Here is a 286,629-nt window from a genome sequence, read left to right as displayed (position 1 = left end):
GCACGTCCTCTCTCCACTTCTCCAGGAAATCGGTATCATTTCTTCTGTTAATTATCAGTGTTTATAATTGCTTTTATTCTACTCAGCTGTATGGTAGGAGTAGCTGTACTTATCTCAAACATCTTGACACCTATTCTCTTTGTGTGGGTGTGTGTGCCATGGTACATGTATGGAGGACACCTTGGAGTTCTTTCCTTCCACCCTGTGGGGCTGGGCGATTGAACCCTGCTGGTTAGGGTTGGTGGCAAGCGCCCCTACCCACTGAGTCATCTTGCTGGCCCACTTATATGTTTAGAAGAATCACAGTTTGACTTTTAAATGTCTTTATGGTACTGTAGAAATTACCCTTTGCCATCTCACTCAGTGCTGAACCGTTTTAGGCATCATAGCAGCATGTGGGAAGCACATGATTTTCTTTTCTTTTCTTTTTTTTTTTTTGGTTTTACGAGACAGGGTTTCTCTGTGTTGTACTGGAGGCTGTCGGTCCAGCCCGGCCTCGAACTCACAGAGACCCGCCTGCCTCTGCCTCCCGAGTGCTGGGATTAAAGGTGTGCGCCACCACGGCCCGGCAGCACATGATTTTCGAAAGCACTTTTGATGCTTTGTGGACAAAAGATAGGTTGGCGCACGCAGCATCGGAAGCCGATGGCTAGAGTGGGATTGCTGGTCTTTAAGTGGGATGGACGCTCACCTCACACAGTGATTTCAGGCTGGTTGTGAAGCGGTTGTAGCTTACATACTTAGGTCACTTACATACTCAGGTCAGCGTTCTGTGAGAGTTACAGTCCACCTGGAACCTCTCCAACACTTACCTTAGATTTCTCCTATTTGCCAGTAGTTCGATGTGGTGATCATCAGGGCTTAAATCTGCATTTTTTTAATGAGGTTGACAATCTTTTTCATATATTATGTATCAGGTGTTTCCTTTGTGAGGAAAGCATGACCATGTTTTTTCACCCACTTTAAAAAAATACTGAATTGTCTCTTAAACCTGAGAAATGGGCAGCTTTTTCTTTTCTTTTTTTTTTTTTTAAATGTACATTGAAAAAAACCCAGGGCCTCATGCATCTGACAGAAAATTTCTACCACTAAACTACACCCTAGATCCCAACTCTCAGTTCTAATGTAACCTAATTGTAAGTGTCCTTTGCTCTGTGTTCCGTTTTAGACGTTTTTAAATGGTGCATCCCCTTCTTAACTCCATCTCCACCTGCAGGCAGTTTTTGTGAATGGTGTTGAGTTAGTGACCCACATTCATTTCATCTCTGGCTCTATTGAGTTAGCTTCTGCAGAGTCGTCCCTGCTCACTTGCCTGCTGAGCTTCCGAGTGTCGGTCTGCCCCTGGGTTGTCCGTCTGTATCTCTTGTCATCTGATTTCTGTCTGCGTTTGTATCTGCACTCTCTTAGTCACTATCACTGTAGCTTTGCCTGAAGTCTGCGTTTGGTTCTTTGGACCCCAGCTGGCCTTAAAAACTCAGTGAGGGCTGGGATTACAGGCATGCAGCAGCTCACAACTGGCCAAAACCTTCATGTTTCTAACATTTGCTAAGTAGTTCTGAGGGGCTGGAGAGATGGCTCAGAGGTTAAGAGCACTGCCTGCTCTTCCAGAGGTCCTGAGTTCAATTCCCAGCAACCACATGGTGGCTGTAATGAGATCTGGTGTCCTCTTCTGGCCTGCAGACATGCAGGCAGAATACTGTATACATAATAAATAAATCTTAAAAAAAAAGTAGTTCTGAGCCTTTGAGACAGGTACAGTACCTGTGAGCTACACTCTTAACCCCTCAGTAACCTTCATGCCCTGGAAACTCTTGAGACTCCCCTGTCATGAAGAGCCCTCTGGGGCTTAGTTAAAATAAGTCCGGTCAGTTTTGTGAAGAAGTAAAATTGGTTGCTGTCATAAATAATACCCGCCCCCCCAAGATTCCATTTGTGACAGTAATCAGTAGATAAAAATTTACAGCGTATTTTAAGATACTGATTTTAACTATCTTCTTTGCATTTTATTTTTCATATTTCGGAAATCCATTGGATTTTCTGTCATTTGCAATGGTTGTTTATTTTTTACCTTTCCAGGTCCTTAGCAAGAGCAGCCAGAGCCCTATCCTGCTCAGCACCTTTCCAGGCCTCCACATTTATGGACTTGAATTACATTTTTAAGTTCTTCCTGGAGATAGAGCCAAATTGGCCCTAAGATTTTCTTTTTAATGTACTGCAGGACTGAGTTTGATAATGTTTTATTTAGGGTTTGGTGCCTTTCTATAAACAGAACCTCCCCCCTCTTTTTTGAGACAGAGTCTCACTGTCTAGCCTTGGCTGGCCTAGAACTCTGGATGTAGGTCAGGGTGGCCTCAAACTCACAGAGATGTACTTGCTTCTGCTTCTTGAGTGCTGGGGCAGAGGTGTGCTTCTCCACACTCGGCTCTGGTCTTTCTTTTTTGACTGGTTGACGAAGGGAGTTACTGAGTGGTTTGGATTGCAGCTATCAGTTTATTAAAATTTTCATGGGATTTACTTACAAAATGGCTTAGGTCTATTCTTTTCATGTGTGCACATTTAGCAGCAGTTAAACTTCAATGGAATTGTTCATGTTTTCTATTTCAGTTCCCTTTCAGTAGTTTCAGAAATTTGTTTATCCATCAAAAAATTTTAAGTTTATTAGTATCAAATTCATGGCATTTTAATCACTTAAATGTTTTGCTTTGAATGTTCTGCCTTTATTTCTCTCCTCATTTTGAATATTATTTATACTGCCTCTCTCTGTCCCTTTTTTTCTTTTGTTTTTGTGACACTGGGACTTGTTTTGTATCCTGGGCTGTCCTGGAACTCAAATAGCCCAAGCTAGCTTCAAACACAGGGTAATCCTACTGCCTCAGCCTCCTGGGTGATGAGATTACAGGCCTGACTCACATAACTGGCTCTTTTTTTCTTGATTAGTCTTGATAGAAGTTTATCTACTTTATTACTTTTGGCAAAGGAATAATTTTTCTTTGGTTTTTATTTCGTTGTCGTTCAGTGTTCTGTTTTTTTTTCTGTTTTGTTTTGATTTCTTAGCTATATTGTTAAAATGTGGTCTGTATTTTACCTTTATGGAACCAGTTTTTTTCTCATGCTTTATGGCCTTGTTTGTGTAGGATTTAATAATTATTTATGAATAATTTTAATGTTTTATGTGTAGGTGTGAAGACTATGTTTTGTAATTGTTATGTATCTGTTAGATATAAAGATTAGAAATTACAGCTGGGCATTGGTGGCACATACCTTTAATCCCAGCACTCGGGAGGCAGAGGCTGATGGATCTCTGTAAGTTCGAGGCCAGCCTGGTCTACAGAGCAAGTTCCAGGATAGGCTCCAAAGCTATACAGAGAAACCGTGTCTCAAAAAACAAAAACAACAACAAAACAGATTAGAAATTACGTTGTTCAGTCTTTATTAGCTTTTGTTCATCCTATCCTACTTACCCGAGTCTGCTCATGTTTCTTCAGGGCGCCAGACTAGAGTCAAGCTGACCGGCGTCGTCTTTGCCTGCTCATTTGACCAAGCCGATACTGACGCGGCTGCAGTTGCTGGATAGTAGTTAGGAGACTGAGAATATTATGAATCCAGGATCTGTTGATAGTCCCAACAGCTTTTCTTGTTACGTATGCTGAGACTCCTTTAGTAGATGCATGCAGGCTTCTCTTCTTCGTGAGTTGGACTTGTGCCCTGTTGTTGTCCATCCTTAAATGTGCGATAAGGTCTCTCTTTTGTAGACACTACCCAGAATATCCTTTTATTTTAGTTTCATTATTTTAGATTGTTTACAGTTTAGATGTTTCTTAATAGAGAATATATTTTTGGATTTTTCTTTTTTAGCCCATTAGACAAGATGTCTTTTAATTGTTTTGTTTAGAAATTTCTTGATTGATGGTCAACTCATTTTTTATCTAAAACAATTTTTATTTTACTCTTGAATTAGAGAAGTCGTTTTGATATAATTCAAGGCTTTTACTGTCTTTTCTGTTAATATAACAAAGATGTGCAATCTTTTGTCAGTTTTATTTATGTTTTTTTGAAGAAGATATTGTCTTGTTTTGGAAGTGTCTTATTTTACTCCCAAGTTTTAAATACTGTGTGTGTGTGTCTGTCTGTAATCCCTAGAGAACTGCGGGCCTTCAGTCTACATTTAAGTCCCAAATGTGTAAATTCTAATACCCGTCAAGGAATGTGTCAGCAAGAGAGGAGATGACCTTGTCAGCTAGAGTGAAGGCAAGCAGGCAAAAGCAGAGACTTCCATTTTCCATGTCCTTGTATGTGGATTCCCATCAGAAAGCGTGGTCCAGATTTAGGGTGGGGCTTCCCACCTCAAATGATTCAGTTGAGAAAATCCCTCACAGGCTGCCCAGATGTTTGGATTTTAGCTAATCCAGATATTGTTAAGTTAGCAACCAAGATTAGCCATCACTTTTCTTTTAAAGTGTGTACAAATTTTAGAGGTTTATTTATTATGTATACAGTGTTCTGCCTGCATGTCAGAAAAGGGCAACAGATCTCATTATAGATGGTTGTGAGCCACCATGTGGGAGCTGGGAATTTAACTCAGGTCCTCTGGAAGAGCAGCCAGTGAGTGCTCTTAACCTCTGAGCCATCTCTCCAACCCTAGGCATCACTTTTTAAAAAAAATGGCTATTTAAATTTGTTTTAAAGATTTATTTATTTATTACATATACAGTGTTCTGCCTACATGCCAGAAGAGGGCACCAGATTGAATTGTAGATGGTTGTGAACCACCATGTGGTTGCTGGGAATTGAACTCAGGACCCCTGGAAAAGCAGTCAGTGCTCTTAACCTCTGAGCCATCTCTCCAGCCCCTTCAATTTTTTTATATGTATGTGCTGTGTGAATATATGCCATGTGTGTTGACCATATATTCACAGGTGCCTCTGGAGACTGGAACAGGGCATTTGACCATCTGGTGCTGGAGTTCCATTCAGCTGATGTGGATGCTAGGAACTGAACTCTGGTCCTCTGGGGAAGCAAGAAAGTGCCTTTAACCACTGAGCCATCCGTGTTTCTAGCTCCTGCTTTTTAAATAAACAGTTCTGATACATGATCTGTCTTCATTCTGAACTTTGCCTTCCATGAGATCTAGAAGATTGTACGATTGTAAGTCCTGTATTATTTAAATGTCTGGTTTTTATCTGTTCTTTTGAAGTTTTGACTGGACACGTGTATTGTCTCTTTCTGTGTCACTTTTCCTCTTTCATATTTCTCATCTTTTCATTTCTCCTAGGTGCTAGGTAGTTTTAATGAGTTTATCTTCTGATTAACTAGTTTTGTTCTTTAACTGTGTTAGTCTTTTATATATATCTCACTTTTAACACCTAGCTACATACGTATCAGTTATCCGTCTGTATTGTATTTGCTGAGACAGATCCTGCAGTGTAGCTCAGGTTAACCTTGGACTTGTAATATCCCATCTCTCCCTCCCGAGTTGCTGAGATTATAGGTATGTACCACCATTCCTGGCTAACTTTTAAAATTTCTTTGTGGCTCCTTTCCAGTCATATTTAGTCATTCTTTTAGTCTCATAATGTATGTTCATTTTTAAGTCTATAGCTTGTTTTGTGTACTGTTTACCCATCTCTGTCTGAACATTGGGGGCCGGGGTTCTAACCCTAGCCCTGTTTTCCTCTGTGTTCTCTCACGATGGGTTGGTTCTGGTGGTGGTTGGTAATGGACAATTTGATTCATTTTTGTGAGAATCTTGAGTAACTTGGGAGTGGTTTCTTTCTGAAAGCATTGTCTCCGTTTTGGCTGAGGCTTACACATCAGGCTCCTGGGCCATGGCGGCTTTTAGTAGCACTGCCTCTAGCTCATAGGTGTCAGTTAGCTTCTGACTTGAGGCTTGTTGCTTTTGGATGGAGAAGGCAGCTTTGAATGTTTTCCTCTATCTATGAATGGATAGCATCTAGTTTTAAAAAAAAATCTATGACCTGCCAGACGTGTGGGAACACAGCTTTAATTCCAGAATTTGGGAGGAGGAGATAGGTGGATCTCTGTGAGTTCAAGGGCACCTTGGTCCAGTCTCAAAACACAACCTGGGACCCACTTTTTCTCCCCCTTGGTCGAGTTCTTTAATATCTAATAGATTCCTTTATTTTACTGTTTAACTATGGTAGTTTTAACTTGTACTAGAAAAAAATTTTCATCAAATAGGATTTCTTAGTAAAAATTTTTATATAAAAACAAATTTAAAATTAAACCATAGGTTAAGCCATTCTAAAGGAAAATATTAAGTAACTCCATAATGTGTTGAGTTTGTTAACAGTTTATCCCCTAGACCCATGGTGATATAATCAGATGAATAAACCTGTATGATCGAGTGATATGAAAACTGCTTCCAGTGATGTGGCTACTCTAAGCTTACAGAGAAGAAAGAGGTGAACATGGGGTAACCAGGAAATGCTTCCTGAACTGAGTGGTACTGGTGGGCATTGTCATGGTTACAGAGTCAAGTTGCTAAGGAGGGACCAGCAGGCAAGTGTGGCTGAGTGTAGGCCGTGGAGTGAGGACTGGGCCTGTACCAGGCCTTGTCCTGCATATGGTAAGGAAGAAGTGCTGTTTGACGCTAAAGAGGTTCTGCTGACGGGCTTCAACAGTAGGCTCAGCTCAGAGAGAGGCGATGAAGGTCTGACCCAGGCATTGGCATTAGGCACAAAGGTTCATTCATTCGTTTGGTTTTGTTTTTAGAGAAGTAGCGGTGTAGGTGAGTTATATTGAAATAGGAGAGTGGGCAGTTAATGTTGACCTGCATTTTTGGTTTGGATAACTATTTGGCATTTAGAGCAGTCAACTGATAGTGTACAGAAAGAGGAAAGAACTTGGTTTCTTTTGAGTCTTTGTTTGTTTTGTTTTTGAATTTCCTGATCTGAGGGGCTTGTGAGACATTTTGGTTAAGATCTAGTAGCAGTTGACATAGACGTTCTAGAAGTTGAGAGATGTGGCCCTAGCCTGGAAAGATTTGGGACTCTTTAGCATTTGGAAATGTGGAATCCAGTGTTTCCTATAGTGCTACCTGAGCTAATTTAAATGATACATAAATAAACACCTGAAAGGTTTAATAGTAATGTAATGTGTGAAAAACTTGTATCTCAGACCTGTGATTATCACAGACATTATTGTTTAGGCCAAGTAAACTCCGTGAAAGAGAAACACTAAGTGAAATACTTGCAATGAATGCAAATGGCAAGAGAAGCCGTGCGAATGCACGAGGCTCAGGAAGTGTGTTTTGAGCGGTGGGGTGGTGGGGAAGGGTACTCACAGGGAGTAAGATGAGAGTTGACATTGGGTGGCGGGAATGGAGAAGAGGAGCCGTGAAGGACACTGAGGAAGAGCAGCCAGACCAGTAGGAGCAGAAGCAGAAGATGGTCTCTGGCGTCCATGAGAAGAGTGCTCAGAAGGAGGAAGTGGTCCACAGTGTCAAGTAAGTTGTAAGCTGAAAAGCGCTCTTTGGATGTAGCAGTTAAGCTAGACTGCATAGCCGGAACCATCTAAACATAGGTCTTAAAAACTCATCTCCAGTGTTTGTTAATGATAGCTAGTATTTAGTGTGTCTCCTAACATGTCTGGTACCTTGAGAGCACTTAACACGTGTTAGCTGAGGAAGCATTTGTCACTCACGCTTGGTGTGGGAAGAAACTGAAGCACACAAAGGTCCAGTAACTTGCCCCAGGTCACACACCTAGGCAGCGGAGCGTCAGGTTCCAGTCCCAGTGTGGCCACATCGCCTCTCTAGTCAGTCCACATGGAATATTAGTAACCTACACCAGCATTGTAATCACAGTCTAGTTGTTGCTGTGCGTGTTATCATGAGATCTGATAGACTTGAGGGACTAGCGTCCTGTTAGAGACTTGAGTCTGACATTCGTATTGTAATGTACACCATGGTGGTGATTTTGTGGGTTATGACGGTTCTTGTCTCTTTCTGTATTAATAGTAACAAAATTGTGAACTTAAAAGTATTTCTGAGGATAACATGTCATATTGTGTGCCTGTGTGCCTTGTTTTGGGTGCTATGATGCCTGTTTTTTCCATCTATTGTGTAAATTCCTTAAACTCTGGAAGTGTTGTTCATGCAGAAGAGGTAAACTTCTCAGGTGTTACAGGTGACCATTTTATTGTGGGTGTCATTAGTGACTATATTAAAAGCAGTTTCCTTCAAACGGTAGAAATGGAACCACATTGCAGGAAACCAAAAGTGAGTGAAAACGGAGGACTCTGGGACGGAAGAAGACAGCTGTGAGGATGGTTGGTGTGGCCAGAGAGGGGTCGCTCAGAGTGAGGGTTTACGACTGCTCAGACGGCAGTGAGGAGTGGCCCTGCGCAGGAGGAGCCCTGGGAGGCAGGCGGTCACGCGCTCCTGTCAGCTGAGAAGGCCTCGTCTGCAGAGGCCTTAGTGTGGCTGGGATGGTGCACTTGGAAGAGAGGATGCTGAGAGAAGAGACTGTGAGGCCAGAGGACAGGGTGTGACTTTTTCCTCACTTGGTGACCTTGAACAAATTACTCGATTTTACCCAAGTGTTTCCCCATTTGTACAGTAGAGGTGGTGAATGGGTCTACTGTGAACAGTTGCTGTGAGGCTTATGTGAAGTTGCCTGTAGTGACAGGTAGTGCGTGTAGTTACTGGGGAAGCTTGCTCCTCACTGTTGATCAAGCTGAACAGACTGCTGATTGAAGAGACGGGGGTATTCCACTGGTGGTGGTCTATTTAAAGATTAAGTTGACCTAGCAACAGTAGGGTTGAAGAGACAGAGGAGGGTGTTATGATGGTGCTGGTGAAGGAAAGAAAAGAGTGTGGTTGCTTGTCAAGAACTAAAAGTAATGAAATGCTGAGTTTTCAGTGATGTAGCTCTAATCTGAAAAATCCTCGTTATTGAACTTTGTTGGGGCCGGGGGTAGCCTAAACCTGTAGAGTAGTTTTCCTCTCCCTGCACTGGAATGCATATTAAAACTATCTTTTGCTAGAGTGATGGCGGTTTCTTACTTGCTTTCCTAACAGCACAGGCTGTGCTTCTGGTAGTTGAGAGTGGCAAGCAGGGATGCTTGGGATGGAAGTCTGGACACGGTCATGGAGAGCAGAGTGTCACAGTGAACCACTCCAGCTCTGCCCTTTGCCCAGGACAGACCTACTGAGAGATGAATAGGACCTAGGGACGTATGAGCAGCTAACTGGGAGTGGTCTCTCAGTAGAGTCAGGATGGTTGAGACTAGCAGTTTGTATGCTGTGAAATGTGTATTGTAGGGTATGCCATGCAGCAGGTAGGGAAGTACATAGCAGGAGAATGTCTTTTTACATCCAGCAAACACTTTTTAAAGGTGTAGTTTGCTAGGTACATGCAAACTAAGATGCACTTAGTTATCTTGTAACCGAGGGAGACATGTGTATCATAAGTTCAGAGTAGAGCTGGTGAGTATGTGAACTCAAAAGAAATAGATTAAGCTGTTTGGAAAAGTCCAGGCGGGGGTAAGGAACGGTGGATTAGGGATGAGACTCTTCAGACCTCAGTGTTCTGGTTGGAATCACTGCCTCAGGATACAGGCCCCGATACTTGTCTGATGTTTCCTAGGGAGACTGCTGTTGATGGTTGATCTGAGTGTGTGTTGTCTCCTAGGGCTGTGCACCATGGATGATTTTGCTGAGGGAGACTTCGCTTTGGCGGATGATGCATTGTTGGAAGGTTGCCCTTACGAGGATGACTGTATCTGTGCTCCCGACTTTACCACTGACGATTATGTCCGAGTGACCCAGCTTTACTATGATAGAGTGGTAAGTAGGCTTGCCTACTTTTTGTTGAAAGTGTTGTGTCCCAAAGGCTTTCTACCCAGAGGGACTTTTGTGGCATGTGAGTGTGGGCCCAAAGGTACACGTGCCTGTGAGCGGGTGAACCCAGAAGGGAAGGGAAGTAGCACCTCGAGAGAAGGGTGTGACGCGAAGTGGAGAAGAAGAAGCTGTTTCCACTGGAGGTTAAGCACCTGAGGGGAAGCTGTAGGAGCAGACAGGGCAGACCCCAGGAGACTGCCCAAGAGGAGTGCAGAGACCACGGGCCATACATACTTACACATTCTACTAGATAAAAATCAGAATAATTTTCTTCTTTTAGGGTATGCAATATAAAGATTATGCCCAAAGTGAGAAAAATTTAGGTGAGTATATTAACACTTTAATGCTAATTTGTTGAAGACTGTAAAGGGATGTCTGTCCATCTGGTCATAGCAACATAATAATTTATCTTTTAAGATGTGTTCTTAGCTTGATTTAGTAAGGCAGACCTGTAATCGCAGCACTTGGGAAGGAGGTTGAAGCAGAGGGCTTGGAGTTGAAGGTCTGCTTTGATCACCATGCTGAGACTCTCATCTTAGACTAGAGACTGTAATCTTTGTTAAGCTAGAGTTCAGCCAGTACTTAAATATTGTTAACATCTAATAGAGTAAATATTTTATTTTAGTTTTTACCTTTTTATATCTATTTTACTTTTTCCCTATTAATGGTATTTATTCATTTGAAAATACTAATTTTAAACTTTTTAATTTTAATTAAGAATATGACATCTGCAATATATGGTGTAGTAAGCCACTTTCTATCCTGCAAGATTACTGTGACACCATTAAGCTATATATCTTCTGGCCACTTCTTTTTCAACATCAACACAGTTCTATAATATCAAGATTGCATCCCTGTGTGGAAGCCACGTAAGTTACTATATAATAGTCATTTTTAAGGACTGTGGTAGCACATGGCACAGTATTGAGGGATACCACATACAATGGGAGGCCTGTACCTCATTCTTGAACGCTGTTTAATCTTTTGTTTGTTTACTCGGATAGAAAAAGTAAAGACTTGGATTTGAGTATAAATGAATAATTATAGCATTTTAACGAATTATCTGAATACTAATAGATTGTAAGCTTGAAGCTGAATAAAAATATTAATAAGCTTATTTGTAAATAACCGTATTACAAGAGAGAGGAAAAAAATAGTGTCTGGTTTGTTTATTGAACACCTGATGTATTGTTACCTAGAGTAAAGAAAAAGAACTTTCCACATAGTTTAAATAGAACTATAAATATAAAGTTCATATAAAATGTTAACATTCAGTAAGTACATTTGGGATCCTAATCTTAAAAAAAAATTGTCTTTAAGCCGTTCTCGTGCCGCTGAGCTAAGTTTGAAGAAATTACAACATCTTGAGTTGATGGAAGACATTGTGGATTTGGCAAAGAAAGTTGCAGTAAGTGGTAGAATGTGAACCTACTCGCTAGAGTGTAAATGAGTAGGAGCTGGGGAGGCGGCTCCGTGGGTAAGAGTGCTTGCTGTGTGGACCTGGGGCCTGGATTTGGATCCTGGCACCCACGTAAAAACGTGGCCCTATAACCTCAACACTGGTGAGGGGGTGGAGACAAGAGGGTCACTGGGGTTGGCCGGCCACCAGCCTACTTCCAGGTGGAAAGTGATAGACAGCAGGCGTCTGGGGTCCTCCTCCAGCCTCCGCCTGTATGTGTGCACACGTGCATAGGTGTGTGCACCACCACACACATGCTCATGTGTCAGACATGCATGCACTGTACTGCGTTCCCAGCACAAGAATGTAAACATGCGGTGTTTGTCCTGCAGTTGATAGCAGTTAGCAAGACAGTGCCTTTATTTTCTGTGTTTATTTTCTGTGTTCTGTGTCCATGTACTGTTCATGGACATGTGCAGTACTGAAGTGATAAGGCCATTATACTGACTCTGTGGATCCCAGGGGGTATCAGGGTTGCATCCCGCTAAGGAATAGGAGCTGGGACTAGTCGTAAATGAATGCAAGGCCCGGTATGTGAAGCCTCTGTCACGGGCTCTGACACTAGTGGTAGCCTTTTGATGTAATTTGTGTGTGGAGGTGGCACTCTGCACTGTGTTGTGAACCTGCCATGCTTTTTTCTTGTTGCAGTTTTGGTGCTGTTCTAGCTGAAGCTTATGTTTGGAAAGGGTGTTTGTTTTCTGCTAAAATCAGTTGTAATAGCATACAGCTGATGTACATACCTTTATTAAAAGTCTAGGTGTAATGAACTTCAGAAATCTGTACATTTTATGTTATACCATATATATAATTTTTTCGAGACGGGTTTCCCTGTGTAACCTCCCTGGCCATCCTGGAACTCACTCTGTAGATCAGGGTGGTCTTGAACTCACAGAGATTCACTTGTTTCTGCTCCGTGAGTGCTGGGATTAAAGGCATGCACTACCACTGCCTGGCTTACAGTATAAATTTTTTTTGTTTGTTTTTGTTTTTATTTTTATTTTTTAAATTGTATTGTATTTCTTTTTTTTTTAATATTTTATTTATTTGTTGTGTATACAGTCTTCTGCCTGCAGGCCAGCAGAGGGTACCAGATCTCATTCAAGGTGGTTGTGAGCCACCATGTGGTTGCCGGGAATTGAACTCAGGACCTCTGGAAGAACAGTCAGTGCTCTTAACCGCTGAGCCATGTCTCCAGCCCCCCAGTATAAATTTTTTAAAGATTTATTTATTTATTATGTATATAGTGTTCTGTTTGCATGCATGCCTGCAGGCCAGATAAGGGCACCAGATCTCATTGTAGACGGTTGTGAGCTGCCATGCGTTGCTGGGATTTGAACCCGGGTCCTCTGGAAGAGCAGCCAGTGCTCTTAACTGCTGAGCCATCCCTCAGCCCCACAGTATAATTTTTAGCTAGAACTGTATAGAAGAATATTTCTGAATTGCATTAGGATGATGAAGGAACAAATTAACCATGTCAGTGTTTGTGTCCAGTACACTGCTATCTATGTGTGTAGAGTACTCAGACATCACTTAGTGAAGGGCACATGCTGAGGACTGGGTCATTGTAGTTAACCCCGAGCAAGGTGGTAAGCCTAAGCCTCGTTGTAAACAAGAGACAGGGTGAACATGGTTGTTGGAGACTGCTGCCAGTACAATGTGGCATACTGTTTTACAGTAATGTCTCTTCTAAAATAACTGTAAAAATCGTATTGTAGTAAATACCCAACCTAGTAGTGTGGCTGTTCATCATTGTCAAGTCCTGCGTGCTGCATTTGACTGTGCGTGCTGTACTTGCACAAGTGATAGTGCAGGAAGTTGTGCTCAGGCGTGAGCACAGACTTGTGAGCGGTGCACCGGGAAACTGCAGACCCGGTAGTATGTGTGTGAAGAGTTTCAGGTTTGCTACAGTCTTAGGGAGCTTTGGTCCCGTCTGTGGCTCCTGGTTAATTCAGATGCCAATGTGTGTGTAGCTCATGACTGTTGGTAAAATGTAGTTCTTTTGTTTTCATTAGAAATCCAGTTCCTAGGCTAGGGAGATGACTCAGTGGGTAAAGTGTTCGCCAGGCAAGTGTGAGGACTGAAGCCTAGGTACTCCACGGGTGTAAAAGATGCTGGGAAGGCGTGGTGGCCATCTTATATTCCTGGCACTTCCGAGGACGGACATGGGGTCACCAGAGCGAGCTGGCTGGCTGAAGTAGTGACATAGTGGGCTCTGGGCTCAAGTAAGAGACCTCACTTCCCTGTGTAAGGTGGAGAGAGATCAGGGGAGACATCCGCTGTTGACTTCTGACCTCCACGTGCACACGTGCACACATATGTGTGTTCACGACACACATGCCACCCCCAAAAAGGAACTCAAATAAAATTGAAAGAATTAAGAAAATGTGTGGTTTTTGTTCTTTTTTATTTTGCAGAATGATTCATTCCTTATTGAAGGCTTACTGAGAATTGGTTATAAAATAGAGAATGTAAGTGTTAAAAGTGAGAGCCCAGCACACCCGATGCAGGTGAATAATAGTCTCCTTGTACGTTCCCAGATAATGATTCCATAGCCCAGCCTTTTACATGAAGTACTCGGTAATACCATTTTCTGTATAGAATAATCTTATTTTACAGATTTACCTTTTTTGCCATATATATATAATATATATAACATATATATATATAGTTAGTATAATTTTAAGACTTTCACAAGTTACTTATTTTGTCTGTAGATTATTTGCCTAATATATATTCCTCCAATGAAATTAAGTCCTTTATTTTTTAAATTTTTTTTATGATTGTTAGGTAATGTTCAGGTGCAAAGATAAGTCTATTTGTAATGTTACTGGAGACAGGAGTGTCTGTATAGTTCCTTCAAGCCCAATATTAACAGTTGAGCTGCTTACTTTTCAGGATGCTCTTGGGAACTCCTGATGAATAGGAGTACTGATGGTCTGTGTGCCCTGCCAGACGCTTGTCAGGCTTTGCCACAGATCATGTGACCCTTTTCTGTGCCTCCAGCCTTGTGCTCAGGATAGGCCCCTCATTGGCATGTGACCCAAGAACCCTCATCTGCATTCTCCCGCTAACTCAGCAGCCCAGGGTGTAGACCTCAAGGTCCACACCTGTAACTAATGAAGAAACATTCTTGATCTGCGAGAGTGGACTAAGGGAGTTCACGTGACTGTTCTTAGCAATCCAGCTCTTGTCCATTACATGACAGAAATGAAAATAAGTACAGGATTTTTAATAATGTTCTGAAATACTGTAGAAGGTAAATCCATAAAGCCACATAAATTTAGAACTAATACCCACATATACCCCTCTTCATTCCTCTTTTGAAACAGAAAATCTTGGCAATGGAAGAAGCGTTAAATTGGATAAAATACACAGGTGATATAACAATTCTACCTAAATTAGGATCAGTTGACAGTTGCTGGCCCATGCTAAGTATTTTCTTTACTGAATGTAAGTATAAGTGCTTTAAATGTTGAGTGTGTTTTAAAGGATGTTGTTTGGGAAGATGGGATGTATACATAGATGGTACTTGATTTGTCTTAGGAATAGTTAAACTTTCTCTTCTGGTATAAGGCTCAAAAGTGAGAATTCTAGCATTGCAGTTGGTTTATTTGCTCCTTCTTTTCTCACTGGTTTTGTGGCAGTATGTTCTTAAAGCTGCCGCTTCATGGTCGTCCTGCTGTTTTACATGTGCCACTCACAAGCAGGAGCCCACGGCTGGGCTCTGCTGTGTTGTGGTTCACCAGTGAAGGCACTGATGCCAACACGATTCTCTTTCCCGATGCAGCCACTCTTGGAAGTAAGAGGAACTGCCTGCCTTACATTCACTTTTAAAGATGTTTTACTGTAGGCATTTGAGTATCAGCAGGGTTTTTACAAAGACAGGAAACATTTGGCCCTGTAGGAGAAGGTCAGCAGAAACTTGCCACCTCCACTGAGAACAGCATATTTTGTCAGTTGGTTTAAATGCTGTAGGTTAATAGAGACAGAACTTTCTGGTCGGGTTGTTGGCATTATATCCAGAGTGTTTAAAGTTTTGTTCACATTGTAGTTTTGAGGGCTTGTAATTACAGGGAAGGGCACCAGTGTGGGCTCATTGCTGATTGCCTCTCGCGTTCTACGGGGTGGTGTTTTCAATAGTTAAGTCGGGATTTGAGGGTTAGATCAGTGGCTCTCAACTGGCAGGTTTTGACCCCTTTGGGGTCCAATAATCCTTTCACAAGGTCGCCTCAGATCATCTGCATATCAGATATTTACATTATGATTTAATTAGTGTTATGATGTAGCAACGAAAATAAGTTTATGGTTGAGGTCACCACACCATGAGGAACTGTATTAACAGTCACAGCACTAGGAAGGTTGAGAAACCCTGGGTTAGACGATTTCCTTCAGTCTAATGAACACTAGAATCCAGACAAGAACTCACTCACTCTGTCTGGTGACCATCCCAGATCTTGCTTGATTCTTAATTGTTAAGTATTGCTTTAATCTTGGAAATTAATAATTGGTTAGATAGGAGCTTAACTATAATTTTGATGTAGTAAAATTTTAAATCAGATTTTAAAAACCCTTCTTATGTCATAGCTTAAAGTACAAAAAATGAGGATAACCTGTGAACACAAAGTTCATCTATTGCATTAGAAATGTAATTCAAATGATTTCTCACTAACTTTTTTGTGAAGTCAAATATTAAATAAAGCCTTTTAAATACTTCATTTGTCACAGTAGGTACATTCTAGAAGTAGTTTTCCAGGTTTTTATTTTTATACATTTTTATTGTACATTCTGGCACTTTGAAAGTACTTGATACTGTTTTTTGAATTGGCTCTAGTAATTAGGAGCCCTAATCAAGTATGTTATGAAAGAAGGGATAATATTGCTCCAGTGATAATGTAGTAACAAAGATTTAATTGCCAGAGATAAGAGGCAGATTTTATTCACAAAAGCAGTAAGTGTTTTTCTGGTTTCTGTTGTTTTTTGCTCTTTTTTAACAATATTGATTGATAGAGGATAAATGTGTTAATTACATCCCCAGCCCTTTTTATCCTTTACACACTTAACATGTATGTAAGATTACAAAAACGTACAGACGCTTTAGAATGTTCCACAGTAAAATGAGCATAGTAGACATACCTATTTAACCCAAGAATTGGAATATCATCAGTACAAATTTAAAACTAATACTCCCTTTCTCTTTCTTCCGATATAAATCTCAGACAAGTACCATATTACTAAAGTCGTAACTGAAAATTGCAACTTGCTTGAGGAATTTAGAAGGAACAGTTGTATGCATTGTGTGAAGGTAAGGATACTTACCTGTAGATATTTTAAGATCTGTCTGTTACAACATCTAATAGGCGTGAATAATAAAACTAGAATATAAAATAATGGGACTACTGTAAAGTAGCATGCTTAAGGGAAACTTAAGAAATTTTGATTTAGAATATTTTTAAGAAGAAATACTATCTTAATCAAAATTTTCTATTGATTTAAAAGTTAGAATTTTTTTAAAAATCAGGCATGTAATGCATTGAAGAATATGATTTTCTTTGGTAATACCCTTATTGAGATATAAACCATGTGTCACAATTCACTCAGAGGAAATGCTGATTCCTAATTAAGTTTAAAGAAAATATTTAGGAGATTTTAGTGTTCTATAAAGTTTTATAATTAAAGCCATTGATAATAATTTTCATTAATTAAAAAGTATGAGTATCTAGAGTAAAAAAATTGGTTGTGCATATAGCATCTTTCATATATATTCTTGCTGACCTGTGATGCTGTTCTTAGCAGTTAGTCAACATTGCTTGTGAGTTAATGATTTATATATATCTGTATCTCTGTATATCAAGGGTTACTGGATAATACTACACTTGCTAAGAACCCAGAACTACAGTTTTACCATGCATCTCATTTTAGACCACTATATGGATAAATTCTTTAAAATGTATCTATTGTAAAATACTCTACACAACAGAAAATTGATTTATTATTTAGTTATAATATATTGGTTTTATCTTCGGGTTCAAGGAAATATGGTGGAAAGACATAGAGGAGGACACCATGCATGTACCTGCCTCCACATGTGCACGTACACACACGCACACATACACACAGTAACAAACACACATATCTGTCCTTTCTAGATTTCCTCTTCTGGCTTCTGCAAGGTTGCATAGGGACATGAGCATGCACAGGTCCCAACATACGAACACAAATGCACACTGCACACAAGATATCAAACACATGCTCCTCTCTAGACCCCTTACAATACCCAGCAAATGTAACGCTGTGTATGTTTGTTGTACTGTGTTTTAGGGGGTGATGACAAAAAAAAAGTACATGTTTAGTACATTTTTTCCCAGGCACTTTTTGACTGCAGGATTGCAGATGCAGAAACCATGGATATGGTTTCAGTACTAATTGAACATATCAAAATACTAGAGATTACATTCTCATTTTCTGTGTAAATAACCCCATGGTACCCTAACAGCAAGGACAGAAACCACGATCCACTTTTCCTGGGTGTTGGGTTCTCGATTGTCTTTGGAGGTAACTGATGGGTCTTCTTTCACTTCGGTTTCTCAGCAAGGAGAACTAATGAAAATGAGAGGAAATGAAGAGTTTTCCAAACAAAGATTTGATCTAGCTGTCATTTTTTACACCAGAGCCATTGAATATAGGTAAGAGCAAAGTAGAACAATAAAAATAAAGGCCTTTTATGTGGTAGATCTAGTTAGAATGTTAGGAGGAGTGCAGCAGGCTTTCTCATCTGTAGGGTTAGCAGTGCTGGCAGCCTGAGTAGGAGAACCAGCAGCATCTCAGGCACCTCAGGCACGACAGTGAGCCCCTCCCACTGTGCTGTTTCCCAGGCGCCCGGAGCCGCCCTCCACGGCTGTTTTCCTCTTGTGTCAGCTGTCCCTTCCGTACTGCTAACTGACTGTAGGGAGGGCGTTTGTTCCTCACACTTCAGATGAGACAGGCGTTCTTTGAACAGCCTTCATGGTCCTGGAGCTCACTCTGTAGACCAGGCTGGTTTTGAACTCATAGATCCTCCTGCCTCTGCCTTAAATACAAGAGTTTAAAAAGAAGAAAATAAGTATCACCAGTAACCCAAGCACCTTGGAGAATACCGCTGTATTAACGTTATGCAGCTTTTAGGGATTAAAGTCGTGCACAGCCATTGCCCTGCTCTTGGGGGAACATTACAAAACAGTAGTTGTAGTTGTTGAGAGGCTAGATGCATGAAGTCTCTGCACGAGTTACTCAATGCTGGGTGTTTGTGGCTTTCCTCCAGGTGTCTTAATGGTCGTTAGTTGGCTCCTCTGAGCTGGTCCACCTTATACTTAGCAGGTTTAGGGGTGCCCTGTGGACCGCCTCCTTTCCTACTCTGCTCTTCACGTGGATTGAGGGAATCCATTTGTGGGTCATCCCCGAAGCCGTCCGCCTGTTACTATTGCTGTCAACATCTTACAAGTTTCTTTTGCCCGAGTCGTTAGTGTCACCTTCCTGACTTACATAAGTCATCTTGTCTTCCACAGTTACATACTTTGCAGCTGGCCAGCTTTTTACTAATGGTGCTATGGCCAGGTTCTCTGAGGTAGATGCAGAGTAATTATCTTACTTTCTTTTGAACAAGGTACTGAGAATGTTAAAAAAAAAACTGGATTTCAGTCAATTAAGGTTCTAGATCCTGTATTCTTTACATAGTTGTAAAGTTTTAGGAAGATTTTTTTTTGTTTTAAGTTTTCAATATGACTTATAAAGTTTGTTTCAGATACATTGTGTTTTACTGACTAAATGTTACTTCTTTTTAAGACCGGAAAACCATCTTCTTTATGGTAACCGAGCTCTCTGTTTTCTTCGTATGGGACAGTTTAGGTAAGTTGGTTAAAGTGATCTAATTACTGAATTTTTATGCCCAATATCTACTTTAGGGAGACATTTATCTTGCAGGTATGCAAGAATATCCCTGATAGTTCTTTGTCTAAAATAGTTAAATGATTAAAAGAATTGGTTTCATTTATAATGACTGACAGATTGCAAGTATTTGTCATACGTTATTTTAAATACTTGACATGCTGAGTCTCACAGCACCCTAAGTAGGCATGTTACGTTATTTTCCACATTTTACTTGTGGACAGTTCCTACTGCTAGTGAGTGGTGATGGTAAGATTTAGGCACAGATCCTGCTGATGACATCTACATTTCATAATTTTTATTATACATTCCATCCCTTTGCTCTATCTGATCTGCATAATATATTTTTTTGCTGTTTACTTTGTCTTGTTATATAAAATTAAGTAAATATTTTCATAAGTGAAAGAATGCATAGAAATTTAATGGTGTTAATGGAATAGAACTGTAATTTAGTTCCTTATATTGAATTTGAAATTTGCTTTTGAGTTGAGAAAGACTGAAAAAAATATACTCTACTGTGATTTGATTGTCCTTCATTTAAAAAACTTTAATATATAAAGTGTCAATATTAAGCAATATAGATTGTTGTATTCAATTATGCCCTGTCTTATTGTAAGTGGGTGAGTCTGAAAATACATCCATACACAGGAAAATAATCAGAACACATCGAACTAGAAAACCAAGTTAGAGCCTGGGACCCACAGAGCAAGGCTGCCTGGCCAAGGTCTTACATTGATACTAGTTACAATTTATTTTTTGCCTTTGACTTTCTGTTGCCTAAAATAAAAAAGGAAAACTTGAAAAGTCATGAGATTCTCATTATTAATAAGGAAAAATTTACAGCCGTTGTTTGGTTGAAAGTGGTTTCCTCATATTTAACCTAGAAATTATTATGTGTATCACTACTAATGTTAACTACATGATAGAGAAAAATTCCAGAAACAATTGTAGGAAAATCTCCGAAAAATGCAGTTTGGGGTTCCACAGATAACTTTTTTCTTTGAAGTATTGAACACCGAGAAGTCCTATGTCAGGTGTCTTTAGTAAAGATGCGAATCTGGGCTGTGGGAGAGGGAGGGGGGAAGATGTAGTATCTTCCAAGTATGTAGCTTTTAAAAAGTAACATTTATTGTGTTTCTCTTTTATTATAAACAGAACACATTCTCATGGTAGAAAATTTGGAAAATACAAGAGTTTAAAAAGAAGAAAATAAGTATCACCAGTAACCCAAGCACCTTGGAGAATACCGCTGTATTAACGTTATGCAGCTTTTAGGTGGCTTAAGCCGTGGATAACCCGAGGCTATCTAGACTAGAGGAATGGATGGCCTTGACACAGCCTCCACCCGTACCACTGTTCTCAACCGGTTCTGACAAGAGATGAGCTCCAAATGTCTAGGTTATTGTTTCTGGCTAGGTCCAGAGTTAATAGATAATCTATGTTGTTTGAAGGTGACTCTGTATGCTCTCAAGACAGATGACTAGGTTTATGACTTGGCTAGCCTCTTGTGAAAACTGAGGATTCTAACTGAAATCTTGTCAGGCAGGGTCACCTGCTCTCCAGCTCGGGAGCTGAGAGGCAAACCCGGGCGATTCTGCTTGTATGAGTGTTTGAAAGATAGACACACAAGGAAGATCTTCTCAAACACCCTCTGCAACAAGAGGTGGCAGTAGGAACAAACGGCCTCTGGATAGCGTGAGGTGAAGGCTAAGAGTAGAGCCTTGGACCTACCCATGCTCTGGCTTGTAATGAGCACATCTGGTGTCAGGACAGGCTTAGTGTACCTGAGAGTCACTGATTTTTACCAGGCAGTCACCAACATGTATCTGATGCCCCTGTAACATATAAAACTGCCACACTGGTTTTTGTGCTGCCTCTCCTTCTCACACAGTGCTTACACGATTTTGCTCAAGAATGTAGAGATGAGGCTTTCAGGGTCTACACCTCCTGGTGCAGGGAGTAGAGATAGGACACAGAGATATGCTGCCAGTGATTGCCATATGCCTGGACATAGGAGTTCTCCAGCTCTGAGATGGTGTAGAATTCTCACATCCTGTGAATGCCAGCTAGATCTGTCATGGGGATCTGGTCAAGCAGCTGCAGGGACAGCTGGAGATAAAGTGTCCCCGAGCTGACTCTGGGAGACAATGTCATCCCTTTTTGTTCTCAAAGCCAGACTTCCTATTTATTTTAAAAAGCAGACATCCAACTATAAAAGAACTGAAATAGAAAAAGGTTAAAGGTTTGAATGAATGCTAAAATTCAAAGTGATTCCAAAATACTTTAATCTTAAAATATTAGAAAATGAAAACATTCAATTAAAAAAATAACTTTGCTTATAGAAAAATCCTGTCTCGAAAAACCTAAAAAACAAACAAACAAAAAAAAAACAAGCTTTGGCAAGATTACTCTCTAAAAGGTAAACATACCTACATTGATGCTTACAACAGGCTCCATCCAGAGTACATTATACGTACTTATTCCTAAAAACCTTCCCGACCCTGGGAGGTAGTTGCGGCTGTCTCCTTCACATGAGAGAGAGAACAGGTGCAGTGAGGCCCGGCACTGTCACGGGTGCTTAGATGAGTGTGATGCAGACAGCACTTGAGCCCAGTCTCCCTGGGTGTGGTCTCTACTGTTAATCACTTTGGAAAGGTGACTATGATACAACAGAAATGCGAACGTTGGAAAAATTTTAAAACAAATGATCCAGACAGTCACACATTTATGAGGACCTGCTTATCCTTACATATCATGCAGATTAAAAACTACAGGTTTTTCTTTCGTGCCCATCAGATTGGCAAAAAATCTTTAAACCTTCGTAATATCAAGTATTTGAGAGGATGTGGAGCGAAGGAAACTTTCGTGCTCGGCTGGAGATGTTAATGGGTACAGTCGCTGTGGAGCGCAGGCTGCGAGGTGAAGATGTGCACTCTGCAGTCCACGTCTAGGGCCATGCCTTCCCAGCTGTCACACGTGTACCCGAGAAAACATGTGCAAGCCTTCATGTAGCATTGTTTGTAAGAGCTAAGATGTGGAAACAATGTAAATGTCCATGAGGAGGGGAATGGATAAATGCATTATGGTATATTCATACAAAGATGTTTGAAGTAGCACTTAAAATGAGTGCAATGTTGGAGTGTCAAGCAAGTTGCAGAATGATTTGTACAGTGTGATGCCATTTATATACTGTGTAAAGTCACGCAAAACGATGTGCATATTCATATTAACATGAAGTATGAATTTCAAGTGTTTGTAAAATGTGTGAGCATGTTGTATACCAAATGAGTGGCTATCTCTGGGAGAGAAGGTGGGGAGAAGGGTTCGGACACGGGAGAGGTGGTACCGTGGGTGCCCGCTGTAACGAACCTGCAAAAAGAGCTGGAGTGAATATGACAAAACGCTCATTTCCTGCTAACTTGGTAATAAGTGTTCTTCGTGTTAACGTTATGTTCTCTGCATTGTGTATATTGAAATATTTGATAGAAAGTGTGGCGAGTACAATTCAAAATGCACATAGAAGGAGAACTACAGCAGTGAAGCAGGAAGGTCAAATGAGGAATGGTCTTGAGAGAAGCGCTGTCACGGCATGGTTAGTGGTGCAAGGGGGCAAGCCAGCGGCGAAGGGGAGCGCTGGGAAGCTGATGCCCCACCCCAGAGTGAGGGAGGGATCTGTGCTGGTGATAGGGTTGTAGTACACGGGTTGTCACTCAGACCCTTGAGAGGACACAGGTGAGGCCAAGAGCCAGGACAAGTCCTTCTGGGGCTGCACCAAGTGAAGAGCTGGGGACTGCGTGGCTGCTCCGTCTTCTCCCTTGGAATTGGGAAGTGCGTTCCATGCACTCAGGACTCCTGACTTGGAATTCTTGGGGCTTGGGAAATGTGTTCCATGCACTGAGCACTCCTGGCTTGGAATTCTTGGGGCTTGGGAAATGCATTCCATGAACCGAGGACTCTTGACTTCGATGAGATTTTATTTTAGTCTGGTCATCCAGAAGCACACTTTACAATTTTCAGTTTGTAACCATAGGGCATTATAAGAGTGACAGCTGTAATTGAAGTAACCAGAAAGTTTCAGATTTATATACAGGAAAAGGAATCAGACATGTCGGATCTAGGTGGTTACAAAAGCTTATGTTAATTAAGTACATGAGTAATTTTTGTCTACTCTGTCTCACTCTTGTTTGTAAAGCTCATATTTGGGAAATTTAAATTCTTTTCAGGGGTATAATGAACATTGCTAAGGGGAAATGTAACTAGATGTTGGATGTGTATCCCTGAATATTCTAATTTGTTTTGGAAAACCCTCACCCTTTTGATATTTAGTTACCTGTCTTGCAGTGTTCCTTCACGTTAGACCCCAGCTATGATTTGTATAGCAGAGAGACTTTAAGTTCTGCTGACTTGTTTTCTGAATTTCTAAGATCAGAGATAGAGCAACTTAACCATGCTTCTGTGAGAGTTACCCTCTCAAGTGGGGGGGGGGAGCGAGCACTTCTGTGAGGGGTCCACAGGTTCAGTTTTAGGGTGTGTTATTTAAATTACTTGTAGTGGTTCTCTTAGTTGCATGATCTGTTTTTGTTTAGAAACACTGAATTTGCTCTTGAAGAAAACATAATTGCCAGGTGTTTGGGGATGTGCCCCCTCTTAAAAAGATGTAGTTTTATTTTACATGTCCAAGTGTCTAATTTATGTATGCACCATGTGCTCCTAGTGCCCATGGAGGCCAGAAGAGTGTGCCGGATCTCCTGGGATTGAAGCACAGACGGTTGTAAGCAGCCCTGTGGGTTCTGGGAACGGAACCTAGGTGCTCTGCAAGAGCAGCAAGTGCTCTCAACCCCCGAGCAATGTCTCCAGCCCCATTCCTCCCCCTTTTTAAAAAGAAGTGGTGCATTCAAAGGGGGAAATTCTCTCAGGAGCGTGGTTAAGTGGCTGTGTCTCAGAAATGCAGAAAACAAATCAGAATCCACCCACAGCTCTAGTGTGCTTATTCATTTCCTACTCTCTTCAGACCCTGTGTTTCCCTCATATCCATAGACTGCTCATGTTGAACCAGTGATTTTTCCATTTTATATATCAGAGTATTGGCAATTTGAGATGATTCAGTGAGACACAGCCTTTTAAAAATCATGAGTGGAAAAAATACTTTGTATGTTGTTGTATAATTGCTTTTTAAATGTTGAGTCTTAGAGCTTGTGTATTAGTCAGTATGTATCACGATCTTGTTCTTGTTTGTGGACAACATTTAATTGGCTGGAAACTCAGGTGATCCATCAAGTTGTATTAATATATGGTTGACTAGGCTACTTGGATTAGTCTATAGATTACTTATAATGGCAGGTTATTAGAATATAGGTTATTTTCACTTAATTAAATGCAGGTCTTTAATGACTCTCCTTTTGTATTCAGTATTCAGGTGTTAATGTATTTGTAGGATAAATTTTTGATAAGCTTATTTTGTTGTTGGATGAAGGAGCACAGAGACTTTAAAGTCTAGGAACTTATATCTTAAACATCTTCTGTTGGTGGTGGTTAGTCATATACTTGACAGTAGCTGAGTGATTTTTGTTTTTTTTTTTTGTTTTTTTTTAAGATTTATTTATTTATTTATTTATTTATTATGAATATAACACCCTGCCTCCATGTATGTCTGCACCCCAGAAGAGGGCGCCAGATCTCATTATGGATGGCTGTGAGCCACCATGTGGTTGCTGGGGATTGAACTCAGGACCTCTGGAAGAGCAGTCGGTGCTCTTAACCTCTGAGCCATCTCTCCAGCCTGTGATTTTTGTTTTATACTTAATAGTAACATTAAGTTACTTGGGGAATAGTTAATTGTTTCTTCTTTAATCTGACCTTAAAAGTAATGATTGATAATACTAGGGGGAGGTTCCTTGACAGCCATCAAAGTGTCCTATACTTCACTGTGTGCACACATGTTGTGGTTGAGGACTTCAGTAAGTAGCCTCTCCTTCCTTGCCCTGTCCAGAATCAGTTACCAGATGGGTGTGGGGCATAGCTAATGCTGACCAAATACCACCTTCCTCACTGCTGCAGACATCGAGACAGGAAACCTTATGTCTGATTGTTAAATGGTTCGTTACTGATTCATTCATAGTCACAGGCAGAAATCAGGCAGCCAGGGCCTGTGAACTGTAAGTCTGGAAGAAAAAGTAATCTGATGTTCTGTCTATATTAAGGTCCCAGAGTAGTAAATAGAAAAAAAACCCAATATTTTATGTAAAGTGTTAGATTGCATTTTGCCTGGGGAGATACAGTGCTTTTGTGGTAACTATAATAAGCTGGAGCACTTGGACTTCCCACTGTCACAGACTTGTATTCCTTGCCCAGTCTCAGCCCCACTCACTTGGCCGCGGTGGTCTGCGTGAGCAGCACTGTAACCTACTCTGTTTGCTTTGCTCCAGCTATAAGATGTGGCTACATGCTAGGAAATCTAGCTTAATTTAACGTTCATGTATCACCAAATGGATTACTGATAATTTATGCTGTTATAACAGAGTGGCATTCTGCTATGGTACCACTATATTAATACCATTCAACCATGATTCAGTGAGTCATACCAGGATTCTAGCTATAGCTGATGCCAGAAATGGGGCAAAAATAGACACAGTCCCTGTGTTCTAGGCAGTAAGCCAGCAGTATGAAGTCTGCAGTTGGAAGTGGTGTGCTGTGTTCATGGGAGAGAAGGCGGTTAGGGTCTAGACTTTGTAGGTTATAGAAAGGCTGTTAGCCGCTAAACAGGGTGGTAAGATGCCAAAGAATTTCAAATGAGTTGAGGCTGTTGCCCGTGGTCAGTACCTTTAAAAGTATATTCTGGGGAGCCGAGCGTTAGTGGCACATGCCTTTAATCCCAGCAATTAGGAGGCAGGGCAGGAGGATCTCTGTGAGTTCAAGGCCAGCCTGGTCTACAGAGCAAGTTCCATGACAACCTCCAAAACAATACAGAGGAACCCTGTCTGACTCCCCCAAAAGGGTGTGTTTTGGTTACAGAAAATGACTTTGAAGGGGCTACAGCTAGGCTGAGGCTGGGGGAAGGTAGTGAGAGTAGACCTGGAAAAGAGAAAGGAGCCAAGATCTTCAGAGGTGAAGTTGACAGTAATGGCTTAGTGCTGGGGTTTGAGAGACGACAATGTGGTTTGTGTCCTTAGCAGATTCCTGGATTCTGGGCCACTCGCTGGCAGTGGGGGGTGGCCATTGGAACAGGAACAAATTTGTAGGAGGTGGAGTCTGACTGTATATATATTAATTTCTACTCCATATACGTATGTGTTCAGTGTTTGGTATTTATAAATGTATGTGAGCACATATATACACATTTTTATATCTGATTATATATGTGCGTATATAATATACAAAGCACACCGAACACACACACATACTGAGTGGAAATGCCTGGGAAGCACCCAAATTGGAATGTTGTATAGAGATGAATTACGAGGGTCTGGAACTAAAAAGAGTAGATGACATGTATGGGATAGGTGACAAGAAGCTTGAAGTTGGAAACTACTTGATATTGTGTAGGAAAGTAGGTTGCACCCTTGCCTGCATATTTGGGATCATTGGAACTTTGAACTCCAGACATGGTAGTTTAACTGATCTACGGTAAGCTTGCCGAGTGGGCTTTTTGACACTTCCCCAGTGATACTAGTGTGTTAGCAAGACTGAAACAGCCTCAGGTCCTTTCTGAGAGCACAGCCTAAGAGAAAAGAGGAGCCAAGATGAGCCTCAAGTGTCTATCGAGAAGGGAGAAACCTGGCCTGCAGACCCCTGAGAGGTGTCCAGAAAGGCAGGAAACCATTGTATGGGAAGAAGTGAGAGAGAACAAGTGTCTGGCTGCCGGGACATGTGAGGGGATTTGGGTTTAGCCATACGGACTGCGCTCTGTAGCCAGAGAGCTCTCAGTGGAAGGGCTTTGAGCAGAAGGTGGTTGCTGAGAGGTGTGAGGACACAGTAGGTGTGGACAACGCCTACAAAACGCCTGAGCAAAGAGACTTGGTGCCTGCAAGGCTGGGTTAGGTCTAGGTAACAGATTGAATGGCTTAAATGGGTAAGCAACGAAATTCCCGGGCTCCAGAAGAAGGTGGCTTTAAGAGTGTGTGTGATGGCTCAGCACTGCCTCTAAGACCTAGATCTGCAGCCTGAACGACTCGGTCCACCACCACCCCACCCCTGGGCATGCTGACTCCTGTGACATTGCTGTTGCATTCTCCAGCAGAAGAAAAACTAGGTTTATTGTGACCTTTTGAAAAGGGTCTTAGTGCACATCCTGGGCATTCCTGTGTCCCAAGGGAGTAGACGGAATTCTTGGAAGCCAGTCAGTGTGAAACAGCATCTAAATCTCAACAGAGCCCAGCCGCCCCTCTCCCCAAGACATTTGCCTAGACTTCCACTGGGCAGTTTTACTTTTCGTTTGTGTTTTGAGACAGGGTTTCTCTGTGTGGCTCTGTAGACCAGGCTGGCCTTGAACTCACAGAGACCTGCCTGCCTCTGCCTCCCTGGGTGCTGAGATGAAAGGCGTGCGCCACCACCGCCCGGTGGGTAGTTACATTTTTTATGCAATGTAAATGGGATCATGTACTCTGTGCTCTTCCTGTGTTTGGTTCTCATCAGTGTTTTCTTTGGGGGTGGGGCATCCGTGTTGTTTGCACACACTTGTAATGAGTACTATTGCATGGATATACCATATTTTATCCATTGTGTCATTCTTTGATGGCCATTTAAGTTTCTAGTATTTGGACTGTGAGTGGCATCAGTTTCTGTAGAGTGAACAGTCAAGGACAGAGGGCATACTTGTGTTCTGCCACAGTCCATAGCTTTCCTGTGGTCATATCATTTAGTGCACTGCAGGGCCAAGCGTTTCAGACCATGTCCTCACCAGCACTTAATTTGTATCTTTCATTTTAGAAGTGGTAGGTGTGGAGAGGGGTAAGCCTAGTGCTAGTCTGCAGTTCTCTAAGCTGGTTAAGGATACTTGGGTGTTTTCTCCTATGCTAGCGGCCTATTTGGATGTCCTCTCTTGTGGAGTGCTTTGATGGTCTTTTGCCATGCTCTCCCTGAGTTGAAGGCCGTCTTTATGCTTTGTGATCTGCATGCCAGTCACTGAGACTTAGACTTGCAAGTGTGTTCCCACTCTCAGTGGCTTGCCCCTCCACTACTGGCTTTTCTCCAAAAGCTGTTACTTCAAGGGTGGTGAAATGGTTCAGTGGGTGGCACTTGCCACCAAGCTGGAAAATCCCAGGTTGCAAGGTGCTGAGTTCTACGTGGATGTGGTGAGGATTTGGGAAACAAGCTGTTGGGGATGTCCTTGAAGACACAGGTGCCAGGAGACAGACGAAAGTGTGCATCTTTTAGTATCTGACTGTTTCTAATTTAGTGTGTACCTCAACAGAGCAGCCAGACCAGAGTTACCTTCCCCTTTCCATAGATGAAAGTGTGCTCAGAACCAGTGGCATCCCACAGACCCTTTCACAGGGTCACCTAAGACCATCAGAAAATACAGACATCTATATTCCATTTATAACAGGAAAATTATAGTTACAAAGTAGCAACGAAAATAATTTTATGGTTGGGGTCACCATACTATAGGGGTCGCAGCATTACAAAGGTTGAGAACCACTGTTGTAGACTATGCTCTGTTCCTTGTAACTTAACTGACATTGTGTGGGAGGCTTGGGAGTTACCTTGTTGAGAATCAGTTTTGTTAAAAGACAGAAATAGTATAGAAAATCATTAGAATCACATATCAAGCATATGTGTTGCAGAGACACATAAGGAAGGCTCTGGAAATACTAAACCTCATCGTTGGGTAGTTGTAATGGGATTGGGTGACTTTTCCCCTGTGTTCTATTTTTCTGCAATTTCTAACTTTATACAGTGGACATTTATTGTATGGATTAAAATTTCTGGTTAGATTATATTTAAAAATTCACAACGTGCAGATAGATACATGGCAAACAGTACTTTGCAGAAAAAGATTGGAATGTTAAACTGTTTTGTTTCTTGTTCTTTTCAGAAATGCACTTAGCGATGGAAAGAGGGCCATTGTTTTGAAGAACACCTGGCCAAAGGTAGGCTTCTTCTGCATTGTACAGTGAGAACCTGAGAATGCTAGGTGACGTCCCAGAGAGCTCCAGGACAGGACACGGGTTCATGGTTCACTCTACGTTCACAGCGTGGCTGCGAGAGGCGCTGCGTGGGGAAACGCAGCCTAGCAAGGCAGGAGCCTGGGTTTCATGGAAGGGAGCAACGGCGTGGAGGGCGGGAGGGAAGGAAGATGGGGAGTGGGAAAGAGGATCGAGTGAGAGACTCCTTTATGCCTCAGGGTTAGAAAGGTGTTCCAAAACCCCTGCCAGGTTTTAATTCTACTTTTACTTAGGTACACTTATCACAGTGTACAAGTATTCCCTCTTACCTCCAGCCCCACGTTTTATTGAGTGACACAGTGCACAGAATCGACAGCAGAAAACTTTGTCACACACAAGTTTGTGAAGGTAGGAGTGCAGGGAGAGGCGAGGGTTTGGTCACTGTCAGTAGACCTCATGCATAACTGGTGGCATTTAGATACTGCACATGCAGAGTGCTCTGAAAACGAGCAAGAAACCCGACTGGAGAGTGAACAGGGAAATGAGTGCATTCTCACAGAAAACTTATCTGGAATGGCCAGTAGACACGAAAGACTGCAGAGACAGAGACGTCTGTGGTGAGAAGTGCTTGCTACTCTTGCAAAGGACCAGATGGAGTTCAGTTTCCTGCAGCCAAGTCAGGTGACTCACAAACACATACATAAAAAACATAAAAGTACACATCTTTTTGAAAATGAGGAACTTTGCTCTATTTCTAATAAGTCGTAGGGAATAAAAATAGAGAAAAATCCAAATGGAACAGAACAGAGGACCTAAGGAGCACAGACCACATACACAGCTACCAGCAAATAAGGCTGCTGTCGATAAAGTGGTGTTTACATAAGCCTGAGGGCCCTGAGGGGTGTACTCATTGGGTAATAACCGGACTCCAGTAAACTGGTGGGAATGTGACTTGCTTATAACGTACTTGGGAAGAGCTAGGATGTATACACTCCATCATTACTGTATTCTATATGAATATACCTTAGAAAATTACTTGATCAAGTGTACGTACCCTAATAGTTTTTTATTTCATGTGCATGCACTGTAGAGGGGTTTTTGTTTGTTTGTTTGTTTGGTTGGTTGGTTGTTTGGTTTTTTTTGCATATCTGTGTGTGGTAAAATGTACAGTCTTTGAAGCAGTTTGTATTTTCGGTTCTGGGTTACAGTGAGTGACTGGCTGACTGTGGTAGTGGTGATTGGAAGTAAGAGGCTCACACACTGACAGACACCCTGCCACTGAGCTCCCTCCCCACTCAGCTTTCCTTCTCCATTTTTGGGACAAGGACTTCTTTGGTTGCCCTGGCTGTCCTTGAACTCGCTCTGGTCCAGGCCCTGGCCTTGTCAGCTTCCCGCCTTGCTCCTGAGTAGCAGAGTTACTGGTCTCTGCTGAAAGCTGTCTTACAGCATTGTTCTTGCCCTGCTGTCTAGTGGTAAAGCAGTAGGCGATGCCACTTTTCACTTAGCCAGAGTTGTTTCTTTGGTTTTTCTCATGTGCACACTTGACCGCCCTGACTTTCCGCCTCAGGCTGGCTGTTCTTTCTCTGATTCACTCTCTTCACCTTTTGACCTCCTCTCGTTCCCTGGAATGTGTGGGGCCCTTTTCACTTCCCGTGTGTCTTCTCTGTCTTGAATGTTTCCCCTCAGCATTGGTCAGCTTTTTTTATTGCTGGTCATTCTTCTTTCTGCCCCTGGTCAGCTGCTTCCTGATCACATCAGAATGCCAATCCCAACCCTACTAGGCATTTCCTAGTCTCTTTCCCGCTTTTCTCCCCTTTTAGCATGGGGCATTTTTTTTTAAAACAGACCTTGTGTCTAGTTAATATTCTAAGGCACAGGTTCTGTGATTCACTCTAGAACCGAACTGTCTTGACACTAGAATTAAAGGTGTAGGGCATCAGTAGACAGTTTAGAGTGAAACCAACAGAAGACCCTCAGGAGCACAGAGCCACACAGTCACAGCTGACTGTAGTGACAGGGGCGGGTGCCTGTGCTGTTTCTGGGTCAGTGAGTAGATTATCAAGTAAGAATTGTGTTGGAAACAACTTGACTGGCTTACCCACATTTATGGATTTTTAAAAGCAGTGTTAGCTGAAAAGAAAAAAACGGAAGCATAGCATAGGAGAATGCTTATTCTTGATAGTCTTTGCTTCTGGGTAGGAAAGGGAAAGGAAATTGTCAAGTTACCAAGGAGATTGTAGTTATGTCTGTAGTTTTATTAAATAAACGAGAATCTGAAACATATAACCTGCTAAAGCACAGTCTCTGTGTATGTTATATTAGTTTCTATTTCTCTAAATCATAAAATAGCTGATTGTAAGTGAAGTTTTAGGGCAGCTGGGGTGGACCATCAGGTGAAGACACTTGCCTTGCAAAGCCTGATGTCTTGAGTTCATCTTGTTGAAGGATGTAACTGACTCCTGAAAGTTGACCACTCATTTCCTCATGTGGGCTCTGGCATGTGAGAGGCGTGCGCGCGCGCACGCGCGCGCGCGCACACACACACACACACACACACACACACACACACACACACACACACTAGCACATGCCCCACAGCAAGTGTGCAGCTGTGTAGAGTGTCCTCAGTGTCTTGCCATTTCCATAGTGAGCCACTCTTGCTTGAAGTAGAATCTTTGTTGATCACTGAAACTTGCCTTTGGCAAGTATTTAATAAATATTTGTCAAATAAGTGAGTGATAGAATTCTCAGTACTAAAACCCAAGATCATATTAGTTTTCCATAGATCTCTTGTAAATTTTTTAGGAATATTAAAACTTTTTTTTTCCCTCTCTGAGTCAAAACTTTTCTGAGTATCTATTGTTCCCTACCCTATGACATCCCAAGAAGACGGTCTGTAATTCTCTCTCTAGGCTCCTGCCTTATACCTTCAAGTTGTTCTGTTAGTCCCGTTCCTTCGGTCAGTCTCCATTTTGGCTCTTGTTAATCCATCTTAGCTGAAAGTATAAACTAGTGTCTGGACTCCTTGATTTTACAGACTTTTAACATGCAGCCTTCTAATCTGAGGGGCACCCTAAGGTAGTCCTGATTGGGTAGGTGCTTGCCTACTGTAGATTCATCAGAGTGTCCTGGCAATTGGCCGCTTGCCTGGATCACAGCCGCGCTCTCACTCCACTGTATTGTCTGGGTAGAATACTGGAATTGTTGTCGGTTCTGCTGTAACAGAAGATTAGAAATGGCCTCTAGTTGAAGGCGTAGGAGAGCGACAAGCCTTGGGGGTGATGTCTTCTTAATGTCATAGATAACCAAGGCTTAAAGACAGAACAGAACCTTAGTAATTGGTTTCAAGAAAGAGGTCATTTTAATCTTAATTCAGACAACTTCAGCAAAACATCTGGGAACCCTTGTCGGTCATCGTGAGTTGCTCCCGGTAGTGGTGAGAGTAGCGGAGGTAGCGGGGAGTGATGATGGCGGTCTCTGCAGGGTCAGGTTGTGGCTGTCATTTCTTGTGCTAGCGTGTTTCACTCTTTTGAAGTGCTTGTCTAAACTCAAGTTGGTCAATGTCTAGAGGTGGGATTTTGACCTTGTAGTGTATCTACGGGATCTCAGCTGTCAAGAAATAGAGCGCCCACCCTTATGGACCAGCAGTGTTTAATGAGGTGCCATATGAATCAGTGTCTTTGACCTAAGACAAGCCAGTCTGACTGAAACGTCTTTAGAACTCTCACGGACAGGTCCCAAGGACCCATCAGAGAGGCTGCACACACATGCCACTGACATCTGAAAACTGATGCTTTTTTTTTTAAAGGAATATCTTGTTTTTGGATTCTTGTAAAGATAAATTGTACATAAGGAGACTCTGTAAGATCAGTTGTAAATAAGGAGATCCTGGACCAGGTATTGTGAATCAGGTTCTTTGCTTCGTTTGAGTGACATACTGCAGGTTCCACCCTTGTTTGCTGTAAAGTCATCTTCTAGTAGATCAGTTCTTGAAATGGGAGTTCAGTGTGCGAGTAGCCCAGAGACAGTGTTAATTCTGTTAGCATTCTGGAGCCAGAACTATAACTATTCTTTATAGTTAACGTTTGGAGCCAGAAAGCATTTTTTTGTTTTGTAACAACTAAAATCCTTGACATTGGAATTAAGAGTAAATAAAACCCGTGGCTTTCAGACCCCTCTTACATCTGGAAACTGTGCTTAGAGATAAAACAAAGCTGACCCAAGAGAGAAGCAGTGCCAAGAAGCGGCCCAGCCGCAGTTCTCACTGGTCTGTCTCTGCTGTGCTCTTGGAAGTGTTGGCAAAGCAGCATACTCGCTGGTGGGTCCTTCCAGCTCCAGGAACCTTCAACTTCTAAAGAGCAGGATGTCATGACAGAGACTTACTATGTTCAAATAGTTTGAAAATACTAAGTTGCTTATTTATAACTAATGACTTCTCTTCTTCATTTAGCTAAAATAATTATTTTGTTCCTTAATAGTAAACTATAACAAAAGTTAAATTATTTACTGGGGGTTCAAAAACTTTAAAATACTGGTTTTAGGTTACTTATTAAAAATCATTTGCTTATTTATAACATTTTATTTAGCTTGTTAGCCATTTTATTTTCTGGGATGTCAGTATTTTATTTTTCATTGAAAGGCCTAAAGTAATCCATTTCAACCACATTATTTTTCCTTATCTATCTTCTTTAACCTAAGCATATTTTTTTGAGAAAAAATTAAATTTATCTTTTTGGAACAGGGTCATTATCGTTATTGTGATGCTCTTTGTATGCTGGGGGAATATGACTGGGCCCTGCAAGCAAACATAAAAGCTCAAAAACTCTGTAAAAATGACCCTGAGGGAACCAAGGATCTAATTCAGCAGCATGTAAAGTTACAAAAACACATAGAAGACCTGCAAGGTATTTCACCTAAGATTCTTTTGGCTATAGTCGCATTCCCTTTTGAAAATGGGTTTCTTGGATTAATGGAGGACCATGCCAGTTCTCAGATGGTTTGTACTTGTGCTATATATCTTGGTGAAGTCTCTGGAGCACTCTGTTTCTCTCTGTGTACTTATGATAGTGCCATATTCAGCTAGGTAATTGAAAGTGATTTGTTTATTTGAAACACAATAATCAAGCTTTAATTTGTTCTGTAGAAAAGTACCCCTTCCTGCACTGTTGGATAAGTTTTTTTTAAGAAATTTGTTTTTTATTAATTTTCTAAGAAAAGGCCCTTTAGTATTGCTTGATGTTTTTGCACGAACTTTGCAACTAATTGTGTAGCATGCTGAGCATCTATTTATCTATCTATAATCTATCTATCTACCAATCATCTATCATCATCTATCAATCTATCCATCATCATCTATCTGTCAATCATCTATCCATCTATCTATCAATCAGCTATCCATCTATCTATCTATCTATCTATATCAGAAATTAGCTGTGCGGATTAGGAATTTTGAGTTCTCACTTACAGTTGCTAATTTCTGTCCTTGTCCTTGCTCATTTTTCTTTCTCTGATACTTAAAATTCCTGTGTCCCACTTGCAGCGTGTAGACCTTTCTTCAGGTATGTTTTCCCTTTGGTATTTGCTGAGCTGAGCAGTTCCGTTTATCCAGCAACTGTTATCCTCTAGCATAATGCAGTTCTGAGATTGTGAGCTCCTTGAAGACAGGCAGGACCTGGTTCATATTTATGTGTTGCTGGCATCTTACTAGTGATGATATGTAACGGGGCATCTGACAAGATCATGCAGTTTGTTGATACCTTCAAGTTAAAAGCATCTGGAATTATAAAAGTGCTAGGATTTATTTTTCAGCTTTCCAACTTTAATGTTTTCAACTATCAGCTTAAAAGAAACATGAAAATATTTTTAATGTCTGTGCTGCCAGTCCCCTGATTACTGTGCGTGGTTGGCTTTCATAGGTCGGACTTCAAACAAGAATCCACTTAACGCGTTTTATGACAGCAGGTGAGTTAACGTCAGGTCAGTGGCTGTTACTTGACAGACTTTTTTCCATGAATTTTGAGAATCACTGCCGATTTAAGAGCTAATAGCAACTTCTTTTTTTTGTTTTGTTTTGTTTTTTGGTTTTTCGAGACAGGGTTTCTCTGTGGCTTTGGAGGCTGTCCTGGAACTAGCTCTTGTAGACCAGGCTGGCCTCAAACTCACAGAGATCCGCCTGCCTCTGCCTCCCGAGTGCTGGGATTAAAGGCGTGCGCCACCAACGCCCGGCTAATAATAGCAACTCTTATGTGTGGTCTGGGCGTCGAACCTAGGGCCTTGTACATGCGAGGCAGTGCACACCACTGAGCTGTGTGCTCAGCCCCATAGTGGCATTTCATTAGGAATGGAGAGAGGCTTGCTTTGTATGCTTGGTGGGTGTGGGTGTGGGGGGGGGCGCACACTTGCATGTGTGTGCACAAGATGGTTTGTAGTCCTGTCCTAAAACTGATGACTTGGGGGTTCGCTATTCTGCTGTTTTTCTGGGCTTTTTGAATATATATAGCCTACACATGTGGGGAAAAGAATAAAATGAGATTTTAAAGTTGCCTGACTTGCATGGGGCCAGTGTGGCCATGCAGGTCCTGGCCAAGTAGCCTTGGGATAGAGTCAGTGCCTGTCACTTCCCAATGTCTTTTGAAGGCTACAGATAGACTGAGCGTGGTTATGGGTAAAGAAATAGTAACCAGGGTTCTACATTTAATTGTTGGCAGTTAAAATAGATCGGGAGGGGAAAGAGTATGGTCAAAATACACTGTATGGGAATTTAAAAATAGTAAGAAATGTGATAAAATTGAAATAGATCAAGCTTTTCCAAGGCTTGTTTAGATGCTTGGATACCAAAGCTGTTAGGACAGGGTGATTCGTTGCTTCCTGTTAGAACCAGAGCCGCTGTCTCGAGCGAGGCAGTCGTGGTTGTAGCTCAGTCTCAGGTTGAGAGCACTGTTGACGTGCAAAGCCTGCCCTAGCAGCGGGGGTTTTCTGAGAATGGACACTTGGCTTTCGAGACACAAGGGCTGTGATGCTGCTGCAGCTTGTTTGGAGGGCTGCTCGAGTTGTGCGTCACTGTAGGAATGACACGATGTTCCTTGTTGTTTTTGACCCCCAGGGCTTACATTCCGAGGAATTCATCAGCACCTGCTTTTAGAACATCACTTAACTTTGTGGAAACAGAAAGAGGCTTCCGAAGAACTAAGTACAAAATGGCAAATGGTGGCAATCAGAATCTAAAGGTGAGCTTGGCTAAAACCTGTGACCATCCCAGGTCTGAACAGCCTCGCTTTTTTTCAGGGATGCTTTGGCGGCTGACATCCCGGGGCCCTTTTCTCTATCGGAAAGATTCTCCCACCTCCACCTCAGGCCACCTCAGACAGCTACATGAAGCCGGTGTTCAAATGTCACATGACTTACCCTGAAGTTACAGCGGTGTGTCTTAAAAATGGTGTTCCTGATACGGTTTTGCCACCTGCTTTTGTCTGCGTGTCCTCCATTTCTCTCAGCCATCTCTTGGGGAAGAGTGACAGGAGAGTCCAGTAGCTGAGTCTCCCCAGCTCTTTCCTCACAGTGATTGAGGTTCTTTCTGGTCTTTCCTTTTCTCTTGTATGCAGTATATTCGGTTGATTGGTGTTCTGCCAACCCACCACCCGGGTTTGGTCAGGTTCCTAGGGGCTGCTTTGCCCAAGGTAGATCTGTCATTTTTGTTGCCCTTGGCAGCCATGATCCCAGCCTTTAACTCAGTGCTGTGTTCGGCAAGTGTGTTTGTCTAATTTTTCTTTTTTCTGATACCACATGGCCTCTAGCCTGACTGTCATCAGATGTCTTAGATGTATGTCTGAGATTTCTCAGACTCATAGTATTCGAAAAGCTGAATTCATATTTATATTTTGAGGAAGGGAGTAAGGGTGGGGGGTGGGGGAGACACAACTGGGTGGATGGATGATAAGCAGAGAAGGGACTTTTTCCGAATCCCATATAGTCATTTTGTGGATAATAGAGAATTTCACTCAGTTAGAGGGAGACGTGAATAGGCATTGTTCAACAGCTTATACATCAGGCATCACACGAAGCATCAGAAAGAGGGTTGTCATTCAAGAATTGTCACATTTGTCTTGATTTCTCATTTCTGAGTTACCATGGTGTTTGCTTGTTTGTACATTTAGGCTTCATAACCAGCTGCATATTCTAGGTCCTCGAGTGAATCCTGTCATGTTCCAGTTTAAACTCTTGTTTCTTACGTAACTGCTGACACTTCGGCCGTGTTGCTTTTAATATCTCACTGGTTTTATTTTCACGGGCAGGTGGCAGATGAGGCTTTGAAGGGAGATGATTGTGACTGTCATCCTGAATTTCTGCCCCCTCCAAGTGAGTAATCTTTGACTCATGTTGCCACCCAAACGCCTATGGCTGAAAGTTTGTGCAAGCTTCACTCGGGGGTGCTCTTGTTCTTTTATGTGATGATACGCGAGTGACATTTCATACCGAGGAGTTAGTGCTCTGCCCATGTTCGAGGAGTGAGATGTAGTGAGGTGAGTGCCCGAGGCAGCTTAGCTGTGAGGTGAGAGAGGTCTGCTTTGGCTCAAGATTCTGAGGGGTCACAAGTATGCTGCTTATGTTGGCTCCGTTCTGCTGAAGGCTGTGGATGGTGACGACCAGAGACCAGGAAGCCGTGAGAGAGAAGATGAGGCTGGAACCCCATAGCATCTCTTAATTACCCACAGCAACATCAAGGCCTTTCCTTGGGTCTCACATCTGTGAGGCCTTCACAGAGTTCCCATCCTGCCGGCTGGGAGCTTGGTGAGACTAAACTGCAGCATTGGTTTCCAGAAAGCACTGAGGGCAGGGAAGACCCACCAGTTACGAGCTCCAGATGCACTTGTAGAGGACTCAGATTTGATTCTAACACCCATTAGTAACTTCAGTTCCAGGGGCTCAGGCACCTTTTTCTGCCCTTGGTCAGGCACTATTGGTACACTCAGATGGTCACATACAAACATGCAGGAAAGACGCTCATACATGTGAAATAAATCTATAAAAGAAAAGACAGCATTGAGGTTAGTATACAAAGTTCCCCAGAGGAACAGAGTGGAATGGAATGAATATATGCCAATGGGATTTATTATTACATTGAGCTACACGATGTGATCTGGATATCCCAACATCTGTCTTCACACTGGAGAGGCTAAGTAGAGTACATGAGGCCGGTTCCTCAGCAGTGCTAGCCTGCAGCCGAAGGCCTGAGGATTCCTGCATCCTAATGTTGGTGGGAATTCTCACTGATCAAGAACGTCTTTTACCAGTATACCTAATACCTTGTCTATAGGTTGATTCCAAATGCAGTTAGACGGACAACCAAGGTTAACTATCACCATTGGTGAAGTGATTGTTACACACTCATAAGGACCTGAGTTTGATCCCCAAAGTCTTGTCTAAGAGCCAGGGGTGGTAGCACATGCCTGTGACCCTGCCACTGGGAGGTGGAGAGAAGAAGACTCTTCAGATCACTCGCTAGCCAGGTTAGCCGAGCCTGTGAGAGCCAGGTTCAGGGAGAGACCCTGTCTTTGAAAATGGTGGAGCGTGATTGACGAAGATGCCCAGAACTGAAAGCTGACCTCCACACACGGGAACATGAACACACTAACAAATGAAAGAGGTCAGCGGATAGTTATTTCAGATGAATTCTTGCTTTTTCATATTTTTAATAAGTTTAATTTTGTAAATCCAACCAAAGAAATATAAAACACATTGCTCTTCCTTGTCTCCCCTTAATTTCCTTTAGGCCATTGTTTCTCACTATTGAGAATTTTCACTATTCTCTAACAACAGGAATCCTTTGTAAGTATTTTTTCCTTAATTGGCCTCCCTCATAAAATTTAACACCGCAGGAATTGCTTTTAACTTTTGAGACGGGGGTCAGTCTGTAGCCGAGGTTGGCCTCCCCTTTTACATGCTGGGATCACAGGAGTGAGCCACCATTCCAGGCTTGCAGCTGTCTTTTTTTTTTTCCTTCAAGACGGATGGGGTTTCTTTATAGCCCAGGCTGTCCTAGAACTCTCAGAGATCGCCTACCTCTGCCTCCCAAGTGCTGGGATTAAAGGGTGCACCACCATCACCCAGCTGGGATCTGACTTCTCTATATGAAAAGTACTGTTGTTTGTTCTCAGATCAGAACGTCTAATTTTGACTCTGTTTAGGGATGATTTTACCCTGTTGAGAAAAGATGTTTTTCCGTTTGGAATAATGCAGCAAACATTCCACAAACTTGGGTAGTTTATTTCTGTGGGCTGAGAAATGGTCAGTGTATAATGAAGCTCCTCCCATGGCTCATAGATGGCTGTGTTCTCATCGTCTGCACAGGCGCTGCAAGGCTGAGGCATCTGTCCGGGACCTTGTAGAAAGTCGTGAAGTCACTCGTGATCCGGTCACTCCCTTGACGGGTCTACACGCTAACATTAAGTGACTGGCACAGAGCCATGTTCCCTGAGAGTGAAAGCAGTTGTATGGGCTAACCGCATGTGCTTGTCTGTGGATGAGATGTCAGTGTGCATGCGCCGTGTGCGTGTGGATCTCCTCCTGCACTGTACTTTGGTGAAGATCTTCTACGGTGGATCTGTGCACACGTCTGCTTTTTACAACTGAGTCTAAGGACATGCAGATTTTCTTGGTGGTTGCACACTGTGTCACGCAGCAGTTACTCGTCTCATGATGTCGTCGGCACTGCTGCCTCCAGGTTGTGGAGTTGAGACTGTTGGCCTTGCAGCAGTGACATCGAGTCATCCTCTTCTCTCCCCCTTGTTGCTGCCTCTCCTTCTCAGTGGCTTGGCTCCTGTCAGCCATTTTGTCTTCCCTGCCTGCAGCTCTCCCACATAGTGCTAGGAGTTTCCATGTGGCTGACAGTGAGACTTAGACTCTGGGAGTGCAGGCCACTTTCTTACCTAATGTAACCTACTAGCATGTGGCTGACAGTGAGACTTAGACTCTGGGGGTGCAGGCCACTTTCTTACCTAATGGAACCTACTAGCATGTGGCTGACAGTGAGACTTAGACTCTGGGAGTGCAGGCCACTTTCTTACCTAATGTAACCTACTAGCATGTGGCTGACAGTGAGACTTAGACTCTTGGAGTGCAGGCCACTTTCTTACCTAATGTAACCAACCTACTAGCATGTGGCTGACAGTGAGACTTAGACTCTTGGAGTGCAGGCCATTTTCTTACCTAATGTAACCTACTAGCATGTGAAATACCTTTAAGGAGAATACTTTAAAAGTTTTGTTGTTGTTGCTTGTTTGTTTTTCAAGACAGGGTTTCTCTGTATTGTTTTGGAGACTGTCCTGGAACTCGCTCTGTAGACCAGGCTGGCCTCGAACTCACAGAGATCTGCCTGCCTCTGCCTCCCGAGTGCTAGGATTAGAGGCCTGTGCCACCAACACCCGGCCACTTTAAAAGTTTTTAAAAACGGTACTATCAGGTAGCACATGTAAATAATTTTAGCCTTGTCCATCCATCAGCATTTATATTCAGGCAAAGAACTTTAGGTTCCAGAATTAGTTTCCTAGCTTTATCCATGCTCACACAGCAGAAATCAAGTTCCCAGCACCCCCATGGAAGTTCATGACCATCGGTAACACCAGTTCTGGGAGCTGCAACACCCTTCTGAGTGCCACTGGCAGCAGACACACGCTGTGCACCCACGCAGGCAGAACACCATACAAATAACATAAAAAACAAATCTGAGCATTAAGAAAATCAAAGCAGAATTCTGCCTTTCCAGAAGCTTTTATGTTTGAGGACATCAGAGCTGTGTTCTGTTTATCTGCTGTGCTTGTCCCTATCTCCCCAGCCTTCTGTCACATACGCCCTGTCCCTCTTGCCAACTCTAACACAGCTTTGAGGATGTCACTTCCCTGACTCCTAAAGAGATCGGGCTGTCTGCAGTGAAGGTCTGTAACTTACCTTTGTACCCATTTTTGGAGCTCTTTGGATGACATATTATACAGTATTTCTGAAATGAACGCCAGTCTTAGGTTGAGTAGTTTTTCCATATCCTTCTTTTTCTTCAAAACCAAACTGCTTTTCCAAAATACTCTGGCTAAAGTGATTATCATCTCCCTTCTGTGAATTAGAGAGGAATTATTGACTATGGAGTTAATATATCAACGGCAACTTAAGTGTCTTTTTTGGGGGCGTGGTAATGACTTGTTACTAAAGTGACTTGTGTTTCTTCCAGTCTACTGTAAACTCCCTGAGAGCAGGACTGTCGCCCATGTCCCTCTGCCTAGACCCAGATGACAGCTGTCACAACTTTCATGTACTCTTACAGCCCAGGACCAGCAGTAGCTTGTCTTGAGTTATTTGAAGTTGCATTCACAGACACAGTTGTTTCTTTGATTCCTTTATTCCAATTTACTTATTTTTTGTTGTTGTTTTGGGTTTATTGTTTTGTTTCTTTGCAGTCCAGTTAACATGCACTTTTATTTTTTTTACTCCTGGTCTTGGAGGTTTTATGTACAGGTTTCAGGAACAAATACTTTTATGTTCGCAGGTCAGCCTCCAAAACATAAAGGAAAACAAAAATCACGAAACAATGAATCAGAAAAGCCCAGGTTTGTTTTTTCTCTAATTTTATAGGGATTTTAATGGCGACCACATTGGTTTTACAGTTATAATTCGGGGCGGAATCAGCATGTTGGTAATATTTCTGTTCAGGAACTTCGGTCATTATCTGTTTACTCAATATTTGAAGTAAGTGTCGTAAATATACTTTCTTCTTTATGTAATATACTTTTTTCTTTATGTAAGTAGTACTGCTTTATTTTGGCACTGTTTTACAGTGTATACTTTTTTCCTCCTTCAGTTCTAATGCACAAGTGACTTTACCAGTAGATCTGAAAACCATTTTGGAGAAACAGTTTTCAAAATCTTCTAGAGCTGCTCACCAGGTAATAGAGAAGGCTTTTTTTTTCCTTTTGGTAGAGAGAGTAAGTTGTTTCCCTAAGATTTAATAATAATGCTAACTTCAAATATTTAAGTATTTAATAATGGCATATTAGCATGGTTAAGGATGTTTTTTCTAAATATGGGGGTCAATTTGAAAACCCTGTTATTTTAGATACACATAACAAATTTTATATGACTGAAACAGATTTCTAATTGTTTAGAACTTCTAACAGATTTTAGTTATGTGTTGATTGATTTTACTAAGTCTAGAAAACATGAAGTACTTGAAGCAGACTTGTGTATATTAGAGCCCTTTCCTAGATGAGAAAACTGGATCTGTGGTAAGAAGGTTCAGCCTGCTCATTGGGCGTGTGCAGTGCAGGGGAATCCAAGGTGGGCTGTATTGAGGGAATTCATTTTGGATAAAATTGTCTTGCTCTATTGATCTGTTTTCTCAGGTAACAAAGCAGTTAAAATTGGATCAATTCCTACAAAGTCAATAATGGATATTTTGGGGAGAACATCATGTTTCATACTGTTAAGTTCATGTCTTAAAAGTAAACACAGTTTCACATTGTATCTTAAATACTCTAACAAATACCAAGTGTATACAAAAGACCACTCTTCCTTGGTATTTTGAGAGGAGATTCCCTTAGATACTTAGTATTTCTGGTAGAAATCAGGCAACTTTTGCTCTTGTGTCAAGGTGTCTCCAGTGGGATCTTTGTGACATTGCCACCAGGAACTTGTCTTTTCTCTCCCACTGACTGGTTTACTCATGTGCGGCTCACTGTGACCTTCCCCTCCACTCTACGGGACAAAAGGCATAAAAGTACCGATACCTTTAGTGCTGGTTTTTTCTTTGTCTTTCCTTGAGTTTAACTTACTGATAAACATCCTAATAGTTTTGCTGGTTATATTTAAATAAATGTTGAACATGACTGGAGCTAAAACTTGAAATAGCTATCTTTTACTTAAACTTAAGGTTTGGTTTCAGGGCAAGGTGACAGTTGCTAAAATTCTGAGAGTGGTCAGTACACAGACTCCTTGTTCTAATTGTTTTAGTCCCAGCTGCAAAACTCACCTGTAGAAATTGTTAAAACTCAAATCCTGTGCTGGGTCTGGGAAAAGAAATAAGATCTACTAAAATGAGCCTCTCTTTCTTGGACGGTGGCACAGGGTGAATGTGCTGACGCAGAGCCTTGTAAGCGTATTGCTGAGAAAGGCATTTCATGGTAAGGGGGCAGCTTAGGTGTTTGCCGTCGTTTATGAAACGTCAGTGGTCACCCAGTGGGTGTTCTGACAGGTGCTCTCACCCACACAAAATAAATGGTGCTAATTCATCTTTTGAAGATCTTTCTTGTTACTGAGCAACTTACCGTCTTCAGTTTGAAACCAACAAGTCATAGATTTGGACTACTGATTTTTTTCCAGGATTTTGCTAACATCATGAAAATGTTGAGAAGCTTAATTCAGGATGGGTACACAGCCTTGTTAGAGCAGCGCTGCCGCAGCGCGGCCCAGGCCTTCACGGAGTTACTAAATGGGCTAGATCCGCAGAAGATACGGGTGAGTTTGATGGAGTGCCGCACCTCCCATGGGTTTAGAAGAGGACCTGGCTTTAGCGTCTGTAACATGCCCTAGACCTGTGAAGTCATGTGACTGCTCCTGTAATGCCCCCTAGATGGGCCTGTGAGGTCGGCTGACTCCTCCTGTAGTGCCCCCTAGATGGGCCTGTGAGGTCACGTGACTCCTCCTGTAATGCCCCCTAGATGGGCCTGTGAGGTCGGCTGACTCCTCCTGTAATGCCCCCTAGATGGACCTGTGAGGTCACGTGACTCCTGTAATGCCCCCTAGATGGGCCTGTGAGGTCGGCTGACTCCTCCTGTAAGGCCCCCTAGATGGACCTGTGAGGTCGGCTGACTCCTCCTGTAGTGCCCCCTAGATGGACCTGTGAGGTCGGCTGACTCCTCCTGTAGTGCCCCCTAGATGGGCCTGTGAGGTCACGTGACTCCTGTAATGCCCCCTAGATGGGCCTGTGAGGTCGGCTGACTCCTCCTGTAAGGCCCCCTAGATGGGCCTGTGAAGTCATGTGACTGTTCCTGTAATGCCCCCTAGATGGGCCTGTGAGGTCGGCTGACTCCTCCTGTAATGCCCCCTAGATGGGCCTGTGAAGTCATGTGACTGTTCCTGTAATGCCCCCTAGATGGGCCTGTGAGGTCGGCTGACTCCTCCTGTAATGCCCCCTAGATGGGCCTGTGAGGTCGGCTGACTCCTCCTGTAAGGCCCCCTAGATGGGCCTGTGAAGTCATGTGACTGTTCCTGTAATGCCCCCTAGATGGGCCTGTGAAGTCACGTGACTATTCCTGTAATGCCCCCTAGATGGGCCTGTGAGGTCGGCTGACTCCTCCTGTAATGCCCCCTAGATGGGCCTGTGAGGTCATGTGACTGTTCCTGTAATGCCCCCTAGATGGGCCTGTGAGGTCACGTGACTCCTGTAATCCCCCTAGATGGGCCTGTGAGGTCACGTGACTCCTGTAATCCCCCTAGATGGGCCTGTGAGGTCATGTGACTCCTGTAATCCCCCTAGATGGGCCTGTGAGGTCACGTGGCTCCTGTAATCCCCCCTAGATGGGCCTGTGAGGTCAGGTGACTCCTGTAATCCCCCCTAGATGGGCCTGTGAGGTCATGTGACTCCTGTAATCCCCCTAGATGGGCCTGTGAGGTCATGTGACTCCTGTAATCCCCCTAGATGGGCCTGTGAGGTCATGTGACTCCTGTAATCCCCCTAGATGGGCCTGTGAGGTCACGTGGCTGTCCTGGTGTGGGGAGCAGGTAGTGCTCCCAGTTAGTGTGGGCCATGTGGGGGTTCACTCCTGACCATTGCTCAGGTCTATTAGAAGCCCCGGCCTTTGACAGGTTAAGGATTTGGACTCCTTTTATTCTTAAACGAGGTGACACCTCAGTCTGTGTCTAGGCCCCGTTAAATGCAAAAGAAGGCAAGCTTTTCTAATCGATTGTGAGCTGTGCCTCATGATGCTCAGAGACAGTCTCTGTGATAAATAGCTACACACCATGGGACAGCTTCTTTTGCAAAATGTATCTCTGATTTATTTGTTCTGTCAGTTAGATGTCTTGCTCCTGTTGTAGCTAGAAAGTTACTCTAATGCAGAGTGGACAGGGTTATGTTCAGGTTATTAACCAGTGCATTTTTATTGACAGCAATTGAACCTGGCCATGATTAATTATGTATTAGTAGTCTATGGACTTGCTGTTTCTCTCCTTGGAATAGGACGACCTGAGGTAAGCTTTTAACAGAGATAAACAACTGAAATATGACATTAGTTGTGGAAGATATTTAGAAACTGTGTTCCTGTTTGGCTCATTTCTTTCTTGAAAGCCTGAAACCACCGAGTTTAACATAAGTGCTTTGGGCTGAGGCCTTAGACAGGGTCTCGCTCTCCGCCTAGTTTGGCATCAGCCTTGCTTGTCACTGTCCTCCTCCTGCTTCTGAACTGAGTGTAAACTGCTGGATGATTTGTTTTAGGGGAAAGTTTGGCAGGGTGGTGATTCGTGCCTGTAATCCCGGTACTGGGGGCAAAACCAGCAGAGGTATAAGTTTGAAAACTGCATGGACCAAGACCTTGTCTCCAAAAAAGAAATCAATCCTAGTAACAAAAGTCTATACTTGGCAGTTGCTAGGAGTCTATTGTATGTACACAGAAGTGAAGTTTAGCATATCAAGATACGTAGATTTCAGAAAAATATTGTCTAGGGCAAGGGTATCATTGTGTCTCTGTTGTTATGTATGGTGTTGTAAACGGCAATGCAGCTTCCTTAGTACTCAGACTGTAATAGTGAAAGTACCCCAGAACATGGCCAGATCACACCAAGTACTATTGTGTGTAGTGATAGAAGGTGGGGTGGGCCTGGGGAGGCTAGGAAGGACGTGTTAGTGTTACAGGGTGATGCCTCACTAGAGAATCACAAGTGAGAATGATGGCGAGGGCCTGACTTCTTGAGCTGCACCTAAGGTTTGGGTGTGACTCCCTGGGATCACATGGCTTTCATACCTTCTATGGGTTCCTGGGATGCTTGCTTAGAGTGTTACTTGGTCTTAGAGTCTTTTCTTCTCTGAAAGCTGAAATGCTTGCAGATGTGTTCAACTTTTTTGACATTGCAGTATGAAATTGAGTTTGAAAGAGTGTGTTGGGGAAAAAATGTGTTGGTAACTGTAGTTTTGTATTTGACTGTATTTATAGCTGTCCTTGTTTGCATGTGGCCCTGCATGCTGTAGATAGGACATGCCTATAAGAGTGATGTCAAATATAAAACATGCTCATGTAGTACGCCCTTTCTGCCAACCTGGGCTCTACGCTTCCCTAGCTACATGCAAGCTTAAATTCCCACTCAATTAAAATATAATGTAGGATTCACTTGCAAGGGTTCATGGTGCCTGGGGTCCTTTTCCTTGTTTGCAATGAGACTGACAGCAGGATTGTCTTCCATTAATGCCTGTCTGATTCCATTTTTTTTAATACATAGTTGGAGATAAGACTTTGTATTTTTAACTGTATCATGGTAGATTATCATGTTTTGCTTTAACAAAATTGAAGAAATAGTTTTATTGCAACTGTGTTAGTAGAACTTACACATTCAAAAAAATCTCACCAGGGTAGTATTCCTCTTTTTTCTCTACAGAAATGTAAATGTAATAATTTTAATTCTTTAGAATTTTTAGGCTTGTGTACAATGTATTTTGATTGTATTTATTGCGCACACACGCTTGTCCGTTAACTCCTCACACAACCCTGCCCAGCATCTCCTCAGGACGCCCATGTGCAGCTTTGCGTTCAAGCCTTCTTGGAGAACCATGCCTCCAAGCAACTCAGAAGCCCTGCCCACCCCCACTTCTCTTCACTCAGTGTGGTTGCGTTACCTCAGCTAGTTTCTTTGGTTTTTGTGTTTCAACAACAGACTTTATCTAAAGCAGAGATTCCCCTTGTGAGGATGCTAAGAATGTTCTCCAGGTTCTGTTAAGTTTAACACAGTGCTCTCTTGATTCCATAAAGCTTCATGGCAGTGTCACCGGAATGGCAAGTCTTCTAGGGAATAGTGCGCTACCATGTGTGCTGTGGTGTATCTGTACACAAACCATGAGTCCATACTGTTTGTGTTGACAGCAGTCTGTGCATCTGAGTAAATGTTTTCATCTGGCAGTCTGCTGTCAGCAGGATTAGCTTTGATGCTATCTGCATTTCCATGGGTGGCACGTGAATCAGAAAATTACCAAAGTCATAATTATGAAAATGAATTATAAAAGGGAAAGTTTTGCAATAGCTACTTTTTGACACAGGGTTTTTGTTTTGTTTTGTTTTAAGACATTAGGCAAGCATCATCTTTGAGATACTCTGTTTACCCATTTCTCTCACATAAGTAACCGTTCTCCCTGTTTTTGAAGGAGCTATCTGAAGCTGAAAACCAGTTTAAAAGGATTATCGAACACTATCCCAATGAGGGGCTTGACTGCTTGGCCTACTGTGGAATAGGAAAAGTATATTTGAAGAAAAACAGGTTAGTAGAAACCACGGTGAGCTACAGGTTGGTGATTAATTCATTTTATAGAAGGGATGGGGGATTGTGGGTTTTTAGGTGAGCATACGTGAGCATTAGGTGAGCATACGTGTAGGATAGAGATTGATGGTGGTGTCTTCCTCTGTGTTCACATTGATATTTGCTGCTATCTGGGAGCCAGTCCTCAGTAGTGCGTGGCTCAAGGGTAAGCCATTGAATTGACAGGTACTATAACTCTTCTATCTGACGAGTTACCGAAAAAGACACACACTTATCTCAATGGATTCTTTCAGACTTTTTCTTTCTTCTTTTGTATTCTCTATTATTTTCCTGGCGATTTCCTTCTCTCGTTCTTGACAGTTTCCTTCTAACTCTATCTTTATTCTTTTTCTTATATACCCCAGCAAAATCTTCCAGGCAATAAAAAATTACAATGCAGTTGCATTCTGTTTTTCAAGGGAATGATTACAATCAGTACAAATCAAACAGTAAAAAAAAAAAAAAAAAACCAAAGAAACAAAAACAACAACAGCGTATTTTCCATGTCCCTTACATGGTTAAACATTTTACATATTACAGGTGAAAAACAAATTATCCCAAGAACCCACGTACATTCATACCCAAGCAACTTGTTACAGACACGGCAACTCTTATAAAGTAAAACACTTAATTGGGGGTGGCTGACAGTTCCAGGGGTTCAGTCCGTCATGGCAGGAAGTACAGTGACACTCAGGCGGGCAGACACGGTACTACACAGGGAGCTGAGAGTTCTACATCTGCATCTGCAGGCAGCAGGAAGAGAGAGCCACACTGGGTATGGCTTGAGCCTCTGAGACCTCAGAGCCTGCCCCCGGTAACACAACTCCAGACCTACTCCAGTAAGGCCATCCCTCATGGTATTGCCTCTCCCCGTGAGCCTGCGGGGGCCACTTTCATCAAAGCCCCGCAATCATAGTGCGGCACACACTTGGCCTGGTGTTTACCCAGATCCCGGGGTGGGTTTGCTGTCATACGCTGATTTACTGAGGAGGCTGAGGGAATGGGAAAAGAAGCACCCTCGGGGACTACGGTTAAGCACTAGAGCCGCTCTCTGAACCTCTCTGTAGCGGTGTGCTTGCTCTTAAGTTTGCTAGGTAGCTGTTCTCTAGATGTCTCCTGTCTTCCAGTCTTGTCTTCCTAAGTTGACTGTAATGGCTTAGGATTGAAGACCAGTGTGTTCGAATCCTTGCAGTCAGAGTGGTGGGTGTATTAGGTTATTTTATAGGAAAAAAAAAAAAAGTAACCCTTCATAATGCCCAGTTAACCTTAAGTCCTTTACTTTTTAGAGGAAGTTCTGTGATAGTCTTGAGCTCTCTATCTTAGCATGTGTCCACAACTTCTATGCATATTTTTTAAGACAAAAAAGTTCTTTTCATTTCTAGTTACTGTCTGGCTGGGATCAGGTATGAAGGGCATTCCAGGACAGAGATGTGCTTCACTTACATTACTGCAGCAGGAAGTAGCAGCTATGTCTTAGGTTTTGTTTGCTTGTTTGTTTTGTTTTTTGAAGTTTGTTTGTTTGTTTGTTTGAAACAGGGTTTCTCTATAATAGCCCTGGCTGTCCCGGAACTTGCTCTGTAGACCAGGCTGACCTCAAAGTCACAGAGATCCGCCTGTCTCTGCCTCCCTAGCCTGGGATTAAATGTCTTAGTTTCTAAAAAGAAAATCTATTACATTGAATATTTATGTCTATTGATTTATCATGTGTGGTCTTTCTAGTAGGTTTGAGATCTTGGTGAATGCTACTGTGGAGTAAAATGTTATATCAGATCTCTGATATTTTCTTTCTTCCCAATTATGACTTTAGATTTCTTGAAGCTCTTAATCACTTTGAAAAGGCAAAGACCTTGGTTTATCGTCTCCCTGGAATTCTGACTTGGCCCACAAGTAATGTGATTATTGAGGAATCTAAGCCAGAAAAAATCAAGGTAACTGTTCAAGCATTTCATCCCGGCTGTGAGAGCCCATCTGTGTAGAGGATATAAGTAGCATTGCTCCATCCACACCTCTGAATGCAGATCGCTGAATGCGTTGAATGTTCCTAGTCTCGTACCTTCTTTTTGTTGTTAGTTTTCCTAAAGCAGTCCTGTGATAGAGGATCATGACCACTCCCATTTCACACGTGGGAAAGATGGAGTTGGGAGGGTCTAAGTGAGGAGCACGAGGTTAAGGTCCACTCTAGCTTCCTTGAGTCCTTGGATGACGTTTCCCAGTACTGTAAAGTGGGAACTGAGGTGTCATAGTTACATCAGTATAAAATTTGGATGCTACAAAATTGTAAAGATAATTTTCCCCCCAAACCTATTTTGACTTTCCTTAAAGAAAAAAACTTAGCAATCGTTTATAGTTTGTTCTTGGAAAGGACCATGTTTGATGGCAGAGGTTCTTGAAATCACTAGCATGTTTGTTGAAACATTAGTGTTGTGACAGTATTTATCACTTTCCCCACATTTTCTTTTAGACGATGCTGGAGAAGTTTGTTGAAGAATGCAAGTTTCCCCCAGTGCCAGATGCTGTTTGCTGCTACCCGAAATGCCGTGGATATTCCAAAATTCAGATTTACCTGACTGATCCCGACTTTAAGGTAGGTAATGAACTTACTATGTTGCAAAACCATCTCAGAATTAATTCAGAATGGATTCTGTGAATAGAGGATCCCAGGTTCTCTGGCTTGATAGCAGTTTTTATGTCCTCTTCCTTCCCATTTCTGTAGACTTCTTTATATCTTTGCTATTTTACATGGAAACCCAAAGCAACCAAAGTAAATGTCATGGATTGAGTTGGTGGCCCGAGAAATTGGGCTCAGGCTGCATTTTCTCTTCTAGCCACTGAATCTTGGAAAGTAAAATGATTGTTTCCTCTGACTTGTATTTTAAATACTCGTAAAATTTGAATATGAGAATTTAAAGGCCATTGAATTCTGAATTATCCCTTAAAGACCTAAATTAAGGCAAATCTGTCAGCTAACTAAATGATTAAATTATTGGTTTACTTAAGAAGGTAGCGCCTGCCCACTGTCCTGCTGCATCCAGCTAGTAGGTCAGAGGAATGATGTTTGTTCAACACTGTAAAAGTGAAACTGTCTGGACCGACAGCCTCCAAAACAATACAGAGAAACCCTGTCTCATAAATACCAAAAAAAAAAAAGAAAGTGAAACTGTCAAGTTCTTCAGTGCTGTATCACTCCATAAGAAAATATCAAGCCTAGTTATATAAGATCTCTAGTTATTACAGTGCATGCTATTATAAATGTGCTGGGCATGGGGTGTTGAAATCCCAGCACTCAGGAAGCAGAGGCAGACAGATCTCAGTGAATTCGAGGCCAGCCTGGTCTACAGCTTGAGTTTCAGGACAGCCTCCAAAGTAATACAGAGAAATCCTCTCTTGAAAAAACATAAATAAATAAATCTGCTAGTATAGACATGTTTAAATGCCTGTGTATTGCTTGTTTGTTCTTTAATCCCAGGGTTTCATACGCATCAGCTGTTGCCAATACTGTAAGGTGGAATTTCACATGAACTGCTGGAAAAAGTTAAAGACAACAACTTTTAACGATAAAATTGACAAGGTAAGGCATGAGGTTAGACTTTTGTATTTATGTGTTATGCTTGTATATTGATTCCTCCACCCACCTTAATTCTTTTTTAAGTCTTTACCAAGTGTATATTCCTTCCTGGGCATTACAGCCAGCATGAGGATGTTTTACATGAGATCAGTAACAAGGTAGGAAAGCAGTGTGTCTATGTTTTCTGTGACTATAAAAGCAATTACTTTTGCATTTTGACCATTGTTATCAAAAGTAAATGTTTCAGTGCTTCGTTTTAACATCCATATTTTAAACTGTGCTCTACGGTATTAGTTTTCTAGAGATTGTCATCAGAAAGTATTGATGAACAATTTAAGAAACTAAGTTAAAATTTATGTTATTTTTCTGGGGGGGGGCTTCCAGTTATCAAGAACACTTTGGAAGAAGGTATAATTTTATTGTTTAATTTGCATTCATAAAATACATGTATTGTCTGTATGGGTTTAGCCAAAGGAAACCTTTTTGGGGGCCGGAGAGACTGTTGTAAGTTCGCAGCAGGAATTACTCATTGGGGAGAGACAGACTTTTACATAGCTGGAGAGAATGCTGTGACTCAGCCTCCGTTGTCGCCTTCTGCTCTTTCTTACCAGTGTGCGCTCTCTGCTTGTCCAGCTCCCTTTAGTCTTCTTAAACAGTTCCAGACTTGTAGATGCCCACCTCAGCTCTTTGGGTTGCTCTGTCTTGCAGTGAGAAATTCATCTCCTGATTATAGACTTTAAAGTTTTCAGTTGTCGATCGGGGCCAAGCGGTGGCCACTCTGTTCCCCGTGCCACGTTCTCTGTCTCTGAAAGCAAGTTAAAGAGTGTCCTTTCCTGGGACATGTCCTGTGTCAGAAGGGAAGGGCAATGCCAGTCCATGCAAGGACTGAGCTGCTGCTTAGATGTGGATCACACTGTGTACGCTCACTTTGGTTTGACCAACGAGAGTCATGTGGTCAGAAGTGCACTCTGTATGGGACGCAGAGCTGCTGAAGGGGGCTGTACCTGTCCTAGCGAGTCTTTGTGGGTACAATGGTGCACATGGACTGGCTCATCCACTGAGACATGACCTTCTTCTTTTAAAAGGATTTTCTACAAGGAATTTGTCTCACGCCTGACTGTGAGGGAATCATTTCTAAGATTATCATCTTTAGCAGTGGTGGTCAAGTTAAATGTGAAGTAAGTATCATTATTACACCTTGTGCAATCATGGCTTGAATGTGTGGAGTTGTGTAGTGTGGACCCTGTGTTGGAGAACACAGGGATGTTGTGGTGTGCATTGCAGTGAGGCGTTCCTCGTTGTTGATACTTACTGGGAGGAGGGGTTTACATTTTAGTTCTATTGTTTTCGCCCTTTGATTATATTTTTTAAGTCCTTCAAACTTTTGGGGTATGAGTAGGATGTGGGCTTTTAGGCACCAGGGAGAGTGCCTTGGGTTATTTTGAACTTTGCAACCTGGGGATAACATCGGTGAGTGGTTGTGAAACAATTATAGCTTATTGGATTTTCTGCTTGCTTGTAATTTTCTAAAACTTCTTCTTAAAGTGTCTCCTGTTCCCTTTCTACTGAGTTTCTTGGCAGCAGCTTTCTGAGCACTGACTGTGTGCTTGTGTCAGCACCACTGTCTGAGCACTGACTGTGTTCTTGTGTCAGCACCGCTGTCTGAGCACTGACTGTGTGCTTGTGTCAGCACAGCTGTCTGAGCACTGACTGTGTGCTTGTGTCAGCACCACTCTTGGTGAGCACTGACTGTGTGCTTGTGTCAGCACTGCTGTTGGTGAGCACTGACTGTGTGCTTGTGTCAGCACCACTGTCTGAGCACTGACTGTGTTCTTGTGTCAGCACCGCTGTCTGAGCACTGACTGTGTGCTTGTGTCAGCACAGCTGTCTGAGCACTGACTGTGTGCTTGTGTCAGCACCACTCTTGGTGAGCACTGACTGTGTGCTTGTGTCAGCACTGCTGTTGGTGAGCACTGACTGTGTGCTTGTGTCAGCACCGCTGTCTGAGCACTGACTGTGTGCTTGTGTCAGCACAGCTGTCTGAGCACTGACTGTGTGCTTGTGTCAGCACCACTCTTGGTGAGCACTGACTGTGTGCTTGTGTCAGCACTGCTGTTGGTGAGCACTGACTGTGTGCTTGTGTCAGCACCGCTGTCTGAGCACTGACTGTGTGCTTGTGTCAGCACTGCTGTTGGTGAGCACTGACTGTGTGCTTGTGTCAGCACCACTCTCGGTGAGCACTGACTGTGTGCTTGTGTCAGCACCACTCTCGGTGAGCACTGACTGTGTGCTTGTGTCAGCACCACTCTCGGTGAGCACTGACTGTGTGCTTGTGTCAGCACCGCTGTTGGTGAGCACTGACTGTGTGCTTGTGTCAGCACCGCTGTTGGTGAGCACTGACTGTGTGCTTGTGTCAGCACCGCTGTTGGTGAGCACTGACTGTGTGCTTGTGTCAGCACCGCTGTCTGAGCACTGACTGTGTGCTTGTGTCAGCACCGCTGTTGGTGAGCACTGACTGTGTGCTTGTGTCAGCACCACTCTCGGTGAGCACTGACTGTGTGCTTGTGTCAGCACCACTCTCGGTGAGCACTGACTGTGTGCTTGTGTCAGCACCACTCTCGGTGAGCACTGACTGTGTGCTTGTGTCAGCACCGCTGTTGGTGAGCACTGACTGTGTGCTTGTGTCAGCACCGCTGTCTGAGCACTGACTGTGTGCTTGTGTCAGCACCGCTGTTGGTGAGCACTGACTGTGTGCTTGTGTCAGCACCACTCTCGGTGAGCACTGACTGTGTGCTTGTGTCAGCACCACTCTCGGTGAGCACTGACTGTGTGCTTGTGTCAGCACCACTCTCGGTGAGCACTGACTGTGTGCTTGTGTCAGCACCACTCTCGGTGAGCACTGACTGTGTGCTTGTGTCAGCACCGCTGTTGGTGAGCACTGACTGTGTGCTTGTGTCAGCACCACTCTCGGTGAGCACTGACTGTGTGCTTGTGTCAGCACCACTCTCGGTGAGCACTGACTGTGTGCTTGTGTCAGCACCACTCTCGGTGAGCACTGACTGTGTGCTTGTGTCAGCACCGCTGTTGGTGAGCACTGACTGTGTGCTTGTGTCAGCACCGCTGTCTGAGCACTGACTGTGTGCTTGTGTCAGCACCGCTGTTGGTGAGCACTGACTGTGTGCTTGTGTCAGCACTGCTGTTGGTGAGCACTGACTGTGTGCTTGTGTCAGCACTGCTGTTGGTGAGCACTGACTGTGTGCTTGTGTCAGCACCGCTGTCTGAGCACTGACTGTGTGCTTGTGTCAGCACCGCTGTCTGAGCACTGACTGTGTGCTTGTGTCAGCACCGCTGTCTGAGCACTGACTGTGTGCTTGTGTCAGCACCGCTGTCTGAGCACTGACTGTGTGCTTGTGTCAGCACCGCTGTTGGTGAGCACTGACTGTGTGCTTGTGTCAGCACCGCTGTTGGTGAGCACTGACTGTGGTTCTGAGACACTTGTTTCTGTGCTTTGGTACCCTGTGTCATGTAAGTGTGAGAACAATCTTGTCTCTGTTTTCTTTAAAGTTTGAACATAAGGTCACAAAAGAAAAGGTTCCTTCAAGACCTGTTCTGAAACAGAAATGTTCCAGGTAAGATTTTTCACATCACACAATAGTTTCATGATGTCTTGCAGAGTATAATTATGTCAAATGCAAATATATAGATTATGAAATTTTTTAAAGTTGCACACAAAATAAATATTGAAAATTATTTTGTACATATTTAAAACTAAAATGAACTAGCCTAAATACTAAAATTTTAAATACTAAAATCTTGACCAAAAAAAATTAGTGGTTTATAAGTAAAACTACATTTCATGTTGTGATGTTATATTTGTTAACACATTTGGCACTTAGGTAGAAATGGTCTATTCATTCTTGGTTGTTTTAGGTTTAATTCCAAGGCATTTAAAAAGTTTTTCATCTCTTCAGCAAACATTTTGAGCCAATAGCTAGTTCTTACCTTGAAATTCTCAGTGTATTGTCTAAACTATTTATCTCTGTGCATCTTTGTTCAGACCAAATAATTCTAGTCCTTTTTTCTTTTCTTTTTGGTCCTGCTTCTTGCCTTTTATTCTAAAAAGTGATTCTTCTCTCTTTTATTTGTATTATTTGTGACCAAGAAAAACAAAAGAAAAGATAAACGTAATTATTTGTTGGAAATATTTCACTGTAACCACCGATTTATCATGTGGTAGGTAGGGCCTTATTGGTTTATTAGGAGATACGACTTTGAAATGAAAAGTTACATTTGTCATCTTGCGGACTACTTGTTACTGACCAAGCCATTGTCTGTATACCTGGACATAGCACCCATAGGGTTATATTTGCTGCATCCTTAGATATCACTTATTTATTGAGGTGCTTGCTTTCATAAAATAACTTCCTTATTTTGACTGAACTGATGTTATAGATCAATAGGTTTTTGTGTTGAACAGAAATCGTAGGAGAATAGGTTCTAATTTTTAAAAAACGCCTTAACCTATTTTATATCAAAGACAAATTGTCACTGACTGTAAATGTCTATCAGCCTAGAGAAGTTAAGACTCAAAGAAGACAAAAAATTGAAGAGGAAGATCCAGAAGCAAGAGGCCAAAAAGTTAGCACAGGAAAGAATGGAAGAGGACTTAAAGGAGAGCAGCGCCCCCAAGAACGAAGAGCCCGAAGGTATTCAGAAGTGCACCTTACGAAAACAATACATGCCTGTCCCAGAGGACAGATAGGATTACTCATTTTATGTTTTCATACTCTTTTTACTACTGAATTGAGTATCACTTTCAGTTAACATTACAATGGTATCTTAATCCTGCCCTCTACCAGCTCCATGTGGTGATTGCACCTGCAATCCTACAATTCAGGAAGCTAAGGCAGGAGGATTGCCATGACTTTGAGGGTGGCTTTGAATACACAGCAAGAGTGTGTGCCTCGAAAAAGCAAAGCCAGCTGGGCGTTGGTGACGCACACCTTTACTCCCAGCATTCTGAAGGCAGGGGCAGGCAGATCTCTGTGAGTTCGAGACCAGCCTGTCTACAAGACCTAGTTCCCAGGACAGTCTCCAAAGCCACAGAGAAATCCTGTCTCGAAAAAGCAAAACCAGAAACCAAATACAGCCTGTTACTCTGGTATGGAACACACCTACTCTAAAGCAAAACCCCAGGGAGCTTGCTCTAAGCAAACCACTTCTCTGGTGGTGGCGACATAGCTGAGTTGCTTCTTATCATGTGTGACCGGGCGCTGTAAGGTGTGCCAAGTGGATCTGAGTTCCAGTGTCCTGAACCAAGTTCCTAGTTTTCTGGAACACTGTGACGTATTGTTGGGTTCTGAGCATCTGCTGTTTAAGTCAGGGTTTGGCAATCCGACCTTTCAGTTGATGCTCATGTTCTCATTCCTGAGCAGCACAGGAATGTCTCACACAAGCATTTTCAGTTTTGATTTGAAATCGTGGTTCTTCGTTTTGTGTTGTATATCCCTCAAATGAAATATTTTCCATATGCTCTTTCTTTTTCCCCATCTGCCTAGTATTTGGAAAATGCCTCAAAAGTAAATAAATTGTCTGTGGTTGTGAATTTGTTTTCAGCAGTGTGTTAACTTTGTGTGCCTCTCCTAGACGAAGCACACTACGTTGATGTTTAGTTGGTGAGAATGGGTTAGAGTAGTTAAGAGAAGAGAGCCCGCTTTGGAGGAAATAGGGATTTAAATGCTGTATACAAGCAATGTGAAAAGATCATGAAGTATTTGCTCTGGGAGTCCAGGGTGTGTGGGTTTAGCCAGGTACCTGGCAAGTGCAGTGAGCAGGGCTGAGCTCTGTCAGTCTGTCTGTCTGAGGCAGTTTCACTCAGTTGCTTAGCTTGGCAGTGACTGCTGATGCAGAACTTAGCGTCCACAGTGGGTCTTGAACCTGTGGTCCTGATGCTCCAGCATCCCAAGTAGCTTTTTTCTCAACTCTTGAATTCATTTGAAGTTTCCTGCCTTTTCAGGGTTACTGTAAAATTGTAAATGTGTCTATTCTACATTTAAAGTTTGCCAAGTTGTTTATGGCAGTACAAACAGAAATCGGACCTTGCCTTACAGGGGAGACCCCGAAATCACAAAGTTGGTTTTTCCAGGGCAAGGCTTATCATACATTGCCCCTGGGTGTGCCGATCCCTCTGGTTTCCCCAAATGCAAAACTGACTGCACGATTTGTGGTAGTGGGGATTGCACTCATATTCTCTCCTGTAGAAACAAACAACAACAAAAACACAAGCCAGGCATTGGTGGCTCACACCTTTAATCCCAGCACTTGGGAGGCACAGGCAGGCAGATCCCTCTGAGTTCGAGGCCAGCCTGGTCTACCCAGCGAGTGCCAGGACAGCCTCCAAAGCTACAGAGAAACCCTGTTTCCAAAACAAAACAAAAAAAAAACAAAACAGAAATCAGCTGTGTGTGCCACATTGTCTTCTTTGTATAGTTGCAAGTTAGCTTAACCCTGCTTATCCCTTTAACCTTTGTTTTCCTAGAAACCGTAGACAGCGTTCAGAGTTGTCCATTTCTAGATGACAGAATCCTGCAGTGCATAAAGCAGAATGCTGACAAGATTAAGTCTGGGGTATTGAATACCTCCACACTTCTCAAAGAGCTGCTCTCCTGGAAGGTTCTGAGCACAGAAGACTATACAACATGTTTTTCCAGCAAAAATTTTCTCAATGAAGCAGTAGACTATGTTATCCGTCACTTGGTTCAGGAAAACAACAGAGTGAAGACACGAGTATTTCTGCATGTGTTGAGCGAGCTTAAAGAGATAGACCCCAAGTTGGCTCCCTGGATCCAGAGACTTAATAGCTTTGGTACGTACCTTTAAATTCTAGAGTGCTGCTGTTGGGAAGGGTAAATGCAAGCCTGTGAGCTCTTTTTACTTTGCCATCTAACTACTTATGATGTTTTTTTTGGGGGGTCTTTTTTGGTGTTTTGAGAGAGGGTTTTTCTGTATTGCTTTGGAGCCTGTCCTGAAGCTCACTCTGTAGACCGGGCTGACCTTGAACTCAGAGATCCGCCTCTGCCTCCCAAGTGCTGGTATTAAAGGTGTGCGCCACCAACATCCTGCCTACTTGAGATGTTTTAAATGCACAACTATGTTTTTATGTGGTTAAAGATTCTTTCTCCACACAGGTGCTTCTAGGTTACTCCATAGACAGGTTTTGATAGTGTTTCAAAAGATGAGAGTAAGAAAGGCGGGCTTAATCATGTGAACTATTTGTGAATGTGTGAATTTATGCAGACATAGATGGAAATGTGTGCAAAAGTGTACTATGCAGTCTGCTGTCAGTACAGTGGCAGCAGGGATTTGTTCAGGCCAGCATCTGAGAAATAAAAACGGAAAATTTTTTCCATGAGAAAGGATTTAAAAGGACCAGTAGGCGGGGCTAATTGCCAAGGAACCAGGGGGGATTGACTGCACTTGCCTACTGTGAATGGCAGAGTTATGCACCTACTTTCATGCTGCTGTGACTTTGCTGATTTGACTGGGAGAAGGAAAGATTGATGAAACCTCCCCACGCAAGGATCGTAGATGTCGTGGTTGTTCAACACTGGGTGAGGGTGCTCTTGGCCTCGTGAGGCCAGCGAGAATGGTGACTGGCCAGGCACAATGCATGGTCAGCCAGCAGCTGTTGATAGACTTGAGAAGGAAAGAGCCCTCAGAGAAGAGAACACTGCCTCTCAGCTCAGTCCAGGGGTGAGGCCTGCCTGTCCTAGTGAACGATAGGATTGTCATTGGTGTCTGTCAGATGATAGACTCAAGAGTTGGAGAAGTAGTCTTATCTGGGTTATGCTTCAGAAGCTAGAAGACCAACCACTGTTTTTTGTTGTTCTAAATGCATTGTTTGAGGTTTGCAGTTCCTCACTGGCAGGGAAACTTAGCTCTTTTCGATGTAGTCCGTGCTTACTCTGGAGACAGTAAGCATAGTTTTAAATTCCGAAGTGAACTTAAGCTTTTATTCTAACCTGGACTGAAACACATTTACTTCTTAAAGGAAATACTTTCCAGTTCATGGAGTTTTATTTCCTTCTCATGAAAGTCCATTTAGTGGAATCACTCGTGTTTAACTTAGGAGCCAATGTATTTGATCAGTAAAAACGGGATGGAGGAAGAAATAGATTGCAAGAGGGAGTTAGCATTGGGAGGTGATGTCGTCTGCTCACATGCACCTGCGGGACACACGCTTTGTTCTGTCAGACTAGACAGGGAAGGTGAGTCTCTTTGGCAGCTCTCTTAAACTTCTATTGGCAGCATAGTTTATGTTGCCATGGATTCTTGTGTTTAAACATGCAGACTTCTCATGTCACGTGACTTCTGTAAGCTAAGTGTCTTGACCAGAGGAAACAGCTACCAGAATAATTTCAAGGAATGATGCCTTGCTGACTTGACACCTAGGCCTATGCTGAGGGCACCCATGAGGCATGAAGGGAAGCTGACCGAGTATTGCCATAGTGAGGAGTGGGCTTCCTCGTCGCTGATGTGGAGTGGGGTGGAGGAGGAGTCTGTACAACATAGTTCTGTTCAAGGCATTTGGGAGGATTTGGGTATTGCTGACATCTCGTTGGTGTGGAATACTTATAGGAAAACATTGTAACATCTCAGCAATTCAATTAGACATGAAAGTCAACAATTAGTCAAGAGTGGTATATTTTTAAGGGAATGTAGTGTCATTGTCTTTTAATGATAGAACCATTTGGCTCACCTTCCTCAACTACTAAAGGGTTTTATTATCATCTCTGTTTAATCTTGTTTGTGAAATACACGGTAGTTTTGACTAATTTATCAAGTATTTAAACATTTTCACTGAATATGTAAGCAGACTGTAAATAAAACTACTTCTAGAGGATGTGATGGTTGGGAATTTCACTGAAGAAGTTTTGGCTTCTGAGATGTGGGCTTTGTTCTGTTGCAGGCTTAGATGCCACAGGACCATTTTTTACTCGATACGGAGCCTCTCTCAAGGAACTTGATTTTAGCATCATGACTTTCCTCTGGAATGAGAAATACGGTCATAAACTGGATTCTATAGAAGGAAAGCAGCTCGACTATTTCTGTGAGCCAGCGTCAATGAAGGAAGCCCGCTACTTAATATGGCTGCTGGAGGAGCACAGAGACAAGTTCCCAGGCTTGCAAGGCGCCCTCGATGAGTTCTTTGATGTGATGGGTATGTGAGGCGTGTGTCTTCTTGGGGGGGTTGAGAGACTTAATGGAGGGAGGACTTCACATAAGGGCTGCTTTGATTCTTCCTGTGAAGTCTCTGGGACAGGGATGGTCTCAGGGGAGCTGCAGATGTGTGAGTGGAATTGGACAGGTGTGTGGAGCTTAGCAACTGGGTGGGGATGCAATAGTTAGACTTGTCAGAGTAGACTGGAGAGCAGCTAATTTATTTAGCTTCTCCTGGGCTTTCTTCATTGTAATCAACTGATTTATCTGTGTGATTCTGTTTTAAAGATTCTAATACCAAGAGTCTAAATTAATTTTAACTTCCCATCTTTTGTCTGTGTGACATCCATCCTGTGGTAGTAGCTTCATTCTCTCGGCATCCGAGTCTATACACTGTCAGGCACGAGCATTCCGGCTTTGTGCTCTTTATTTTTGAGTGTGCATTAGGAGGTCTGACCTTGTAGCACTGTCGTGTGTCACAGAGTTCAGTGCAGTGCAAGCTGCTTACTTGTGTTTGATATTTTTGAAAAGAATGCCCCTTCTAGACTGCAAGGGACGCCATATTTAATAGCCTTGGCTTACTGTCGTTAGTTCAGTGCTTGTAATAGCAGAAGGTGGCTGCATTCACAAGCCTGCCGCACAACACCTCTCGAGTGCACCTGACCCTCAGCACACCTTGCTGCCTGTGGCTCTCCTCCTGCACCCATGGGGCAGAAGGCCATCTGAGGCCGTCTTACCAAGTCTGAGAACTCCACATCCCTTTCTCACCTGAGGGATTTGTGGTTTTTTTCTATTCTTGTTTAAAAGGAGTATTGTATTTTTTAAGACTTTTCAAAATCCATTGGCCTTGTATATCAGGATGTTTAGTGTCTTCACCAGTGATAATTGGGAACCTCGACAGTCCTGAACTAGGCATGCATACTTCCATCCGGAAGTCTATACAGAGAGCCAAAGTCCCTTAGAAGAAACATGGCTGAGCTCACTTCCCTGATCTTATGTTCTTATCGATGAGCACATTGTTATAGATCTAAGTGGTAATCAAGAAACTTAGCATTAGTCTTGGCTCTCCTTTTTTCTGTTATTGTTGTTGTAAATACTTTGTCACCAGGCCAAAGAAACCTTACATTTGATCTGCCCTTTCCTATTCGTCTCAGTTCTGTAGGCCAAGGCCTCCATTGTTTTGTTTTGGTTTTTTTTGTTTTTTCCATGATCAGATGATTACAGTAGTGGTGACTCTGGCCTGTACGTTTCTACACGTGTCATACTGCCTCGAGTGACTCTCGTGGGAACACTTGCTGGGCATCTCCTACATGGTGCAGTCCCATCCCCACCACCTGCGCCGTCCCAGCACATCCTTCACTTGAATGACCAGACCCTTTTTGTTGCTTTTTTCACTCACTCATTCATTTATCTATTTATTTAGTTTTGGTAGCGGATCATGAGCTCATTGGCACCAGGCACCTCTGTATTCCCGTGTCCTGGCATAGATGGCACCAAGAAGGCCCTGAAAATGTGCTGGCTTTGGTTAAAGCTGCGTGCCTCCCTGTAGTTGATTTCCCACTTAGTCAGTTATTTTCATCTTGGTTTTTAAACTCAATTTTATCAGAGCCAAGTGAAGAAAGAGCACAGGCCATGCTGGTAGTCCCAAGGGTGGTTGTGTAAGGCTTTCGCATGTGATAATTGTGATAATAATAATTCAAAAGCGCGATGGCTGAGTCACCACACAGAGGCCTCTGTTCTCCCTGCAGATAGCCGATGTACTGTGTTACGGAAACAAGACAGCGATGAAGTGCCGGTAAGCCCTCGAATCCCAGGGTTTTCCTTCCGGGAGACAAAGGAGCAGAGGAGAGGCCAAGCCAGTGCTTACTTGCTTGACAGTTAACATTGCAGACCCCACGGAGGATCTGCCGTTAGAGCCATGCAAATGTAGCTCAGTTGGTAAAGAGGCCAGCGTGTACACAGGCCTGAGCCGCATCCCCAGCCGTGCGTAACGGGGCATGGTGAGGCAGGCCTGTAATGCCAGCACTCAGGAAAGAGAAACAGGAGGACCACATGTCCAAGGGCGTCCTCAGCTACCTAGTGACTTGCCACTTCCCTCGTGGTCCCACCCAGCCTCTGGCCGTCTGCTTTAAGGAGTGTCTGTAAAATGCTGTCATCGTCTACCTCAGAATTCCCAAAAATCTGCTTATTCATTTGAAGTAACATAAGCCCTGTTGAAATGGAGGTTAAAATGTTGGGGCGGTTTAATGTTAGTTGTAACATGAAGTGTCACTCATTAAGCCTTTTCTCAATAGTGCTTGGAGCGGTGCACGCCAGTGTGTGCATTCCACTGTAGTGACACTAAGATTTATTTAGTACATGGCTAGTCGAGGGAAATGAGTGTGGGTATTTCGTTGAGATTTACGATTCTACTATTCGAGCATTCATTGATGTTCTTTTTCATTTTTTAGTTTGGTTGTATCAAGGTAAAAAACAAAGGCAAGAAAAAGAAGCCAAAAGATTCGAAGGTAAGGAAAGTCTTCTGTCGAGATCTTTGGTGTCCAGTAGCTGACTTGGCTATGCTAGTGAGAAAGAAACAGCTCTTGGAGCAGTTTGAAACCTTGTGTGAATGAGCACTCGTGAGACCCCATGAAGGTGACAGTAGAACAGAGTAGGCAGGAGGGCTCTGGGGTCAGACAGGTCTTGCTACCAGCGCCTGTGTGAGCACCCAGTGCAGCTGGTACCCTAAAACTTGCTGCCAGCCAGTCCAGTCTACCCCGGGTACTCCAGGCCCAGTGAGACGCTGGGAAATGGCTGTGAAGATACCTGATGGCAACCTGTGGCCTGCACACACGCACGCACACATATGTCCTTGGACACCTGCAAAAACCCATCAACACACCCCACAGAATTCATGCACTTAAAGAAAAGAAATGACTGGATCCTTAGCTAGCACATGCTTATTAATAATACCACTTGACTGGGCATTAGGAGCAGATAAGAAAGAATGTTTGTCTTCATGGTATTCAGAACGTCGATGAAAGTTGTTTCTGTTCAGATGTTTATCTGAAACAGTCGAAGTGATGAATCCCAGCCATCCTGATGCTGTCACTCTCCTTCTATTCACGTCAGTCCTAAGCCCTGGAGCCCAAAGAGCCTCATTCAGATGCTGGGGGAGGCCTTCGTGGCGGCACAGCACAGAGGGAGGGGCAGGGGAGATGGGAAGAAGGGGTGAGCAGCTGCTAGAAAGGGGCGCGACAACTTGGGGTTCCACACGGCTTCGCCCTGCATCTTTGAGAAAAACAGGTGCTTTAGTGACTGACTTAAAGTCACAGTTACATTGTTTTGGAACATTGGAAACTACCCTAAGTTTTAATTTTCCGTCTATTTCTGACAAAATTATGATGCTGTCTCCTTTTTATAAGAAACTTTGAGTTCGTTTTTTAGAATTCACAGTTGGCATGCATGTGTTTATGTAAATTCTCATTAATTTCAAAGGTGAGTTTTTTTCTTCTATGGAACTTTAGAGTAGAACAGTGCCATTTTGAAGATAGAATATTTTTTTATCATTTACTGTAGAGTCTCACTTTTTAGGGTGGGAATATCATTGTCTCTTTTCTTTCTATTAAATCAGCCAATGTTAGTGGGATCCGGAGCTACATCGGTAGCAGCAAGCAATGAGACTGTCACCCCAGAAGACCATGGGTGAGTAAGCCGGCTCACCTCAGCACCACACCAGTGTTCACGCTTCAAAGTCAGGCCGGCTTTCTGTACACTGGCGTCTCCTTCCTTCCTTCCCTCCCTCCCTCCCTCCCTCCCTCCTTCCTTCCTCCCTTCCTCCCTCCTTCCTTCCTCCCTCCCTCCCTCTTTCCTTCCCTCCCTTCCTCTCCTTCCTTCCTTCCGTCCCTCCCTCCCTCCTTCATTCCTTCTTCTCTTAAAGATATAAATCTATCATGATAACTTATTTGGGTTAATGGCATGGGTTTAACAATTACAGCCTTAAGAATTCATTCAAGCTGTGTTAAAGTCACAGGAATAGGCGAAGAAGAGACTCAGGTAAAATAATTACTGAGACAGATAAAACAAAATATGTGACAAGAATGTGTGAGGATGTCATATTTGGAAACCCATTATTTTGCACAATTAGTGGGGCTCAGTTGGTAAAGCGCTTTCCGCATAAATAAGCATGAGGACATTTTTAAGGTGAGGGAATTGTCTTAATCTGAACTAACAAGGACCTGTCTTGGTCTGTTTGGGCTGTCAAGACAAAATGCCCTAAAATGATGTACTTAAAAACTAGAATTCTAGCCGGGCGGTGGTGGCGCACACCTTTAATCCCAGCACTCGGGAGGCAGAGGCAGGTGGATCTCTGTGAGTTCGAGGCCAGGCTGGACCGACAGCCTCCAAAACAATACAGAGAAACCCTGACTCGTAAAAAAAAAAAAAAAAAAAAACTAGACTTCTGAGCTGGAAAGCTGGCTCAGTGGTTAAGAGCACTTACTCCCGCAGAGGCCTGGGTTTGATTCTCAGCACCCACGTGGTGGCTCCCAACCATCCATACTCCAGCTCTAAGAGGTTTGCAGCCCTCTTCTCACTTCAAGCATACATACATGGTGCACGTATGTATGCTGGCAGAACATTAATAAACATGAATCTTTAAGTTGATTAAAAACAAACCATAAATTTACTACAACGATATACCCCACACTGAATAGCTTACAAACGGTGGAGCATTCCTCGCAGTCCTGGAGTCGGAAGTCCTAGTGTCAAAGAGGCCGTCCATTTCCTGGTGCATACATGAATGGCTCCATCTTCCTGTGTTCTCACAAATGGAAGAGTAAAGTAGCTTCTACCATCCTAAGCTTAATACAAGTCAGACATATGGCCTCATGACCTGATCACTTCCAAAAGGCCCGGCATCCTAATACTATTAGTTGGTGATTAAATTACGACGTAAGAATTTGGTGTGTGGGGGAGGTGTCACAAACATTTAGATCATAACATGGCCTTTACTGACATTGGCATGTACCAGTTTCTATTCCAGGGATTTAGACATAGAACTCATTTAATCCATTCATCTGCCACGGGACAGCAGTGTTCTGTGTCCTTGTGGATAGATAAAGACACTGAGGCCTAGTAGAAGGAGGGACTTCAAGTATAAAATGCCCCCAGATAGCAGACCCAGTATTTAAACTACACTTTCTGGTTTTCAAGGCCACATTCAAGATGTTATGTCCTTTTAGAGTGCTAAGAATCTAAACAAGACAGACCCTAGGCCTCAAAAGGCCCCTTTTAGAGGGAAGAGTACTGAAGGGGAAAGAGAGGATGGTGCTGACAGGGAAGGAAATACTCTAGCAAACAGATTGCAGAACAGCGATGGGGCTGGTCTTCACCGCAGTGGCAGTGGCTCACATAGGCTCTGTGTTGATACACGCTTGCTTCCTGAACCAGAATGCACACAGCTTCGTTAAATATGCTTTTCATGAGCAATCGCTGTGCTTCAGGAAGGACATTTATAACTTAAACCCCTTCTGGGAGAGCCTGCGAAAATCAGAAAGCCGTTGTAAAACCCATGAAGTGAGCTCGACATGGTGGTCTTGGCTATCAGGAGACTGAATTTGAAGCTAGATTGAGCTACACACCAAAGTAAGTTCAAGGCCATCCTGAGCTACATAGTTAGACCCTGTCTTACACATGTGCGCATACACACACACATACACACACACGCACACGCACAGTTCTCGTTGTGTGTCTGTATAAGGAAAGGCTGGCAGGTACACACATGCATGCACATACACATGCATGCACACACATGCATGCACACACACACAGTTCTCATTGTGTGCTCTGGATAAGGAATGGCTGGCAGGACTTCTCATGAGTCAAGTCTGAAAATGAAATGAAAGCAGAGTGACAAATCTGAAAACCTACAGTCTCAGAAAAGAACCACTGCTGTTCTGAGGATGACATCTTGATGTCACTACAAGGTCCACGTGGCCTGGCGTATGGGCAAAACTAGTTGTGTGGGGTCAGGCCTGACAGGTCTCTGGTTCAGGGAAGCTTACGTTTTTACATGCCAAGGAAGCTGCACCAAGGTGGCTGGCTGAGTTTCTCAGCCTGGGGAATCTTGGTCTCTTGGAACTGTCAGGGAAGGTGAGCTGTTCCACACCCATGCAGCTCTGGGGACACTCTGTTAGTGACGTACACTCTTTCCTGAAGCAGTAGAGTTCTCGTATTAACAGCATGGCTTCAAGACTTGTTAACCAGCCAGGAGTGTTGGGTTGCACGCCTTTAGTCCAGGCCTCAGGAGGCAGAGGCAAGTAGAGTTGAGGCCAGCCTGATCTACAGAGTGAGTTCCAGGATAGCCAGGGCTACACAGAGAGACCTGTCTTGAAAAACAAAAAAACAAAATTAAACATAAAATTTAAAGAGTCTCGTTAAAGCCTTGAGTAATGGTAGCTCATACCTAAACTGTGTTTAGGCTAAGGCAGGATGGCCGAAAGTTAGAGGTCAGTCTGGGCTTCATTATGAGATCCTGTCTCAAGTGTAAAACGTTTTGGTATAAAATACTTTATGGGGGATGGGTAGGGGGTGGCCGGTGGGTGGCATGGGAGGGAGAGGGAATGGGTGGATTGATATGTAAAATAAGATTTTTTTCTTAATAAAAAAATACTTTAAACTGTACAGTCACTGAAACATACTGTAACAGAAATGTCCACACTTCTCAGTGCTCTGCCCTGTTCTCTGCAGAGTCACCAGCTCCCCTTCCCCCTCAGGACCCCTTTCTTCTCAGGGGCCTTTTTAGGCTCAGGCTCTAGCTTTGGAGGAGCAGATGAGGGGAATCTGGGGCATTCTCTGTGACTTCCCTGTCTCCCTTAGCTGTCTTAACCACAAAGGTGGCCACTGCAGGGTGAGGCCTCAGTGCACACCGGTGAGTGTGGTCTGCATTGCTGCTGGGCTTCCCCTGTTCTTCATGATGCTGTTACACTCTTTTGGGGGTTTTCTCTTCTTTTCTTTTCTTTGAGACAGAATTACTCTGTATCCCTGGCTGCCCTGGAACTCGCCCTGTAGACCAGGCTGGCTTTGAACTCAGAGATCCTCCTGCCTCCACCTCATGCATGCTGGGATTAAAGGCATGTGCCACCACCACCAGGCTTATAACATACCTTTTAGAAATGCTTTTATTAATACTTTTACTTTTCTTAACCTTTCTTTTTTTTAAGATTTATTTATTTATTACATATACAATGTTCTGCCTACATGCCAGAAGAGGGCACCAGATTGAATTGTAGATGGTTGTGAGCCACCATGTGGTTGCTGGGAATTGAACTCAGGACCTCTGGAAGAGCAGTCGGTGCTTTTAACCTCTAACCATCTCTCCAGCCCTTCTTAACCTTTCTTAACTTAAATGAGTAGCAGTTAAAATTTTTATGTGCATTTGTCTCTAACTCTTCAATGAGTTATAATTAATGCAGCATTGATTTTGTTTTGTTGTTTTCTGTTTTGGGACAGGGCCTTTCTGTATAGTCCTGGCTGTCCTGGAACTTGCAGAATAGCTTTGAACTCCCAGAGATTCCCCTGCCTCTGCCTCCTGAGTACTGGGGGTTAAAGGCGTACACCTCCATGCCTACCCTTGATTTTTCTGTTTTAAATGTGGAGTTTGAAAATAACTATGCTCTTAGTAAATAAAATTGACTCGAATATAAGCTCAGTGTTTCTTGACTGTAAGTGGGTTTTAAGTTTTACTTATTTGTTATGTCAGTGTTTTACCAATCTGTGCATTACTGGTGCCTGCAGCTATCAGGAACTGAACCATGTCCTCTGCAGTATCAACAAGTGCTTTCTGCCACTGAACCAACTCCCCCAGTTAATTATAGCTGCTCTATATTAAATTCTTTGGTATAAATTGTAGCATAAAACTGAGATTACTAAGTGATTTTGGTTGTTTCATTTTTAAATTACATGGTTTTCTGTAGGATATTTGATTTTCCCTGTGTTCTGGTATCTTCACCTGCAATTAAATATTCCTTCCCAAAAGTTTATTCATAAAATTGTTTTTAACCCAGCAGGCGCAACTCGGATTCTGCAGGCCCGTTTGCAGTGCCTGACCACCTTCGCCAAGATGTCGAGGAGTTTGAAGCTCTTTATGACCAGCACAGCAGCGAGTATGTCGTTCGTAATAAGAAGCTGTGGGACATCAACCCCAAACAGAAGTGCTCCACGCTGTATGAGTGAGTATCTTCATCCCCGTGGCTTACTTCCAGGGCTGCCAAGTGAGGGTCCAAGCTGTTTGTGTCTTTTACACTTGTTAACGTGCTTACTGTTTGTCTCATCTCTGGGGGATGTGTGTTCACAACCTTTGCCGTGTATTTCACCAAGTTTATTGAGGGTTTTTAATTACTAAATTCAGAGTCCTGATCATAATTTGTTTGTCAATTTGAGCTCCTGAGACTGATAATTTTTGCTTTTAAAACTGTGCTGATAGGACTGGTAAACCAGACTTTCATCCATGGTCTTGGGGTTTTGAGAAGTGAAAGTGTGTGGGTAGATCTGTCTGTGCATTCACAGCACAGGAAGTCGCTCCTCGTGCCCCACAGGGTGTCTGTAATCCACTTCCCCATGAGGGTTCTCCTCACCACACCAACGAGGTCACCACAAGCGCCCCCACAGAGTCCTCCATAGTCTTAGTGGTGTCTGCTATGCTTTGCGTACAAGTTATGGTTTGACTGTTACAGAATAAATACAAAATTTAATTGGAAGAAGCCAGTTCTTTGAGCAAAATAGACCCAGAGCTGGAGTGAACAATCTCAGTTCACACCTGATGTCAGACTGAGCAAGGTCTCAGATCCTTCAGTGTGAACCTGGGTCTTGGGACAGAGTGGATTATTGATCAGGTGTGATGTGTTCGGTTCTTCTGAAGGATTGCATATTCCTGATAAGCGTTTTAATGGGTTTATTGTATACAAATTAAGTGTTTTTTTCTGAGTTTATTTTGGGGGCATGACTTGTTTGAGGTTAGTGAGATACTGAGGTTTTTTTGTTTCCCCACTTCTCATTTGGCATTTTTGTTACTATCATTCCTAATATTTTTCTAAAAAAATTTTCTTGATTTTTCTATTTTTACATATATTACACAATTATTAGTTGGCAGTTATAAAATAACATCTGAGCTTCTTTTCCCAAAGAAAGCATTAAGGGATTGTGTTCTCAGGGCAAGTGGGTCTCTGATTGTTGTATCATTGGTTTCTGTCTGGATTTCATTGTTTCCTCCGGATTTTGTTGTTAGGGGCATTGATACCAGAAGTAAAATATTTTTGCCTGGGGAAGAAGAAAAGAGAACCCTAGTACTTTCTTGTAATTCAATGTAAATACTGTCTTTTCTAGCTACTTCTCTCAGCTGTTGGAAGAGCATGGCCCCTTGGACATGAATGACAGGGTGTTCACTGAAGAAGATGAGTTCTTCCCTGAAGAAACTCGACAGATGCTAGAGAAAGCAGGAGGTTTGAAATCTTTCCTCCTGGGATGTCCTCGTTTTGTTGTGATAGACAACTGTATTGCATTGAAAAAAGTTGCCTCAAGACTCAAGAAAAAAAGAAAGAAGAAAAACATTAAAACTAAAGTTGAAGAAATTTCAAAAACAGGAGAATATTTACGAGTTAAACTGCCACTAAACCCAACTGCTAGGGAATTTAAACCAGATGTAAAGGCCACACCAGTGTGTGAGGATGTGAAGTCCGCACCAGGACCAGCTCCCGAGGACCTGAAACCCCAGCTGGACTCTGATAGCTCTTCTGGCTCAGCTTCTGAGGACAGCAGGCTGGAAGCAGTCTCTTCCGACTCCCCCACACCACTCTGTGAGGATGTGCATCCCGGGCCGGTTTCCTCCCCTCCCCCCACACCAGCTCCTGATGATGCCGCACCGGCTCAGTACTGGGCTCAGTCCCGCGTGGTCACCGGGTTCTGCACATACCTCCCTTTCCAGGGGTTCGACCTCAGCCAGCCGCGGCCAGCGTACGTCAACGTGCTCCCAAGCCTGTCCCAGTTCGCTGGCATCTACACGCCGTTGGCCAGAATGCCTCCTGAGTATTCCTTGCAGAGGCCCATGCCAGTGGTGCCACCCTTTGTAGCCACTGACAGAGCAGATAAAGGCGCTGCTGCGTATTTTGACGGTCATAATTTGAACCCCGAGAGTGACGCTGATCACCAGATTGCCTCTGGCACACAGTTCCTCGATGATTCTTTGGAAGTGTCGGCAACGTCCCGGAGCAGCCCAGATGATGCCAGTACAACTCTGAGTGAACCTGACAGAAACAGCGGGTGTGATGGGAGCACTGATGACCCATGTGAAGCTTCTCTAGAAGGTGTCAGTGACGTAACGCACACTCTACCTGCTCCAGTGGTTGCCGTACAGGTAAGACTTAAAGAGAAAATGTGTGTGTGTGTGTGTGTGTGCGCGCGCGCGTGCTGGTGCATGTGCACACATGCTGCAGCTCGCACACTCATGTTAAAGGACAACTTTAAGGGGTCAGTTCTCTCCTCCCACTGTAGGATCTGGGGACTGCACACAGGTTGTCAGGTTTGCTAGGCTGCACAGGGTGTTTGTTGGTACACAAGCTAAATTTGCCTTTTCATTTGTCATTGCCATTATGTTTGCTAAAAGAAGTAGTTGGCTTCATAGTGGTAATGAAAACTTTTTCTTGGAAAAAAAATCTGTAAACTGGATGGTGGTATTCCAGCACTCAGGAGGTAGAGGCAAGAAGATCTCTGTGAGTTCGAGGCCAGCCTGGTCTACAGAGTGAGTTCTGGGACAGTTAGGGAGAAACCCTGTCTCAAAAAGCAAGCAAAAAGATAGGCAGAGAAAAATATTTGTCAGTATGAGCCCTTCTTTTGTTGTTAAAAAGAAGTTTGGATTAAGCAATATATAATAATCTGTGTTCCCTGCCGAAGTTCTACACTGATAGAAATAGCATCACTCTCATGATTATAAAGGAAGGGGGAGAGGGCTTGTGGCTGCTCCCCTAGAGGAGAGCACACACTACTAACTGCAGCAGCTGCACCACACTGGCCTCTGCTGCATCCACAGCAGAGTCAGAATAGCGGCCCCTAGTCTGAGCTGACTGCCCCATAGAGAGAAGGTAAAAGGACAGGGTCTGATCGTGAGCTCAGTGGAGGGAGCTTGTTCAGCATGCACAGAGCCCTGGGCCAGCCACTTGATAAGTAATGAATAAGGGAGAAAGAGGGAAGAATTTGGACTACACATGCCCAAGTTCTGCCAGGTGGAGAGAAATGAGTGGTTTGTATGAGCACCTTCCTGACAAGCATGCAAATAAGTCAGGCCTCTCCACAGTTGTCTTTGGGTGTGAATTCACTGAAGTCGGTGTGGAATTCTGCCCCCCTGAAGTTTTCTGTTTCCTAGGAGCTTTGAAAAAAATGTTGAGCTGGGCAGTGGTGGTGCACAGCTTTAATCCCAGCACTCTGGAGGCAGAGGCAGGTGGATCTCTGTGAGTTCGAGGCCGGGCTGGACCGACAGCCTCCAAAACAATACAGAGAAACCCTGTCTCGAAAAACCAAAAAATACCCAGAAACAGCTGGCCTGACAAAGGTTAACTCTTGAATCCCAGGCATCAGCCTGGGAATCCAGCACGGGACTGATCAAGACCCCCTGAATCTGGGTGTCAGTGAGGAGGCCTAGGTAATCTATTGAGCCTTGGGCAGCAGATCAGTACCCATCCCAAGTATACACACGGACTTTGGACTCCCATAGAACAATGTGAGGTGCACTCTCACCCTGAACTCTTGGGGAAGGGTCTAGGCCCTGCCCTATATGAAATGACAGACTATGGACACCCCCATGGAGGGCCTCACCCTCCCTGGGGGAATGAGGGGATAACGGGGGGGGGGGGGTTGGGGGGAGTGCACGGGAGGAGGGGAGGGAATGGGAGAGGGACCTGGAACTGACTTGTGAAGCAACCTCGTTTCTTATCTAAATTTAAACTGGAAAATAAAATAAAAAAAGAAAGAAAAACCAAAAAAATAAAAAAAGAGAGAAAAGAAAAAAAATGATGATACTACAGAGCTAGCATTAATTTTGGTTACATTCTAAACGATGTTTTCCTAATAAAATCTTTATATGAAGAGAAATAATCGAAAAAAAATCCTTGGAAAAATCGTGGGCGTCCTTTGAACTTTACTGGTATGATGAAGTCTGTTAAGTTTTAAGTGGTCCGTTTGTCCCACAGGTGTCTAGGAGTGTAGTACACCAGGGCGTCAATACCGAGCCGTATGAACCTTTTGAGACACAGCAGGTGAGTCAACAGTATATTAATTGTTTAAATATTCCATTTTTATTAACATATGAATCGGTGCCAGCTAATCCCAAAGTTACTGTGGGATAAGCTTTAGGCTATGACAAAAGCTGTTGGTTTGTTGTTGAAATTTGAGAAGAAGCCAAGAAAAAGGTTAAGTTTTGTTTCCCTTTATGTGTTAATTCAAAGGATAATGACTTTCTTTTAGCTGAGTGATGAGCACGTATTAATGTGTAAATAAGGTAATTGACATGTACAATATCAGAAAATACAAAGACTTAAGCCACTTTAAGAGTGGTTCAGTTATCTTTTTTAAAGGTAAAAACATCACCACTAGTATTTATTATTGTTCTGGGAATATTAACTAATAAAATTTGGTATGAGAAAGAAAAAAGGAGGTATAAGTATCATTATTCATGGAAATTAAGACCAGAAGAAGTGACAGGTAATTACATACAAGATACTTTCCATGTACTAAGACCAACTTACTAACTTATTAAGAGAAAATATTCCATTCTTAGCAAAAATTTCATTTCAAGATAGCTAAGCTACTATTGAGAGACTTATGAAGAGATGGGGTGCCCTTGTACTTGGTTGGTTAGGATGTAACGAGAAGACTGATTTTCTTTTTTCCCCTAGTTTATTTCCTAATTCAGGATAATCTTACTACACGTGTGAACCTAAACCATGTTTAATAGTTATCTATTGAGGCAGGCTGTAATGGGCACACCTTCAATACCAGTACTCCAGAGGCAGGCACATCTCCATGAATTCAAGGCTAACCTCAAAAATCTAGTGGCTTAAAATAACAGTAAATATTTGCTCTGTCATCGTTTCTCTTGGTCAGAAACCCAGGAGCTGTTCAGGAATTCTGGGTCTAGAAGAGTAAATATTCTTAACACAAAAAGGGTTTGCCAATCAGTAAGAAAAAACTGCCTATCAGAAAAATGGGAATTAGCATGACTATACAAGCCACAATAAAAGAAATGTTGATGTTTTTAGACATTCACAAACAAACCAACCAATTCCATATGCCTGGTATTGGAAGAAGTAAAATGCAGCTTTCTGGGAAAGCTATACAGATTAATACACACTGATAGGTGTGTGGAGACCAGTGAAGAGACAGTTTAGAATTTGTTTTGTTTATAATTTTAACAGTCAAAAATTAGATACAGTTTGAAGTTGCACTATGTAGCTAAAAGTAGATACAGTGTTCATGTGGTGAAGTACTGTGGTGCTGTTCTTCAGCACAGACCCAGCTGTCGTCACAGAAATGTATTGTTCATGCTGTCTGAGCAAGACCGTCAGTTTTCATACACTAAAGAGCCTTTAAACTATTGAAATACACCGGGCGTTGGTGGCGCACGCCTTTAATCCCAGCACTTGGGAGGCAGAGGCAGGCGGATCTCTCTGAGTTCGAGGCCAGCCTGGTCTACAGAGCGAGTTCCAGGACAGCCTCCAAAACAATACAGAGAAACCCTGTCTCGAAAAAAAAAAAAAATTAAGTACACATTACTAGAAATCATGAGAAATTAAGTATCAGCTATATTCATCTTACACATGCTAAGTTTTTTGTTTGTTTTCGTGTTTTATTGAGACAAGATACTAACTATGTAGACCACACTGGCCTGGAGTTCATAGAGATCCACCTGCCTTTGCCTCCTTAGTGCTAAGATTTAAGGTGTGCACCACCACACCCAGCCCATGCTAATATTTTGATGTGCAGCCTTACTTGTTCATTTCTATGTAGTTAAGTGATATCTTGTAAAAGATGGAATCTTGTTTTAATGCATCTGGAATTTGCATTCTTCTGTTAGTACCTGTTAGAGAATCACAACATGTTTGCTTGTTTCTTTACAAGAATGTGTGGCAATTTGTTTGCTGTCTTAATTGAACACTTAGAATGTGTCTGCTTTGTTTGTAGACAGTACTATAGTAAACCAGTCTCTGTTGGACACAGTGTATATTCAGTTTATGGGCTCTTCTTATTTTTACTTAGCTCCAAATCAGGAAAGTCAGTCTGCACTGAGAACATTGACAGAAGCTGTGTTAAATTAGTCCTGAGTTTCGAGACTTAGACAGGTCCAGTGACCGGCGGCTAAACCCTCCACTGCTCCAATAGCTCACCCTTGTTTTCCAGACATCGTAACCTAAAGCTGCCATTTGATGTCCCAACTGTCTCTGTTGGTGCCTAGGATATAGAAGTAATCAATAATACCACATTCGCTGTGATTCTTTTACAAATTGAGAATAAAATAGAGGTAATTGAAGTCTTTGCTGTCAAGTTTTGCTGTCAAGTTTTGCTTGTGTGTCACAGTAGGCGTGAAGGTTTCACGTCTCCATCGTGTCAAATCTCGGTCTGGGCAGACATAAACTGAGCCCTGCAGAGCACAGCGGTTTGTCTGCCTGTGCTGGCTGTAAATCAGTGTTCTGATAAATCCTATAATTTCGGTTACTTGATTCCTTGTCTTTTTAGTTGTGAAGTAGTCTGGTGCTGTTGCAAGTAAGTTGTTAAGACGGCTCAGATTTTTGCCATCAGGGTTGATTACTGAAGGGGTCTGCCACAGGAGGGCAGTCTTCTGCACCTCCGGGTTTCCCAAATCCCCAGTGCTTTCTTCAGACACAGTAGCACTAAGCTACAGAAAGTGCTATCTGTTGTTTATCGGTATTTCACAGACAGTATCACATCCTGTCTTTCTGTTTGTTTTGATTTCAAGCTAATACATGGCAGATAACAGAAAGCAGTTCCTTGGTAACTTTTTTCTTTTTTTTAATTAGCAGCAGCTAAGTAGGGCAGTGGTGGTACACGCCTTTAATCCCAGCACTTGGGAGACAGAAGCAGACGGATCTCTGTGAGTTGGAGGCTAGCTTTGTCTACAAAGTGAGTTCCAGGACAGCCAGGGCTACACAGAGAAAGCCTGTTTTGAAGAAGAAGAAAAAAACCTACCAAAACCAAAGCTGGGTCCTTGTTTGAACAGTGTTTAGAGACTTTAAATTCTGAATTATTACAACAGTTCCCACATAAACTTTCCTTTTACCTTCCTTTGAGACAGTTCAAAACAGATGGCAGGTTTTAAGCCACTATTAATTGGTGCCTCTGGTTTACTCTTAGGGGGACCTCTCCTGGATTGAGAAGGAGCATTGCCTGTTAAGAGAGCAGCTGAAGGCAGCATGTGAGAACTATGAGCGGATCCAACTCAAGAGCTCAGAAGAGATCAGGGACCTGGAAGAAAAGCTGAAAAGGAACGAGGAAGAAAGCCAGGTGACCCTGCCTGAGACTCTCCTTGATTGTGTGTGACAGGGAGACGCGTGTACCAGTGCGAGTGGCTGGGTAGAGCCTTACACACTGCTTCTGAGAAGAGGACTGGGAATCTGTCGTTCCAAAGGCTCGTGTGAGGCCCAGACTCAGGCTTGCTTCTGTCCTGACCGTTCTGCTTAGAGCTGTTCAGATAGAGCAGTTAGGTCACTCCACTAAAGTTTAGTCCGCTTGTCTGGAGACTTTGGGGAGTAGTTGCATATTTTCCGAGTTTACTGTAGCAAGTGTGAAACTCCAGTGCACGCTCAGGGCTTAGGAAGCAATGGCTCCACTTCTGTCCTTCACCGTGTACTGCAGTCCCCTGGTGTCTGGGCTAGATTCTGTTAGTCCAGACGGGCCGCCAGCTACATCTATGGAGGGGGAGTGGCACCTTCGGGATAGCTGGGGGCTGCAGTGGGGCAGTGAGATTGCAGACGCCAGAAACTGCTGCTTCCGGCTCATAAAGGGAACGGAGACACTAATCCACTTCAGAAGGGAAAAATTGAGAGGTCTAAATTAACAGCTGGAATAATACACTAAATAGTGGAAAAGTACCTTAATGTGACTTTAACTAGGAAAACTCTTCATGGAGATTGGAGTATCCCCAGAGGAAAAGGGTGGATGGTCACAGGTGACTGTAATAACACTCCCCAGGACCTGTTTGCACACAGATATAACTGGGAGAGTCAGAGGATGAGGGGAGTTAGTCTTTCTCTTCACTACCTGTCTGGGAAAAATAAAATAGTAAAAGAAAAGAATTAAACCCTATTCAGCACATGACACATGGGATACACCCTTGAATAAAAGAGATATTCAGTAAAACAGTGATACAGATGTCGTATTACCTCAGGAAGATTTGCATGTAATCCATGTGGCCTCCTGTGTGATCACGTAGCAGGCAGATTCAGATGCATAGTCACTTCAGGGGGTTGTTTGATGAGTGACATTTGTGACAGAGACCTCCCCAGCTCCACAAAGTAGTGGTCAGACTGGGAACTGTATTTGTACAGTCCCGCAAGCCTGCCATGTCTGGGGAGATGGCGTGCCCAAGAGGACGGCAGGGACAGTATAGAGCTTGGCTGCTGCTCCCTGGCTTTCAGGCATGAGGTCTCAGGCATTTGAGAGAGGGTCTTACTGTGTCGTCTAAGCTGGGCTCCAATGCAATATCCTCGCCTCATTCATGTGGAATTCTCTCCTGCTTTTTCCTTTTGCAAGCTTTTGATCTGGTGTGCCAAGATTGCACTCAAGAACATGGCGGGTTCCCTCAGGACAGGCTTGTTCGGTTTCTAGACTTTTCCTAGTGAACTGTGTACCTCTCAAGTTGTGTTTCTGAGTTTGGCTGTGTTTTCACAAGAGTGGGTGGCAGTTAATATCATTTCCTTGTTAATTATGAAGCAGCTTTGTCATTAAGGGCAGTGAGTGCAAACAGCACTTGAACTTGGGGAATATTTTTGTTGGCAGAGCTGTGTGTGTGAGTGTGTGCACACAAATGTGATTATAATTCTTTATTTTTCTGTTACCTGATCTCCCAGAAGTACCTTTGCCAATTAGGTTCTCATGCCCTAGCATAACCTTGTGGTTGCACATAATCTCCTTTTCACAGAGCTAGGTCCAAGTGAGGTCATTGGCTCAGTATAAACAAAGTTGGCGTGGCTTCCAGCTGCACAGCAAGCAGACTTGATCTCAGGAATAGAAGTGACCGTGTAGAATACAGGAGCTTATCCGTGTGGTAGGCATGGGTCATCCTAGGCACTGTGGTGACGTAGTGTGTTTGGAATCAGCAAGGTTTTATTAGCAAGGAAAGTGTGAACAGCTCCCCACCCCAGCCTGAGGGAGAACCACAGAATGTGTGTGCTTCTGTCACTCAGGAAGAGCGAGCCTCTGCATGACATCCATCTAGAGCACTCTCTGACATAGGTCCCGGCTGTTACAGAACTCGACTACTTAGCAGCGCCAGCTCTATAAGCATCGGAACCCTTGGTGTCTGGGGGTGAAGAGTGAGAAATGGCCTCTTGGTCTGTATCACTTTTGACTGGAAATCCAATACTTCCTATTGTATCTGTGTAGGTTTATTATAGTCATTCTTTCTGAGGGAGAAAGCCCCATGTTTCTGTAGCTGAATCCTTGATCTGAGCATGTTCTAAACCTAGACAGGAAGAACTAAGAAATTAAAGTCTTTCTCTAGCAAATAGGAGCACAGAATTACATTAAACGTTGTTGGTAGTCATAGAGTTTCACACTAGAAACTTGTTAAGGACAGCTTTTTTCTTTGAGAGGAGCCTTCCCACCAGCCTGGTTCTAGAGCCACATCAGTCCCAAATGAACACACAGGAGGCTATATTAATTATGAAGCTGTTGGCCTTGCTTGCTTCTTACTGGCTAGCTCTGGCTTAAGTAATTACCCCATAATTGTTAATCTAAGTATGTCTCTTACCGGAGAATAGTTCCGGGCTCCTACCCCATGGCGGTTACATGTTGAATTACTCGTGTTTCTCCTACCCAGAATCCTCCTGGACTCCTAGCCCCACCTATCTAGATTCCTATTGGCCAGCAGTAATTTATTGACATATACACAGGACTTCCCCAACAGAAACTAACTTTTTTTATTTGTTTTAAGCAATGCTTGGATTGTCTGGTACACTTTAATTATCAGATATACCATGTCTTACTTGTGGCTGGTATTTTATCTAGAAAGGTATCCTACTCATATGCCTTGCACCCCCTGAGTGGATGGTCCTTCACTAATGACTGGAGACTTTTCCATGTTTATCGGGACAGACATTTCAAAAAGCAACAACTGCGTAAGGGGGCCGAGAATTAAGTCTGGGAGTGGCATTAAGCCTGACCCTCCAGGGGAAGGGAATTAGCATTGATTGCCTCTGTAGAGTTTCTCCAACATACTGCCTGGACTTCAGACAGGTATTCAATCCAGATGCCTTCATTGATCAGTCAGCAGTATCACATTTGCATTTCTGAAAGCAAGCAAAATCTGTTGGATGTGGCAGCCAAAACATGTGCAGTTACTTCCAGGTTAGGGAGCTGTGTAGGGAAGACTGCAGTGTACGTCCTGTGGGCACACAGGGTTCTCCAGAGGCCTCTCTTATGGCCAGTGCTCCGGTGGCTTCAATGTGGCTGGCTGTGCTGCGTGTGCTGAGCCCTAGGGCTGGAAGTGGTTGTGTGTCTGTCCAGAGTGCCAGCCCCGCTGGGCTTCAGTTGTTGCATGTGCTGAGACACTGTCACTGTTCTAGGCTTTGGGGATCTTTTGTCTCCGGAAAAAAGAATTGCCATGATTATTCAAGTATTTTCTAAAATGCTTTTAGATCTCCAAGACAGAATTAGACTGGTTCCTCCAAGATTTGGACAGAGAAATTAAAAAATGGCAACAAGAGAAAAAAGAAATCCAAGAAAGATTAAAGGCCCTGAAGAAAAAAATTAAAAAGGTTGTAAATACCAGTGAAATGTAAGTAACAGTTGAAGCGTGGTGCTGTTTACTATCTTGTGGTTTCTGATTCTTGTCACATTTTTTGTACTTAATTTCAAATACATATCAGGTAAAAAGCCTCGTATATACTAGTTTCACAATCGTTTTACATCATTTGAAAAGCATCCATTGAAGAATTCTTTCACCTAAAACTTTGAAAATTCTTTCACCTAAAACTTGGTCTGAAGTGCATGCTTTCAGATCAGTTACATAGACGTGAGATAGCATGTAGCTGAGTCAGCAAAGGCTCAGTTGCCTTTACAATTAAACATTACTGTGAACGTTTTCACTGCCCTACCATGCTGGCTGCTTAGTCACTCATTTATTTTTTTATTCTGAAATGGTGTCATCTCACTGTGTAACCCTGGCCGTCCTTAACCTGGAGATTTCCCTATCGTGTTCCTGAAGAGCTGGGGTGCCAATCATGTGCATTCCTGGAAACAAAAAACTAAAACTTGCTCTAAACAACACTACATGATGCAGTAAAATGGGGCTGTCTGAGTTCACGGGGAGCTTTGCATTTTATTTTCTTCATGGATGAGGAGTTATAGTGAAAAAAACCTGAAAGGTAACTAAGGTTTTGTGGCTGCTTTTATAGGTCTGCCTACAAAATTGATGAATTAGATACGGAATGCGGATCACATCTGGACCAGTCCCTGGGAATCAGGCAAACCAAGCTTTAATTATTCTTAGCATCTTTCACTACAATCTTGCTTATCTGTCTCTCTGAAATAATTCTCAAGCCTTGAATATGCATATATTCAGGTTTCTACTTTTGGTTGTTTTTTTCGAGACAGGGTTTCTCTGTATTGTTTTGGAGGCTGTCCTGGAACTCGCTCAGTAGACCAGGCTGGTCTCAAACTCACAGAGATCCTCCTGCCTCTGCCTCCCAAGTGCTGGGATTAAAGGTGTGCGCCACCAACATCCAACTTCGAGTTTCTACTTTTACCTCCCGTTGTCAGTATAAAAAATGGCCAGATTTATTGCTGTTATTTACTCCTTTTCTATTTTTGAAGTAGGGTCTTACTGTGTAGCCCAGGCTGGCCTAGAACTAACTTCCTGGATCAGGCTGGCCTTAAACTCATATAGATAGATCCACCTGCCTCTGCCTCCAGAGTGTGTTAGCCACCATGCTTGATTCTTTTTCTTTCTTTTCTTTAATTAACTTGAAGCTACAAATGCATTTGAAGCACTCTTCTGAGGTGTGGTGTGGCTCAGTAGTGGAACCACTTCCCAACATGCAGCAGTGTGGCTGGGTCCCCGTCCCGCCTGCAGAAAACACCTCTCGTGACCTTTAAGACTCTAATCTCAAAATGGAGATGGTTGCTTAACAGTTTTCATTGTGAACCTGTAGAGTTCCCTTTTAATCCTCATTAATGGACTCTGTAGATCAGCAGTGGTGTTTGCTTGTGAAATGCCATTCTGCATAATCTTTTCTGTTCTCATCATCTCCCGAGGCCTTCCTTGTTATTTTAATGTATGGCCATGGTGGAACAGGAAATCACAGTGAGCAAAACAGTCCAGGCTTACCACGAAGGGTGCAGTGTTTTCTTTTGTGCAGACTTTAGTTTTCATGTGTCCATTTTGGTCTTCGAAACTAGAGAGGGAAACATGGGAGAAAAAAGAGATCTTAACCGTCTGGAAAGTGAAAGATACTTGATATGAAAGCAAAAGGAGATTGATGGACGCGGAGGGCAGATGGGGGGGGCGTCCGAGGCCAGGGGCAGGAGTACAGGAGAAGAAACACAGCAGAGTCCTGAGAATGCCACAACGAAACACACTACTTTGCATGTTAATTTTTAAAAAGCGTGGCCATGAACAGCTTTGTACTGATCACCTTTTTCCTGTTTTATAACTGGTCCATGATGGAGTTTCTTGCTTGAAACAGAGAGGGTGTTTGAGGACAGCTACCTGTTTATCGAGATGCTACCCCTCATATCCTCCAAAGCCAGTGAATAGAGCTGGGAAAGTGCACGCCCCGTAAGGACCTGAGTTGTGTCCCAGCATCCACTCATAGCCACAGCTGTGGTCGTGAGTACCTGTAACACCAGGGCTGTGGAGCTGGACACAGGAGGATCCCTGGGGCTCACTGACCACAGAAAGCAAAGCGGATGGCCCTGTGTAATCACACCCAGAGTTAACCAACCTCTGGCCTCCAGACACCCACCGCTACCTGTGCCTGGATTCGTGCTCACACACGCACACACACACACACACACACACACATGCTCTCACATGCACACAACATGCACACACGCAGACGCTCACACTCACAGGGTGCCCTCATGTGATCCTGCTCACTTGTTCCAGACACTCCCTTTTGGTTTCTTACGTCCCTTTGTTCACTTGGGAGGTACGGAGCGCACGTGAGTGAATTCTAGGGTAGCTCATGAGGCAGAAGTAATGCTGGGAAACGTGATGTGATTCAGGGCTACCCTCACCTTTGACATCATTGTGATCTCACTGGGTGGATGTCTTCACAGTGTCGCACTCACAGATGAGAAGACGGCACTAGAAGAGTCTGTCCGGAAGGGGAGAGAACATTGTGAGGAGAGCCGTCAAAGAGCAGTGGCTGCGGAGGTGAGTCCAGAGGGCCTTTGGTACATATAGAACAATGCTGTTATAGAAACTGGGAGGTTAAGGACTAGGCTATCTAAATAAAACAACTTATTTTTCTTTGCCTAAGAACTTTTAGTTTTTATTCCTTCTCTTCAGTATCGGGTCCTCATGCTCTCCAGGCAAGCACACACTGCAGTGTATCCCCAGACCTGACATTTTACACTTGTTTCAGAGATGTGCCCGTCTATGTATCTCAGAGTTTATAACTTTTTCTTATTTAACAAAATAATTTAGTTATTTCTCATGCTTTTCATGGAATATCTTCATACTTAATCAAGTGGCATGCCGTGAGGTGTGTCAACATTTTCCAGTTCTTCAAAAAACGAAATCCACACCCTACTCCCCACACCTCACCCCACACCGCCCACCCCACCCTGGGCTGGAGAGCTGGCTCTCTGCTGGTAAAGTGTTCTAGCTTGCTGAGCAACAAGGACCTGTGTCCCATCCCTAACCCCTCCCACTTTTAAATCTGGCATTAGGCAGGCAAAGACAGACGGCTCTGGGGCTCACTAGCAATCCAGCTTCTCCTGCTTCACGTCGCAGGCTAGTGAAAGGCCTTGTCTTAAATATGCGAGCAGATGAAGGGTGGAGTGAACTGAGAAATAGCACAGAGATTGTCCTCTGGCCTCCGTGTGTATGCGTGTGTACACACACACATACTCCAGAACCTACTTACGTGTTGGTGACTTGTAAATGTAATCTCGGATACACCAAGAGAATCACGGGTTCAAGGACAGCCTCTCCCAAAATACAAAAGGTGTGTTTGTGTGTGTGTGTGTGTGTGTTTGCACATGTACATAGTCTCCAGTTCCCCTAGAGAAATACACGTTACTGTTGGTATACTATTTGAAAAACTGAAGCAAAAGAAAATGGTTGTGTTCAACACCTTGCTTTGTTTTTTTGTTTCTTTATAAGTGTGATTTTCGGTATTTATTTGAGAAACAAGTTCTATTTATTGTCACATGTATCTGATTTTCTGGGGAAATGAGAAAAGGAATGAGTTGGCCCGTGTGGAGATAGCAGGCTTCCAGTCACTAATCAGCCACGCTATGCCAGCCTCTGGTTTCCTGGCCTCTTCAGCTCACGCTTTGTGCTACTTGGCAGCAGGTCTGCCTGGAGGGCCCTGTGCAGGTTATCGACACCCGGGTTAAAATGAGGCTGATCCACATCTCCTGCACAGATCCTTATACAACAGCCGGTTCCCTTGTAGGGAAAGCTGAAAGCGTGCCCTGGGTGTGAGTCCTCACTGTGCCTGGAGTAGTGTAGATCTCCCACACTCACAGTAACCTGACTCTGTGTAGACTCCCACACTCACAGATAATCTGGCTCTGTGCTTGTAGTGAGATACAGAGAGTCATGGGGTTTCATGTCACTAAGTAGATATTTTTGTTGTCCTTTTTAAATCCCCAATTTTTCATTCCTGTTCACCTGATGACATTACAGCGTAATCATGGTCTCATGTGTCTGCCATCATACTTTACGAAAGAGAATCTGGAAAGTCTTTAATGTTTACACATATACTTTTCAAGCAGTTTCAGATTTTCATTTGTAAAATATTTATATATCTATGTGTTGACAGGTATCTGTGCTTGAAAACTGGAAGGAGCGAGAAGTATACAAATTACAGAGTATGGCATCACAAGCAGAAACCTATCTTAAAAGCCTCAAGCTGATGAGCAGGTACCGTGGCCTCCTAAGTGTCCTTCCCATCATGTACTTGGGAAGTAAACTTAGAAACATGAAGAAAAACTTTATTTAAAACGTTTTTCCTGAAATGTATTTTGATCATGGTTTCCCCTCCCCCAAGTCTTCCTAGAACCTCCCCACCTTCCTACACCCAACCGTATGTTCTTTCTCCTGTCTCTCTTTAAAAAGAAATAGGTGAAAATCAAGATAAACAAGTAAGAAACCAGTGTGACCAAAATAAAGGGTGAGGGGGACAAAGCAAACTGAAACAGACAAGCCCGGGAACAAAAGTACATTTTGTGTTGTCACCTACTCCAGGGCATCGGGGCTGCCCTGAGGTGAGGATGAAACACACCCAGTGAGATTCCGTTGGAAAAAACTGATTTTCCCTTTGACATTGGGTATCAGTTACAAATAGCTCCTCGGCTAAGGGGCTCTGCTTCTCCAGGGCAAAAACTAATTTACAGTGCTCCAAATTTACAGTGTGTCTGTTTCTGTTTGCCTTCTGTTTCGTCCTGTTTGTTCCTTGGTTTTTTTTCGAGACAGAATTTCTCTGTGTAGCTTTGGAGTCTGTTCTGGATCTTGCTCTGTAGACTAGGCTGGCCTCCAACTCCAAGATCCACCTGCCTCTGCCTCCCAAGTTCTGAGATTAAGGGTGTGCACCACCACATGGATCTCTGTTTGCCTTTAAATGCTTTTAATTTTTCCAGTCTGTAAAGTAGATGTTAAGCAGTTTTCTACTTCTGAAATTTTCCAGTGATTCTGCATCATATTCTGACATTGAGAGTGACATACACTCGTGGGAATCATTTCTTTCTAATGTAGGAGAGGAGATTGAGAGCACGAAGGTAAGCTAGAAAACCTGTCACCATTCCACCAAAGTCATTATGATGGCCTTAATTCTCAGGATGGAAAACGTGTCACAGTTCAAAGTCATTATGATGGCCTTAATTCTTTGGAAACTACTGTTGTATTTTAAACATTCCTTGATTTTTTTCTGTTGTCATTTTTGTTATTGTTGTTGAAATTACTAGGAATTTTTCATGAAATTAGTGATACTTTCTTAGTTATCTTAGAACATTTGCTTTGCATACATAATGCCCTGGGTTCACTCCTGAGTACCAAGAGAAGGAACAGGAGAAATTACAGGGTGCTTCCCAGCGCCCCGATGACAAGATCTTCCCCCAGCTCACTCTCCGAGAAGCAGTTGTCTTGCTTTAGGGGTCTCCAGTCTGAGGAGGCCTGCCGGGCAAGGGTCAGCTCACACTGAGGTCTTCAGCCTTGTCCTCGGTAAAATGGTGTGACTTTCTTAGAAAGATTATCTCAAAGCTTTAATCACACTAATATTTCTTGGGACTCTTCTGGCCATATGAATTATCTGACAGGAAAACAATATTAATTGAAACAGTGGTTTTCTTTTGGAATTGCTTAGAAAAACTTAACGTTTTCTCTTCTACCCACAGTCTCAGTTTGAAGATCAAATTGAGGCCATTAAGAATGGCTCTCATCTCAGTGAGCTTTCGGTTTCTGAGCTTTCATTCCCTGCTGAGACAATGGTGAGTGAGGAGGGATGCATTACCATGATCTCTTTAACTGTCCAGATAGTTGTGCTGACTGTTTTCTGAAAACAGGGACAGGCTAGTCTTAGTATTTCCAGATCGGTGCTGCTTGTGGCTGCTAAGCTTTAAACATTCTACCATAAATGGATCGGTGTTTGCATAACCAGGTATGAGAACAGCACCAAGACACACTGCCATCCCTGTGGTACCACGTTTCAAATGCCTTCATGTCTGTCTTCTTTTCTTGATGCAGGAGTGCGTGCGTGCGTGTGCATGTGCGTGTGAGTGACAGAGAGAGACAGACAGACAATGAACTATGTGTAGTCTAGCCTGTGAACAAGCACTCTGAGTGGCAGGTATGTGTGGCTGCAGCAGCCACCTCTGCCTGTCACCATCTGAAATTGAACTCCTAGATACTTGGAGGCATGCAGGTCTTGAGTTCAGTCTGTTTCCTCATCAAATGTAAAGCAAACAGTGCTGCACATAAGACGCAAAGGAGTTTATTAGTCTAGCTTATCATACTTGATTGCTTTTTTGAGGTACTTTTCAAATAAAAGTGCTTGTTAAATTTTATCTTTTTAATTTAAAGTTCTTTTTAGAAAAGCAGTTATTTTGTGGACTTTGTAGTAAGGCTAGCTACTTTATTGGATTTTGAGGTACCTGCTTCTGGGATTTAGACAGAGATGAGACTGTAAGAATTCCAGGCCTCACTTGGATTTCAGAGTGTCCAGTGTGATGTCACATTTCACGCCTGGTTGCTGCTTTCCCAGGGCCTGCCTTGTGCTGTCCTACTGTGGACGCATCTAGCTGGACCTTTGTCAGAAAGTCTCCCTGGTGCTTCCCCTCTCCCTTCTCCTCGTCTTTGGCTCAGTGCCTGACAGCCCGCCTGCTCTTCTAGAGGACCTGGGTTTGATTCCCAGCACCCACAGTGTGGCTCACGGCATCTGTGACTCTAGTTCCAGAGCATCTAATGCCCTTTTCTGGCCTCTGAGGACATCAACCAGTCACATAGACATAAATGCAAGCTAGAATTCATGCACATAAAATAAAAATAATTAAAATGTTTAATGTCTTAGGAATGGAAGGTGTGGCTTCTTGATCTACACTTTGCGTTGACTTTAGTGAAGAATAAGTTCTTGATTACACTTAAAGGTCACTTCACATTTTTGTTTTCTCCAAGTGACTACAGCAAATGTGGAAGGAAAATTTTTTTGACTTTTAGTAGAATATTTTACTATTCACTGTTTTATTTTTATAATTTTATAACTTCAAAATGTTTTCATATTCAAACTTTTGAGACTTCAGTATATCAGGAATTTATGTAAAAAAGTATCCTTAAAAACCATTTATGCCTAGTACTCAGGAGGCAGAGGCAGGTGGATCTCTATGAGTTTAAAGCCAACCTGGTGTATAGAACAAGTTCCAGGAGAGCCAGGGCTACGAGAAACCCTGTCTTCAAAGACCACAAACAGCAACAACAACAGCCAAGCACACAACAAAAACCATTACTTTTGTGCCTCGTTTCTCCTCGTTTGTTCCTGGGTATTTAGTGGTGATCAAGATTAAATGTGGGCTGGGCTCTCGGTACTGTGCACTTGGGGAAAGACAGACCTTACAGCAAAGAAGACACATGGATGTTTTCCCACTGAATGCTCCAGCGACATAAATCCTCATCTGGGTAGGAAAGGGACAAGAGGGTGGTGTTTGGGGAGGGCGGATGCCAGCGCTTAGCGTGAACAGAGCACTGCTGGGAGGCTGGAAGTGAAAGGGCACCCGCAGTCCGCTTCTTTGGAAGGGACAGAGGAGCACCTTGCCCCCGAGACGCCCACCAAAGTTGGGGCTATTCTTTAGGTCATTGGAGGGCTGTGGTTTAGGTTCCCCGTCAGGGAAAAGATGAACTGGAGGGAGGAGTAGGCAGACGTCGGCGTGCAAGGCTGGAGCGAGTTCCACTCGGCTCACTACGCTCAGCAGCGTTGGGGAAGGGGCTGTAGGTGGGAGCCATGTGGGGAAGACCTGTGCTGCTCACCACATGGGAGCGTATGGTTGTGAGATGAACCGGCTTTGAGCACATTGAGTCTGGTTTCCCCAGATCACCCAAGTGCAGGTAAGAGCCTCAGGAAAATATGCTAGGCGAGAGAGTGTGTGGTGGCCTGGGGAGAGAGGGGCCTAGGCTTCAGATTGAGGCCTCCAGCAGCATACAGAGAGCCACGGAGAGGTGTGGCCACACTTGTAGGTCGTCCTGTGCCCTGGGCGGTGGGGACAGTTACCAATAGCTCAGCTCCCAGGGCACAAGGTAATCAGGTAGACTGAAGGGAGCGCTGTCATTGAGGCAGTTTTTCTAATTTTACAGAGAAAAATGACAGTTGTTTACAAGTCACAGACCCATGTGTATTGTAATGAGAATTCACAGTTACTGATTCTTTAAAAATAAAAATTAATTTGCTGTATTCAAGTTTGCCGAGCACTGCATTGTGGCTTGCATACTTACCAGTTAATTTTTCTCAACAGATTTATCCTGAGTTCCTCTCTGAGTGTTCAGGTCTTGAGGATGAAGGGCTGGTGACTTCTCTAGACAGCGTGACTGGAGCGGTCTATAAGGATTCTCATGCAGAGCCTACCAGTGACTGCTCAGAGGAGGCTCCTGAACTGTCCCTAGGCTCACCCACCCATCATCCTGAAGTTGCTCAAGAGATAGAGCTCATGAGGGCTAGCCAGGTGTCTCCATCAGAACAGAGCCCTGAAGCTGACGAGAAACCACCTGCACAGGCCACTCGGTCAAGCCAGTCTCCAAAAAAGCCTTTCAACAGTGTTATCGAACACTTGTCAGTGGTGTTCCCGTATTACACCAGGTATGAATAGATGTTTGTCACTATTAAATACTTCATTAAGTGTTTCTTTGGGGTTGAGACAGATTCTTAACACTGTATAACCCTGGCTATCCTAGAACTCATCATATAGACCACTGTTCTCAGACTCACGGAAATCCACCTGCCTCTCCTGGGTGCCTGGATAAAAGGTGTGGGCACTATGCCTGGCCATTGAACTGCTTCTTGATAAGATAAAACCATGGCCAGTTAGGGATTAGTGTGAAAATGACTGTGTTACTTGTTCTGCTGAGAAAGGCATGAACTTTAATTCTTGTGACCAGTGTAATGTGATGCTGGATTAACCCAGGGCTCTTCATGGGAGCAAAGGCTCCAGCACTTCAGCTGCACACCCAAGCCACAAGTAACCGTTGTCACGCTCACATCAGGATTGAAAGTGCCAGGCTTGAGCCAGCTGTGGTGGTGCACACCTTCAACCCAGCACTTGGGAGGCGGATCTCTGTGAGCTTGAGGTCAGCCTGGTCTACAGAGTGAGTTCCAGGACATCCAGGGCTACACAGAGAAACCCTATCTGGGGGGAAAAATAAAAAATAAAAAAATAAAAAGAATGAAAGCTTGACTACTGAGTAACCCAAAGCAGAAGCCATAGGAACACAGTCATTTGCTAGGACTTGATGAGATCTGTAACACCCCAACATTACATGTTGTGAGCTCAGTAAATGAACTATAAAATAGTTATGTGTTCAGACAGTAAAGGACACACTAACATCTTCACATTTTGTAAGCAAGAAGTTTGATTTGTTAGCCGAGTGAAGTGAAAAGACTAAATTGAATTCATACTGCAAAGGTATCCGTGTGAGTCTCAGGAATTGCTGCTCATCAGACTGAGTCTGGCTGCTCGGGCTTGAGAGTGTCTCTGCTCCCCAGTCAGTGCAGAAGTAGAGGTCAGGGTGGGGCCCAGCTAAAAGAGAGCTCTGCACATGATACTTTGTACCTGCGTTGTTTCTCATTCTCAGTATTAATGGCAGGCTATCAAGTCGACATTCAGGAATAAAGCCGACATTTAAAATGTCTGGGGCAGCTGGGCAGATGACTCATTTTGGTAAAATACTTGTGCAAGCTTGAGAACCCAGGTTCAGAACCCACCGACCTCACAGGCAGGCAGGGCAGCCAGGCCGTAGCCCAGGCACAGCAGAGATCAGTGTATCGTTCTCAGAGATAAGCTGGAGAGTGATGAGAGAGAGACACCTAGGCTGCCCTCTTCCCCATGTATGTGTGCTCACAGCGTGACAGGCCAGAAGAAACTTTCATGTCTCAGGGGAGCCCTGCCCAGGAGGGAAAGAGCAATGCACACGCTTTAACTGCTGAACCATGTAGTTACTTGAGACGAATCATTCCGCCTTAAATGGTTCCCTTTTTTTTTTTTTTTTTTTTTTTTTTTTGGTTTTACGAGACAGGGTTTCTCTGTATTGCTTTGGAGACTGTCGGTCCAGCTTGGCCTCGAACTCAGAGATTCGCCTGCCTCTGCCTCCCAAGTGCTGGGATTAAAGGCGTGCACCGCCAACGCCCGGCTTAAATGGTTCTTTCTGTATGGTCACTGTGGGTAACTGGTCAACAGGCCTTTGGATGGTGAGTAGTCATAGTTATTTATCATCTGATTTTCTCTTTCAGCACTGAGCTTGCTGGTTTTGTTAGAAAAGTTCGAAACAAATACAAGAACTCCCTCCCTGGATTAAGTATTGAGGAGATTGTTGAGAGAGTAACGGAGCACATTCTAGAGGAACAGGAGAAGAAAAGGGTAAGGTGTTGGTCTTCATGCGTGTTTATAAAATGTGAAACCAGAGAAGCTGACCAGACTTTAATTAGTATCTGTACTTTCCCACATCGTCACCTCTGCAGCCAAATCCAGGAAGAGACAAGACATCCGAGGCTCTGTCTGCTGCTGCTGTGGCCAGGTCCTCCCAGAGCGCACCCTTCGCCGTTGTTGGACCAGCATCCAGAACCAAAGGCCAGAAAGGAGAGGATGTCCCTGTGAGTATCACCTGGACAGCTGCCTTGCTCATTTTCCTCTTTAATGAGGATGGCGGGACACAGAATTTTTAAATTATGAGGTACCTACCCACATAAGCAAGACTCATTTCTTGCTTCTTAGATGTTTGGAATTAAGAAGTAAAATAGGAGTCCGTGTCTACTGTAGGGTCAGTGCTGTCCTACAGAAAACACTGTGTGCTCACCAACTGCATATGGGAAGTCTCATCTCTGTGTTCATCTCCACACCCAGTGCTGCAGGCTCTTTATTGGCATTTACTGGTGAGCCACCGGTGTGTGCTGTTTGGATTTATGCTAATAATCCATGCTTAGATAAACCTGAGAAAGTAGCAAAGGAAAAAATTAAGTCTATCTTAGCCTGGCGTAACCTTGTTAACATTTTATATATCCTAGTGTTTCCTAGATCTATCTTTAGGTACATGTCTAATTTTTAAAAATTAATCACATAATAAGTATTGCCATCAACTATATTCATCCAGTGGTCTGTTATGACCCACTTTGTGTTGCTTTTTTTCAGTTTCAAACATTGTAATTGGCCATAGCATAGCCTGTCCAAGTCCCTGACTGATTTGGGAGTATTTAAGCTATTTATACTGCCACGTTTTTTGTTGTTGTTTGAGACAGGGTTTCTCTGGAGCTTTGGAGCCTGTCCCAGAACTCACTGTGTAGACCAGGCTGGCCTTGAACTCAGAGATCCACCTGCCTCTGCCTCTGAGTGCTGGGATTAAAGGCATGAGTCACCGTGCCTCGCTGGAAACTGTTTTAAAACAAGCTATTTTTCAACCTATTCAACCATAGTTGGAAAATAATCTGCGGCCTTTGTGGCAAAAACATGTTTAGACCTCTCATGTACTGTCATTAAAAGTTAGTTTATTATTTAAATGTGTTTGTTTCCGCAGGCACCAGATGCAAATTCCTGTGAGATATGCCATGAGATATTCAAGTCGAAAAACATGCGTGTGCTAAAATGTGGGCACAGGTTTCACAAAGGGGTAAGGCTTATCTCTTGACTGCTTATCAAGCATTTTGAAATTAAAAATGGAATTTTTTTTAGGTGTCAGTACTTGTGTGAAACCATTTTTTCTTTGTAAATATGCATAGTGTTCATAGGCCGATGTAAAAACAGGTGTTTCGGGAAGTGGTTGGGGTCTTGGACCACCCAGTGTGTCTGTAGCTCTGTAGACTGAATATGTAGCTGTATTGGCTCTGGGTCTCAAAGCAATATTAGCTCCTTGAAAGGTGGTTTCTTACGTGACTAAATAGTGTACAGGGTCTGTTCGGTGTGGCATAGAAAGCAAAGTCAACATGTTAGAGACAGGTTCTGTCTGGATGGGAGCATCTGGTGCGTGCCCTTATAGGATTGAGGACTAATTGTCTCAGTGGTCTGGGAACTGCAGGGTTAGGACAGATCCGCTCTCTTCTGACTTTTATTACCCTAGGAAAGGGTAAATGTGAAATGCTCACCAGAGGGAATTGAGGTAGTGCACCACACGCTTTGCCTTTCTCCCAGCTTCCCACGCCTGCCCAGCCGTGTGCAGCAACAGGAGATGTGGGACACTCAGGAGCCAGCATTGAGTGATTCTGTGGCCACAACACTGACAACTTGTACAGATGGGTGAAGGGGGCTTGAAGAGCTGACACTGAGACGGGGTGTCAGGGCGGACAAGACCCTTCTCGAGATCACCAGTGTGATTCTGGAGCAGGGTTGTTTTCTCCTGGGGTTTCATCTGTGTTCCCGCCCTAGGCAGACATTGGCTTGTCTTACATTGGGCAGCACCAGACTCGGGAGGAACGTTAGCCATACTCTTGCCAGAGAGAGCAGTGGTGACAGAGCCAGGGGCCCATTGGTCCTGCAGGCGCTCAATGATTTGTCTCTTCCTTTCTCAGTGCTTTAAGCAGTGGCTTAAAGGCCAGAACACCTGCCCCATCTGCGGCAGTGGGGACCTGCTGTCAGAAGAGTAGCCTGTTGCACCGTCCTGGCCAAGCCAGCCCAGCCCACGACGGAACCGCCTTCCTGTTGCTGTAGGTAGTCACTCTCCACTGATGCACCATTCACTCGCGTGATGCGTTGAAATAACCACAATGTCCTGTTACCAGTGTAAAACAGGAACATGTGAGGACTTGTACACTATCACAAAGCTAACACATGGAGTCGCGAATGCAGTACATACCAAGTTCCAAGCAAGTGACAGCCGTGCATGGCCTCTGCGATGCTGTGTCACCACATCCCTGCATGGTTGGGCTGCTGCAGGGAAGCTCTGAGATGAGCAGCTGCCTTCGGAAAGAGTCTTAGCCACTTCGGTTCTTACCTGGAACTGGAGGATCTCCCTCATAGATTTTTAAAGTGCTTATGATCCAGTTGACCCACATTTTGGAAATTAGTTATAAAATACTTTTTAAATAAGTGTGACCAGCCGGGTGTTGGTGGCTTACACCTTTAATCCCAGCACTCGGAGACAGAGGCAGGTGGATCTCTGTGAGTTCGAGGCCAGCCTGGTCTACAGAGCGAGTTCCAGGAAAACCTCCAAAGCCACAGAGACACCCTATCTCAAAAAACAAACTTTGTTACCCTGGAAACTGGCTACCTGTGGCAGCAGCTCCACACTTGAGGCCTACACTGAGATTTCTGTGCTGTCTCATTAGCTGACAGCCATGCTTGCTTGGAAGTGTCCTGTCCAGCTAGCTAGTGCTGAACAAAAGAGCACCGTGTAGAACCAGTCACCACGCTTCTTCCTTATCCCGCCACCAAAAACCAATGTACCCGACAGTCCTGTGGTGTTGGTGTTATTCAGTTGTTCTGCGTTTGACTTTTGTGTAAAGTGATGCATGCCGTCTTGTATTGTGGCCTGAAAACAAACTAACTGCATTAGAAACTATTCAAAACTAGGTGTATTTTAGTGACCTGTAGGCAGTGGCACATACAGAAGAAACTTGAACCCTGGATGCATTCCATTTCTCTCAAACAGGAAGAAACAAAACAAAAAAAAATGTTTTCTAGCGTGTTCTCTGTTGCAGTAGCAGGTTTGGTCACCTTCTTCTACCTGTTTCCGTGTGAGTTGTAGTGTCTAGTGACTTAGTCTATAGCAGTTGATTCCCTGTTCTGAGACATTTTCCATAGTGGTCCCTGGAACATGGTTTGCGTGCTCTAACAGTTGAGAGCAGTGCGCAGGGGCAGACTGCAGTATCCGGTACAAGGAAGAGTAGCTGCTGAGAGAACGGACCTCTGTGCTTCTCCTCAGAGCCTGTGAACATGCCTTATACTTGTCCAATACCTGTCAATAAAAAACCTGCAGAAATATCAGCTGTCCACTGTCATTTTTGTCCATTCTTTCCAGGTATTAAGTTTCCATTCTGATTGAAAATTCAGGGCTCCGTGCTGACACACACTGAAAAGGTGACTTCATTTGGTAAGAGCAGACATGCTGCATCTGAGGAGTCTTGACCAAGAATCTTGGGTTATTTTAGAGCCTAGATCAGAACATTTCCTTTGTGCCTAAATACAGCTTGGCAAACCCGGCTGTCCAGTCTGTGAGTAGAACGTTTATGCAGGAGACAATAGAGAGTTGACTGTTGGGCTCATTGGAGGGCTTTTCCATGTGGACACTCGGAAAGGTGCTGAAGACGGCGGCGCATCTGGGGCTTTCTCTCTGGGACACTTAGGGGTTCACGGATTGCTGAGGCTGATGGGGAGCTGTGGCTTTTTAAAGGGCCTTTTGGACATGCTGGGCACTAACAGATTATTAAAGCAGAGTTCATTAATAAATTTATTCAAAGGTGTTCAAGCTTGGGCTGGAGAGATGGCTCAGAGGTTAAGAGTGCTGGCTGTTCTTCCAGAGGTCCCGAGTTCAATTCCCAGCAACCACCTGGTAGCTCACAACCATCCATGAGATCTGATGTCCTCTTCTGTCCTGCAGGCAGAACACTGTATACATAATAAATAATTGAATTTTTTAAAAAGTGTTCAAGCTCATGTTGGACAGGCTAAGGATGCCAAAAGTGCCTGACTTAGACCAAAGTTGTCAGACACATTCTTTGGAGTGTTTTCATGCCACAATTTTGGAATCGTGAGTTAATGGCAGGGTACTGATACTTAGGACTCCCAGTCCCCTGCAGCTGCTGCCAACTCAGACTGAATTCCAGCACTCAGTTCTTAAAATGTGGTGGGGATGGACAAGGTGTGCACACACCCACATGCGCGTACACACACACACATACACCCCTTGTGGAAGGCCAAATGTGTCAGCAGTCCATGGTGGGACACGGCTCCAGTTCAGCAGTCTCCTTGTCTCCCACCCCCCATCTCCATGTTGACTACAGTGAGAAACAAACACATTTCAACCGTTACCCATTCAAGTGTTTTCAAACAGCATTTAATTCAAGTAGTGTCTAACTTGAAGCAGTAGCTGTGCCTTAAAATGTGGGATTATTTGTCCCCCTGAAGTGCCTGTGTTACGAGGAATGGATAATCAATGTCAAACTCAAGCGATGCCCCGCAATACAAGATGCTGTGTTTGTAAGGTGATATGAGAGACTGTGGTGGGAGCAAGTGGAAAGAGGGCTCTCGCACCGCCGCTCGCCCAGCAACACTAGCTCAGTCATTCCTCAGTCATGGCCCTCTCCAGAGACGATTCACAGCCACACAAGGGAGGGCAAGGGCAGACCCCCATGAGGCTGAAGAAGCCCAGGCCGCACGGTGGCAGGACGGCTGTTCACGACAAGGGCCAGACCGGCTCCTGCCAGACACTGCAGAAAGGAAGCAGTGGCCAGTTGTGACTGCAGCCTTTTTGTTTCCTCCATCGCAACCCATGGCCTACGCGCCCACCTTCATGCGGTCCCCTGGTGTCTGGACAGGCACTGCCAGTCTCGGGGACCAATGGAAATGGAGCCCTTCACTGCAGAGTGACTTGAATGCCTCTTGTGCGCGGCACCAGCAGGTAGAATACACGAATTAACCCCTGAGAATATCATCAGTGTGTGGTGTATGCACGAAAGACAATGTCACAGCACATTCTGTACAAAATTGTATCTACTACTGAAGTGTGTACTACAAGACATGGCAGGTGAGCCCTGTCTCCCCAGTGAATAAACAGCAGATCAAGTTATCGTCTGAGGCACTTAAGGTCGTCAAAAGCCTTTGAGTTACACTGGGCAGGCTTGGTCCTGTAGAAGTTTATTATTAGCTCAGGTAGCACCTCCCAGCATCATCTGAACCAGAACTGCATCAAATGTCTCAAAGTCGTGTTGAAAAACTCTTTGCGTTCCTGACCCCAGGACACTTGTGATCTGATCTTTTCTGTAACAGGATAATTTCGCCTATATCTGCCCCTAAGTGTCTGTGAGTGATTGAGTTAACAGGTCCTGTTTACTCGTTCAGGTTGAGGGAGGCATTTGCACTGGTGCCTTGGAAGGACCTGGGTAGTGCTTAGTGTGAGAACACTTCATCCTGTCTTAGCCCCTGCTTTAAAAAGGAAAAAAATTAGCAAGAGTACAGAAATTCTAGTCGACTAAAACATCACAATGAACGGACTATTAGTCTAGGTAGACTGATTAGTATCAAGCCACGAAAAGATTTTTGACTACATTAAAAATAATGTTGGATATCCTTATGGGACTCCTTTAACCTGGCACACTACATACAGACCAGATGGTTCCAGATGGACTGGTCCTAAATGAGTGTCGCTTCTACAAGACGACAGGTTATTAGAAAACCATAAGGAAGCCGGGCATGGGTGGCACACACCTTTAATCCCTGCGTTCAGGAGGCAGAGGCTGGAGGATCTATGTGAGTTCAAGGCCAGCTTGACCTATAAAGCTAGTTCTAGGAGAGCCAGGGCTACACAGAGAAACCTGTCTTGAAAAACAAGGAAGAAGGAAACCATGAGGGTAAGAGGCGGTAAATTGGCTCTTTCTCAGGGCTAAGCTTCTGAGTACGTTCCCACAAAAAAGTGAAGAGACAAGCCATAAAGTGGAGGGGGTGCGGGTGGGGGCAGCTGCTCTGCACGTGCCCAGGGCGTTCACCCACTTCCCGATACAGATCATAACCTCACTAGGATGGTGGTGTGTCTTGTCCAGAGCTTGCTGGACACCAGGATGAGGGCTTTGGGAGGGTGAGGGTCAACCAACAAGTCAGAGGTTCTGTGAACCAGCATTCGAATACTATATTAAAAGCAAAAGCAGTTACTTAATATCATATATTGCCCCCACGTCTTTGGATTGTTCAATGAGCTACTACATAATGAGTTGTGCTCAGCTGTGTCGTATTGGGAGTGCAAAACCATCAGTGGATTTGAGAAATAGCCAGGCAACCACAGGGCCTTGCCCGCTTGAAGGAAACTGTAGGTGTTCCTCCTCCTCTCGGATTTAAAAGGGTGGGTGAAGTCCACAAGCACGGCTTAGGCGATTCTCTGCTGAACAAGCTCCTTTCTGACACCCTCTGGCTAGGAGCCTCACCCTTGCTGTCCTGGAAGGACTGGGCCCGTCAGTTCCTGAGCCAGGGATAGAGATGGCCTATTTGAGACAGGCTCTTCACAGTTCCTATGTAATGTTGACCCCACTGCAGGTAACTCAGCTGGTCCCCGAGAGGGGAACAGTCAAGAACCTTCCAAGCAGAGTGGAAATGGCCTTCTTCCATGTCCCTCGGAGCTTCCAAAAGAGAACGTGCACTTTCTCATGTCTCTGTGTCAAACAGAGGCGCCATTGTTCTCGGCAAATACCCGGAGGCCCTAGTGAATAAACGCTGTCTGCTGCCTAAGGTCTTGCTCCTCCGTTAACGTTACGTATGAAGGCCTCCTGCCGAATTCCTTCAGTGTCTATTTCAGCTTCTGTTTATTTGGTGTGGCAGAAAGGTCCTAATTTAGACCTTCCTGCCACTGGTTCCAAGAAATCCACCACCAGCTCCAAGTTTCATGTCCTGAAGTGCCACCCCACTCCCGTGGGGTGAGCCGGCCGCCTCCAAAAAGAGAAAGCGGCGGACAGATGGCCTTTGTGCTTCCAGACGCCGGCTGCTGCCCAGCGCCAGCAGGACTCTGGCTTTCTCCTGTCCTCTGGGGAGGACACACTGCTTTCGCTTCCAGAGGCGCAACCACCACAGTCCCCAACCTGCCAAACAGAGGGCTGAAGCCAAGCCGTCCGCTCTCCTGGGCTTTCGGGCACTGAGGGAAAATGTCTTTCCTCTCCTCATCCTTCCCTCTACCTCAGACAGATCCTGGTGCCTTGCAGGGGCCTTGGAATACCCTGGCTGGTCTCCCTGGGAGCAAACCAAGTGTCTCTGGCCTCCATGATGGCTGAATAACACACTGACCTGTCGTTGCTCAGGCACTAATCAATCAAGTCTGCCACAGGCAGGCACAGTGCTGGTGCCCCCGTTACAGTGGAGCAGGTGACAAGGGAGGGGCGGCTGGCGTCGAGTAACACAGAAGAGCACGTGATGTGCTTGGTTACCAGAGAAGAATGGAATCGGGAAGGGATGAGGGAGCATGGGGACAGCAGGGGGAGGTGGGTTCCCGCTTTGGATGGAGGCCAGGGTCGGCAGCCTGGAGGAAGGGAAGGGGAATAGAGGTGGTAGAGTCGAGGGAAGCTACCCCACAGCAACCCCTGCTGGTGTGTTCGGTAGGTTCTGCAGAGGTGGGAACCGCTGCTAGGGACAGCGTGGGGTGCTGGACACCAGCAGGATGGAGGCATCTTCACAGCTGGGGGTCAGTCAGCTTGCTGGAGAGTTCTTAAAACACCAGTGCTGCGCCCAGCAGCCAAGAAGAAGAATTTCCTTACCGGCCTGCTGAGCCACTGAGCCCTGCTTCTAGTCGTTCAGTTGCTTGGGTTCTAGACCGGCAGGATGCCAGAGATGGTCTGCCCTGGCTGCCTCCTCACACGGGTCAGACTGCCCACAGCCTGCATCTGACCACACTGCCCCGTCACAACCCACCTCACCAAGCACTGGACTTCACACTCGCCAGCGCAGAACAAACGCACACGCCTTTCTCATAGCTGCTCAGAAATACTTCAGAGTTCCCAGGCTACAAAACATAAAACACACGTAATGGAAAACGGGTGCCCTTGGCCCTGTCTACTCTTCTCAACTGTACCAGACTCAGGCTCTGACCCTCACTGCCTCCCGACATCATTTTAACTAAAACCCACTGAGTATGGACATCCTGGTTTTTTTTAATATTTTATTATGTATACAGTCTTCTGCCTGTGTGTCAGCAGAGGGCATCAGATCTCATTACAGATGGCTGTGAGCCACCATGTGGTTGCTTGGAACTGAACTCAGGACCTCTGGAAGAACAGTTTGTGCTCTTAACTGCAGAGCCATCTCTCCAGCCCAAACATCCTGGTATTTAAATCTGCTTTTTGTACCCATTTTGCAGATGCAGAAACAAACCTCAACGTTTAAGTAATTCACCCGAGAATCATGTCTGAGTCCAGGTTTGCACCTGCTGAGTGAACTCAGTGATCTCACTCACTGCTGCCACCTCCCTCCCCAGCCATGGGTCCCCAGTCACCGCTGCGTGGTGTCTGACCCAGACAGGGCTTCCCGCGTGCTTAGGAGCAGCAGCTTCCGCCCTGTGCCCTCACCCTTCCTCAGGCTGCTTTGTGTTTTTCCTCCATGCTTGGCCGCCTCCTCTGCTCTGCTCTGCTTTCTTGCTTTGTTTTTCCCATGTGAGCCTTTGGCTTGTTCTCACAGCCTCCAAACCAGAGCTGCCTCCGTTGCTAATCCCAGATCGGACCTGTCCCCTCCCCTGCAGGCATGCTCTTCTCTTACTGGGTGTATGACCCTGCATTGCTGGAGTGTGTGCTCCAGAGACTCTGGGACATGCTAACACGAAACCAGGGAGCCTTGCCACCTGTGGTAGGCGCTGTTGGAGCGCTCTGCGAACACTCCGCTGGAGCTCCAGTGGGCATGCAGTGTTGCGTCACCTGGGATTTTCTTTCCATTTCCCTGAGGCTAATAACACTGAGCGTCTGTTCTTGGGCCCATTCTCAGTCGGTGCGTCTTTTGTTGAAGTAGCTGCTTAAATCTTTGATTCATTTTTTAAAAATCAGGTTCTCAAAGCTGTTCTAATAGTTCTTCATGCACTCTAGATCCAGGTTGCTGGATGTAATGTACTTTTTCTCCAACTCTGTGGCATGCATTTCCGTTTGTTTTCACGGTACTTTGGTATTTTTTTAATCTTTGTATGTGGATATCCTGCAGGTGTATGCATAGGCGTGTGCCCGCATGCACATACCATGTGTACATGTGAAAGTCGGGGCAAACCTGTGGTAGTTGGTTCTCCTTCACCGTGTGGGCCCTGGGAATCTAACTCCGGTCACCAGGCTTGGCAGCAAGTGCCTTCATCCACTGAGGGATCCTGATGGCCCCCCATTTTTGCCCTATGTTCATTGGGAATTTCATACAATCATATTTACCCCTCCCCAATTCCTCCCAGATCCACACATTCTTTCAAACACAAGAAACTCTGTCATCTTTTTTTTTCTCAAAACAGGGTTTCTCTGTATTGCATTAGAGGCTGTCCTGGAACTCGATCTATAGACCAGGCTGGCCTCGAACTCACAGAGATCCGCCTGCCTCTGCCTCCTGAGTGCTGGGATTAAAGGCGTGTGCTATCAATGCCCAACTAATGAATTTTATTTTATAACATCTCTATTATGGTATAATTCAAACTGTTATTAACTATTTTCCATCAATATAATCTTGTTCTGTGCCCAAGGTGGCCTTGGACTCCCCTGGAATGCAGGAGTCCAAGAGCATGTACAGCTTAAAGCAGGCCATTTAAATGTTCTGTGGATTCACAGAATTGTGTGCCAATAGTTACATCCTTACACTGTCTTCATCCCAGAGGAAGCCTTGCCCCCTGTAATGTCCACCTGTCTTACTCACAAGGTGATAGATGGCCTCCAATGTGTCTGTTGCGGATACACTACAGTTGAGATCTTTTGTGACTGGCTGCCTCCTCTTAACATAATGCTATTAGTGTAGGGTAAAAGGCCAAACAAAGAAACCCACCCTGACCCTGAAACCAGAGTCAGTGAAAGAAACGCACCCTGGCCGTGACACCAGAGCTAAAGAAACACACTCTGCCCCTGACCAGCTGAAGAGGAAACCAACCAGTCCCTGAGCATGATCCCTCGCCAATCTGAGCTTGTCTGAGCTCAAGGGGATGGAAATCTGAACAACTCTGTCCCTGAAAATCTCCCTAGAGCATGTCTGCCCTAAGAAGCCCCATATAAGCCCTGTGCCTGTTTAGTTACCTTCTCCATCCTGGCAGAGGCAGCCGGCCTCCCGGATTCCTCCTTCCCAAAGAAATCTCTTGAAAGAGTTTTGGGTGAAGACCTTTGCCAGCATGGAGCAGCTGGGAAACTCCCCCAGGGATGTGGAGCAGAGCTCGGCTGTTTTTTTTTTTTGTTTGTTTGTTTTGTTTTGCACTTGTGAATAGTGTTGCTATTTAAGGTTTTGTATGAAGTTAGGTTCCCATTTCTCTGTAGCAAATACTTATCAGCACCACCATGCTCATGTTTAATTTTTGTGCGTCTTCCAGACTGCTTTCCCAAGTGGCTGCCCGGTTTCCATCCCTGCCTGGAGTACGTTAAGCTTCCATTTCTCTGCGCGGTACCCGCGGTCACACGGGGTCCCCAGCCTCTCACTTCCTGTCATTTTAATGGACATAAAACAGTATGCAATAGTGGGCTTGACTTGCATTTCTCTGACAGCTGATGATGTCATCAACAAAAGTCTTAGCAGCCGACACGCATGCTCTGCACCCCAGCAGCCCTGCAGCTCGCTCCTCATTGGCAGGGACTTCTGGTTTCTACCCGATGTCACTCGTGCTGTTTGAAAGACGACCCTTACCATTTCTCCCTTTGAATTTATTCATTTGTTTTACATCCCGACCACAGTTTCCCCTCCCTCCTCTCCTCCTATTACCTCCCCTTTCTCCCCCTGTCCCGCCAACCCCAGTCCACCCCTCCTCTGTTTCTGTTCAGAAAAGCACAGGTCTCCCGTGGGTGTCAACGCAGCGCGGCGTGGCATATCAAGTTGACGCAGGACTGCTGAGCCCTTCCCCTTGTTTCAAGGCTGGGCGACACAATGCAGCATGAGGAATTGGTTTCCAGATGTCAGCCAAAGCATTGGGGCAGCCCTGCTCCCATTGCAAGAGTCCCACGTAGCAGGAGTTCCTCTCGGCTCCTGAGTGCATGGAGCACCGTCGCACTGTTGTGTGAGAGGTCTGTGGTGAGTGTGAGCGTTCGGGTTGCTGCCTGGTTTTCTTTGTGCCCTAAGTGTGTGTTTTGCTGCTGCTGGGTTCAGCGTCTGCCCAGCAGTTTCCCATCATTGTTAGCCTTCCTGGGAACGCTGTATGTTCTTTTCCCTGGATGCTGATTTGATTTTTCAAGACAGGGTTTCTCTGTATTGTTTTGGAGGCTGTCCTGGAACTCGCTCTGTAGACCAGGCTGGCCTTGGACTCACAGAGATCCACCTGCCTCTGCCTCCCCAGTGCTGGGATTAAAGGTGTGCGCCACCAACACCCCCACCCCTTTTCCCCACTATGTTTTATGGTTTCTCTCCAGTTCTGAGCCGATTTTGCTATGCCTCTTGCATCCTTTCTGCCTCACAGGCTTCTTCAAGCTTCCTCACGTTCTCAGACTGCTCACTCAGACTCATCTCTCCCCTTCCGTCCCTGTGGTGCGGCGAAGGGGCCTTAGGCACTTGTTCATAGTTTGGGTACTCTGCTTCACATTGATTGGTTTCTTTTAAAAAAAGCAGTATACATTTATTTGGGGGGCAGGGCACCTGTATTATCGTGTGTATGTGGAGGCCGCCCCAGGCCTGCCAGCATCTGTGCTCGTGCCGCCCCCCCAGCCTAACAAGCTGCCCCAGAGGTTTCCTTACACATGTCACATAAGTGAATAAGCCATGTTTACATTCTTACTTCAAAGGCAAGGGGAGGGCACTTGCTATGGAGTCTTGCTAGTTTTATCTCAAGTGGTCAAATGACTTGAGATTCGCCTTGATCTCTGGTCTCAAGTTCTTTCTCTCCTGAAGCATTTCCCCGTGCCAGGTCTTAAAGGAGGGAGGCGTTTTCCGCCTCAGGAGGCTCCTGCGTGTCAGGTCAGTGTGGCCGCCCGGGTGTAGGTCATTAAGCTGTAGTGAACTGCCGCTCTGACTGGGCGTCCGGCCTGAGCCTTTGTGGAACGGAACCCCAGCAGGGAAAAGAATGACCAGACACACTGCAGTCTGCTGCCCTGAACCAAAGCCACACCGTGTCTGTCAGCCTGGGGACCAGCCTGTGGGTGGAGAGCCAGTGGGGACTTTGCTGAGGTGCTGGGGACCAGGAAGGAGAGAGGACAGGAGGTAGCTGGCCCTGGTGCGTCTGCGTCCGTCTGCTTTGTCCCCGTTCGCTCCTGTAGCCCTCGCTCAGCCCCGGGTCCCCACTAGATTGCTGGAAGGAGCCCACGGAGCAGCCCCGGGGTTGTCAGAGCGAGTGCCAGGCCTGCGGGAACACCTCTGGCTTATAGACCAGTGCCTACCTAGGATATAGAGAAGTAACGCTGGATGGGGGTTCAGGGCCAGCCTGAGCTACTAAGAGAGTTACACACGGCCTCAGAAGGGAGGAGAAGGAGCATGAGCCCGCGTCTCATGAAGTAGGTGAAACACTGACGGCTTCTTGGCTGGGGTCGCCCCACCACTCCCAGACACAGTCTCTGCAGGTGGTAACTGCTTTACTGCAGTCTTAACTGCAGTCTGGCCATCGCCACCTGAGCTGGGGTATGGCGAACCCCATCAGTTAGTGCCTCTGGGCTCACACACCCCAGCAGCTGAAGCGTGCAAACGCGGGGCTTTAAAGTGAAGAAACTCGGGAGACGGTGCAGTGGTCAAGAATATGCGCTGCTCTTCCGGAGGACCCGAGTTCAGTTCCCAGCACCGGCATCTGTGGCTCACAACTGCGACTACAGCCCCAGGGGATGTGACACCCCTGGCCTCTTCAGGTGCAGAGCCATCACATGTACATAAGGAAAACAAACAAATCTTCAAAGTGAGTAATGTCACTGCCACCCACACTGAAGGGAGAGTACCAGACTGTAAAGGGAAGCCTCCCACCAGCCTGGTTCCAGAGCCGCATCAGTCCCAAATAACACACAGGAGGCTGTATTAATTATGAAGCTGTTGGCCTTGCTTGTTTCTTACTGGCTTGCTCTGGCTTAAGTATTTACCCCATAATTGTTAATCTAAGTATTTCTCTTACCAGAGAAGTTTCCAGGCTTCTGACCCCATGGCAGTTACATCTTGACTCCCTCTGTTTCTCCTACCCAGAGTCCTCTTCGACTCCTAGTCCCACCTATCTTGCTTCCCTATTGGCCAACAGTGCTTTATTGACATATACACAGACCAGCCTGTAGCTCCACAAAACAGTACTGGGTGCCCCCGCTGGCAGCTGCTGGGGAACGTCTGGCCTCCGGCTCCCAAGTTTACCACCCCAGGACGCAGAGCAACGACCACAGCTGCCGTCTCTCAGGAGCGGAGAAGGACTCGGCTTTCTTCACATCTTCAGATGAGAGCCGCAGCCACAGCTGAGAGGAGGAAGCCCAGGATGGGCCACGTGACCTCACGGCCGGCCGCGGTCTTCCCAGCGCACTCCTGTCACCAGGTAGGACGATTAGCTCTCCTCTGGAGTGTCTGACACTTCAGGTTTGCACCTTGGGCTTCAGTGTCTGATCTGTTCTGCTCCCATCCCCCGTGTCTCCCTGTGCTCCCCAGGATGAGAGCTTCTGGGACACCCTCGGGGTTGAGCAGAACAGTTTAAGGAGCGGTCCGCAGAGCTTTACACGCCAGCAGTGAGGCCACACAGTGTGCTTCCCGGGAAAATAACACCCTGCCCTCCCCGTTTCTCCGTGACTTGAAGAAGGAGGAGGACCGTGCCTTAGCAGGATGAAATGAGATTTACTTTCGAGTGTCCCAAACTTACCTCTAGGTGTTTGAAAGCCTGGTTACTTTCTGTCTTGACCCTAAGGCAAGAGGCCAAGGAGGATGAAGTCCTCTTCCCAGCACAGGAGTCCCCCACCCCCCGCAGCAAGCACCCTATTGAGGACACTGCTCCCATGCTGGAGGTCCCAACAGCCATCAGGACTCAGCACTTCAAGCCCAGGCCCTGGGCCAAGTGGTTGAGTTCACACGGCAAGCCTACAAGCTAAGGGTTCTTCCGGATAAGGATTTAGCTTGCTGTTTGCCATGGAGTGAGGCTGGCGCCCTGAATGCCACCTCTGAGTAAGTGTGGGTTGAGCTAATTTGGGTTGTAGCCTCGTCTTTTCCGAACAGTGTGCATTTGGCAGTACCGACCGCAGGCCCATGATCTCCCTGGGCTTCTTCAGGCCATACTTCGAATTCTTCTCGCCCAGCAAATATTTGCCGAGTGCCTGTTCCATGCAATGTGGGCTCAAGGGGATGGGTAACCTTGTCGCCCTGGGGTATCGATCGCTCTGTGTCTGTGAGGTTGCAGGACTGGTCAGAGCACACCGTCTCATAGCTTGCTATAGTTTAAGTGCAGAATGCCCTCTACAGTCCTGTATGCTTGATTAGTTGGTCACTAGCTCTTTGGAGACCTTACGGAACCTTCTGGACTTGTTCACGCTAAGGTGAGCTAGGCCAGTACTGGAGTGCCTTTGGTGGTTGTAGCCCAGCCTTACTTCCCATGCTGCTGTTTCCGGGTTGGTGCTGAAGGCCAGGCCATTGTGAGCCAAGATGCTCCAGGTACCATGTCTTCCCACCATAAAGTATTTCCTGCAGCTACGAACCAAAGCTGACCTCTTCCTGGAGTTGCTTCTGTCCACCGTTCTGTCACAGTAACGAGACGCCAAATGAGTTCCCACAAAGCCAGGTCCTCCAGCCAGGCACACCAGAGCCACCTGTAGAGCTTTAGTCGAAGGCTGTGGCCTGGACCAGTCACTGAGAGTTCCCACCTTTAGGCTTCCACAGTAGACAGTGTCGATGGCGGGGTGCAGAGGAGGGCGAGGGGTAAGGCGGGGAGGTCGGCTGCAGGAGGAGTCTGCACATGGACGCAGGGTGCTGTGGCTGAGTCAGCCTACAGCAAGCCTCTCTGAGAAGTGCCTGGTCGCTTCCCTCTTGGCGCCGGCTGTCACCAATGGGTCAGCTTCTTTTGCCTGAGCTTTTTCCTGTTACGGAGCAGGCGAGTCTGGAGCCCACGAATGACAGAAACAAGGCAATGTCTCCGCGTCTGGAGTCTGGCTGTTTGGCTTAACCTGAGACCTCTCTAAAATATCCTAACGTCATTCTCTATGGGTGGGACATCACTGTGAACGCGCACAGCATACCCTTTACTTACTGTCTGCTCAGACGCTTACACTCAGTTTATAACCGAAGTAAACATGGGTGAGCAGGCGTGTGCAGCGTGCTGGAGCGCGTGATGGTTGAGTTGCCTTGCTGATTTCCTCAGTGATTTCCGTCTCTGCCAGGGGTGGGTAAGCATCGCACTCCCGGCACCGTCCCAGCTGCTGTTCTGTTTTCCCTAATGATGGGCACTGTGACGAGGCGAGGGCGGGCATGGGGTCTAGTGTAGCTTTCATTCCCGCTTCCCTGATGGCGGGGGATGCTGAACGTACTCGTCTATCTATTGGCTACATGTTCTTCACCCTTTGATAACTACTTACCTTGTGGTTTTAAGGAGGACTGTTAGGGGTTTACTTTTGTAAGTTTTATATATTCTAGAGACTGACCACATGTTACATGTTGTCTTGGTCAGGGTCTCTACCGCCCACAAACACCACAACCAAAAGCAGCTGGGAAGAAAGGACTTCTTCTTTCGGCTTCCAGCTCAGCCCACAGCCCCCACTCAGGGAAGTCGGGATAGGGATTCAGGAAAGGAACCAGGGTTTGTTTTATGTATGGATGCCCTGCTGCCTGTGTGTAAATGTATCACGTGTCACAGTGTCCACAGAGGCATCAGACCCCCTGGGGCTGAAGTCGTGGGTGTCTGAGCTGCCGTATCAGCGATGGGGGTCCCGGTGTCACTCTCCTGCACGTGGACTGCAGGGTTCCCGGTGTCACTCTCCTGCACGTGGACTGCAGGGTTCCCGGTGTCACTCTCCTGCACGTGGTCTGCAGGGTTCCTGGTGTCACTCTCCTGCACGTGGACTGCAGGGTTCCGGGAAGCCCTTGCTGTGGAAGTTGTCCTCTCTCAGTTACGTTTTTTGGTGCTTTGTTTAAAAATCCAGGTGGCTGCGTCTGTTTGGTTTCTCAGTCATCTGCCCCCTGTGGTGGAAGGTGTCTGCCCGGTGCCCGTGCCGTGCCGTTTTGTCACTAGCATGATGAGCAGTGAGCATGTCCCGGCTCTGCTCTCTCTTCTCTCGGGATGGGCTTGTCTCTCGAGGTCTCTGTGCTTCTCACTGAGCTTCAGGGTTACTTTTTCTGATTAGAATCTTGAAAGTTTGCATTGACTCTGTGGGTCACTTTCAGTGATAAGGCCGTTTGCACAATGTTAACCCTGCCAGTCCTGAATCACAAGTTTCTTTTTGTCTTCTAGAGTCTTCTTGAATTTGTTTCTCCGGTATCTTAGGTTTTCTTTGTAGAGGTCTTTCATCGTCCTTGGTTAGGTCTATTCCTGGTTACCCAGTGGAATTATTTCTCTCCTTCCTTTCTCAGCATGTTCATGTCTGATGTTGTATGTTGTCCTTTCTCTGCACATTCGTGTCTGATGTTGTATGCTGTCCTTTCTCTGCACATTCGTGTCTGATGTTGAATGTTGACTTTGTACTCTGCTTCCTTGCAGTATTTACCTGATTTGGAACGTTCTCGTAGAATCTGGAGCACTAAAGCATGGCATCGTGTCCATCTTAAACAAGGATGGACGGACCTCTTCCTTTCCTATCCCAGTACTTCCTGTTTCTTCTTCCCATCCTGCTGCTGAGGCCAAGACTCGAACTCTGTACTGAAGAAGTTTCTTATTCCTGGACTTGAAGGACATGGTTTAATCTTCCCCCAGCTAGTATAATGGGGCTTTTGCTTTAAAATAGTCTCAAGACACTAGTGATGCTCCTTCTACTTGTAGTGTTTTCAAGACTCTTCATCAAAAATGGAAAAAGTCTCTTTCTGTGTCAATATGATCATGTGATCTCTGTCCTTGAGTTAATGATTACAGTGACTAATCTTTGCTGTTAACTGTATCAGGAAATCAACTAAAACCCAAGCATCTGGACACCTGTGAGGGATTTTCTTTCTTTTTAATTTTAAATATAATTCTTTATTGATTCTTTGGAAATTTCACATCATGTATCCCAATCCCACTCATCCTTGAGATTGTTTGCGTATTACACATTTAGAGATTTGGGGTGTTTTTTTTGTTGTTGTTGTTGTTTTGGTTTTGGTTTTTCGAGACAGAGCTTCTCTGTGTCACTTTGGAGCCTGTCCTGGAACTCGCTCAAAGTCACAGAGATCCATCTGCTCTACCTCCCAAGTGATGGGACTAAAGGCATGCGGGCCACCACTGCCCGGCTACATTTACAGATTTGTGTGTGTTGAGCTATCCTTCTAGTATTAGAACAAAACAAATCTGATCATGGTCTATGATCTTTATAACATGCTGCTGAATATAGGCTGCAAGTGTTTTCTTGAGAAGTCTGGTGTCGTGTTCATCAGGGGAATGGATTTAGTTTGCTTTTGTTGTGACCTCATCCAGTCTTGGCATGGGGCTAACACTAGCTTTGTGAATTAGTTTGGCACTATTCCTTCCCTTTCTGTTTCATGGGATAACATGAGGAGCATTGGTATCAGTTCTTTAAGGGCCTGATAGAATTCAACGGTGACAAAATCTAGATCCCAGTTTTTCTTTTTAGCTGAATATTACTGTTTCCATCTCATTGCTCATTATAAATATGCAAATTGTTTACAACCCCATATTTTATTAGACCAACTGCATGTACAAGTTTATCCATTCCTCCTGGATTTCCCAGTTTGTTGGAATATAGGTTTTCAAAGCATTTCCTAATGATCCTTTGAATTTCATTAGTATTTGCTGAATGTCCCCTTTTCTAGCTCTAAGATCAGTTATGGTCTTCTTTCCTCTGGTTAGTTTTGTTGAGTTTGTCAATACAGTTCACCTTTCAAAGAACCAACCTTTTCTTTCATTGATTCTTTGTAGTTTGTTTCAGCTCGCTGAATTGTCTTAGTGTTCCTGCCTGTCTAATCTTAGGCTTGACTTTTTCTTGTTCTCCTAAGACCTTCCAATGCATGTTTAAAGTATTTGAGATTTCCGATTTCTTTTTTTATTTAGGTACTTGCTATCTCCTAAAAGTTCTGGTATGTTGTGCTTTATTTCAATTTTATTTTAGGAACTTTAGACTTGCTGATGTTTGTATAGTTTATGTTTTTTTCTCTTGCTGTTGACTTATAGTTTTATTCCGTTACAAGATACAAGAAACTATTTTATCCTTTGTATCGTTATTTTTTATATTATTTTCTTTTGAGTTCAAATGTCTTCCAGAGCTGTTGTGTGGAATACTCCCCGGGTGTCAGTTAATCCATCTGACCTATGATGGGCTTTAGATCTCAAGTTTCATAGTTGATGTTTCATCCCTTGATTCCTGACCCTTCCATTTTTGTGGTTTTTTGAGACAGTGTTTCCCTGTAGCTTTGGAGGCTGTCCTGGAACTCGCTCTGAAGACCAGGCTGGCCTCGAGCTCACAGAGATCCGCCTGCCTCTGCCTCCCGAGTGCTGGGATTAAAGCATGCTCACTGCCACCTGGCTTCTACCCATCCCTTAATGACGGTGGGATAGAAGTTGCGCTGCTTCTGGGGACCTGTGTGTCCCTTGGGTCCCCAGCGTTATGAAGCTAGGTGAATGCTTGCTTGTGACGGTTGTACCTTGTTGATGGGTGTTCCCTGTGTGACTGCAGGAGACTCCTGCCTGCTCCCCGCTTGACTTGAAGTCTGTCGTCTCTGACCCCTGCCTGCTCCTCGCTTGACTTGAAGTCTGTCGTCTCTGACAGGAGGGCAGGCGTCCCTGCAGCTGCTTGGGCACCTACTTTCCTATCACGCACAAACAATTCTCTTTTTTTCAATAAAGCAAGTATGTCACCTTTGCCTTTTAAATCTAGGAGTATGGCATTAACAAACATCCTCATGTTGAAACCCTGAAAGAAACCTGTTGTTCATGTATACTGGCATTTTAATGCGCTAAAAACCAACCTGATATTTTGCTCTGCCCCTTTATAAACCATCGTTACTGGGTGTTTTGTGTGTTAACTTGACGCAAACTTAGAGACATCAGAGGAAGCAGCCTCAGCTGTGAAAATGCTTTGATGAGATCCAGCTGTAAGGCATTTTCTCACTTAGTGATCAGTGTGGGAGCCCCCAGCCCATGGTGGGTGGGGCCATCCCTGGGCTGGTGGTCCTGAGTTCTATAAGACAGCAGGCTGAGCAAGCCATGGTAAGCAGCTCCTGCCTCCCGGATCCTGCCGTGTGTGAGTTCCTGTCCTGACTTCCTTTATTGATGAACAGTGATGTGGAAGTGTAAACCGAATAATCCCTTTTCTCCCCAAGTTATTTGGTCGTGGAGTTTTGTCACAGCAATAGAAACCCTAAGACAACCATCCTCAATTTGGGGCTCTTCTGGTCATAGCTAAACTTAATCTTAAAAGATCAGTTTTGTTATTGGGGTCGTGCTTGATTCACCAAATTAACCAGGAGATGCCCCATCATGTTGTGTGACTTGTAACGGTTTAAACGGTCTAATGACACTGTAAAACTCTCTGACATGTTTTAGTGTGGTTTCTCTTGACACTTGTTTGCTGTTTCTTCAGTGGGCTATTGCTATATTAAGGTAGTCTACCTTCTCTAGAGCCCCTTTGCATTTTATTGAATCTCATACATTTATTATCAGGGAAGGAGGTAATGTTATAATTTCTAAACATTTTAAATCACATTTGTTGTATCTGTGTGCATGTGTGGGGTTGCAAACGAGCCACAGAGCACATGTGCAGGTCAGAGGACGATTTCCATAGTCGCCGTCCCCTCCACCACGTGGTCCTGCCATCCAACATCCATTTTCAGGCCTGGCAGCAAGTACTTTGCTCACTGACCTGTCTTGTCTTGGAGTCCACGGTGGCATTTTATTAGGCGTTCCTCATCTCCAGTTGTGCCGAAGAATTACGTGTTTGCCCTCCTACTTTGTGTTTTGTTAAAGATATGCTAGTCAAACTTGTGGTTTGTTTGTTTTTCTGAGACAGGTTTCTCTGTGTAGCCCTGGCCGTCCTAGGACTTAGTATGTAGACCTTGAACTCACAGAGATCACCCCTCTGCCTCCCAAGTTGCAGGGATTAAAGGTGTGTGCAACCACCACTGGGTTGAAGTAGTCTTTTTAAAGATCTAACTCAAGAACTTCTATGAACAGAAATACTGGGGATTCTGTTATTTTTTTTTATTTTGTCGATTCTTTCTCACTTAGATTTGTTTTCTAGATACTTTAGTATCTAGCTCACTAGTTTTTATTCTTTCTGATGCAACAACAGCAGTGTAGCTATGAATTTCCCTCTAATTACAGCACTGGCCACACTACAAAGCTTTCCTACATACATTCACTTTCATCAAAGAAGGCTTGGTTTCTCTTTGAAAAGTGTTCTGAAATTTACAAGCAGTTGTATTTATTTTTAGTTTGGGTAGTAATTTCTAATTTTATTGCACTATAGAACTCAGTTTGGGCAATTCCTACTAAAATTTTGAGATTCGTGGAGCAGGGGTATAACAGAATTTTCCAGAATGGCCATGGATTTAAAGTATACGTATTTGCCATAAGGTACAAAGGAATGTGAGGGTTTTTTGTTGCCGTTTTTAAAAACTGAGCTATACATTTTCCCCTATTCCCCTTGTCTCCTCCCCTCTCCCCTTCCACCCTCCCCTGCCCCCTGTGCTCCCATTTTACTCGGGAGATCTTGTCTTTTCCCCCCTCCTAGGTGGGTCCATGTCTGTCTCTCTTAGTGACCTCTTTGTTTCCTAGATTCTCTGGGGTGGTGGCCTGTAGGCTGGTTGTCCTTTTCTTCATGCCTAATATCTACTTATGAGTGAGTACACATTACATGTGTCTTTCTGGGTCTCTGTTACCTCATTCAGGATTTTTTTTTTCTAATTCCATCCATTTGTCTGCAAATTTCAACATGTCATTGTTTTTTACTGCTGAGTAGTACTCCATTGTGTAAATGTACCACATTTTCCTTATCCATTCTTCGACTGAGGGGCATCTGGGTTGTTTACAGGTTCTGGCTATTACGAATAATGCTGCTGTGAACATGGCTGAGCAGATGTCCTTGTGGTGTGAGTGGGAATGTGCGATTTTCTTTTTTCTTTATTTTATTTTATTTTTTTGGTTTTTACGAGACAGGGTTTGGGAATATGCGATTTTTAACTTCACATTTGGATTTGGATTTTCTTAACACACGGTTGAAGACTGTTTCAAGTCTGTTCCTTCCCGCCGTCTTCCACAGCTGGTCTGAGTCATCCTTCTCTTGTGCGCTGTGCACAGTAGCTGTAGCTGCTACCCATTCTCCAGAGGTTGCCCCACTGGGGCTGGCCCCAGTCCTTGAAGACAGGTTGGGGGTCTGGTCTTGGACCCAGGGGAGCGATAACGACCCCTGAGAACAGAGGTCATTGATGGGCATTGGCTGTAACCTGCCCCGTCTGCAGTCACTTCTTTGTGGCTGCTTCCCCCAGAGACTTCACCTTTAGCATGTAGCTCAGCAAGATGCTAAGGAGAAATGACAGCTGTTGCCGACCACAGGCAAACCGTTTAGACAGCCAGACCCTTGTCTTTGGGCACGCAGGTGCTCGCCAAAATCAGGTAACATCCTGCAGACACAGGCACAAACTGTCTTCGCACTCTACTAGGTACTTACAGTCTCCAAAGCAGAAATTATTATTATTTTTTGGTGTGCTGTATACAAGATATCAGGACCAGCTGGGTGTGGGGTGAAAACCCCGACTGTCAGAACCCGCTGATGGGGATGGCCACTGCGGCATTCCTGATGCTCACTGAGGAGGCCATCAGGAGCCCTCCATAGCTGTGAGTCCTGCTCTCCTCCCCCTCTGCAGAGCATTGTGTGACTGCCACCAACAGCTCTGCTTTCACACGCACGGTGAACACGCTTCTGTTTCTCAGGGAATGTTCTAGCCACTCAGGTAGCCTCCCCCCCCGGACACACACCATTTCCTCCTTCTGCTGCGACAGGCATGCTGGGACCACAGGACACTTAGATGGAAGCAGCCTTGCTTGGCAGCGTTTTCATCCATGGCTGTTCTGCTTCCAGCTTTACCTAGAACCCCAAGTGAGTGAGCGTCCATTGAGTTTGCCACGAAACAGATTGTGTCACATAAAAATTCACCGTGTCTTCTTGAAAGCCAGCTGGGAATCACGAAGAGCTGTTTCAGTTGTCATTCTCGACGTGCTCAGCGCTCTCACTGCAGCAACGACTGTGCCATAATTGTGGGGCGATGCTGGGTTAGTTACCAACACTACCTGTAGCTTGTGTAAGTCGTAGCTACCCGCATAGCTGTGAAGTAGGAAGAATAAAACTCTCTTCGTGGAGAAAGCTGCTGTGCTGAAAGCATGCTAGTGTTCTGGAAGGCTCTGACACACCCTGGTGTTTTCATGGTACCTGAAGGAGGGAGTCGGAGCCGACGTGTGTCTCAGCTGGGGCTTGCCCGGTGTCAGCCCTAACACCGATAGCTGCCAATGCAGGCCTTGTCCTCATGTCTTCACCTTGATGGCGTTGCTCAAAACAGGCAGTCAGACTGCTTGGCTCCTAACGCCTGACGCAGCAAGTGGGAAGCTGTTACTGCCTCAGTGACACCCAGACGAAGCCAGGAAACAGCTGCTTGAGGTTCTCCTCTTTATAACCCACAGGGATATAAAGCGACCGCCTGCATGCCTCTGGGCAGAGCAGACTGCATCAGCCGCCCAGGGTGAAAGACTTCAGGCTGAGAGCACTTTAGGGGACCATCACCACAGTGCCATGGCCGAGAGTGCAGAGCCAGGGACACACAGGGTAGATGAGCAATGCTGTCATGACAAAACAGTCTGGGTGCCAGCTGGGAACCCAACTCCTTGGTACCAACAGTGGCAGCGTGGAGGTAGCCCCACTTTGGTCAGCGTCACCAGAAATGCTAAGGTCATGGGCAGTGGCAGGGTGGGTCCAGACCCTGCCAGTCCTCCTTCGGAGGGTGGTTGAGAGTGCTACACACGTCAGCAACCGTCCCAACTCGGCTCGCCCTGCTCTGGCAAGGCGTGGAAGCACGTAGCAGCACGCTGGCCTGGAGCCCCACCCCATCTGCAAAATAATTAGGTTCCCCTCTCTTCATCTCCATCCCCGTTCACACTCTTGGTCTACTTGAGAGAATCCAGCAACCTTGAGCCCTGGACACTCGCCTCCAGCAGTAAGCTGCTGTCCGAGTCAGCCAAACACATCAGTAACACGATAGAAACTCAGGTCAAGTGGTGATGGGAAATGGCCAGCTTGAGGCCGCGGCCGGACTGCTCCTGACTAAATGTAACCCTAGCAGGGCAGCCGCAGGTGGTCATTACTGAGGAGCATGCTCTCCGTCTTTCTAAAGGGCAACTAAGAAATGGTGCAAGAATATGCACTCCACACCATTTTAAAAATCACTTAGCATTCTTTATTCATTGAAAAAAAAAAACTATGTCATTAAAGATGACTTTTCCTTGTAAACTGACCAGAAAGTGTGGCCTCTATTTTCGGCTACTTGATTGTTTAAATACATCAAGGATAGATAAGTATTATGATGTAAGCATAAAAAAGAGACAGATCAAAAATACAGCGTCTTGGAACCCACTGTCTGGTGGCTCTGTTATGTCTCCTCAGTCTCCCGGGGAGGCCCGGTTCCGTGTCAGCCGTCACAGGACAATGGCAGTGCAGGCAGCTGCCCCTCAGAAGCTGTGAAGGCAGGCCAGCCAGTGCAGAGTGCTCCCTGACCATGACCAACAGAACAGCAGCATGGGAGGGAAGGAAGCATTACAACACACTCTCCACGCAGTCTGCGGTACAGTGTGACGCGAGGGCAGACTCTTCACGTCACAACCCTGGGTCAAAGCACAGGTCCCTCGGGTCAGGGCCAGGCCAAGTCCTTCCTCAGCGTGGTCTCCTGTCACTCAGAAGTTACCTAGCAACAAGCAGCCATCCATATGTGTTCTTCCCTTGGGCACCCTCCTTGCCTTTAAGTGTTCTCTGGGAATATGGCAGATTTAAGTGTGCGTGCCGCTCAACAGGGCACAAGAACTCCAGCATTCACAGGTTCCCTCACTCCTGGGAGAACAAGGACTAGCTGTTGTTGCTTTCTTGATCCCTAAAGCCATCTGAAGTTCTAGTGAGACATTATCAAGGTGAAGTCACGGTCACTCCTTGGAGGGTTCCACAGGTTCAATCTGTGAGCCTGCTGACTGCCCACCCTTTGTTGTAGGAGTTGGAGAGGGGTTCAGTAAAGAGAGCTGCTTTACTGAACCTAAAAAGAAACAGGCACATCTGGGGCTGTGGGAAATGTTTTCTGTGATCTTGCAACGCACATGAGGAAATCCTGTTACATTCCAGAGGAAAGGCTGAGGCTAGGCACCTAAAGGAAACAAGCAATGAGCAGAAATCATGAAAATATAGACCCCCAGGGGTGGGGCCTCAGCAGCCTGTGTGATGTCCATGTGTGGGCAGATGATCACATAGATGTCCACGTGTGAACAGATGATCACATAGATGTCCACGTGTGAACAGATGATCACATAGATGTCCACGTGTGAACAGATGACCACATAGATGTCCACGTGTGGGCAGATGACCGCACAGTTGTCCACATGTGAACAGATGATCAGATAGATGTCCACGTGTGGACAGATGATCACATAGATGTCCACGTGTGGGCAGATGACCACATAGATGTCCACGTGTGAACAGATGACCAGACAGATGTCCACGTGTGAACAGATGATCACATAGATGTCCACGTGTGGGCAGATGACCGCATAGATGTCCACGTGTGAACAGATGATCAGACAGATGTCTACGTGTGAACAGATGATCACATAGATGTCCACGTGTGGGCAGATGACCGCATAGATGTCCACGTGGCCACCCTGGCTGTCCCCTTCCTGCAGCTGGACTATGTCCGGCAGAGCTTCAGCGGGAAGTTCTCTGTGATGAGGTGGTCAGCATGAAGAAGGACCACCACGTTGACCTCAAACTCTGCAGGGAAGAGAGAGATGGTCACTCTAACAGTGAGGAGGCAATGTCCAGGTGCCGCTTGGAATTCTGTCCTTAACTCCCATTCAGTGTCTCCCTGCACTTTCTGTAGGACCAGTGAGACCATGCTGATATGTGACTCCACTATAAACTTTCTACTCAGCTGGTGGGCCAGCATCTGGTTTAGCTACACCTGTACCTCCAGCGCTTGAGAAGCAGAGGCAGGAGGGAGGCAGGGAGCTTGAGGCCAGCCTGAGCTACAGAGCCAGTCCCAGTATGGTTTATGGTATGGGCAGAGACACCAGCACCACACTACAGAAACTCCACTCTGGGCAGGGCTCTGTGGTGTATATACTCATACACAGACACATAGATATAATTAAAAATAATAAATTACATAAACATGGAGAAGTGTTTTCCCAGGGTAAGTCACCAGGGGTCACAGCGGCCACCACATCTGTGGAAGGTGGCCAGTGCAGAAAACAACATGGCAGCAGTATCCACGCTGGCTTTACGGGTGTGCAAAACGCTGCAGTTACAGAGTTACGGAAATCTGTACACGTTTCACAGAGTCACTGAGGCCAGCAGGGTCAGGTTCACTAGAGAGGCCACCGTGTGTAGCTGTAAAATTATACCCCAAGCGCAGTGGGAAAGCCCCAGAATGTTGGAGATGCAAGGACTGAGAAACTTCTGCCAAGGGTAGCTGTGGCCAAGAAAAGTTGGCCATGCAGCCATTACTGCTGTATGCAGTAGAACTGGATGGGTGGGGCGACCCGAGGCTACAGGAACCCCAGGTGCTAGACATGGGGACAAGACTTGATGTTTGACTTGCTGGGTTAGTATTGCTTTGGTTTTTTTTTTTTTTTGCTTTGGCCCTGTTGCTGCTCCCTTTTCTGGATGGGAATGTGTTTTTCTATGCCTGTGCTGAAAGTACGCTGGTTGTCCTTTGATCTTACAAGGACTCACAGCTGCGTCTCAGAAGAAACTTTGGTCTTTAGACCTCTGTTAAACTGAAGATCTTGGGGACTTTTTGTTTTGTTTTTCGAGACAGGGTTTTTCTGTATTGTTTTGGAGGCTGTTCTGGAACTCGCTCTGTAGTCCTGGCTGACCTCAAACTCACAGAGATCCACCTGCCTCTGCCTCCCAAGTGCCGGGATTAAAGGCCTGCGCCACCAACACCTGGTTCATGGGACTTTTTAAGTTGAATGAATGCTGTTGTTGTAAGATGATGTGTTCTGGTGTAAGCTGTCAGAGTGGACTTGTGGTTAATCTTTATGGAGTCATGTAAGAGGCATCTCTCTTGGTATATCTTCAAGGGAATTTCTGGAGATGTTTAGCTGAGGAGGGGAGATCTGCCTTGAATGTGGGCGGCACCATTCATGGGATGGGTCTTAGCCTGGATAAAAAGAAAACCACCAAGAGAGCAAACCTGATGGCAGCATTCATCTCTGTCGTCCGGTCCACCTAGGTGTCAGCAGGCAGCCTCCAGTAGTGGCCTTCCCACCGCAATGGGCCAAACTCCCGAGCTGGGACCCACAATAAGCCCAGCTCCCTTCACTGTCCCTCCTCAGCATTTAGTCGCACACTGACAACTCTGAAGGCTTCTATAGACCCATGGTGTCTTTGAAGGAGGCTTTCAATAGGTGGGCTTGCTGAGCCAAAGGGCTGAACGCTGTGGGCTGTGACCACTGCAACCCTGTGGACAACGCCCTTCCCACAGGCCCCCGGGCCAGGCTGCTCACCCACTTTGAAGTTAGTGGTCTCCAGGGTTGGGCAGGTGAACAGTCGGGGGAAGACCATGTACAGAGGGACAGAAAGACCTCTACAAATGTCCCCATCAGCGATTTGGATATTCTGGATCTCTGTGGCATCACGGGCATAGCCTTCTGCACACCCTGGGGAAAGAGGAAACACCATGGGGTCAGGACACCATGACACCAAAGCAAACTGGTCAACAAACCCTTGTAGTACCGTACCAAACAGCAACAACACATTTACCTACTTCTCCAGTTTGTCCTTCAGGACTAGGAATCCCCCCACACACACACACTTCTCAATTCCTTAATCATCATCACGCTGGCCTTAAGAGCTCCCAAGACTCCCAGTGCTGGGGAACCTAATGCCCCATGTGTATTCCAATGACCACACGCAAGTGTGAGTAGGTCACGACGGTCACCAGAATAGCGGTGAGGTCCCAGGCACACCTGCTCTGTTACAATATGTTCTGCACCACGTTAGGACTACAGGGAGGGATGGCTTAGTGGCTGACAACATTTTCTGTTCTCATCGAGGACCCACATAAGGCAGGTCACGATTGCCTCTTAACTGCAGTTCTAAGGGATCCAGTGCTCCTTCACAGGCCCACAGGTACCTACACACGAGCCACAGACACACTAGAGCAGGGGACACATGACGGCTTCTGTTACATTACAACAGGTGAGGCACAGTTAGCCAGCCTGGGAGAGCTCCATATTATAACAGCCCTCTCCTGAGACAACCCCACAACCCGTCATGAAGACAGTCACCCCCCGAAAGCTCTCACTCAACACTGCTGTGCCGGGGGCGAGGCTCCCAATACACAACTCTCGGGAAGCACATCTATAGCTATTCACATGAATTTCCAGGCAGCCTAAGCCTAGGAACACGGTCATCAACTCAGCAAAACGAGGCTGCCATCTTCCCGATGTGTTGCTTCAGGCCCTTGCTTCACTGTGTTCCACGCAGGGTCTAGGAACCTCATGTACCACTCCCAGGAATCGAGGGGGAGCATTTTTAATCCCGCACCGCCTGACTCCCGGGTACCAGTCCACACCTGAATCAGAACCTTTGAGGACACAGCTTAGGCGTGCCCTCACTAGCAAGCTCCAGGGGAATGGGCACAAGTGAGCTAGAGACCATCTGCTCCCCGGAGCTTCCCGTTGTGACCGCACAGCGCCCCACTCCTCTCAGTGCCGCCCGAGGGGACACGACAGACTCACAGCCTTACCACAGGTCTCCACCCGGACCAGCTGAAGCTCTATGCTCCGGATGGCGGCGTCTGAGTGCTCCACCAGCAGCTCTCCTGTCAGGGGCTGTGTGATGGCACAGTTGGTGGAGTTCAGATGGCCTCTGATGAGGAACTTGGGGAGTGAGGCCCTCTATGACACACAGACATCAGGAACAAAAGGGAAAGAGCCATTGGTTATCACAGTTGCTTGCCTACAAATAAGAACTGAAAACCAAGTTGGGTAATTGTTCTAGAAACTATGCACACCCTGCTGTACAAAACAAGAAAGAAAAACAGTGTCACCATCTTTCAGTGGGCACCCACTCCTAAGGCGCCCTTCATCCACATAAAGGACAAACAGACATGACAGATCTGGAGAATCTTCACCAGGCAACAAGACAAAAAAAATGTTAAAAGCCTGAGAAGTTAACAAGAGTGTTTAAGGACAACCACCCCATCAACCCCAGCCTGAAAAATAAAGAAAAAGAAAAAAGAAAAGAAAAAAAAGATTTAAGAAAAAAGAAAAAGGTAGTCAGTTTTACAATGTTCCCAATTAGGAAGGTTTGAAGCCAATTATTTTCATTTCAAGGCTACTGAAAGAGTGGTGTTTCTCAATGCCTGATGAAAAGCTTTGGGACCCTTTTCTGTAGACAGGAAGCTGGCCAAGGGCAGCTGGCAGTGGCTCTGAAGGAAATAGCTGGGCAGCCACTGTAGGAGTCCTCATCTCTGTCAGCTCCCACTATCCGGCTCCAGGAGAAGCAACATAAGCCACGAATTTAAAATCATTCAGAATTGGTTATTTCCCAGGGGTATAATTAAAATTTTCTGGTATCTACACTAAAAATTTTAACAGTATATCCAAAATGTCATCATTTCTGCGCATGATCAATGAGAAATTTGACTGCTCGCCTGGCATGCATGGAGCTCTGGCTTTAGTCTGGAGTACCACAAACCAGCGTGGAGCACACGCCTGCCGTTCTAGCCCTCAAGTGGAGGCAACAGGACGAGAAGATCAAGGTCACCCTCCACTAAATAACTCAAGGGCAATCTGGGACACGAGACTGTCTCAGAAACACAAAGTATAAGCGATGCTTTGCATTCTCCTATTCAAACTGAGTCTTCGAGACCCGGATGCCACGCGCAGCTCACTTCCTGTCTTAAGTCAGCCAGCCACATCTTGAGTGGCCGCGGTCACACAGGGCTGGTGGCCACCAGATGGGTGCAGCTCTGAACACCAGCAATCTTTACTTGCCAAATCCACTAGAATGTGGGTGGGAGACAGAGGTTGAATCTGTTTAGATAGGTAGATGACAGCAGAGGCTCACACAGGTTTCAGGCAGCCTTGAAAGAGCAACCTCCAGTGCCGTCCTCAAGAGTCCTTCAGACACTCGTGTCCCTCTCCCCTCTCCCCAGCAGTGATGGTGTAAGGTGCACTGCACTTCTGTGAGCCTCATCTCTGCCTCCTGTGCTTTCTGTAGACTTCTTAGTCTACCCCCCAGTTCCTTTTTACTTAGGAAAGGAAAACCACCAGTGACATTTTACAAATAATGATGTGTTATACAAGTTATTCAAAATAAAGCATGTGCCTGGCGGTGGTGGCGCACGCCTTTAATCCCAGCACCCAGGAGGCAGAGGCAGGCAGATCTCTGTGAGTTCCAGACCAGCCTGGTCTACAGAGTGAGTTCCAGGACAGCCAGAACTATTTCACAGAGAAACCCTGTCTTGAAAAACCCAAAGAAAGAAACAAACAAACAAATACATAGAAATAAAATAAAGCCACACTTTTCTCATTTTCCAATACTAAGATGAATGTTTCTGTGTGACAAACACTGTTCACCCAGAAGAAAGGCTACCTACATACAGCTGCCACTCCCTGTATGACACTTTCGACAAAATTCAGTGTCCACTTAGATTCGGGAGAACAGTCTCACCAGGGCTGGCGGGAGACAATCTTATTAATAAATCTACACCAAGAACCAACATGTGAAGAACATGAAAGCGGGGGAGCCCTGAGGAGGTGTGTAGGGGTAGGGCGAGGGTGTTGTCTATAGTAGAAGGGGAGGGAGCGGCACAGGTCCCAAGAAAATACTGCACAAGGCGTACAAGAGTAGGGCACGGAAATCTGCCTGGCCCTAGGACACAATGGTCACTGCCTTCCAGAACCTTCTGAAAGGGGACATCAGTCACGACTCGTGTCCCAGATCTCCCGGACACGCCTTCAACCCGGTTATGAGCACGAGCAAAATGCAGACTTGAGTAAAGAAGCTGAGTCCTAGCCAGAAAAGAGCTGTGGACAGCGCTGCTTGCTCTGAGGACATTTTCTGGAAGTAGAAGGCTGGCCACAGTGGTCCAGAAGAGGCCTGCTGGGAGCTGCCACCAAGATCCCGGCATCCTTGGTTCTCACGTTAAGAAATCTGCTGGAGCTGCGCCAACACCTGTGTCCTTGCTGTCACCCCCACGAGCAGTTCTCTGACTGGAATGCCGGTGAGAGACTGCAGACCGAGCCTCAGTGAGGAGAGACAGGGCCCAGAGAAAGAAAGGAGCGGGCGTGGGGGCAGGAGTAGTGACGCTCAGGCAGGAAGACAGACCAGCCAGGGGCCTGCAGACCGGGTGACGCTGGAGAAGGCCAGCCTGGGCAACACAGTGAGGCATCATCATTTCACAAAAACGGGTCAAAAGCACATGGGGAGCCTTCAAAAGTGCTGTCCTTTCTTCCCCCTTGGTAATGACTGAGCTCAATATGAAATAAATTTGAAAACACCCTTGGGTACAAACGCCATCAGAAACCTCTTGTCACTGACATCTCAATTCTCAACTAAGAACAACTGGGCAGTTAACCGGTCACTGGGTCATGTTACTATGGGAGCCACACACACACGAGAGTGAGGAGTGAGTACCTCTTTGACGTTCTGCAAGGTTTCCGGGGTGATCGTGAAGTCAACAGGACTTGGGGTCAGCTTCCCCTTCTGAGGCTGAAATGGAGGTAAAACCAGTCAGAGAGGTGAGGATGGTGGACAGAGCAGCTTTCCCCCTCTGACTCAAGGAATGTCAGTGCAGGAAGCAAACTGGAAGAAATCAGGGATTTGATTCCAAACAAACAACCCAGGTCCACCCTCCCCCAGAACAGTGTCATCACCAGGGCCCAGATGTCTCAACCTGAGACCTTCCTGCCCACTGTGTGCAGAGTTGAACCACACTGGCTAGTGCTGTCTGCCATTAGCTAAATAGCTGTCCACCTAGAAGGAACATTCCAGAATCTATTCACAGCCAGGCTACACGGAAGCCTGCCTGGCACCACACCTAAGGGCCAGGATCCAAAAGGTCAGCAAGACCCAAGAACCACTCACTTCCCAAAGACTTATCCCAGAGTGCGCTTTTCAATACCCTCTAGATGGATGGGTTCACGTGTTCCTAGAATGTTCTTCCTGCTGCCGAGAGAACACTGAACTTGTAAACCACATGCCAGAGTGAACACAGCCTCTCTCTGAGGCCTCCACTGACAGCTCTCTTTTCTTTTCTTTACCTATTTTGAGACAAAGTCTCCCTACACAGTCCTAACTGTCTTGAACCTCACGGTGTAGACCAGGCTGGCTTTGAAGTCACAGAGATCTCCCTGGCTCTGCCTCCCTCATGTTAGGATTAAAGGCGTGCGCCACACCTGGCCTTCCTGGTTTTTTTGAGACAGTATCTCACCATTCTGTCGACAGCACAGGGCGGCTCTGAGCACACTATGTAGCCCAGGCTAATCTGGATTCCTGGTGACCACCCAGCTTCCAGCCTTGGCAGCACTAGAGTTACAAATATCCAGTTACTGGAGGCCCTGTGGTGACACAGCACCATGAGCAGAGACGGGCCCTGGGGAATGCAGCCACTGCCCTGGGCCTCCTCACCCTAGTCACGGGGGAGGGGCTTCAGAGAGGCCCTGGGCTGAGTTGAGACTCTGCTGGTCACAAAATGTAAGTCTGTTTCAGGACATAAAGCCCTAACAGGTGAGGGCCGCTGATGAAGGCTCTGAGGGACTTGTCATGAGCTCCCCCAAGTGGCTGCAGCAGCAGTGGCGGGGGTCCAGCTACCCAAGATGGCATGGACGGGCAGTCTTAAAAAATCTGTACTGCAAACTACGGGCTAAAAGTGCGAGGACGAGAAAGAGACAGGCCTGCGCCTCCCGATGTTCTCACAGGGCACCGAGCGCCAAGCACGAGAGCCGCCCGTGTCCGCTGTGTTTGCCACGGCAACTGGGGGTCAGGTGGGTGCTCCCTTTGCAGAGAGGGACAGTGAGGATGCTCGCTGAGGCTGTAAAACGGTGTTTCCGGGTGAGGTGAGACCCAGAAGGTGGTGTCACAGAGGCAGTGCCCACGCTGCTGCTCAGGTCTCCACTGTCTCATCCAGACCCAGCTTGCTGGCTTGTCAGCAGTGCTACCACAGCTCACGACAGCCGAGGGCCCCGAGGGAAGGCTTACAGCAGAGTGAACGATGAATTCACAGGTCTTGCTCAGGTCCTTGGCCAACAGGGACCGCCGCATGTCACAGCGCAGTGTGTACTAGAGGAGAAGCAGGAGAGAGACATCATCTCAGGAGACGTTGTTCTTATCTAGACACAACATCCAAAGTGATGAGCAGTCGACACATTTTCAGGACACTTTGGCCAATGGGTGTGTCTCACACAGTTGATATACGCCAGAGGAACTAGTGTGCAGTTAAGGCATCTCTAAACCAAACACGGGCAGCTGCCCCCACGGGCAGCGTGTAGGAGGTAAGAACCAGGCAGCAGAGCACTGGGGGAGCAGGCTCCATGCAGCTGTCCCCCTCTGTGTGTGCCCAGACAAACCACAACCCGAGTGCAGCTTCCCTCTGCAGCCCCAGGGATAGGTTGACTGTGAGGGGGTCCACGAGCCCCACGTGAACACCCAGGAGCAGCCTCGGGCGCCTCCCAAGTACCACACTGGATGCTAAGTGTGGGGCACCAGACTCAAGTTGGGCCACACTGTCCTGAAGAGTTCTTCATCTACAAACAAGGAGCCACGGGTGATCCATCGGATGAGTAAAGAAAACAAAACAGGACTACAGGGAATCCCAAAAACCATTGCTGTGTGTTAAAGAAGAAATAAAGATGGTATTTTTAAAGATTAGAAATTCAGAGACGCAGAAGTAAGAAGGCTGATATTGCCGGGCGTTGGTGGCGCACGCCTTTAATCCCAGCACTCGGGAGGCAGAGGCAGGCAGATCTCTGTGAGTTCAAGGCCAGCCTGGTCTACAAAGTGAGTTCCAGGACAGCCTCCAAAGCCACAGAGAAACCCTGTCTCGAAAAACCAAAAAAAAAAAAAAGAAAAAGAAAAAGAAGGCTGATATTAAGTTGCACATCCAGACACCACAGAGCCAGCCTCCTCTCCCAGCCCTGTCCGCTGGTCTCCAGTCAGAGCCTCTTGTGAACTGACGGGCAGGAGGGAGGGGCTCAGGAGACAGCAGCTTTGCCTTGCTTGTTCCTTTCTTGAGTGAGTGGTGGTTTTTCTGAGCTTGTCACTGCCAGAGTCCCTGCTGTGAGGATCTCTAGTCCTTCCCAGGAACCAGGTACTGCAGTGTGGTCCCTACTGCTTACTTGGTTGCAGCACAAAAACTGTGGCCTTAAATCCCTGGCCATGAGCTGAGGCAGCTCAGAAACCACCTTAGCGCTAAACTTTGGGAGCCAGGGTGTGGCCAAGAGGCACTTGCTTAATGTGTGCCTAGCTCTGGGTCCCTTCTCAGCATAACTTAGACCCAGACCCTCATACAACTGTTCAGTCAGGTTACTTGTTGCTTTAATCTTGTAGGAAAAACTTTTGAATTGTGTCAAAAGTAATGTTCATAGCCAAGACTGTATGCATAGCTATGAATCTTCTAGGATGCTACACTCTCAAAGAGCAACCTTCCCACATGAAATAAGTTCCTGTATATTTAGGTACTGCATGGAGATAAAACATTTTTATAAGAATCATCTCTTGCCTATAAGGATCTAAAAATGTATTTATGTGTATATGAAGTGTATATATATATATTCTCTAGGGAGACTGCAATCTGTTCTCCCCAAACCAGACAAGCTCACTTAGGAATGGTGTGTGTGTGTGTGTGTGTGTGTGTGTGTGTGTGTGTGTGTCTGGACTGAAGTGAGCCTCTCTCTCTCTGGCTTAGCTCGTCCCATTCTTTTCCCAGCCCTTCAACAGTTCAGAAGAGCTAGGTAAAGCCAGAACTATTTTTTCCTTTTTTGGTTTTTCAAGACAGGGTTTCTCTGTATTGTTTTGGAGGCTGTCCTGGAACTCGCTCGGTAGACCAGGCTGGCCTTGAATTTACAGAGATCTGACTGCCTCTGCCTCCCGAGTGCTGGGATTAAAGGCATGTGCCAGCCCAAGCCAGAACCTTTCTAAAGGACTCGAGGAAACAATTTTCTTTTTACTGAGTCATAGGCCCAGAAGATGTAAGCTACACCTGTCCCGTGGCCACCAGCTTTCTCTAACAAGGGACAAGATATCCAGGGGACAAAGCCAGTACACAAGAAAGCCAAGCTCAAACATTCTGGGGCCCTGGTATCCAATCTGGCCAAGCCACTCCACTCCCCTGGAATTTAGGCCAATTTAAGTTCACTCTACAATCTGTGAAAGGAAGGTGTGAGTCACAGACATCCACTTTGGTCTCTATACATGAAGGGCGAGACCAGTCATTTGTAAATGAGTGGATCATGTGATTTGTTGGGGCATAGCAAGGTGAACAAAGAGCAACTTCTCTGTGTGCTGTAGGAGGGGTCAAGTCCTCCCTGTCTTCTGTTTCAGTCAACTTACAGTACTGCTATTCGAGCTGTTGCAAGGGGTGAAGCTCGGTGGTTAAAAGCACTGGCTGCTCCTGCAAAGGACCTGGATTTGATTCCAGTGGCCACATGGTGGCTCACAACCATCTCTGTTTAGCTCGGGGACTTGATGCCCTCCATGGTCACTGCTTACATATGGTGCACAGACACATGCAGGGAAACACCCACACATGAATGAATGTTTTAAAAAAGAGTTGTTGCTTGTGCACGCCTTTAACCCCAGCACTCCAGAGGCAGATGCAAGTGGAGCTCTGTGAGCCGAGGCCAGCCTGGTCTATATATGACTTCCAAACCACAAAGAACCAAAGCAGTTGTTAAAGAGCTACTATCATGTGCTCATCACTCTCGGCTACTCACTGTGTGTGACATTCTGGTGACAGGCCATTTTCTCACTGACCTCCTAGCAGCAAGGTCAGCCTCCAAAGGCAGGCTGCCGGAGGAGGCTCACAGAGGCGGGATTTGAACTGACCCCTGCCCACTGCCAAAACCTATACCAAATCCTTGCACAACATGATGGCAGGGATGTAACTGGAGCCCAGATCTGCGCTGCTGTCAACCCTGGTCTTCTTACTTGTAACTAGGTTTCCCAGTCCTATGGGGTGAGCGTGTGGGGAGAGCCACAGAGGACAGCAGGAGGAGGCCAGGCTTGAGCAAAGTCACCAAAGGTTGGATTTCGCTAAGGTTCAGATTTATGTGTTTGTGTGTGGGTGTCTACATGTGAATATGCACATGTGAAGGGGGACGCTCATGGAGGCCAGAGGCAGGGGATTCCCCTGGAGCCAGAGCTACAGGAGGCTGCGGTGCTAGGAACTGAGGTCTGCAAGAGAGTACGGGTGCTTTTCACCACTGAACCATCTGACCAACGCACGCACGCACCACACACGCACCACACACGCACACGCGTTATACAAGAGCAGTACGGGTGCGTCTCACCACTGAACCATCTGTCCAACGCACGCTCGCACACACGCACACGCGTTATTTTTAACTATGAAAAGGGAGACTAGAATTTTTATAAATTAATTCTGAATATGAGATTTTAGCAGACATCTTAAGCAGTGAGAAACTCTTTACAATTTTTTTTCCGAGACAGGGTTTCTCTGTATTGTTTTGGATCCTGTCCTGGAACTCGCTCTGTAGACCAGGTTGGCCTTGAACTCACAGAGATCCGCCTGTCTCTGCCTCCCGAGTGCTGGGATTAAAGGCGTGCGCCACCACCGCCCGGCGCATCTTTACAATTTTTAAAGACACTTGGGGCTATGTACAGTTCCATTGTAGCTGAGGTTAACCCTGAAGCGGGGAAAGTCTGATGACCAAGGAAAAAGTTGGCATCATTAGCTGTGCTAGAGAACCAGTCACACATTAACACTCTTGCGTCTAAGAGGCCCAGTACATGCACTCATTCTACAGTTGTATTCTTAGCAGAATCTGGAAAAGGAGGAGACTTCCAATCTAACTTTAAATAAATCAGTTTTTTCTCTCATGTGACAATAAACAAAGGAGACTATGACCAGAAAAAGTGACCTCATTTCAATGGGTTTCCTTTTCAATTTCCTTTTGTGTGGTGAGCACCACGGTGTACCTGCAGAAGTCACAGGACAACTTCTACCATGCAACGCTTGGAGAAAGAACTCAGGCCTGGCAGCAGGCATCATTACCTGCTGAGCCGTGCAGTGCCAGCCCCTCACTCGGTTTTCTTTTTTTTAATTATGTGTATGTGTGCTGTGTGTCTTTGGTTATATACATATGTGTTCAGGTGCCCACAGAGAGGCATCAGATCCCCTGGAGCCGAGTTCCAGGTAGCTGTGGACAGCCCACGTGGGTGCTATAAACCAAACTGGGTCTCTCAAAGAGCGGTGCCCAGTGCTGACTGCTGGGCGCTCTCCAGCACCACTGCTGCTTCTTAGACTTACTTTATGTGTGTGCATTCGTGTGCCAGCGCCCGTGCCTGTGTGCTGCTGCTTCAGCCGGTGTGACAGAGGGCGCCGAAAACATTTTCTTCATGGGAAAGCAGCTTTTGCACCAGGACACACCAAGACTAAACCTTAAGTTAACTCTCCCAAATGTTTTGAAAATAATTTTTTTTAATGTGCTAGGTTTTTCAGCAAGTGAGTGGCACTGACTAAGTGCAAATGTGATGAACTTAAACTAGACCAAGAAACCAAGCGCCTCTCTAATTCCCTGCCTTTCTGTGCATCCTGAGACTTCAGGGCTTTTCACTCAGCACGAGCAGACCACACAGAGGTATCTTTCTTCGCTCTGAATGAAGGAAGCGGCTCTTTCCCTGGCTGGGTCACGACTGGGCTCTGCTCCTGAGACAATAGCAACTGTGAAAGCCATCCCTCACCAGTAGAGGTAGACAGGAAGTCATAAATCCACTTCCCCTCATTTACAAGGTTTCCTCAGTGAAGAGTACAGCCTGTGTTGGAGCGGCAGCCTTTGGTATTACACAAAGAGACAGTCATAAGAATAAAACAGACAAGTTACTGCGGGTGCCAGGAAGAGACTGAAGCAGTTCTGTGCCCCTGACGGTGCCACTGTGGCCTGAGGAAAATCCAGAGAAACAAAGGAACTTTCAGGAAGCATTTATAACCATGGTTCCTACTCATCACAGGGTCACCGGGGCTTAGGGTAACAACCGCTGCAGCATGGGTGAGGCTCAGGCTTTAATGTCTAGCACAGCAAAAACAGTAACTCACACAAGATGGAGTTAGCAGGACAGAACGAGAAGTCGACACAGCATGAGCACTGTTAGAGCCTTGAGCTCAGCTACCTCAGTGAAGGAGAGCAGGCAAGCTGGGCTTCGGCAGAAAAACAAATGCATCATGTCTGGGGCGGGAACTCACCTGGATGTTCACAAACACGCCGTGGTAGGTCTCGTACAGGACTTTGCTGCCCTTCACATGCAGAGGAAACTCAAAGGGAATCTCGGTCTTGCCGCTGGGCAGCTTTCCTGGCTTCAGCACGTCTATAGTACTGCTGAGGATCTGGATGGGCTGCAACACAAGTCCACGTCAGCCTCAGCGCAGTCACGCTGGCCGCACCAGGGAACACGCACACAGTCATGCTAGCACCAGGGGACACGCACACACAGTCACGCTAGCCGCACCTGGGGACACGCACACACAGTCACACTAGCCGCACCAGGGGACACGCACACACCGTCCCGCTGGCAGCACCACTGCTCCTGGTGTGTCGGCAGCTCGGGGCGGGGCTGGACACAGACAACAAGCTGCTTCTGGGTTTTAAGTCTGCACGGTAATGGTTCATTTTCTCACTACACTTAGTTAATGTAGTGTGCGTGCGTGCGTGCGTGCGTGTGTGTGTGTGTGTGTGATGCACACATGCCACCAGCTTACATGCTAGCAGGACACAGAAGTGACTCACACTGACTTCAGGCTGCTCTGTAAGAACTGAAACTGTGAGGGACACGAACCCTGCCAAGTGACCACAGCTACCAAGGCATGCGGCAAATACACAGCATCCGTCGGCACAGTGCGCCCACGGCAACAGTGCGCCCACGACAACAGTGCGCCCACGGCAACAGTGCCGTGCACAGCAACAGGGCTGCGCTGGCTCTTACCTTCACGGAATTGTAAAAGGCTTCGAACACGCCCACACTTTTGGCACTGAGCTGCAGGTTTACAGTCCCTTCCATTGTCAAGGACACACCCTGGTGCTGGACGGAGTCCTTGCTAGTGATGACCACCACACCAGAGAGCATTTCCTGGGGACAAGAGACAGCGTCCAGTCAGAACAGCACACCCCTGAGCAACCCGGTTGAGATCCACACACTCTGGAGATGTCCCCGCCCGACAACAGTGATGCCTGGACGGAGAACGCACTGGGTCCTCCCCCAATGCCGCCCTCCAGAGGCATCTTCGGTCCTGGCTGTTAAGGTCCCACCTGAAGTCTGGATCAGAAATACTGCCGGCAAACGGCACCGTGATGGCGGCACAGAGCTGGTGACAACAAATGAAACCTCCAGAGTGGGACAATGCAGATGGTCAGCCCACTCCGACTCTGCTGCTTACTTTATTCCTGTTCTCCAGGGAAGACAGTTTACCGTGTCATGTGCTCTGTGGGATTGCGGGGGAAGTGTGTACCTGTGTCTGGTAAACGTACTAAGTATGTTTTTCATTACCTGCTCCAGAGCCCTGAGATTGACTGAAAAGGGGCCAGCAGGACGGCACAGCGGGTAAGACACTTGCTGCCGAGCTCATGGCCTGAGTTCAATCCCTGGGACCCACGTGATGGATGGGAGAAACATGACTTCCACAAGACATTCTCCGACCTCCACATACAACCACAGAAATAACATTTTCTGAATGATCAGTATTATCTCTACTCTCATCAGAATCCCAGGAGAACTTTATGTTTGTAGAACATAAAAAATACCATAAGCAGATTTACATGAAAGTGCCTCTGAAATAATTTAGCTTCTAAATTTAATTTTAAAATAATTCTGGCCTGGCCTTTAATCCCAGCACTCGGGAGGCAGAGGCGGATCTCTGAGTTCGAGGCCAGCCTGGTCTACAGAGCAAGTTCCAGGACAGCCAGGGCTACACAGAGAAACCCTGTCTTGAAAAATAAAACTTATATACTATGAAATTCCTGTTAAAAACCACTCTTACCAGCCGGGCGTTGGTGGCGCACGCCTTTAATCCCAGCACTCGGGAGGCAGAGGCAGGCGGATCTCTGTGAGTTCGAGGCCAGCCTGGTCTACAGAACGAGTTCCAGGACAGCCTCCAAAGCCACAGAGAAACCCTGTCTCGAAAAACCAAAAAAAAAAAAAAAAAAAAAAACCACTCTTACCTAGACGTTCAACAGAAAGGGGAAAAAATGCATAGCTCCGATTAGCAGCCATGCCTTACCCCAGACATCAGACAGGGGCCTCGGCTGAGGAAACAGGACTTCAGAGGGGAATCCCTTTCCAGTTGAGGATGGCAACAGACCTGGGCATCTTACGAGAAACTCCAGAGGTGTATGGTATCTGGAGAAGCGCTGTGGCCCTGTCATATGAAGATGACCCCTGACCCACAAAAGCTGAGGTAACAAGGGTTAGGGAGAATGCAGCTTCCTGGTGCTCGTATGCAGAAAACATAGGTGGGCAGAATGTTCTAGGCTCTATGTAGGAATGTGAACCTGTGTTCTCCATCAAAGCAGGCAGCAAGGCGCCTCACTGACCCTGAGAAAAACTCAACCCTTCTTGAGGCATATGGCCAGAGTGTCCCCCCTGCTCTGGAGACACTGGAGGTGGACCAGGACCTCACTGCCCAGCCTTAACCAGATCCCCACAGATGAGCCTGGGTGTGCACACAGTGCAAGCTTCCTGTGCACCCCTGGCCTTGTGACCTTCACAGCAAAAACAAGCATCACCTTTGACCAAGAAGACACTTTCCCAACCTTGTCAACAAAACATAAGAGGCCACTCCAGACTGTGTAATGACTTTGTTTCCTGCAATAAAATGGTCAAACCATAGTTTGTACTAAGAAACAGACACAGCCGGGGGGGCAGCAGGATGCACCTGGCCTGCCTAACAGCCGAGGTTTAGACGTGTACCAGAACATTCCGTGTGTACACGTTACATTTTGCTACCATTCTTCTGTCGGTAGGCACACAGGCCGATTGCACACCTTAGCTGTCATGACTAGGGCTGTAAGAAACATTTTCAAAGTTGTACACTGCCCCACTTACTGGAGTGCTGGGGTGCTCTCTGGATGTGCTTTTGTGTACATGCTTGTGAAGAAGCTGAGAAGCTGGCAGATGTGACGGCAGAGCTGAAGGGATGAGGATGGGCAGAGGGGTCACTGTTACCTCTCTTGGAATGTGACTGCTTGAGCCATAAGAACTGGTGACCTATTACCGCAGTCAACTTCTCATTGGGGGGGGGGGTTGAGACAGGGTTTCTCTGTGGCTGTGGAGGCTGTCCTGGAACTAGCTCAGTAGACCGGGCTGGTCTCAAACTCACGGAGGTCTCCCTGTCTCTGCCTCCAGAGTCCTGGGATTAAAGGTGTGAGTCAACACCACCTGTGGACAATTCATTTTTCAGTAAAATTCCAGGATGGGACACCTCTAAGACCTGAGTGCACGGTCTCTTAGGTCTGGGTAACGGAAAGCGGGCACGCTCTCCGAAGACACAGCCTTCTCCTTGGACCCACAGGCAAGGGAGTGACACACTCCTCGAGACTTGGGCCGTGCTCCCTCCATCCTGCCAAGAGTGCTGGCAGCACGATGAACAGCTGTCAAAGTTCACTGCTGTTCTGAGCCCTCTGCCTTCCCTCCTGACATCCTCACAGCCACCAGGATTCTTCTGATGTCCGGTGGGGAAAAGGGTCACTAAGAGTTAACTAACAAGTGACCAAACCACAATTAAGTCACTGTGCTGGGTGGGGAAAATGAGGGAGGGAGGCCATGAACGACTTCTACTTCCTAGGAACGAGCGCTCGGCCCCAGTCTGGCTAGAAAACGCCCCCAGAACTGAGAGGATTCCATTCCCACCAGCACCAACAGCGGCATTTCCACCTTGTTTGCAAAGTAGGACAAAGCCATCGGGTGTTTCTCACACAAGTGACAGCCAGTGTGATATGTATCTACCGGAGCTCTGCGAGGAAGGGTTTTGAGGAGAACACGCTGTTGTCATGCATCAACAAAAGTGAGGTGCGGGGCTGGAGGGGCCCAGCAAGCAGACCTCATTAACTCCACTGCGGGACGGGTCTCAACATGGAGGGTCCCTGCAGGTACCTGCACTCACACGCGCGCGCACGCACTTTAACAACACAACAGAAATACTCTACGTGACATAGTGCTACCCACTTTGGCACTTTCATTTGCTTATCTTCACCCGAGAACTTCCGCATAACAGCTGTAGCAATTTTACTCCCATCTGTCCAGACGTCCTTCTGTGGATGGGTGCAGAGACTGGGGTTCATCCATACAGGGTTAGACAGCTCAGCAATAAAAAGGTAAGAACTACGCTAGGGGGTAACGGTACGCGCCGAAATCCCAAAACTGGGGCGAGGGGGTGTTGTGGGCCTGAGGCCAGTGTGGGCTCCGTAGTTCAGGGTTCTTCATGCACAGAAGCAGTTCCCCGGGACCCTTTCTCTACGGGTCTGCATGAACAACGTGTGGCGGGGCATTACTCAGTGAAAGCTCTCACTTTTCCTCACGTGGGACTCTTCAGTGTTACCACTTTACAGCTACAATGCAACTGTGAGAAGAACAGCCTAGAAACAGCTGATCCCGAAAATGCGGAGGAAAGGAGAACGCATCTGTAGCCACCTGCGTTTGGCAAGCAGTGCAGAGGCCTGAGTGTACACAACACACCCCAGCAGGCGGCTCTACCAAGGGATGCCGTGACGCAACAACCATGGACAGTAAACAGAAGAGTGGCTGCATCTGAACGTCTCAGTGACCCCTTGCTAAGGGGTCAGTCAGTAATCAGGGCAATCATATGACACTGAGGAATGGGCATCACGGAGGACTGTGCCCATATGTTCAGCTGCAGTCACATTTGCCCCCAACCGCCCACCACACGTCCTCTCACTCCTGAGCTGGCGGGCACTGGGACCGCCCACAGAGCATTCTGCCTTGAGTGCAGTGCAGGCCCAGGACAGACAGACAGACCAGTGGGCGCTGACTGGGCCTGGAGAGGAGTCAGCAAAGGGGGAAGGGTGCCAGAGGGGGGCTGTGAACACTGATTATTAACTTGATAGGGTTAGGCAGGAGACCAGCCTCTGCGCTAACACCCTCAGCTTCCTGACTGCAGAGGCCTCCCATCCCTCACCAGCAGCTCCCGCTGTGGACTGTGAGCCGGGAGCAGCCCTTGCTGCTTTGTCAGGGGACTTCTCCTCAGCAGAGTGGGAAGTAGCTAACACGGGGCCGGCTGCCCCACGGCCCTGGGCTGGCTCCACACAGCTGGGCATGGAGCACGGCAGAGGACGGCAAGAGCACCTGGGCAGAGGATGCGGATGTGGACCTCACGGAAGGCCCCGGTAGGCCCTGCAAGCAGCAGGAAGCAGCACTGGGTGAAGCTGGGAAGAGCAATGGCTCACTTGGCAGGGAGAGAGTCCAAGCAGCCCTGACCTGCAGGGTGCACGCTTAGCATGCTTGACCTAACCTGCGCCAGAGCCTAAGGGAAACACATGCCCTGCAGGGGACAGGCGGGCTACCCAGTGTCCAGGCCAGCACGAGAGCAGCAGTGACAAGCACAGAACCACATGACAATTTTCCTGCAGCCCAATTTTCAAACAGGCTGGGACAATTCTCCAAATACCTTCCAGGCATTCCATAAGGGCTAGGTTATGAATCAGGAGACAATCCTCTTCCGGGGTGTTAGGCTACAAGTGGGGAGTGGTCCACTTACAGTCCACAGCTGTGCTTCCTAAGGGTCAGAGCCACCATGACCCTGCAGTCTCTCCTAACTTGAAGATAGCCATCTAAAAATAGCACAGCACTGCAATCCACTTGTTAGGAATCTAGCAGGACAACTGTCTTAGTCACTGTTCTATTACTGTGAAGAGACACCATGGCAGCTTACAAAGCAGAGTGTTTAACAGGGAGTTTGTTCGGTTTCGGAGGGTGAGCGCATGACCGTCATGGTAGGGAGCGAGCGCGCAGGCAGGCGCTGGAGCAGTAGCTAAGGGTATCCTGACCCACAAACCCAAAACAGAGAGTCTGGGCCCCTGTGGGCTTCAGAAACCTCAAACCCCAGTGACACACCTCCTCCAACAAGGCCACACCTCCTAATCCTTCCCGAAAATTCGCACCTACTGCAGACCAAGTATTCAACTGTGTGAGCCTATGGGGCCGTTCTCATTCACACCACCACAGGGATACAGGTGAGCAGGGCGTTTACCTTCAAGTGTGCCTGTGCACCGCGCAGGCGCATGCCTGGTGTCCCCAACGGTCACAAGAGGATGAGGGATCCCGTGGGACTGTGAGCGGGGGAACCGGTTAGGATCCTCTACAAAAGCAGCCAGGGCTGTGAACTCAAGCCCCCTCTCCAGCCCTGGGCTTGCATCATTAAAGAGCATTATAGTTTTGCAACTTTTCGTTAAAAACAGTGAGCTGCTGCGTTTAGGTTTTCCTCTTTATTTTTTAGGAAGAAGTTACATCCCCGACAAGTAAGACAAAATGAACGCAGAGTCCTGGAATCTTTGGTTTGAGTAGGTGGGTAACAGTGACCCCCCCACAGCACAGAAGTCTCTTGTCACGGTGACCTGGCTGTGTTAGGAGTGATCTCCTTTGCATTTCACAACTCTAACATCCAATGGTGTCACATACATAAAACAAATGAATATTTAGATTACAGAAAGATGTACTACAGGGTTCCTCTCCCCAGTGAGCTCCTCCAGCACATCAAGACATAACATAACTCACAACGTCATATGTATTTTTATTCAAGTACCTGTTAGTGCACCACACAAATAACAGAGTGTTGCTACCTTGGGGCTCCAAAGTGCTGGAACCTGTACATCAGCATGGATGCTGACCCTCGGTCCTCCTGTCCACAGTGGGCAGGACCAGACAACAGCAAGCACTCAGGATGCCACGTGTGGAGTAGTGTGCTGCTGTAGTCATTGTGGCAATGGTGCCGAGGGTGAACAGACCATGGGGTGGAGGGGAATAGAACAATACGACTGCTTAGCGTCTGCACCTCTACCATGGTCAAGTTTATGGCCAGCCTGGAAGTATCATCTCGTAATTCTGAAAATACAGCATTTGAGGAGGTGCCATTTCCACCCTACAGATGAGAATATTAAGACTTAGACTCCTGGCCGGGCGGTGGTGGCGCACACCTTTAATCCCAGCACTCGGGAGGCAGAGGCAGGCGGATCTCTGTGAGTTCGAGGCCAGGCTGGACCGACAGCCTCCAAAACAGAGAAACCCTGTCTCGTAAAAAAAAAAAAAAAAAAAAAAAAACCACTTAGACTCCTGAACTTAGAAGTAAAAGGATGGTGACTCCTGACTGCAATCCCAGTATTCCAGACGCTACTACAGGGGGACTGCTGCAACATCAAGACCAGCTGCAGCTACAGAGAGTTTCAGGCCAACTGAGTGACAGACAGATGAAAAAAACGCAGGGAAGTACCTGTCACCAAGCACTACCTGAATTTGACCCACAGGACACACATGGTGGACAGAAAAGTATCGACTGACTCAGTGTCTGTCTCTTTCTGTGTTTGTGTGTGTGTCTTATACACATACTAACATACACACATAAATAAATGTTAAAAGAGAACAAAACAAAATGGAAGTCCGATGGTGGCCCACACCTTTAATCCTAACATTCAGGGAGGCAGAGACAGGTGGGTCTCTGAGTTCTGAGACAGCCAGGGCTACACAAATAAACCATATCTCAAAAACAAAATAAATAAACAAATAAAGGGCTGATTTTTTTGCTGTATCCAAAGTATATCTCTTTGTGTGTGTTTGTATATAAATTTTTAAAACTATTCTATTTATTATGTATACAATCTTCTGCCTGCAGGCCAGCAGAGGGCATCAGAGCTCGTTCAAGGTGGTTGTCAGCCACCGTGTGGTTGCTGGGAATTGAACTCAGGACCTTTGGAAGGACAGTCAGTGCTCTTAACCGCTGAGCCATCTGTCCAACCCCCCTATAAATTTTACCTCTACAAAGAGTAGAGCCACATAGCTTTCAACTGGACTCAGAACTGTTAGTTTTTGCTACATTTGCTTTTGTTCTGTACACACAGGCAGGCACATATTCACATCCAGGCTCTATGGCTAGGCCTTCTGAGGTTACTATGGCAAAGTTCAGTATACAGAAAGGGCTCCCTCATAACTCAGATGCACTGGGAAATTCAGCACTGGCACAAATTCACTGTTCGACACAGCTGTGCAGTATGTTTTGGCCCTCCCCTCCTCTTAAACACTTCCATTGCCTTGACTTTTAAAACTGCATTTGAAATTGTGTGCATACACTTGTATCTTGAGTGGATATGAGCGTGTGAGCGCAGGTGCAACCCAAGACCAGAGGTGTCAGACTCCCTGGAGTGGGAGTCCTGACAGGGTGGGTGCTGGGGAGCCGATCTGAATCCTCTCAGAGGTTAAGTGCCTGCTCCTAACGCCTGGCCCATCTCTCCGGCCCTTTACCTCTTCCGAGGCAGGATCATATGGATCCCAGGCTTGTATCAGACTTGGTATGCAGCAGATGATGGCCATGAACTTGTGACCCTCCTACCTCTAACTCCTGCGTGGTCAGACTACAGGCACCACCAGCACCACCACCACGACTGGTGGTTTTGGCAGCGCCAAGGACTGAACCCTGAGCCTGGTGCACGCTGGGAACTATTTTACAATCGCAGCTACTTCCCCAGGCCGTTTTTTTTATTCCCCTAAAGAATATGCCAATGGTTTGACGGTGTCCCTCAACCGGGTGAGTCAGGGCAAACTGTTGCTTTTATACACGGATGAAATATTGTGGCAGGGATCTAGCATGAGCTACTCTTTCTCGGTGCATCTTGCCACAGCACGGAGTGCAGAGCGGCTTTTACACCGTGTGCCGGCACCTCGGTGGTGTCTGGGCTTTTGTCATTTTTTGGGGGGGTGAGGGGGAGTCTTTGAATGCTGACGGACAGGAAACCAGAAGCAGCTCTTTCCCTTGGTGCGGTGAGGGTGGGAATGGGGGTGTGTCACCGGGATCTTTGTAACTACCGGGACCCCCGTTTTCAGCATGCACTTAAGATGTTGGCCGGCGCTGTGTCCCTTGTCAGCACCGACACCGCAGACTGTGTGCAGACGCAGGCCGTGCGGTGACTCTGGGGTGACGGCGGCTCCTGTTGGGGCGAGCGCTCCGGAAGCGGAGTGCGCATCGCGGGGTGGCACCGCGTCCAAAGCTCTTCTGCAGCCTCGACAGGAGCGAGGGCCGCCTGTCACCTGCTCCCCGTCCATCGGGCCTGGGCCTCGCCCGCCCGCCCGTCACCGCAGCCGCGGGAGCCCGAAGCCCGCCACTTACCCCGGCGTGATACACTTTATTCGCCCTCTTGATCTTGATGTCCAGGGAGGTCCCCATCTCGGAGCATCCGCACGGGCCGCAACTTCCGGCCCCTCGTGACCCGGCCCGCGGCCCCGCCCGTCTCCCGCTGGGTCCCTCGCGGAGCCACGTGACCAGCGTGCCTCCCTCTCTCCCTCCCTCTCCTTCCGGCCCAGGGGCGGGGAGGAGGGGGAGAGGAGAGCGCGCGCACACTTCCGGAAGGCTGCAGGGAGCTCGCGGGTCTCCCGGCGTGCACCGCGGCGAGGCGGGGGCGAGGCGGCGCTCTCCCGTCAGGCTGTGCGCGGAGGTGGGTTTCCGGAAGCGACGGCAGAAACGTGTCCCCCCGCCTCAGTCCTCCCCCCCTCCCGTCATCGGCTTCCTCCTTCCCCGCAGCGGCGCCCGCGCCCGGGTCCTCCCAGCCCTCGGGGCCGACTCGGGCTATCCGCAGGGGCGTGGCCCCGCGCTAGCGGCCTGACGGCTCACTGATTGGCGGAGGCCGCAGGCCACGCCCTCAAACCACGCCCCCTCAGGCGGCGCCCGGCCAAGGTCTCGGGCAGCGCGGGTCACCCGCCGCGGGGCTCGCGGCCGCGAGGGCTTCTGGGTCTTCCGGGCCGGAGCCGGAAATGCGGGAGGACTTCCGCCGGCCGGCGTTTGGGTCCGAAACTGCGTCCGCTCTTGAGTGTGTGTGTGAGCCCGGGACTCTCTCGGGACGTGGACGGCCGGGTCCGAACGCGGGGATAGACGAGGCCCCCGAGGAAGCGCTGCTCGCCGGCCGCTGCCGAGACGTCGCCGGGCCTTCCGGGTTGAGCTCCGTGCCCCGCCCCCCGGCGCCGCCCCCCGCCATCCGGGCTTTTCCTGGCGGTTCTAAAGCGAGGCCTGTGTGCAAATCCGGAAGTGGGTCTCGCGCTCCCGAGTCCCCACCGCCGCCGTCTCCAGTTTGTGCGGGGCGGGGGTGAATAATTCTGTCCGTGCAAAGAAATAGAGGCAGAGGAGCGCGCTCTCCGTGCGTCCGCGCTGCAGGCTTGCTCAGTGCCGCCCGCCCTTGGCAGTGACACGAGGTGAGCCGTCCCCCCCCCCCCCACCCCCGTCAGTTTCAGGTACAGAGTGGCAGACGACGCCCGAGAGACCCCGGGGCCTTTGGAGGAGCCGTCAAGTCCGTCCGTTGCGGGTTCAGGCCCGGAAGCAAGAAGAGGAAGCAGGCAGGCATCGTGGCAGCCGCGACCCCCAGGGTCGATCCCCGCCCGCCGCTCTTCCCGCATGGTTTGCGGGAGTCTGAACCCCTTCCTAAAGAACAGACGGGAAGGGGGGTCCGGCGGGTTCTCTTGAGCCAGTGAGAGCTCAGCGAGTAAGGACGCCTGTCACCACACCTGATGACAGCCCGGGTTCCATTCCTGGCGAAAGGAGAGAACCGAGTCCCATTAGTTGTCTCTGACCTCCGCGTATGCGCTCAGGCTCACACACACACTGAATAAAAGTTTGTTTTTTCAAAAAATGCACATCTGGCAGCAGAGGATACGGTCTTGTAACCATTCTACGCATTCATTCCTGTTTGATCTTGTTTTCTGTTGAAACATGAGAGTAAGCTAGTGTGGTGATGGAAACACTCTCTTGCCAACGGGCAGTGCAGATGCCTATGAAGGTCACCCTCCCATCCTGGGTCACTTCCTGCCACTGAATCACAAGGCCCCAGCCTCCCTGTGTTCCTTCCCGGGCCTTCCTGTATAGACCAGGGAGAGGAGGGGGTAGATGTAAAAATCGTTATGTTAAGTACTGGAAAGTGCCTCCGATTCTGGTACGATGGCTTGCCTGCGGGTACGTCTGCATGCCGCCTGTGTGCCTGGTGCTCCTGGAGCCCAAGAGAAGCCAGAGTGACAGACAGTTGTAAGCCAGCGTGTGGTGCTGGGCATGTAACCAGGGTCCTCTACAAGAGCAGCCCGTGCTGCTCTGCTGCCGAGCCTTCTCTCCAGCCCTCGATTTGTTTTGTCACTGCTGTGGTGAAGTACATGGCCCAGGAAGGAGGGGCGTGCTGTGGTTCACCTTTGGGGGTGCAGTCCGTCATGGCAGCAGGGGCCTGGGGCAGCTGGTCAGATCACATCCAGTCAGGAAGCAGAGGAAGAGGGCACTGGCACCCAGCCCGTGTAATATATTAATATATTGTGCTGTGTACACACACTCGGGTAAACCTCACCTCAGTCAGGCCAGAAAGCCCCTCAGACTTGCTCAGAAGTTCATCTCCAAAGTAGGTCTGGAGTCCAGCCACGTTTACCACATCAGCCATTACGCTCTCTTCCAGTTCTTAGCTTCCTGGGAACTGTGGGATGGCAGCAGCTGTCCCAAGGGGCATTTTTAACCAGGTTCTCTCCTTTGGGTCCTCCGTAAGGACTGAGGGCACGGCTTCCCAAGCTTCTAATTTAGTCTCACCATCTCTACCATGTCACTCCTCAAAACTTGCCTGTGACAGACCTGAACTTTCCCCAAGGTCACGTTTCCTTTCCAAAGAACCTATGTCTGATGGCTAAGCACTTCCTGTTTCCCCAGATCAGGACAACGCTGAAGGATTGCTCAGGAAAGCTCCCTCTATCCCAGTGTGGAATAATCAAGTTAGTAGCTTGAAACAACAAACATTCGTAATATTTAAGTACACGCAGGTCAAGTACAACTCAGTGGCTTACCCATGGTCTCCAGTGATTTGGGTCAAGATGGTGGACAGGGCTACAAACTTTCGTCATAGGAACGTCATAGTCTTCTCACCCATGGAAGGGACTAACAGACAAAATGAAAACACTTAGTACTTTCCTAAGGGTTGTAAGTCTGGCAGCCACCCCTCCCAACTACAGACACGAAGGAGGTCACGGCTGATCACTGCTTCCTTTGTGCTCAGTGTATCTGCATGGATAAAGGGCTGTCAATCAAATATGAAAGCAAGCCGGTGTGTGTGTGTTCACGTGCGTGTGCACTATCATAGTCAACAGAGAGTGGGGTACTGTTAACTGATAATGAAGACAGGACATCACACCATAAACACGACACAGCAGCACAGTGTGGTCGTTTACTAAGACTGCCCTGACGAGGACCACAAACTGCACAGCTTAAACAACAGAAATGTATCCTGTCATATTTATGCAGACCACAAACTTAAAGTCAGGCGTCAACAAGGTTGGTTGTCTCCGAGGACTGTGGGGGATTTAACCAGGCCTTTGTTAGCTGTCTGCCTGGGACTCCACGTGTTTGCTCAGTGCACCCTTCCTGTAGATAGTCTGTCCCTACACTTGCCTCTTTGTAAATGCCACAGCCCCTCCTATTAAGCCTACACCAGTGACCTCTTTTTAACTTAGAGATCTCTATGAAGATCTTATTTCCAAATACAGTAACATTCTGAAGCCCTAGGGGTTAGCGATTGGAGTGGGCAGGGACACAATTCAGCTTAAAATGTGTAGCAATAAGATATATGTAACAGAAATATAAAGGTAAATGGACTAAGACAATTGGTTGATTTTAACACTCAATTTTCCATGGAGGATTAAAAGTGAAGGCATTAAGAGCTATAATGGATAGAGTAAGACATGCAACAAATAAACAAGACAGCCTCACTTACTTGGTGAGCTCCACTCCAGTGAGGAATCCCATCTCTAGAGAGAAAAAGCCCATCGGAGGCTGCTCACACCTTTAATCCCAGCACTGGGAAGCAGAGGCAGGCGGATCTCGGTGAGTTCAAGACCAGCCTGGTCTACAGAGTGAGTTCCAGGACAGCCTCCAAAACAATACAGAGAAACCCTGTTTTGGAAAATAAAAAAAGTGAGCCCAGATACACAGCACCTGACCTCCAGCATCAGCATTTGCACAAACACATGCAAACAAAAATACCGATCACTGCTGAACATGGGGTGGGGACTTCTGTACATACTAGAATTCTCTCGAAGGAGATAAGTCACCTGGTCAGGTAACATTTTTTTTTCAATATAAGCCTAAAGTACTCTTAGTTCTTATTCTTTCTAGGTTCTTCCCAACTCTCAAACAGACTTTACCTTAGATCACAGACTGTGTGATAAACAAGGTTTCCTTCCAAATATTAAAAATGCCAGGTCTAAAGGAAGGAATATGGAAAGAGGAGAGAGAGAGGAAGTCCTGGGGTCTGGTCTCTGGGCAGTCCCTGTGGAGTCCGTGACCCACCTGGGGATGGAGAAGGGCAGGGCTACAGAAACCCTGACCAGACAGATCCCTGAGAGGCTGAGGGAGGGATCTGCAAGGGTGAGCTGTGGGCTGACTGGCCTAATGCCGGGCTCAGCCTAGAACAAACCATCCTTGTAGATTGCTGTGGTCCAGCACTGCTGAGCATGGCCATGGTCAGATACCAGCAAGCATGGCCTTTTAAACACTGCCTCTTTCTCTAGCCCAGGTGAAGATGTCAGAAGGTGAGTACGCCGGGTGTGAAGAGGGACTTATAATACGCCATCGAGGGGCCGGGCGGTGGTGGCGCACACCTTTAATCCCAGCACTTGGGAGGCAGAGGCAGGCAGATCTCTGTGAGTTTGAGGCCAGCCTGGTTTACAAGAGCTAGTTCCAGGATGGCCTCCAAAGCTGTCTGGAAAAAAACAAACAAACAAAAAACCCAATAGGCCTTTCCACTAGTTACAGCAATAAGCAGTCAGGAAAGACAAGGAGTACATTCTCAATAGCAATAAAAACACGAACCATTTGCAGTAGTTGGAACTTGCTATGTGCTAGAGCCACATGAACAAGGTCACAATGCTGACTTCAGCCGCATCACATGGAGAGAGACAGGGTTTCTGAATAGCATAAATGTCCAGTTATATTAACGCCTCTGAATGCCACAATACAATTGAACGAGAAAATTTAATGAAGTTATTTTAAAATTCCTTCTGGAAAAAACTGTTCTTGAATAATGTCTTTTTTTTTTTTCTTGAGTTGACGAACTGGGCATAGTGTTGCAAGCCTATATATTTGGAAAGCCAAGAAAGGAGAATTGTGAATTTGAAGGTAACCTTGACTACATATCAAAATGCTATCCCAGAATTTTAAAAAGAGATTAATAAGAATTAGAGCAAGGAACTGGAGAGATGGCTCAGCAGCTAAGAGCACTGGCTGCTCTTCCAGAGGGCCCGAGTTCAAATCCCAGCACCCACACGGTGGCTCACAAAGCATTTATAATGGGATCTGGTGCCCTCTGTCATGCAGGCATGTATGCAAATAGAGGAGGTTACTTCTGACCTCCATATGTGCCCTGTGCCCCCACACACAAACACACGTGCGCGTGCACGGACCTCCACATGTGCTCTGTGGCATGATCACATCCCACCATACACATCACATACTCGAAATAATAAAGGGTAATAGTAAAGTGAGCAGGATCTGAGTGCTGAACCAAGTGGCTGCACCGAGAAACCCCCCTCATCAGTCCACGCAGTGCTGCACGGATCTCATCTGACAACACCCAGCCCCAAGAAACCTGCCAGGGCAGGCGTCCCTGAGCACAGTTCTGTTGTTCTGTTTGGTCCGTGCAATATGGCAACACTGGGTGCTGTTTCAGAGAACGCAGAGGGAGTCAAGGAAAGTCCTCGGGTGGAATCCCCCTCTGCCCCAGGAAGAGTTATGGCAGGTGGGCCCTTGCTGCAGCACAGGTGACCCTGGGGTGACAGGACTCAGACAGAGGCCTGCATTGTGCCACCTGGGTTCAGGACAACACTGTTGGGAGCTGGCATGGCATTTAGACATGGGGAGTCCTAATCTGTCTGCTCTAATGGGTTGACAATAGGATCATTGAGGACATGACCTGCATGGGTCCAGATACAGGCCCCTTCCCCTTTGTCTTTCACAACCCAGCCTGTGATAAGTCAAGCAGTGTTTTGTTTTGATTTTTAAGATTTGTTTATTATGTATACAGTGTTCTGCATGCATGTATGCCTGCAGGCCAGAAGCAGGAACCAGATCTCATTGTAGATGGTGATGAGCCACCATGTGGGTGCTGGGAATTGAACTCGGGTAACCTCTGAGCCATCTCTCCAGCCCCCGGGTGAAGCAGTTTGGCTGTGGCCTCATTACAGGCCCAAAAAGCCCAAGGAAAACCAGCCGTGGACAGGGACCTCTGGAACTAGGAGCCAAAATGGCCTTTTTCTACTTATAAGTTAATTATTTCAGGTATTTTGTCACAAGAGTGCGTAACTCTGCTTATATGAAACATCTAGTAAAGGCGGAACCACGGAGTACGTTGGTGGATGCTGACTCAGGAGTAGCCGCAGAAGAGCAGGAAAAGCAAAAACAACCTTTCAGATGTTGGAAAACCGAGCTGGGGTGGCTCATAAGTGTACCAGTTTACTGAAACTCACCAAGTTGTGTCCCGGGATTGGTGACAGTTGGGGTATGGAAATTATGCCTAAAGTGGAGCTGGGTGTTTTGTTCTTAATTAAAAGATTCTTTAGGACCAACCTGTAACTGCTCAATGTGAGAGTCACAGCAGCCATCATACCTTCCAAGGGTGGGAGATGATACAATTATGTCAAGCCAGACTTGGAAACCTTCAAAAAACTAGACTATGCGATCTCTAAACATAATTCTTATGTTAGCTCACAATACCAATGCTGGGAAAAGAATATTAGCATGTTAAATTTAGGGCAACAAATGGAGCGCTTCCCTCATTTGGGGGGATGGTGATGGGCCTGGGAGCCAGCAGGAGCTCTGTGAGCTTTTCTGGACTGGGCAGCTGTTTAGGGCAGATCCCGGCATGAGGAAAGGTATTCAGGGTGTAGACTTAAATGCCTTCCCTAACAACTGTGGCATTGCTGAGGGTACACCACCATCACCACAGAAATGCCAGCAAATTATAATAGGAAAAATCCATCTGTAGGGCAAAAGAATGAATGGAACATTCTAGAACTGGCATTTCTGTCCATGGCGATTGGTTCTATGCTGTGCACATCAGAGTCTCCTGATTTGCTAGATAGGTTCCTGGGCTGAGTCCATGGAGCTGTGACCCTGAATTTCTGGGAAAGAGTCTGACTCCGTATCGAGCCCTGTAGGGGTTAAATTGACACCCCACAGGCTGCAGATGAAGGTATCTTATGGGGGCTCTGCTGTTTCAGTCCTGGGGAGAAGCTGGACTCGCTTCATAGCCTGGTCTCCCTGCGTGCCTCACACACACACACACACACACACACACACACACACACACACGCACGCACGCACGCACGCACGCACGCACGCACGCACACCTCTTTCTTCTGACTGTCCCACTTGAGGTGACTGCAGTGTCTGAAGAGTTTCTCTTGCAGGACCCTGTAGGACAAGGCTGTACTTCAGGCACTAAACGGCCCATAGAGGACACTGAAGGGCCTCCTGGTTGAAAACCCTGCAAGGTGGGGAAGGAAGCCGGACTTGGCCGAGTTTGCCAATGCAATCCTGCGCAGGGCCCTGCTAAGCCCACCTGTTTTGATGCCACATGGGAGAGCAGAACGCTGTCCTTTCTGTGAGACCCTGAACATAGTTGTTCACTGTTTTTTATTTCCGTCCCAGAGATAGCCAGTGGTGACCAATAACTTTTTTTTAAAGACCTTTGAATGGGAAATGTCCCCCAGGGGCCATTACAGAGGCCATTTACTGGTTTGGTGTGGTTTCCAGTGTGGGAGAAGGAACAAGGGCCTCATGCTTGCTCGGCAAGCCACATCTCTAACCTCAGCTGTTGTGTTGGACTGAGCTCCCCCACACTAAAAATAGAAATGAGGTCAGCCATGCCAAAGTTCACATCAACAAACAGACCTTGGCCTTCCAAGAAATCAGCAGTGAGAAGTGGCAGCCAAATTTCTGAATCAGGCCAGTTTCAGTGGGTGATATGACAGAATTCCCTCTGCTTCATCTTTACATAACGTTAGCCTGATGCTAGCCTATTCGTTATTTTTCCATTTCTGTCTCCCTGGCACCTCCTTCGGCGTCACCTTGGAGTGGTCCTTCTCTCTGTGTCTGCGTTGTGCTGCCCACCTCCCTTTATGGAACCAACGTCTTCTCAGCCATTGACCCTTGACTGTATGCTGTGCTGCCTAACACTAGAACCACAAGCAAATCCACCAGGAACTCTCCCTCTCTGTGGATCCCATCATGTCCGTGAGCACAGCAGGCGACAGCTCTGCCGCCGAGCAGCAGCCACATCCACCACCGAAGACCTCTGGACTAGGGGCTGGAGAGATGGCTCAGAGGGAAAGAGCCCTCAGTGCCCATGCAGAAAGGGCTTGGTCCCAGCACCCAAGGCAGCTTAGAACCACGTGAAACTGTTGGGAGCCCTAATCATCTATTACACAATTAGCAATTAGTATTCTAGGTATCAGCTCCAGAATATCGGTTACTAAGAATGTGGCTGCATGTAGAATATACACTGGGTGCTCTGTATTCTCACATAGTCCCCAGAGAAAGGAATTCCCTCTCACTGGGGCGTCAGCAGTAAGAGCTGCAGCCTCCAGATCTCACACTGCTTAGCCATAGTTTATCCCTTTGACATAGCTCAGAGAAGCCCCCTTCAATCAATTAACAGTGTGGTGCAGGTCATGTTCCCCACCAGCATTAATTTTGCCAGGATGTTTTGCAAGTCATGTCCAGGGGGAGACGTGAAGCACCTGCTTTTCTCAAGACCATACCCACCTTCCTGGCTCTGAGAGATATATATGTACGCCCTGTTGTCAGAGAGTTCTTACATGTTCCTGTGGGATAAAAGAGACCTCAGGAGACCTCTTAGAAGGAGGAAGTTTTGGAGACGTTTTAGAAAGAACTGTAGAGAATTTTTGAGAACTTTTAGAGAGAAATCTTTTTTGGGGGGGAGGGGCTCCACTGTGGCTTTGGTGGCTGTCCTGGAACTTGCTCTGGTTGAAAACGCCAAGGTTGAAAACGGGCCAGAGTTGACTGTGTCGAGCAGCAGCTAGCTAATCTCACTGGACGAGGTTAAGGGCAGTTCACTATATTAGTCTGCCTGTCTCTGTTATGTGCTCACAATTGTTGTGCTGGGTAACAGTAGCCGTCAACTTGCCACAATCTAGAATCGGCTGGGAGGCCAGTGCACTTGCCTGTGAGGGGTTATCTTGATTACACTCATGGAGGCAGGAAGAACTGCCCAGGCCAGTGGCGCCATCCTCTGGGGGACCCCGTAAGTAGAGAAAGACAGCTGAGCAGCGGTGTGCCTTCTTTAGTCTCTGTGGGCAGCTACCTCGAGCTCCTGCTGCCTTGGCTTCCCCATCATGATGGACTGACTGACTGTTCCCTTGACCTGTAGCCAGGATAAACCTTTCTCCCCTAAGTTGCTGTTGTCAAGGTGTTGTATCACAGCAACAGAGAGAGAAACTAGGCCACTTGCCGGGCATTGGTGGCGCACACCTTTTATCCCAGCACTCTGGAGGCAAAGGCAGGTGGATCTCTGTGAGTTCGAGACCAGCCAGGTCTACAGATCAAGTTCCGGGACAGCCTCCAAAACAATGCAGAGAAACCCTGTCTCAAAAAACAAACAAACAAAAAAATGATAATAAAAATAAAATATAAATAAATAAATACTCTTGTCCATAAATACTGATTTGGGGGCATTCCGAGGTCAAACGCAGCTTCTTTGGTCTGAGACCCTCAGGTGAAGTTCCAAAGGCCGTTGCCAGCTTGAGGCCAAGTCTTACACCACGTGGGGCTGGTGTGGGAATCAGCACCTAGAGTGAGTCCCCTTTCAGCTTGGGCGACATTGGTGTCTCGGGCTTTGTATTCAACTTACCTTTTAGGTTGTGATCCAAGTAGGATATTTGGAGGTCTGCAGGTTTCTTTTACAAACTAACCCCACCCCCTCCCCTACGCCAACTGTGCACTTACCTGGTGGGCTTTATTTAGTTAAAAGTTACTCGGAAGATTTAAGACTAAGAGAAAGTGCCTCAAGTGGAACATTTTCCTGATAGGTTGAAGCCATATGCGTCAGAAACCACAGCAGCATCTTGGGAGTTCCCCAGAAGCTGTAAAACGCCCCACAGATCCATGCAGACCCTCCTATTTAGGGGTAGGTCCACCTGCCTCTGCCTCCCGAGTGCTGGGATTAAAGGCGTGCGCCACCACCGCCCGGCCGTGATTTATTTTCTTGATGGACAGCCATTCCGACTGTTGGAATCTCCAATGGTTTAATTAACATTTTCCTGATGGTTAATGATGATGAAAACATCCAAGTGCTTGTTAATCATTCTATTTCATCTTTTTGAAAACTATGTTCGGGTCTAGATCCAGTTTTCATTGGATTGCTTGTTTTGTTTGGTTTCTCGAGTTCTTTGTATATTCTAGACACTAACCCTTCGTCACATATATTGCTGGCAAGGATTTCCTCTTACTTTGTAGTCTGTTTCTTCATTTGATGGGCCAGTTTCCTTTACTATACAGAAACTGTTTAATATCAGGAGGTCCTTTTTGCCCATTACTGGGCCTTATTTCCCGAGGGATCAGAGTCCTGTTCAGGAAACCGTTCCTATGTCTCTGTCATGATGTGTACTCCCTACTTTTTTTCCTTTAGCAACTTCAGAGTTTTGGATCTTATGCTGAAGCCTTTAATCCACCTGGAGTTGAGTTTTCGAGGGGTGAGACATAAGGATCTAGTTTCTTTCCTTTTTTTTTTAATATTTTATTTATTGTGTATACAGTCTTCTGCTTGCACGCCAGCAGAGGGCACCAGATCTCATTCAAGGTGGCTGTGAGCCACCATGTGGTTGCCGGGAATCAAACTCAGGTCCTCTGGAGGAACAGTCAGTGCTCTTAACCTCTGAGCCATCTCTCCAGCCCTCTAGTTTCACGCACAGCTATTCCGTTTCCCTGACGCCATTTGTGGAAATAGCTGCCTTTCCCTCGGTGTGTGTTTTTTTGACATCTGTGTAAAATAAAAAGTCAGGTGGCTGTAGTCACGTGACCTTGTCTGCGCCCCCTGAGCTGCCCCAGTGGTCTGTGTGCGGGGTCATGCTGTTGTCACCCACTGCACTCCGTAGTGTAACTTGAAGGTCACTCCTTTCACCGTGCTCTGCTGGCTTAGAATTGCTTTGGCTATCCAAGCTCTTTTGGGTTTCTATATAAATTTATTTTTTTGCACTCTGTGAAGAATGTCCCTGGAATGTTGGTGGGGATTGAACTCATCAATCTGTTGGTTGCTTTGGTTAGTTTGTGCACTTCCACAATATTAATCCTACTGATCCGCGGGGAGGAGAGGGCTTTCCATCTAGTCGTGTCTTCTTCAGTTTCTTTCTGCAGTGTTTAGATTTTCATCGTAGAGGTCCTTCTCTTCCTTGGTGAGGGCTATTTCGAGGTACTTTTTTTTTTTTGAGGCTGTTGTGAATATGATTATTCCCCTGAATTTCTTCTTCACTGTGCCATTGCTATACAAGAAGGCGACTGATTTTCGTATGTGGATTTTGCATCCTGTCACTTGGCTGAAAATTTCAGTTCTGAGTTTTCTGATGGTCTTCCTGGGCCTCCTCTGCATAGAGTCTGCAAGTCGGGGGACGTGGACTTGTTTTCCTGTTTTCACCCTTTGGCTGGTGGCTCCTGCCTTTCTGCTCTCACTAAGGCTTCCCGTGCTGTCGGGTATCCCGTGCTGTCGGGTATCCCGTGCTGTCGGGTAATGGCAGGGAGTGGACACCCTTGCCTTGTTCTGATTTTAGGGCTTTGAGCTTTTCCCATCTGACACAACGTTGAACATGTATATTCACATATTCCCACGTTATTTTGAGATCTATTCTGAGTTTCTCCTGCACTCTTGTTTGTTTGTTTTTCGAGACAGGGTTTCTATTGTTTTGGAGGCTGTCCTGGAACTTGCTCTGTAGACCAGGCTGACCTCGAACTCACAGAGATCCTCCTGCCTCTGCCTCCCGAGTGCTGGGATTAAAGGCGTGCGCGCCACCACCGCCCGGCTCCTGTTCCCACTTTTTTTCTGGAAGGAAGTTCTGAGTTTTTTCCCCAAGGATAAGTGGGAGATAAATATTCTGAGGCCTTTAGGAACCTCCTTTTCTTCATTGTAAATGGAGGCACTAATAGAGAACCCTCATATTTCTGAAGACTAAGCATGGTCAGTCTTGAAGATTTTAGTAGAACTCCTTGTGTTTTTGAAGCAGCCACTACATACCAGCTCCTTACTGTTGTTAGAAGCACAAGTTATATTATCATTTATAAGCAAATGTATGTTCAAGCCAGTTATAGGTGTGAACACCTTTAATCCCAGGCCTTGGAAGGCAGAAGCAGGGGGATCCCTGTGAGTTTGAGACCAGCCTGGTCTACAGAGGGAGTGCCAGGACATCCAGGGCTACACAGAGAGACCCTGTCTCAAAACAAAACAGGAAGAGAGAAAGGAAGCAGGCATGCAGACGCACACCCGGAGGCAGGATGGTGACATCAAATGTTGCAGGGAAAGGGCTTGCGGAAAAGCAGGTGACAACATGGTCACCGTCTTCAGCTTTACTCCTGGGAAAAGGATAACATGGAACCTCCAGTATGCTCTCTCTTGCCCGCTGTTCTGAAAGCCACGTGGATGTTGATAGTCACACACTCCATCTGTCCCCTGTGAGGTCATTAGAGTCTATCAGCTGTTGTGTACCTTAGCATGAGTCAGAGGTTCTGGGGGAAATGTCTTTGCAGTTACAAGGACAGACAATTTCGTTCATAGATAAATACACAGGGCACCGCACTCAGAAAGTGTAGGCTAAGCTTGAAGGTACAGCGGATCTCCCAGAAGGGGAGAAGCGTTTGCGGATTCCTTATACAGACCAAAATTTGTTCAGTTTATTCTTTGTTATTCATGAGCTAAGGAGAGGGAACAAATGGTTATGCCTGACACCAGATTTCAGGACTGGAATTTCGTATTGTGATTCATGTAGCTATATTTAATATTTGCAGAGTCATATAGTAAACCCATTCAGAGCCCAGGGAAGTGTTTGCCCAGAGGCTGTCCTCTCCCCTGCCCTCTCCTCTGCGGCCTTGCTCAGAGACCTTCCGGATGGTTTCAGTGTGGCGTCACCCGTCACACCCTCCAAGCACACGGCCTCTCGTGCCAGCTAAACAATGTGTTATCCATACCCTGATAAGGCATTGACTGCCCTTGGCTTTGCGGAATGAAATTACTTATTCTTACTGTATGTGTGTGAGAGTTTGCCTGTGTATGCGTGCACACTCCATGCACACCTGAAGTCCTCGAAGGCCAGAAGAAGTGTTGGATCCCCGGCACTGAAATTAGAGGTGTCTGTGAGCCACTCTGTGGGTGCGCTCAACTACTGAGCCAATCCTTCTAGCCCCCAACCTAGGGTTCCTAATAGGAGGGCATTTGGTAGTTTAGTGTTTTCAGAGAGCAGAGCTCTGCAGTCTGGGACCATGCAGGGAGAGAGAGAGGAAGGAAGGAGAGGAGGGAAATCCGGTTTTTAAACTCATATTTGTGGTCATTAAAGTAGGATATCGTGTTTAAATCTTCCTGTAATGTCCTGGTGAATATTGATGGCACAGTAGTTAAATGAAAAAAAAAAACCCCAAAAAGCAACAAAAAGACGCGGCTTCATCAATTTGCTCTTTAAGAGCTTTCGCAGGAGAGAGGTGAAGGGTGTCACGGCTAATGGAAGGAATGCAGGTGCAGAGTACACGGGACAGAACACGCCTGGTGGCTCAGGCTGGAAGCCTGGGGAGGACGTGAACACAGTCAGACCACTGGGCGGGCTCCGAGGAGGTAAACCAAAGCGCCCACCCCACGCCATGCATCTCCTACATAGAATCCAAGAGGAAAAACACAAAAGTGGTCCAAATCATGACAGAGGAATGGTCAAGAATTCTAATATTGTAAGTAGAGGTCTGGGTAGAGCTTTTCACACAAAACGAGAATAGGAAATAAAATCCTGAAGTGGAAACTAAGAGACAAACAAAGAAAAATGTTTCCAGAGGTTTAAAGTAAACCTTAACTTTAAATGCAAAAAAAAAAAAAAAAAAAAAAACCCAAAGTCATTAAGGCCTTTTACCAGACACTGACTACTACAGCAAATACACACCAGGCTTTCCGCAAGCGAACGAGAGTCTATGTTCCTTGAACCTGTGTTTTGGTGCTCACATGTGAGGGTGTCAGCATTCCTTGGGGAGTGAGAACACCAGGCCTCTCCCTTCTCCTGTTTCTCAAACACAGAGTTTATTTTTACCCTACACACCCAAGAGATACCATTGGGAAATGGAGTGCACAGATCCTGTCTTTCCTTCCTTCCCGGCCCCTGCCAGTGACAAGATTTATTTTTCCTGGTTGTCACTTAAGAATTGCTATGGTGGCACACACCTTTAATCCCAGCACTCTGGAGGCAGAGGCAGGCAGATCTCTGTGAGTTCGAGGCCAGCCTGGTCTACAGAGTGAGTGCCAGGACAGCCTCCAAAACAATACAGAGAGACCCTGTCTCGAAAAACCAAAAAAAAAAAATTGCTATGGAAGATTTCACACTGGCGTGTACTCCTCCTGCAACTCAACACTGAGTGGCCTCTGGCCGTCTTACTCCACCCTTTGAGGTTTGAAGCTCAGGTCTGAAAACGATTGCCAGCCACCCTTTCAGTTAGGATTCTGACCTGGTGTGAGCGTGGTCCCCGGGAGGGTCACTTACTCAGGGCTCTCTTCACTTACTTTCCCGGGCTATACATTTTAAAGTCCATTGTTTGAATCAGGACACACAATCCATAGCCCATTCGCTGTGACCAATCCGTCTCTCCAGGCTTTAAGAAAACCTTCCCTCGCCGGGCGGTGGTGGCACACGCCTTTAATCCCAGCACTCGGGAGGCAGAGGCAGGCGGATCTCTGTGAGTTCGAGGCCAGGCTGGACCGACAGCCTCCAAAACAGAGAAACCCTGTCTCGTAAAAACCAAAAAAAAAAAAAAGAAGAAAGAAAAGAAAAGAAAACCTTCCCTCTCCTCCTCTCCATCTGCAAACACTAACAGATCCAGGATTAAGACCAGGCCCCAAGTCTGAGGAGCCAGGGTTCAAAGTATGTAACCAGGACCCAGGACCCAGGATCCAGGACCAGGAAGCCAGGCCAACGGGCTGGAGAGATGGCTCAGTAATAAGAGTTGTCTGCTGCTCTTTTGGAGGGTTTGAGTTCTATTCCCAATATGGACATCAGGCAGCTCATAGTTACCTATAACTCTCACTCTAGAGGATCCAATGCCCCCTTCTGGATTCAGCAGTCACCCCACAGATATTGTGAATATGTGCCCCCCACATATTTGCAAATAAAGATGATCCATCCTTAAAAATGACGTCTTCCCCAAATAGTCAGTGTTGTGAGAAACAGCAACACCGAAAAGACAAAAGAAGCAAGACTGTGTGTGCGTGTGCAAGTGTGTGTGTGTGCTAAGGTAAGGTTTCTTTGTCTATCGCTGCTTGGCCTGAACTTGCCATGAAGACAGCCATGCCCTGGCCTTGAACTCACAGACATCTTCCTACCTCGGCCTTCCCAGCAGTGGGATTACCGGTGTGCACCGGCACACACCAGCACACACCAGGTGGCAGATGACCATTTGTAGCTCCTGTTCCGGGGAGGTGACACACTCTTCTGACCGTGGCACCAGCGCACGCGCGCGCACGCACACACACACACACACACACACACACACACACACACACGGCACACAGACACGTAAGGGAAATTACTTATGCGTTAATTATTAGTGTGTGTGAGGGTATGATGTCGTGCTTATGCTGTGATGCATGTAAGGACTAGGGGACAGCTTGGTTGGGCTGGCTCTCTCCTTCCACACTCGTGTGGGATCCAGGGATCAGGTCAACAGTTTGTCCACTGAACCAAATACTAGGAAGTACAGAGTACAGCACAAAGGGAAACAAATTTCATCTCCTAGCTTCACTTCCAGGTCCCGGGATCTCTCCTCAGAGTGAAGACACATCCCGATTTAAGTATGAACGCTCACACTGGTTATTGGTTGGTTGCTAATTTTATTTATTTCAATGCGTTTATGTATGCCTTTAGGAGCTTATGTGTTACCACACGTGCAGGTGCCCAATGAACCCAGACAACTTGAAATCTTCTAAAGCTGGAGTTAGGACAGTCATGGGCCTCCCAGAGTGGGTCCTGGGAGCAGAACCCTGGACCTCAGGAAGAGCAGCCACTGAGTCATGTATCTCTACAGACCATTAGGTGCTAACTTTAGGTTTATTAATTTATCAGCCAGGTGGTATTGGCGCACACCTTTACTTCCAGCACTCAGGAAACAGAGGCAGGCAGATCTCGGTGAGTTCGAGGTCTCTGTGAGTTCCAGGGCAGCCAGAGATACACAAAGAAATCCTGTCTTGCAAAGCCAGAAAAAAAAAATAATAAAACATAATTTTATTATTGTAAGTGATCATTTTAGCTTTCTTTATGCCTCATTTCCTTTCTCTCCATCCTCCCCAGTCTTGGTGTTGAGAAGGTCTGACCAGAGAAGCCCAAGGGCCCTAAGCCCTGAGTGATCAGGGGGTAAAATGTGCCACTGTAAATTGATACATGTATACATGTATGGAGATAATCACACTGTGCTCTGTAAAGTACGTACAATTTTATATGCTCACCAGAAATCTGAAGAACAGAAGTGTCAAGCGCTGTGATATCTTTTTCATGAAGAAAGGTGCTGGGTCCAGCAGAGGAAGAGAAGCTCGGGTGGGAGGAAGAAATGAGGGTACACACAGTAGGGCCCATGGTGAGCGTACACACAGTAGGGCCCACGGTGAGTGCGAGCTTCCCTGGGGACGGCGGCCAGTCCAGTCCCTTCCCGCTAGACACAGGGGTGCATGCATTGAGTCATCATTGAAATAATGAGACATGACTTCCAACGACAACAAAATTGTGTTGAGATCCATATTTTCAACAAAATTAAATGTGAAAGACCATACAACGACGAGCAGAAGGACAAACAATGGCTTGAGTTACTTTATGATAGGCCCTGTAATACTTTCTTCTAGGTCTCATAACCGCTGCATTTCTCCAGCTGCTCTGCTTCGCAAAAAAATTTATTTCATTCAATATGCGTTGGTGTGAGGACCCGGGCCCCCTGGAACTGCTGTTAGAGACAGTCGTGAGCTCCTGCTGCACCCGGGTGTTCGGGAAGAGCAGCCAGTCCTCTCAACCACTGAGATGTCTCTCCAGCAGGCTGCTCGGCTTTTAATCAACTACATGACGTGATTCCTCACCTAAAAATAGGTCCTGTGTGTAAAACCCCACTCGACGCCATCTTCCCCCAGATGATGTCTGCCAGTGTTTTTCTAGGGACACCTTAATTTTCTCCAAGTCGGCCGCGGCTACCACCCTCGACCCTCCAGGGCCGCCACTCCTGGGATTCCAGCGCACTTCTCCCTGGACCTCACTGGGGCCCACGTCTCCTCTGCTCCTTCATCTGAACTGAATCCCTCGCCCCTGCATGGTATGGCCCGCTCTCTGTCCAAAATTCTTGGGACGCCTTCCTCTGTCAGGTCCACAAAGTGTCTCAAGGTCGGCTTTTCACTTCCTTGTGCGTGGAGGGGCGTGGGGGGGCAGTCTTTAATTTGCTGCTTTTTTTGGTGGGCTGAGCTTTTATTTTTTTGGTTTTTCGAGACAGGGTTTCTCTGTATTGTTTTGGACCCTGTCCTGGAACTCGTTCTGTAGACCAGGCTGGTCTCAAACTCACAGAGATCCTCCTGCCTCTGCCTCCCGAGTGCTGGGATTAAAGGCTTGCGCCACCAACGACCGGCAAACTTTTTTTGTTTTTTATTTTTATTTATTTATTTGGTTTTTCGAGACAGGGTTTCTCTGTATTGTTTTGGAGGCTGTCCTGGAACTCACTCTGTAGACCAGGCTGGCCTCGAACTCACAGAGATCCGCCTGCCTCTGCCTCCAGAGTGCTGGGATTATAGGTGTGAGCCACCAACGCCCAGCGAACTTTTTTTGTTTTTAAAGCTTGGTTTTATTTATTTCTTTAGAAGCAATCTCATTATGTAGTTCTGGTGGGACTCAACTGTGGTGTCTTCCTGCCTTTGGAACTATTTAATTCGATAATTTTCACCTTTCCACTTTTCTCTAGTCTAACACACACACACACACACACACACACACACACACACACACACACACACACACACACACACGTGACAACTTGGAGTTGAGTCTAACCTTCTACCATGTGTGTTCCAGTTCAGGTCATCAGGCGTGGTGGCCAGCAGCCTCTGGCTGTGACATCACCGGCCCCCTGTCAACCTACCCCTCCCTGGAATCTCTTCCTGAGACTCTTTCCACTAGACCCTGAAGCTCCGGGATTGGCCTTCGTTTCTGGAGGCTCACGGTCTTTTGTTCCGCTCAGAGTAAGAATTGAGCAATGACCTTTCAGCCCTTTCACTGCCATCACATTTCTTACCGTATATGCTTGTTTTTGTAGCCGTCTGGTTTATTTGCTAGAGGGCTCGCCCCACCTCCGATCTGTCCCAGTTGAACCTTAACAGATATGAAACCTACGTCGAGGGAAAAGTAGGGAATATTCCCACAAGACTGGGAAGCTTGGCGGGTGTAGCTCAGTGGTACCCCAGCCACCAGGGACGTATTCCCTCCCCAGACACAAGGGACGGACTGCTCTTGCAGAGGACCCAGATTTAATTCCCAGCAGCCACATGGAGGCTCGCAACTGTCCATAACTCCAGTCCCAGGGATCCTGATGGCCTCTTCTGGGACCATCAGGCATGTATGTGATACACATACATACCTGCAGGCAAACACTTACACACATGAATTTAAATGAGCTGAGAGTTCCCACGACTTGGTCCACAGGCAGCAGAAGGACTCTGTGTGTCACACTGGGCGTGGCTGGAGCATATAAAACCTCAAAGCCCGCCCTCACAGTGACACACTTCCTCCAGTAAGGCCACACCCACTTCCTAACAGTGCCACTCCCTATGAGTTAAGCATTGGAACACTTGAATCTGTTCCTATTCAAACCACCACAGCATCTTTGACCTGCTTTGTTTTATTTTTGTTTTTGAGATGGGGTCTAACCTTGTAGTCCAGGTTAAACTTGAACTCAAAATCCTTGTGCCTTAGCCTTCTGAACATTGGAATTATAGCTTTATATATATAGAGAGAGAGATAGATATAGATATAGATATTTTTTTTTAACGGCAGTGACATTTTTTGTTTGTTTTGAAACAGGCTCTCTCTCTGTAACCCTGTCTGTCCTGGAACTCACGATGTAGATCACGCAGGTCTTGAACTCGCCACCCAGCCCACCCTAGTTAGTTTTACCTGTGACTGGTTGTATAGCATTGCTTCTTTGGAATTTTCATTTTGGTGGCCAGGGATGTAGCCCTTCATTGCCCGGGAATCAACTCCAGCCGGCTCCACGAGACTGTGTCTCAAAGAGGAAATCTGGCGTTTACTGAGCATCAGGGACTGCACTCAGAACCTCAGAATCTTTGGTCGGCACCATTTTCTCTCACAGTGAGGACTTCATCCTTCTCTGTGAGGCGGAGTAGGGGTCCCTCCATCCCAGCCCAGTTCACGGTAGTGTGAGGGAAATGAGCGCCCAGCCTCCGAGGCGAGTGTGTTTCTTACGTAGCACTCGGTGCTCTTGGATAGCAGGGCAGTGCCCGGACAGAGGCGGTAATATCCAGGCAGGCAGGGCTACCCAGCAGGGTTTGAGCTTGCTAGCGGCCTCCTCCCTGGAAGAAGTGGGGTAGAGCTGAGCAGGTTGTGTCTCCTTAGACCTACAAGCTCAATCAGGGCTGCCTCCCTAGTGCTGGAGGACACATCTCTGTTATAAAAGACAAGGTGCTGCAAAGTATTGCCCTTTAAGACAGACACATTTGTCTAACGGGGCCACAGTGGTGAGGCAGAATAGCTCAACAGTCAAACTGCTTGCAGTCATTCCCTGTCTAAGAGTTGCATGATGCCTGACCAAATATCATCCAAAGAGTAGCTAACTGTTGCTGCTCCAACACCAAGAGTTGCCAAACAACCTGTGAGCCAATTCTTACCCATTTTCCCCACTTTAAAAAAAAAATAACTTGTCGTGGGAGCTGGAGAGAAGGCTCAGAGGTTAAGAGCACTGGCTGCTTTTCCAGAGGTCCTGAGTTCAATTCCCAGCAACCACATGGTGGCTCACAACCACCTGTAATGAGATCTGGTGCCCTCTTCTGTGGCCTGCAGGCAAAACACTGAATACTTAATAATAAATAAATGAAAGAAAAAAACTTCCTAAAAAAGTAATAATTTAGCCGGGCGTTGGTGGCGCACGCCTTTAATCCCAGCACTCGGGAGGCAGAGGCAGGCGGATCTCTGTGAGTTCGAGGCCAGCCTGGTCTACAAGAGCTAGTTCCAGGACAGCCTCCAAAGCCACAGAGAAACCCTGTCTCGAAAAACCAAAAAAAAAAAAAAAAAAAGTAATAATTTGTTTTGGGGCCAGAGATACAGCTGAGTGGGTAGAGGGGCAGAGGCTTGACATCGAGGGCTGCTGATCATCTAACGTAACCAAAAGATGGCAAGTTCTGGCTTGGAGAGAGACTCTCTGTTACAGGGCGGGAACACAACTCCATTCCTGTGGTTGTGGGAGATGTCAGCAGGAACAGGTCAGCCTTGTAACCGCAGGATGAAGACAGGCAGACTCTCCAGAGACACGGGCTGTAGCAGTTCTTGTAGATCGAATCTCCATCATGCATCGTTGTCTGAGGACACTGAGCTATCTGCTTTTCAGGGCCTGTCTAGGAGGAATGTCCTTCCTTTGGCCGTGTGACTGGCATCAGACCAAGGGATGTGGATCACTTAAAAGCAGAAACTTCCATGTGCCCTTCCCTCCCCGTGTGGATGGGCACGTCTCGGAGGAAAGCCTCTGCTCTGGCGAGCTGCTGGGACAAAGAAAACATGGTGGACACGCGGCCTCTGCGACGGGCGTGCATGGTGGAGCAGAGGGAGGCTGCCATCTGCGGATGGCCTCTTCGCTGCAGCAGAACGTGGTGAAAACTGGTAAATAGCACAGATTTTTGGCAATTTAGCCGTGTCGCTGCTCAGAGTGCCGTATCTGTTCATCCCCATAGCTAAACAGTGTGGGGGCAGAGAGTTTAACTTGCCAGTCAGTCACCAGGTGGGAAGAACTGGAGGCGACCACGCCTCTCAGCTCACTAATATCTCCTAAAGCAAAGCGCAGGAGCATCACATTGGAAATACCCTTCTCTTCAGCGTGCACGTGAACGCAGGCGGTGGCCAGGAGGGGCGTCCAGAGCTGGGGCCGCAGGCAGTTTGACCTCCTCAATATGGGTGCTGGGAACAGAACTCAAGGACGGTGCAAGAACTCTACGAATCCCTAGCAGCCGAGCCGTCTGTCCAGCCCTGCGTTAGTAATATTCTCAACTCTTTCCTCGGGTCATTGAGACAAAGGACAGTGAAAACGTCACTTGAGGAGTTCACTAGTTTCTGCACTTAGCAGTAGACGTAGGTGAGCTGTTTGGCCAGTTGCTACTCCTTGGGGGCAAGAAGGAGACATTTAAACCTATAGACATAATCCACCGAGATATGGGGCTTTTTGTTTGTTTTTTTTTTTTGAGACAGGGATTCTCTGTATTGTTTTAGAGGCTGTCCTGGAACTCGCTCTGTAGACCAGGCTGGCCTCGAACTCACAGAGATCCGCCTGCCTCTGCCTCCCGAGTGCTTGGATTAAAGGCGTGCGCTTTTAGATGAATGGATCATCTGCTATAGCAAGTAAGACAAAGTAACAAAATGTCTCTACAACACACTCCCGAAGTGCACAGTGTAGACAGAATACAGACGCTGGATGTCCATGTAGTGGCACCTAGCCTAGCCAGTGTAAAAGCCCAGCTAGCTCAGTGGGTAGAGCGTGAGACTGTTAATCTCAGGGTCGTAGGCTCGGGCCTCACGTTGGGCACCACTTTGTAGTTTTCTTGTCCTGCCAGGGTCCCCCTGCCATTTCAGCCCCACATAAACACACGGACGCTATACTAATTATAAAATTGTTGGCCGATGGATACGGCTTCGAATTGGCTAGCTCTGTCTTAACTTATTAACCCGTTTCTATAAATCTATGTATTTCCACGTGGTCTTGGCTTACCGGAGAATGCCTGGACCTGCTACTCCTTTGGGGTCTACCCCTCTGTCTACCATTCCCAGAATTCTCCTAGTCTTCTAGCCCCGCCTATCTTCCTGTCTCCATTGGCCAGACAGTGTTTCATTCGTCAACCAATAAGAGAAACAGACAGAAGGACGTCCCCCATCACGTCCAAGGGCACAGACTTTACTGTGCTCAAACAGCATGGAAAAACGGGTCAAGTCTACCTGGCTAGAAAATGGAGCAGTAAGGCTGCGACGCCTTGACACTGCGTTGGTGTAGCCAGGATGGAGCTCTCCTGAGTCCTGAAAATGTTCCCAGTGCAGATGTGACTGTGGGGAATGGATCTTTGCAGACGTGCAGATCTGTCAAGCCGTCCAGTTGAGATTTTTCACTGCCTTTCCGTCTTCAGTTTGAAGGTGATTCACCGTGGGGCTGAGGGGTGGCCCCTCACACAGAGGGCTGCGTCCAGTTCCCGACACCCACGTCGGGAAGCTACAGATGTGTGAACCTCAGATCCAGGGGATCTGCACCCTCTTCCAGCCTCTGTGTGTGACATAACCACACAGCACACATTAGCTAAAATAAATTTAATTAAGTTCATCCGTGCCAGGCGTGCAGAGTGAGTTTGTATTGGCCCTAGCCTTCTTGTGTTGAAATCCTAACCTGGTAGTTCAGGAGAGGGGTGGGGGGAGGCCCTGTGGCTAGGGTTAGTGTGCCCTCACAGACATGAGAGTATGTCTCTGGTCTCCTCGTGGAGATACGGGGAGGGAAGGGCCTAGAGGGAGGAGAGCCTTCATCATACCCAGATTTACTATGACTGTGGTTGTGGCCTTTTGAGTTCAGAGAAATGTAAAAAGCAAACGTCTGATTTTTAGTCCCCTAGTCCGTGGCATTTTTATTGTAGCAGCAAGAAGGAAAACAACCTGTTTCCAGATTTAGTAACAAATGCTTGCCAGGGTTGGCGCGGGGCGCTTTGCAATCGTTGATTGAGAAATCCATTGCTCCGTTACCAGAGCATTTAAAACAAGCACTGAGATCCAGCAACAAATTGACACCCAATAGAAGAGCCCACCGGTCAATAGCGCTGACTCCCTAGGACGTGGGAAACTCAGATTATTAATTAATTGTAAAGTTCTTTGCTCCTCCCCAAAGGAGTGTCGCGGTAGAACTGGTAAACTCTGGTAAGAGACCATGTTAGATTCCTTCACACTCACGTTGGCACTGTGACCCGTTTGATGGCAGAGGGTATATATATATATATATATATATATATATATATATATATATAATTTATTTATTTATTTATTTTTTGGTTTTTCGAGACAGGGTTTCTCTGTATTGTTTTGGAGACTGTCCTGGAACTAGCTCTGTAGACCAGGCTGGCCTCGAACTCACAGAGATCCGCCTGCCTCTGCCTCCCGAGTGCTGGGATTAAAGGCGTGCGCGCCACCAACGCCCGGCTCCAGAGGGTATATTTAGATTGTGTGTGACCACAGCTGTTTAACTGGTTAATCAGCCCTGTTTGGGGGTCTTGTCAGGAATGAGATGTGGCGCAGCCTCATGTAAAGACTAGAGTGAGAGTGTGTTACAACTCTACAGAGAGAGAGAGACAGAGACAGAGACAGAGACAGAGAGACAGAGAGAGAGACACACACACAGAGAGAGAAAGAGACAGAGAGACAGAGAGAGACAGAGACAGAGAGACAGAGATGGAGACAGAGAGAGATAGAGAAAGAGACAGAGAGAGATAGAGAAAGAGACAGAAGAGAGACAGAGAGAGATAGAGAAAGAGACAGAGGGACAGAGAGAGATAGAGACAGAGAAATAGAGACAGAGAGATAGAGAAAAAGACAGAGAGATAGAGACAGAGATAGAGAAAGAGACAGAGAGAGAGACAGGGAGACAGAGAGAGACAGAGACAGAGAAACAGAGACAGAGAGATAGAGACAGAGAGAGATAGAGAAAGAGACAGAGAGAGAGACAAAGAGAGAGAGAGACAGAGAGAGAGAGAGAGAGAGAGAGAGAGAGAGACAAAGAGAGAGAGAGACAGAGAGAGAGAGAGAGAGAGCTCCTTTAAAGGAATACCTTCCCCGTGACCTAGTTTCCTTCCACAAGACTCTAGGTCCTAAAGGTGTCGTACCACAGACTGGATGGCAATCCTGTAACACCTGGGCCTTTGAAGAACTCTGCAGATCAAACCACATCAAGGACCCTGTAGACATTGTCAAATTCTTCTTTCTTTAAAGATTTATTATCTTTGTTTTTGTGTGGGATTCTGTCCGTGTATGTGTGTCCATGGAGGCAAAAGAGTGTGTTGTTGGATCCCTTAGAGCTGGGGTGTCAGTCATTTTCAGCCTCCTAATGTGGGTGCTGGCCGTGGAACTTGGGTCCTTGGCAAGAGCAATACAGGTTCTTAACTGCCCAGCACTGGCATGTCCACGTTTTACATATTCTATTTTGTTGACTTTCTTTTCTTTCTCTTTCTCTCTCGCTTTCTTTCTTCCTTCCTTTCTTTCCTTATTTCTTCCTTCCTTTCTTTCCTTATTTCTTTCTTTGTGTAAGAGCCCTAGTAGTAGCTCTGTAGACCAGGGTGGCCTCAAGCTCACAGAGTGGCATGCGTCACCGCTTCCTGGCTCAAACTGTATTTTTAAATTCTTAAATATTTTCTTCCAATAATGGTAAGGAGAAAATTTCCTGTCAACATCATTTGCTAGTATTATTTGTTAGTAAGTAGTTGACCCTGGTGTAAAATGCAGCTTTACCTGGGGCGTGTAGATGATCTGTTGTACCCAGACGCTCACTCCCACTGATTCCAAGCATCTCATTCTTAGGTGTGAGTGACTCCTACATCTGTCTTTACCTCTGTCTTCCCGTGGACTGATATCACACTCTTTCTAAAATCCATTCATTTATTCACTCGTGTATTCTGTGTACTTGTGAGCATGTGTGAAAGCCTGTGTGTGTGAGAGAAAACCTGTGTGTGAAAGCCTGTGTGTGTGAAAGCCTGTGTGTGTGTAAAAGCCTGTGTGTGTAAAAGCCTGTATTTGTGTGTGTGTGTGTGTACCCGTGTGCTTGTGGGGGTCAGAAGAGGACATCCAGTGTCCTCTCCCATCACTCCCTGCCTATCTATCCCGAGGCTCATTCCTCTCTCAGCTGGAAGCAGACCCCAGTGACCCTCCCGCTCGCCCGCTTTCCCTCCTCTCAGCTGGGGTCTCAGCATTTGAGGAGATGCATGGCTTCCTTACCTGGGTGCTGGGATCCAGACTTCAGTTCTCATAATTTTGGAGCCAACCCTCTTAATAGATGAGCTATCTCTCCTGCCCCCAATGTCAACATTTTTAATTCCTGTAGCTTTCTAATGCATTTTGATGTTTGGTATACAACCCTTAACAGCTGCCTCCTTCCTAGATTTTCTTGATTTTTATCTTTTGAGACAGGGTTTCTCTGTGTAACTTTGGCTGCCCTTGAACTCACCCTGTACACCAGGCTAGCCTTGAAAACACAGTGATCTGCTTGTCTCTGCCTCCCCAGTGCTGGGATTAAAGGCGTGCACCACCAATGCCTGGCTCACTGTTTCTTTTTTTAAGAACTTTCTATATCCTTTTTTTTCTCTCTCTCTCCCAAGCCTACATATACATACATACATACATACATACATACATACATATATATATATATTTTTTTTTTTTTTTGGTTTTACGAGACAGGGTTTCTCTGTATTGTTTTGGAGGCTGTCGGTCCAGCCCGGCCTCGAACTCACAGAGATCTGCCTGCCTCTGCCTCCCGGGTGCTGGGATTAAAGGCGTGCACCACCGCCCGGCAACCTACATATATTTTTAAACACACTGTAAGCCCTTTAGAGGTCTTTCTTCATCTGAAGCTGTCTTTACTGTGTATCTCTATCTTTTTCTGGCCAGGAGTCTTTTTTTTTTTTTTTGGTTTTTTTCGAGACAGGGTTTCTCTGTGGCTTTGGAGGCTGTCCTGGAACTCACTTTGTAGACCAGGCTGGCCTCGAACTCACAGAGATCTGCCTACCTCTGCCTCCCGAGTGCTGGGATTAAAGGCATGCGCCACCAATGCCCGGCTTGGCCACGAGTCTTTTATCTGCTGAACAGCATGGCTAGGATTGAAGTGGTGGCTGGCCCCGTTCTGTTCCTTGGCTTTTTTTGAGAGTCTAACTTCATTTCTGGCTAGATGCTTACTGCCACAACTCCGTGGAGTTTCTAGGTTCATGCTACCATGAAGAAGCATGCTGCTGGCGGCTCGTAAACACCACTTAATGGTTTGATACCAGGGACTCTTAAAAGAGCTCTGTGTTTTTTGCCGCTAATGCTGAGTCAGGAAGCCTCCCTTAAAGGAGCTGCAAGTCTCTGCTTGTCTCTAGCAAACAGAGCCCACCCGTAAGAGAAAATGCTGCTGTCGAGAAGCCGTGCTTGTTTTTGTTCTTTGTGTAGAATCTCTCTTTTTTTTTTTTTTTTTGGTTTTTCGAGACAGGGTTTCTCTGTGGCTTTGGAAGCTGTCCTGGAACTCGCTCTTGGTGTAGAATTTCTTTTAAAACTTTTGTTAAACCGGGCATTGGTGGCACACACCTTTAATCCCAGCACTCGGGAGGCAGAGGCAGGTGGATCTCTGTGCGTTTGAGGCTAGCCTGGTCTACAGAGCGAGTTCCAGGACAGCCTCCAAAACAACACAGAGAAACCCTGTCTTGAAAAACAAAACAAACAAAAAAACTTTTGTTACTTTTTATGTGGAAATCAGTGCCCCATGTTGGGCGCCATTTGAAGATAGAGGTGTTTGTCCCGCCTGGTCCCACAGTCCCTTTGCTCCAAATAAACAAAGACTTATATTAGAGCCGGCGTTGGTGGCACATGCCTTTAATCCCAGCACTCGGGAGGCAGAGGCAGGTGGATCTCTGTGAGTTCAAGACCAGCCTGGACTACCAAGCGAGTTCCAGGACAGCCTCCAAAGCCACAGAGAAACTCTGTCTCAGAAAAAAAAAAAAAAAAGACTTATATTAGTTATGCAATGTTTGGCCGATGGCTCAGGCTTCTTGTTGGCTATCTCTGTCTTAACTATTAACCCATTTCTATTAATCTGCGTATCGCCATGAGTCTGGGGTTTGCCAGTAATCTGCCATGTTACTCCTTCGGCAGCATGGCTCTCTTCTAGGCCGCTCTCTGCCTTCCTCTGGGCTCATTGCCCCGCCTACCCTTCCTGCCTGGCTACTGGCCATACAGTGTTTTAGTCATCAGCCAGTAAGAGAAACATATTTACAGAAGGACATCTCCCATCAGGTAGTTGTAAGTATTAGTTTACATATAAACTTTTGATTTAGTTTAAGTTAAAAAAGTAGCTTTGGGTTCTCTACCACATTAAATACATACTAAATACATACAATTTTGTTGAAGATTTTTTTTTATTTTTATGTTACTAAATCTACTTATTCTCAAATAAACGTTAAACTTCCTAATTTTTTTTTTTTTTTTTTTTTTTGGTTTTTCGAGACAGGGTTTCTCTGTGGCTTTGGAGGCTGTCCTGGAACTCCCTTGGTAGTCCAGGCTGGTCTCGAACTCACAGAGATCCGCCTGCCTCTGCCTCCCGAGTGCTGGGATTAAAGGCGTGCGCCACCAACGCCCGGCTAGCTTTCCCATTCTTAAGACAGTTTTATTGTTACTTATAATAATCCCATAGACCATAGACCGGGCTAAGAAAATCTCTCAGTCCATAAAGAGCTTGGGGGTCTGGTTTCCTATGTGGCCACAGCCACCTCTTCATGGGCAGTCTGGAAGCATGAGGAGCCTACCCACCTTTCCGGTAATAACTTGGTCCTGTGGCAGTGAGCCCCATTGTCATCCCTGTCTGTGGCTTACTGGGGCCACCCTCTGACACAGGCTTCCCACTGAAGGTCCCCATCATCGTATCTTCAGGAAGTTCTGTCCAGTGGGAGGAGAGGAGGGCCGGAGCAGATGGCCACTTCTTTCTGACCACACAGAAAGCCAGTTTTTGTTTTTGTTTTTGTTTTTGTTTTTTAAACCATTTCCGTGTCTTCTGCACTGACCTCCTGCTTCCAGCTCTCACTGCTTTTGCAATCCAGTGATGGTCTCGTTCTTTCAGAAGCGTTTATTTTGTGCTCTGTATAGATCAGGTGTGCCCTGGGCTAAGAACGGAACTGAAAACACAGCGCTAAGGTGTGTGCCCTAAAAGGCCTTCCCTTTTTCCCCCAGCAGACAGAAGAGGAAGCCTACAATGAAGACCCGGGAGAGCCTTGCTTTGATGGGGAAGCGGAGTCTCCCAGGGGAAGGACAGCAGCCATAACAGAACTGGTTGTGCTTTGGAAGACGCGACAAAGAAGACATAGGGTTCACGTGGTGAAGGGATGGGAGAGCCAAACACCAGAGCTCAGATGCTGTCCCCAGTGCAGTCAGCGAGCATTGGATTCTAGAGTCTTCCTGTGGGAGCAGGGCAAAGGGCAAAGGGGTGGGGGTAGGGGCAGCAGAGAGGAGGGCTGGATGCTTATCTTACTCTCAGTTCAGTTTGACTTTTTAGATGATGCACTTGATCTTTAAAAAAAAATGTAGCCGGGCATTGGTGGCGCACACCTTTAATCCCAGCACTCGGGAGGCAGAGGCAGGCAGATCTCTGTGAGTTTGAGGCCAGCCTGGTCTACAGATCGAGTTCCAGGACGGTCTCCAAAAACAACAGAGAAACCCTGTCTCGAAAAACACCAAAAAACAGACAAACAAACAAATCTAGAACGTGAGTTTTTATTATCTGGGACACGGGGATAGTGGCTCCCTCTGTGCAGCTTTCTTCTGTTCGTGTTGTCTAATAAGACAGGAGACATAATCAGTACTTCTGGAAGACCTGGGTTCAGTTCCCAGCACCCATACGATGGCTCACAACCACCTGTAACTCTAGTTCCAGGAGACCCAACGGCCTCTTCTGACCTCGGAGGCCACCGCATGTATTGCGATGCACAGACATTCATGAAGGTGAAAGCTCACACACACAAAGTGAAAAAACAAATGAGCCAGAGAAAGTTCTGGAAGCAAATCCAGATGTGGGGGTATGTTTGCTGTCCCTTGTGAATCCGATTTCGTTTTTTGTTTTTCTTTTTTGGTTTTTTTTTTTTTTTTTCGAGACAGGGCTTCTCTGTATGGCTTTGAAGGCTGTCCTGGAACTCGCTCTGTAGACCAGGTTCACCTCGAACTCACAGAGATCTACCTGCTTCTGCCTCCAGAGTGCTGTGATTAAAGGCGTGAGCCACCACCGTCCAGGTGTGAAACAGATTTATGACATTTCGCTTGGTCTTTGGGGTACAGGCAGAGAGATTTTTTGTGGGGACACCAGGCCTTGAGCAGAGACCCACTTCCCCATCAGCCTGGGAGTAGGCAGCTGTAAGTCAATGTTTACTATAAACAATACAATGCCTGAGGCAATAAGTTCCTAAAAAGGGCTTGCCCAAGGGAACCGCCCTGTCCTCGACCTTTTCCAAAGACTAATGGCATCCTCAGACCCACCCACCTTCACCTCTGGTGTCAGGGTATATAATAACCATCCAGAGTAGGAATGAAAGAGAGCCTTCTTGAGGAGCCTTCTGGTCTCTGTGTTGTCAATCCCTGACACCCTCTGCACATTCTCGGACACAGGCTGCACAGCGGGCGCGGCCATTTTTGTCTGTTAATTTTGCATTTTCAGGTACGGAAGTTAACACTCAGAGGTCTGCCCACATAGAGGTACTTTCTAGTCCTCTCTGTCCAAAGAACAGATGAGTCTGTAGTGTGTGTGTGTGTGTGTGTGTGTGTGTGTGTGTGCAAGTGTCCATCATCCCTTGTGAGCCATCTGCCTTGTTTCTTGACCCACGATCTCTCTTGAATCCAGAACTCGCCGATTAGGCTAGGCTGGCCGGCCTGTATGCCCCTGGGATCTGCCAGTCTCTGCCTCCCCAGTGCTGGGGTTCCACTCGTCTTTTTCATGAACGTGCTAGAGATGGACACAGGAAAGCACTGTGCTGAGCTGTCTCCCTGGGTGTCAGTTGGTGTGACATTGCTAACTGGACAGGGACACTGGTCTGAGACACTAGAACTAAGTGGGTGTATGGTGATCACCGTGCACATACCTTTAATCCCAGCACTCGGGAGGCAGAGGCTGGGGGATCATGTGATTTTGAGGCCAGCCTGGTTTACAGAGCGAGTTGCAGGACAGCCAGGGCTACCCAGAGGAAACCCTGTCTCAGTCTCAAAACAAATAAAAAATAAGAGTAAAATTCAAAATAGGGCTAGTGGTGTAGCTTTGTGGTAGAGCAGGAGCTGCTGAGCTCAGTCTCCAGCAAAAAGGAACAATAACCCAGACACACACACACACACACACGTATACATAAACACAACAGCCCAAACACACACACAGATAAAAAAACAGTGCTTACAACATGCCAGACATGCTCTTATGAGATAAAGATGAAAACCGGGGATCCGCAGGCTGGAGCTGTAGTTCAGTGGTAGGGCATTTGCCTAACTTGCATGAGGTCCTGGGTTCAATCCCCAGGTACTGGGAGAGAGAGAGCGAGAGCTGTAAATACAGCACAGCAAGGTGATGCCATTGGTGCAGTATTAACTTGGAGCAAAATCAGGAAAACAGCCAAGATGAAAGGCACCGGTGAGAACTGTTGTGTTAACGAGCTTTTGGTCACTGTCACCGGCTTGCTGTGGGGCCTCCCACCTAGCTATCAATTCCCGGGTCGATGAATTGTCAGCTCCTTTGGGGGCATTTCCCTTCAGCCTGCCGATCTGGGGGAAGCTGTTGCTTAGATGTTAGGCTGGATAGTTTAATGCTAACTTGACACAGGCTAAAGTCACCGAAGAGAAAGGACCCTCAATTAAGAAAATGCCTCCATCAGACTGAGGTGTAGTTAAGCTCGTAGGGCATTTTTTAAAATAGTAATTGATGGGGGAGGGCCCAACGCGTTGGGGGTGGGGCCATCCCTGAGCTGCTGGTCCCGGGTTCGGAAAGAGAGCAGGCTGAGCAATCCATGAAGAGCAAGTCAGTGAGCAGCTCCCCTCCATGGTTCCCACATCAGCTCCTGCCTCCAGGTTCCAGCCCTGTTTGGGTTCCTGTCCTGACATCCTCTGATGATGAACAGTGCTGTGGAAGTGTAACTCAAATAAACCCTTTCCTTTCCAACTTGCTTTTTGGTCTTGGTGTTTTGTTGCAGCAATAGAAACCCTAACTAAGGCTGGGCTTGTGCGGCTCCAGAGGGAAGTTTAAAGATTCAGGGCTGTTTGCAATTCTGAACTAAGAGTCTGTCATTCTGGTCAGCTGGGGCTGAAGAGTCAACAAAATTGACAAGAGACCAGCACCTCGGAGGTGAAATCTTTGCATCATCAAGACAATTGACGTTAGCTGGAGCTGAGAATCTAGCGGCGATTAGGAAGAAACCAGCGTGACTGAGGTGAATTATTCTGGGACGCGTTCCCTCCGAGTCAGCCCGCAGAAGCCGCGGTTGGAGAAGTGGACAAGCTTGTACCTCCTGCTGACAGCTGAACGTGGCAGTGCTGGTTTTGAAGGTATGAAGGGGACATGGAGAGCAGCTGAGGCTGGGCACTGGGAGGGGACAGGAGCGGCCAAGGGCGAACGTGCAGCCCAGTTGCAGCAGGAGACCCCAGCAGTTTGGGAGATGTCAGTGCCATGGGATGGCCACCAAAACCGGCAGCCGCAATAGAGCCAGCTAGAGCCCAGAGGACAAGCTGTGTGTGCTGCAGAGGGCAGAGCCAGAGAAGGGACCAAAGCTCCTTGGGGGAGCTCAGAAGACGGTGAGTGAATTCCAGATACTCGGACATTGGCTTATTACCCTGTAGGAGTTTGTTTCTGCTTTGATCTGATAGTGATTGTGCCCTGGTGCTTCCCTCTTGAAGTGAGAAAAGTATTAACTTCATTTTTATTTATTGTTTTTGTTTGGTTTATTTTGTGTTTTGACACAGGGTTTCTCTGTGGAGCCCTGGCTGTCTACGGAACTCGCTGGCCTCAAACTCACAGAGACCCTCCTGCCTCTGTCTCCTGAGTGCACCACCATGCCTGGCTAGTTTTGATTTTTAAAGGAGCCCACAGCTGAAAGACTTTAAACTTTTAAAAGAGATTTTGGATTCATTAAAGAGAATGGGCATTTTAAAGGGGCTGGATTTTTAATGTGTTTGAATTTGAAAGACTGTGGGACTTTTAAAGTCGTTTGTGTTTTTAATGAGAGACCTTGGGGGCGGATGAGAAAGAAGAGGTTGTGACTGTACAGTCGTGTGTGTGTGTGTGTGTGTGTGTGTGTGTGGTGTGTGTGTGTGTGTGACGTTGGTGAGGATAGGGGGGCAATTGCGTTGGATGGTTTTGTGTCAACTTGACACAAGCTGGAGTCATCTGAGAGGAAGGAGCCTCAATTAACAGATGCCGCCCTCCTCCGAGGCCTCTGCATCAGCTCCTGACTCCAGGTTCCCGCCCTGTTTTGAGTTCCTGTCCTGACTGAGGATGAACAGTGCCATGGAAGTATGAGCCACATAAACCCTCCCCTCCCCTAGTTGCGTCCAAAGAAACAGTAGGCCAGGCGTTAACCAGTGTGGGACTGCACTTCTTCCTAAGTGTCGCTCAAGTCCCAGCCCAGTTTCAGAATGTCCTCAAACAGTAGGAACCACGCATGCCCCGGATGGATCTTTCTCTGGGTCATCAGCTCACATAAAGTGACACAGAGACTTAACATCAGCCACGCCACCACTGCCCAGCACGTAGGCTCTTATGACTTAAGTTAGCTCATTTCCTACCAGTTGAGATGCTGCCTCCTGGCTCTTGCCTTCTCTCCTGCATGTCCTGCTTTCTCCTCTGGCATCTGTCTGTCCTGTACCTAGGCTCATCCCCTCTCCCTCTCTCCCTGCCTGGAAGTCCCACCTAACCTCTTCCTGTCTAGCCATTGGCCATTCAGCTCTTTATTAAGCCAATCAGAAGGCGCCCTAGCAAAGACACATCTTTCACTACAGTGTGTCAACCTAACAATTTCATGTTTTCCTTAAGTATTAAACATTTTTTAAAAAAAGCTGGGCAGTGGTGGAGCACGCCTTTAATTCCAGGCAGGGGCAGAGGCAGGTGGATCTCTGTGAGTTTGAGGCCAGCCTGGTCAACAGAGTGAGTTCCAGGACAGCCAGGACTGTTACACAGAGAAAATCTATCTGAAAAAAAAAATAGCATTACTATCGAGGAAGACAGTGTGTGTGTGTGTGTGTGAGTGTGATACACACACATGCGCGCATGCGCTCGTGCGCGCGCGCACACACACACACACACACACACGCATGTACGCACGCACGCAGTGCATGCATTGCCGTGGCACCCATGTGGAGGTCTGAAGACCGTTTTCAGGATCTGATCTCATCTCCCTCCTTGTTGAAACTTCATATTTTATATTCAAGATGTTTCCCTTAGGTTCCCAAGAAAAGGAATTATTAATAGTAATAATTGGTGAAATGATCTTGGCAAACGTATCTACCCGATGAGAAGGTAATGAGTGTTGCTTTCAGACAAGGGCACTGTTTGAACCCTAGCTTGGCTTAAAGCAGCTGAACACACATGTAAGAGGTAGATGCTGGTCACGCACTCTGTTTGGGACCGCTGTAGAGAGAGGCAGGGAGGCAGTCTGTGTCATTTATGCGGTATAAGGGTGGAGGTAGCCGCAGAGAAAGTGGCTGGGCTGCCGCGTCCCTGGCACTGGTACCTGCGGTCTGGCCTAACGTGTGCTTTCAATTCTTTCAAGCCTTACTTTTTGGCAGCAAAGAAGTCAATAGAAAGGTGATTCCTCCACCTGTCATGGTGGCGCGCGCCTTTAATCCCAGCACTCTGGAGGCAGAGGCAGGCGGATCTCTGTGAGTTCGAGGCCAGCCTGATCTACAAGAGCGAGTTCCAGGACAGCCTCCAAAGCAATACAGAGAAACCCTGTCTGGAAACTCCCCCATCCCCCAAATGATTCCTCTCTTCAGCTCCCTGAGTGGATACCAGATACACACAGAGGACAGACTGCTAATAAACACATTGGGGCGGGGGTGGGGTGGGGTCGTGGTGACCCAATGGGTTTGATTGAAGCTGCCCCCAGGAATATGGGTGGGCGAGAGATGACGTACTGAAGAAGCATAGGTAATTTATCCACTACCTACACCACTGAAGAGAATGTCTTTTCTCCCCGCAGCTACCATTACCAGCCCCGTAGGTCCTCAGGGAGGTGAGAGAAAGCAAACCACTAAAAACAAAAACAAAATTTATGAGTCTCGAAGAAGCAAACCCAGAGCACGTGTGGTGCGGGCAGTCACCCCCAGTTGCCTAGGAAACCCTGGAGGAGTGTGTGCCCCTGTCAAGACAGGAGGAGGTAGGTACCTTTGTGGGCTATCTCGTGACATTCCTGTCCAGACACAGTGCAGGTTTCCCTCTGGGTGCTGGTCTGCTGGGACAACGTACCCCATGAGCTGGGACCTCCCCAGCAGCCTCAAACGAGCCGGAGAAGGGACGCCCTCGGTGTCGGCCAGGAGAGGAACTTGGCTGGGAGGGAGACGCTTCATCCAGTGCGGCCAAGTGCGTGTCAGGCCGCCTTGTCTGGAGCTCGGGGGCTGTCCAGGGTGGGACACTCTGCAGGGACAGCCTAACTGTGCTCCCCTCTTGCCCTCTCTCTCAATCTAACCCTTGGGTCAGGACTTCTGCCACCACGGTCTGGGGTGTGAGTCACTGGACCGGATGCTCTTTTCCCCGGTGTGGCCACAAAGTATCACATCTCTGTACTCTGTCGCTATTGCTTATCTCCTCATTAGGCTTGTAAGAGCAGGGAAACTCTGGTGACAGTGTCTGCAAGTCATTTTTTGCCGCATTGGTCTCTTTCATGGGGTTAAATTGCTTTAACTGGCCACGTACTTTTGTTGTTCGGACCTCAGATGCCCAAGACTTATTAATGTCTTAGTTCATAGCACAATATCAATGTCAGTGTCTATAGGACCTTCGTCTTGCTTTTCTTTGCTTTTGTGTGTTTTTTTTTAAATATACACATGGATGGCTTTTAAAACAAGAGCAGTATGCAACAAAGCTTCCAGCAGGTGCTTCATCAGTCACAGATCTGTAAGGATGGAAGAAGTGCTGGATTGCAGGCCGTGTACTGTCCGGGGGCTGAATTTGGAATCGCTAACCTTCTCAACCTGCCCTGTGAGGGTAGAGGCGGGAGTAGAACACCAGTTCATTTGTCCTTGGAATATTTGGTTTAGCTCCCAGCAGGATTCCATCTACTCAATCTAATGGGCTTAAAATAGTGGGTCACCAAGATGTGTGGGGTAAGGGGGTGTGGGGCAGCCAGGAGAAACCTTGTTAGCCCCCAAACAAAGTATCACAAACTGAATAAATAGCAGGGATGCCCCGCTCCACAATTCTGAAAGCTGGAAGCCCACAAGCAAGGCAGGAACGGAGGGACCCTCTCTCTCTCTCTCTCTCTCTCTCTCTCTCTCTCTCTCTCTCTCTCTCTCTCTCTCTCTCTCTGATACAAGGGGGGATCGCTGCTGTTCTGTGGCCCTGGATTCTCCTGGTTCCAGGTTTTCTGTTCCTTGTCAGGGGTTTTGTTGTGTCTGTCTCTAGGTCCGGCTTGTTACAAGGACATCTGGGTCTACCCGAAGACCTTATTTTCTGACTTGACCACTTTGTTGTGGTGGGGACACGGGGGTTGCAAATACACTTGGACATGAATCCTGCCCTCATCACTCACTGGGGGGGGGGTGTTGCACCAGGACCTCAATTGTAGGGTGGGGTGGGCCATTTTCTGTGGGACCTGGGTGCTCTAGACCGAGGGGGATGGCAGCGGCTGAGACCCTGGGCTTTTCTTTGCTGTCCCAGGTTCTCGGATGGGAGATTCTCAGATAAAACCAAAAGGCTTAATTTCTGTATTTAACAGAGGCCACCATGTCCCCCTTGTCACCAGCTATAATTTGCAGTCCATGTGCAACATTTAATAGCAATCCCAACCCAGACATGACAATCCATCGACAAGGTTAGTTAATGTCGCGTTGGGTGGGAGAGCGTGCACCTCCCAGGTACGGAGACCGACGTTTCCCGGACCCTGCGTCACCCTGAGCGCCTTCTAGTTTGACCTGACTGACAATTTCTTGAGACAATGTCATAGTCGGCCAAGGTAACGCACATAATTAAACAGGTTTCCTCCTTTATGATCGATGCACGTCTGAAAGGAGTTTAGCTTTTAGTACTGTGTTAGAAAAGAAACTGTGGCCGGTGGAGTGAGGAGCCCTGAGGTGAGGCTGGGAGCCTCGAAGGAAGATTGTGTTTGGGAAGAACCAGTTGCTCCCCCCGGACACTCTAGGCCACTTTTTCTTACTAATTACGTTGACTGTGGACTTTAATTACACCAACAGTGCAAATATGAAAATGCCAGCCCAACGTGCTTTTGCAGAGTGCTGCAACTTTTTGATACCCCAGGCAGTCTAAAGCAAACTATTTTCCTTTCTGAATCCTACATTAGTTTTAGTATTTTTTTTTCTTTGCTGGCCTGTGTTAAGTTGAATAAGCTGCTTTAGTGTACTGACGGTGCACTAGCTGTAGAATGTTTGTTGGAAATCATTTAAAGCAAGTGTTTCCTAGGGCCACACGGCACGGAGACGAGTGTTTATCGGTGTTTTCACATTTGTTTATAAGACTGCATCTACTGCAAATGCTGCAAACAGCTTAACCAAAGCGTTAACATAAATATGGCAAAAAAAAAAACCCATCAAATTTAGAAGTCAACCCAGGGATTTTTTTGGGGGCGCAGCAGTGTCTACACCCACCGGACTATATCTCAATGCATATACCCTTGCAGGCCACAACCGCAGATGTTTTAGAACAGGTACAAATACAAATCGAGCCAGCGGCTGTCCACTAATTACAAAGTAGCCAGCACAGGGGACTCCGGTGTCAGTGGCAGGAAGGAGAGCACACCTAGGTGTATCCAGCTCGGCGGAAGACGTAGAAACACACACACACACACAGGCGTATCCAGCTCGGCGGAAGACGTAGAAACACACACACACACACACACACACACACACACACACACACACACACACGCACGCAGAATTCCGGCAAAGACTCGACGGCTCAGGCCAAGTGGGCAAATTAAGAATCAGGAAGCCGAGGCGGTTTATGACAAGCAAGCACCCCCAAAAAATAAATAAATAAATAAATAACCCAGCCCCGGGGTTGGTCCAGGCTGGGCATTCCGATGGAGAAGCCGGGGGAACCGGCGTCCGGGAGCGTGCCCAGCCTGGAAAGTTTCTGCGCGGCTCGGGCGCGGCCCCGATCTGATCAAGGTGGCGGCCGCGCGCACGCCCGCCCGCAGCCGGGGCCAGGATTCCTGAGCCGAGCCGAGCCGGGGGTGGGGGTGGCGGCGGCGGCCGGAGCCCGTCTCGTCGCGGCCCGGTTTCTTCCCTCCGCTCCCGTTCCCTCCCGGGCCTGCGCGGGCGGGGCTGCGGGAGCTCGCGACGCGGGCGGACGCGCGGCGACGGCCGGGCCGCAGTCGGCGTGGGAGCGCGCGTGCGCGCGCGGGAGGGGGGACGGGGCGAGCGTCCGCGGGGCTCGCTCGCCCGCGCACCGGCAGGCAGGCAGGCAGGCAGGCCGGCCACCGCCTCGCCCCGTCCCTCCCCTCCCTTCCCCTCCCCTCCCCTCCCCCGAGCGAATCACGCGCCCTCCTCTGACACTCGTAGCGGGGCCCGAGCTCCGAATTTATCCTTCACGTGACCTGAGGGGGGTTGGGTGGTTGGCTGGGGAGGGAGGGGGGAGCGCAGGAGAGCCGGGAAGGAGGGAACGGAATCTGCCGTTGTCCGGGCAACAGGCCCCGCCCGCCGGCTTGGGGGCCGGGGAGGCGGGAGGAGGACGTCAGCACGTCAGCCGGGGTTTTGCGTTTTGATTGACAGTTGCCATAGCGACCGGGTCGGTCCGTCGCCATTTTGTTGGTTGGTTTTTTTTTAAACCCTTTCGCTTCCCGCCCGAATAATAATAAAAAGCCCCATTGGAGTGAGGCGGGGGTGGCGGCGGCAACCGCGGCGGGGGGGAATCCGGGGAGACTGCTGCCGTCGCTGCTGCCGATCGCGGCCCGGGCCGGGCTGAGAGCGCGGACTCCCCGAGCGGGGGTGCGGGCGCCGCCGCCGCCGCCGCCGCTGCTGCTTCTGCTGTTCCTGCTGCTGCCGCCGCCGCCGCCGCCGCCGCCGCCGCCGGCGAGCGAGCGAGAGAGCGGGCGGGCGGGCCCGGTGTGAGTGTGAGGGAGCGTGTGCGAGGGCGAGTGTGCGCGCGGTGAGTGTGCGAGCGCGAGTGTCTGTGCGGGATCGGGGGCGGGCGGGCGGTCCGGGCTCTCCTGGCGGAGCCGCCGCCGCCGCCGCCGCTGCTGCCGCCGCCGCCGCTCGGGCCCCGGCGCCGCTCGCCCGCCCGCCCGCCCGCCCGCTCGCTGCGCAGCTTCGGAGCGCGCGCCATTTTGTGAGGCTTTTTTTTTTTTTTAATACAAAAATCCTCGTCGGGGAGAAGCGGCCGGCAGCGGCCTCGCCGCCGCCGCCCTCCGCGCCGGGCCCCGCCGCCGCCGGCACTCGGGGGCCCGGGGACTGCGGTATTTGCCGGGGAGGGGCTGTCGCCTACCCCGGCCCCGCCAGCCGCACGGACGGACGGACGGACGGACGGACGCACGGACCCTGCCTGAGCCAGCGCGGCGGCTGCGGCGCCGGAGCCCGGGACGCCGGGGGCGGAGAGAGACAGGCGGCCGGGGCGGCGCTGTCTGCGGAGGCCGCGGCGGCGGGAGCTCGAGGCTGAGACTCGGCGGAGGGAGCAAGCGCCCCGCCATCGTCCCGGTGAGTGTCCGCCCCGCCTCGCCCGCCTCGCCCGCCCGGCGCGGCGCGGCCCGGCCTCGGGGCCTTGCGAGCCGAGGCCTCTCTCTCGCGGAGGGAGGGCGGGAGGGAGGGAGGGACCTGCCATCTTAGGAGCGGGAGGCGGCCCGGGCCTGCCCGCCACCGCGGGAGGGAGCCCGGGGAAGGCCGGGTGGGTCCCCGAGGAAAGTTGCGGCGGCCGGGAGCCGCGGCCTGGGGCCCGGGCGGCGCCAGACCTCCGCCGGCCTCCGGGGCGCAGGGGAGGAGGCGGCCGCCCTCCTCCTCCTCCTCTTCCTCCTCATCCTCTTCCCCCAGCTCCTCCCTCGTCCCTCCTCTCCGTCCCCGCCGCCGGCGTGCGGGGCGCCGGCCGGGGCTCTCGGCAAGGACAATGCACGGGCTCAGAAAATGGGGCCGGCGGCCGGGAGGCGAGGAGGGCAGCAGGGCCCGGCCGCGCAGGGCCCGCGAAGGTCGGCAGGCCCCGCTGTCTGCGAGGCCCCGGGGGCCCGCGCCCGCCCCGCAGCCCGGGGCCTGGGGAACCCGGTGCGCCCGCTCCCGAGCCGGGCGGGGAGCGCGGCCGAGCCTGGCCCCCGGAGGGCCCGGGGTGACCTGCTTAGCTGCGGGGGGAGACGCGGATGAGCGCGGATACCTGGGCATCGCCGCACAACTTCGCCAGGCTATTTATAGGCGCAGACCCAATCGAGGCCCGGAGGCCCCGGGGCCGCTGGAGCTCACCCAGCGCTCAGCCAGAGGCCCCTCCCTAGCCCCAAATAGTTAAAAAAAAACCAAAAAACAAAAAACCCCGGCGGAATCCGCGAGGCGGTGACTCCGACGACCTGTCTTGTCTTTGCCCAGCCCTAGAGTCTGTGAATCCTGTCATGGAGGTGCAGCAGCATCGGCTTCCTGGGTTCTGCCAGATTGCCAGGAAATACACCTTGTAACCGTGTGTTCACACCCAGAGACTAGTGCCAGGCGTTCTTAACCACGGTGTGACATAGTCCCTGGCTTAACCTGCCAGGAGGGAGTGTTACCCATTGTACAGATGAGCAGACTGAGCGTAGAGAAGGCCAGTGATTAGGCCAAGGTCATACAGCCGGGACTCCAGGAGGCAGATGTCAGTTGTCAACCTGGGTTTCTGAGTCTCAGCTTGTGACTTCTTGTCGAGTGCTGTGTGATGACTCAGGGTTCCCAACCTACAGACCGTTTGGGGACAGGTTTTGCTGGAGTTAATTTAGGATTGCAGAAGAGCAGTTTAGATGAGAGCCCTCTTAATGAAACTTGTCACCCCCCTTCCCCCGAAGCAAACTAGTCAGCTTTTGCTCTTCACATTTCATTGTAATTATAGTATAGAATTTTTTTTTTGTATAGTGATAAGTCATAAAGTTCGGTGTGGAGTTATTTTGTTTTTCTGTAAATATTGGTTTCTATTTTGATGCTTTTGGACTTTGCATATTAAATAACTATTAGGCACTCTGATTTGAGATGTCAATAATGTAGTGGGATTACTTTCCGTTTCTTAAGTTTCTCTTTTTAATTACATTTCCAGATAGACTGTAAATGGGAGATAGGAACTCAAATTTCACTGGTTAAGATTTAAAAGGAATACTGGTTAAGAAACTTTACTTGGTTATATATAGTCACTGGGTTTTTAGGGGACTCGTTTAAAAGAGCCCTGCTGTGTGGAGCATTTGTCCCGGCTTGGTAGTGGTGTCTGTGGTAGCTGTCCAAGTAGAGTTAGATTTCAGATCCTGCCAAAAAGTTAGGATTCCGGTCAGCATCTACACAAGTTCTCCTGTAAAAATGGCTACAGAAAGTTCATTTTTACCTCAGAAGTTACTCTGGAAGGGTCACCCTTGTGTGTTTCTTACACCTGGTTGATGTTGAGATTGTTGTCTTTTAAGGAGTAGAATGGAATGAATGGTGATTATTAGTGAGGACAGGACATTGACCAATGATCTAGTGAGAGCTTTCTGACATATTAAGACCCTTGGTCAGAGAGTGTCCCTTGAGAGCTGGAGCTCTCTCACCTAGTGTTACTTACAGCTTCCTGTGTTGTGACTGAGACATGGGAGTGGAGTCCAGAGTGGGTGGGCGCAACCCTGTAGTCAAGGGGTGTAGGTCCTGCAGGCCTACTGTCCATGGGAGTAAAGACACCTTGTTACAGACGTGACACACCGTGGACTTTGTCATGCCTGTTATGTAACTCTACAAAGAATGTACTAGCACATTTACTTTTGGGTATTTAAACCCTTCTTACATAGCACACACATTTAAATCACACACATGTTATAGAGTGTGTGGTTAGCATGTGTCTATAGAATTTTGGGTGGCAAAGAACTGTTTTGTGCTACCTGACCTGGCAAATAAGATTCCTAGAGGATGGGCATAACCTGTGACTGTCTTAGTCCTGCGCTCAGCTGTGTGTTAATCTGTCATTTCCTCTTGTTACAAAGAGCTCCCACTTTGTACCTGCCTGTCCATGCCCCTACTCCCAGGAGCCCCCCTTCTGCCTCTCAAGACAGAGCTTGACGTCCAAACCCAGCAAGCACCATGAGCTTCCAGAAAGCCTCTGCTGGCAAGAACTTGGCTCTGTACTTGCAATTATTAGTCTTAATAATTTTGTGGTATTCCTAAGCAGTAACTTGACACTAACAGTCTACTTTCTGTTGAGTGTTTTGGTGGGTTTTTCTCCACCTGTACTTGTCTATTTTCATTTTAGAAGCAGAACTCTTCTTGCTTGGAAATATCAGTCAGGGTCACCTGAAACCTGACAGTGCACTTTCTCTGCCACAGTAAGCTGTACTACCAGAATAGTTAGGAACATGTGGAGTGGTTATGCATGCTAAAGACTGGGAGGGACCCTGTGTTGTCCTGGCCATTGGCAGTATTTGGTGGCAAGACCAATGCACACAATTTGGGATTACAAAACAGGGATTAAAATTAGTGTTTAATTACTTGGAAAAAAGTCATTAAATCATTTCAGGTTTACCTGAAGTTTTTCTTTTGCTCCTAAATGAAGGAATCTTTTGAAATGTTGCCTCTTGTTGATTTCGTAGGGTCGGCCTGGAGTATGAAGTCTGTTGTTGGGTATGTGAGAATTGAACGCAGGTTTCACATAACTGAAACGAAGGTTCATGTTAGATAATGTAGGCAAGTCTTATTTTTTAAATTTTAGTTTCATTTTGGCATATAAAACAAACTGATGGAAAATAATTGTGTTTATATAAAACAGCTATGCTTTTTAAAGTTGTACTTTGGATTTGAAATTGCCTTGGAGAATTGTTTGATGAGTTACAGTCTTGGTTGAGAGTGAACCTTACATTGAACATGGAAACGGCTGTGGTTCCTCCAAGGCATACTTTTGTTGACAGAGAGCCACATTGGGTTCTTGGCAGCTAGCTCTTCATAGATGGCACACTTTAAATAGTTGTTTTGGAAGTTTATATATTATCAATAAACTAAATTTTGACAAGATAAATAATTTTTGATTAACAGACATGTGCGTATGTAATACAATAGTCACTTTAAAAATATCTCTTGATGATGAGTCATTTTATCATCCCCAGTTGCATTCTCATGATTGAAATGCCTTGCTCGGTCCGGCATGGGGTGAAGCTGGCTTTCAGAAGGCATCAGCTCTTCTCTTAGTAACATTTTCACCGTCAAATAGGCACCGACTTTTTTTTTTGTTCCTTCCTATTTTTTTTGAAGTTTAAAAAACAAAACACAATTTCAATGATGAGTAGATTTTTTATTTAGAAGTATTAATGGGATCCATGGTTAGGTCTAATGTCCTGGAACACACGTTTGGGTAGAAGGTGTTGATTGTGGCATCTCTCCCAGATCTGCTTGGTGCTCAGCTAGGACTAATAATTGAGGCTGCATGGAGCTCTGGGGAGACCTGCCTTTGAGAGAGTGAACAAGGCTGGCGTCCCTTGCAGGCAGTGACTTCAGGACTCAGGTCCCAGCATGGTTTCCTCTCCTGTGACAGGGACCGACCCTTCTTCTTTCAGACACACTTGTCTTCCCTTCTCAGCATTACCGCTCAGAGGAGCCTTTGCTGGTGGGGGAGGGGAATCAACCCTGGGACTTCACCCACACTAGGCAAGCACTATTCCACAGCTCTCCCCCCCCCCCAGCCAAGCAGGACTTTCTACTTTCCTAACCTTTATTGCGGATAGCTGTATAGTGAGTCATCAGTGATTTATATATACTTATTCATTTAATGCCTGTCTCTTCCTCTCTATTAGTGTCAGGTCCACTTGGACAGCAGTGTGTCCTTTTTTCATGTGCTATTGATCAGATTTAGCTGCACAGGAGGCTGGGATTTGTAGTCTTTGGTAGGGTGGCTAAACATTGGCTTCTACTATGGACAGGTGCAGAATGAAGGAAAAATGAGCATTGCTTGTTCATTTCCATGCCTTTTGGAAGAACCCACTGTCTGCAAAGGCAGCTTATTGAACAGTCACTGTCTTGGTCATTAAGCTTTTGTGCTATAGTTTGCATATTCAAATAGGTTGTTGGAATGAATTTGTACATTTTTTTTGTAGTGGAGTTATTTAGGGCCTAATACTATTTTACTGGCACTATTTTCTGATAGAAACATATTCTTTATAGTTGTGATTATATCATGTAAATAATGTGATCTAAACTTTTGGATTTACCCTGAGTCTGCCCTGGCCCTCACTGTGTGCACGGCCCTGCTTGGGATAACAGCAGATGGCACTAGACTAACTCTTGGGTCTTGTCGGAGCTTTCAGTGTGTGAGAATCAGTGAATGTTGTGAGGATGAGAGCTGTGACTGAGGATACATCCACTACTGGGTGCCTCCCCCTCAGAGTCCCTCCTGTGAAGACAGGGGAGAGCGCTCTTCCTTTCAGTTGTCTGTGGGTCTAGCGGGGAGGGACTTGGGCACTTGATAATGCTCTCCTGGAAACCTGCCAGGGTGTTGGGACCCCCAAGCTTAGCTATTCGTGTGCAGTGTTGGGATTTCTCTGGGATGAGCTTCTTTCATAAGGATCCGGGTCATCCTGAGAAGCTCTGAGGAGATGAGTGACCCCGCCTGATGAGGAGTGCAGAGAAGCCGCTGTCTGAGTACTGGCCTCCACACTTGTGTAAGGGATTGCCGGGCTAAAGGTCCCTCTCTGCCTGCTCACCACACAGGAGCTTGTTCCCAGGAATGTCAGTCAGAGGAGTAGTTATAGCTTAGAACTGAACTTTTTGTAAGGTGTGGTTCGTAGCAGGACTCTGGTGGATGACATTGGGGTGGACGGGTTGGTGGGAACTTGCTGTGATTACATAGAACAAACACAGAATTACTGCCTCTCCTACTTATCTGGTTACTTATAGTTAGTTCTCACTTGTTGGAATTTGCTCCAATAGGTACTGTAATTGAAAATGGAAGGAAGCTCTTATCAGGTTAGCACTGATCAGAGGTCACCTGCACTAAATAAGAAAGAGAGCCTTTTGGGAAGGAAAAATGGTGTCTATGACAGCTGCCACTTGGTGGCATTGTTGTGGGCAGGCTTAGGAGCTGCTTCTGTGGGAGTTAAGGTTGGTGTCTTCCAGTCACTAGATATGGTGACACCCCTAGGGTCATTCTGCTTAGAACCTTCTGACTCTAACTACCAGACAATATTCCTTTTCTTCTTAGTGTCTCTTCCATCTGTGGAGTCTTAGTCTCACAACATAGCAAGCATTTAATGTGCAGTTCTGATCATGGAGGCAATTCTAGGTTTTTTTTTTTTTTTTTTTTTTTTTTTTGAGACAGGGATTCCCTGTATTGTTTGGAAGCTGTCCTGGAATTCGCTCAGTAGATCAGGCTAGCCTGGAACTCATAGAGATCCATCTGCCTCTGCCTCCCCAGTTCTGGGATTAAAGGCATGCGCCATCAATGCCTGGCTTTTTTTTTTTTTTTAAATTTCATGTGCATTGGTGTTTTGCCCCAATATATGTCTGTGTGAAGGTGTCAGATCCCCTGGAGCTGGAGTCACAGACAGTTGTGAGTTCCCATGTGGGTGCTGGGAACTGAACCAGGGTCCTCTGGGAGAACAGCAAGTGTTCCTAACCACTGAGCCACTGCTCCAGCCTGGCAGTTCTAGTTTTTTTTTTTTTTTTTTTTTTTTTTGGTTTTACAAGACAGGGTTTCTCTTTATTGTTTTGGAGGCTGTGGGTCCAGCCTGGCCTCGAACTCACAGAGATCCGCCTGCCTCTGCCTCCCGAGTGCTGGGATTAAAGGCGTGTGCCACCACCGCCCGGTGTCAGTTCTAGTTTTTAAAGATAAACGGTGCAAATGTACTCATTTAAACAAGTGCTGTGGGATGGATGGTGTCACACCACCCGTTCTCATGGTTCTTAGTAACTGCTCATAGTTTTTTCTCCTACTTCTGTGCATATTCATGTACCTCACACGTGCATTCCATCTAGTATGGACTGTTGCAGAACTGGGCTAGCTGTGACCCTTCCTCCCTCCCTCCTCTCCCTCCCTTCTTTGGGTGGCAGTGGAGATCAGACCCCAAGTGTTGTGCCCACTTGGCAAACATCCATAGTCTTGGTTTTAAAGTACAAAGTTATATATGTCTGTCTGTATGCAGTGTCTATACATTATAAATCAGAGACAAGCTGGGCAGTGGTGCCACACATCTTTAATTCTAGTTCTAGCACTCGGGATGAGTTTGAGGCCAACCTGGTCTGCAGAGTGAGTTCCAGGACAGCCAGGACTGTTACATTGAGAAACCCTGTCTCAAACCAACCAACTAACTAAAGACATTCTAAACGTAGTTTTTTTTTTACTTAAACTTAATACTTGGAAACATCCCCTTGTCAACTGACAGTGCTCTTTCTGTCTCTCTGTGTGTCCCCTTTACTGTGCATGTGCTTGAGTGACTGAACACTGGGCCTAGGGTGTCACCTGTTGTAGGCCAGTGCTCGACCGCTTAAGCAGCTCAGCAGGAACTCACTGGGGCCTTGATGTTAGCCTTGGATTCACTCTGTGTTCCAGGCAGGCCTTGAGCTTAGAGCCTCCTGCTTCAGCCTTTGGAGTAGCTGGGATTAAAGGCCTGTGCCACCTGACCTGGTTTTATTTATTAATTTTGGTGACTGACTATGGAATTCACTGGGCAACTCACACCTGGCCTCAAACTCCAAGTAGTCCTCCTCCTCTTTTCAGCTGCTGGGATTATAGAAATGAGCTGCCTCGCCTGACCTCCAATTTTTTTTTCCCTAAATTGTTTTTGTTTTGATGACAAGATCTCACTGTGTACATCTGGCTGTTCCGGAACTTGATGTGTAGACCAGATTGTCCTTGAACTTACAGAGATCTACCTGTCTTTGTCTTGGGGTGTCAGGATTACATTGCGTGCCCATACCTCTTGAAAAGAGTGTGTGTGTGTGTGTGTGTGTGTGTGTGTGCGCGCGCGCGCTCGCGCTTGCGCCATATGTGTAAGTGCAATGTGTCTGTGTGTGTGTGCCACCTGTGTGTAAGTGCCCATGGGTGCTGAAGAGCTCACAGCAGTTATGAGTCCCCTACTTGGTTCCTGGGAACTAAATTGGGGTCTCCTGGAAGAGCAGTGTGAGCTCTTTTTTTTTTTTTTTTTTTTTTTTTTTTGGTTTTTCGAGACAGGGTTTCTCTGTGGCTTTGGAGGCTGTCCTGGAACTCGCTCTGTAGACCAGGCTGGCCTCAGACTCACAGAGATCCGCCTGCCGGGCAGTGTGAGCTCTTAAAGCATGAAGCCGCCTTTCTAGCCCTTTCCTCCCCCTCCCCCTTCCTTCCTCCCTCCCTCCCTCCCTCCCTCCCTCCCTCCCTTCCTCCCTCCTTCCCTTCCATGTCTTTCTTGGTGGGATCTCAAGCCCAGGCTGTCTTGCCCTCCTGTCTCAGTCTCTGGGATGTTGCTACAGGTGTGTGTCAGTCATGCCCACTTTGTGCCACACGAGGGTTCAAACCTGGGGATTGATTCATGGGTTATAGGCAAGTACTCTACCAACCGAGGTACATCCCTAGCCCTTCTTGTCAAGTGTTTTGTTTCTTTGTTGTTTTGATTGGGAACTTTCATTTTATGTGTTTTCTTTGGTTTATTTAGCTCTCATGAAGGGACATTAAAATTGTTTTCATACTTCACTGTTTTAAACAGTGCTGCTCTGGTTCACTCATTGGGACATTTAATTGTACTCTGAGCATTTGCTGTAGGGTACCATTTATAAGGAAAACTGTGCCAGCTGTAAGCATATTTGAATGTATATTGCCAAATTGTCTTCTAAAATATAGTACCTTTTAGTATGTGTTTACCTTCAGTGTCTCAAGAGTGCATTTCCCAATCCTTTTTTTGTTTTTTGAGACAGGATTTCTCTGTGTAGCCCTGGTTGTCCCTGAACTCACTCTGTAGACCAGGCTGGCCTCAAACTCACAGAGATCCACCTGCCTCTGCCTCCCAAGTGCGGGGATTAAAGGCCTGTGCCACCGCCTGGCTAGGGCCTAGGTTTTTAAATAACAAAGTACTGACTCTTTGTTAGATACATAGTTAAGGATAGAGTTAATGATTTTCTGATTCCTTTATCCTGTTGAATAACTGATGTTTTGATAAGTTTAGAAAAGAAACTTCTTTTTCTGTTGAGAAAATGCCTGCATGTCCGCCATATGAGATGTGAGTGGCCCCTGTTGGTTGCAGAGGTCAAGGTGACCTCACTGCTTTCCGTAGATGAGCTTTCAGGGAAAGTGAAGTGCAAGACTGGCAGCGGGGAGTGTGAAGAGAAGAGCCAGTGTGCACAGGCAGCTGAGGTGGCTGTGGGCTTGAGCAAGGGTCTGAGCAGTAGGCACGTTTCCTGTGGCAGAATGTCTGTACGGCTGTGGAGAGGACCGGAAAGGGAAGAGAGGACGCTGAAGGGGAGGAGGGGGAGGAGACTCAGGGTGAGGGTACGGCAGGTGGTGCAGTAAGGAGTGTCTGAGAGACCAAGAAGGGAATAGTGAGAGACAACGGGAGTAGAGATTCTCAGTTACATTTTCAGTAGATAGCAAAATGAGTCCTGGCTTCATGCAACAGTGTGGCTGGGTTTCTGAAGGTGGACAGCAGGGGAGGTAAGCCAGGCTGTGGGAGGAAGGGCTGGGAGATTGCATAGGTCCTAAGAGTGAGTGCTTGTGCTGTGGTGTGGTTGTTGAGACTCCTTCCTGTGAGGACTGGAAGGCACCAAAGACAGAGTGTTAGTGTGTGTCTCTGTTATGGTGGGGGGACAATTGGCAGCACACTCAGGATGAGAGGGAAAGGAGGGTGGTGGGAAGACGGTTCTCTATAGACCAGGTTGACCTTGGATTTACTGAGATCTACCTGCCTCTGCCCTGGGATTAAGGTGTGCACCACCATGTTGGCCAGAGCTATTTATTTATTTATTGCAGATCAAACCCCGCCAAACATGGAATGCAGCCTGGAATCAACTCAAACAAGAACCGCTGCTGTCTTTGCCATTATGGAAAATCAATCTCTCTCTCTCTCTCTCTCTCTCTCTCTCTCTCTCTCTCTCTCTCTCTCTCTCTCTCTCTCTCTCTCTCTCTCTCTCTCTCTCTCTCTCTCCCCCTCTCCCTCCCCCTCCCCCTCTCCCTCTCCCTCTCCCTAAGGCAGGGTTTCTCTGTAGCATTGGAGGCTGTCCTGGAACTTGCTCTGTATGTAGATCAGACTGGCCTGGAACTCACAGAGATCCGCCTGCCTCTGCCTCCCGAGTGTGGGGAATGAAGGTGTGCGCCACAACTTGCTGGTTAGGAAAAATCTTTTACAGTTTCTTGTGTAGGTTTAAGGATACAATAGACATAAATTAAATTCTCATTAAAGGACATAGGATCTGTGATTTCATGATTTTAAAAATATTTTTGAAGGTACAAATTATCTTAGTTCTTTTTGACAGTTGTTTTGGAGTTATACTATATTTAGATATAAACAAGGCTCTAGTCCTTGAGTAATACTGTCTGCCAAGAAGTTTGTGATTTGATCCTTTTTTTCTTAAACAATTGTCAATGCCATGGTGACTTTTGCTTTATCTTCATTTATATCAAACACGTTTATTATTGATGGATAATTCCTTTTGTGATAGGAAAGATTGTGAAAGTTCTTCAAAATAGCAGGGATAAGAAAATGAATAGGATATTTTCTGTAGCACAGTTAAATGTAGGTAAGTTCATTCACCTCCGAAGTGGCCAGTGGTTAGTTACTTAGCAGAGTTGGGCACACAGAGGGAAGAGAGAGGGACTCATGACAGATAGTGTGGAAAAGGGCTGTTTGCTGAACAAGTGAAAAATGTAGCCACGTAAGGATGCAGGCCTCTGGAGGAGGTTAGGGAGTAGAAGTTGAGTTGAAAGGGCAGCAGCGGGAGAGATTTGACTGTCTAGAGAAGCAACAATTCTCTGTCATTAAAGAACAAAAGAAAACTTGTGGTTCTCAACCAGTGGAAGCCAGGGTCAGCCTCTGGTGAGGTTCCTCAGCGCCCCCCACCTTTTCTTCTGAGACAGTCTTCCCCAGCTGCATTCCCTGACTGGCTAGTCTGGCTGGTGGGTCTGATTCTACAGTGTGTGCCACCACCCTCCTCCTCAGTGCCTGCTAGGGTCAAACTCATGTCCTTGTCTAATTGATCTGTCCCGGTGACTGACTCGCCTCTGCTTTGTCTGCATCATGTGACTGACTTACCTCTGCATCTTTTCACTGCTGCCCTTTGGTCTGGAGTTACTGTCCTTCCTCATTCAGTTCTAGTGGAGATATAAGTATCTCCTCCCTAGGTTATCCTTAGTTTATAAAATGTTGTGTCTATTCTTTGTTCATAATACTAAAATTAGTCAGTGCTTTATTTCCTATTTAGATCCTCTGCAGACGTTAGCAGTGTTTTTCCCTCAGAGTTTTGTAGTCTTATGCATTTTAGGTACCTAGTATACCATAAGCACTAAATAAGCATTTGTTGAATAAATCAATAAACTTCTTAAAGTTTTTTTTCTTTAGTTAGTCCCAAGGACCAAAAGCTACAGCAGGGCATATTTGCATTTGAAATAAAGAGTAGGACAGGGATTTGGGAGCCTAGAAAAAGGAAGAGGAGCTGGGCGTTGGTGACGCACGCCTTTAATCCCAGCACTCAGGAGGCAGAGGCAGGCGGATCTCTGTGAGTTCGAGGCCAGCCTGGTCTACTGAGCTAGTTCCAGGACAGCCTCCAAAACAATACAGGGAAACCCTGTCTCGAAAAACAAACAAACAAACAAGCAGAAAAAGAAAAAGGAAGAGGTGAGGCCTTTAGAGATGAGTTAACTGGAACCATGGTGTGGTGGCGTAGTTACACCAGCTTTTAGGCCGGACTGTGGTGACTTCTGGACCCCAGGGTGAGACCCTCCTTAAAACCAAAGCCACCAGTGAGATTGGAGAACTCTGAGTGCTGGGGGTAGAAGAAAGAACATTACTTATTGTAGATGAGTGCTTATGGATGTCTGCTTTATGTTGGGGCAGGCAAAGCACGGGAATGATGAGTGGGAAGATGGTGCTCTCTGTGTTAGAGGAATAGCCCAGGTTAGTAGTTTATGGAAGTCCATACAACTCTTAGTGCATCTGTGGAGCAGTTTCATTTATTGACTGAGACCGACAGGGTCTTGCCAAGTGGTCTAGCTGGTGTCACACTCACTGCACTCCCTCCTCAGCCTCCAGAGGCGTGCGCGCGCTCCTTGTCTTCCCCACCGAGAGGAGTCAGCTTGCACAGTGCTCTTCAGTCATTGCTCCTAGCCCACAGCTGGAGTTCAGATCCACCTACAGTGCATCTAGCCTTGAAGACAGACAGAAGTAAGAAGCAAGCATGGATGCTTTCTGGCTTGAATTTTTACCTTTGATTGTTTGGATGGCAGAACATGAGGGAGGGAAAGTTTATTTAATGGAGATGTTTTCCTTTTTTTTTTTTTTTTTTTTTGGTTTTATATGAGACAGGGTTTCTCTGTATTGTTTTGGAGGCTGTCGGTCCAGCCCAGCCTCAAACTCACAGAGATCCGCCTGCCTCTGCCTCCCGAGTGCTGGGATTAAAGGTGTGCACCACCACCGCCCGGCTTAATGGAGAGGTTTTCAAAAGTGAATCTTGTACCTATAGGTAGAAACTCGTAAAACTGTCAATCTTGCCAGGTGCAATAGTTGCAAGTTTGAGGACAACATTTAAAAATGTTTTTTAGTTCAATTTCATGACTTTTCTCAGTGACTGGTTTCCAATTAATAGTATGGAGGCAAAATACAAACTTGGACATCCAACTTTTTTGCAGGTGGAGACAGTTGGTCTACTTAGCTCAAGCTGGTTTGGGACTCAGTGTGTAGCCCAGGCTGGCCTTGAGCTGAGGGTACCGCTTCTTCAGTCTCATAGGTCCTGGGCTTATGTTACCACACTTGTCTGTGAGATGAGGATGATTTGTAAGAAGGGCTTACGCAGACCTGAGTTTCCTTTCCCTGTGAAGAAGGGACTATTTAGTAGTAAAAGTGACCACTGTTGGTCAGTTTTCTGTATTATATAAGCCTTTACACAGATAATTCTTATTAGCTATTGACCCTGTTCAGCAGCCCTACAAAGTAGCTAATATTATCTGTATTTTTTTTTTTTTTTTTTGGTTTTTATGAGACAGGGTTTCTCTGTATTGTTTTGGAGGCTGTCAGTCCAGCCCAGCCTCGAACTCACAGAGATCCGCCTGCCTCTGCCTCCTGAGTGCTGGGATTAAAGGCATGCGCCACCACCGCCTGGCTATTATCTGTATTTTATAAGTTAAACAAGATACGGGGAATTGAATTTGCTTTATATTACTCTTAGTAGGTCTACATGCGGCTACCAGATAGGCCCAACTCAGCATTTGAAGGAATGCATTAACCTAAAAGGATCAGATGAGCTTGGTGGCCTAGAGCCCTGGGACAGTTCATCACTCTTTTTCTCCCCTGAGTGTAGTCAGCCCTGGCTGTCCTGGAACTCACTCTGCCTCTGCCTCCCGAGTGCTGGGAGTTAAGGTGTGCTCCCACTGCCCTCAAGTTCATCACTCCTGGTACCTTCCTATGGAGAGCTCTTCACAGGTTGGGTGTTGCTGGGAAATAGACTCTGCGTGTCTTCGTCTGTGCAGTTGGAGTACAGTTCTGTCACCCAGTTCCCATCCTGGCTGCCCCAGGAGAGTCAGGCACATTGTACAGTTTGTGCTCAGTGGTGTCAGGACAAATGGCAGTGGTTGAGCCTTGTGTCTTCATTGGATTGTGTCTATGGTTTCCGTCTGGTCAATGTGACTATGGGCCTGTGCCTGTGCAGGGTTTTCTTTTAGTTACTTTCAGGCTGGCCAAAGGCAGAGCTAGTACCTAAGTAACCCTTTACGTACTTAGACCATGCTAAGTAGGTAAGGTCGTCCTGGGGGGTCTCCTGGGGCAGGCTTACCTACCTATAGATCAGGTACAGAAGTTCAGTGTATAGTAGTAAAAAGCTTTTAGCAGTTTGTTGCTGATTTAGTTCGCTGAATTCGAGTGCCTGTTGCAGTCAGGGTACATTTCAGATGGGGATACCGGAGTGACTTGGTACACCTCTTCATAGAACTTATACTTTATTGTAAGGTACAGAGTGGGTAGGAGAACCAACTGATACAGTTACAGAGATGAATCTGGGTGGCATTGCAGAAAATGGGTCCCTCTGTCTGTAGAAGGCACGGTCTGTGAAACATTTAGTTTAAACTTAAATGACAAACATGGCTTCTGTCTCTGACTAGTAGACAGCATTTTAAATGTCAGTTCCTACCATACACATCTGGAATAGGCAGCACAGAAAGATACATACACTGCACTGAACCCGAATCGTGACCCCTGACAGATGGAAAATGAATGGGGCCCAACTCTGTGTTAGTTCAGGGAGGACGCCTCAGCTTCAGCAGTGACTGACTGTACTGATCGAGGACAAGGGCTGGAGTTGCAGAAGACCATGGGGTTCTCTCTGAGGACAGATAGAGGGAGAGAAGGAAGGAGCAGACAGCTTTACTTAGTGGTCCCCTTACCTGAGCAAGCGGCTGTCTGCAGTAGAGCATTCTTAGAGCCCACAGAGGGCAGAGAACTGAGAATTACTTAAGTGCCTTAATTCAGAGTGGAAAGATCTCTCTAAATGCAGTGTTTTAAGACCCTAGAAGGGCTAACCCAGTCCTAGAGTAAGAGACCAGACTGTAAGTATGGCATCCAGTTCAAGCTGTGACGTACAGGGACTCAATTGAAACTAAAGTAGAATTGTAAACATGTTAAAGTCAGTGCACAAGGACAGGGAGCAGTTGGAAAGGAGACACAAAGTGTGCAGAAGGAAGGTTCAGGTTAGTGATGTAAAAACTGTAAAGCGAGCCAGGCGGTGGTGGCGCACGCCTTTAATCCCAGCACTCGGGAGGCAGAGGCAGGCGGATCTCTGTGAGTTCGAGGCCAGGCTGGACCGACAGCCTCCAAAACAGAGAAACCCTGTCTCGTAAAAACCAAAAAAAAAAACAAAAAACAAAAAACTGTAAAGCGTGACATGGAAAATGCAGGGTGCAGAAGAACTTGGATATTTACTTTGTAAAGGTAATGACATCTGCATCTCCTTGATTGTATTTTCTTAGATAACGGCGAGCCCCTGGTCCTGTTCACACTCAGGGAGAAAGAGATAGACATGGGTGAGCACTGACTTAGTGTCATGGGAACCAGCAGAAAGCCTGTCACCAACAGTATGGTGAAGTGGTAGAAAGCACATCTGAGTTCCTGATTTTCAGTTTTGGCTTTGAGGACCAGCTCTGTCTTTCCCCAGCCATGATCTTGAGTTTCTGGGTCTAAGGATATGGACCTCCTGCTGTATGTAGTTGTGAAGAGGAAGATGAACATGAACTCAGCTGTGAGGTTCAGAGTCTTTACTGGCTCATTGTTGATGGCATCCTCCCCTCTCTGTTGGATTGTAAAGCGCCCAAGCTTGTTCTTTTCAGTACTTCATATTCTCCTGAGTTGTCTAGCTAAATGTATTCATTTGTTGGTTCTTTTTTCTGTCAGACCAGACTCTGGTCTGTATGTTGAAGGCCTAATGTGCTGGTGCATGGAGTTCTGACTCCTTAGTGTTGCTAGTGTGTTGTTTTTTTGAGAGGATCTTCATTGCCCCTGTATGATGTTCTGGTTTCTAGGGGGGTCAGACTGAGAGCTTGTCTCTCTTTCTAAGGTGAGTAGATGCTAGCAAGTTGTAAACACTTAACTGTCTGGCCCTTTTCATTCTCCCGTCTAGGGTCATTGTCATCTTTCTGCTTAAACTGCATCACTCACTTCGTGTAGTAATTTTTATTAATTTTTTCTTTTATTCTCTCATACATTACATCCTGATCATCCTGACCACAGTTTCCCTTCCCGCTACTCCTCCCAGTCCTTCCCCTCCTTGTAGTTTTTTCTTTTAAAAAAGGCTTTAAAACTGATTTTTGAGGGCTTGTTTTTGCGGAATCTTTGGTTCTCAGGGTTTTCTTTGCATATGTGTGTGTGTGTTGGTTTTTTTATTTCTTTTTTGCATTGTCATCCTTTTTCTGTTCCCGCCGTGTAGGTACTATGTTTCCTGCAGTCTATACGCTTTCATGTTTCTTATTACCATGGAATGAAAGCCAAGTTTATCACTAAGGTATTCAGACTCTGCTGCAGCTGGCTGTAGCTTGTCTTCCAGGTCATTGTCTGTACTCGTGCCTTGCTTCTGTCTTGCTGCAGCTACTGAGTTATTCGCTCTCCCTGCGCTAGGCTTTTCTGTCCCCCCTTTGCTCTTCGCTTGCTTCTACCTCGTCCATGGAGCAGGGAGCCGACATAGCAGATGCTTGCAACAGTAAACAAATGTCACGTTGTCTAATGTAATGCCACTCAGACTTTGTGTTGCTCATTATCATTTCCAAATGCTACATTATCTCATTTAATTGCAGTGCAGCTCTGCAAACCATTATTCATCTTTCATAAATGCTGTTGAGCAAATTGCCCAAGGTTGCATAGCTGTAGATATGAAGGTTAGACTTAACAAGTGTCTGTGTGCCTCGCTTAGGCTGAATTTTAGCTGGCTCAGGTGGGGACTAACACAGAAAATCATGTTCTTTGGAACCAGCATTAAAATTTGAACCCTGATGGAGTAGGTGTCAGAGGAACCTCGGTAGCCTTAGTTACTCATTTAGATACCATCTTTAGTTTTTTGTAACTTGGTAGGAGGGAAGTGAAGTTTTTCCCTGTTGTTTTCCTCAGTTTTCGTCTTATGTCTCATTTTATTACATATTTATAAAATTAGTAGTTGAATTTGGGACCTTTCTCAGTCCATTTGTGCTGCTATGACAACACTTACTCGGCTTGGGTAAATTATAAATACTACCTGTCACATAGTTATTGAGGCTGAGGAATTGAGGATTTGAGTCAGCAGCAGAGTCAGTGTGTGAAGGCTTGCCCACTCCTCCATGGAATGTTCGTCTGGCTGTCCTCACATGGCAGAGGACAGGCAGGTCACCAATACCCAAGCATCCTGGCGCGTTCCAGCAATCCCCATCTCTCTTATGTGTGTCTGTTGTGTGTGCACACATGTGAGTACAGACACCTCCTGGAGCTGGAGTTACAGGTGGTTGTGAGCTGTCTGGTGTGGGTGCTGGGAAGGAGACTCAGGTCATCCTGAAGAGCAGCAGATGCTCTTGAGCACTGAGACATGGCCCCAGGTCAGTTCTGTCAGGGTCTGACATAGAGTGTGGAGAAGACACTGGTGTGCAGAGCTGAGGGCAGAGCTGTAGACTGGCTGACAGGACGGAGGCTTGCTACAGTGCTGTACTCAGAGTCGAGATAAAGTGCTGGCAGGGCCACTGTTGAGTGTGGTCTGCTTCCCAAATGCAGTGTGAACATAGCATCCGGCAGATGGATGAAGTCTCCTGCCTCTGTGTGTGTAATGACCGGGACATGGGGTCTCTAGCCTTTCTTCTTTCTCAACGTTAGCTGTTTGGTACAAATTCCAAGTATCTGTTGACATACTGAATGGAGTGTGAGGAGGCAGCATTCACACCCTCTTTCTCAACTCCAGAAGACTATCTCAGACAGGAGACTGTTACTGCAAAGTAGTTTACAAACAGGTTCATTGTGATTTCTCCATATTTGTTGGTATACAGAATGTTGAGATTACTTACTCCTGCTTAACAGTTATTTCTGTTCCACACACTGTCTGCTGTCACTATACAGTCCCAAGTTGACTCAGCCTTCGCTTGTCTATAGTGTCTCAGTCATCTTCCATATTGCCATTTCCCTCACTGTCTGGGCTTTCTCACCAAGTTAGTTGTGGGAAGTTGGGCTTCCTACGGACTGACTGCTTTAGAGGGGCTGGGTTTGGAGCTGCTGGGCCATGTTGGCGTTTATATCTGCAACCATGGCATTTTCCCGTCTTCCTGGTCATGGGGCAAGTCAGTGTCAGGGAGGGGACTGTGCAAGGTATGGATGCTGCAAGAGGGGTTCATTTGAGCCAGGGGACATTATCTGACACCACAAAAGGTGACACCATTGTACAGTGATAGATTGTATCAGCTTGTAGCTGTAAGTACATTGAAGAGCTATATAATTAATGTAATTTCAAATTCAATTAAATGGTTTATTTGTAGTTTCAATAGAATTCATAAGCACAGATTTGGGACTAGGGCAGAGGTGATCATGAGTACTTTAATGGGCTTCTCAGCCCCAACTTACATGTCAAAGCACCACACTATGAGATAAAAGCCTGGCTGTGTAGTTTGTCAAAAATGAACCACCTCTTGGGTCATGTTGCAATCCATAAAACACCTCAAGTATTCCCTCAGTGAGCAGTGGCTGTCTTTTGTTCAGGGAAGGGAGTGTTAGGCATTCTCAGTCTCTGTAATTGAAACCCTGTACATTCTCCAGCTTCTAACCAGTGAGCCAAGGCCCTACCTACTCCTCAGCAGAAGACCAGGTTCTAACCCTCAGAGACAGGGGCCTTTCCCACCTGTTCCTCAGCCATGGCTGTCTCTTAGGGAGCAAGGTCAGATCGTGTCTGCTCCTACACAGTGGGGTTAGTGGAGGAAAGAGTAGAAGCCTGGGCCCTGTTCCCAGGTCCTGTAGGGAAAAGAATGGATGGCATTGATGTCTGCTTGTCAGCTTCTTTGCTTTGAGCTGGACACAAGAAGAAACGCTTCCCTGTTAGTGGGTGGGCTAGGGGACGGGTGTGGCAGAGATAGAAGTGATTTTTATCCTCTTACCTTTTACAAGAAAACTGCCAAAATGTCTGTAACTTTATGATCTAGTCGCACAGCATTGAGGGCCGCGGGAAGGAATAGACAATTAAGAGCTATGCCCAATAGTCGTGCTCCTTCCTGCTGTGCTCTCAAGACTTCTTGTCCTGTAAGCATCCTTGTGTATAAACTTGAAGAATCCGGTAGGTAATCTGAGCAGTTTTCAGGGTCCAGAATTCTGCTACCAAAATTTTGTACTGCATTAGAGGTACCCTAATGAGGGGAGTTCCTTGCACAAGGCATCTAAACCATTGTGTATTAGGGGCAGAAGCCACACTGCTGGAGCAGGTATTTGAGGGACTAGTCTCAAGGCGGGGGTGGGGTGGGGGTGGGGGTTGCCTCACTTGTTCATTCTTTTCTTTGAATCTTGTTCTGCTTTTATCCATGGGGGAGGTGGTCTGTGCAGGAGAGCACAAGGACTGGGAACTGTTCACTTTTCACACTGCTAAATTCTGTTTATGTGAAGTTAACAATAGTGACTGACTGGCCATTGATGGCCAACCAGGTGGCCAGGATCTCTGTATTTCCTCAGAACATTTTTTTTGGGAGAACTTTGTGTCTTTTTAAAAAAAGACTTTGTTTTATTTTATGTGTATCAGTGTTTTGCCTGTGTGTGTATCCATGTGCCTGATGCCTGTGGAGATTAGAAGAAGGCATTGGATCCCCTGGAGCTGGAGCTGTGGGTGATTGTGAGCTGCCGTGTGGTGCTGGAACCCTTGGCCATCTCCCCCGCACTGCCGCTGTCCCCTCCTGAGTTTTAATGAGTCGTGTTTCACACAGGGAGGTTACTGTGGCAGGTAGTGTGTAAGAATGCTGAGGATGGTGTAAAGAGAGATACACGAGGTTAATCATGTGCTTGCTTCATGAAGAGTTGTTGCAACCTTCTGTGCTTAGATACACATAGTGTCTTTATAGTGGAGGTCCTCTTCCTTGAGCCAGCCCAGAAAACCTTCCTGATATCATGCAGGCTTGGACTTTGGGTTCTCACCATAAACGCCCAATTTGGCCACGTGTGGAGATTGCCTAGGGATCTGTTGAGTTGTACACTCAGGCTGTGCCCTGAGGAGGCTGTGAAGGCTCTGTCTCAGAACCTGAATTTTTAACAAGCCCCTCAGGGTGATTCTGATGGAGCTGTAAGTAGTGTGGGAACCACTTCCATAGATAGTTGGTGTGTCATTTTCCCATGCAAAAGTGCTTCATTACCTCATAGGCTGAGAGCACATGAAATGAGCTATATTTGAAGTTGTTTTATAAACTGAAAAGTAGCATAAAGGGTTAGGAGCTTTGTAAATGGACTGTCTGCTGTGTGTTAGGATGGTTTGCACAGAGGTGAGAGGTGTCATTCCCTTAGGCAGGAAGGGCAGGACTCCTAATATTGTTAACTGCTCAGTTTAACTGCTATTGAAGCCAGATCACAAATAGATACTTTTGTTTTACATAGTTGGTAGGATAATGGATGACATCTTGATGCCCTAATAAGTTAACTATATCTTGAGTGTGGTCTGCATGGAAGACTCTGGGCTTTGTACTTTGTCAGGGCCAAGTTGAGTAAGATGTGCCTTGTCTACTGGTGGAGACAGGGTTTCTCTGGTTTTGGAGGCTGTCCCGGAACTAGCGCTTGTAGACCAGGCTGTCCTTGAACTCACAGAGATCTACCTGTCTCTGCTTCCCGAGTGCTGGCATTAAAGGCGTGTGCCACCACCCAGCTTGATACCACACTTAAAAGAATTGCCCTCTCCTGTAATAGGAGAGCTTGTGAGGCTGTCCTCATGTCAAGAGCATGCCTTGCAACAGCAGGGAGCAGTCTGTGGGAAGTGGGAGAGCCCTTTGCTGTGCTGGAGCACTGACCTGGACTAAGCAGGCAAGAGCACCCTGGGACTCTCCGGGGTGAAGTGTGTGCCTCACTTCCTGAGGGAAAGAAGGCTGTGCAAGCGGGCCCTCAGTACATGCCACCCTTGTCTTAGCAGTCCTGGGAGCGGAAAGAGCAGGATCTTTAGTGGACAGAACACAGGATTTTGAAAACTGAAAGCAATTTGTAATTGTGGTGCCAAATCTGGATTGTTTGTAGGTATTTAAAATAAATGGATTTTCTTGGTGAGACAGCAGTCTTAAACCTGGGCTATCTTCCTTGTCAATGAATTAGGTTTGGTTTGGTTTTGACAAAGAAAGGATAGCTGCTAACCCATTGTGACATGAAGGTTAGAGATCTGGGCTTGTTACCAAGCTGCAAGGCAGGGCAGGGGAGAGCAGTGTGAAAAGCCCACACAGCATTTGGTGTCAGGAGTTCACAGGAGACAGCTTGCCTCCTTGCTGCAGAGGCTTCCCTTAGCAGCCGCACCCAGGCGTTTATAATGGAATATGTGAGAACTTGCGAGTAGAGTAGACTCATGTTGGACTTGGCTGAGGACAGTGGTGGTAGAGTTTATAGTGTCTTCGTAAAGCTGGAATGGGCTCATTGGAAAGTACTCTGATGGGATGTGGAGTGCAGCTTTCCATTTAAGAACATAGAGCACTCAGGAGTGTTAATGCAGGCTCGAGCGTCTTCTAGGAGGCATTTCTAGAATGAGTATATTGTATGAAGATGGAAATGGCTTTCTTTGCTCCTAGTATTAGCTTCCTGTGGCTGCTTAAGAACTTATATGAAGACTTTGTGACTTGACGTAGATGTGCCCTGATAACTCTGGGCTCAGCCGAGCTGTGGGAACCTCTAGACTGTCATCCAGGAGGCTACAGGGAAGCTGTGGGAGAGACTCTCTTCCTTGAGCTTTTGGGTAGCCAGCTGGTGACTGCTAGCTGGCATTCCTGGACTTGTGGCTGCATTACACTAATATCTTCTGTGGTCACAGTCCTTTGTGCTCTTGTCATGTCGGCTTCTGCTTCTGTCTTAAGGAACACTTAGGGTGTTGTTTAGGGTTCACGGTGATGATTGAGGGTGGTGTCCTCTTCTTCAGATTGGTTACTTACCCCCATCTACAAGAGCCATTTCCCAAATAAGCTACAGTTTCTAGGTTCTAGAGATCAGGATGTAAATATCCTTGAAGATACTCTTGTAAATGATTTGAGAGAGTAGGAAGAGTGCTTTAGAAATAGTAACTTTTTTGATAATGTATCTTGCAACTTTTCAATGTTAGCTTGATGATCCAAATTTGGAATCCAAACTGGGAGGCAGTTCTCAGTCTGTAAGATGTCATTTATAGTAGTGAATTGATTGAGCTCCTTTTCTGTGATAGAAGTTAGTTCTTTTAGAGATGGCTTAAGATGACTGATAATTTTATATCAGGTATTTATTAGAATGAGTCAATTCCGGTATTAACACCTGTAAAAACGAGTCTAAATTTAGGGGAATGGTACAAATGCTGGAACCTGGTTAGGAGTCTCAGAGTCTGAGTGACTGGGGAGCTTGTGGAGAGTAGTGAGGACATGTGATGATGCTTTTCTCAAGATTTGTGATTGAGCTGAAGGCGAAAATAGGTAGTTAGCATTGGACTTCGTTTGTCCTGGAACTTGCTCTTTAGCCAGGCTGGACTCAACTCAGAGATCTGCCTGCCTCTGCCTCACAAGTGCTGGCATTAAAGGTGTGTGCCACCACCGCCTGACTCATCATTGCGTTCTTATTGTGCTATATTTTATGTAGTTAACTTCAGCATAGGCTAATAGCATATTTAAATAAGGCAAAAATATACAGTCAGTGATGGTAAAGATATGTATTTGAAAGCTGGGTGTGGTGGAGGTGGGGACACTCTCTTTTGTAACCCAGCACTTTGGAGGCTGAGGCAGGAGGATTGCCTTCTAGAAAGTCAAGAACACCTTGGGCTACCTAGTAGTTTCTAGACAGCCAGGGTACAGAATGAGACTCTTTTCTCAAAACAAGTAACAATAAAAAGGATGGGCATCCATGAAAGGGAGGGCAGTGGAGGGCTTTTGCAGTTACACGAACGTCCACTTGGAGAGGTCTTTCCTGATGTGTGCTTGGATGTTCTCTTTTTGGGTCCGTGTCCAGCCCCAAACTCTGTGTGTGCTGCATTGTTGTCTGCCTTGCCTCTGGGATGAGAGTGTGTGCAGTGTTGTGTGTGGTTACTGGGGCCTCTGTGTCTTGAGGGTGTTCACACACCTGCTCTTAACTGTTTGGAGCCAGAGCTGTTGCAGGTCCTATGTCACACAACTGCAGTGTGACGGCCCTTCCCCTAGGTTGTTGGCTCCGCCCTCCTCATGAGCACCGCCTGCTGCTTCCTCCTGTGTGCTTTGCGCACTAAAACCTCAGCTTGTAATCTTGCCGGGTTTGCTTAGGCCTGCGGCAGTAAATAACCTGCAGTTAAAGTTTTCGAACTACCAGTTGTTTCTTAATGAAATTAATGGGAGAAAAATCAGTTATGAAAATGTATCCATTTATTCTTCTACTACTTAGTGTAGATTTGAATTTCCATGTAGTATGTTTTTTCTTTAGACTGAAGAACTTTTTTTTTTTTTTTTTTGGTTTTTACGAGACAGGGTTTCTCTGTATTGTTTTGGAGGCTGTCGGTCCAGCCCGGCCTCGAACTCACAGAGATCTGTCTGCCTCTGCCTCCTGAGTGCTGGGATTAAAGGCGTGCGCCACCAACACCCAGCTTGCTCTGTTTTTTTTTTTATATTATACTTTAAGATTATTTTAGACAGTTTATTTTTATCATAATTCTTTCCCCTTCCCTATGTCATCCCAGATCCTCTCCACCTTCCTTCACTTTCTTTCTCTCTCAAAAAAAAAAAAAAACCCCACAAAACCCCTAAACAACAGCAACTGCCTCCAAGCAAAATAAAACACACAAAGACAGAAATCACCCAGTCGTGATAACAACAAGCAGCACAGAGAGCCGTGGAGTCAGTCACTCCTGAGTGTGAGGCCTGCTCTGGAGTGTGGCTGACACACCCACTGTCACCCAGTGGAGAAGAGTGGTTTTTCTTCCCCCACTTAGACGTAGCTTCTGGGTTAGAGGTAGGCCTTGTGCCCACTTCCCTCTGTGCTGGCACTTTTGTCTGGGTGGTATTTGTGGGGGCTTGTACGTGCCGTCACATTCTCTCTGATCCGTGTGTGTTAGTTCTATTGTGTCTGGAAGGCTTCCTTGGCCTAATCTCCCCTCTGGCTCTTAAACTATTTCTGCCTTGTAGTCTGTATAGCTTCCTCAGCTTTGAGAGGAGGAACTCCATAGAAACATCCATCCCATTTAAGACTGAAATGTCCCAGTGTCTCTGACTGACTGCACATGTGGGTCTGTGTATTAGTTTCCATTTACTACAAGAAGTTATTTCTCTGATGAGGGGTAAACACTGCAGTGAACTATGGGTATAACAGTATGTCACTAGGAGTTGTTTTATTGATATGCTCATTTAATAGAATAGTACTATATTTTCCCCTCGGGCACATGACCTGTCTAGTCTTGTGTGTTTTACCTCGTTGACTGTCAGGTCTGTGTTCCATGGAATGGAATCCAATCAAGGTGGTTGGTTGCTCCTGTAACAGTTGTTGCTACTATAACAGCAGTGTAACTTGCAGGTAAGTTGTTGACTGCTGGCTTATAGCTGGGTTGGGACTCATGGCGGCCTTCTCCTGCAGGAGCTTGTATAGTACCTTGTAGTACTATTTACAGTAGTCAGAAGGGGTGAGGATGCCTGTAGCTTGGCTTCTCCATGTTTAGTGATGTAAGTGGTGTGTTCCTCACTGAGGCCTTGCTCTCGTGTAGTGGAGGGTAACGGTAGCATTGGCAATAGCCTGTACTGTTGGGGGTGAGGCCTGTGAGACCCTCTTTCCCTGTTAAATGGGGATTCTATTTAAATTCCCTCTATATATTTAAGAGCTTCTACAGTAGTAAGTTTCCATGTGGCTTTTCAAATGGCTGTTAGTGTTAGTTGTCCCTGCCCACATCCCTCCCGTCTCCTGCTCTCCCACCCTTCTCCTTTAGTCCCTGCCTTCGTATCCCCCTGTATCTCTTCATGTGGTTTCCCCTGCCTTAGAAGATTCTTTCCCTCTGGTCCCTTACTGGATACCTACCCTCTGTGGATATTCTGAGTGAAACACACATCTCTGAAGCTTAAATGCTAACATCCACATAGAAGAGAAAACGTGATGTCTGTCTTTCTCGGTCTCAGTTATCCATCCCACTCAGGTGCCTGTGTCTAGCACCGTCCATTTACCTGCATACTTCAGACTCTTCTGGAGTGTAAGTGTACCGCTGCTTCATTCTTCCTTCATCAGTTGAGAGACATCTAGGCTGCTTTCAGTCTGCCTGTTGTGAATAGAGAGGCGGTGAGCGTGGGCGAGCAGGCGTCTCTGTAGTAAGATGGAGTCTGCCTTGCATAGGCCCAAGAACGGCAGAGCTGGGTTCTGCCTTAGGTCAGTCTCACCTTCTCAAGGAAGTGCCACATGAGTCTTCACAGTGGCCGTACCAGTCTGCACTCCCACCAGCAATGAAAGTGTTCCTCTTCCTGTATATCCTTGCCAAAATTAATATTGGCCACTCTGACTGGAGTAAGAGGAAATCTCAAAGTAGTTTTAGTTTGCATTTCCCTGATGGGTAAGGATGTTGAACATTTCTTTAGGTGTTTCTCAACCATTTCCATTTGGTCTTTTGAGAACACTCAATTCTATACTCCATGTTTAATTGGGTTATATGCTTTTCTTTTTCTTCTTTTGATGTTCAGTTTATTTTTTCTTTGTGTATTCTAGATACTAACCCTCTGTCAGATGTATAATTGGTAAAGATTTTTTCCCCATTCTGTGTTGATTCAGGCACCCAGTTTCAGGCTTTCAGAATAGACCATTTGCAGAGTGAGTATAAAACGGGAAGGCAGGGGGTAGATAGGCTCAGTGGAGGAGACGGCTTTCTTTCAAGACTCAGTTGTTCTGAGTAAGCATCCATCGTCAGAACATTGGCTCTAGAGAAGCTTCAGAATCTGAGATTCCTTGCACAAGTCTAATGCTTTATTGTGTACAGACTTCAGTTTTAAGCATGGAATTATAAAGAAAAAATTGTCACCTTTAGGCTCTGTATATAAAGTATATTAAAGTTGTAAAAGAATGTCATCTTTACATTTTTTTTTTTTTTGGTTTTACGAGACAGGGTTTCTCTGTATTGTTTTGGAGGCTGTTGGTCCAGCCCAGCCTCGAATTCACAGAGATCCACCTGCCTCTGCCTCCCGGGTGCTGAGATTAAAGGTGTGCACCACCACTGCCTGGCAAGAATGTCATCTTTACACTTTGGTCCCTAAGGTACCTCACATGCAGATATTGCAAATGGCGCCTGTATCTCTTCTGGTCACAAGCATTTTGAGCAGGGATATTGGACCTATACTATACTGCTTTAGTGATGCAGGCCTCAGACAGGTGGAACCAGGTCAGCCCAGTGAGCAGCTTAGCAGTGCTCGCCTAGTGCTGGGGTCTGGCCAAGGAAATGAGTGTCCTGGCTCCTAATCTCTGCAGACTAGGGGCTGCCATCCCTGAAACAGCTGCTTCATTATTGGATTTCTCTCCTCTGCTCTGCCTGCTCTCCTGTAGCCTTGCACAGCAGTTGCAGCCTGTTTGACTCCTAGGGAGCATGTGTCCTGTGTCTTTGTATTCTGTGTGTAATGATCTGGAGGCACACAGTTGCTATTCCTTCAGTCTTTGGTTGTGTTGACTGATCAGCTTAGCATGTCAGGATTCCCAACTCATTGTTTAAGTTTTGAATCTTCTTACGAACACCCCTGCCTTTCCCCTAGGGTTTCTCTGTGGAGCCCTGGCTGTCTACAGAACTCACTCTGCCTCCCGAGTGCTGGGGTTAAAGGCATTTGGTACCATGTCCAGTAAAGAATTGACTTGAATGTCAGAATTAAAAATACCCTAGCTCTTAAGTCTGATGCTTAACCCTCATTAAATAGGAATATTGTGCTATTCTGTATTGAGAGAGGGTGGAGATAAGAATGACGAAAGGAGAGTCTGGAGGGCTCGTTTGGGAGTGTGCTTGCCTAACATTCAGAGTCCTGGGTTGGGTCCCAGTGCTGAGTAAGCCATGTGTGGCACACACCTATAATCTCAGCACTCAGAGCTGCAGAGGCAGGAGAATCCGAAAAAAGGTTATCCTCCCCTCATAGACAGCTCAGGGCTAGCCTGGGTATGTGAGACTGTCTGAAAACAACAGAAGAGAGCGGGAGAGCTGTTAGAATCTGCACCAAGAGTCGGGAAAAGAGTTGTCATCTTACTAGGAGTATGGTGGAGCTAACAGCTGGCTCACACATCTGAAAGGGACTTTTGCTCTTAAATTAACTCCCTCAACTTTGACATTAAATATTTTTTTAAAACAAAAATGTGTGCTTTCAAAGAAGCCTCAGAAACCAAAGCTAAAGCTTAGGCAAATTTTTGTTAGTGATTGAAAGTAGTGTCTCATGGAAAATAATTTCCTAAGCAATTTTTGCCAGAAGAGGAACAACACCCGGTACCTTGGAGAATTTTGTTTAGTTTTGGTGTTTGTAAGCTTTTTGTAAAATGTCACTGAATTTTAGTTTTTTGTCTGACAGATCACTTGTTTTTGTACTTTGAGGATTGTTGTACTCTCACCACACAACACACACACACACACACACACACACACACACTGTGCGTATATACGAATACATACATATATTACATTATCTCCTTATCTACTGAACCATCTTGTGAGCCCCCATGATTGCTACTTAAGAGAAATTATTTTCAAGCTTTGAGTACTAGTTGTTTATAGAGTAGATAATTATAGAACAATTAATCTCTAGCAAAAGCACTAGGTTTTATGCTGTCTGTATTAGAATGAGTTACAGGACTGAGACATAGTAGACACTATCAGCTCATCTTAGCTGTCAACAGCTACCTTGCTTGTTTCTACAAAGTAAACCCATGTAGATGGTTTTGGAGGCAAATGGATTAATAATCGTGGTTTTCATGTTCCCCTTGGCTCTTGTCAGGTGAATAGGGATTTATTTTCCTGCATTCAGTGATGAGATACTGTGCATATAGTTACCCACAGTCAGCTCAGAGAAGACTGTTAGGTAGGAAGGAGTCTTGGAGTAAGAGTGCCTGTGTCAGCTCGATGCAGTGGCCCACACCTGTAACCCAACACTTGCAGAGGCAGGCGGATACCTGAGTTCAAGGCAGCCTGGTCTGCAAAGAGAGTTCCAGGACAGCTAGGGCTGTTACACAGAGAACCCGTTCTGGAAACAGCCATAGCAACAAAGAAGAGTTTCCGTGTAGGTAGCCATGTCTTTAGGCAGGGAAAAGGACTGGTGGTGTGCTTGATGGTCCTGTCAGCAGAGGTGGGCAAGAGTGGCTTCAGGAACACCGCATGGAAGAGGTGGCGAGGGAGGGATGAAGGGGCTGGTCCCCTGTGACTGTGCTGCAGATTTGGGAGTGAGGTAGAGGCCAGACTGAAGGTGAAGGCAGGAGGAGTGCGGATGACACAGCTGACTCTTGAACAGCGCTGCTGTGAGCTGTGCGGTTGGGATGGATTATCAGCCAGAACATACTTGGCCATGGCCCAAGCAGCTAGATTTATTAAGACAACAAAACAAACAAACAAACAAAACTAGAGTAAAGTTAGCTTATGAGCCTTTCTGATGCACTTTTCTTCTTCAGGTCATGCAATTGTAAGAATGTTAATTATTTCATGTTATTTGTAACGTAGAGTGTACCATAATCTGCCATAATTTCTTTGTGGTGAGCACTTGTATTGTAAATTTTTATTTTGAATGGCCAGCTTTTTCATATGAAGTTCATATTTTCTGTGGTGAAATGAGTTTCTAGGAGCAGACTGAAATTAGAGCACAACTGGGGACTGTGGAATGACTGAGTTGGTCATTGCTTGTCACTGAGTGTGATGACGTGGGTTTGAACTCCAGGACCACGGACAGTCTGGGGAGGTGGAGACAGGAGGATCCCTGGGGCCTACTGGCCAGCCTGTATAGCTGAATCAGTAAGCTTCAAGCTGGAGATATGACTCCCAAATCCAGTTCCCAGCATACATTTCACATCGATAGACACGTGCGTAAATAAAAATAAGTTTTAAAAGAAGTGTAGCATATTTGATGCTGATTTCTTGTCTCCACAGACACATTTGCATGCAACTGTGCACGCGCTCACGCACGCACGCGCGCGCACACACACACACAGAGTGTGGGTCAGTGCTACGCCTGGAGGACTGCAATGAATTTCTGACAGTGTTTGTGTACACTGTGCACATCAGAGATTGAGAATAAAGCATGAGATTTGAGCACAGAATTAATTGAAATTTAAGAATGATTGGGAGTTTTGCTGTTCAGTTGGAAATGAAGCTGAAGAATAAAATCTGTCTCTAAAGAGAGTTTTGTAGTCTGTGTATAGCTTAAAAAACCAAAACCAAAAAAAACAAACCCCAAATAAGAAATACAAGCAGCGTGTATCACCTCCCCAACTCCCTTGGCGAGGTGATTGGTGATTCAGGGTTGGGAGCCGGTAGGATGGTTCATCATGAATTAGATGTGTTTCCACATCTTCAGGACCATTTCCTACTTAAGGACAGGGGGTGGTAGCTATGATGATACTGAAAGCTTTCCCCCCAGACCTTATTTCCTTTCTTATTTTACTATTTTTCATCTGTTTTGTGTCAGCTGGTTTAATGTGGAGACTTGAGAGCGGCAGTCATACTTAGTGTGTGAAGGACATCAAAACAAGAAAGCAGATTCCATTTTGCAAGTGGAGGCTATCATGCTTGTGAGCATGGTCTGCCTTACAAGACTGAACCATGTCCCTCAAATTTGGATATTTAAATACATTGAGGCTAGTAGAATTTGAAGCATAGGTTTGGTGACATTAACTAGTGTATGAGTTAGGATTATGACAGTTCTACCTCATTTCCACAAAATTCCCATTGATAGTAAAATTACAGTTGAAAGCTTCAAGACGTAAGATTTTGTTTAGTCAGAAAACAAAAAATTAAAAAATTAATTTGACAACAGAAAGTGGAGAGGGTTGTTGGCATCTTTTGTTTTTTGAACATTTACTTATTTATTCATTTGTTTTATGTATGAGTAGTCTATTTCCATGTATGCCTTTATACCAGAAGAGGGTATCAGATCCCACTAGAGATGGTTGTGAGCCTCCATGTGGTTGCTGGGAATTGAACTCTGGAAGAGCAGCCAGTGCTCTTAATGTCTAAGCCATCTCTTCGGCATCTTTTCTTTGGAGGCAACTACAATTTGTATATATCATGCTGGTTCTTAGATAGTTTGTTTTAAATATGTAGATAGCACCTGCATACTGCTTTATAGTCCACTTTTCTCCCCCTCGAAAAGCAGCATTTTCATTGTTGGTCATTCCACTGTCCCAGTCTGTCCACTGAATATCTGTGGGAGACCAAGTAGTCTTTTCACCCAATGGTAGTGTCTCTGTGCTCAGTATGCAGCAGTCAGTGGAACACGCTGACTCACACCGGAAGGTAGTGTGGCTGTAAACTGCATGGGGAGGGGATTGAAGAGGAGCAGATGACAGGTGGATGGGGGAGACAAGCGCAGAAGGAGGTAAATACATCTACGTGTGAGATGTGATGCTGTCAATCATAGAAGGCTAACTCTGGATTGGAAGTCGTTTGTTACTGAAGATGTCTGTAGCAGCCATACGTGTGATGAGCCTGGGGAGGGTAATAAGACAGCCCCCACTTGCGCTTTGTGCAGAAAGCACCTGGAGTGGGTCTGTTGTCAAAGCCAGTTTGTAAGTTCTGCTCCTTTGGAGACTAACGTAGGGCTACAGAGTGACTTCAGGTCATCGTGGGCAACTTAGTGAGACTCTGTCTTAAAGAAAAAGTATAAGGAAAAATAAAAAGAGGTCATAACTCAGTGAAAGTGTGTGCAGGGGGCGGGAGGGTCAGTCCTGCCTGTGACAAAAACAGATTTTTGGATGTTTTCCTTGTTTCTTGAATCAGAATCTTAGATGTGCAGCATGAAGTTTGGTTTGAAGAACCGCTTGTGGTGTTGGCACACCAGCAGACCCAGGCAGGAGCTGTGTAATTCTAGGGGCCATTGCTATTACCTCCAGTAATGGACATGGAGAGAAGAATGGGAAGGCAATGGGACAGCTTGCAGCAGCGAGAAGTTTTATGTATATATGCGTGTGCCCGAGTGTATGTATGTGGGCCACGTGTGTGCAGGAGCCCATGGAGATCAGAAGAGGCATTGCATGCTCTGGAACTGGGGTTTGAGGTGGTGGGTGCTGGGAACTGAACTTAGTTGCTCTGCAACAGCAGCAAGTGCCCTTAGCCACTAAGCCATCAGTTCAACCCCTGACATTTTAAACATTTATGGTTTTTATTAAAATTGTTTAGAGTAGATGAGGAGGTCAGTCACATGAGGGATCCTGCCTGGTATATGTGCCTTTAAAATAGATGATAGGAGTCACGCTTGGTGGCACATACTTGTAATCTCTATACTTGGGAGGCTGAGGCAGGAGGATTGCTACCAGTTGTAGCCCAGCCTGTGTTTCACAGTGAGTTTGCACATAAGTCAGAAAGAAAAGGTGTCACAGTCATTGACTGGTGAAGGTAGTTCTGGGAGTGGAGATGCAGACTTCCTCACAGTGCAGGGGGAAGAGTGCCCACCCAGCAGAAAGTTAAGCAGGAAACAATCCCAGCATTCCTTTTGGTGGGAAGGTTGTATAGTGACGTGAATGAGGAGACAGTTGAGGGATGTAAGCACCTGAGGTTAGGACTAGCAGGGGAAAAGAGATGCAAGGCTGTTTGAAGAACACCAGTAGGTACTCTGAAAGTGTGAACACAGACTTTTATCACGTCAGGAGGGAGGGGGGTAGGAGCGTAGAGCAGCAGCCTCTGCTGCAGGAGTCCCAGGAGCTAGACTAAGCTGGACACCTGTCAGAGCACACGTTAAATGAGTGACGTCAGGGAGTCGGGGGGGGGGGGAGCTTTGAACAGCAACACACTGGAAGAAGAACTAGAGGGGTGGCCAGTGGCCCACCTCTCCTTGGACCACTGGAGACAGCGTGGGTTTGAGTAGAGGCAGGGCGTGTGGCCCACCTCTCCTTGGACCACTGGAGACAGCGTGGGTTTGAGTAGAGGCTGCATTGGGATGTGGGACAGGGGCAGGCTGGTTCTCTGGAGAGGATTACTCTCCAGAGTACAGCTTCCCTTCATGGGTACTTGCTCTCTCTGGGGAAGGAGGTTTGGGATGCTGCGCTTTTCTTGGAATCCAGGGTGACTGAGAGTTCGGGAGGGAAGACTGGAACAGAAGACAGTAAAAAGCATCCAGCACGATGCCTCAGTTACTCTCACCTTTGTTCCTCATCATCGAGAGGAATGAGATAGGTTAGCAATCAGCAGGGTTAGACACACACTCTGAGTAATTAACATGCAGAACTAATTAGGTGACCCCAAGTGAAGGAGACAGCTATAAAAGAAAGGCAGGTCCATGGTGGCTGCTGCGTTTGTTACCTTGAGGACACAGGTGGGGAGTCAGTGCAGCACAAGTGTAGCAGGAAATAAAGTACACTCAGTGATGGAGGTGTAGAGATGTGAGTGGCCAACAACCTGCATTTGTTGTTTCTGGACCTTGTTTTCCTCTACTAAGAACTAAGTTAAATAAAAGCAGTGGTTTATTAAACGTATACATAATTGTATGTGTATAAAACTATACATAGCTAACTAGGTATATATGCATGCCCAATGTAAATTAATTATATATAGCATTTTATGTATATAAATTACACATGTGAATCTGTTGTGCTTTTAGATCATCTTATTTAGAAAAACCAGTGCAGTGAGGGTAGAGTGGGGCAGTGTCAATGCCTATCTTAGAAACTGGCTCGAGAAGGGCTGTGGTTGAACATGCTCTTTCTGAACGCCATCTCTTTGATAGGTAATGCCTTGTTTAGGAAACACAAGTAATTACCCTAGGTGTTCAGATTAGGAGGAAAAACAGATACATTGCATGAAACTCTGGATCTGAACCTTGTTTGAATGAAGCTACAGACTATCTGCCACCTCTTACAAGTTCTTAGGATCTAGAATGTAAGAGAAGGTTGCAGCACGTGATTTGTAGATGGTATCTGTAAGTAAGCATGCCAGAGGGAAAAGTTTAAAATACTTAGTTCTGTTTGTATCACTTTGCCCTAAATTCCTGTTAGAAGATGAGTAAAAACAGGCATTAAGTTTCAAAATTTTATAGCACTGAGAAAGTACAGGCCACCTAAATAGTGCCCAGGCAGGGTTTGCTAGGATGCGTCCAGGACTGTTCAGTAGAGCCCTGTTGTGAGCCTGTTGAAAACGATGCAGATACATTCTATAAGTTTTAAAACTTACTTTTGTGGTGTGTGTATCTGCTTGTGTCTGTACTGTATATAAGCCACATTATGCCGGGAGCCTATGGAGGCCAGAGGAGGGTGTTGGATCCCCCAAAATTGAGTTACTCCCTAAGCGACTGTGAGCCTCCCTAAGTGGGTGCTGTGAACCAAGTGTAGGTCCGCTGCAAGAGTAGCCAACATGCATTCTTTACTGCTGAGGTATTCTTTAACCCTGCACGTGTATTCTAGAAATACAAGCCGGGCGTTGGTGGCGCACGCCTTTAATCCCAGCACTCGGGAGGCAGAGGCAGGCGGATCTCTGTGAGTTCGAGACCAGCCTGGACTACCAAGCGAGTTCCAGGACAGCCTCCAAAGCCACAGAGAAACCCTGTCTCGGAAAACCAAAAAAAAAAAAAAAGAAATACAAATTTTACAAAAGGAGCAGAAATGACCACCAAACTGTAGACAGTCAAATTTTGTGTGAATTTTGTTTCCTTTTTATATTTAATATCCTTTAAAAACACATAACTAAAAACCATTGTTGTATAAGAAAGATTTGAAGTTTCAAATGTAAAATGGAGACTGGACCCACTCTTAAGCAGTGCCACCTTCTGAACCGCATAATTGTGCTGGACAGGACTGGACTGATGGTACAGTTGACTTCAGGGACTACATTTGTGATGAGGATGGGCTGCAGCTATGGTAGGTCAAGAAATATGAGCAGGAAATCCAAAGGGAAGGAGGACGTTGGCCAATCTAGAAAGGGACAGTGAGGCCAGTTTGCAAGGCCTCACTCTCAGTGTGGACTCTGTCTTAGGAAGTTGTGGGTTGAATGTGCTGTAAGGAAAAGGACAGAGAGGCCAGGGCGATACTGGGCTGGTGATGACTTTAATTAACCAAGGTAGAGAATCCAGGACATGACATTCTTCTTTGTTCTTCTGCCCTTGTTTTCGAGTGAGGCAAGTGATGGGAAATGGTAAAATCAGTTTAGCATGGACCAAGAGCAGAGGTTTTGAGTATGAAACTTAATGTCTTTGACATGCTTATGTCTCATTTGGGGTGACTTAATTTTTTGAGCCTTAGTTTTCTCATGTGTAACAATGGATATGAGAATGTGATTTATGTAATTAATGGAGGTTAAGTCAGTTGAAAAGATGCCTTGTGCAGTGAATTATAATGGAAATTTTGAGTTCACTGGGCTATTGGAAATGTGGGCCTTGAACTCTGCAGAGATTTGAGCTAGAATAGAGCCCCCTGGGACTTCTGTGTGCTTATGGTGGAGCGTTTTCCTGGCATCGACTTTATATACTATCACTCTGGTAATGGCAGTTAGGGGCCTCAAAAAGCTTTGTGGTCTGAGTTCAGAATCAAAGAGAACAATACATTAATAGACTGGGAAGTCCATCTAAAGCTGCAGATGCCTCTCAGTGTATTTGCATGGACTGAGAAGACCGTGCAGCAAGCCGAGCAGGGTATTATGGGTGGGTCGTGTATTTGCAGCTAATGGCAGGGTGTCTGAGGTGTCGCTTTGCACTCACTGGCACTCTTGACACCCCCCCCCCCCCCGTAGACCCCCAGTGCTTCCGCATCAGCAGATGGCTCCTCGGCTGTATCTGCTGCTGTGTCTAGATAATTGATGCCAAATAGGTTCTAGAGGCTAAGTTAGAACTTGGATTTGTTGAACTAACTCAGGCTAGGGATCTGTAGCTCCCATGACCTCAGGGCAGCCCCCCTTTCTCTCTAACACACACTCCAGCTGCCCCTTCTTCAGCTGCTCCTCATCCCAGGGCGCTGCTGGACTAGGATAGTCCCGGACCCATGCTTGCAGTACTGTGCATGTCCAGTTGTTAGTGCCACTGGCTTCTACCCCACACACTCTTCATTCGCTGGGTTTTTCTAAGGCGATAGAAGGAGGATGTAGCATCTGTTACATGTGTGAATTACAATTTCATTACTAGTTTGGGGACAGTTAATATTCTATTTGCCTAAGTTAAAATTTTTATGTGCTAATTTATTACCTTAGGACTTTTCTTTCATGCTTGAGATAGAACAAGTTCTAAAGTCACAGTTGGACAGATGCTTGTATCTTTGTAATTTTCTCCACCATTTCATGACTTGATGTGAAGCATCTTAAGGTGTGGAGAACTTTGGCACATGTCTGGAGTTCATAAATAGTGGGGCCTTTGACCTGCTAATCTTCCTGACCCTTAACTTCTCACTCTATACAGAGGGAGTGAGGCCACTTCCTTGTCAGATGTGTCAGCATATTTGACCTGAGTGGTGGATGTGTGGTGTGTGTGAGCAAATGTGCTTTTCCTTATAGTTTCAGTAATAATGTTGGCACAGTAGCACATCCTGCAGTCTTTCGGGTTTTGCTTTAAAATAAGAAGGGCTGTGATTATTTTCTGGAGGTTTTGATAGATGCTGTTTTTCAGGTTTCACTTGAAGTCCCTGTTAGTATAATTGTCTCTCTGTAACACTGCTTGATCATTATTGGAAGTTAGAGATGTGGATTATTTTCTCTTCTGTGTTAAGCATCAAACAATGACATTTCTCTATTTCCCTTTTTAATCATTTACCCAGTGTAGTTTTGGAAAATTTACTTCTAAAATTACATAGAAAAGACTTTATTTTCTTCTGCCACTTTAATCTGTCATGTAAAGAAGCACAGAGTTGGAGGAGTATTTATTAGTCACAGTTTATAACTTTTAGAGACCCATAGCTTTAATTCATGAAATAAAATTTTGGCTCTTTTTTATATTTGTTTTAAATATTTGAGTATTTTGCCTGATATGTGGAGAGAGAGAGAGAGAGAGAGAGAGAGAGAGAGAGAGAGAGAGAGAGAGAGAGAGAGAGAGAGAGAGTGTGTGTGTGTGTGTGTGTGTGTGTGTGTGTATACACACACCCACCATGTGCTGCTTGGAGCTTTTCAAAGTTAGAGGTTGTTCGGTCCCCTGGAACTGGAGTTAAAGATGGCTGTGAGCCTCCACTTGGGTGCTGGGACTGCACCACATTAAAGATGTTTTATAACTTAACTGGCTTTGCTTATTTTCATTTGGTACCTTTGGAACCACCTAAGCTGTCCTTTTAAATTCCATGGTGCATCATACTTTTCATATAGATTAGAATTATTTGTAAAGTATTTATAAAACAAACATAGATTACATAGGTACAATTCGAGAGCAACAGAAAGCTGCATTTGCACTGAGTTTAATAAAGTGTTACCTAATTGAATTTTGAAACTCATTATATGATGATGTTTTAAAAATTTGTTTTTGTTGTTGTGACCTGACCTTAACTGTGGGTTCCAGCTGGCCTGGACCTGACAGCTCCACCTGCCTGTGCCTTCTGAGTGCTGGGCTCAGTGTGCACCTTGTTGGCTCATCTGCCTTCTGTATCAGCTTCTCACCGCAAAGTGATTTGGAGTTACAGACATTTTCTAGCTTGGTGTCATTACGAACCGTGGTGGTGTTAGTGGATGCTTTGTACCTGGCATTGAGTTCACTGACCCTGTTTTCATCTGGTCTCAGTGTCTACTGTTACTCTCCACAGTTTGAGAATGCTAATGCTTTCATTTATGAGGGAAAAGTGACAAATTGACTATATATTTTTTCAGAAATTAAAAAGTTATGACTATGTTTTAAGGTTCTTCCAAAAGAAAATCGTATCTAAAGTGAGACTGCACAAGCAGCCCAGTGGTGTTTGGCATTATCTGCAGTGGAAGTCCTAGAGTACAGACTCTTTTCCACAGTATCCAGTGGTGGGGTGACAGACAAACCACAAACGAGTTTTGTGACTTGCAGGTACATGTTAGCCTTGCTAAGGGTTGCTCTTCAAATGAGTAGTGATTGATGCATGATGCTTCTAAAATCATGCTCTAGTCATGCACCTAGCCCTGCACCTAGCCCTCCATCTAAGCCATTCATTGAGCCAGGAACCTAACCATATATTTACTGTGTACCTAGCCTTGTCTTAAGAACTAGTACTCCTGTGTGTTTCGATAGCAGCAGTGTCTGACCTGGAAAGACTGTCCTTAATTTAGCAGCAGGCCAGGGATATAGGCAGTGATTTCAGAACAGGTAGTTGGCAATATAAAGCTAATTCAGAACTTAGCCCCATGTCGTGAGCTGACTGCTCACCAGTGTAGTGTTTCCATTTGCTGCTGTTGGGGGGACAGAGTAGGACTTTTTTGTTTTTTGTTTTTGTTTTGGTGTTTTGAGACAGGGTTTCTCTGTGGCTTTGGAGGCTGTTCTGGCACTTGCTTTTGTAGACCAGGCTGGTCTCGAACTCACAGAGATCTGCCTGCCTCTGCCTCCAGAGTGCTGGGATTAAAGGCGTGTGCCACCAACACCGGCCAGAGTTGGATTTTTAACCTGAGAGTTCAAAAGTAAGAGAAATAAGAGAAAAAAAAATTAGCAACAATAAACGGAGATATATGACCCACTTGCCTAAAAATATCCTACTTCAGGCTTAGTTTTCTTACTATTTTGTAGCATTATTTGGATTTCTACTAATAAGTTCATTTGGGTTAATTAACACCATTTGTTGGGAATTAGAGTTATTTAGTTTTTTTTTTTGGTAGCTTATCTGAAATAATGGACTACACTGATATAGTAAGATCTTTGGATGGTAATTTCAGAAAATAGATTAAGATGGAGGAAAGGATTATGAAAGGGGATAACTGGGGGAAGTCATTATGCAAAGTACAGGGATTACAGGCATTGGGAGTACAGACAATACCACAGAGAGCGGCTTGCCTAGACAATGTAGAGTAGATAGGGTTCTTCTGTTCTTTCTCACAGTCTCATAGTACCTATGACTAACAGCATCTTTGTGTTTGTTGGTTTGTTTTTGTGTTTACTTTTTAAAAAAGAACTTGGTAGCTAAGAGCACTGGCTGCTCTTCCAGAGGGCCTGAGTTCAATTCCCAGCACCCATATGGCGGCTCAACTGTCTGTAACTCAAGTTCCAAGGAGTCCAACACCCTCACAGACCCAAACAAGCAGACGAAATACCCATGCACATTAATAAATCATTTAAAAATTTATGTTAAAAAACTTTTTTAAAGGTTAGTACACAAGCCTATCTTAGGAATCATTAGGCATTGCATCCATCCATCCATCCATCCATCCATCCATCCATCCATCCATCCATCCATCCATCCATCCATGTATCTGTCTATCACCCACCCACCCGGAGCACTAGGTCAGCATCAGCAGCCCTGCTTCCTTTGGAATATTAACTGGGTCTCACAGCACCACTTGTGAGTTACTCTTCAGCCCTCCCTGGTCTTTGCTTCCCTCTGTTACTGTGTGCTCTCCATCGATGGCCCTGAGACTGTACCCACTTCCCCACCACGCGTCATGGAAGTGTCTCAACCGTCAGGACATTCCCAGTGGCCGCAATAAAGAGGAGGGGTGCATAGGAAGTTGAAATACACCACCTGGAGAGCAAGGGAGGGTTCATGGGCAGGGTAACTGCATTTGAAAAATGTCTCTGAATTAATCTACAAATAATATTGGGAGATTGACGCGTTGTCTTTCCTACAGATAGCTTTTATTACCTCTGCTTTGACAGTAAGTCACTGTGAAAAGTGAATAAAAATTTGTAGTAGTTTGTGCAGATTGTATGTGATCATAATGATTTGTTTCCTTTAGATAAATTATAGAAAAGTGCACAGTACTCATGCTTACTTGATGCCTAGAAATGCCTGAAATGGTTATTGGTCATAGGCACATTTTAAAACTTTTTTCTTTTTCATGATAATTGTTATATTTTCTAAATGCTTGATTTTGAGCCGGGCGGTGGTGGTGCACGCCTTTAATCCCAGCACTCGGGAGGCAGAGACAGGTGGATCTCTGTGAGTTCAAGGCCGAGCTGGACCAATAGCCTCCAAAACAATACAGAGAAACCCTGTCTTGTAAAAACCAAAAATAAAAAAAAAATAAAAAAAAATAAAAAAATAAATGCTTGATTTTGATAAATGAGCAGAAGTTATCCAGATAAGTGTAAATGTTAGTAAGTTAAATTGACAAATTTGGAATAACTTTATTTTTGGAGATTGTAGTTATTAGATACTTCTCAGTTAGGGGTAATTTTCTTGCATCATCATATCTTACTGTAATCTGTTTTCTTCACACAGTGTTATAGTTTTGCTGCTGGACTCTTCCCTCCCTCCCCCACCCCATCAGGATGATATGAGACTTCAAAGAAGACGATGCATACAGGTGACGCACATTTTGATGTACAGTAGAGCCATGGCTGTGTGACTGTGGGGACTGGGAGAGGGTTAAGGTGAGAGGTGCCGATGTGGAGACACTCAGGTGACTCTGTTTAATAGTGCTGTGGAGTGACTCTTAGCAAGTGAGCTTTTCAGAGGCTGGCTCATGCTTTTAAAGTTGAAGTATTTGTTTTAAAAACTAATAACTTTACTTCTATGGTTAAATGTATGTCCCCCTGGATTCCTATGGGAACACAGTAAACCTTTGCTGGAGTGGTTGCTAAGGCAGTGTCAGCAAGACTGACAGAAGGAACACTTGCAGGTGTGGCCCTTGAAGCCTGTGAGGCTGGGCGTTGGCCTTGTCTGTCCCTTCCCACTGCCCCCTCCCTCTTGTCTTAGATGCCACTTGACTGTTCATGCTTGTTTACTTCATAATGTAAAAACAGACTCCTTGGGCTGGAGAGATGGCTTAGTGGTTAAGAGCACTGGCTGCCAGGTTCAAATCCCAGCACCCACATGGCAGCTCACAACCATCTATAATGAGATCTGATGCCCTTGTCTGGCCTACACGCAGACAGACACTATACACATTAAATAAATAAATAAATCTTAAAGGGGGAAAAAAAAACCAGACTCCTCTATTTCGAGCGTGGTTATGTTTAGTCCAAAGAAGACAGTGTAGCCAGCGGGTCAAATGTGATCAACCCGTATGCTTGTAAACGAGGTAGATGGGAGACATCTTGTTAAATGAAGTTACCTTTATTGGTATATTTGAGTTTTATTTGATTATATTATAAATTTAATGTTTGAAAATGATTTTTAACTGGGGAAGAAATCTTGGGTAGGTATATGATATTTGGTGTGACTGTTGGTGATTTTTTTTGTGACCCCAATTTTTAAAAATAATTTTTTCTTTTGCTTTAGAATGGGATTTTACATATGCCATTTTCTATGACAAGATGTGTTTGGTATAACACTTACAAATTAAATGGTAGGGAAAGTTAAGTCACCATGTATTTTTACACGAGGACCCCGCTGCTTCTGGAGTCATGATGATAGCTGTCTGAGTCAGTGACTAGTCACCCTCTGGGATACTTCTCACAGCGTGTACGTAGATTCACACATGTGTTTGCCTAGACACCCCAGCATTCTGGGAACACATTCTGCCTCAGTGGCTGGTCCGATGCTGACCATGATAAAAGAACAAGAGGAATGTTTACACAAACATTTCCTTTAGATCTTACAGACGTGGCCTTTGTTGTTGCACAGACTGTTGGTCAGCACCGTCAGTCCCTAGTTTGCTCCCTGGCTGCAGTCAGTGTAGCATCTGGTTACGCCAAGCAGATGTTGTGTGGCTGGTGTAGAGGTCAGTGAGGGAACAGAGTAGCTTTCAGTTATTCCCTGTGACCTCACTGTTGGGAGATTGTCTTCCTGAGGTGTTCTGTTTGTAAAGTTGTTTGTAATCAGAGGCATGCAACGTGTTCCCAAGGAGCTATTTCTCTGAAAAACTTTATGGTCTCAGCAGTATTAAACAGCTGGAGAGTAAATGTTGTTTTTAAAAGATACCCAATTAACTTAAAAGTGTTACAATATAAGATAATTCTGTGGATTTAGACATATGATACAAACTAGTATTTTGGCTTTTTTGAAATGTAATCAATATTCATTGCCTTACAGAAGAAAAATATAATCCAAGAGAGCTCTTTTTAACGTCTGTGTACATTGTTGGTGCATTTCTCAGTCACAGTTTAAAGTTGGTTTTCATCATCAGTCACCGCTTCCTTCCCTGATGAGCTAACGTGGTCCTTTCCGCCTAACCTACTTGCGCCTCAGCTGATGCGGCGCACAGCTCACAGGCAGCGTCCAGTGAAAACCCTCTGCGGGTTTGCTCGCGTCCCGTGCTCCTCTCTGTTATACGTCGCTCCTGGTGCTGGCCTTGCTGTGTTGGTTAAATGGGATGGTAACTTACTTTCCCATCGCATTTTTCTGATGGAAGTGTAGGCTGAGGAATGCAAGGAAAGTCATTAAAGCGGGCATTGACTGGTTCACCTGTCTGTAGTCAAAGTGCAATAGATTTTCATGATAGCTATGTGAGGTGATAGCTGTGCTAATTTCCTTGATTTTTTTTTTGTGACTTTGCTATTGTACACACACATAAAGTATCATGCAGTATATCATAGGCTTGTACACTTGGTATTTCCTAGTTATACCCCAGTAAAGCTGGGGAGAAAGGAAGGAAAAGACAAGGAAAGATAGTTTTTTGCTGCACACTGAACCAAAATCAAACCGATTTGATTCCAGCACAGGCGCGTACCTGCTGGCTGCTTTGCACTTACTACAATGCTAAGCTTCTTTGTCATGTTAAATGGAGCTAGAGCTCAGTGTTAGGTAAATTCAGAGTCTCCTTTACATTTTGGAAGAGTGTATGTAAACATTTATTTGGCTAAAGATTGTTTCATAGCAATAATGTAAGGGTGATGTGCCTCTAAGAATTCTGGGTATTTAATTATCTAGGGCCATATTTCCTTTAGAGCAAGGACCTATGCCATGGAATGCATATATGTCGTAACATTTTACCACTTACCTATGGCATTCAAGGCACACATAGCAAAAATACCATCTATATCTATCTGTTCACAGCAGTGGCTTCAGCTGACACTCCAGTGCCCATTTGTAAAAATCTGTCCAGGGTTAGTGAAATGTCTCAGTTGGAGAGTTTGGCAACGGGCATGATGTACAGCACACTGCATTTCTTTACTTACCTGTGTGTGCCTCATTGTGAAGGACAGACTTGTCCCTTCCTTCCTTCCTCCATATGGGTCCTGGGGATTGAACTGAGGGTGGCGGCTTCCTCACCCTGCAACCTCCAGACTCAAAGTGACTGCCTCCTACACAGCCCCTTCTTCCCATTTTAAACGTCACCACCCAGCCAGGGTTTATAAGTAACCAAGTGCACTTTATTTTGAATAGGGGATCATTGCTAAGATTAGGTTTGGGGAGGAAAAAGGAAACCTTTCTTGGGTTCACACGTTAACATAAAGCCTCTGGCAGGAAGGAACCTGGGAAGCCAGCATTTCTTAGTGTGTTTGATAAAAGACCTTTGCATATTGAGTTGTACTCATTCACATCCTGGAGACCATTACTTTGGAAAACTTGTTGATTACTACAGTTGGTCCTACTCTTTGTTTTAATGGTTTTAACAAAGTCGCTGTGTTTGTTTGTTTGTTTTAGCACATAATAGTGACATGCTAGTCACTTAAAGAATTTAGTTGTGGTGGGAGGTAGCTTATTTTGCAAAACACTCACTGTGCAAGTGTGAGACCCAAGTCTGGGTCCCCAGCACCCATGTACAAAGATGGCCTGGTGGCCTGGACCACACTCAGAGTTCAGGGGCGGTGGAGACAGGACAGTTTCTGCAGCTCGTTTTATCCAGCCTAGCTGAATCAATGAGAAACCTGTCTGTCTCAAAACAGGTAGGAACCAGTTGAAAGACACCTGATGTTGGCGAACCCACCTCCCCAAGAGCATATGCCCCATCGTATACCCCCTCCTTGCAAGACAGGGTCTCATGTAGTTGAGGTTGGCTTCAGAATTGCTGTGCTGAGCCTCCTGGGTGCTACAAGATAGCAGGCTGAGCAAGCCATAGGGAACAAGCCAGTAAGCCAACGCCTGTATGGTCTTTGCTTGAGTTCCTGCTCCGCCAACTCCCTAGGTGATGGAGTGACCTGAGAGTCATTAGGGTGAGGTAGACCCTTTCCTCCAAGTTGGTTTTGGTCATGATGGTCTGCCCCCCCCCCCCCCCACACACACACAGGGTTTCTCTGTGGCTTTGGATGGAGGCTGTCATGGAACTAGCTCTTGTAGACCAGGCTGGTCTTGAACTCACAAAGATCTGCTTGCCTCTGCTGCCTGAGTGCTGGAATTGAAGGCGGCCTGCACTACCAACGCCCGCCCGGTGGTCATGGTGTTTTATCACAGCAAGAGAAATACTAGCTGAAACAATAAGGAAATGCACCGAGATTCCTGTCTCTTGCTGTATGCCACACTCGCCTCGTGCCCCCCCCCCCAGTTTAAGTTGAGATCACACTGAATAGCCATCCATGGTGGTGAGCTTGGGCAGAATGCCTTTGATTTCCTTGTTGACTGCTGATCCATCAGTGACTAGCTCCAGTGTCAACTTGGAGCAGGTCCAGATCACTCAGATGTAGACCTGACTGGTCCTGAGGATGGCTTGCTTTTGGCGTGTACTGCTTTGAGCCTTTTCATCATGTGAGCATTTTGTAGACTAAGTTTGATATTGGTTATTCCTAGCAACTCCACCCCACCCCTTGAGCCAAGGTTATTTTCTTGTATAGCCTTGATCATCCTGGAACCGTACTTGTATCAGCATTGGCCTAGAACTCAGAACCACCCTGCCCTGTCTCTGCCTCTGCCTCTGGAATTTTGGAGTTAAAGGTGTATGTTACCATGCTTAGTTATTCTTAGATTTATTTCGTATCTATGAGTGTTTTCCCTGCATATATGTCTGTGCACTTGGTCATTTTGGAGGACAGAAGAGGGCGTGGGATCCGCTGGGACTGGAGTTACAGGTAGCTGTGAGCCACCATCTGGTTCACCGGCAAGAGCCACAAGTGCTCTTCTTAACCATTGAGCCAGCTCTCCAGCCCTCAGCTGTTTTTTAAATTAGAGTTTTTTTTTCCCCTCAATTTTAAAAGTTGCTAACAAATATTCGTGTATATTTGGCTTGAATGTCAAAGTTTCTTAACTTTGGGATAACTTAGATCATGGGGTGTAGAAAACTTTACAGCTCTTCTTAAACTTGTCAGAAAGTAGTTGTGGTAAGTTTTCACTTCACGGCATTAGGGGCATTGAGTGTGACCGTGTCTCTCTGGTGGTGGCGCTTGTTACAGTTGCAGCTAAGCTCCAGTTGGTGGTGGAAGGGGGAGCTGCTTCAGAGAGACAGAAGGTGAAAGCCACAGCTGCTCCCTCTTTGTGACACTAGGGGGGATGGCCTTTTTCTCAGCCACAGGTTAGGGGTCTATGGTGTCTTCCTGCTCTGCTCCCTGTGAGTCTCCAGGGTCCTCTGCCAGCTTGCCAGTGTTCCACACAACCCTGCCTCAGTGTCTGCGGCAGACGCCAGAAGAGCTCCTCACTATTTGCTGTTTCTTTTCAGGGTTGTACGTCTTTTGCGATTTTAGCTTTTATTATTTTCTAAATGGAAGCAATGCTGCTCATGACATGTGTGTAGTGTGGGAAACGGATGCATATGCAGTGCTTCAGCCTCATGTGCGCGTGCTCGTCTGCCAGGGATCCTGTCCTGTGGAGGTCAGGGGACAGTTTGTCGTTGCCAGTTCTCTCCCGTTATGTGAGGACCACGTACTTGCTGGTCCTTACAGTACCTTTCTTTAATGCTGCTTTGTAATATGTGTCATAGGTTCCTGTTGCTGTGAAAAAACACCATGACCAAAAGCAGTTTGGGGAGGAAAGGGTTTACTTAGGTCAGCTTATAGTTCCGTGTCATAGGCAGCCATTGGAGGGAGTCAGGCAAGAACTCAAGGCAGGAAATGAAGCAGAAGCCATGGGGATGCTCCTTGCTGGTTGGCTTCCTCAGCCTTGCTTCTTAGAGCCATCCAGGATGACCTTGGTAGGGGTGGTACCACCCACAGTGGGCTAGACCTGCCACATCAGTCCATAATCAAGACAGTACTCTGCAGATTTGTCTTTTAGGCCAGTCTTCTGGAGGCATTTTCTCAATTCAGATTCCTTCTTCCAGGTGTATCTAGGTTTGTGTCAAGTTGACAAAACCTAACCATAGTGTACATCTAAAAGAATGTTTGCGGGACTAGAAAGATGAGTCAGCAGCTAAGAGCACCACGCTGTTCCTAGCACTCCTTGTCAGCTCACAGCTGCCTGTGGCTCCAGTTGCAGGGATGGATGTGATGCATGAATGTGCACATACACATTCAAAACCGAATGTCAGAGTTGTACAACAGTGGCAGAACCTCTAGATGAATAAAATCCCTAATTCCACAGACACCGTGAACACAAGTATGTAAAATCATCCCCACAGACGCAGATAGAAGTGGGTAGGCACCGTCTGTGGGGATGACCACAGGGGTGGGGTCAGGATCCGTGCAAAAGGATGCATACATAGCAAAGACTCCCACAAGAGCATGCTGGGCAGGTCTGCCGACATCAGTGCAAGCCAAAAACAAGTTTCCAAGTTCCCAGGAGTATTTAAGATCTGAAAGGGTTAGAGCTGGTCCCTATACATTCTCAAAACCACTTCAATCTTCCTTGCTAGCCAAAGCAGACACCACTGGGAATAGACTATAAATAGAGCTGTCGTGGAGTCAGCATGGAAAGGGAAGGGGAATTGAGGAAGACAACACAGGAATTCTTATTCATCTGCATTTTTGACATCCTCATGAAAATAGGGGAGAGAGGACACTTACTGAAGACAGACAGACACTCTGCCTCTCTGTAGTTTCTATCTCTGTTCTGTGAGCTTCTGTGTGTGTGAGGTCAGAGGACAGCCCGGCTGGAGGTGGTGCTCTGCTGCCACCGTGTGGGAGCAGAGATCAAACTCAGGTTGCTGTTACCAACCGAGCTGTCTTGCTGCCCTCCTCAATAGTATTTGTACATAGTTTTTAAAAACAACTTACATAAAAGATGATCAGAATAGAATCACAAATTACACACTGATGTGGTTGTGGTCAGTGTCATCATTGTCATCTCCCCTTTTCTTTTTGTTGTTGTTATCTTGACACATAGGTTTTCACTTTGTAGCCCAGGATAGCCTGGAACCCCTGTAGCCGAACCTGACTTAGAACCCGACTTCTGGAGTGCTGGAGTTGTAGATGCCCACAGTGTTGCGGGCTGCCACAGAGTTCCAACAAGGAGAGGAGGAACTGGGAGAACCACATGACACCCATTTGACAGCTCACAGTCACCTGTAACTGTAATTGCAGAAGATCGGTTGCCATCTTCTGGCCTCTGTGGGCATCAGGCACTTACATGGTGCATACACATTCAGGCAAGACATCCATAGACATAAAATTTAAAAAAAATCTTTAAAAATGTTGTAAAAAGGAAAAACTCAAGGAAGAGAATATTACACAGACTGTAAGAAAGCATAACAGAAAGAAATATTTGCAGAGTAAAGTTTCCAACCTAGTGCTTTAGAACAAACCTAGAGAGACCTGAGGACTCATGGGAACTCGGAAGAACAATGGAAAGCTGCATAAGGGAGACTTAGATAATTTTGGATAGGGAAAGGAAAAGAGGAGAAAAACCGAAGCAAACCATTCACCTAGGTGCTAGGGTTGTGTTTACTTGGTAGAGTACCTGCTCAGCTCGAGTGGGGCCCTGTGTTCTGCCCCAGCACCACACAAATGAGCTGTGGTGGAGCACACCTATGTTCCTCACATTTGGGAAGAGCAGGCAGGAATACCAGGAGGTTCAGAAGCTTGTCATCCTCACCCAACCTGGGATACATGAGTCAGGGTCTCATGTAAACAGACAAATGAAGAAGTCCCTGCCTCAAATAAATGAGCATTTAAAAAGAAGTTTGAGTTTGAGAATGAAAATTTCTTCAAATAAGTAGATAAGGAATAGCACTAAAACGTTACAACTCAACTAAAAGCCAAAACCCTAAGTATATACACAAGTATTTCTCTGTGTAAGTGTATACACAGGGAAAGTGAGTTACTGAAAAAAGGCAGAGAAGGTCCAGCATACAATAATATCTTGACGTGTACCAACAAGAATAGTGCAAGAACATTGGATGGTTTTGCCTTTGTATTGGGAGGGAGGGGAAGCATGAGGGGGTATGCTGTGTAACTTATTGGAGTAGTGTGCATAAGGCCAGGCATGGTGCCACTCATCTATACTCCCTGCACTCTTAGACAGAGGCAGGAGGATCCCTGCTAGTTTGCAGCCAGTCTCGTCTACATAGAAGTTCTAGGCCAGCCAAGGCTATATAGCCAGATCCTGCTTATAAACAAAGACAAATGCTTATAAACAAACAAGGACAAAACAACAATCCCCTTCCCCCCAAAGTTGGAGACACTGTGTGTGTGCGTGTATGAGGAGAGAAGATTAACAGGAACTGATTTTTTGATAGCACTGTTTATGCAGAAACAATAGAGTAACACTCGGTGTGTTCAAGGAAAACCAAAGAATTTTATATCCAGCTACACTGACTTTAAAGAAAAAGACAGCACACAAAACATGCTAAAAACTTGAATGTGAATTTGGACAGTTGTTTTTGTGATCACTTAATGACTGCCAGAGAACAAATTTACACACGCAGAAAAGATTTCACAGGCACTAGATACAGAGCTGTGAAGCTTACACTTTGATGGCTATGAGAAAGGTTAGCCTGTAATGTGTACATTCTGCGCAATACAAAGGAAGGAGCAGGATGGGTGTTGAACAGAGAGAAGAAACGGAGTCTTGATGCTGGATAGTTAGGACCGGGAGTAAAAGAACATCACTTCAGTTTAGAGATAGGTGGGGCAGGTTTTATTGTTGTCTCTGTGTAGGAATTCTTAGGCTACATTCTTTCAGACACACAGCAGAAAAAAGGAAATAGGGAGGACTTGGGATGAGATAGTAAAAACACACAGTGAAAGCCATGGAAACAATCTGAAACTTAATGCCCCAATTTCTTCTTGGGGTGCTGACAGAAGAGTGGAGACAGTCTGCAGCAGCTCTAAGCTCATGGCGTCACCTGTGGAATGGATGCACTGTATTTGATGTCCCCTCTTGCTGCCCTGTGTTACTATTCATGTTTGGGGCTTGTAGTTTCTTAATTTCGTATTTGAGAAATTGGTACATTTTCTCAGATTACATACAAATGCTCCGCATGTTACTTGTTCTATCTGTGTTACCCAGTTCAAAATCAGGTTATGTACATAATAGGGAATTTTTGTGAGCCATGAATATACAGTTCTTTTTTTTATTAGTTAAATTGAAAATGGGCTGTAATTGTGTATGAGCTATTGTACCCATCAGGCATTGGAGCTCTCTGCTTACTCGTGTGAGCTCTGTTGTTTGTGCCCTTACTTTGTGCCTTTTGATTGGAACTTTTTATTGAAATATACTTGAAAATGCACCATATTTGTGATTGCTAAGTTCTTCTTGATGTTAAGTTTTTCTTACTCATCACCTCTAAAATAAGTTGTATGAGCATAGCATAAAAATTGCACAGAGTCATTTGTGAACCATACATTTTACAAAGTCTTATTTCCTGGTACGTTTGTAACCATCATCCCACCTAATTGTGTATGTTTTCTGTTAATAATTTCAGTTCACTGTGTGCACTTATCCTTACTGTAGTCAAGAACCATTATAAGTGATTATGTAGTAACAACCTATTTTCTCTTAGTGGTAGCTCTGGGTCAGGTGCTGTGAGTGACACGGTGTCACATGCCTGGAAGAGCAGAACTGGTATGCAGGTGGAGGATTGACACCCTAACCTTGACCCTCATGCACTCTTTACTTGTGAAACAGTTTTTAGTTTGCTTTGTCTGGATTTGTTTTCGTAGTACCATGCTGCCTGCACAGGAGTTGTATGCTTTACCTAGAATGGATAAGGTCCTGTAATAACATCTGGACATAATAGCTTTTCAGATCTCTTGAATAAATTAGAATGAAGCCACTAACAGTCTGTTGATGAAGATGCCCTTTTATTTCTTTAATATGTTTCCCTCTTTAAAGAGATCACTAAGGGCTTCACAACTAACTTTTTCTTGTGATAAGGTGCTGTAGCTTACTAGTGCTGGCTTTTGTCCATAGAAACAATCACTGCTAAGTAGGAACATGCTTTCTTTAATATCCAAGGTAGAGTTTGTATTACTAACAGGGAAGTGAAGTGACATGCTTGTTTCTGAAAATAAGTCGATGGAGTTCATGCTTTATATTTTTAGAAAATATTATGGATAGGTTTGGCCATTGTTTAAACTGTTTTAAATTTGTTTTAGTTTGTGAAGTAAAACAGCCCAAACCAAGAAACCTAATAGAATGTTCTCATGTAATAACCCCTTAAAAGATGACGTTTAACATTTTTTGTCAAAGACTACTTCTGTCTCTTACCTAGTTTTTAAAGGAAGTGTTGAGATTCGTGTTATTAGTGGTTCTTATTAGGGAGAGTGACCCTAAGTTCACTATCATTTTGTTGATCTGGTTTGGTTTTTATTACCTTGACACAAGCTAGAGTTATCTGGGATGAGGGACTGCCATAGAAAAAAATGCTTTCATCAGATTGGGCTGTAGGGAAGTCTGTGGGCGTTTCCTTGACTGATGATTGTGTTGGAGGGCAGGTCCATATCACTGTGGGAGTATTACTGGGACAAGAGGTCCTGGGATGTATGAGAGGTCAAACGAGCCAATAAGCAGCATTCCTTCATGGTCTCTGCTTTGGTTCCTGCCTTGACTTTCCCACAATGGTGCAGATTACCTGCAAAGACACCTACAAGGAATGATGTGCCACATGTGATGATTTTAGAAGGTGGCTCACAATTAAAGGAGTGATTCCCTCCCTGGAGTGTGGTCAGCTCTAGTAACGTTCCTAATGAACAAACATACTATGCAGCATTCTCTCTTTCGGTCTCTGAGTCTCTGTCTTTCTTAATGTTTGCCCTTGAAATTGTGGTGTAATATTGTGATGACACCAAGTGACCTCATGAGAACCAGGCCCTAGCTCTGATCCCAGCCAGCATTAGCTGTTAGCTTATATGAGTGAGCAAGTTCCACATGGTCTCAGATGACCCCCCTTCCCTCAAGAGACCTGACTAACACTGGGTGGGCAGAGCAATTGTCCCTGACAGACCCTACCCAAAGTGCATTTTTTAAGAAGCAACACAAGCCTGGTCTTTGGTGTAAACTTGTAAGTGTGGGAGTGTTGCCAGGCAGTAGTAATCAGAACAGCAACTCTGTGGCCAGAGCTGTTAACCTAGCTGTGCTCTGATAGTGTGTCATGGTGAAGGCTGGCCCAGGGTCACTCCTGAGACCCCCAGTTAGACCTCAAGTTCTCTTCTGTAAAGAGGGCACCACTCACTGGTGGTGCCTTGTTTATTCATGACCAGGAGCTCAGACGTGTGACTAGGACTCTGTTGTCTGTGTGCACCCCTTCCTGCTTCCCTTTCATTGCTGGGGTCCTGCAGTCACCCCGTGACTTCTGCACACAGTTATGCTTTTGCTGATAGGCTGTCTGCCTTCCTTCTGATTGGGTGGGAAGTCGGTGCTGACGCTGGACGATGGAAAGCCACAGCTGTTGACGGTGCGTTGTTTCTATAACCTGCTGGTCATAGCCAGGGTTCTGGCTCTTACAGAAACCTGCTGGTCATAGCCAGGGTTCTGGCTCTTACAGAAACCTGCTGGTCATAGCCAGGGTTCTGGCTCTTACAGAAACCTGCTGGTCATAGCCAGGGTTCTGGCTCTTACAGAAACCTGCTGGTCATAGCCAGGGTTCTGGCTCTTACAGAAACCTGCTGGTCATAGCCAGGGCTCTGGCTCTTACAGACCACGTCACCCTTCAGGCCACACTTAGCTCCTGTGTCTGACGCAAGCGTATGGCTCCTTTTTTATCACGCAGTTTTCATGCCTGCTTGAAAGCTTTCATACATTGGGAACTCCTTTTTCTTTTCCCTGTTCACATTCCTAGGAGTAGCTTTTTAATCACGTCAGTTTTTAAGTTCTTTTCGTGATCACTTCTGTCACTTTTAGATACAGTGATAGTTTATTGCTGTGTTTTAACATTTAAAAAAAAAAAGCTACTGACAGTCTTCCAGGAAGGCAGAACAAATGCCTGGCTACAGCGTCTCTTCTTGCCTTCCTTTCCTGGCCCTCTGTAAAGTTTCTGGTTAATTAACATTTAATACACTTGATTTAAACCTCTCCTTTCTGGCCTATGATTTTCAGACAATTTTCATATATAGTTGCAGTGTATTTGTAGCCTTTCACCAGCAGATGTTTATATTGTATGCAGGGACACACATTGCACACTTTAAAGCTACATCTATAGCCACATTTTGCCTTAAGAAAACTGAAGACCAAACCAGAAATAACTTATTAGGATCCTAGAGAGTGAGTGTCCTACCATGTCACTCCCCACATTGTAATCACATAGAGAGTGTTAGCCCTCGGATTGAGATGTGGCTTTAGGCCAGGTAGTAATGACAAACAGATTTCATTGTCTGGTACACAGTCACCTATCGCATGAGAGTTTGTTTGTCTTTAATCTTAGATGCAGAGTGAGTGTTCTTGGTGCTTATCAACTTAAGGCCCTGTGGCCTGTTTGACAGGGTTTCAGTAATAAGCACTTGGAACTCTCTTTTGCCCAGTCGGGAGCCAAAGGCTATCCCTTGCTGTCGTGCTTTCCTCCAGGCCAGAGGCAGAAAAGAGGCGTGCATTTGGTGTTGGTGGACTTGGGTGTAGTATGAATTGAAGCTTTGGTGATGAGTGCTTTTTAAGTTGCCACCCCGAGGAGGCTCTTTGGAGCAGTAAGGACCCACGTTTTTTCCTGCCCAGTCCTTAGACATGGTTCTTCCTTAGGCCTGGCCTGGTGTGAATCCTCGTTCTGTGTCGAGGAGCTGGTAGTCTGCATGCTCACTTGGTGCTGCCTAGAGCTATTGGGGTACGTTGATGTCCAACAGTGCCCTGCCTTTCCAGTTCCCTTCTACCGATGGCTATGGGAGAGATGGACAGACGCCCAGACATACACCCAGAGTGGGCAGGGTGACTGAGTGTTCTCAGACTCTTCCTGATGCCCGGCTTCCTGTGTGCTCCTGTCACAGCTGTGCTGTCATGTCTGGCTACTTTGTTCTTTTCTTTTTGATTATTAAATAATAGAAACGATCTTGTTAATCATTTACCCTTTGTCTTGTAGAAAGTTCTTCAAATCCTTTGGCTCACCTATTTTTTAATGTATTTTAATTTTGTGTGTATGAGTGTTTTGTCTATGCAGCCACATGTGTGTCTGGTCCGTGTAGAGATCAGAAGAGGGCATTGGATGCCCCGGAACTGGAGTCACACACAGATGTGAGCTGCTGTGGGTGCTGGGAATCAAAACTGAGTCCTGGAAGAGTATCCAGTGATTTTAACTGATGACCACTCATGTTTTAACTAATCCTGTGCTGTGATTATTACTATTCTGCTTTTCTTAAAATTAAAGATGTAAACAAGTATGTTAAATCTACTTAGTGAGTGCTTTAGATTTTTGTCCTATAGGTAGGTGTCTTTCCCCTGAATTTACAGAACTAAGTTTCCTTATGTCCTCTGACCCCTCTCTCTGCTGAGTTCTGAAGGCTCCAGTTGTCCATGCTGCTTCCTCATGTGGGTTGTGGCTGTGGGCGGCTGGCCTGGCCTTGGGAATTATTGCCCACTGCTAATGCTACTTCAGGTTGCTCCAGGGCAAAGCTCCTTGAGCCCCACCTGTCTTCAGCCCCACCTGTGTCACTTCTGAGTTGGGGTCTCTTTGCACGTTGTCTTCTCTTTTGTTTCCTCCTCTTCTCCCTAGGCTTCAGCTGCTCAGAGGCGACTGACCATGTGTTCCTTTAGATGGTTTTCACTCAAGGCTCCAGAAAGTACATTTTCATACTGTTGGAGGAAAAATAGGCTGGGTGGGTGGTGGTGGCACATGACTTTAATCCCTGCACTCTGGAGGCAGAGGCAGGTGGATCTCTGTAAGCTCTAGGCCAGCCTGGTCCACAAAGTCAGTTCCAGGCCAGCCTGGGCTGTTACACCCCGAAACCCTGTCTCAAAAAAACAAAACAAACATCCCTCATCCACAAAGCACAATAGGACAAATTTATGCCTTTAATTTGTTAAGTCTGAAGCTGGGTAGATGAATTTGAGTTTGAGGCCACCTTGGTCTGCAGAGTGAGTTCAGGATCACACAGCGAGACCACGTCTCCAAAATATGCAAAGAAACCAAATACTTCTTAAGTTCGCCAGGTTCTCATTAGAGGACTAGGGATTAGCAGGAAAATATTTAATGTAGTTTGTACAGATTAGTGTACTTTAAAATGATAATGCTGTTTTATCATCTCTGAGTATAGCTCAAATATTTTTTAAACCTCAAAATTGTTAGTCTTTTGTTTTAAAAGCATATTATTATGTTAACTTTTAGTTAAATAAAGGCTTCCCTAGCCAACTGTTCAATTTCCTTAATACCAACTGAGAAAACGGTGCATTTACTGCACCCACAGTGAGCTCCAATAATGTTCTAGGTGTCTTCTGTGTTTAGGAAGAGAACACTCTTAAACATGAATCAGGTCTCCAAAAGCAACAATCCAGTATTCAAAGCTTGGTGTCTGCAGTGTGGCTGCAATTAATAAGGGACCCGTTAGCATCTAAGAAGTAGTGGGCAGGGACAGGCAGGCGCGTGGCGGCTATAAATAGTTGGAGCGAGAATCTAGAACCTGATCAGGACAGGGACCCACAAATATTTGACTATTTTTTCTAAGTAGAGGACTTCAAATTTAAAAAGAAAGAGATAAAGTTTTCTTGTTGAAGTGCAGCGTGACATGTCATTGGAGCTGATGGAGTGAGTGTGGCGTGGCTGATGAGAGAGAGGATCACAGTGCGGTTGGATCACGCTGTCTCTCTTCTGTGCATGAAGGGAGAGGCTGCTGGTTCGTTTTTTTTCCCCCCAGACATTACCAACTGGTTGTTCTAAATATAGTTCTTTCTACAGTACAGGAGACCTAATGAAAATACTGGGTTTTAAAAGTTAATGGTTAATCATTTTCTAAGTATACATATTTTCTTTGCTAGAAATTCTAGTGTCTGTTTCATGTAAAGGTTCTAATTTAGTAAGTGAACTACTTTTGAACATTTAAAAATTTTAATTTCTGGTTCTAAATGTAATGCTTATGTTTTCCTAAACTCTGCTTTTTAAATGGCTTGAAAAGTGACGATGATAGTCTAGACGCGTAAGCTGCCGCTTTATTCCAAAGCAACTCTCTCCAGGCAGGGGGGTTTGCTTGTGTCTTCAGGCCCTGGAGAAGCAAGGCTCTAGTGCCTGCCCCTTTCAAGGACAGTGTTTGAGAGGCATATTAAGAAACAGTCCTGTGTGTGGGGAAAGTGCTGTTTTTAATTGCTGTAGATTGAAAGATAGGCAGAGTTAGTTAGGGCTTCCTTTCCAGTGTGAAGGAATAAAAGGATCTGAATTTGGTTCCCGGGTAAAGGGATGAGTGAAATCAGATGTTTCCCTTTTTGCTCGGTGTCTTTGTAGTTGAGAACGAAAGGGGCTTACAAAGCTTGTAAGTAGCTGAGAACAGGCCAGCGATGCTCAAGTTTGAGGTATTAGAGTGGGCTGTCTTAAGGAATGGGCTAAATATTTTGGGTTAGTAAGTTTTAAACCTTTCTCAGTAGGTGTATTGGGGGTATGATTCTCAGCTCATCTTGCTCAGTTACTTTGATTAAAAAGGCTTTTTTTTTTTTTTGTATGGGCAGGAGAAAATTTTAATAATACTGTTTGGAAGACAATTGGGAGGGCTTATTTCATTTATAGGGTTTTTATGCTATGGACATTGTAAAAATGCAGTTTGTAGGAAGAAGAAAAGCTAGTATTTGGTAGTCCTTTCCTTCTAGATTTCTGTTACTGAATGAAACCTCTGCACCTCAGAGACACTAACTGTGCTGACCTTAGTATCAATGGATTTGAGTGCTTTGCTTTTTGCCTTTTAAATCAAGAATCTCTTGAGTACAGAGACCTAGGAACAAATGAGGGGGCATGTGTGAGGAGAAAATTAGGGAACACGTGTGAGTGGTGGATGTTGGGGGACAGATTGGAGATGGTGGGAGAGTGGCTTTAATTATTTTTTTCTCTATTTTTGTCTACAGTTCCTTTCAGTTTTTTTCTAGTTTTCCAAAATAATTGTATTTCATTATGACATTTTCATACATGCTACTATACTTTGCTTATACTTACTTACCCCAGTGCTCTTGTCCCCTTTGTCACCTAGATAACCCCATCCACTACTCCCTTTGTTTCCTAAGAGTGAATGGCAGCGCTAGGTATAGGAGCCAACAGGAGCCATGCACTTTCTTAAGACTATGAGCTTAAATGCACTGCGTCTTCATACGGCTTGTTTTTACAAGGGTTACAGATCCTTCTGGAGATGCTTACAGGCCTTCTGTGGAAAATATTTAAAAACTAGTAACTTCTCAACAGTATGTGACAAATCTGTATTCCATTTAGGAGAGGATAATTGTTAGGAAGGGTGACATAGTTCACGTATTTTAAAATGTGTCTTTTGTAAGGTGAACTTAGTAACTGTCTCCTTGACATGTTTTAAAGTATTTCTATGAAATTAAAGAAATTCCCTCAACCACGAGATTGTCAGAACAGATATTTTAAAAAACTGTCTTTGTAGTTATTAGTTTGTAGTAAAAGAATTGGAAAAAATATTTTATTCATTACTGAAAATTTTATATATGTATGTCATATCTTTATATTGTGGCTACATTTTTAGTTGAACGTTTTTCTCAGCTATGAGAATTTATTTGGTTCCAACCTACAGATTTTAAGCCTTATATGTTTAATACTTATTGCATTTTATTATTTTTGAAATTGCCTTACATAATTAATATTTAACATAATTGTATTCTAAAAGGTACCATAAAAAACAAACCTGAAAATATTTACTTGAGCTTTGTTTTTTGTTGTATCCACCTAAACTATAGTTTTACAAAAACTAAAAATGTAATGTTTGAGAATTTCTTTACATGTATAGAAATGCATTTACATAATTTTTGGAAGGTGGGTAAAACTTGAAGTGTTGAAGGCTGTAGGTGTTACAAAACCATATGTCTATAAAGTAAAACGTTAAAATCGCAACAGATAATTGCTCCAACAGTATTCTGTGTGTTTTAGCTTCTGTTTGCCTTTGTAGTACGAAGTAGATTGAAAATCTCATCTTTTATAGTTTCTGTTAATTTTGTTCTAAACCTGAAAGTGTTAACAGCAACTTGAAAATGTGACAAAGCTCAATTTCATTTCTTGTTTATTGCTTGTTTTCCTATTGGACAATTGGAAGTAGCTCTACCCTGGCAACTAAAATAGTCTATTTGCATAATCTAGTTTGATTGGCTAGCATTCTGACTAACAGTTCCAATCATATGGTCTCAGTTTAGTGGTAGGCTATGCTAATTAGCTGCTGTTGCTGGGGTTCAGGGTGGTTTCTGTGTGCATTTCTGCATTGTGTTGCCTGGTGAGAGACATTGATAAACGCCGGATTAATGATCTGCAGCAGTTCCCACTCACTGCGGGCAGGCGGACTTTAGAACAAAAGTGGAAATAAGGATTTAATTGCTCTGTTAAATGTCTGTAGCCAAATAAGTGTATTAAATTATAGGAGTGAAGTTGTAAATCTTGATTAATTAAATATAACATAAAAGACAGCACTTTTTCTTTGTCTTTTAAAATCAGTCTGAGGTAGCAGCACTATGTAAATATTTTCTAAAACTGCTGAGTAAAATTGATCCTTCTGTTTTTAGAGTAGAAGTAGTACCATTTTGCAATTAGTAGCATATATGGTTCTTTGCACAGTCTTGATTTTTTAGTGATACCTGTGAGTAGTAAATTGTTGTAAGCTTTTGGATCGAATTTATCTTGTACCTAGCACGTAGGAGGAGAATGACCCTTGACCCCCTGAACTTGTTCTTCTGTTCAGTTTGAAAGTTGCATTGTATTTACTACTGTCATTTTCCTAATTTAAACCAGACAGTTTGAAATATTGCTTTACTGTTTGCTATCTTTGGTTTACAAGTCTCCTAGATATTGCTAGGTGGAAGGTTCTGTGAAAAATAGAAAAGTCAAATCTTAGTTGATGAAATATAAGAGCAGAGATGTAAACACATACATTATTAAATGGAAATGCAATATGGTTACACAGAGAAGTGCCACCAGGGTTAATGTGAGTGGTTTAGTGGAAAAGTCTCTAGGACTTCTGTTTTTGGAACTGAACCTTGACTTTTTTTTTTTTTTTTTTGGTTTTTACGAGACAGGGTTTCTCTGTATTGTTTTGGAGGCTGTCGGTCCAGCCTGGCCTCGAACTCACAGAGATCCGCCTGCCTCTGCCTCCCGAGTGCTAGGATTAAAGGCGTGCGCCACCACCGCCCGGCAGAATTGAACCTTGACTTTTATTTCTTTAAAAAGTTCTGTATTCCCAGGACAGGCTCCAAAGCTACACAGAGAAACCTTGTCTCAAAAAAAAAAAATTCTATTTCTGACTCTGTTATGCCTTCAGAACTCTCAAGTTTTCTGCCCCTCAATAAGGAAAGCCTGCTTGATTCTGCCACAGATGAACTTAGCACACATGGGCCCGCATAGGTCCTGTGGACGAGCACTTTAGACACTCTGATAAGGCCCTTTGGTCTCAAGCATGAAGACCTCAGTTTGTCTTGGCTGGCGCACACCAAGTGTGAGTTCTGGTGGTTTCCCAACCTTCTTGATAGAAAGTCCTCTTGCCAGGGTTCAGTAGAGACTGTATTGTAGGAAAGGCCGTGTCAAACGGTTCCACCTCCCAAAGGACCTCTCCTGTGGCCCTCACCCTCACACCAGCTACAGCACTGTCATCCAGGATGGCCGACTGAATGGCTGTCCATCCGAAACAGAACAAACACAGAAGAAAAGAGCCACCACACCTCTCAGTCTCCAGAACTTTTGTTCAAGGGGAATGGAAGACTGAGAAAAGGTTAGCAGCAGAGCCTTTAGACTTGTGGTTTGGAAAGTGTGACTTACAGATGAGTTAGCAGCTGGGTGAGTTACAGGAATGAAGAGCTTTAGGATGCTGGAGAGATGGAGAAAAGCAGCCTTTTGTTCACTCCATCAAGGCTTCTAGTATCTTAGGTGGTTTCATTGCCTGAGCTTCCAAACTGGTTGGTTCCATCCATTATCTTCAGATCTGAGCTGGTGTCTCACTGTTCAGCCGGTGTTTGTGCTTAGCAGTACTTTATATTTTCTGGGTCTCAATGGCTGAACGAACACATGGCACTTTTACCTTCTTTATCCCCTTGTTTGGCCCTAAGGCCTTGAAATACCCCAAATAATCTGAGTTTATATGTTTGTCCTCAGTTTTCTATAATATTTGCACATTTAATTGTTCTGTTCATTACTGAAGAACTAGTTAAGTCAGGTAGGCTAATTGGACAGTTTTACAGACTTGTGAAGAATGAAAATAAAAATTAAACCGCAACTTCATTATTATATTTTCTTTAGCTGTGTATTCTGGAGATATTTTAGAAAATAACATTTAAAAATGTTTTATTTAGTCACAGAGTCAAAGTGTCTTGGACTTAAATTGTAATTCAGTGGAGGGGATGGGCTGTGTCTTCCCATAACTACATCTCAGGATGGAGTGTGTCCGCGCTGTCAGAAGAGGGGAGATGCAGGGCGGGGCAGTTTCGGATGGGGCTGGACAAGCATTGTGGATGGAAGGAGGATTTCCCGTGGTTTGCAAGTATGGGTAGGATTTTCACAGGTGGTGCTGAGAGTCTCAGGATGTGGAAGATGGGTCATCAAAGTGCTTCTGTAGGGAGGGAGATTCATAATGTTGAGGGCTTTGGAGGGGAGGGAGATGGTCCCCTGGGTATAGTAGCTCATGCTTGTAATCCCAGCAGGACTGGCTTGCACTCCAGACAGGTGGTTCCAGACCAGGTGTAGATACTAAGTAAGAGGTTCTTCATGCTCCAACAGATGAATCAGAGTGGTGGATCACACAGAACCCCAAGGTTGTCTTGTGGAAATGGGGGCGGGTTTCATTCTTGTGTTACAAGTAAGAAAACAAACAAGTTCTCTGTGACATATTCACATCCAGATAGCCATTTCTTTATCACAATAGGAAAATATCCCGTTTAAGCACTTAGTAGGTCTGAGTTGCTGTCATCTGAGATGGGTTGTACTGTAGAGAGTGGAGGGAGGAGCGTACCTGCTAGCGAGGTCAGCACTTTTGCAAACAGTCCTTATGTTTTATTTGGCATGCGGTTAACTTATAGTGTGTCTATTAGGTGTCACTCCTCTCCTGAAATCTATAGATAGCCATCCACTTTCCTTTTGTCATTACTTACTTTGCCTTCTGGAATTCTGTAGTAGCCCACACAGTCGTCTTGTTTTCAGGTAGTATGAGTCTTGAGTCATCTGTGTCATAGCACATATCAGTAGTTTGTCTTTTTTTAAAAAACAGGTTAGTATTTTGTTGTGTTATCACCGTTTACACATTTATCTATTGGAACTTTTAAATCTTTTCAGAATTTTGACATATTCCAAATAAAAGTCCCCATGAATAAAATGCACAACTCTTTATATTGACAAGTTTTAATTTCTCTTGGGTGAAGTTGGATGATGTCATATAGGAGATTTATACTTAACTTTTTGGAACTGTGAACTGACTTTCTGAGTCGTCACGTCTTCCATGTGTTTCTGTGCCTGCCCGCTGCTCAGCATTTTTAGTCTGTCAGCGTTTGGACAGTGAGCAGTGGAGTCTCCCTTTGTACTTCAGGGACTATCATAGACTCAGTTTGCCCCCTTCCTCTGAGTACCTGACAAAGCAGTTACCTTTGTTGTTGTTAATCTTTAATAAAGCAATTGGTTGTTTTCTTACTGAGCTTCAAAAGTTTCTGATTTATTCTAGTGTTTGTTTTCTGAGACAGGGTTTCTCTGTGTGTAGCCCTGACTGTCCTGGAACTCGCTCTGTAGACCAAGCTGGCCTTGTACTCACAGAGATCCACCTCCCTTTCTCCCAAGATCTGGGAATAAAGGCATGCATTACCATCACCTGACTTAGATTTTTTAAAAATCAGTCTGTGATTTCTAGAAATTTCCTCCCATTCCATGGATTGTCCTTCATTAAGTGCCTTAAAGATTAGATGTTTTAATGAAGTCTTATTTATTAATTTGATTCTTTTAAAAATTGTCCTTTTGCCAAATCTTGACTTAATTGTTCAAAAAGATCAAAAAGACTTTTGTGGTCCTGTAATTTCTCTCTCTCCTAGATTTGTAGTTTTCATGTATTTAAATCAGTGGTTCACTTTGAGTTAGTATTTGATAGTGTCAAGAATCCCAATCTCAGCTCTCCCTGTAGTTCATACGTGTGTGCTTGCATGCGTTTGTACTGCTTGTGTGCAGGATGCACAGGAGGGAACTGGAGTTACAGATGTTTGCAGCCACTGTGTGGGTGCTGTGAACTGAGTCTGGGCCCCCAGCAGCACAGTGCCACTAAAGGCTGCTCCCTCTCACATTCTTTCTAACTAAAGGCTGTCCTGTAGAGCCGCTTGCTGAAGTGACTGTCCTCTGAAAGGCCATACCATCTCCAGAGCACGCTGTCAGTATGTGCGCATGACTTTCTGTGAGCCGTGTATTTTCTGTTACATGAATCTGTTTGTCTCAATGCTGCTATCAATCTTGCCAATGGTGAAGCCTTAGTGATGTTAATCCTGGTTCTCCTTTTCAAGGTTGTTGCAGCTGGTTGAACTGTTCATTGCTGTTTGAATGTTTTAGTTCTTCTGTTAATTTCTTCAAGAAAACCTTCTATGGCGTCCTTTAGTAATTTTGGAGGAGTTGTTAGCAGTATTGCTTCTTTAGACTCAGTGTACATATTACATATTTTACCTAATTTTTCCAGTTTAAGATTGTTTCATTTTATAATCTTTGTTATGTAGTTTACCATATGACAAACACATTTTACATTTTTGATGTTATAATTCATTTATATTCCAGACTCTAATTGAAGTTAGTAATATATATGTACATGGTAATTTTCCTATATTAACCTTGTGTTATTAACTCACATAGGTTTGATTGCTTGTTTGCTACAGTTGTTTTTTTTTTTTTTTTTTTTTTTTTGAGACAGGATTTCTCTGTGTAGCCTTGGCTGTCGTGGAACTCACTTTGTAGACCAGCAAGCAGCCCTGAACTTCATATTTGCCTGCCTCTGCCTCATAAGTGGTGGGCCTGAAGGTGTGTGCCACCATGCCTGACTCAAATAGTTTTTTGATTGGTAAATTTTTTTTTCTTCAGAGATAATTGTCTATTGATGAGAGACAGTTTTACGTTTTGGTTGTTTATGTTTCTTTCTTTCTTTTTTTTTTAACCTTACCACACTGACTGAAGTCTCCATGGACGATATTTACAGAGAACATTTACAGAACATATTTATAGAACATTGAATGTACCATTGAATAGAAATGCAGAAAGAGGACATTATTCTTGTTCCTTGGGTTAGAAGGAGGGATTCTCACTTCCCAGTGTCATGTCAGATGCATGCGTGTTCCTCTGAGGAAGATAAATGCTATTCCTGGTTTAAAGGCTTTTTTTTTTAAAGTCTGTCCCCACAGACTTAAATGAAGAGCGGCATGGTAACACCAAGAAGGCTCTCCAAAGGACCCCTAGACTACACGTCAGCAAGTACTGTGGAGGGTGGGGTTTAAGTGGCATTGTGCCAAGACTAGCTGAGTAGAAGCTTGGCTCTGGCTCTGGCTCCTGTAGCTTCTCCTGGTGACTTCTGGCTTTGTTGTATTGTGCTCTGAGTCTATTTAATGGTGAGCTGAGGTGTTTATACTTAGGGTTCTGTGTTTTTTGGTCAGCATTGTGCAGAAGGTCCTGGGAGCCCCTTGCTTTCTGAACGACCTTGCACTGTCCAAGATTGGAGTTTGGAAGCACGTCTGTTTTTGTCCTTGTTCAGCTCATGTTAGGTAGTCATGTTGGTGAGGTTTTTATGGTAGCATCTGGCCTTCCACCCTCCCTCCCTTCCTCCCTCCCTCCCTCCCTCCCTCCCTCCCTCCCTCCCTCCCTCCCTCCCTCCCTCCCTCCCTCCCTCCCTCCCTCCCTCCCTCCCTCCCTCCCTCTCTCTCACTCCTCTCTCCACTCTGTCTCTGTCTCTCCCTCCTGTCTGTCTCTCTGTGTCTCCTCTCTGTGTCTGTCTCCTCTGTCTCTCTCTCCTGTCGCTGTCTGTCTCTTTCTCTCCTGTCTCTGTCTCTCTCTGTCATCTCTGTGTCTGTCTCTTGTGTCTCTTTCCTCTTTGTTCAGATAGTGCTGACCATTTACTTCTGGCCTACTGAGGTTATACCTGTGAACGACTCTTCCTCCCCTTATGCAGGGATGGGAACTCACAAACCCCTTCCCTTCCACTTAGAATGGTGACAGTGTGGTCCTGTGCAGGTAAGCATAGCCACCGTGAGTTCGTAAGTCCAACGGTCCTGTCACGTCCAGAAGTCATTGTTGTGCTCTGGTCTCCTTAGTCTCTCGCTCTTACTCTGTGCTCTCTTTCACAGCGCTCCCTGAGCCTTAGGGTGGTGGTGGCAGTGTTATTATCCCATTTGTGACTGGGCACTCCACTGACAAATTCTGCACAAAGTTTGTTTTTAAGGCGCCTGTTACTTGTCCATTCCCTGCAGACTGGTTGTTGCCTGAAGCCACAGTTCCACCCTCAAAGAGTTAATTGACTGACTGGTTATGGTTGAAGAGGAAGCAGATAAATACAAATATAAATCTATGGTATTTTATATGACATACATTTATAAGATGGGAGATAGCTCAGTTGATTATGTGCCTGCCTTGCAAGTATGAGGAACTTAAATTCTGTTCCCAGAGTCCATTAAAAAACAAAAAACAAAACAAAAAGAACCTAAAACTGAGCTGGGCAGTGGTGCTGCATGCCTTTAATCCCAGGAGCAGCACTTGGGAGGCAGACACAGGAAAATCTCTGTGAGTTCGAGGCCAGACTGGTCTACTGAGTTCCAGGACAGCCTCCAAAGCTACAGAGAAACACTGGGGGGGGGCTGGGGAGTGAATGCTTAAAGACTGTGCTAGGAAGAGCACGAGTTTGAGGACAGCCTGGCTACCCCTGACAGGTGTGCCCACTTGTAACCCTGGCACTGGTGAGGGGAGACCTCATTGCCCAGCCAGTTTAGCCTACTCAGAAAGCCCCAGGTCAGTGAAAGACTGAGAACAAATGCGAAACAAAGATCTCCCGAGGTGGTCTGCACCTGGGGAATGGCATCTGAGGTTGTCCTCTGGCCTCTACAGGAGTATGCACTCATCTCCCCTTCCCATCACATTGTCCCCCTGTCACTCCAGAACATTCCTTACATAAATAAAGACATGCAAAACAAAGTAAGTTACTTTGAACCTGATGTTGACAGATGGGAGTCTATGTACAGACACACACTTATATTAATGAACATGTGTACAAATAAATGTGAGCCTCAGGGCGCCAAGAGCCAGAACCCAGCTTCTGCTGCATTTTTGTTGGTGCTCGTTTTGGGATCCAGTTGTGCTCCTTGGGTTTTATAGCAACTTTTGTATGGCAATAGCTGATTGCAGATAGAGACTGTGTCACCCAGCCCGACTGGTGACCCAACCCCAGGAGTTCTGTCCTAAACAGGTACCATAACTTATGAGTAGCTCACAGAGGGACTCTGTATTTTGCACGCACGCACGCACGCACGCACGCGCGCGCGCACACACACACACACACGCACACATGAGTATTAATAGTAATAAAAAAGAGGGAGTGGGAGTGATATAAACAGTACTTATGTATGACATTCAACAATTAATTAAATGTTAACAAATTATTGATTCCTGTCCAAGGCTTTGCCAGCCATGTTACTGAGAAGTGTGGTCCAGAGTTGGAGCTGGGAAGTTACGTTCTCTCTCAGGAGCCGACAGAAGTGAGGCGCTGTGGGCTGCAGGGGGTGGGCGAGGCAGCTTCCACCTCTTGGCACAGGATCACTGTGCGGCTCTAACCGATTTCTCTCTGCAGTGACAAACCTATTGTAGTGTGTCATGGCTTTATGTACTAGATTTATAAACAAATAGAAGTGTGTGTAAACTAGACAAAGGTGCTCTCCAAGTCTCCTACCCCACACAAGCTGGGATACGGATTTTCCTCTGAAGTTGTTTAGTAATTGTAAAACATGTTTTATTTCAAATCATATTCCTTCAAACAGCAACTTGGGTTAGAGAAATGCAGAATGAGGGAAGGTTATTAGTTCATTAGTTATGTTAGTTAATCTAAATCACATTAGGGAGGGTTAAGAGGATCTTCTGAAGGCTAAGAGGTTAATGTTCTAAGTTTTACGTTACGCAAAATGCTAAACATTTAAATACACTATTATACTTCTCTCTCGTTAGTTCGTTCGTTTGTTTGTTCGTTCATTCATTCATGGCCCTAGAGTTAATATTTTGCTAATATGTAAGCCAGGCTGGCCTGGAACTTACTTTGTAACCGAGATTGATATCAAACTCATCCTCCTGCCTTAACCTCCAGAGTGTTTACGCCACAGGTGTGTGCCACACTGCTTATCATTGTTATTTCAAATTGTACAGTACAAGTAATTCTTGTTGGGGAGCCTAGTGTCATAGTCTCCTGAGACACCTTGGGAAAATGAATGTTCAAAACTGTAGTGGTGCGGCGTCTAGTATGTTTTCAGAAGTCCCCTTGCTGACCTGTGATATAAATAGTGTTTATACCTGGCCTTGCTATTATAATGAAAATGGAAAGTTTTAACAGGAGCAGTGGAGGCATGCCGTTCTACTGACACAGATCAGGAATAACTAAAAACAAAAACAAAAAAAAAAACTATGTATAGTTGAAGGCAGAAGTTTCTGTCCCACTTGGTATTAATTGTAAAATGTTTGGCTGACGGCTCAGGCTTCTTATTGGCTAGCTCTCTCTTAATTAATTAACCCATTTCTACTAAACTGTGTATTGTCATGAGGCTGTGGCTTACCCATAATGCTCTGGCATGTTACTCCTTCAGCGGCTGCATGGTGTCTCCCTCTGGCAATGCTCTCTGTGTCCTCTCCCCAGAGCTCCTGGCCTGGCAGCCCCTCCTACACTCCCATTCTGGCTCCTGGACAATCAGCGCTCATTCACCCGCCATTAAGAGAAATGTATATTCACAGCATGCAGAAGGACATCCCCATCGCTTCAGAGCAGGCTGCAGTTAGCTTTCTGCAACAGCAAGTGCGCCAGACTGTGTTTGTCCTGGAGAAACAACCCGGTTACCCTTCAGTGTAGATAGTGAAGAGGAGGAGGAAGGGATTGTGATGTCACCTCACCACAGGCCATTTTACCGGTTGGTACTTGAGAACACAAGCCCCTCTGCTCTGTCGGCATCCACCTGCATGACTCTCTGGAAGGCTGAGGCTCTGCCCACTGCCTTCACACTTATGTCAGTGCCTGGAACAGCACCGTCTAAATAGTAACCACCACTCACGTAGCTTAGGATAGCCAAGCAATTACATTTTTTAAAAGTTAAAAACATTAAGATTATTTTAAATAATTTACCCAATATGTCTAAAATACATTATTTAAATGTCTAATCAAATTTAAGATGTTAATGCGGTATTGCATTAATTTACATTAATAGCGTATCTTAGTTCTGAGAGCCACACAGACTGTGAGCTAATAATGCATTGGACAGTGTTGAGTGAGAGCCTGGCTCAGGCTCAGTGAGCGAACCGTGTGTAAGAATCTGCCATCAAGATTGCATGTGGAGTCAGGGCGGCGTGCTTTTGCCATGTATCAGTTGGACATATTATCATCGCATGTTAGTAATGAGGTGGGAGCTCCTGGAGATGGCTCTGATGCTGAGGTGTCAGGAGCAGGGGCTGCATGCAGTCCCTTAGGCCCTTTGAAAGAGAGCAGTCCTCGGTTACTTTGTAAGAGAACCCACAGTCCAGTCTGTCAGCGTCAACAGTTTTAAAACTGTGCCCTGATAACATTCAAGTAGTAGAGGATCACCTTAAAAGTCTTAAAATTGGCTAAGGGGCAGACTTCTTAGTGGTTAGAGCAGTGCAAAGTCCTGGATTCAAATCCCCAGCACCACCACCCCAAAGGCCTATAGTGTTTTCTGAATAACTTAAAAGGAAAACATCTTGTTCACATGGGAAGTAGAAAAGTGCTATTGTAGTGTGCTAATAATTTTAGTTTTCATCCGACTGGAAAGAAGTACCTCATGTATTAAAGATGACTTTATTGAATATGATTCTTAGAATTTATTATATTTGAGATTTTATAGTATGTGTCTGAATATAAAGTGAGATTATTTTTCTAAAATTATCTTAGTGATAATTACAGACTTCAGTGATTAAATGATATCCTGTATGGTCTCTCATATTCTTGATGTAATTTCTGTTATCACCTTAACTAAGAGGTCCTCTTCAAGGGTAACACAGACTCACAATGTCCTTTTTTTTGGTAGCAGTTTTGGAAGCTTATGGAAGTTATTTAATAGAATGGAATTGCAGAAAAGCAATGCACAGAATTCACACGTTTTTGAGATTAGGAGTTCATATTTTCAGGTGTTACTGAAAAGAAAACTCGAGAGAGCCCTAGGGTTAATGAAAACATCACTGTGCTGATGCTAAAAAGTTTCATGTAGCTGGCAAGTGCCCTCTCCTGTCTCCTAAGCCCTCTCTATCCCCTTGTTTTGGTACTGAAATCTTTGTGTTTTTAACTACCTTATGTAGAAAACGTAAAAACTGCTGGGGCATACCAGAAGTGTGGTCTTCGAATTCCAGTCAGGATACACTGGGAAATAACACTTACATTCAGTTTCTTGCTTAGGTTGTTGAAGTAAACTACTAACCCTCTCTGTTCTCCTTTCCTTCCTTTTGCTCATCATTTCTGTTATTTTGGTGGGCCACTTACCATTTTAGGCGGTGATGTTTAAATGATCTTACTAGCCTGTCCTTCGGATGGGAAGGGAGATAAAGATCTAGTTGACTTACCCAGAGTCACCCAGTCACCCAGTAGCTCACCAGTGACTGGCCCACTGACTCCCCCACATTCTCTGGCCAGCTTCACCAAACCACACTGCTTAGCCTGCCTCTTACACTTTTACATGCCCACTCCCAGCATGCACACCTGCCCCTGCCCTGGCCTGAACTATGGCCACACACTGCTAAGTCCAGCCCTACCTCAGCTATGGCCTCAGCCAACAGGTGTTGGCAGCCCCAATCTGTTCCGTGTCCTCTGGTCACATTTAAACTGTTGCTTAAAGACCCCCCCCCGCTGGTGCCGCCTGGGGCGTTCTTCACATGAGATCGTGGTACTGAGAGCTAGGGCCTCTTTTCTTTGTTTTAAAGATGTGCTTTCAGAAACTTGTGATGTCCCTCTCTCTCCCCTCTCTTCTGAATGCTTTATTAATCTCCTATCTTCCCCTTGGCCACAGCCACCTATGTAGGTTGTGCCTAGAGCGAATGTTCTTTCTCTCCTTGCACCGTGACATTTTTTCTGCTTGTCATGGTGTCTGTCTCATTCCTCTGGAGATCAGCAGCCTTCCTTCTCTGTGGAGGCGTCTGTAGGGTTTCCCACTGTCCTCATGGCTGACACATGGCAGAGTAGGAGTGAGGGCTCTGGGTTAGGACTCTGCCTTCTGATGGGGCCAGCAGAGGACGCGCAGAGCACTGGCTGCTGCCTCACACATGGCTTCTCTGGCTTTGTGGCTTTAGTGTCATGGTTTGGCCCAAAGTTAGAGTCTGGTAACCCCGCCCCAATCAGGGTTTCTCTGTGTAACCACCCCAGCCTTTTTATTCTTTGATCTAATTGTTGGCAACAGTGCACAGACCTGTGGTAAAGTGTCATGGACCATGCTATCCATTTTGTTGTTATCAAGAATATTTGCAGTTGGGCATTGGTGGTGCACACCTTTAATCCCAGCACTCGGGAGGCAGAGGCAGGCGGATCTCTGTGACTTCAAGACCAGCCTGGTCTACAGAGCGAGTTCCAGGACAGTCTCCAACACAATACAGAGAAACCTTGCCTCGAAAAACCAAAAAAAAAAAAAAAAAAAAAAGAATATTTGCTTGTAAAAATGTACTTCTTGAAAGGGAAAAAGAAACTTGGTTGTTATACACTTTAGATCACTGAGCATGAAGTTTTTCTTTTTTTAATTATTTTTTTAAATTTAAAAGCAATCTTACATACCAATTCCCTCTCCCTCCCGTCCTCCCATCCCCCTCTGTGATTTTCTTACACTCTTTATCTGCTATCCCCGTGATTTTCTTACACACTTTATCTGCTATCCCCATGATTTTCTTACACACTTTATCTGCTAGCATCCCCCCTGTGACTTTGAGTGATATTGGATGAAGAGAGGGAGACAGCTTTAAGTGATTTCAGTTGTATACTTAGGCTAGAGAACTGCCATGTGTATTGAGGATAGTATGCAGCCTTTGTGGGGCAGTATTTTCTGGATTATTTTTGGTTAGGTGTAGAACTTCAGTAACTGCTTTTGCATAATATATGTAAAGAGGGTGAAATTTGCTATATAAGTAGACTTTTTAATGAGGAACTTTTACTCTTAACTATTAAAACCGTTATTATGTAGTTAATTTGGTTTATTTTACTTTGTTATCATTTGTTTATTGAAATGGTCTCACTGTATGTCCCTGGCTGGCCTCAGACTCTGTTAGACTGCAGAGTAGATGTCAGACTGGATGTAGACCAGGCTGACTGCAAACTGAAAGAGATCCCCTGTCTCTGCCGTCTTAAGTGCTGGCGTTAAAGGCGTATGCCATTAGGTCCACTCCCAGTGAACTTTTCAGTGTCTTCTTTAGGTAAATGCCTTGTCTTTTGAATGGGTTGTGAAGGAAATTCTGTAAATAGAGTGTTCTAATTGAAATCATTAAGCCAAATGATTACCTCATTGGATAATTTTAAATGTTAAGCTATAAGTACTTAACTGGCTTAAAAACATCTTGTTTATTTAACAGCTGTTTAACTGGAACTAAAAAGGAGTTAGGGGTATGTACATGGCTCCCTGCTTTTCCTTGGGATAGGAGAGGGAAAGCTGCGGCTCACCAGGCATTCTCAGGCAGTGTTGTTGTGGGGTAGCGGCAGGTAGGGCTGTCCCATATTTAGTTCTGAATGTCTTTTTCTGCGCTTTTAACACCTTTCTGCTGAGGAAAAAGCAGCTAACCAGTCAACTTTTGGCTTTTTTAATGGCGTTGTAATGAGTGTCTCTGTACTTGGCCATCACTGGGAAGATCCTGTCAATGTGGTGTAAAGCCTTGACAAAGTTAAGGGGGTCAGATTTGAAGAGAAACTGAGGGCATAGGGGAGAGGTAATTGGTGTGTGTGTGTATGCGCGTGCGCTTATGTACACATTACTGCAATATAAGTTTTAGATAATAGCATTTTGCTATTATTGAAATTTATGATAAATTTGGAATCTTAACCATTAAAAGCTTTCTTTTAATGTTTATGGATCATCTTTTGCCTCCTCTGCAAATTATATAGTGTTTTCCTGTCTCTGGCATGTTACAAGGGAGTCTCAGTTTCCATTGAGTGTGGCAAAGAGTTGTTTTGTTGCTCACAGGACTTCTTTGGACAGTGATTTCTGTATTGTAGCTGGACTTGTGGGATCAAGGTTTTTGTTTTGCCTCTTATGTACATGCTAAATTTGCAAGTTTGCAAAGCATCTGAGCTGTGAAAAGCTGGAGTGCTACAGTTCAGCTGTCCTGAGTGCTGTGGGCTTTACCCTTGACTATTGCACACATGCATGGCTGTGGCGTAGGAGCAGAGAATGAAGACCTCATCTCCAGACTGGAAACAGGAAGGGCTGTTTAGTCAGATAAATGTATTCAACATACTTCTGTCACTTTGGCTGACATTTGAGCACTTGATGTGCCACCAGCTGCTTTTAATCCTCTCAGGTAACTCATGTAGGTACTCATTTTCACCTATGGAAAGACCAGAGGGTACCAGAAGCTTTCTTACCATCTACTTTGAAGGACAGTCTTTTATTAGGTTGTTTTGCAGAATTATTGACTATAACTGGTATAGTGTATCAGCTTGAAGAACAAGGAATTTTGTACAGTTCTTGCGTATTTGGGAGAATTTGAACTGTGAATATTGGTTAGCAGTTTCACCAGGACTCCCATGATCGCCTCATTTTCTATACTATTAACTTGGGTGCTGCTGGAGCAACTGCTCCTGTTCTCTGGAAATCTAGGGTCCTGCAAACACTATCCATTCTTAAAAGTGGCTGTAGATGTCAGGCGTTTTCAGGGTGTGATTTTGGTTTGACAGCCTGGGTTTTCCCTGGGTGCAGCATTGTGCTCTGTGCTGGGACTCTGCTGGGAATGGACTCTTCAACAGCTGTGCATGTCCAAAGACGCCCTGGGCGAGTCCTTAGGACTCTGAGCTTCCTCCAGGAATGAGCATGCTGTCTGTCACTGAAAGGTGGGTGAGCTCTTCTCAGAAGATCAGTAAATACTAAGTAAGTGCGTGTGGAGAGCAGTGTCCCTGCCTTCTTGGGCTGGGTGCTTGGTTAAGCCACTGAGGGTCACAAACCACAAAGTTAACTGTTTTCTTACTGCATTTGCCTCAAACAGAAAACATGATAGTATAAGTAGGCATTTCCAAATTGCTGTTTTTTAAAAAATGGGAAATGTTTAAAACATTAGTATTAAGTTTCTCAAAAGTTTTGTTGCAATGATTTAAGAACTGTCAGCTAGTCGTCTTCTTAGCACATGTAGGGTCTCCCATTTTATGCTGGCATTGCTAGGCCTCTTAATGGCAGATTCTACCATATACTACTGTTAGGAGCTATCCTCATGGCTATCCTCATCCCTGGGGCCCAGCACGCAGGGAGACCAGGAAAGGGGATGTCTGCACAGAGCAGGTGGCACTCCTCCATAGCAGCAGCCACCAGACAAGTCAGAGAGGATGGACAATCCTATTGGACAGGATTTGTCTACATAACCCTGGCTTTCCTGGAACTCACTCTATAGATGAGGTTGGCATTAAACTCAGAGGTCCATCTCCTTCTGTCACTGTTGGGATTAAAGGTGACATGCGCCACCTCCCCCAGGCAAGGTGGGTGAGTCCCCCCCCCCTTCAGAGCTTGCTCTCCTCTCAGACTTTACCCTGAGACATGGACATGTCTTTATTTGCCTGTCTTTGGTTCTCAAATTTTTCGACCCCCGAATTCCTAGTGTGCTCAGAGCTGCTTGGTAACACATACAAGGGGTGACAAGTTATAGATGGTTTTATTTCTGTGATGTTTTAGAATAGGTATCATCAGAAAAAAAAACTTTCTCTACTTGGAATATTTAATTCTACTAGCATCTATAGGTGCCAGGTGAAATTTCTGCCTTATATTTTTGCTACTTAAAAGTAGTGTAAGGGTATTAGAGAAAATACAGATTCTCGCACATGTGAGTTTTAACAGTACAATAATTAAGGCACCTAGCAGCTATATCTTCAGGCACTATTTTAATATTTTTCATATTCCATGTTCTACTAAAAACTACGTTCTTGGCTTCCTATTTCAGCAGTGAGGAACTAACATGCCTCTTGTGATTGGGAGGTAAAGTATGTTTGCCTTGAGGTTAGCTTTTAGGGTAGTGTAGTAAGCTCTCGTGAGACACACAGTGAGCGAATGTCAGGGCTGCTCTTGGGGCGTCTGTCTGGGCAGCTGTCCGTCTAGCTGCTGTTCTGGACTCTCTGTACACACTGCTCAGCTGCACTGCCTAACGTCCCCCTTCCCATGCTCGACCTTGTGCTGGGACCGTCATCTGTTTATTTTTATAGATGCAATGAGCTCCACAGGTTGTTATTTTGTGCACACAGTTGTCTTTGAGAAGTATTCTCCTGGTGTACTTAGTTTCTGTCTGTAGTCATTTCCTTCAGTGAATCTCCCTGAACATTTTTTTTTTTTAGTGCAGATCTTATGTTGACATTCTTTTGTTGACTGAAAAATTACTCTGCTGGCATTTTTATGAGGCTGTATTCACTGGAGATAGTGTAGGCTGGAGTCTCTTTCTTTGGTCTTCCTGAAGATGATTTCCTTTATCCTGAGGGGACATACAGTTTTTCATAAAGTCAGTTGTTTACATGGATGCAAATCCTCTGACTTCTCTGTTGATTTCAGTGATTTGGTTGGATGTTTCAGTGTGTTGTACTTTTCCTGTTATTCTTTGTACTTTTGAATTCAGCAAGTTCCTGTTTGTTCGTTCATTCATTTGCATTCACTGATCTTCTCTAGTGTCTGGTCTGCCATGAGGTCAAATGGCTGAAATTTTCATTTCTAGATTTCCATGTGATTCCTTTCATAGATTACGTCTCTAGTAAGATTCAGGGTTTACTTATGGTAGCTTTTTTTTGTGTGTGTGTTTTAATCTTGCTCTTTCTTGTTAATGGATGTTTACACCTCTTGTAGTTCCCTGCGTTTTCTGGCCTGGTGAATTTGATTGATGTCACAGTGTGTGTATGCTGTGTGGTAGGACATCTAGACTTTGCTGTCCTTAAAGAATATTTGATTGTGTCCTCATCCTTTGATATCTGTCTTTCTGTCTGTGTTAAGAAGGTCAAGCCTTTGTCATAGGATAGGACTAGTGTGAACCCTGAACCTAAAACATGGTCTTCTGGCCTCTGTGGGTTTCTGTGGTTGTTTATCTTGGTTTACTCACCTAGTTGGTTGGGATACAGTGTCACACTGGCCTGGGCAGGTTTGGATCACTGTGTAGCTCACAGATTTGTTGCCTAACTGCAGGGGCTCTACTGTGTAGCTTAGCTAAAGTCCAGGGTGACTCGCTTGTTCCCGCCAGTCTTGAACTTTCATTTCTGTCTACACAGCTCAGCAACACTGCCATGTTTTATTGAAGTCTGATACTACTCTGTGAGTTTCCTCCAGAGAGATTGACACACTGATCAGTTCCTTTTTCTCAGCAATCATAGATGTCCCCAACATGTATGAAAACCAGTTACTTCATGTCTTGGCCAGTTCTGTAGTCATTTATGGTGAATGAGGTAGTCTGGTAGCAGGGACTTTAAAGTGGTCATGGGCGTCTGCGATGACTGTCTTTTATAATATCCCGCTGTTGCCAAGAGCTTGATAGACTGATTTCATTAATGTTTCATACGTATGACAAACACAGGCTTTACTTACGTCTCATAAGCAAGTTCATTGTTCCTATGCAGGGCTGCATGTCTTGTCTAGTAGGTAAAGATGTCTGCATGTGCCTGCATGTGTGTGTGGATGTGTGTGTGCCCCGGCAGTCTACTGAAAGACTAGTCCACACGGCCTTTGCTGCTTCTCACTAGGGCCTGCTCCCCAGCCACTCTAGCCCTGCCTGCAACACACTGGGAGACACTTAGTTTTCAAGTTATTTGGCAACAGAATTGTAATGGGTTTTGGAAGTTAAACATGCTTTTGTGGTTAAAAAAACAAACAGTTCACACAGTTCAGAAGGATTTAAAGGTATAAACAGGATGTTGCATATGTGCTTCAAAAATTTAAAACACTTTGTGGAACTGAACTTCAAATAAAGATTGAAGAATTAAATATTATAAGTTTATCAGGTAACTGTAACTCTTGGGCTAAAATATTATATAGTTGCTTGTCCCGTCAATGGGATAAGGGTTATTGTAATATGGTAGAAGTATTGGGTTGAATCATATGAAATTGTTACTTTAGATCACAAAGGAAGCTAGATACTGACGATTTTGTATGTTTCAACCTAGTTCTTCATTATCATATCACCTCTGCTAAAAGGTGTGTCTACTTTTAAGTTAACACTTGAGTTAACTTAATAGAAGATAGACACTTTAGGAGGAAAACATAACATGGTAATTTGCTCCATTTAGGGTCAGATTGAGAGAAATGTCTGCATTAGCTTGTCTTCTTGGAGCCTTATCATAGGGAAGAAATAAATGAGTGGATACCTTATATTTTTGACATTTGCACATAGAATTGAGTGTGAGGTAGATGTAAGTATATCAAGCACACCTGTCGAGTATCTCTGCGTGTACAACACTGCAGTGCTTTAAAATCCCCTAAGAGAAAGAGGGGTGTTTCTAGTGAATCTGAGCTCATTGATGACCCATGGCAGATGGTAAAAAGAGTATCAGGTACTTTACCACCTAACATGCACACTCACACAGGAAAACACCCAAGTGCACACACAGATGTTCCCTCCCCCACTCTCATCTCTAAGAATCAAATCTGCCAGTACTTGGGAGGCAGAGGCAGGCGGGTCTCTTGCGTTCAAGACCAGCCTGGGCTACACAGAGAAAGCCTGTCCTGAAAAACCAAAAACCAACCATCCAACCAACCAACCAAACAAAACAATAAAAAAACCCAGAACAAAAATAACTGGGATACTAAGTATATTGGGGACCTGTGGTACACTATGTGATCAGACAGTGCTTACTTTTGCATCATCTGATACTGCTATTGTCTAGAGAACAACTGTCTGTTCATCCATCCATCCATCCATTTATTTATAGACATTTTAACCTTGGCTGACCGGGAAAAGTGTGTGGCCCAGTGTGGTCTTGAACTCTGTCTCCTGAGTGCTGGGTTGGCACAATCCTTTAAAAACAACAAAGGCAGTTAATTATTTTGTAGATGTTTTAAATAGTATTGGCATCAACTGGTAGTTTTTTGAGATGTTAAGTTTCAAGCTCTATCCTAGATCTGCAATATTCAAATCGTAACTACCTTTTGACAAGAGTTAAAGGTGGTTGGAAGCACAGGACCCTGGGCAGTGTTGTTCATGGGACATGAGCAGCAGCAGGGAACTGAGCCTCGAGCATATTAACACCATAGCATCTGTACCTCGAGCATACTAACACCACAGCATCTGTAATAAACAGTTGCTTCTTTCTAGACTTCTTAACATTCAAGAGGATTAGGAATTGGGAAAACTAAGTTACTGAATAGTTAAGTAATTTGCCCATTTACAACCTTAATCATACTACTATTATTAAGTTCTCTTTATATATTAAGGACCTCTATTTATATTCTGTGGCCACATGTTCTTTTTAGCATATAGATTAAAGCCTTCCTCCATACCATTTGACAATTAGAATTCTGAATTTTTGCTGTTACACACATGGCTGCCATCCTTGTTCACATTAGTTATTAGGATAATTTTATGGGAGTTAATTTTTTCTCTTAACTGAGTAGTTTCTCCATTTAATTAAATTGACTGAAAAATGGAAAGTTTATGAAAAGTTGTGTTAGCTCTTAACATAGGCTCGATGTCACTTGACTTGTTGTCAGTTGAAGCTACACCACAATAAACACAAGCTCTCTAAGAACAGTGTTGGGGACAGGCTGAGCCCTACCTAAAGACAGATCACTAGCCGTCCGTCCCCTGATCCCTGACAGTAGAGGTGTACACAGGCGGAAGAAAAGCAGCTGGTAGGAATCCGTTCTGTGTGGTGGTCACGGGTGGGATGTGGTGGTGGAAATGAGAGTAGCTTGCCTCTGAGTGCTGTGCAGGTGTGGAGTCCACGGCACTGGGGCGGGACTGCGGCGAGGAGCCGGGATTGCGGTTTGTTCAGGGTGGGACTGCTGTTGGTGTGATGGAAGGAGAAGCAGGCTTCATTTAGCATTCAGCTAGAGGGGCTGTGCTCCACCAGTAAAGTTAGAGTGCGTGACAGTGTGGCAATGGCTGATGGGACCGACCCGTTTACAAGTTTCTGCAGTGCTCTGGGCTCTTATCCTTCACAGCACCCTTGTCAGGTAGATGCTGTTACCACGAAGGCTCTTACAGGTGTGTGGCAGAGCTGGGATTCCAAACTCTAGCCTGGCTTAGCCTCTGCTCTCTCACTCGTTTCCCTAGAATGGAAAGGGTCCTCTCTGGGTAGTGTGGTCTGGTGAACTCTGGCATTCATTTATGATGAGACACAGAGTTGACTGACCAGAGTTTTACATCTTTGTTTTCTAATCACAAGTTTGGCTAGAGATAGGAACTTTTCTTTTAAAGGAAGTATACCTTTTCTTAGCCATCACCCATTCTATGGACTATAGTGTTCAGCTTTCTTTTCTGCTATGGATGATATTATAATCATGGCTCCTAGCTTGCCTGTGGGTGATAACTGACTATCCTATTTCCCCCCCCCCCTCCCCTCTCTTATCTGCCCCTCTTCCCTCCCTTGAGCTTGCCAGGTTTAAGTTAAGGTGGCGTTGGAAAAGTCTAGGGTATCCTGCGTCCTCAGTTAATTTCCGTGAGGTGTTTGGACATCTGTTTGTTCAACTCTTGGTCACCTCTGTCTGTGGACAGCATCACCGTAGCTCCTTCTCTAGTTGATTGTTAGCTTTGCCTTCAGATTTGTCTGAGGAGCTGGCTAATTGGCAGGGCCTGTCCCAAGAATTCACACTATAGGGTTCTTAAGGGTTAAGAATTTCATATGTGAAAATAAGTTTTAAAAGTTGTTACTTGTGGACTGGTGAGATGACTCAGTGGATAAAGGCACTTGCTGCCAAATCTGAAGACCTGAGTTTGATCCCCAAGACTTGGACGGTACAAGGAAACTGGCTCCTGCAAGCTCGCCCTCTGTCTTCACGTGTGCGCTGTGACATGGCATGTGTGAGCTCGTGCTCATGCACTCCAAAATTTTTAGAACAGTTGTTACTGTTCACTATAGAATGCTAAAGGGATTTTCTCAAAAGAAATTTATATTTAATCTGTGTTTTATGCCATATTTACTATACAGCTGTTTTTTGGTTTTTCGAGGCAGGGTTTCTCTGTGGCTTTGGAGGCTGTCCTGGAACTTGCTTGGTAGTCCAGGCTGGCCTCGAACTCACAGAGATCCGCCTGCCTCTGCCTCCCGAGTGCTGGGATTAAAGGCGTGCGCCACCAACGCCCGGCCAGCTGTTATGTTTAATGACTATACCTGTTGGTTATTTCAAAGGTTTTTAATAATATTGAATGTCCTCAAGGACTAATTTAAGTGTCTGAGATGCATCAGATGACACACACTTTAGGATGTGAGTACTTTTTAACCCTCTGTTTAACCCTGTCTGTTCCCAGGAGGAGAGACTTCAGCATGCAAACCTTCATCTGTTCGGCTTGCACCGTCGTTTTCATTCCATGCTGCTGGCCTTCAGATGGCTGGACAGATGCCCCATTCACACCAGTACAGTGACCGTCGCCAGCCCAATCTAAGTGACCAGCAGGTTTCTGCCTTATCATATTCTGACCAGATTCCGCAACCTCTAACTAACCAGGTAATTTTCATTAATTATCAGAAATGATGTTGACATTATAGCTTATCCTTCTGAAAAAACTAGACCAGTAAAATGGCAAAATCCCTTGGGTTTTCCATGTTGAATGGAAACGTTGGTAGATAGAGCGTGGCACTTAGAAGTGTGTGTTTAAGGTTGTGGGTTCTCCTCACTCCTTTAACATGCTTATCTGACTTTACTGAGAGAGAAGTCAGAAACAGCCACAGCGTCTCAATCTGGAATAAAGAGTGGGAATTGTTTCTAAAGAAGAGTATTTTTTTAAAAATGTCTTATTTAAGAAAGGCATAGGAAACTGAGAATCAGTTACAACAAATTTATGTTTATGATGTCATGTTATAAACAGTTTTTATATACACTTGTAAATTTATAAACAAAATCCTTACACAAAAGGTGTGTGAATATTCAGCATGCTGTTCTAACGTTCAGACTGCAGATCCAGCAATTTCTCACAAATTTGAGGCTATGAAAAGAATGTTGAAATGAACACATTGTATGTATACACGTGGGTATTCTTAAATGTTTGAATTAGCGGTGCCCCACATTAATCACTGTTTTGGGGGCCTTTCACTGGCTGGGAGGTAGAGGCAGTTTTCTGACTGTGGTGAGTACAGAATGTGACTGCTGCTAATGGATGTAGGATTTTAGGTGGCCATCGCTTTATTTGGATCTTTTTGTATAGCAAGTGAGGAATGAGTGACAAGTGTTTCTGTCGGATCAGTTGGGTGAAATGTGGGTGGTTGTCTATGGTTGAGTGTCTGTTATCAGCATTCTCTGCCAGTAGCCTCTTGTAGAAGATGTGAACAGCAGCGGCGTGGTGGGGCTTCCATGTTTCATTCAGTCCATTGGCTCAGAAGTTAGGTCGCGTTTGAGAATTGGAGCACTTGATCGCTGTGCTCAGATTAGACAGCTCTTGGTCATGTGCCGAGGGAAGCGGAAGGAGTGGTCACTTGCGGGTGTTCCTGGCGTTGGTCTCCCACTCTGTCAAAGCAGCATGCACACGGACTCTGGCTTATGTGCTTTGCAGCTGGGGAGACTGGGTTTCACTCCTGCCTCTGTGTGAGTGGTGGTAGACTTCCCTGCCCCGCTCTGCTTGCTTCCTTTAGATACAGTGCACTCGGATATATAACAGCTGCTATTTGGAGAGCCAGGAAAAAAAACCTTTCAAATAAGTTTTATCATTATATCATATTAGTTGATAGTTTAGTTAGCAGAATATCTATTTTCATATTCAGCTAGTATCTTATCTTTAAATCATTTGTATGATACTTTGGTTAATATTTGTGATTTAAGACAAAATGTTTTTAAAGATTCATGTGCTGTAAAGAGACTACTAAACACAGGCAGGTGTTGCTGGCGCACTTGAGGCAGAGGCAGGCAGATCTCAAGAGTTTGAGTCTAGCCAGCGTTGTCTATATAGTGAGTTCTAAGACATCCAAGGCTACAAACAAACAAAAGCCTACTAAGTAATAATAAAGTATTTCTTTCAAAGTTAACAAAGTTCTGCATCTAATAAGGCAGTCTTTAGAAGAAGGTATCTTCTTTAGGACTGATGTGTGACTTGCCAAGGAGTATATGACGGGCTCATGACGTTGGTGCTAGGGAGGACTTGAGTTATAAACACAGGGACATCTCATGTCTGAGAGGTTTTTGAATGTAAAACCAGGACCTTCTTCTAGACCCTCTTAAGTATTTTCTAGACCATGTATAAATTTCATAACGTGATTTTCATTGCTTCTTACTATCATTTTATCAATGTCATTGCCCAAGTTTTGAAAAGAACTTAGATTTTATTTCTAGTCATCAGTTTTCTCATTAATATATTGGGTATAAATATAATAGGTTCTGTTTGAAAAACTGTTAAGACACGAGAACCACAGTAGACAAGTATGTCTGTCACTGACGTGGGCCTAGTCCAGCTCGCAAGGCGGTCTTGATGCTCTGAGCTCTGCGTGTGGGGGGAGTGTTGTTCCTTCCACCTCATTGGCCACTCAGAAGAGCAGGAAGGGAGAAAACAGTGTTCTGTTTCCTTATGGACGAAAATAGAGACTAAGTCTAAATGAATGAAATAGAAAGTTTTTAGTGAAGCGTAGATCTCTAAATCTAACTTGCTCGATCTGTATGATGTTACCTGCGTGTGTGTTTTCAGGACTGAGCGTCTGGTATTGGATAACCTGGGAAAGACCATCTCTGTGCTGCCAGCCCTCCTTAGTTGCCTGCAGTTGTTATGTGGGGTTGAGGCCTCGTGGGCGCCCCTGCACTTGGCCAGTGGAACAGCACTCCGTGTTCTCATTTATAAGTGGTGGCAGCAGTAGCACCTTTTCTTACAAGATACATACAAAATGTGCATGCTTACAATAATTTTCAGTAAATATTTGCTGGTAGTGTCATTTTATTGTTAATCGGTTTTGCTATAATACCAGCTTTTACATACAGTAGTAGTGGAGTATTACAGTGATTTTTGTTGTTGAGACTGCATTGCATAGATCCAAGAAAGGACCTCTCAGATACAAGTTACTTTCATGAAACAATGCTAGAAACTTAAAAAGGGAAGAGAGATCTGTGAATTAAAACATTTTCATTACTTTAAATGCTTGTAGCATTAATTCACATGAAAGAATTGACATGGTTATTACTAGTGTTATCTGTTCAGTATAAGTCCCCAAGGAATGGTATTCTTTGAATTTAGTTTTGCCTGTTCATATTTTAAGAAATAAAACATTTGGAAAATTAATTTAAGTCTTGTTAATTATGCGGATACTTCAGATGTGTAGTTGCAGATAACTCCTGCTAAGTTACCTAATGAGAACAAAAAGAGATGCCTGGTCACCCGGTTCAGTGGACTCAGCATTTGGATATCAGAGTTTTAGGGATCTGAGCATGCTGGGCTGGGGAGTGGCTGTTGGCAGAAGGATCTTAGTTCATCCCTGGCAGGATAGTGCTTGCAGAAGGTCTCTGTGACACTGCCGTGCTTGTGCGAGTCTTGGTCTTGCTTCTGTAATGGGCAGAGACTCACTGGAGGGGTAGAGTCTGGGGATGCGACTGGAGTCAGCTGGTTCAGGAAGCTTCAGTCGCTAGGTGTGTTTTAACTGCCTGTTTTAAACCCGTCAGGCTTTAGAAGTAATTCATAAAAAGAAATTGTCATAGGACTAATTGTATAGTAGAGAAGGCATGTGAGGCAGCATCACATATGTCTGGAGGGTCATGGATATACCTGTAATTTCACTGTTTGGGGGGAACAGGATCCAAACATAGATGTTTAGCATGTTAATCTTCTAATTTCATTTATTTGCTCCAAAAGTTGTCTCCCTTAGAATCCAGATAAAAGGAATAACTTTGAGAATGTACAGTCTAAACATAAGTCTATTCTGCTAGAAGGAAATTGACTACTGGCTATGGGAGAGGGAAGGTGACTAGGTTGTGTAGAATGAAGGGCCTGAGACAGCATGGCTAGATCTTGGTAGCGGGTGCTATGCCGCTACAGTGTAGTTAAACTGCTAGTCTCTCTGTCTGTTTAAGGTGATGCCTGACATTGTCATGTTACAGAGGCGGATGCCCCAAACCTTTCGTGATCCAGCAACTGCGCCTTTGAGAAAACTTTCTGTCGACTTGATCAAAACATACAAGCATATTAATGAGGTAAGAGTATTGGTTTGCTAGGGTATCTATATTTTCAATAGAACAAGGAACAAGTGTTTTGTTGTGTCTTTGTCTAAATGGGTTTTATTTCTAATACTTGTAATATTTATGAAAACTATGAATTTTAATAAGTTAATGATTTTTAGATAGTGTAATTAGAACTGTAGAAAATGTATTAACAAGGATTACAGATGAGAGCTCTGTGGATGACTGCCTCTTTTCCAAAGCATATTAAATATGTTAGTTGTTTCTGTAGCTTCTTCTCAGAGCAAGTGAGAACAAATAACTATGAAAAGCATGTAAGCAGTAGACTTTCACTTAAAATTTCATATCTAATATATATGAGAAATACACATATGTATTTGGTCCTGATACTAGGACTTCACATGAGATGCACTGAGTATTAAGATAACAGGACTGGCTTTATTTGAACTAATCATACTTCTGTCATGTCTTTTACATCTCCCCCAGATTAATTAATTAATTAATTGATCAATTAATTTGTTTGTTTATGAGACAGGATCTCACTCTGTAGCCTAGGCTGGCCTCGAACTCGCAACAGTCTTCCTGTCCCAACCTGCTGAATGCTGGGATTACAGGGCTATGTGTGTTCTTTTATCTCTGCCTTCCCATGGTAAGATATTTTAAAATTTCCATTGAAAAACAGGATTAAAAAAAAAAGCACATTGAATTGTCTTGTAACTTGGCTTGTTGCCACTAAAAATTATTTTCTGGTGTTTGTCCCTTTTCCCCTTGATTGCCATTTGCTTCTGGTCTGGACTCTAGCTTTATAACTAATTGTAAAGTGAAAGGTTTCTCAAGCTGTGTAGTTCGTCCTCACTGGATGGAGCCTTTCACACCGATGGCTTGTCTTCTGCTCACTCTGCATCTACTTTGCCAAAGAGGTGTTCTTAGGTGTATAGACATGTTACAGCAGTTCAGTGCCGTTTAATGCCTCAGCAGTGTGTCAAGATATAATTAGAAAGCCTCAATGCACATTCCTGAGGTAGATTCTGTACACATTTGTTTATACCCTGTGATTATCTGGAAATATCTGAGACATTATTTCTCACAGTGTATCAATGTCAGTTTGTTAATGTGATGAATTTTTATCAAACCCCAGTTGAATTGTTGTTAATAATAGCATCTTTGTTGAAGCTCATTTATCAGATGTCTTGTCACAGTGTATCAAGGTACCAATTTCTTGGGATATTATTGTTGTCATCCCAGTCGATTTAGAAACTAAGCTGTAAGAAACTCAGGTTTAAGAACAATAACTTGGTTTGTGATTGACCACAAAGGCTTAAGGGATTGGCAGGGAGGTATGTGGACAGAATGGGTATGACTTTCATCAGTTACTAGATTATTCTGGACATAGAAATTGGATGACTTTAGTAAAACATCAATTCATTGGTATTTAAAACTTCTATTTTGAAAATATTTTGCTGTAAGATTTAATATCCAATTAACAATAATTTGAGAATAAGGCAGTAAGACCTTAAACTTAAAGGGAATAAATAAAACTGTTACTCCTTTTGTTTGGAGTTCCTCATTGTATTTCTTTCATTTTTTTTTTTTTTTTTAATTAACGAGACAGGATTTCTCTGTATTGTTTTGGAGGCTGTCGGTCCAGCCTGGCCTTGAACTCACAGAGATCCACCTGCCTCTGCCTCCCGAGTGCTGGGATTAAAGGCGTGCACCACCGCCGCCTGGCTTCCTCATTGTATTTCTAATATCTGTGTAATCTCACTATATATAAATTATGCCATACATTAACAAAAGTGCAAATGAGAACTTTGATTCTTTGCTAATGGATATTTTAGACCAGTCACTTAATACTTCTTATAAAATCTGTCTGCAGTACAGTATCGAATTTCACTATGGACTTGTTTCTATGTATACTTTTCTATTCAAATGCCAACTGCAGAAAAATCTTTGTTTTTTTTTTTTAATTAAAAAAGAGTTGTTCATCAATTTTATGCTGATTTGTTGGGAATATGCTTTTAACACACACCCTCAGTTAACTCTGTATATTCATTTCAGGTTTACTATGCAAAGAAGAAGCGAAGACACCAACAAGGCCAGGGAGACGATTCTAGTCACAAGAAGGAGCGGAAGGTTTACAACGATGGCTATGATGATGACAACTATGATTATATTGTAAAAAACGGAGAAAAGTGGATGGATCGTTATGAAATTGACTCCTTGATAGGCAAAGGTTCATTTGGACAGGTAATTTAATGGAGAATGTCGAATTTCATTAATTAAAATTTTCATTTAATCATGTTAGTATATCCTTAGTAACACACTTTTGATAGTAATAAGTTGATTTAGACAGTATATATTTAAATGATTTTCTATCCTTTAAAAACCCCTTTTATTTTTATAGACGTTTCTTTTGCTGCTGACTATTTACTTTTAGCTAGTGACTAAGTGATTAACTTTATTGCAAACATTGGTCATTACCTCCATCGTCTGGGCTAAGTCAGTCAGTTCTTCATTGTTTTAGACTTAGATGCCTCTGTCTGCTCAGGCCTTGAGGCAGCGCAGCAAGTGCTCTCCGCTTCTTGAGGCCAATCTAAGTACACCAGGCTTGTGCGCAGGACAGACAGGCTTCCGCCCCTTTCTTCCCAGCTCCCAGCAGTCAGTGCATTGAGCACTCTCTGCTTGGGGTGACTACTGTGGGCGTGGCTTTCTCTTCCTTCTCTGCACCTGTAATTCTGTGGTCACCTTCTGAACACCTGGAGGCAGCAGATGCACCCAGGATTGCTCCCTCCCTCCTCACGGTTACTGTCTTTGGGAACAGGGCCTGCATAGGTAGCTCTGGCTGGCCTAGAACTTGTTTCTGCCTCAGCATCCTAAGTGCTGAGGTCACAGGTTATATGCCACTCCCAACTCCTGAGTTACTGAGCACTTTTGGTTAGAGGTATGACTTACGGTTAATGCCATTCATCTCTTTAGACAATTGTATGCACCAAATCTGCTTTTTACTGAGTATAATAAAATGGAGGGAGGGGGTCAAAATGACTTTGTGAAATCCTCTTTGCTTTGTTGATTTAAAAAAAGTAAGCAAACTATAGAACTGGGTGTGGTAACACATGTTTTATATTCCTAGAACTTGGGGGGTGGGGCAGGGGTATCAGGAGTTTAAGGTCATTTTCTGCTACTATGCAAACATAGTGAGTTCGCAGCCAGCTTGGGGTATATAAGACCACGTCTCATAAAGAAACACGTATCTGTGTTACTTCTGAGCCTTGGAAGAAAGCAAAATCCATCCTTTTAACTAGCAAGGTAATATTCATGTGTCACGTTAAATGGTGCCAAGAACAGAAGTGTATTGTCCTCCTTAGACCAGACAGCAGAGCTCCGCTGTGCGCGTGCACGCGCGCACACACACACACACGAATGCACGTGCATGCGTACTGAGGCCTCCGGCTGTGTGAACAGATGCCTGTGTGCCTGCTCCCTTTTGTGATTTGAAGGGTTTCCCTCCTGAGTCAAGGCTTCCATAGTATTTTAGTGATCTCCTTTTATGAATCTTTTTCTTGTGTCAGAAATAGGGGTTGTTTCTCTGTAAAGCCCTTAATGAAGTGTTGTGGAGGCTTTCCTCTTTGGAATTTTTTTTTATGAGACAGGGTTTCTCTGTATTGTTTTGGAGGCTGTCGGTCCAGCCCAGCCTCGAACTCACAGAGATCTGCCTGCCTCTGCCTCCCGAGTGCTGGGATTAAAGGCGTGCGCCACCACCGCCCGGCTTCTTTGGACTTTTTTTGAGACAGGGTTGTCTCTGTGTACCCTGACTATCCTGGAGCTCGCTCTGTGAATCGGGTTGGTCTCTGGGTCACAGATCCTCCTGCATCTGCCTCTTGAGTGCCTGGTGAGGGCACCCGCATTTGGGCATTTGCTCCCAACAGGGCTTGCATGCGTGCGTGCCTGTGCCTCCACCACGGGCAGGCGTCATGCGTGCTGCTCACTCTAGCCTGGCAGTCTTTCCCTCTCACCCTAACCTCTTGTGCTCTTGTTGCTTCCTCAGAGGTGTGGACCTGGTTAGCCGAGACGTGCAGCGCTTACCGTCACAGTTAGGACTCCCACTTTCAGAACAGTAGTGTCCATGTGGACATGACCAGATTGCTCTGAATTTTCTGTCAGGTCTTTGACAAATGAAGGAATTTTGTTTCTTTACCTATTGGTTATCAGTCCTGACTGTACACTGAAAAGTTCGGGAAATATCGACTGTAGGCCTGACTAAGTAAGAATCTATGTGGCTGGCCTGTACACATGGGCACTTTTAAAACTTGCTGCTAAGTGTGTGTGTCAGGGTAATGTGACCCTCTGTCTCCTCCTCCCACTAGCATTGAAGCAGCCAGCTGTTTAAGTCAGCAGGGACTCGATGCTTGTGAAAGACCTTTGGGCTCTGGGTGCTGACCCTGCAGCCCTTACTAAAATGGGTGTGGCTGTCACTGAAGTAAGACATTGGAACTGCTTGTTCACATGTTTACAGGTGTGGCTTCTGACATAAAAGGCAGCAGCTAATGGTTTCCAGAATTGAATGTGGTTTTCTTTCCAACCACGTTAAATTTATTTCCACTCTGTTTGACCTTGACTAATTGAGACTGTGCAGCAGCAGATCCGTCCTAACCTCCTGACTGCCGTCTTCACACCCTCTCACCTGTGACTGTTCACATGTGGTCAGACAGAGCCACACCACTCCTGTCAGACTGTGCATCATACCACACATCTTCTAATGATGACATTCCCCTTATACTTTACTGGTCACTTACTGTTTTAAAATAGTTATTTTATTTCATTGGTTTTATGTATGGGAATCTAATTTAAAATTAGAAAATGTTCTGCTTTCTAAGAACCATTAGAACGAACCTTTCATATATTCTTATGACTAATTCGGAGTTCCTCTACATAAAGGGTAGTTGACCTGGAAGTGGTGACGCACGCCTTTAAACCCAGAACTGGAGAGAGACAGGGAGACCTGTGAGCTTGACTGCAGCTTAGTTTATTCTGTGTAGTGACTGCTAGGTCAGCAGGCTTTTACATTTAGATCCTATCTCAACAACAAAAATGAAAACACAGTAGTTGAGTAAGTTGTCTTATTTAAAAATAAATTAATTAAAATATACATATACACACATATGTGTGTACATGCTTACATACATACACACATATACATTTGTTTTAATGAGAAAGAGTGAAAATTAAAATCCGAGCATTCATCAAGAATCATTTTGTTTCTGAAAGAGGAAAACAGTTCTAATTTTGTTGAAGTTGTCCATTCTGTGGATATTTAGAAATACTGTAAGGAGGATATAAGAAGAAATTTCAATTCCAAAGATGGATTTAGCTGCCTTGTGTAAAATAGATGGTCTGTTGAGTAAGAAACATCGGAGGGAATATACATTAAATAACAGCTAAGTAGATACATAGTGTGAGAAATGTGAACTTGTAAAGTTGTTCCTAATGAAACTGAGGATTACTTATCTTTTTTTTTGTAGGTCGTAAAAGCCTATGATCGAGTGGAACAAGAATGGGTTGCCATTAAAATAATAAAGAACAAGAAAGCGTTTCTGAATCAAGCCCAGATAGAAGTGCGACTGCTTGAGCTCATGAACAAACATGACACTGAAATGAAATACTACATAGGTAAAGGGCTTGTTTTTGTATCAAGATGCCTTGATTTATTTTAAAGTAAGCTTGGGAAAGCGTCCTTTGAAGCCCGTGAGCTGTGCTTAAAGCTTTGGGGTGGTTTACAGAGTGAAGCCGCTGACACTGGTCTGGGCTAAGTCAGCTCACAGGTGCCATGTGCTTGCTTTACTGTGTCTTTGTGCAGGGAGTCTGCTCTGTGTGTGCTCGACATGCTTTCTTCTTAATGACCTGGGATCTCAGCCCCCACCCCACCCCACCCCGGGTGAACTTTGTCAGGGAAGCAGTGTCGATGCTGTTGGACTCATAGTAGCAGGCAGCGTGGGGAGCAGGCCACGGCATCCCCGCCCTGTCTCCTTTGCTGCTTTTCCTCTGACCACCCCACAGGAAGATGACGTTAGCCTTAAATTACAGAAAAATTCCCTTTAGTGGTGAGTGTGCAAGGTCTGGGGGTGCTGTACTGTGGTTAGGATCTGAACCTACCCCTGCATAGTCACATCTTTCATACTTTTCAGAGATGTGTTTGCGTGTGTGTACGTACGTGCGTGTGTATAGGTGTCTGCAGATCCTTGAGCTGGAGTTACAGACACCGTGTAAGCTGCCTGATGGGTGCTGAGTCAAGCTCGTGGGTCTCTGGAACAGGCTCACTCTCACCCACTGAGCCATTTTTACACCCCAAAGCCTTCGTATGTTTTTAGTCAGCTCTAAAATGTCAGCGCTGGTAAAATGCCATTTTTTTTGTTCACTAGCAAGAAAAACACGCCACCAAGTTTACAGTACCCATGTTGTCTAGCTCGCTCTGGAGATTGATGTCATCCTGTAGCTTCCACAGATACCTGCACATGTGTGACCCACAGACATATGCGCGCGCGCGCGCACACACACACACACACACACACACACACACACACACACACACACACACACACAAAGATTAAAGTTTCTTCTGCTCTTCGATAGAGAATTGCTTGTTGGGAGTGCCCCTGAAACTATAACTAAAGGTGGCTTTACGCTTCCAGAAAGTCTCAAGGAAAAGTATTGTGGGGTCAGGTGTGTGGCAACAGGGTTAGTTAGCTGTGGGGTCAGGTGTGAAAGGAAAGGGTGAAGAGATTTTAAAAAGGGTGTGAGAGTCGGAGACAGAATACTGCTCCCAGAATACAGAGGCACCAAAGTAGTTCTTGACGACATGGATTATTTCTTACTTAGAGATGATAGCGTTGTTGGAAAGTATGTGAGGTAAAACCACAGTTGAAATGGTGTCACGTGAAGCTGCCCATTCTACTGATGTTCTGAACATTTCTTCTTGTAAATGATTTCCACGCCTCCTTTATAGTAAACTGTTGACACATAAACTAATGACTCCCATTGTCCCAGAAGTTTAGTTTCACTGTAGTGCCATGAACATTTCTAGTAAAATAATGTAAATGTAAAAGAAATTAAAAAATAAACCTACACCACACACATGTATACGTTGTTTTCCCCATCAGTGTTGAAGGGCACGATTTACCACAAATTCTGTAGTCATTTTAATGTTTAACTGGACATTCTTAATGTTTGACTACAGAGAAGTAAAATCATTGAAGTTTATACTGTAATGGATAAAACTGGATTTCAAATGGTCATCATTAAAACAAGTCCTGAGAGTGCATTATGGCTTAGTCCTAGAATTAACATAGGGTGAGCTTCAGATAATTCAGACCATCCCATCTGAGAGATCCCTTATTCCTGTTACAGGAAAAGGGAACTGTGGCATTCATCTTTTCCTCTGTTTCTTCTCTTGAAAGTGTCAGGACGGTCCCTGATGATACAGGTGTATCTTAAACCTTTCCTCATCACACTAACTGAAGCTGCTGTTCACATCAGCTCTATTCAGTGCCCAGTAACCCCAGTTCTGTTCAAAGACACGCCTCATCACCTTCCTTATTCTTGTGCCTGTAGTTTGAGTGTTTAGACCCCTGTTTAAGAGTATGGAAATTCACAGCAACTCAGAACAAAGCTGAAGGTTCTGTTCTGGCTGACAGCAGCAATGGAAGTTCAGACACCACTGTGTTGCTTTGTTTCTTTCTGATGGTACAGTTGGGTGTTAAGGTAATTGATGGATATAGGTTATTCTGATGACCACACTTTGAACTTTAAAAGACACCTTCCATATAGTGTAACTTATTTTAACTGGCATAAATAGTTGCACACCTTCTTGTCTACCATGTGTGTTTTAATATGTGCGCCTTATGTAATGTTCAGGGTGCATTCTCATTTTCATGGTCACTCTGTGTCAGAGTTTAGTCCTTTCTTACTCTAAATTGAAACTCATGTTTCTCTCCCCACCTTCCCCTTCCACTCTTCTTCATAGAGCAATTTGTTTTCTGGGATGTTTAGTCACAGCTGTCTGCTTAAATATATTTTTATTTCATATATTAGAGAACATTTTACCAACTCTCCATTCTTTCAGAATCCAGTCAAAAGATGAATAGATATATCTGTGTTTGAGTTTTCTTCGGTAATGTTTTCCCTGCTGGTGGATCTCAGGCTCTCAGTGACTGATTGGTCAGCAGACATGAGCAGGCCTTTCATTGGGAGAACACTCTGGCTGCACAGCCTCTTGAACAGACATTGACATTCGCATTGGAATTTTGACTTCAGAGCTCTTTCACATTCCTTTTGTGGCTACTGCTTAACCAGGGGATTAAAATCCCTACAGGACCCATGTCTATGAGGTCTCAAGGAGCTGTTCTTAGTTTTAAACCTAAGAATTATGATGTGACTCCTTTAGACAACTTTTAAAGATTCTTTTTATTATTTTGCAGTGACAAGAAGTGGTATAGACTCCTATTTGAACCACATAGAATACTTGTGTGGTTTATCCCCAACTCTAGATCACTTACATCATGAGTGACTTAAAAATAGTTACAGATGTGTACTTCTCAAGTTAGTCAGTCCAGGGCTCTGCCAAGAAGACTTAGTGTATGTGTGTTTCTCACACAATGGATGTTTGAATGCTGTCTGGATATTTTCCTGGAGAGATCTGTAGAGAAAGCTATTTTTGTGAGACTGCAGGACCATAGTGAAGTGTTTTCTTACCATTGTTGGCTAAGACAGAAGTTGTTGACTTGCAGGTGCTCTTTGATGTGTCTGAGAATGTTTGTGCTGACGGTTGCGTGTTTAGATGACTTTGTCTCTAGTGCTCACTGGTGACACTTAGGCATAGTTTCTGGGTTTTACTAGGGACCCTGTAGAGGGCAGCAGCAGTTGCTACAATCTTCTGAACTGTCCCCAGTCATAGGCCTGCTGGTGATTTCTTTCTGTGGTTAACCTGTACTTCATAGTTTTCCTAAAACTGTAAGTCTTCCACATGACTTTCTTTTCCTAGTTTGCTGAACATAGTAAATACATTGATCATGATGGATTCCCAAGAACTTACTTGGCGTGGTTTCCAGATACTTGCTGTGTTTACCATACACACAAAAACAGACTTCTCTACTTAGGCAGCTGCCAGCAAATTGCTGGCCAGTTGTTGTTGGAAATTACCATTAAACACAGGTTTATACGTTGACCAAAGCCAGTGGAGAAGGCTGTCTGATGAAATGTTCTCTAACGTAGAAGAGTGGTAGACACTCTTAACAAATGGAAGAATAGGCTCTTACCGCTGGGGGCTGATTTACACCCTGACTTGCCTTCCACTCTGCGCTGGACAAGTGTTGGAGAGCACAAATAAATATATGCTAACTCTCATCTCACCGTTATGTGTAACTTACGTGACATTTCTTTTCTCTTTCAGTGCATTTGAAACGCCACTTTATGTTCCGAAACCATCTTTGTTTAGTTTTTGAAATGCTGTCCTATAATCTCTATGATTTGCTGCGGAACACCAACTTCCGCGGGGTCTCTTTGAACCTCACACGGAAGTTTGCGCAGCAGATGTGCACAGCACTGCTTTTCCTTGCGACTCCAGAGCTTAGTATCATTCACTGTGACCTCAAGCCTGAGAACATCCTCCTGTGCAACCCCAAACGGAGCGCCATCAAGATTGTTGACTTCGGCAGCTCTTGTCAGTTGGGGCAGAGGGTACGTATTGCTTTAGGACTTGTGAGTTAACAGTAGAATCAGCCATGTAAAGCATGTTTTAACCAATGTACGTATAGATTGCAGGCAATTAGAGGATGGTTTTTATCTTGAGCATGTAGCATGTGCTTCACGTCCCACTGATGTCTCTTTAAAATCCATACTGCAGTACTTGAATTTAAAATCCATACTGCAGTACTTGAATTTAAAATCCATACTGCAGTACTTGAATTTAAAATCCATACTGCAGTACTTGAATTTAAAATCCATACTGCAGTACTTCAATTTAAAATCCATACTGCAGTACTTCAATTTAAAATCCATATTGCAGTACTTGAATTGGAAGATAATGATTTTAAGTGGATATTTAAAATGTTTAGATAAACATTTTAAGAGTTAAGAGATAAAAGAGTTAAATATTGGGTGATTTAGAGCTTCTAAATAGACTTTTTAGTATAAAATTTGGGCAGTTCTAACTTGAAATAGGTTCTTAACTAAAAATTACTTTTATGTCATCAAGATAAATAATGTTTCTTAAAAACTGAGGAGCGAGGACCGGGCGGTGGTGACGCACAACTTTGATCCCAGCACTCAGGAGGCAGAGGCAGATGGATCTCTGTGAGTTCGAGACCAAGCCTGTTCTACCGAACGAGTTCCAGGACAGGCTCCAAAACAATACAGAGAAAGCCTGTCTCGAAAAAAAAAAAAAAAAAAAAAAACACAAAAACTGAGGAGGGCACAGAGAGGTGTTTTGGGTAATCACGGTATTGTGTGAAAACAGCACAGGGGGTGGATATGCTTATTTTGATAAATAGTTTAGCTCTTTCCTCCCCCACTAAGTTAGAAGCAGTGCAGATTCAGCTCCTCAGAACCGCTTTTCTTCAGGGGGAGGGGGCAGGTCTACACAGAGAAGCCTTGCCTTGGAAAACAAAGTGAGCTGGTTGAGGAAAGCAGATCTTTGCCACTGTAGTTTGTAGCATTATGACATCTGTGCCAATGCTGTGTTTTGCATGCAAATAAAAGTTACAGGGTTTCTTCTCAAAAGAGATCAAGGCTATTTACATAAAGGTTTTGAGACTATTTTCAATCCAACATCCAAATGTTACTGTTTTTTTATTGGCATTCCCATTCTTTGTTTTGCAAGCTTGTGGTGAAATTTCTATCTTGCCCAACTTGTATCTAGGTTGTTGTTGTTTTTTGTTTGTTTTGTTTTTTGTTTTTGGAGACAGGGTTTCTCTGTGTAGCTTCGGAGCCTATCCAGCCTGGCTCTGTCTGTAGACCAGGCTGACTTGAACTCACAGAGATCCGCCTGCCTCTGCCTCCCGAGTGCTGGGATTAAAGGCATGAGCTACCACAGCCCAGTATCTAGGTTTTGTGTAGAGCAGGTTATTTATAGTGAAGGTATAGAGTCAGTTTAGTTAGCAGGCTTGTCTTTTGTCATTCTTTGTATTATCTTATAACAACACAGCTATGTAATTGTGGAAATAATGTTTTGACTGGATTAGGAAACAAAATGTGCAACCTTAAATGCTGTTGCCAAGTTGTTCCTGGTTATAGGAGTAAAACACATTGTGATTGGAGACACATATCTACTGTGAGAGTTATTTCAGTGGAGTTTTCACTTACTCAATTAAAAACCAGTCCTACCCTGGGTCCTAATACCAAGCAGTGCTCTCTTCGTCTGCACTGACTGAGGTAGCTTACCCCTTTAGGCCATTGTCCGTTTAAGTACTAAAGTGTAGTTATGTTATGTGGGAGGTACTTCCAAGACCTTTGTGTGTGGCCCTGCTCATGGACGTCAGAAGGTGGCTAGAGGGCACCTGTGTGCCTGGGCTAGGGTGCTCAGTGACTGGGCACAAAACCTGATTAACCAAAGTAGTCAGATGGGTGACTTCTTGACCTGTCAAAACTTGGAAACAAAGTACAGTTTGAATACCTCATGTCCAACATGTTTGGGACTGGAGTATTTGCCATCTCAGAATTTATCAGGGATCAAATCCAAGTCCTCACCCATGCTATACAACTACTCTCTACCACTGAGCCAAGCCACAGAGCAGGGGTAATTAACTTGGTTTACTATTCCTCCTGACTGCTGATGTAAGACTGCACTACATGGAAAGTCTGAATTTCTTAACTAACTTTTTGTTTGGTTATTCCTTTGAAATGTTTAGTTTTTTAACTATGATCATAGTGTAATGTTGAGCTTTTCTCTTGCCATGAGTAGTAGTCTTAATCTGATAAAATGACATGGAATTAATAACTGTTTTCAATTATGTTTCAGATATACCAGTATATTCAGAGTCGCTTTTATCGGTCCCCAGAGGTGCTACTGGGAATGCCTTATGACCTTGCTATCGACATGTGGTCCCTTGGGTGTATCTTGGTGGAAATGCATACTGGAGAGCCTCTGTTCAGTGGTGCCAATGAGGTATGGGAAGGGTCGGTGTACAGCTCTGTTTCCATAGAGACAGTGCTGTCGAAAGTTGTTCTCATAAGATGGTGTCTACTTAATAGCTTGATCACTTGTTTCTGGAGTCAACTTGATCTTATTTTACACTCTTAATTTTTCCTGTTTGTCAATTATCATAAAGGTGGTTTTAGAATTCTGAACTAGTAATTATGATAGTCACTATGTTAATGAAGGAGGGTAGTAAATTAAACTAGAACATAGTATTTCATAGATATTTTGCAGGTTTAAGTGTAGTAACAGAAAACATCAGTGTTTGGTGAAAAGATGAGAGTCACAATAGTATGAGCACTGTTTAAAACCCTGAGACTGGGACTTGGGACTTGAAGAGCAGTGAGCAATCCAGTCTACCGATGCAGCCTAATTTTGTTTCAGATAAACTAGGAATCTCCAAGTTTGGGCTACAGAGACTGCAAGTCTGCAGACTTCTCTGTGTTCCTAAGACATTGTAGATGTGAGAAACAGTGAGCTACCCACAGAGCAACTGAACTTGTTTGTTTTAAATTGTTTAGTTGTAGATTGTTCTTTGTGAAAAGTTGATCTTTTAGGATCATAATCTGAATTTTCATTTATAAATGAAAAAAAAAAGTCCAACTGACTTTGTTGGGGTTCGTATTTTTGTTGAGATCTTGTCATGTTATCTAAGTTGGCCCTGGACTCTGGGGCTCAAGTGGTCCTCAAACTCAGCCTCCCAAATGCAGACTAAAGGATACGCCACACCCAATTTCCATCCTCTTTTGTACATTTAATTTTAACTTCAGCTCATGAACCAGTTGGAAGCAACTTCCATAATATTTGTTTTAATTTAAATTTAAGTAATTTTATCCTGTAATTCCTTTCTTGGGATTGGACAGAATTAGATCACCTGGGAGTTTGGTGGCTTCCCGTTTTCTCATTGTCACATAGAAAGTCCTCAGTGTTTGCCATGCTCCTCTCCCCTTTGTGCAGGGTCTTGGTCTCTGCAGTGACTCGTCTGCTCTCGGCGTCCCTCTCCTGACTCAGCACACAGTCTTCCTGTGTCCGGAACTGACACACAGAAGTGCATGTGTGTGCAGTCCAAGTCACCGGATTGTTTTTGTTCTCATTACAGGTAGATCAGATGAATAAAATAGTGGAAGTTTTGGGTATTCCACCTGCTCATATTCTTGACCAAGCACCAAAAGCAAGAAAGTTTTTTGAGAAATTGCCCGATGGCACTTGGAACTTAAAGAAGACCAAAGATGGAAAACGGGTAAAGTAGGGGTACATTTGTTCTTGGAGGGGGCTTCCTTTCTCTTTCCTCCACACCCCCTTGTTTTTCTATTTTTTTCTTACCAAAACTGCCAACTTCTAGCTCCTTGAATTTACTGCACAGTGATATCATAGCTAACAGTGAAAAGATGGTGTGGTATTCACAGTTAAGTGTGATTGATCTGTTTGGGGGCCCGTGTTTGCTCAGTGGCCAACGTTGTTTGGGCCTGGTTGGAAACAGACAGACTCCGTCTGCCTGAATTTGGAGCTGATACAGCTGCGCTTCTTTCAAGCACTGCGTCAGTGAGACCCACAGTTTGTACACAGGATGTTGTGTAAGCTTAAGGAGCTCCTGAAAGTTTTTCAAGAGTGTGAATCGACAGTTGAGCCTTTTGACAGATTTAGGTTCCTACCTCAGTGACTGAAATAGCAGGGTGTCTGCATCTTCTAATGCAGTGGTAGATCTGAAGACTGTATCAGAGGCCCAGCTATATCAATTTATTAGAGTAAATGGTAACAAATTTTCGTCTTGATTTTATGTCTCTGTAATTTGCCAGACATCTTCTAGTCTAGTTTGGACTTCATCAAATGAGCAGTTGGTGCACACATGTTATGGTTGTAGTTCTACATTTTCAATATTTGAGAACTGTGTTTTCTGTAGTTTATTTACCCTGCATTTTAGTGATGGTGTCACCAGGTGTCATCTCTAGGGAACTGAGGGTGCTGTTGTTTTAGTTCACATTTAGTTAGTTGTAGAGCCTTTTAAATTGCTTTTCTTTTTCCAAAGATTTAGTTTTTATTTGTGTGCTCTCTGCATGTGTATTTGTGTGCACCTGCAGAGGCTATATGGAGGCATCGGACTGATCTCCTGGGGGTAGATGCTGGGAACCAAACTCTGGTTCTCAGAAGAGCAACAAGTTCTCTTAACTACCAAGGCAGTTTCTTCTACTCTATGCTTTGTTTTGTTTTGTTTTGTTTGTTTTGTGACTACATCTCATGTGGGCTAGGCTGGCTTTAAACTTGCTGTGTAGCTGAGGTTTTGGGCAGGCTCAACCAGCTGAAATACAGCCCCAGCTCCAAGTGACTCTGTCACTGCTTAGTGGCTCCCATGCAGTTATTATTTCTGTCATAACTGGTTTGCAGCTTTTTCCTTCCTGAATTGTACCTGTGGCTTCTTTCCCATGTACAAGCTATGAAATTTACTTGGTTCAGTATTGAAACGGAACAAACTGGGCTGTCTCTAAATACAGGCAGACAGTAGTTTGTTCTGGGGGCGGAAAGTGCCTCGTTGACCCCTGAGCTCTTCCAAGTGTGTACATAGTTAGTTGATCATACTTGTGTGTGCATAGTTGATCATACTTGTATGTTCATACATAGTTAATCAGCCACGGCCCATTTTCCTGTGGAACCCAAGAATGGTGGAAAGACCTCGGGTTTTACAGTGTCGGGGCTGAGCGGCCGTGTCCTCATCACACAGGAAGCAGAGAGAGCAGACCAGGAGTGGAGTGTGGCTTTAACCTTGAAGACCTACCCCAATTTAACATACTTTGTCCAGCAAGACTGCTCACCTCCAAGCTCTGCATAAACATCTCTCTACCAATTGACAAACCCATGAGAGCTGATGAGGAGCATTCTCATTCATGCCACCGAAAATCCACGTTTAACTGTCTTTTTCTTCTGAAGTGGACAAAGATTGGAATCTTGTTAATTTTTGGCTTGTAATTTATTTGCAATAATATGTGCATATATATTTGGGGGGGGTGTTTCGAGACAGGGTCTCTCTGTATTGTTTGGGAGCCTGTCCTGGAACTCACTCTGTAGACCAGGCTGGCCTCAAACTCACAGAGATCCGCCTGCCTCTGCCTCCTGAGTGCTGGGATTACAGGCGTGCTCCGACGTCGCCTAGCATATTTTAAGTGTCAGCTGGCATGTACTACCTAACCTAACACAAGATACTGAATATTTTCACAGGCCTGGCCTTCTGTTCTTGCTTTGTCCTATTCTGATTTCTGCCACAAGTGGATGTGAGCAGTAGGTGCACGCCATGCGATGATGATCTCTGCTGCTATCACCTAACACGCTAGTCTTGTTGCTGTGACAATACCCCTGACAAACCTATCTGACGGGGCGCTTCGCTTTGCAGTTTGTGGGTGCCGTTCATGGTGGCAGGCAGGGAAGGCAGGCAGTAGGCACAGCAGGTGACTGTCATCCTGGACTTGTGTCAGGAAGCAGAGTGGTGGATGCTGCTGCCCGGCTCCCTTCTCCTTTCTGATTATTTCTGGGACTCTGTTCTTGTTGGACCATGTTCCTGACCCTTGGATAGGTAGGTGCCCTCCATCTCAGCTAACCCAACGGAGAAAATGCACAGATAGAGGTTTGTTTCCATGGTGATTGCTAAGCCCTGTCTAGTTGGCAATGAAGATTAAGTATCACACTCACTTAAGACAATATTTTGGGGAACTCATATTGTTGTGTATTTTAGGACTTAATTCATTTTATTGCTTCATGGCATTTCATCAGCTGTACTGTAATTTATTATCTGTCAGTGAACTCTCTATATCTAATTAAGGACTAATTGATTATGACTAGTGAGGATGCATGTCTTTCTTTATGTTGGTGTCTGCATAGAGCCTGTGTGTGTTATAGTCATCAGAAATAGACCTTTTGGGATTTTTCTTAGTCTTTAAGAGGTGCCTTACTTACCTGCCAGTACCTTTTCCTGAGCAGTGGCTTCTTATTCCTTTTCTAAACGTGATCTATTCGGATGCCAGGGAAACTTGTGTTAGTAAAATATCATTAATAGGTGGTACTGTTCAAATCTATAGAGCTTTTTTCCCCCCTAAAATTCCCAAGTTGATGAACATATGCTTTAAAGATGTTTTCTCCTAAAAAGTATTTGGATTTTCCCTAGCTTTGCTGCGGCTCACCTGAATTTATTTCTGAGTGTGGGGCAAAGTGAAGGAGCCGTGCTGAACACCATTAGTTAGCTGGCATGAACACCGTTAGCTGGCAGTCCCCTTCCCTGTTGTTACAGGACTAATTCACCTTTTAGGGTTGTGATTGTGGGCTGCTTTGTGCTGCCCACATACCAACAGCATACCGTCCCCTTAATGACCCCAGCTGCTGGCAGTGAAGGCCTTCTACGCTTGGTGTCTGTCTGTCTTGGATTAGCGCATTTTCTAGGTCTTTTCTTTCTGTGTAAAATATGAAAACATGCTTATACATGAATGTTGGGTCCTGCTAGAAATTGCACTGACGCTACATTTTGAACCTTGTCACAAGCCATTTCTGCATCTACAGAGAAGATCATGTGACCCCTCCCCTGTTGTAGGGTAAGTTTGTTAATTGACTTTGGAATATTTGCCCTGACCTGTGGTAAAGCTTACTTGGTCCTGGCACCCATGCCCTCTGGTACAGCACTGCCTTAGACTTGGTGGTCTTGTCAGAGTATTTTGAAGTATCCTGATGTAGCTTGTGACTGGTTCTCTAACTCAACAATTATCTTGTTATACAATTTCAGATTATTTGAGAATTTTCTAGACATCTTAACTCATCTGTTGCTAAATAGTACTCTGGTTTCAAAACGTAATTTTACTCACTTAAAATTTATAGTCTGGTTTTATAGCCTAGTATGTAATCTATCTTGATGATTCTTTCTTGTGTACTTGTTAAAAATTGTACTTTGTTGTAGTGGTCTGAAAAGGGGTGTGTGTATGTTTCTATCAATGCAGAGAGGCATTTTGATCTCCAGTAGCATATTAGTTGCTTTTCTCGCCACTAATAAATACCTGGCAGCAAGCACTTGGGGAAGAAGGCTTTCCCGCGTCATTGTCTGAGAGGATGGTGGTGGTGGCTCACTGCCTGCATGGACGTGGGTCTAGAGCTGTAGATTAGCACGTCCCATTCCTTCAGAAAGATGGTCTGGCCTTCTTGATTGCCCTGCCTGTGGAGTGTTGGTGTGTGCTCTGAGCACTGTGGATCTGTGGTGTCTCCTTTCCCTTCCGTCTTTGTCCTTGATTAGTGTGCACTTGCATTTGTTTTATTCTCCTTGGCCTGTGCTGAAGTCCTTGGCTTCGTGGACTGAGCTCTTTGGTGGTGCTCAGATGTAGTCAGATAGTTCTCTGCGCAGTCTTTCTCCAGTTCTTGATGAGCGCCCGCTGAGTGTGAGCCTGAGCTCTTTTTCTCTGGTGTGATGGGTGGGTGGGTTGGTCACTGCGGGAGCTTGGGGTGGAGCTCGGGTGTGCGTGAAGCTTCCGCAGTGTGGGAGTGTGCGGTGTCACCTGTGTGCTTTTGTGTCTTGAACTGAGACAATATCTTTGCCCTGTGTTGTTGGTCACCACTAATTTTCTTAACCCTGGCTCCCCAGCACTCTGAGTCAGTAACATGCTTCCCCAGGATCCACCTAAGACAGAAAAGACAGGCATGCTGGTATCCACTCGTCATCCCAGTGCTGGGAGGCAGAGACGGGGAGATCCCAGGGGCTTACAGGCCAGCCATCCTGACCTAGAATGCTGCTTGAAAGAAAAGGAGACAAGTGACACCTAAGGTTGTCTGCTGGCCTCCACTCCGATGCACACAACATCTGAACGTTAAGCAAGTTTCTTACTTCTGTTAGTAGTGTAGTTTACAAATTTGTAGGGCCAGAGAGATGGCTCAGAGGTTAAGAGCACTGGCTCTGAGTTCAATCCCCAGCAACCACATTGTGGCTCACAACCATCTGTAATGAGACACGGTGCCATCTTCTGGCATGTAGGCGGAACCCTACATACGCAACAAATAAATAAGTCTTCTAAAATTTTGTATTTGTATTCATGTTTTATAAAAATAGTTTTCATCTTCTGAAATCCCATGTGTTACATGTGTTGTCTACATTTTTAACTATACATCTTCCATTCATTAGTTTAAAAGACCTGTCTGCCAATTTCACTGCCTGGGCCATTTACTGGTATAGATCTATTGATAGTCCATTTTCCCCACTCCATTATGGACTCCGTTGTTTGTTTCTGTAAGTTTTAAGAGTGTGTCTCTCTTTTGAGAGTAGTTGGGAGGTGAGTGTCGTTTTCTGTGGGAAGCAGCACATGTTTCGTGCACTGTCAGGCCAGAAGGATGGGGCTGGCATTAGCTGAGTCTGCAGTTGAGTGTTGGCGCATTTGTTGTTGTTGTGTTTGTCGTGTGAGGAGGAGGCTCCTCCGGGTGTCATGTGTTCTGGCTGGAGGAGTCTGTAGAGCTGTACGCATTGTCACCTTCTTGTGACTGCCCACCTGTGGCTGTCAGGGCGTGGTCAGAACTGGGCTTAACTGACCTTGCCATGTCTGTCCTGGAAACCCTCTTGCATTAAAGAGCTCTTCTAACCTGGCAGTGGCTGTCTGGGGCTGGGATTGTGGTTAGTGGAGAACACTTGCTGAACATGCACATGTGTGATTTGTCCTGCTTCTTGAGTTTAAGTAGCCATCTGAAAAATCCGACAGTGTCATTCAAAGTCCAGTGGTGCTGTTGTGACCTTGTGTTTTAGAGAGGGGCGGGGTATCAGAAAGCCCACTGTGGCTGAGCAGCGTATGAGCCATGCAGTGTCTGAGCAGCTTGGTGTAGGCCAGTGTGTCCTCACTTTGAGTGGTGCACACAGGGTTAATGAGCCAGCTTTGGTGAGGCAGTGCAGCGTGCTCTCAGGTAAGAGCAGCCTGGCATTGTGGTGGACACCTTCATCTCCATTCCACTGCTTGGAAGGCAGAGGCAGGCAGGTTTCTATGAGTTTGAAGTCAGCCTGGTCTATGTAGTGTGTTGTAGGCCAGGCAAGACTACACAGTGAAACCCTGTCTTGGAACAAACAAACAGAACTTAGGTACAGAGTAGAACGGGTCAGAATCCATACTTCTGTGCAAGTCTTCACGGTTATTGTTTGGTGTGGGCTCTGCCTCGCCCTCTGTGCTTATTGCTGTGTGCTCTGTGTTCTTTTCACAATCCTGTCCCTGGGGGGAAGCTGTGTAAGCCCAGCTCTAGGCTGCCATCATCTATCTGCTTGCCGCTGAGCTACACTGATCTTCATAGTCATGAGTTCTTCGCAAAGCTATATTGGATTTCTGTAACCACATGTGTTGTGTGCAGAAGCAGGGGTGTCTAGCCATCTCAGGAATTGTCCTTCCTCACAAAGCCCAGCACATGTAAATGCTTCAGACATGTGGAGCAAATCGTACAAATGTTACATCCCCACCAAACTTAGAGACAGTTCTTGTTTTCTCTAACAGGAGTACAAACCACCAGGAACCCGTAAACTTCATAATATCCTTGGAGTGGAGACAGGAGGGCCTGGCGGACGGCGAGCTGGGGAATCGGGTCACACGGTAGCCGACTACTTGAAGTTCAAAGACCTCATTTTAAGGATGCTTGACTATGACCCCAAAACTCGGATCCAACCTTACTACGCGCTTCAGCACAGCTTCTTCAAGAAGACAGCGGATGAAGGCACAAACACAAGCAACAGCGTGTCTACCAGCCCCGCCATGGAGCAGTCCCAGTCTTCAGGCACCACCTCCAGCACGTCATCCAGCTCAGGTCTGCCCTCACCTGGGGCTGCTCGCACGTGCTCCCTGTCTGCTTGCCCGCGTGGGCTTCTTTTAAAGTATTGATAACCGTAGTTTTTACATTTTGCCAAGGGATTGTTTTACTTGTGTGTTGTTTGCATGTGTGTGGCCTGAGTCCGATCACCTGTAAGCACCTCCCTTCTATATAGTTAGCAGCAAATTCGTCCTTAATTATCCATGTGGTAACTGTCTGCCTGACAGTTGGACACAAAGCTAAATCCTAAGTGGTTTTAAATGGAGTTGCTTTTCCTCAACTGAGGCGCACTTGGCTATATTAGTGGCTGATGAGAGATGTCTTCTGAGGCTCAGGAACATTGTGTGTCTTTATGTGTGCCATGTGGTGCATTTATGTGAGTTTGCGCGTGCGTGCGTGTGCGCGCATGCACACAAACACACACACACACACCCCTAAGGGCACACATGGAGATGTGACACTGTCTGTCTTATTCCCTAACCACAGGAGTCTCACTGCACCAGAGGCTGCTGTTTCAGTCAGGCTGGCCGGCCAGTGAGTTCTTGGGACTCCCATCTCCTTCTGAAGGCCTGGGGCTGTAGTCAGCCTGGCCGTTCACACGTCCTCATGCCCCAGAGCAGTGCTCTCACCCCCTGAGTGTCTTTCTATCTGTGCTGTGTTAGAGTTGTAACGGTGCAGTTGTAGAATACTAACGGACAGAGTTCACGTTAAGCTCACAAGTATTCCCTGTCCTGATACTGAAGGTGGATCCTCGGGAACGAGCAACAGTGGGAGAGCCAGGTCAGATCCAACGCACCAGCATCGGCATAGTGGTGGACACTTCACAGCTGCTGTGCAGGCCATGGACTGTGAGACACACAGTCCCCAGGTGAGCTCTCCCGGCACGCATGTCATGGCCCCACTAGTTTTAGCTGTGGTGGCTGCCAAGGGCTGTTAGGATGTTTGTGTTTGTGCCCTTGTTTTCTAAAGGTGTGTGATGTCCTTACTGATGAAGACGAGAGGACACCCTGGTAACTCTCCTCCCTGTTAGAAACAATGAGAACATGGATTGGGCACACCCCACCATCCTTCCAGGCATCTCCCTCTGTTTATTATGACATTTGCCACAGCAGCTTCTGTGTCCCATGCAGTTTAACCCTACTTTCCATTGATGCTGAGACTGCAGATGCAGCCAGTCTCCCTGAGCTACACAGTCTCCCTGAACTCACAGTCTCCCTGAGCTACACAGTCTCCCTGAACTCACAGTCTCCCTGAGCTACACAGTCTCCCTGAACTCACAGTCTCCCTGAACTCACAGTCTCCCTGAGCTACACAGTCTCCCTGAACTCACAGTCTCCCTGAACTCACAGTCTCCCTGAGCTACACAGTCTCCCTGAGCTACACAGTCTCCCTGAGCTACACAGTCTCCCTGAACTCACAGTCTCCCTGAACTCACAGTCTCCCTGAACTACACAGTCTCCCTGAGCTACACAGTCTCCCTGAGCTACACAGTCTCCCTGAGCTACACAGTCTCCCTGAACTCACAGTCTCCCTGAGCTACACAGTCTCCCTGAACTCACAGTCTGGGTCTCTGTTGCTGCCTCCTGTGGCCTCCACTCCTAGACCTGGTTTCTGAGTCAGTCTATACTTGCATTTTTAACTTTGGAAGTCTTGGTTTGTCTTTTTAAACTTACTGGTTTTAGTAAACTTAGTATTAAAGTAATTTTTAACTAATTTTAAAAATTAGTGTGAAGCAGGTAGTAACGGCAGAAATGTTGAGATACTGTTTACTTTTGACTGCTGTGATAAAATACCCACACAGAAGCAACGGAAGGAAGACAAGGTTTGTGTTGGCTCCTTGTCCAGAAGGAAGCAGTTCATTCGGTCAGGGAAGGCCGGATGGCAGGGACAGGAGGCCCCCTCTCGCAGTGCCTCTCTCTGCATTGGGGAAGCGTGACCCGGGGCCAGGCTGGAGCCTCCTGCAGCAGGGGCCTCACCTCCACCACTCGTGCCAGCTGGGGACCCATGGGAGGCGTTCCTCTTCAGACAAGAGCACATGCCTTTAGGGGATATAAGCCTCCACACTGTCTGCTACATTGTGATTGTCTTGTGGTGAGAGACCAGTCAGTTATTTGATGGAGTAAGTAAAATCTATGCTAGATCGTTAGTCCCCTTTCTTGTGACTGGAGAAACTGTCATACAGTTGTCAATCCTGTTAGCATTCACCAAATTCTATTAGGTAATTATTCACTTCTCCGAGTCCCATCTCCCTTCTGTTCTCTGAAATGCTGCAAAGTTTTCTACTCTTGGCCTGTCTCCCCGACTGCCCTGCTTTGGATGGATTCAGACAGCCCCTCTCCATGTCGTGCACACTGCCACGTAGATCTTGTGTGGGTCCTAGGCCGCGAAACTTTGAGATCGTCAGGGTTAGTGGCAAGGGCCTTACTTGCTGAACCATCTTGCCAGCCAGTTTTTGAATAATTGATAGAGCGGCCGCGGCAAAAATGAAACAGAGACACAGGGCTGTGAGAATTTTCCTTATCACGTCCACTAGTTTAGTACAGACTAGCATTAGTAGCTTTTATATCTTTGAAAAGATAGTCTTCACGTAAAAGATAATATGCATTAGCCAGGTAGTATTTTGTGTGCATATACAATATTCTGTACACATCCAAACACCTTCCCTAGGTATGTTATGTACTCCAGCCTGTACATAAACTGTCATACTCTACATATTTTACATCTAGGCTTTTATACATTTGGCATGGATCTGATAATCTTTCTATATCAAAATTAAAGAAACTTTTATCCTATTTCACAGTATCACGTTATTTAAATATTCAATGAGTCATTTCATTGATAGCTTATTAATGGGCATTTTGCTTACTTCCAGTCATTTTTACTATTTATGATGGCATAATAAACGTGTGGGATGTGTGTATTCTGCCAGTGTCGGCCTCTCTCTTTGCCTGAGGTGACGGGTGTGCGTCAGGAGTTGGCCTGTGGCGTGGGCCGCAAGGCCTTGTGGGAGTGTGGACTGCAGTGTCAAGTGTCCTTTGCTGAGGTGCTGACTCAGCGCTTCACTTTGAGTTCCTTTAGACGGTGGTGCAGCTGCTCACTTCTGTCAGTGGAGCCAGCGCCCTAGTCTGACTTCTACAGTGCTCTTCTTGTAAAGCATTCATACCAGATTAAGGATGTCCAACCTGCTCTTTCTTTTGTGAGATTATCTACCAGTTTTGTTTTCTCCTACTGGGTTGTCAGGAGTTTTCATTTCCATGTAATTGTTATTAAATAAGTACTTAACAATTTGTGTAAACCAGTGATAGAAACAGCCTTTGCCTTTCAGAGGTTACATTGACACAAGTAAGCAGCAAAACACAAAATGGCGAGCAATGTCTACATAAAGGAGAAAGTTTAGAGGTGCTGGAAAAGCCCTGGGCTAGAGTCCAGTGCAGGCACCAGGCCTCCTGTGACTGAGAAGGACTTTGTTAGATTGAGGCCTAGTGACCAACACTGACTAAACACACCATCTGAGAAATCGTCTGAGACAATACAAGAGTTTCCCCCTCCTTGAATGTAACAGTGAAGTAACTGAAGTAGTTGTTCAGCGTACTGGAGTGCCATTTGTGCCCGAGTCCACACGCCCCAAGGTCAGCTGCCCAGACCGTGGCACCCAGCAGACAGACCTGGCTGCACTAGAGGCAGTAGCAGCCACACCTAAAGCTCACCCTCATTTCAGCCATGCCTCTGCTAACGGCTGTGCCCAGTATGGAGGAGGCTGCAAAGTCTGGTACAGTCCCCGGTGCACCGAGGGCGGCAGGTCAGTAGCCTCTGCCACAGAGCATTGGGCAGCATTAGCCAGAACATCCAGGAACGCAGGAACTGACACAGCGATTTTTAAAACTGGAAATCCAAGCAAAGATTAGAAATGAAGGCTCTCTTGGTGGGAGGAAGCAGGGAGCGCAGATGCCGTGAAGCCTATGTCAGGCCAGGGTGAGAAGATTTTTGCTTCGAAAGGACAGTCTTGTTTTCTCAGTGGGTGAGAAGAGCAACTGTGGAAGCAGGATGTGTGTTGTTTTAATTTTTGTTTTGTGAAGCATCGGTATAGGCTGAGTGACAGTGGTGGCGGCAGAAAGACAAGTGGCCAGATTTGGGGTGTGGTGTGAGGTATCTCTTCCTGCTGGGTTCAATCGGAGGAATTGCCAGACACCTGGGTGAATATGAATCCTTTTACTGTATCAAGAGATCTGGAAGGAGGAGGGACTCCAAGGAAAAGTGACGGTTCTCCTGGCCTGCCAAGAGTCCTGCTGGTTGCTTATCGAAAGCTTAGTGATCTGGCATAGATAGTGGCATGGAGGCCTAGATATGAGTGCAACTCCCGAAAATGGGTGCTTTTGTGGTAAAACAATTTTTGCTCTGGAATTTACATAGAATTTTGTGGTATAGAACTATCTGGTGTGTTGAAAGTTTCAACAACCCCCACACTCTCCCAACCCCAAGCTCACCCTCTTGAATGCAGATGCTCAGATGTAGGCTAAGCTTGGAAGCAGTGCTAAATAACCCTTCCATAATGTCTTCCCTCACAGGTGCGCCAGCAGTTCCCTGCTCCTCTGGGCTGGTCAGGCACTGAAGCTCCTACACAAGTCACTGTTGAAACTCATCCTGTTCAAGAAACAACCTTTCATGTAGCCCCTCAGCAGAATGCATTGCATCATCACCATGGAAACAGTTCCCATCACCACCACCACCACCATCACCACCATCACCACCATGGACAGCAAGCCTTGGGTAACCGGACCAGGCCAAGGGTCTACAATTCTCCAACAAATAGCTCCTCTACCCAGGATTCTATGGAGGTTGGCCACAGCCACCACTCCATGACATCCCTGTCTTCCTCAACGACTTCTTCCTCGACATCTTCCTCCTCTACTGGTAATCAAGGCAACCAGGCCTATCAGAACCGCCCAGTGGCTGCTAACGCCTTGGACTTTGGACAGAATGGAGCTATGGACGTTAACTTAACCGTCTACTCCAATCCCCGCCAAGAGACTGGCATAGCTGGACATCCAACATACCAATTTTCTGCTAACACAGGCCCTGCACATTACATGACTGAAGGACACCTGGCGATGAGGCAGGGGGCTGACAGAGAAGAATCTCCCATGACAGGAGTTTGTGTGCAGCAGAGTCCTGTAGCTAGCTCGTGACTACATTGAAACTTGAGTTTGTTTCTTGTGTGTTTTTATAGAAGTGGTGTTTTTTCCCAAAAACAAAGTGCAAAGCTGCTTGAGTCAGAAGGAGATTAACACACTGAACCGCTACAAGAGGGCAAAGCTGACTTTCTTTTTAACTTGAAAAGATTGCAAAGGGACAGAGAAGTTTTTAAGAGCCATGTCCACCTGTCTTCATGGAGAGCTCCGAGGTGCCCTCTTTTTGTCCCCCCTTTAACCTGCCATCTCCCAGTCATAGTGGGTTTGTCTTTCTATCCAACAAAAGTTAAATGTTCAGATGTTGGTCTTGGTCATTTGCCAACTAATTTTAAAATAAAAAGGCACTGCACATAATTTGCATAAAGGGCCCCATAAGGGTGTTTTGTTTTTTTTTTTTTCCTCTTCCCCATGTTTTGTTTTGTTTTGTTTAGGGTTGGGGTGGGCTGGGAAATGGGGGTTTTTACATCCTCTATCCACTTGGGCACGGAGATGCAGTCCTGTAAGGAAGAGGGGCCTCCAGCTCACACAAACATCACCTTCAGCTGTGTGAAAGGGACGGTTGTGTTGACGTTTGTAAGGCACATTACGCATGCTAAGTGGCGGGGATCAGGACTCTCCTGTCTGAACCTACCGAGGAGCAAAGCAGCAATTCCATGGGACCCTGTGGGTCTCCTCCCTGCTGGAGAGGCCCCGGGAAGATGGGAATGGAACGGGACTGGTCTCCTCAGCAAGGTGCACTGAGAAGCCAACACCGCACGGGTCAGTTGTGGCCAGTCCTGGGGAGGTCTGAGTGGTGGTCTTTGGGATAACCTTTGGCCTTATGGATTTGGACTCGAAGTTAGAAGAGCCTACCATTTCAGATACAATCACTTGTGGACATGCGTTTGCAGACAGTCCTGAACGCTGAAAACACAGAGAATGGGTAATTCAAGAGGCCTTTCTTTTAAAATAGACTTTTGTGACCCACTAATTGTAAGGTATTGCAAGGTCACTTTGCGTGTGTCATAAAGCTGATCCCTTATTGGTTGAAGGCCACAGACGTAGTGGTTTGCTTTGATGGAAATAGCTACAGCTGTGTCCTTCCTGCTTTTTACCTTTTCTTTGGCTTTTTCTCGGCACGTGGTGTCTTCACCATTTCTTCTGCACAAAGATGTCTTCTGTTCATCCTGAACATTTTAAAATGCAGAATTTTATGTGACTGCTTTTTTGCCTCACAATTATGCTGTGAATTTTACAAAAATTTATTTTCTTTTTTGATAATTTATTGTACCAAAGCTGTTTTTATAGCACATAGATGTCTGTAACCAATAATGTAGCAGTTCTGCACTTTGACACAAGGTGTAACTAGACCATTTTTAAATGTCAGTGGAAATTATGGCTGTACTATTGCTTAAACAAAACTGGAACTGTTGTTGAATCCATAGCCAACACATTTACAGCAATCTGTGTACTGGACAGAGTAGACTGACATCTGAGTCAAGGTTACGACTCCTGTCACATTCTGAATGTGTTCAGGCTTCTGAAGGGAAAGGGACACTGGGTCCAGAAGCTATGGAGCCAGCAGCGGATGTTTGTGTCCCTGATTAACTCACTTGTAAACTTGAATGTGAGGCCTTGATTGAACCAACAGGGCACAGTAGGAGCAGGAGGAAGGCAGAGCTCTGAGCTCGCCCTGAGGTGATCAGGCTGGCATTAGCAGGCACCTCATTGGAGAGTATGCTGCCTTCGTGTAACACAGTCTGGCAGTGGCTAAATTTGTGTTCCCATTTAAGTTGGGCAATTTCAGGGTGTTATACTCTTAAGCGGTTGAATTGGGAGAGTGGAGCTACAGTAATTTCCCTGTCCAGGATCACAAGAAGCCTAGGAGAGAAGCAGTGACCTACCTCTGCCTGCCGACAGCCCTGTTGGAAGCAACTCAGCAGAACACCACATTACTTTTTATGTCAACTCCATGTGGCTGACTAGGTCAATTTTTTTTTTCTGAGCAAAAGCAGGTTTTTATATGTAAACAATGACAAAAGAAAGGCCTAAAACTCTGTGAATGTGAATGGAAACTTGGAGAGCCCCGTTTTTATAAACGCAAATACTTTGGTTGTTAATCAGGAAATCCATATTTATTTTGAAATTAAATGTCAAGCCTGTGGATTGTTTTGAAGTTGGTAGTTGATGAGAGTTTGCGTGAATAAAGGCGTCACCTCGAGTGCAGCACGGTCAGAGGGATGCAGCGCCTGCTGCAGTCAGAGCCCCGACACCACACCGGGTGGCTCAGGCCATGTCCCTCTGTGCTGGCTGCCACATGCTAGCAAGCACCAGAAAAGGAAGCCGTTTTTAAGCCGCTACTTACATGGCGAGACCCACAGCCCAGTGCTTCTGCATACGGCGCTATGTCACAGTCCAGTTTAGTGTGCTTTACTACACAGTTTGGTTACAGGACTTCTGTGCATTGTAAACATAAACAGCATGGAAAAGGTTAAATACCTGTGTTCAGATTGTAAGATCTAGTCCGGACTTGCTGTGTATATTGTAACGTTAAATGAAAAAAGACCCCCCTTTGTATTATAGTCATGCGGTCTTATGTATGATAAACAGTTGAATAATTTGTCCTCAGACTCTTTACTATGCTTTTTTAAAAATTAATTTAAGGAAAAAGTGTAAACATAGTGACATCAATCTTCCTATGCCATGAGGCTGGCCCAGGTCTGGGAGGTATAGCAGGTATAACTCAGTTACCTGTGTAAAAAGGAAATGCTGGTGTTGCGGAGACCTAGGCTTCCCCGGTCTTTAAAAGTAAAAATTGGAGGCTGAGCAGATGATTCGTTCTTTAAAATGGGTTCTCGACTGGGTGGTTATCATGTGCACAGTGCGTGCCTCTCCACAGTCCTGTGGCTGTGTTCTGATGGCTGTTGAAGACACACCCTTCTCCCCGGGGCTCTGGCCTGCTGGGGTTCGAATGCTTCCTAGGCTCCCTGGGACGCAGTAGTCACTCCCTTGTGCCTCCCAGAGCCCCTGCAGCCTTTCTTGCCTTCAGCCTGCACCGGGACTTGTTAAGGTGGCACTCAGAAGGTAAGGACTTACATTCGAGCTTGTGTGTCAGGCTGGAGAACTCCCTGTTGTTTGTCTTAGGCTGGGGGATAGGTTTTTGAGTTTAAGTAACAAACATATTTTGTGATAATGGACTAAAATGTCCAAGACCTCTTTTTCACTAATAAATAGGACTACATTTTTTTTTAAATGAGGCTGTAGTAATCTGAGGCCTCTGGGCTTTTGCCAGTTTCCTTGCTTCCTGCTTATCTGTTAAATGCACTGTCATGTTCTTACAGTGGGGAGACAGTAAACACTCCCTTTTAAATTGGTCCCCAACTTTCTTTTCACTGGCTGGCTTTTATTTTACTTGCCCAAGCTCAACACCCTTCTTTGTGTCTGTTTTTATGCTGGTGACCATGTGCAGTAGGCCCGATGGTCTATTCCAGACACAGGAGTGAGCCTCAGTGTCCTGCGTGAAGAAAGCTTGGAGACGAAGACAAAATGTGGAAGCTGTACAGGGCTTTGGTGAACTGAGAGCAGAGTTCTTAGGGTCTGGGTATCTGGGGTATCTGCAGGGCAGACACCCCCCCCCCCCCCCACCAAGCAGAGTGCCCCATGTGTCCCCTTTCCAAGTGTACACAGCCTTGGCAGTGTGTGCACACTATCCATGAAGACTCATGCCACTGTCCACACTTCTCATACACTGCCTCGCCGGGTCCTAGGTTCCAGCTGCCCGCATCAGGGAGAGGTAAGGAGCAGAGCTGCCTGCATCAGGGAGAGGTAAGGAGCAGAGCTGCCTGCATCAGGGAGAGGTAAGGAGCAGAGCTGCCCGCATCAGGGAGAGGTAAGGAGCAGAGCTGCCCGCATCAGGGAGAGGTAAGGAGCAGAGCTGCCCGCATCAGGGAGAGGTAAGGAGCAGAGCTGCCTGCATCAGGCCAAGCACAAGCACTTGATCACTTTCAGAGGTTCTCGTCTTGAATCTCAAGACAAAGCCGTGTCACAACTAGATACAAGGTAATTGCCTAAACTGGTGGTTCTCAACCTGTGGGTCGAGACCCCTTTGGGAGCGTCAAATGACCCTTTCACAGACTACACGTCAGATACGCTGCATATCCAGCATTTGCATTGTGATTCATAGCAGCAAAATTACAGTTACGAAGTAATCTTATGGTTGGGGTCACCACAGCATGAGGAGCTGTGTTGAAAGGTGGCAGCATCGGGAAGGTTGAGAAAGCCTCCGGCCTAGAGTCTTCCAGTGTAGAGCTGCGTAGATGCTTCCTCCGCAAGTTCTCACTTGGATCCCCAGCACCGCTCCATCCTGATGGGAGGGCTTCACACAGGCCTGTCCAGCTCTCTGTCTACTCTGCCTAGCCTTGGGTAGACCCTCAAGGTGCTCAGAAAGGAGTCACACTGTAGTAAAACTCAGGTTAACGTAGCCAAGCTCACAGTGAAGGTGCTGGAAGCACTGTGGCAGAGGAGGGCTCTGAACATTGGAGGGGATGGTGATGCCCACTGTGGTTTGCCAAGCATTCTTGTAGCTAGGAAAATACTCTGGTATCTTTCAGGAAGCAGCAT

General features: G+C 45.6%; 3 protein-coding genes and 2 non-coding genes across 11 annotated transcripts in view; 4 read left to right on the top strand and 1 right to left on the bottom strand.

Annotated features, from left to right (window-relative positions):
- Ttc3 (tetratricopeptide repeat domain 3) overlaps positions 1-93,764 on the top strand; it is a 96,897-nt gene extending 3,133 nt beyond the window's left edge. The window contains exons 1-46 of one of the 5 annotated variants that reach the window (XM_013116169.3): positions 7,334-7,465; positions 9,654-9,808; positions 10,143-10,185; positions 10,581-10,731; positions 11,183-11,270; positions 13,736-13,828; positions 14,651-14,771; positions 16,538-16,623; positions 17,910-18,004; positions 19,140-19,202; positions 29,275-29,329; positions 34,086-34,248; positions 35,260-35,305; positions 36,447-36,570; positions 37,636-37,699; positions 41,995-42,076; positions 42,189-42,273; positions 43,706-43,840; positions 45,494-45,574; positions 47,733-47,845; positions 49,692-49,812; positions 50,346-50,468; positions 51,351-51,452; positions 52,535-52,627; positions 55,014-55,078; positions 56,019-56,155; positions 57,988-58,314; positions 60,418-60,669; positions 62,417-62,463; positions 63,119-63,175; positions 64,282-64,352; positions 68,714-68,878; positions 70,032-71,058; positions 72,887-72,952; positions 76,065-76,214; positions 79,568-79,707; positions 80,327-80,395; positions 82,212-82,308; positions 83,927-84,027; positions 84,791-84,881; positions 85,497-85,589; positions 88,101-88,441; positions 90,089-90,215; positions 90,317-90,448; positions 91,366-91,458; positions 92,354-93,764. In XM_013116169.3, coding sequence (XP_012971623.2) covers positions 7,423-7,465; positions 9,654-9,808; positions 10,143-10,185; positions 10,581-10,731; positions 11,183-11,270; positions 13,736-13,828; positions 14,651-14,771; positions 16,538-16,623; positions 17,910-18,004; positions 19,140-19,202; positions 29,275-29,329; positions 34,086-34,248; positions 35,260-35,305; positions 36,447-36,570; positions 37,636-37,699; positions 41,995-42,076; positions 42,189-42,273; positions 43,706-43,840; positions 45,494-45,574; positions 47,733-47,845; positions 49,692-49,812; positions 50,346-50,468; positions 51,351-51,452; positions 52,535-52,627; positions 55,014-55,078; positions 56,019-56,155; positions 57,988-58,314; positions 60,418-60,669; positions 62,417-62,463; positions 63,119-63,175; positions 64,282-64,352; positions 68,714-68,878; positions 70,032-71,058; positions 72,887-72,952; positions 76,065-76,214; positions 79,568-79,707; positions 80,327-80,395; positions 82,212-82,308; positions 83,927-84,027; positions 84,791-84,881; positions 85,497-85,589; positions 88,101-88,441; positions 90,089-90,215; positions 90,317-90,448; positions 91,366-91,458; positions 92,354-92,428 — 6,048 coding nt within the window. In that variant the 5' untranslated portion in view covers positions 7,334-7,422 and the 3' untranslated portion in view covers positions 92,429-93,764. Of the gene's footprint in view, positions 1-7,333; positions 7,466-9,653; positions 9,809-10,142; positions 10,186-10,580; positions 10,732-11,182; positions 11,271-13,735; positions 13,829-14,650; positions 14,772-16,537; positions 16,624-17,909; positions 18,005-19,139; positions 19,203-29,274; positions 29,330-34,085; positions 34,249-35,259; positions 35,306-36,446; positions 36,571-37,635; positions 37,700-41,876; positions 41,938-41,994; positions 42,077-42,188; positions 42,274-43,705; positions 43,841-45,493; positions 45,575-47,732; positions 47,846-49,691; positions 49,813-50,345; positions 50,469-51,350; positions 51,453-52,534; positions 52,628-55,013; positions 55,079-56,018; positions 56,156-57,987; positions 58,315-60,417; positions 60,670-62,416; positions 62,464-63,118; positions 63,176-64,281; positions 64,353-68,713; positions 68,879-70,031; positions 71,059-72,886; positions 72,953-76,064; positions 76,215-79,567; positions 79,708-80,326; positions 80,396-82,211; positions 82,309-83,926; positions 84,028-84,790; positions 84,882-85,496; positions 85,590-88,100; positions 88,442-90,088; positions 90,216-90,316; positions 90,449-91,365; positions 91,459-92,353 lie in introns of those variants that run through there. The other 4 variants (XM_040750423.1, XM_013116168.3, XM_013116170.3 and 1 more) reach the window with 4 other exon arrangements.
- Positions 57,545-57,705, top strand: LOC121142094. The gene has a single exon (XR_005879106.1). It is a non-coding gene; the product is annotated as a U1 spliceosomal RNA (small nuclear RNA).
- Positions 93,765-114,111: 20,347 nt separating the features above from the next.
- Positions 114,112-137,704, bottom strand: Vps26c (VPS26 endosomal protein sorting factor C). Its single transcript, XM_040750422.1, has 8 exons — positions 137,505-137,704; positions 129,107-129,250; positions 128,370-128,519; positions 123,149-123,229; positions 121,586-121,660; positions 118,689-118,839; positions 117,445-117,597; positions 114,112-115,705 (listed from the first exon to the last, which is right to left on the bottom strand). Exons 1-8 carry the CDS (start codon positions 137,559-137,561, stop codon positions 115,623-115,625), a joined length of 894 nt encoding a protein of 297 aa, XP_040606356.1. The 5' UTR covers positions 137,562-137,704; the 3' UTR covers positions 114,112-115,622.
- Positions 137,705-159,340: 21,636 nt separating this feature from the next.
- Positions 159,341-159,413, top strand: Trnan-guu. Its single transcript has one exon. It is a non-coding gene; the product is annotated as a tRNA-Asn (tRNA).
- A 9,630-nt stretch (positions 159,414-169,043) lies between these two features.
- Dyrk1a (dual specificity tyrosine phosphorylation regulated kinase 1A) lies at positions 169,044-284,629 on the top strand. Of its 3 annotated transcripts, XM_040750421.1 has the most exons (13): positions 169,044-169,159; positions 171,808-171,984; positions 215,164-215,248; positions 253,031-253,227; positions 256,762-256,881; positions 258,925-259,113; positions 262,386-262,533; positions 266,309-266,595; positions 268,874-269,020; positions 270,150-270,290; positions 276,532-276,838; positions 277,585-277,709; positions 281,407-284,629. In XM_040750421.1, the coding sequence occupies exons 3-13, from the start codon at positions 215,239-215,241 to the stop codon at positions 282,025-282,027; spliced, it is 2,292 nt and encodes a 763-aa protein (XP_040606355.1). In that variant the 5' UTR covers positions 169,044-169,159; positions 171,808-171,984; positions 215,164-215,238; the 3' UTR covers positions 282,028-284,629. The 3 variants fall into 3 exon arrangements, with proteins under 3 accessions (XP_040606355.1, XP_005073852.1, XP_012971679.1); XM_005073795.4 differs by lacking the exons at positions 169,044-169,159; positions 171,808-171,984 and adding an exon at positions 176,374-176,473 and having other exon boundaries at positions 256,789-256,881; XM_013116225.3 differs by lacking the exons at positions 169,044-169,159; positions 171,808-171,984 and adding an exon at positions 176,374-176,473.
- The last annotated feature ends 2,000 nt before the right edge of the window (positions 284,630-286,629 follow it).

This window comes from Mesocricetus auratus, unplaced genomic scaffold (assembly GCF_017639785.1).
Source record: "Mesocricetus auratus isolate SY011 unplaced genomic scaffold, BCM_Maur_2.0 Super-Scaffold_100008, whole genome shotgun sequence".
Taxonomy (NCBI): Eukaryota; Metazoa; Chordata; class Mammalia; order Rodentia; family Cricetidae; genus Mesocricetus; species Mesocricetus auratus.
Note: the sequence above shows the minus strand (reverse complement) of the source record. Positions and strands in the feature narration are given on the sequence as shown.

Coding starts and splice junctions, on each gene's coding strand:
- Dyrk1a (XM_040750421.1), top strand. Junction 266,596..268,873: donor CTTGTCAGTTGGGGCAGAGG/GTACGTATTGCT, acceptor ATTATGTTTCAG/ATATACCAGTATATTCAGAG. Junction 269,021..270,149: donor TGTTCAGTGGTGCCAATGAG/GTATGGGAAGGG, acceptor TTCTCATTACAG/GTAGATCAGATGAATAAAAT.
- Vps26c (XM_040750422.1), bottom strand. CDS start 137,561: ATGGGGACCTCCCTGGACATCAAGATCAAGAGGGCGAATAAAGTGTAT. Junction 123,230..128,369: donor GCGTGTTTGTGAACATCCAG/GTGAGTTCCCGC, acceptor CTTCTCCTCTAG/TACACACTGCGCTGTGACAT. Junction 115,706..117,444: donor GACCACTAACTTCAAAGTGG/GTGAGCAGCCTG, acceptor TCTTCCCTGCAG/AGTTTGAGGTCAACGTGGTG.